The sequence below is a fragment of the Drosophila persimilis genome, unplaced genomic scaffold, assembly GCF_003286085.1.
Source record: "Drosophila persimilis strain 14011-0111.01,24,50 unplaced genomic scaffold, DperRS2 tig00000520-arrow-pilon, whole genome shotgun sequence".
In the NCBI taxonomy this organism is placed as follows: Eukaryota; Metazoa; Arthropoda; class Insecta; order Diptera; family Drosophilidae; genus Drosophila; species Drosophila persimilis.
This window is the reverse complement of record NW_020825317.1, coordinates 1749099-1966132: the sequence shown is the minus strand read 5'-3', so window position 1 is coordinate 1966132 and position 217034 is coordinate 1749099. Positions and strand designations below refer to the sequence as shown.

At 43.8% G+C, this 217034-nt stretch overlaps 18 protein-coding genes and 1 long non-coding RNA gene across 30 annotated transcripts; 8 read left to right on the top strand and 11 right to left on the bottom strand.

Moving 5' to 3' along the window:
• Positions 1–1851: 1851 nt before the first annotated feature.
• Positions 1852–28505, bottom strand: LOC6602664 (neuroglian). 2 transcript variants are annotated; one of them, XM_002027668.2, is made up of 7 exons: positions 28206–28505; positions 26673–26802; positions 6917–9730; positions 6678–6842; positions 6236–6613; positions 6062–6165; positions 1852–2239 (listed from the first exon to the last, which is right to left on the bottom strand). In XM_002027668.2, exons 1-7 carry the CDS (start codon positions 28273–28275, stop codon positions 1971–1973), a joined length of 3930 nt encoding a protein of 1309 aa, XP_002027704.2. In that variant the 5' UTR covers positions 28276–28505; the 3' UTR covers positions 1852–1970. The 2 variants fall into 2 exon arrangements, with proteins under 2 accessions (XP_002027704.2, XP_026845975.1); XM_026990174.1 differs by lacking the exon at positions 1852–2239 and adding an exon at positions 4207–4542.
• A 1638-nt stretch (positions 28506–30143) lies between these two features.
• Positions 30144–35035, top strand: LOC6602663 (actin cytoskeleton-regulatory complex protein PAN1). Of its 3 annotated transcripts, XR_003408946.1 has the most exons (4): positions 30144–30493; positions 31049–34375; positions 34430–34597; positions 34656–35035. XR_003408946.1 is itself a non-coding variant. In XM_026990176.1 (3 exons), the coding sequence occupies exons 1-3, from the start codon at positions 30271–30273 to the stop codon at positions 34486–34488; spliced, it is 3564 nt and encodes a 1187-aa protein (XP_026845977.1). In that variant the 5' UTR covers positions 30144–30270; the 3' UTR covers positions 34489–35035. The 3 variants fall into 3 exon arrangements, 2 of the variants coding, with proteins under 2 accessions (XP_026845977.1, XP_026845976.1); XM_026990176.1 differs by having other exon boundaries at positions 31094–34375; positions 34430–35035; XM_026990175.1 differs by having other exon boundaries at positions 34430–35035.
• Positions 35036–47569: 12534 nt separating this feature from the next.
• LOC6602662 (selenoprotein BthD) lies at positions 47570–48489 on the top strand. Its single transcript, XM_026990125.1, has 2 exons — positions 47570–47634; positions 47700–48489. Exons 1-2 carry the CDS (start codon positions 47605–47607, stop codon positions 48243–48245), a joined length of 576 nt encoding a protein of 191 aa, XP_026845926.1. The 5' UTR covers positions 47570–47604; the 3' UTR covers positions 48246–48489.
• Positions 48490–49080: 591 nt separating this feature from the next.
• On the bottom strand, positions 49081–51210 carry LOC6602661 (circumsporozoite protein). Its single transcript, XM_002027665.2, has 2 exons — positions 50567–51210; positions 49081–50482 (listed from the first exon to the last, which is right to left on the bottom strand). Exons 1-2 carry the CDS (start codon positions 50869–50871, stop codon positions 49486–49488), a joined length of 1302 nt encoding a protein of 433 aa, XP_002027701.1. The 5' UTR covers positions 50872–51210; the 3' UTR covers positions 49081–49485.
• Positions 51211–51452: 242 nt separating this feature from the next.
• On the bottom strand, positions 51453–52565 carry LOC6602660 (fatty acid hydroxylase domain-containing protein 2). Its single transcript, XM_002027664.2, has 2 exons — positions 51850–52565; positions 51453–51794 (listed from the first exon to the last, which is right to left on the bottom strand). Exons 1-2 carry the CDS (start codon positions 52563–52565, stop codon positions 51671–51673), a joined length of 840 nt encoding a protein of 279 aa, XP_002027700.1. The 3' UTR covers positions 51453–51670.
• A 3151-nt stretch (positions 52566–55716) lies between these two features.
• On the bottom strand, positions 55717–59656 carry LOC6602659. Of its 2 annotated transcripts, XM_026990165.1 has the most exons (4): positions 59405–59656; positions 58708–58868; positions 57863–58055; positions 55717–57793 (listed from the first exon to the last, which is right to left on the bottom strand). In XM_026990165.1, exons 1-4 carry the CDS (start codon positions 59510–59512, stop codon positions 56111–56113), a joined length of 2145 nt encoding a protein of 714 aa, XP_026845966.1. In that variant the 5' UTR covers positions 59513–59656; the 3' UTR covers positions 55717–56110. The 2 variants fall into 2 exon arrangements, with proteins under 2 accessions (XP_026845966.1, XP_026845967.1); XM_026990166.1 differs by lacking the exons at positions 58708–58868; positions 59405–59656 and adding an exon at positions 58142–58225.
• A 203-nt stretch (positions 59657–59859) lies between these two features.
• Positions 59860–64238, bottom strand: LOC6602658 (ribonuclease H2 subunit B). 2 transcript variants are annotated; one of them, XM_026990167.1, is made up of 3 exons: positions 63805–64238; positions 63203–63733; positions 59860–59992 (listed from the first exon to the last, which is right to left on the bottom strand). In XM_026990167.1, exons 1-3 carry the CDS (start codon positions 64163–64165, stop codon positions 59919–59921), a joined length of 966 nt encoding a protein of 321 aa, XP_026845968.1. In that variant the 5' UTR covers positions 64166–64238; the 3' UTR covers positions 59860–59918. The 2 variants fall into 2 exon arrangements, with proteins under 2 accessions (XP_026845968.1, XP_002027698.1); XM_002027662.2 differs by lacking the exon at positions 59860–59992 and having other exon boundaries at positions 62575–63733; positions 63805–64235.
• Positions 64239–66232: 1994 nt separating this feature from the next.
• Positions 66233–69586, top strand: LOC6602687 (DNA ligase 4). Its single transcript, XM_002027661.2, has 5 exons — positions 66233–66547; positions 66609–66773; positions 66852–67765; positions 67849–68301; positions 68367–69586. Exons 1-5 carry the CDS (start codon positions 66241–66243, stop codon positions 69276–69278), a joined length of 2751 nt encoding a protein of 916 aa, XP_002027697.1. The 5' UTR covers positions 66233–66240; the 3' UTR covers positions 69279–69586.
• Positions 69587–78133: 8547 nt separating this feature from the next.
• LOC6602686 lies at positions 78134–140407 on the bottom strand. Of its 3 annotated transcripts, XM_026990236.1 has the most exons (11): positions 111248–111524; positions 110996–111157; positions 105465–105589; positions 103914–104332; positions 97558–98133; positions 95530–95950; positions 95183–95339; positions 94863–95110; positions 93715–93898; positions 81958–84009; positions 78134–80233 (listed from the first exon to the last, which is right to left on the bottom strand). In XM_026990236.1, exons 1-11 carry the CDS (start codon positions 111357–111359, stop codon positions 80229–80231), a joined length of 4461 nt encoding a protein of 1486 aa, XP_026846037.1. In that variant the 5' UTR covers positions 111360–111524; the 3' UTR covers positions 78134–80228. The 3 variants fall into 3 exon arrangements, with proteins under 3 accessions (XP_026846037.1, XP_026846035.1, XP_026846036.1); XM_026990234.1 differs by lacking the exons at positions 110996–111157; positions 111248–111524 and adding an exon at positions 139611–140407; XM_026990235.1 differs by lacking the exons at positions 97558–98133; positions 110996–111157; positions 111248–111524 and adding an exon at positions 139611–140404.
• A 414-nt stretch (positions 140408–140821) lies between these two features.
• Positions 140822–146425, top strand: LOC6602683 (RRP12-like protein). Its single transcript, XM_026990224.1, has 10 exons — positions 140822–140963; positions 141028–141572; positions 141668–142608; positions 142703–143584; positions 143683–143817; positions 143897–144329; positions 144395–144663; positions 145259–145458; positions 145515–146070; positions 146171–146425. The coding sequence occupies exons 1-10, from the start codon at positions 140822–140824 to the stop codon at positions 146271–146273; spliced, it is 4206 nt and encodes a 1401-aa protein (XP_026846025.1). The 3' UTR covers positions 146274–146425.
• A 26-nt stretch (positions 146426–146451) lies between these two features.
• On the bottom strand, positions 146452–148014 carry LOC6602682 (transport and Golgi organization protein 2). Of its 2 annotated transcripts, none has more exons than XM_002027656.2 (4): positions 147652–148014; positions 147458–147580; positions 147075–147339; positions 146452–147008 (listed from the first exon to the last, which is right to left on the bottom strand). In XM_002027656.2, the coding sequence occupies exons 1-4, from the start codon at positions 147791–147793 to the stop codon at positions 146549–146551; spliced, it is 990 nt and encodes a 329-aa protein (XP_002027692.1). In that variant the 5' UTR covers positions 147794–148014; the 3' UTR covers positions 146452–146548. The 2 variants fall into 2 exon arrangements, with proteins under 2 accessions (XP_002027692.1, XP_026846026.1); XM_026990225.1 differs by having other exon boundaries at positions 147075–147204; positions 147652–148012.
• A 622-nt stretch (positions 148015–148636) lies between these two features.
• Positions 148637–153730, top strand: LOC6602680 (transmembrane protein 68). Its single transcript, XM_002027655.2, has 4 exons — positions 148637–149274; positions 149376–149514; positions 152229–152895; positions 152967–153730. The coding sequence occupies exons 1-4, from the start codon at positions 149229–149231 to the stop codon at positions 153093–153095; spliced, it is 981 nt and encodes a 326-aa protein (XP_002027691.1). The 5' UTR covers positions 148637–149228; the 3' UTR covers positions 153096–153730.
• Positions 153731–156122: 2392 nt separating this feature from the next.
• Positions 156123–159098, bottom strand: LOC6602679 (mannosyl-oligosaccharide glucosidase). Its single transcript, XM_002027654.2, has 2 exons — positions 157399–159098; positions 156123–157328 (listed from the first exon to the last, which is right to left on the bottom strand). Exons 1-2 carry the CDS (start codon positions 159044–159046, stop codon positions 156445–156447), a joined length of 2532 nt encoding a protein of 843 aa, XP_002027690.1. The 5' UTR covers positions 159047–159098; the 3' UTR covers positions 156123–156444.
• A 716-nt stretch (positions 159099–159814) lies between these two features.
• Positions 159815–160338, bottom strand: LOC113566110. Its single transcript, XR_003408947.1, has 3 exons — positions 160291–160338; positions 160164–160229; positions 159815–160041 (listed from the first exon to the last, which is right to left on the bottom strand). It is a non-coding gene; the product is annotated as an uncharacterized LOC113566110 (long non-coding RNA).
• Positions 160339–160574: 236 nt separating this feature from the next.
• LOC6602678 (INO80 complex subunit C) lies at positions 160575–162486 on the top strand. The gene is made up of 3 exons (XM_002027653.2): positions 160575–160609; positions 161892–162031; positions 162106–162486. Exons 1-3 carry the CDS (start codon positions 160590–160592, stop codon positions 162300–162302), a joined length of 357 nt encoding a protein of 118 aa, XP_002027689.2. The 5' UTR covers positions 160575–160589; the 3' UTR covers positions 162303–162486.
• Positions 162487–162574: 88 nt separating this feature from the next.
• LOC6602677 (kelch domain-containing protein 3) lies at positions 162575–164575 on the bottom strand. 2 transcript variants are annotated; one of them, XM_026990018.1, is made up of 2 exons: positions 164445–164575; positions 162575–164186 (listed from the first exon to the last, which is right to left on the bottom strand). In XM_026990018.1, the coding sequence occupies exon 2, from the start codon at positions 164166–164168 to the stop codon at positions 162933–162935; it is 1236 nt and encodes a 411-aa protein (XP_026845819.1). In that variant the 5' UTR covers positions 164169–164186; positions 164445–164575; the 3' UTR covers positions 162575–162932. The 2 variants fall into 2 exon arrangements, with proteins under 2 accessions (XP_026845819.1, XP_002027688.1); XM_002027652.2 differs by lacking the exon at positions 164445–164575 and adding an exon at positions 164286–164373.
• Positions 164576–165170: 595 nt separating this feature from the next.
• LOC6602676 (protein yippee-like CG15309) lies at positions 165171–175153 on the top strand. 3 transcript variants are annotated; one of them, XM_026990021.1, is made up of 3 exons: positions 165171–165200; positions 172941–173189; positions 173258–175153. In XM_026990021.1, the coding sequence occupies exon 3, from the start codon at positions 173392–173394 to the stop codon at positions 173734–173736; it is 345 nt and encodes a 114-aa protein (XP_026845822.1). In that variant the 5' UTR covers positions 165171–165200; positions 172941–173189; positions 173258–173391; the 3' UTR covers positions 173737–175153. The 3 variants fall into 3 exon arrangements, with proteins under 3 accessions (XP_026845822.1, XP_026845820.1, XP_026845821.1); XM_026990019.1 differs by having other exon boundaries at positions 173255–175153; XM_026990020.1 differs by lacking the exon at positions 165171–165200 and adding an exon at positions 170046–170133 and having other exon boundaries at positions 173255–175153.
• Positions 175154–176220: 1067 nt separating this feature from the next.
• On the bottom strand, positions 176221–190342 carry LOC6602675. Its single transcript, XM_002027650.2, has 3 exons — positions 190287–190342; positions 177133–177234; positions 176221–177068 (listed from the first exon to the last, which is right to left on the bottom strand). The coding sequence occupies exon 3, from the start codon at positions 177050–177052 to the stop codon at positions 176510–176512; it is 543 nt and encodes a 180-aa protein (XP_002027686.1). The 5' UTR covers positions 177053–177068; positions 177133–177234; positions 190287–190342; the 3' UTR covers positions 176221–176509.
• Positions 190343–198906: 8564 nt separating this feature from the next.
• On the top strand, positions 198907–211054 carry LOC113566097 (40S ribosomal protein S10b-like). The gene is given in 4 exon segments (XM_026990138.1): positions 198907–199015; positions 210648–210767; positions 210770–210796; positions 210799–211054. Coding segments are annotated over 4 exon segments (489 nt in total). The 3' UTR covers positions 211032–211054.
• Positions 211055–217034: the final 5980 nt, after the last annotated feature.

Genomic DNA, 217034 nt, shown 5'->3' with positions numbered 1-217034 from the left:
GTACTCGTAGCTCTCAATATCATTTGCTTTCCTTAATGCTTTCCTTCCCCCTCTTCATAATATTCCAATCCGTTCCTATGATATCTTCCCTTCGTTATTCATTTGTTTAAATCTAGTGCAAAAATTTTACTAAGCAACCCTGTATGTTTATTAAAGACCAAAAAATATATGCTCGTATCCACTTAATGTACATATCGTGTTATCTGGAGTGGGCAAACCAGTCAAAAATGCATACATGTAGTTGAAACGATTATACATATGTTATACTTTTGGGGTCACATGGGGGATCATACATATGTTTCATCTCTCTTGCGTGCGTTTTAGATATTATTCAATGCACAGGCTGGTTTGTACACTACAAAATATAGACGTCCAGGTCTATCTCCATACTGTGTTCTTAAAAAGTTCAATACATTTTACTCTTAAAGCGGCACATACAATTAAAACTGAGATTTAAATTAAAGAACATTTCTCATAAACAGAAAACAAATTTTTTAATGTTGTGTTTTATTGTGTTTGCTCTTTCCTTTTAGATGCTAATGCCACTTTGTGTGTGTTTAGCTAAAAAAAAATATCATTGTTTTTATTATAGGTCCATCAGGATTTCGTGTTTCGTGTTTACAAGGAATTCAAAATCAGAAATTAAATTGTGGTTCCCAGCATAAAATAGCCCAATAGCACTATAAGCACTTAATATTGGGGAGCGTCAATTGGAGGCTCCTTTTTTCCATTAATATATATATATATGCACTCATAAGTATATAACTGACTAATCAGGACCACGTTCAGTCAACTAATTCGTTAATTAACTAATTGCTTTACTTAAATAATTAATGGACAAATGATGAAAGGTTTTCGTTTCAATATTACACACAATTTGTCATTACACTATGGACGAAAATCAGAAACTTATACAATATTCGAATTGCCGATGAAAGGAATGTTTTCCTTTCCCTGGACTGAAGTGCTTGCATGAGGACCAAAGGAGCAGCCTCTTTGCTATCCTCGCAGCCCTATATTATCGGCTGACTCTCTTTGGATCCTCCAACTGTGGCTGCTCTTTGCCTCGAAGTCTTTTTTGTTGTTGTTTGAAAGTAACCATAATCCGTACTCAGGTTGGAAATTTTACTTGCTGAACACATCAATGTTGTTGGCTATAGTGCATACACATACATGTGTAAATATGTAAGTAATTGTATAATAAAAATTATTGCAAAAATAGTAGAATTTGAACAAGGCAAATGGGTAGACTGACAGCTGACAGGTCTCAATGGATCTATACATTGGATTGCGAATGGGCTCCATAATTCAGTCAATCATTGTCTTTGGTACAAGCATGTGTATGTACATATGTATGCATGCATCTATGTACGAGTAGAAACCTGCTCCTTAGTTTTGATATCTGTTTGTCTCTGCTAGCCGGATCTACCGGTTCGCCTTGTCTTTGGTTTGGTTACAAAACTTGACTCATTTTCCATATATTCCACGCAGATACATAACGCGGATAGTTATAAATAAATTGCCATTGCAAACTAAACATACTTTCGAAAAAAAAGGTTCCCAAACAGGCATCACCGTGAATAGTTTTTCTTTCAATAACGTTTATCCTCACTTTTTGTTCTTCTAATTTTTTTTGTTTTTAGCTTACATATGTAAAAAAATGTTATGTAATTGTTTTGTTTTTTTAGCTTGGAAAAGGCGTTAGCTGTTTGCTAAAATATGAAATAAGCCAAAGGAAGCAAAATCAAATGCTTTCGAACTCTTAAATTTGTTGTTTTCTTTTCTTTTTTTTCATTTTGTGTTTGTTTTTGCTTGATATTTTAATATAGTTTTTGTTTTCTTATATTTTTTGCAGACACTTAAAGCAGTTTTCGTTTTACAAATACAATTACAAAAATGTTTTGGGGCATAGAATCAGTTGAAGAAAATCAAGAACTCATAGGAAATTCATTCAGCTCCAGGCATGACTCTTAGACGTATGTGGCTACCGCGGCAGTGTTGGTCGAGCCAGTTCCTCCATTGCTGGCTCCTGTCCCAGCTCCTCCTGCTACCGCTCCTGATCCCAATCCGGAGCCGTTGCTTCCGCCTGCGGCTGCGGCTGCTGCTGCGGCAGCACTTGTCTGGGGCGGCGCCTGTTGGTGCGCTGAGGCGGAGCTGTTAAGCGGCTGTGGACTGACTGGCGGCTGGAGCTTCCCGGGCACGTACTGGCCGATAAAAGAGCCATCTTCAGTGAATTGACCTGCGGCGAGAGAGCAACCCAGATAAACGAGATATTAATAATAGTAGTACTGACTCTTTCACTCTTTCAAAAACCTATAGTATTTGTACATAGACCATGTTAACCACAACCAACACCAGCGCGTGAGAGTTTTGATTAGTTTGTATTAGGAATTTATTTTTTATTATTTAGATTTTATTTCTTTCTTGGTTTAGTTCAAAATTGTGTTGGTAGGTTATACATAATTGGATATCCCTGTTCCTGGTAGCGAGTAGGGGGGTGTGAGGGACAAGAAAAGGCTTCGTTAGTCTGGAATTTGTTAAGCTACAACTACTGTGAGGATCATTGGAGCTTCTTCATACATATCTACTATAATCATTAACAAGAACAAATTGCCTAATAAATAAATTATAATAAACATGCTTGGAAAATTACAAAACATTACCTTTCGGATTTGTCAGCTACAAAATGAAGATAAAAGTAAACACATAAAAAGAAAAAACCAATTCTTACAACACAACAAAACTGTCGATATTAGATTCTCATCGGTTAATGACAGCCACATATGTACCTATGTATTTACTGAACAATAAAAGTTGTTCCCACAACGACTTGTTTTGACCGGTCATTCACATGCCAGCCATAAGATCCGGTAAATTCCAGCAAATGATGTTAAACTATTCCGTTGTGATAGCTTTTTGACTGAGAAACTACATAGTTTGCAGAGAAAAGGACCGACACTATTTGTACAAATAAGCGAAAAGGGCTTCCTTCTACAGGTTATACAACCTTATACAACTATTATCGATTGATTACAAAGTAGTCTTTTCGATCTAGCTTGACGATCTCTGTATAAGACTTGCGAGTCTAGGCATGGATCTACATATTTACATATGCTCCCGGAAGCTACCTATTACTTCTGGTCATGTACGATGTACACACTTCAGAAATACATGCTGCATATATAATATATTCTGCAGGTATATTTTAGGGTTGACATCGGGGGTTTCTTGTTTCGTTTATTATTATTCATTCAGTTTTCTTTATTTTTGTTGTTGTTCTTTCTAATTTAATATACATATATAAAAAATTATAATTCCATATAAATATGTAGTGTTCGTCCTCCATTCATTAATATTAAATAGCTCTACTACACAGAAAAAAAACATTATTTGTAATTCTTCTTCGGTTCTTGGATTCTTCAAATTTCTTCAAATTTTTCCAGAAAACAAACGCAAAGGAAACATTTTTTTACATTTTACCACACTATTACACTGTCAAAAATGAAGTAAAAAAATTATAAAAAATGTTACACAAATTATAAAATAAAAACAAAATACAAAGTAAAGTTATGCAAAATAAACATCTACGCAAAAATTGTCTCTTTTTTTTTTGTCCAAGGAGGGAGATAAACGGAAATTTTACATTACTGTTTATATAAAAAAATATTAAATTAAAACTTATTTACGTTTTATATTTATATATATATATGCATTACATGTAAGAGAGCGAGACATAGATATACAGTTGCATACAGTGAGTGCATGGGACGCAGTGGAACAGAAAGAGATACCCATAGAGAGCAGGGGCAGAGGCAGACGGCGCAAATAGCGAATAAAATCGATCTTCTCTGATAGAATACAAAATGAGTTTAGTCGGTGGCCTCGGATTCGCATGAAAGTATATTAATTGCTTTATCCTTCTCGTTATACTTTTTACTTTCTCCTTCTCCCTTAAGGCGCTCCAGTTGGGCCAAATCATGGGTGATATTGCTGCTCTTTCATTATTTTCCTTTTTCTCTTTATTCGATTTATTTTTTCTGTATCTCTCATTTCCATTTCCATTTCTTCTCCTTTGTAATGTTTGTTTGTTTTTAAATAGCCTTTTGCTGCATCGATCATCATAATCGTCGTCGTTGTTGTTGTTTTTGTTGTAGTTGCTGTTGCTTTTGCGGTTGCTTTTTTCATCTTTTCGTTTGGCAGTAGAATTTGCTTTGCTTTTTACATTTTTTAACTTTAATATTAATATATAAAAGTTCGATCTATATATATATTTAAATTTCCACATCCTTTTGCACTTCGTCAGAGAGAAACGATGGCCTCCCAGCATTTAATTGTGGTTCTTGGGCGGTGATTTTGTTCATTTTTGGGGCTGTGTGTTGTGTGTGGGTGTTGTGTGTGTTGTGTGGGTATGTGTGTCTGTGGAGGTGGGTTTTGGGACTCGGGTTTCGGTTTAGCTGCTGTGGCTGGTGTGGGGCCGCTGCTTACTTAATCAAAGCCCCTTGCGTCCATATTGGCCGATAAAAGATCCGTCTTCATTCATGCCTGGATATTCGATATTGGTTGTTGGTTGTTGTTCATTCATATTCATATTTAAACATTTTTTATAAATTGTGTGTGTGTAGTGTTTGTGTAGTGTAAAGAGAAAGGTAAGAGAAATGATACATATGAAATAAAATTAAAAATCAAATAAGTATTGTGCAGTTAAAGAAATATATAAACATTTAACAAAGAACACAAAAAACAATTGGCAAACTTTAGCGACTGATGGATGATGCTCTGGAATGAAATGAAGTGGATTGGAGTGGAGAGGAGTGAATCAGCAGCTGTGGCCAAGCCAGGTGCCACATGGATACATGGGTACATGGGTAGATGTTTCAGTGGGGAGCTTTGGAAAGGATGATCTCGGCGCGAGCAGAGAGGCAGCCGCAGAGAGGCAGTCCCTGCAGTTAGTATTAAACAAGAGAGCAAACGAAAACAGCGTGCAAGGGAAAGGATCAATGGAGATGCAGCGAAAGCGCACACCAACGCGTAACTGTCCCGCTCTCTTCTGCCCGAATTAGAGCATTTCCTTAAAAGGGAGCGAGAGAGCGATGGAGTGAGGGAAAGCGGAATGGGAGAACCTATTTCCGCTAATGGCAATGGCTTTTTGTGACGAAAGCGCATCAGGAAGCCGGCCGCAAAGAGAACAGAAAGTAAACAACATTACGAGTAAGCCCTTGGAAAGTTCTTCTGACCTGACAGATTGGACGGTGGATGGTGAATGACGATGTCGCCGCAACAGGAGGAGCACAGCACAAAGAGGCAACGACAATGAGTCAAAACGGGGAGAGAGCGAAAGGACTCTCCTAGATTTTGCGGACGCCACCGCTGGCTATGCAGTGGTCGTAGGACGGTGGCGGTGGTGCTGGGGACGAGTGTGGCGACGGTGGCAACGGCAGCGATGGCTGGAACGATGTCGATGGCGACGGCTGCTGCAGTGCTGGACTGCTGGGGGACAACGGAGACTGCAAAAGTTTGCTGCTTCCCTTGCGGGCAGCGGCGGCGGCACGGGCGGCAGCGGTGGCCACAGCTGCTCAACATTGACCACAGTATCATCATCATCATCATCATCATCATCATCATCAATAAAATCAAAATCGTTATAAAGAAATCAAGGCCATGAGAACACAAAATGGTCAAGATGATGTCAGATGTGTACGGGGGGATCATCTTAGCCCTAGAACGGCGCCGTCCTTATCAAAACTAAAAATATACACCCATATTCTCCGCTATATACAATAAGTATTTAAGGGTAGGCCGTAAGCGTGCCCTGTCCATCCCTCGAATCGTATCCCATATAAGGATGTATAATTGGAAGTCTCAATTCAGAAGCAGATCGCTATATGTTGATATATGATCTTTCAAAGCTTTCTTTGAAGCAATGCGGTGCCGTTCTAGGCTTAAGATGAGGAGTAGGGGGTACAAAGAGATGTACAAAGGATGTATGTGTGTATGTATGTATGTAGGTGGTCAGGAAAACTCGGATTCGGAATCGGAATCGACTCGACTCGACTCAACTAACCTGTGTCGCCATCGCCGTACTCGGCCATTGAATCGGTGTCGCTCTCCACTCCCGGTTTATTCGCTGAACTAACGGATTGGCGACCAGCGCTCTTGTTATCCAAACTGCGAACGGGATAAGTAATTATTATTAGAATGTGGATTGTGGCTTGTGGACTGTGGATGAGTCTCTTACGGTTGCGAGTACTCGTGGAAACCTCCTTCGTCGGGATAGTCGTGCCTTCCGTTGGCCAGTTCCCGGTCGTGAACATCGTACTTGCCGCCTCGGTTGCGACGAATGATGCAGATAATTATGAACAGGATGATGATGAAGGCCAGGGCCAGCATCATGCCAATGAACCAGCCGGCGTTGGCTACCGTTTCGTTGGGCACCATTATCGGTCCCTCTACGCTATTCGTGTCGATCTCCTGCGTGGCGCTTTCCGTGTAGTAATGTCCATCGACGGACACCACCCGGAACTCGTATGCGGTCTCTGGATCGAGACCGGCTATCTCCTGGAAGTCAGTCATTTTCTCCTCCTTTGCGTCGGACCATTGCGTCTCACCCTTGACCCTGTAATCGAATCAGGAGCTTGAGTTCATTTCTTTCGAGAGCACAGCGCGTGTCTTTACTGTACCTGTACTTGGTGAAGAAGTGAGTGCCCGCGTGTCCCTCGGTGCTCGGCTGCCAGTTGATGCGGAACTTGGCCTGTCCATTGTCCGACGGCAACTGCTCCCAGGCAAAGCTGGGCGTAGCTGGTGCCAAGTTGCTATCCCCCAGAGTGCTCTTCTCGATGTAGTGCCTGCAGGGATGTAGGGAAAGGAGTCATACTTTAGGATAGGATACTTTAACGTGCGTCTTGGGTCATATACTCACTCAGTTCCTTCGCCCATCTTGGTGGTAGCCGTAATGGAGATGCGGTACTTGGTCTTGGGCTTCAGGCCAGCCATCTTCATGCGCGTGATCCTCGGATCGGTGATATGGGGATCGTATTCGCGTCGCTCGCCCACAAAGCTGCCCTGGACCTCCTCATAGTAGATCTTGTAGCCGGTCAGTTTTCCGTTGGGATGCAGCGGCTTCTTCCAGGTAACCCAGAAAGCGGAGGAGCCCAGCGGATGAGCGTCCAGCGACTGCACAGGGGAGGGCACACCCTCGGGCGTGTCGAAATCGATGATGGCACTGGGTGGACCATTGAATCGTCCGTTGTAGGCCAGTATGCGGGCAAAGTTCTTCGAGTCTGGCTTGAATTGCGTGACCAGGGCCGTGTCTGTGTCGCCCTTAACATGGATCTCGCGCAGACCCTCTTCGCCCTCCTTTTCGGTCCAGGTCTGGATCTTGTAGCCCTTGAAGTGCCCGCGCACGGACTCCTCGCTGACGGGGGTCCAGGCAAGGTAGGCGCTCGTGGCCGTTGTAATCTGACGCATCGTAAAGTTGGTCGGCGCGTCCAGCGGACGGTCCTCCCCCGAGTAGCCAATGACCTCCTCGGCAGCAACGTTCGACTCGCCGCGCTCGTTGATGGCTACCACCTTGATGTGGTACTTGACAAATGTCGGTTGGTCGGTGATCACGATGTTGTTCTGGTGCCACTCGTTGATGTCCTTGTTCTCCCAGGCGGCTGCGGGAATGTCACGCTTCCAGCTAACGCGGTACTGGAACTTCGGGGCGTTGTGCTCGATCTCCGGCATGGGGGTCCACGAGATCACCAGGTTGTTGGGCTCCGTTCCCTGGCCCACAACGTTGTCCGGATTCTTGAAGGGCACGTCCGGCTGGGTAGTGCAGGACTCGCTATGGGCGGACGGCTGCGAGGCGCCGATTTTGTTGAAGGCGATCACGCGGAACGTGTAGTTGGCCCACGGAGACATCTGGACCACGAAGGAGAAGTCCGTGTTGGGCACCTTCTCGAAGGCCGTGTCCCACGAGGCGGGGGTGAATGAGGTGTTGAACTGGATCGTGTAGTGCAGGATGGGCGATCGGTTGTCGCCCTGCGGCTCCCACATGATCTCCGCCTTGTCCGCCTGGCAGGTTATGCCCGTCAGCTTGGGGGCGTTCGGCACGTCCTGGACGATCAGGTTCGCCTTCGCGGTGGCCTCGTCCAGTCGGGTGCGTGCCACACACGTGTATTCGCCGGAGTCCAGTTCCATCGTCTTGGCAATCGTCAGGCTGTTGTCGTTGGTCTTGACGAACCGCGGCTGCGCCTCAAAGTCGATCGGCTGTCCGTCCTTCCACCAGTCTATCTCGATCTCCAGATTTCCGTCGTGCGCCTCATTGCAGCGGAACGTGGCCGACTGTCCGGCGGCCACCTCGTAGTTTTGCGGCTCCTGGGTGATTCGCGTGTGCTCCATCACTGTCAGCGAGCCCTCGGCGGACTTGTTCCCGAACTTGTTCTCCGCATAGCACGTGTATTGCCCGGCGTCCGAGAAGGTCACGTCCAGGATCTGCAGATCCCCATTGGCCTGCACGATGTAGCGTCCTCCGGTCAGCCAGTTGGTGGCCCGCAGCCACCTCACCTGCGGCTTGGGGGCCCCGGTTACGCGGCAGCGCAGGGTCACGTTGCGTCCGTCGACGGTGGAGAGGGCGGTCGGCGGCTCCTCGATCTCTGGGGGCAGGGCCTGCACGTTGAGGAACACATCCTTGTAGACGTAGCCCAAGGAGTTGGTGGCGTTGCAGCCGTAGTTTCCCGTGTCGCTCTTCACCAGATTCACGATGCGAATGGTGTTGTCGGTGACGGTGCGCCTGGGATTGGGCGTGCTCTGCTCGATGGGCTTGCCGTTGTGGATCCAGCTGATCTTCGGCTCGGGGAAGCCGGCTGCCTCGCACTGGAAGACCACCTCCTCGTCCTCGGCGGCCGTCTTGAAGTCAGGTTCTACGGTGAAATAGGGGATGGCGTTCACCTCCAGTATTATGGAGAAGGACTGGGCGTTGCCCACGCCGTTAGACACGTCGCAGGTGTAGGTGCCGTTGTCGTCAAAGTTCGTCTGCCGTATGATCAGCGACTTGCCATAGTGGCCCTGCGTGATGCGGTCGCTCCACTGTATCCGGTGTCCATCCTTGCTCCACACGGTCTGGGGCAGCGGCGTGCCGCCGTAGATACAGAACAGCTCCATGCGTTTGCCGCGCAGCGCGAGGGACTGGCGACGGGAAACGTACTGCCTGATCGGCTGGTGCTTGTTTTGGGAGGCGCTGACGCCCATCTGCTTCACGTCCAGCAGGACCTTGTTGCCGATCTTGTACTCGCTGCGGAACACGGAGGTCGCGGAGCAGGCGTAGTAAAAGTCATCGCTGGCGTCGTCGCGGGTCACGTTCGAGAACCAGAGGTTGCCCTCCGGGTCGAGGGTCATGCGCGAGTTGTTAATCGACTTGATGCTGCCGTCGATCGACTGCTGCATCATCCAGTTGACCGTCGGACTGGGGAAGCCGTCTGGCGCCGCGCACTTCAGCATGAAGGGCTCCCCCTCCACTGCCACCACGGTCTTGGCCGCCTCGTCCTTGAACGCGTTCAGCTCAGCCTTCCGCACGTACACGGAGTTCGACGTGGCCGTCCCGAACTCGTTCGACGCAAAGCACTGGTAGTGTCCTCGGTCCTCGTCCTTCGGCGAGGTGATCACCAATGTGCCGCGTCCCGGCTGCCGCAGCATTCGGTCGTCGTACGCCTGCCAGTCGAACTTCTTGCCGTTCTTTATCCATGAGTATCTGGAATGATAGGATAGCGAATCACACATCAGACAGAGCGATCTTTTGTTGGGTTCAGTTTCAGCAGAGCTTCCTGTCTCAGAGATTCATTCAACACTATAGAGAAGACGCTGCCTTCTGCAAATTAAATGGCCTCCAGCCCAGAGGCCCCTCCCGCAAAAGAAACACACGCAAAACTCCACGACCCATATGTGATCCAAATCGAAAGAACTTTAGAGTGCATGCATGAAAGTAATCTACTAGATTTGCAGGAAATATAATCGAGTTTCATCAGTAACTACAAATTCGATTCTCTGGGTGCAAGTATTTCCCAGGGAAATGTGAAATTTTGCATTCGGGGCGGAAACTGTGGCTCACGATAAAATCAGAATCAAATTTCCCCATTGAGACGGTGCCCAGCGAGAGTTCCGTTGCTTTAAAGGAGACTCAAACACGGACGTTACCGACTTCGGTAAAGCATTCGACTCCGACAACCACTGCCTCCCTCATAGCACAGAGCGAGGGGTTTCTGACGGACACGGCTCAATCGACTCGGCTATTGAGGCTGATCAAGAGTATATGTATATGGGATATGTTATATCCACTTCCACCACTAATACGCTCCTTTTGAGTATCGGGTATAATTAATACGTGGAGCGCTATTTATCCCTCTCTACAATGCATAATGCCCGGGTGACGGTTTGCTAATCAGAGATTTATTCCAGACGGAATGGAATGTAATGATTCACCTACATATTTCCGTTAATTGTTCCTTATCAAATGACCAATTATGACATTTTATTCTCCGTCTCCTTTCCTCATCTCCCGATTCCCAATCCCAATCCCGATCCCAATCCCTGTCCCAGTCCCAGTCCCCGAGTTTTCCCCGTTTCCTGGACTGCCATTAGGCGGCTTTGCTGTCTAACAAATTGCGTTTTTCTACATTTAATTTCGCTTAATCAACATTTCTCAGGCTCGGCTCAGGGGCCCCGGGACTCGGGCAAAAAGTGAAGAAAATTAAGACATTTTATGCACAAATTATGACGACTTAACTTGCTTAATTTCCAATTGCAAAAAATGTCGATTCCAGTGAGTGTCGGGCCTGGGGGAGAGACCGGGGGGATAGGGAATGTGGCAGTTTCTGGCAGTCTGCTGCTTTTGTTTCCATCTCATTGCTCGAGTCGCGAGTAATTGAAATTAAGCGGCAAAAGGAAGTCGACGCCAGAAGAGCGCCAGCTCAAGTTCTCTCTGGGGTAGCTATGGCTTTGCCCGACTTTTGTACAGATACATATCCATACATATGTACATATGTATATGTTGTGCATATTGACATACACACAAAGAAATATATGTGTGCAACACTCGAAAGCCGCAGTCAATTATAAGTATCAACGGAATGCTGCTTGAGCTTGTTAGGCATTGGAACAAGCTTTTCTCTTTTTGTTCTTTCTTTCAATTTTTCATCATTTTCAGACTTGAGCTATGCCCCCCCAGTGCCCACTCCTCCCTCCCCTCCTTTGGTTGGATCTTTTCGGGTTCGGGTTCGGGTTCGGGCTCACTCTTGGCTACAGGTCACGCCATAGGTCAATCATTTGAATTGTTTTTAAGTGTAGTTGTAAGTTGGAACTACCAAGGGAACTGAGCGACTGAGCGACTGAGCACTGCTGGAGGGCTGGTGGAGTGCTGCAGTACGGGGCAAGTAGGAGGGCAGCTATAGAAATGGAAAGACTGGCACAAGAGTTTGTTGAACGGCCACCATCCATCCATCCATTCATCCATCCATCCATTCATCCGTCCGTCCATACACGCATATTTACGTGCATCCTGGCGAACTAGTTTTTGAGCCTGCTTATCGGCCCGGTCGGCCACGTGCATTTACCCAGGACCGGACAACATGTTTCGAATGACACATTAGGTCATCGCCTGGCCTGGCCGCCCTGCCCACCATACAGTCGCTGCTGAGTTGTTGGGCCACCCCAGCTCTTGACCAGCAGCAGCTCTGCTGCTTGGGCAAGTCAATAAATTTCCGGCTAAGTAGCAGGCTGGCAGGAGGAGGAGGAGGAGGCAGGGAGGTCTGCCCTCCCTTCGGCAGACACCATCGAAGGCAGTCAAGCGGTCACCTGAAACAGTTACTCCAGACAACAGCTGCTCCGCACCCTCGTTCTTCGGTCCTCGCCCCTCGCCCCTCACCCTTCACCCCTCTTCCTGTACCGTATCAAATCTTATCTCCCTGTCTTTCCCTTCGAGCCCTCTATTTTGCACGTCGAACGTTTTCTCTTTAAATTTCTTTCGATACATCCACAAGGTCCGGCCTTGTGGCCTTTCCTCAATCGAAAGATGACTAGCTGTAATTGTGCAGATCTGATGCCCTATGCAAACATACCGCTGACAGGATCTATCAGCCGTACTTCGGCACGATCGCACCCAAAAGAAATCCCTGAAAACAGATGTGTGGCTTTCAGTATATAGTATATATATATATAGTATATATGCCCCCTAGCTCACTCCGCCGGGGGGCGCCACCTGACGAGGAAGAGATGGAGAGCCATCTCCAGAGAAGTATCAGAGAAGCCAGCCAGGGCAGTAATAATGATCTAAACTGATCCAATCATTCCCCATGATCCTGCGTGTTTGGTTCGCATCGGACTCCACGAACCTAATATACCTAATATACCTAATATACCCCTCTTATGCCACTCTTTGTGTACCGAGCATATGGTAATAAATGCATATGGAAACCGTGTGTACACACATTCTGTAAGAGTGTATGCGCCAAGAAGCGCCAAGAAGTGCCAGAACAAGTCAGATGAATCATCAGGAGCGCAGAGGGAGTGGGGAGTGGGGAGCAGAGAGAGAGAAAGAGAGTACTTTGCATATTAGGAAGGAGGCGTCTCGAAGGGGTCTGGCTGGAGCTGGTTTCCGCTGTGTTTTTGGGGTTGGAAAGCAACAAAATGCCATAGCATACTTTTTTGCGCGTTGCCCCGCTCCGTGGCCACGCCCACGCGGCGGCGTCTGCCCTAACCCAGTTATAGGTGGTATGTATGTATGTACCCACACGTACACATGTATACAGCGTACATGCCAGTGTGAGCGAGTGTTTGTGGCAGCGTTTGAAGTGCAATACATACATACGTACCTGAAAGAAAAGCAAAGAAAAGAAATGCCAAAACCGCATTTAGCCACGAGGGAAGCAGGGGGACAAAAGGAGAGGTGTAGGCGTAGTGGCTGGGAGTGGCCTACACGATTTCATTCTGTCCTTTCCCTGATCAACAGGCTGGTCCGAGATTCACGTAGACTGGTCCATTCGTCCGTCGATCCATAGATCTGTCAAGCTTTTGGGCCCACTTTAGCCCCCTATTTGTAGATTTCAGAACCGTTTTGTGGAACTATTTCTGGGGTCTGTCGACAGTCAAATGTCAAAACATAAAATGGCCCCTACCACGCCCCTCTTCGCTCCCGTCCGCGTTTGCAGTGGATACGAAACTGCAAACGGCTGTCGGCTGTCGGCTGTGGGCTGTCGGCTGTGGGGGGGAAAGGGCACGGGAGCATTTACAAGCCTGTACAAGGGTTGGGCCTTCGGCTAATACCATCAACCCCCGAGATCTCCGGGCTGACTCATGGGTGAAATGGAGGGGGGGGGCTCGAGGAACAGCAAAAAGCTTTTTTCGGCTACTGTTTCCAAGAGTGAAACAGAAAGAGAAGGGGGGGGAGGGATTGGATTGGATGGGAGGGAATAAGAAATCGTCCGCGTCATCCTCATTCGGTCTCGTGTTGACATTTTCGTGCATGTTCAAACGTGCAATGACACCGAAAAAATAAGCTCTACAATGAAACGAAACGGACACCGACACCGACACCGACACCAACACCAACACCAGGACGATGAAGGGACGGGTCAGACCCCGGTCGGTGTCCCGGAAGCGTCGTCTCCAAGGTAGTATCCACACACTAAGCACACACAACGAACGGAACGGGAAAATAGGACATGGAATGGCACGACCCAAGCAGAAAACAGAAAACAGAAAACAGAGCACACTTCTCATTAATGGCCGCAGAGCATGCAAACAAAGTTTTTATAGTTCGATGGAGCCCCACAAAGGAGCAGAGCAGAGCAGAGCAGAGCAGTGCAGCCATCGCACAGTGGTCTCCGTATCATGAATACCCTTTTTGAAATCTATGTAAATCAAGTCAACATAAATAGAATAAAATAAATGAAGGAAATTCAAATAAGTTGCAGCTTTAAATGATTAAAAACAATTACAGATTTGAATCGTATGTTGGTATTGTCGGCATTTCGCCTTAATAAAGAGATCCGAGCTTGGGAGCAATCTATTTATTGAATCAGTATTTGCAGCCATTTGTGCTGCCTTCTAAGCATTTTAAATATTATTATCCTTATTTCGATACTTAACTCTCCTATCGGATGAATTGTACAACGCCCAGGATGTAAGTCCATTAGTTCCTTGGCGGGGTCAAGTTCATACTTTCCTCATTTGTCAAAATTAATTGTATACCCAGATGACATGCATTGCAGCTGTGTTGAACAGAACACCTGATCACCTAATCTCAGCAGTCGATTTCGCGTTGTTGTCAAATGCACTTGCCGCACTTCCTGCACTTCTTGGTTCCTCTACTGAAAGGCCCATTTTCGCACGGAAGTCTGTTTGAATTTGGGTTTTTCTGCGAAGAAGGGAGTACGAATTCGGCAATTCTCTGCAAATAATATATGAATATGAAGGCCGGATATAAGACTGAAGGAAAGAGTGGGGGCAGTCCGAGCTCAAAACGGCTTTCATGGACTTTCTGCTTCAAGCCCTTTTCCACAGCGGTAATCCGCGTTGGCTTCGCTTCAACTGAGATGTTTTCATCAACCGTAGTTTGAGGACACTTGAGGGTTACTTTTTGGCTACTTTTGCGAAAATATTTGTTGATTGTTTTTGCGATTTTCGGCCTAAGGGCGCAACCACTGTGCATCGGAGCCCAGATGGTAGCAACCCGGGGGCTTGGGCTTGGGCTTGGGCATGGCAACAGTTGATGGATTAGTTTCCATGGAAAAAGCCAAGGGAGTAGATATGTATGCACGTGCAAGTTGTCTGTGTGTAGTCGAGAGACCAAGGGACCAAGGACCAAGGGACCATCGAGGGGAAATGTCCACCCGATGCTAATATACTATAAAATGTAGACGGCAGATAAATAGATAAATGGTCTAGGGTCTCGGTAGTCGGTAGTCGGTATTCGGTATTCGGCACCCCATTCGACCATTAGTTGTATTATCATTGAATGCAAATGTATTATAGCTAATATTAAAAGAAAAGTAATAAGCTGCTAGCTGTGACTCCAAAAAAGACTATCTGCCAATTGACTTTGCATTGCCCTCTGGCGCTCCTTCTGTGAATGTGAGCCACATTGTGAGGTGAATGTCGAAAACAAAGTTAAAATACAACAGACAGAGGCGCAGCATCGGGGCATCGACGCGATGGGATGGGGCACACACAAGCAATCAAGTTACAGATAGACTGGAATTAGCTGAAAGAGAAGATCGGGAGCAAATTGCTCGTCGAAATTTCGTCTCCGAAATTTCGACTGTGTGCGCACTCCGTGCGGGTTGCACAAGTCCAAGTGGTGACCGTTCCCGTTCCCGTTCCCTTTTCCCTTCCAGAGACCACACTGCCACTCCGGTTAACATCATTAAATGGATGTCAAATGTCAGTTCGAATGGAAATACGACTTCAACTGCAATTACAGCCCATTAACGGCTTGCCAACGGCTTGCGTGGGGTGGGGGTAAGGAGTGATGAATATTTATATAAAATATGAATTAATTAATAATTGCTGGAAATGCTTCCCAAAAGAGCTCACACCTCAACCGTATCGAGCGGACGCTCCGGAGTACTCCCGATCCTTCCCCAACTCCCCCGCTGATTAAGGGAATGTTTACATATGTACATACATATGTACATACATATGTACATACATATGTACATACATATGTACATGCACGCACACAAACATACATATGTGAGTACATGCACGTAAAGTACTCGTAACAAAAATGATATAAATGATGGATGGTACGTATGCATGTCAGTATATACATATACATATGTACGTATGTATGTATGCATGTCAGTATATGTCTAATACGAAAGTTGAACGAAAGTTGACTTATGAAATAACCACAACGTTTTTATTTTTCAACCTTTTAGATGTATAACCCCGTAGATGCATATGTATGTATGTATGTATGTATGTATGTATGTATGCATGCATGCATGTACATGTACATATGTATGTACTGTAGGTATTCGTTCGTATGCATGAAAATGTATATATGTATAGAAATGCTGTTGCCATTGAATCCCCACTAGGCGGCAAAGGATTAGACGGGAGCAACAAACGCTTTTAGCTAAAACAAACAGGAGAGAAGAAGAGCAGGAGAGCTGCCACGTGCCACGTGCCACGTGCCACGAGGCTTACGAGGAAGAGACGCAACGCAATCCCCCAGAGTGGGTGTGGAAGAGTCCCATGGAGGATGGGCTGGGATGGGAATTGCGGGCGATGACTCATCCAGCCAGGCATAACTCCACTGACTGACTGAATCAAATGGGACTACAAGGAAGGAGGAGAAGGAGCTGGAACTCGAACTGGAACTGGAACTGGAACTGGAACTGGAGTGGCAGAAGTAGAAGTATAAGCCAGAAAAGGGGGAGCATAAAAACTCCGTACTTAACATCTGACACAAAGGCCGGGACCCAAACAGACGCCTACTAGAGGAGGCGCCAAAAAGGAGAGGGAGAGGGAGAGCACAGAGCACAGAGGACAGAGCACAGAGCTCAGAGCACAGAGCAGAGAAGTTCGCATCCAGCCGCTTGCTGAAGGGTTGCTGCACCGGCATTCCCATGCATGGGAGGCCGGTGCCACGAATGAATCGAATGAATGAATGAATGAATGAATGGGCTGCAGCTTTGAATTTTTTGTAATGCTGCAACGGGTGCCACAAGAGCCTAAGGGATGGGTGATGGGTGATGGGAGAGGGGTGGGTGAGTGCACAGAAGTCTAACGACATGCAAATATTGTCTGTGTGTGCTGTACATGTTTAAAAAGTCGCTTTTGGTTTTTGGTTTCACGAGCCATAAAAGATGATATTGAGGAGTGTGATTTTTGCTCGGCGGAAGGAAGGCTGGAGGCAGTGGCTCAGGGAGAGAGTAAGCGCCAGTCCAGAGATTTGGGACAGGAAGTGCACACAGATACACACTCGTACACCCAAGAGGCGCCAGCACGGATAAGCTCTAGTCTCGTTCCCAATTCTAGATTGCTTAGATTACGACATTTGAGGTTTGCTTTCAAATATTATATGTGTGTGTCCAGAGTGTTCTCTCAAAGTTGAGCATTTAAAAGCCAAATTGGTTTTTGGAATCAAATATGATTTCCCTCGTTACCTCAACGCACCCCACAGAGAACGTCCCCCTCTCGCGCACAAATCGATGGCCATTTTCGCGTAAGCTCTGGAAAGAGGGGAAATATTTCTGTTTCTAACAGCAGCCTGACAGCAAAACATAGATAGATAGACAGACTGACAGACGGCGGCAGCCAGGGAAGTATTGTTCGAGCCGGAGAGGAATGGCTGTGCGGCTGTGTGCGGATACGGACAGACACCTGTGGGCAAAATGCGCACACCTGTCCCCGTAGCTGTATCTGTATCTGTAGCTGTTCCTGTACCTGTACCTGCACCGGAAATGCCAAGATATGTTATATGTATGTACGTACATTTTTGGTTATGGCACAGACACATTCCATACTGCTAGCTGGGATGGGATGGGATGGGTGGTGGGGAGGGCAGAGTCCCTTCCGAAACATATTCCTATTCTAAGCATACAAAACGTAGTAATTAAAGCCACGAATTATGTACAAAGAACAGTTTGAAGAGGGGAAAAGAATGAAAACCCGTCTTGGCTCGTTTAATTATCATGTGCGTAATGTGCCCCACCAACCCATAAAAGGGTTAAAGAGCGCGCTGCGTCACATACACACACACACACACACACACACACACACACACACACACACTCGTAGGCATTCGTTAGATGTCGCCAGCGATGACATCGAGCGGCAAAAGAACACACGAGCGGACGGGAGAGACAGAGAGGGGACGTGGGACGTGGGACTGGAAGTAGCCCGCGATCACGAATGCAGTGCGCAACGTGAGAACCTTTATGAAATTCAGAGAGAAAGCCTCTGCCCTACCGTTCAGTTTGGCCAGATTCTTCAGCTGAAGTTTTTTTTCTGGAATACGTAGTATCTTAGTATCTGGGACGAGTATTAAGGCGGATCTTTACGTGGTTATCTGATTCGGGCATTTTTATGATTGGGGATTTCGTGAGAGGAATTGGTTTTGTGCCGGTGGTGAAGAGAACACAACTTTTCATGACTGAAGTTCGCTATCCGTATGATATATTCAGGATACATATACCCGTACATATGTATGTATAAATATCAGAGGTATCTCAATAATCTGAAAGATACATAAAGATGGACTTCTGTCCGGATATTATTTTCTAAATTTATTGAAAGTTGACTAATTTACCCAATGGACTGACATATAATTTCATGAACTTTGATGATTCTTGACAAATATTTTTCCCCAAACTATCTATAACATTTCAAACAATATAAAAATAAAAAAAAACTCAGAAGATTGGCCAACCTTGGCAAATGGTATATTTTTTAAACATTATTAGTACGGATCCGCAGGGATTTAGTAAAAAAAAAAAAAATAACAAAATATTTTAGCATTTAATAACTTTGAAAATTAGCGCTCAATACTTAGTTTACTTAATATAATAGCACAAAAAAAGGTTGTAAAGATAGTCCTACCCAATTCGCAGAGTTGTGAAATTTCATACCCCAACCTCAAAAAGCACTTCTGCTTTTTGTATCGTTCAGCCAGGTCATATCTAGGCTCGTATCCTTTCAGCCTTACAGCCACACGATCAATTATCATCATTGTCATTGATTCGGCGAATATAGGGCCCAGTTACTCAATTACTATTTTTTGTTACATTTTGTCGAACGCCACAGTGAAAATGCCCGCATGAACCACATTTAACGTTTCCTTTAGTTTCCCTTAGCCCAAGCCCAAGCCGAAAGATAATAAGAAGGAAGCCCTATTATTCGTTTTCATTCATGCTTTATTTTTTGCTGGCGCACTTCATCGATTTTCTCCGATTTAGCCGAATTAAATATGCCAGTGGAAAGACAGACAGACAGACAGACAGTGTACAATATCCTTCCTTCTTGCCTTCTTCCCCTTCTCCTATCTAAAAGCGAATTATATGCGCAATAACGGAAACAAGCAGAGAAAGAGACGGGCATAGGGACACAGACGGAAGCCCAACTAATGACAAAATGGCAAAACTGAGACAACAACGTCAACAGACCCCCACCACCATTGCGTCTGCAGTTTGCCCAAAGTTTGATTGATGATTGATACGCATGAATCATGTCGCTTTGGTGGGGGCCCAAGTTTTTGGGTGGAGCGGAAGCAGAGTGCTTTCCGGAGACGGGAGTCTCCTGTGCAGCAAGGCGCCCTTTTGCAGGCGCAGAGGTTTTAATCACAGACTACTCTCGAATTGAATTTCGCTGTCTATCGCTTCTTCTGGTAACGAAGGGGAGGCCAGCGAAGCGAAGAGTCGGAATCGGAATGGCTGGGGGAGTTGAGTGGGGGAAAGAGGGACACTCTCTTTGAGAGTAGAGAAAATAAAATTCAAGGACAGCAGCAGCCTCAGTTTAAAAGGACTCGGACTAATGTGGTGTAAAAAATCAATAAGATACCCCCCAGCGCCATTCGTTGGGCCACTCTCTCAGCACGAGTATGTACATACATATATACATAGATACATACATATATGATATGTATGTATTCGCTTCGTGGTTTGATGTAGTGCGGAGTGCGTATGGAGACACACAGGCATTGCCTGCTTTCAGTCGTATGCGTATGTAGGCGGGTGCATGTATTGGTCGATTCAAATGAAATTAATCAGTTTGGGTGTGGAATGGTGGAGCCCGCTCTCTCATATTGGGATTAGTATACTCAATATATGTACATACTTATGAGCGTACCAACATATGTACATATGTACATAGTCTGTACATGAAGAAAATATTTGATAGGAAAGGAATTTACTCAATTAAAGCGCCAAAATAGCATTTATTTCAAAACAAAAGAAATTCCATACTTTTAAAATTGTATCAAAAGTTGTAGGTCTTCCACACACACACCGCACAAATAGAGATAGGAAGAGACAGGGTAAAGGAAAAACTAGTTTCTTAAAAGTTCAATCGCAACTAACAAACAACTTCATGCTACATCAGTCGTAGAAACAGACAGACAGACAGACAGACAGACAGACATACAAACAAATGCAAAGCCTATAAAAAACGAAAGCCATGAAAACGTGCTCTCATGCCCAGTCAAGGGCACCCGAAGAGGCAGACAGAAGTGAAGACACAGCAACAGCGAAAAACGGGGGGGGGGGGGGGGGGGGGAACCGTTGTGAGCTGCGGCAAAGGCCGCGGCTCTACTTTATAACCGGTACTCAGTCAGTATATTATGTGACCTTATGATGTATGAAATTTATACAATCAGCCAGGCTCCGTTTTTCACATTCACAAAAGTTTTCCGATTTACTTTTGAAATCACATAAATTGGGGCTCTCTTTTTCCCATTCCGCAAGATTTCTTCGTTTTCAAAACGAAAACATTTTCGTTGACGAAATGAAAAGTAAACGGCTTTTTATACAACAAAACGAACCTTAATTGCAAAAGGAAAAAAATAGATGACTTATTGATTCATTAACATCAACTTGATACCTATATCAGGGTAATTTAACTTGTGCTTTCTTTATAAATAATTTTATTTTAACCCAACCTAAAATTTGGCTCGGAAAAAATTGGCCACAGCAACAACAAATTTCGTTTTGGTGTAAGCAGCTGACGCATTCCGATTTGGTTATCGGAACGTTGGCAATTAATAAATTTTTGCGTATAACAGCACAAATGTGCATGTAACAGCTCAGACTGTGCTTGTAACATGTGCTTAACAGAACATCTGGGTGAGCACAGCTGTTTCCCGCCCAATTTAATTCGGACTTCAAAATGTAACATATCGATAAAAAAAATATGTGAAAAATGGAACACCTTAAAACGAAAACGAAACGTTTGGCTGAAAACGTAATCCGCAAAAGTAAATGAAAAACGGAGCCTGCCTGATAATTTACATATCCCTTTTTATACCCGATACTCAAAATGAGTATTGGGGTATATTAGATTTGTGGTAAAAGTGGATGTGTGTAACGTCCAGAAGGAATCGTTTCCGACCCCATAAAGTATATATATTCTTGATCAGCATCAATAGCCGAGTCGATTGAGCCATGTCTGTCTGTCCGTCTGTCCGTCTGTCCGTCCGTCCGTCTGTCCGTCTGTCCGTCCCCTTCAGGGCCTAATGCTCAAAGACTATAAGAGCTAGAGCAACGATGTTTTGGATCCAGACTTCTGTGATATGTCACTGCTCCAAAAATATTTCAAAACTTTGCCCCGCCCACTTCCGCCGCCACAAAGGGCGAAAATCTGTGGCATCCACAATTTTAAAGATACGAGAAAACAAAAAACGCAGAATCGTAGAGAATGACCATATCTTTTAGACTGCAGAATCTGAATTCGATCGTATTACTATTATAGCCAGCATCAAGAAAACAATTTCATTTTTTCTCGCCCTGTCTCTCTCTAACACACAGGTAGCATAGGCGGCTTTGCTTAGAGTAAAACATTAGCGCCTAGATCTCAGAGACTATAAAAGCTAGAGCAACCAAATTTGGTATCCACACTCCTAATATATCAGACCGAGACGAGTTTGTTTCAAAATTTCGCCACACCCCCTTCCGCCCCCGCAAAGGATGCAAATCTGGGGATATTCACAAATCTCAAAGACTATTAACGCTAGAGTAACCAAATTTGGAATCCGCACTTCTCTTAGATCTCACTATAAAACGTGTATCTCAAAATTTCGCCCCACCCCCTTCCGCCCCCACAAAGGACGAAAATCTGTTGCATCCACAATATTGCAGATTCGAGAAAACTAAAAATGGGGAATCATAGATAACGACCATATCTATCAGATTGCTGAATCTGGATCAGATCAGATAATTTTTGTAGCCAAAAGGAACAAATCAATTTGCAGTGGCTACGCAGCGCGTGACATCACGCTCAGACTGATTTTCTGTCTCTCTCGCACGCACTCTTTGTCGTGTCGTTTAATATTAGCGGCGTCTGCCGGAGGAAAGCCATACTGACTTAGTATCGGGTATAACTGTAGAGTTGCGGTGTCCGCAGCAACTCACAACGTTCCCCCTCGTTTATATTCTAGTACCAGCACCAGCCATTTTCCTCTCGCCAGAGGGCGCACACTGTACAACGAAGAGTGTGGGAGAGAGTCAGAGAATGAATGCAACTCAATTTATTTCTTCTGGCTACAATAATGATCCCATCTTGTTCAGATTCTGCAGTTTGGTAGATATGGTAATTTTCTACGATTCTGCGTTTCGGGTTTCCAATTTCGGTTATTCATCATTTTGGATGCCACAGATTTTCGTTCTCTGTTAGGGGAGGATGCCGGCGGGGTACAATTTTGAAATACACTTGTAACAGTGTGATATCACAAGATACTGGTTGCTCCTGCTCCTATAGTCTTTGGCTATTGATGCTGATCAAGAATGTATATGCTTATGTATGTATGTATGTATATTTGTATTTTTATATTTGTATATATTACACACATCCACTTCGTCCAAAAATCGAATATACCCGTATACTCTTCGAGTACCGGGTATTAAAAGGGAGAAAACTTGCGCTATTGGGGGTTGTACATATGTACATATGTATGTATGCATGTAGTATATGAGAAAGATGTTGCGCTTACTACTGAGTTTTGAACTAGTTCGATTGAACATCCAGTCTTTGATTGGAACCGTTGAACTGGTTCCACTTGAAAGAGGGAAAGTAATACGCAACGATGGCCCCGCGAGAAACGCGGAAATTCTTAAGACTGTAGGAGAGACAGAAAGTGAGGGTTTTCGATTCAGGCAACACCCATTCGCATTAATCATCCTACGATACATCAGTAGGTGTTTATCTGCGTTTGTGCGTGTGAGGCAGCAGAGGCAGAACTTAGTTTCTTAGTGTTTTCTACTGATTTAATCCCCAACGATCCATACTTCTTGGATGCAAATGACACTCATTTAGGGTTACAGCCACGTCCACGTCCACCCGCAGATGAAAATCTGAATGACTCACACTGCAGCAACCTACAGAACTACTACTACTACTACTTCAACTACTACGAGAGAGAAATAAAGAGATAGAGAGAGAGATAGAGAACAAATAACATCATTAGTATCGGTGGGCTAAAAAAAAGTAACGTAAAAAGAGCTAAATATCATCATCATTCTCATGATTTTGTTGTTGCTTTGGGTTGAAAGTTAAAAATAACTCTGCACGCATTGCTTTGTACATTTGCAGCAGCAGTGGCAGTGGCAGAGGCAGAGGCAGTGGCAGCGGCAGAGGCAGTGGCAGCGTTGCAGCAGAGGTGGGAAAAGGCAGCCACCGACAACAATAAAAGTATGTCACGCTGAACCACAGAGGCGTATACCGTATACATACTCGTACATAAGAGGAGAGAGAGAAATAGAGAGAGAGGGGGAGAGAGAGAGAGAGCGATGTGCTCGAAAAGCTTTTGAGCGGAGAACAGAGAGGGAGAGAAGAGACCTAAGCGCGACTTTGACGAAGCACTGCTGATGTAAGCCCCACTGTTACCACATTACCTGCCTTACCGACTGCTCTGCTCTGCTTTGCTCTCTTCGGCGGAAGATATTTGGTGTTTTTTTTTTACCCGATACTCAAAGGCAGTATTGGGGTGTATTAGGTTTGTGGTGAAAATGGATGTAACGCCCAGAAGGAAGCGTTTCCGACCACATAAAGTGTATATATTCTTGATCAGCCTCAATTGCCGAGTCGATTGATCCACGTCTGTCTGTCCGTCCCGATGAGCGCCTAGATCTCAGAGACTATAAGAGCTGGAGAAACCATATTTTGTATCCAGACTCTTGGGATCACGACGCACAACGTTCTCGCTTGTTTTTGTTTTTTTTTTGTTTTGAGTGAAATGCCTATTACAAACATTGCCAAATATATAGAGAGATTGTATGTTTTTATGTATGCATGTACATACATATGTATGTATCGAAATCCTTGGATTAAAACGTGTAGCTGTGACTGCTTAATTTTCGGTAAAATGCCAAAACTCTAGATGGTATTACGTAATGCTCGGGGCTTGGCTCATTTTAGGTGTAGATCTGTTTATTTTTCTTGCTTCGTTAATATTCTCAGCGTGCTTGACCATCCAGTCAAACAGGTTTCATAGTGGTTGCCCCCCTACCCGCCCCCGTACCCGAACCGCTGCTCCTGATCCTCTCTTTACCTCAGTCTACCACTACCTGTGTGTCCATCCCAGCGCACATGTGCCCGTTCTTCCGTTCCCGTAAAAGAGTACTCTTGTCCAGCTAAATTAACCACTTGCTGCCTTCCATCCGAAGAGAGCGGAGTGTACGCGGGAAAAACGCACACATTTCCCACTATTAACCCATTTCAGACCTACATACATACATACATATGTACATACATATGTATGTATGGATGGTAGTGTAAAAATAAAACAACAGCATTTTCTCATGTTTCCCCATTATCATGTTCTGGTTCTGCTGCTGCTGCTGCTGCTGCTGCTGCTGCGTTTTCCTCTGCTTTCTTCTACACCTCACACATTGCCAACTTCTGTGCCTGTGTCGCTGCTGGTGACGGTAGCAGCGCCTGTCTGGCCTGGCATTTGGCCATCTGTTGCTGCTGCTGCTGCTGCTGACGATGCGACGCCCGCTATTACAGCAGAGCTGCTGCCGAGGCGCTTCGTCTGACACTACTCTCTGCCTCTTTCTGCCTGTATGACAGTTTCTCGACAGAGAGCTGGAGGGAAATATTCGACATTGAGCACTCGAATAAATATGTCAAGACTACTCCTTTCTTCGCTAACTCTATTTTATTTCTTCTTCGGAAGCATTGCCTATCCGAGCAGTATGACGCGACAGATCGATTGATTATCTGCTAATCTCTCTCAGTTCCGAAGTGAGGTTTACTTTGAAATAATGTACATATGTACATAGGGTACATGCTTATGTTTAAGACAATGCTCTAAATCTCCGAAATGTGGGGCTATTTAGTTCGCCTTCAGTACAGCTTAAAGCGAGTGTCATAGAAGCAGCTCCGATGGGAAAACCATCCCATGTTTTTACATTTTCCCTCGTAAACATTTCAGAGACGCTTTATAAATATTTTCATGGCTCGTCACGCCGCTTTTCTTTTGCCCCGACGCCACATCTTCTCGCCACATCCACATCCACATTTAGTCATTCTTTCATTTTATTTTGACAATGAGGTCATCACTTGATGTCCAGAATATAGTAGACAAATATGTGTGCACATACATACATACATATGTACGTACGAATAACTTTGAATTCCGCATTTCAAATGGTGATGTAGATGGAGATGACTCAGTGCAATGAATGGACCCAAGTGCACGGCCAAAACTCAAAGTCAAAGTAAAAAAGTACAAAAAGTACAACAAATCAGAAAGAAACGAAACGAAACTAATCGTAACGCGGCGGCGACGAAACGTGTTTTATTTGAGTTTAGGAAACAGGTTCAAATTGGCCGCATAAACATGGCTCAGACATTACTCACGACGCCAGATTAGGTTTCGGCATAGCTTCCTTTCCAGCACAAAAGCTGACCGAAAATTGACATATGTACATACATATGTATGTATATATGTACAGCATTTTGTGGGATCTTAATATTGGTTAGCTCATCGAATTTTAGATACACCTCAAAGGTTGAAGCGTATGCGGTGTTTAAGGTTATAGAACACAAAGAGTTTACCCTTCGGGAGGAGAGATCACCCCTACATGGTGCTAGACCACTCTGGGAAAGAGATACATACTATCTATATCAATCATAATGATCATCGTAATCATATCATAATGATCAAGAATTCTTAATGGGGTTGGAAATGATTCCATCTGGCTGTTACATACTCGAATGTACATATGTACATATGTACCTATGTACATCCCCATACATTATCATTTGTTATACCCCTGAATTCTTTTCATACCTTCCTTTATAGCTTCATAATAAGAGCATCAGAGCCTGCGATTGTTACATATGTACATATATGTAATTATACAAATCAATTTTCAGTGGCTATGCTGCGCCCCCCGACACGTACTGGCTGATTGTCTGTCTCTCGCCAACGCACCCTTTGTCGTGTCGTTCAATGTTAGCGCCGTTTGGCGGAGGAGAGCCATGCTGACTAAGTATCGGGTATAAATGTAGAGTTGCGGTCGCAGCAGCAACTCACAACGTTCCCGCTCGATTGCATTCCATTTGGCTTCGCTCAACAATTCCTTATTCTTTTAGGACAAGCTGTATCAAATTCTGAGCCAAATGCTGCTTCCTCGGTTCTATAATAAATTCGAAATACTTTGTGACGACTAAAATATTTCGTAAGAAACAAGGCCGGAAAGTAAACAAACAAAAAACGAAAACGTTTTTTATTCAGATCTGAAGGGGGAATATTTCGGTCAGAAGACTGCTTAAATTTGATTTACGTGAATCGGCGGAATCGGGTGAATCGGGGAAAGGGGATAGAGGATAGTACCAAATGTACCAATAAATGTATACCGAAAATGTATGAACTGATTCCATTGAATTTGCGACGACTCCGCTCGTTTATTGGCCCATTTTAGATATTTTTAGATTGTATCAAATCTTTTAGTATATGTATTTGTACGGGTACTTACTCTGGCTCGGGCTGTCCATCGGCCTCGCACTCGATAATAAATGGATTGTCGCTCTCCTTATTCTGCTGCGCCACCTTGAAGAGAAGCTCGCCGGGTGCCGGCTGCTTGATGATCCGTGGCGGGGAGTTGGCTGAGTTGGGGTAGAGCAGGAGGAAAGATTGATGAGCACTGGGATCATGCCACTAATTGGTCGCATCAATTTTAAATTAGGTTTGATATTATTTTTAGCTCTTGAGAACTATTGAATGCTTAGTTTTGAATGCTAGCCAGACCTGCAAGGGGGACAGGCAGGGCTGTGGGGCTGTAGGGCTGTGGGGCTGTGGGGCTTCCGCATCGAGCTACTCTCCGAGATGTGAACGAAATACATTTATATCTCTCCATTATATAAAAAAGTGTTTTAGCGTTGTGGCCCAATATTCTACTCATATCGGAGGTTGGCGCACGAACGAAGGGAATGTCAAATTTAATTTCCAAATGAACGCAAGGGAAAAGTTCCTTTTTCTTTTTACTGACTTTTGATTAGTGCTGATTGTTGTCGTGTGGAAAATAAAGACGTATAAATTTGGTATTTTCAACTACGAAGATCTCATCAGAAGTTCCAGTTTCAGGATCAAGTATTGTCGACCAGTTTATTTAACCTAAAAATTACATACATATGTACATAAGTACAGCTGCGGCGAAAAAATAGCACCATGGGGCTAATGTGTCTGTACTGACGGTTTTTGTTTAAACAATGGATTTTATCCAAAAACTATAAAAGCCAAAGAAACGTTTTAAAAATTTGAGTAAAAAATGGAGTATTAGTTGTAATATTAAAGGTTGTAGTTATGTTGTAACTCGGCATTAAAGTTCACCTAACTTTCGCATCTTTCCCCTGGGATATTAATCCACGAACCATGCAGGATACCCCAAGGATCTTTATGGTTCTTTGGTTCCGCATTAGCCACATATTTTTAAATTTTTTCTTTGCCCCATACCCTTCCGGACTGCGGGCATCTATTTTACGTTCTTGTAACAAGATCTCTAACTTTCCCGGTTCTTGGCGATTTGTTAAGATACTTTTTTAAATTGGTCCTTGCTCTCACGAAGCAAAAGTTTTGCCAGAAATGGAGATATGCGGCCTTTCTTCCACAAGTTTCTTGTTGGAAACATATTTTAAACCGACAATTTGCCCGACCTTAGCATAGGACTTGTGTTTTGAAATGAATGTTTCGATCCTTGATCCTTTGATTCTTTCTTCACTGCAGTGCTTTCCAAGACCCATAACTACATTAATTTGGTAACTTTCTTGTAACAATCGACGTAAGCCTAAGAAAATAAGAACTGTTAGGAGAGGAGACATGTAAACCCATTTAATATTACATTTTTGTGCACGAAATGTTGGACAGTGGTCATGTTTTGAAACAACAAAGACTGTTGAACCTAGCAGTGCTATTTTTTTCGCCGCCACTGTATGTGCATGGGGTAGATGGGACTAGGGGTCTCAGTGCAGATCCCCATCCCCCCGCATCCCCTTCGTTGCTGTGGACTTACTTCTTGCAGTTGCACTGCCCAAAAAGGCAGCTAGCAATATCGCGGCCAGCATCGTTGACTGCCGCCGCATTTTCGAGCCGCTCCCTCTCTCTCTTTCTTCGCGTGTGTGTTGCGAGTGTGTGGTGGAGAGTAGAGACTGTGGCTGTGGCTGTGGTTGTGGATGTGGTTGTGGTTGTAGTTGCGGGTGGTGTGTCTTCTCCTTCTCCTTTTCCTGCTCTGCTTCGACTCTTAGATCTCGCACAATTTACACACTAATGAAATTGCATCCACGTCGAGCTTTTATCTTTTCTCTTTGTGGCACTGAAAATAAAATTATTATACTGTTGATAATGATTTCCAGAACTTAACACTTTTCAATGCGAAACGAGACGAGACGAGACGAGGCGAGGCGACGCGTACGAGCGAGAGAGTAAGGTGTGGGTGTGCTGAGGGGCATGGGGCAGGACATAAAAGTTTAGCATGTCTGTGTGGCTGAAAAGAGAAAAGAGAGAACAGAGAGAGATGAGTAATGAGTAATGCAATTGTCTAATATGATTCAAACTATGATCAAATTATACAACGTTGTCCGCTCCAGCAGCGTAACGACTACGAGTACGACTCGTTTGCCTGTCACAGCAGCGCAGCGCAGCGCAGCAGAAGGGTATACAAAAACAACACAAAACAGCTTCCACATATCTATGTATGTACATATACCTATGTATCTCTATGTATGTATGTAGTGTGTAGTAGTGACAGGCGCGACATTAGACCCGAAAGAGAGTTAGCGGACCACTTGATTCTCACCAGTCGTGATTCGGTCCAAGGAATGAATCGCAATCTGGTATTCACCCAACCCTATTTGCATCCGGCATGCAATTCCTAAGGCGGTGGGCGCTAGGCTCCAGTCGAGGGATCATTGAAGCGTGGATTTATTCATGGCATATTTTGTATTTTGTATTGGCAAATCAGCTGTTAAATAGAACGATTGAGTCGAGGAACACGAGCCTCGAGACTACGATTACTGATAGTCAGATTCATGCGTTCAAACATATGTATATACACTACATATACATATGTATATGTACATGTCTACATATGTACATACATACATATGTCCATGCTGAGCGCGTTCTCTCACCATCTCGTCCCTTCTAATCCTCTCTGAGCGAGTCGTCCTTCCCTACGCGCTCCCTCACTAAAAAAAAAAAACATGCACAGCAATGGGACAGACAGGGGGCAAGGACAAACGGTAAATCGAAAAGAAGACAACGGAATCTCGTATTTTACAGAGAGAGACAGAATTCGATATCGAATTCCGACGCACTGCTCAAAATCGATTGATCGATTATTTATTACTTTTCAGCGATATTTGCCTTGGTTTTGAACATAACAGTACGACGGTACGATGACGGAGGAAGTGATTAAGAGAACTGCGCGAGGCATTGGAAATACGAATATGCACCACAAGGAAAACCCAAGCCCCCCCCCCCCCAGGCTGAGCATAGAATCAAGTGCAACAAATGCCATAGCAATAGTCGATGGATAACAAATGCCCAAATGCCAGAGGGGGCGTCATCATAGACCTGGTTTCCATGGGCCGAACTGGTGACAGGGTCTAGGGAAAATGGAAATTAGAAATGGTGCCAGAGGCCACGCCAGTTAGCGGGAATACGAAACCGAATACCGAACACCGAACACCGAACCCCGAAACCGACTACAGAACACCGAATACCGAACCTCGAATACCGAGCACCGATGGGGCGGATGGAGGAGAGCAGGGGAATGAAGACCGACCTGGAGAAGGGTTCTCTGTCTGTCTGGCTGGCTGTCTGTCCGCTGTCAGCCAGTCCGCGCGTTAATTTAATTAGCAGTTTCCCATTGAAATTGGGTGCAACCCGGTGTGTGGCTTTGGGGCCAGAGCCAATGCTGTCCGCCGGAGCTTCAAACTGGCTAAAATGCTGAACTGCAACGGACGTTACCAGTTTTCGCCGTTATCGTTGTCGTTGTCGCTGTCGCTGTCGGTGACGGTTTTGTTGTTGTCGCTTTCGGAGTTCTCGGTGGGGTCGGAGTTGCAGGCGAGGGTGCTATGAGCCACCAACAGTTCCATCACTATCATCATCACGACCAGCTGCAGCAAGTGCAATCGGAATCGGTATTGAAAGGGAACTCCTCTTCCGACTTGGGCTGCGAAAGGAATCCACAGAATCTGCATAATCCGGGCCACTCCACTACCGCACGCGGCATCGGCGGCGGTGGGTCAATGGACCTTCGTAATCTCTGCCAGCGTCTCGATGTGGATCGCCTGAGAGGTGAGTGCTAGTTTTCCACAACATTTCCCACAAATTCGAGCTAGGATCAGGATGGAAGCCCATAGAATATTTGAATAGTTTTCAATTTAGTTTTTTTTTTCCTAAATAGCTCAAGTTTAAAGGCAGCAGCCTCTAATATCGGAGACTATTATTAAGCACTATAATTTTTAAAGAACTAGTTCATCTCGTGGGAGTTTGATCAGCTCGAATGCAGTTCGTATGGATAATATCAAAGACTAGCAAATTGCCAGGACTAAGCGGACCGAAAAGTAGTTTTTTTCTGCGCCTCGCGAAGGACTGTGTATTTCGTTCTTGGATTCGGGGATCCGACTCCGGTGAAGCCAGCAGGCGGCAGGGGCGCGGTAAGAGGCGAACGATGGCCCAAAAGAGAATTGAAGCACCGCGGAGAATCAAGCAAAAATCGAAGTGGAGTTTTTTCCTGATGCAATCAATTGGTGTATTTATTATTTCTTGTGCACCCGGAATCTGTTTCCAGAGTTGGTTCCAAAAAAGTTCACGTTCATTTATTTTATTATTATTTCTTCTCCTCCGCAGCCAAGCTGCCTTCGCTGCCTTCGCTGCCTTCGCTGCCCTCGCTGCCCTCGCTGCCGCAACTGAAGCTCCCGAAATCGCTCCCCAAGCTCCGCGGTCGCAAGGTCTTCCGCAGCTCCAGGAGAAACCACAGCAGCAACAGTAACAAGGATGGGGCCGGGGGAGCAGCAGTCAAAGGAGTCGACGGCGGAGGAATGTGCACGCTGCCGTTGCCGCTACCACAACAGTCGCAGCAGTTCATCAACCGCACACCCCAGAGGATCTCCACCATCAGCTCGTTGATGTACGAGGAGCAGCAGCAGGAGGTGGGCACGGGCATGGGAATGGGAATGGGCCAAGGAACAGGACACAGACAGCCAAGCACCTATCGAAGTGCGGGGAGTCTGGATGACGATTATTATGCACCGGACAGCGGAGTCGGGGACCGTGCCTCGCGACCCATTAGCCCCGTTAAGATTCCGTCAGCCCCAGTGGAAGGTGGAGGCCAGCCCCCGACTCTGACGCAGCGCATCCAGAGGGGCTACAAGAGCCTCAGCGAGCTTCGGCTGAAGCATCTGTTCACCAAGCAGACGATCCTGAGGCGGGACGACATCGAGGTGGACCGCTACGTGGAGCAGTACGAGGCCGAGCTGCGATCGGAGCGGCGGGCACTGGCGCGCAGGGATCGGGAGATAGCCGACAACTACGACATTCGATTCAAGACGCTCGCTAGATCCGGACAGAACAGTCCCGACCGAGAGGCCGGACAGGCGGAGGAGCGCACGAAGACCCAGAAGCCGCGCAGCGTGGCCGAGCAGAGTGGAGATGAGAGCGGAATGGAGGGCACACCACCACTGCCTGCGAGAAGCAGGAAGCCGGGCATTGCAGCCACGCGATTCGCCAAGGTCCGACAGCCGCCGCTGCAAATGGAAGAGCAGGAGGTGCAGCGGGAGCGCGAGGAGCAGCCGGATCGGGAGGCTTCGCCGCGTCGCAGCAGCTATAAACAGCTGTTCCAAAAGCTTCCCAGCTTCCCCAACACCCTTCACAGTCTCCAGAAAGGTCGCAGCAAGGAGGAGAAGGGTGCGGGGGAGGCGGCATCGAGCACACCTCAAACCCCTCCACCGAAGTCGGCTATCCGCAAAAACATCAAGAGGCTGCGCAAGTCCATCAAGCGGCCAGCGAAGCTCAAGGAGAAGCAGCAGCAGCAGCAGAAGGCAGTCGACGATTCGGACGAAGAGCCGCAGCAAGGGAGGGAGAGCGACAGGGACAAGGAGCCACCAGCCAAGTCCTCTGGCAATCTGAGAGCCCGCCTCAGTCGATTTGCCTCCACGGAGCAGCTGCAGGAGCGCTGGCGCAAGAGCTTCAAGACCGCAGCAACCAAATCGCAGGAGAGCCCCAAAGGGGGAGCAGGTGCGGCGGCAGGAGCAGGAGTGGGAGCAGCGACCGGAATGGCCATTGGAGTCCAACTGGAGCGAACCCTCACGAAGCTCAACGAGAAAATGCATCAGCTCAAGTTTTTTCCGCGCCAGGGAGGGGCAGCCTCCTCCCCCTCGGAGACAGTCGGGGGGCAGTCCAAGCCGAACACTGTCGGGCATGAGCCCGTCTTTATTGACGACGATGAGGAGCTGGCTGCCACTTACCATCACAGCGATAGCGACGAGGACGAAGAGGAGCGTGGCAGCCAGGACAGCGGACACGATGTCTGTGCTGCGGAGGCATTTGGGCAGCAGGAGGATGACAGCGAGGATGGGGATGAAGACGAAGAGGAAGAGACACAGATGGAGCACCCCCTACCAGGAACTGCGTCCGCCCACGCTGCTCGACAAATGGCGACGCTGGCTGAGCTACAGGCGGAGGCGGCAAAGGGGGGATGCCCAAACGGAGGACGCTCCTTCGCGGCCTGGAGCAGCGATTCGCTGGAGGAGATCCCCGACGAGGACTACCCCCGAGTGCTCATCCACCAGGAGCACACCGACGACTCCTGCGAGTCCACGCTGATCATCGCCGTAGCCACAAAGACCTCGAAGGCATCATCGCCGGCCCTTGTCCGGAGCCCGACGCCAACCCCGACCCCGACCCCGACCCCAACCGGCACTACCACCCAGTGGCTGCTCAACGAACCGACGGAGCAGCAGCCGGGAGGGGCGGAAGAGGCTGAATGCTGGCCTGGTCCCCGGCCCCTGTGCAAGCCTAAGAGCATTGATATCTTCGAGGCCTCGGGGGCCGCGTTCGCCGACTTCGATGAGGCGCTCCGCAACGCCCCCATTCTGAGGATCAGTGCCGGGAGCAGCTGCGATACGAGCGGCGAGGAGGCGGACGATAGCAGCTCCAGGGTCACAAGAATACGGATTCAGACCTCCCCAAAGATCGGCAACAGCAGAGAGAGCCTGATGGCCCAGGAGCGGGAGGACGAGCAAGAGCAGGAGCAGGAGGAGGCGAAGGATGCGGTGGAGGAGGAGGAAATGGAGAGGCGTGCTCTGGAGCGTCCCCCGTCCGCCTCGCCTCCACCCCCGCCGCTTCCAAAACGGCGTCCGCCGCAGCGCAGAATCTTTACTCCGCCACCAGCGCCCATCTACGATGCAGTGCCTCCGCCGCTGCCCACCAGCAAGCCCCCGCCCCTGAGCATGACCATTCCTCCCAATCGCGCTGCTTCTCCTGCTGTTCCCGCGTCGCTCCCAGCGGTTTCGTCCCTCCCGCAGAGGAGCCGTGCCTCCATGACGCGCCCGGCCAAGCCGCTGGTCAAGACCAGCTCTCTGCGGCTCACCTACAACGAACAGGTGCTCCCCGGCGACATTGGTAAGGTGAACAAGCTGATCTCCCGATTCGAGGGCGGCCGCCGGCCTCGCCTCTGTCCACGACGGCTCCACAGCGAGGAGTACGAGCTGACCGCCACCTCAGCCAGTTTCAACTGGGACGAGGATCAGGATGATGCAGCGGAGGAGGAGGATAATGGACAGAAGGAGGAGGCAGCATCTCCCATTACTCCCACCAATCGACCAGTAGTCATACCAGAGATCGTTACCACGCAGCCGAGCAACAACAACAACAACAACAACAACAGCCACAGGAGGAGGGAGAAGGAGGAGGAGGAGCTCCTGACCATGGAACTGTCTTTGGATCGCCAAAACTCCAACTGCAGCCGCTCGGAGTACGGGTCGCCCCTGGCCTATCCCTACCCCAGCAGGCGCCGCAGCTCGGCGGCCACTGGAGCTCCCCCTTTCACGCTGCCTGCTCCCCAGCAGCAACAGCAGCAGCAGCAGCAGCAGCAGCAACAGAGACAGCAGGCACGACGCAGCCGACGATCCATGACCCGCGACGATGAAAACTTTTACAGCTTCGACAGCGACGAAGGTGAGCCGAAGCAATCCTCCCTGAATCTTGTATCTGAATCTGTATCTGTTGCAGAGAATAGCTACTACTCCATTAGCCCATCGGGCAGCAGTCGCTACGTGGTGGAGATTTGAGCATACAAGAGATACCAATGTACCGTCTAGGGTCCCATAAGGGATCACTTATGGGACTACGCTCCCATATCGCTTTCAGTCGCGGGCTAGGCTCGACGGGTGCCTCGAAGTGTGTATAGCCGGGGGTTACCCCAGCATCAATTAATCCGATTTATTTACACAAACAGGAAATCCTTTTTGCCAGACTGCGAGCTGGATCTACGACATGTATCCTACACCCTACACACGGGTATATATTCAGATACATATATATATGTACATATATAGGATGTATGATAGTGATGGGAATATGAAGGACTAGTTTGCATCGTACATAATCTCCGGATCGACTGTAGTGCGCGATTGATCTGCAAGGGTATGCACATCCATTAAACGTCTACTGGAATTAATGGAAGTGCGACCCCTCCGCACGGCAGAATATAGTACATATATTTTCCATATAATCGTGCATATTATATAATAAGATGATCTGTTTTTTTTTTTTTGCTAATTGTGTAAGCGTTTATTTGGATATAGATAAAGTATAACAACGAATTAAAAAAACCTATATGAAACAGTAGTTTTCGCCTCTGAAAGCACTCTGCGTATGTACGTGTGAGCATACGTACATCTTTACGTTATACGTATGTATGTACAGTAGAAACTGCTGATCAAGAGTACAAACAAAGTATATATTTCGGTACGGAGTCCATCTGCTGCAAGGATGCAAGGGTGCAAGGGTGCAAGGGTAGGTCGCTGCAGAGGTAGAATCCTCAACGAGGGACGTCCGTACAAATGGAAGTCCGTCCCTAGTTGATTAATGCACCCAGATGTGGGAGGGGTGGATTGAGCGAGACACAGCTGACACTTCCATGCAACACCATCCACCACCATGGCCACCGGGCCACCGGGCCTCCAGGCGGCCATCGGGCCATCAGGCACCACCATTATTCATATCATGCGCGCGCGGTGGTTGCAGTGCAGGCTCCTAGTCCTCCCTTGACTCCTATCCGATACGAATCGCTGAACGAGCGCATTTTAATTTATAATTTATGCTAATTAATTAATTAAGTAAAGTATCCGCGCCACCAGCGCATACTCAGGAGAGGGGTGGAAAGGAAAATACATACATATGTACGTACATAAGAGTGTACATAAATATTTATATGCATATATCCATGCATATACCACAAGAAACTGAAGAATCGAAGAAAACCGGGGTATCCAGGGGATCGTATGAACCCCAGAGCTGTATGCCCTTAATGTCCCTTGAATTGCCAAGCAAATAATGAATGAGAGCTCTAAAAAAGAGCTCTAAGCTCTTTGTCAGAGTGGGGACGTACTTGCGAAGAGCGAAGACCATGGCCAAGTGCAAGGTCAAGGAACCTTTCAAGTGTCCTCCTTCCCGTACCGCAGAAGGCATTTTCGTGGTCGTGGATAAATTTGTATTTTGCACTCTTTTTGTATGTGTGTAACGTCCCTCCGCCTGTCCAGACTATTGTATCCAGACTCCTGGGATATCGCACTGTTACAAGGGGTTTTCAAAATTTAAACCCAGTGTAGTTACACTATAGTAGGTCCCTCCTAGGATGCATCTGCAGAAGTATATATGTATAAAGCTTCGGACTCCGACCAGGAACTTGGATTTTTGTTGGCCTTGGCCTTGGCCCCTTGATTCGACTGCAATGCAGTGGTCCTTGCTTTCGACGGACCTTCCTTGCCCTTTCCCCTTCACATGTCCCTCTTCTGTAGTATCCGTTTCTTTTTACGAGCGTCGTTCTGTGCCTGCTGTTGACGTTTGTGCGGCGCCTTTTGCGGCTGATTCATTGGGCATCGCTTGATGGTTTTTTTTAGCCTTATTTCCTTCTCATTCCCTTGATCTTGCTTCTCCCTCCAAATTCCACTTTGAGTTGCGGTGTGGGAACGGTAAACGGTAGGGGAGGGGAGGGGAGGGGGGTGCTGTGAGTGAGTGAGTGTTTGAGTCACTCGTCTCTCTGTGTGTTTGTGTGAGTGTTCATTCAGAGAAAATTAATTAGCACACCCTCTCCCTCCACCCCCCCCCCCCCCCCCCCCCCCCTTCATGCCCAACCCACACAGCACCCATACATGATCGCTTTGAGCTTTAATTAAAGCTTTCTTGTAACGATTGGAACGATGTGCAAGCACATCTCTCTCTATCCCTGTCTTTCTACTGGCGAGGCTGATATCCTACCCACCTTCCCTTCCTTCCCTTCCCTACCCACCCCTCCTAACCGGAGACCCTCATCGAAGCGCATTAAATTCCAATAAATTGCCTAAATTAAGCAAAACGGAACCAGGAATGGAACGAATCGGAACGGAGCCATCAATGCGCCTTCGACCAGCATTTCTGATTCGAGAATTGCTGTTATTGTTGACTTTTGGGCGCAATTAAAAGTACATTTTATTGCTGGAAAATTCTCCATTGCGTGGTGGAGTAAGCCGTGCAAGCCGTGCAAGCCGTGCAAGCCATGGACGCCAAGCCATTCTGGAGCCAAACCAAATACTCGTAAGTGCCACAGCAGCAAGGAACTTTAGGTAGCAAATAAATAGTAAACGTCCATGAATCAGACGATATTCTATCCCTCTCCAGCTCCCTCTCCCTCTCCAGAGTTCAGTTCAGTTCGGCTCGCTACTGTCCGCTTTTTGCATTCCAACCCTCAGGAGCAGCAGCAGATGCAGCACCACCGTTATTCGACACGCGACTGGGACCCAGCCGATCCAATATATCGCTTGCCACAGTGTAGCAACGGGAAAAGAGTGACAGGGACAGCGAAAGCGAAAGCGACAGGAGCACACACGCATTACGCACACCCTACCCCCGTCCACCTATCCGTGTAAGCGTACATATGCGAGGGCTGCTATACAAGTTTCGTGCCTTAGCAGGACTCGCACTAAACTCGCACTTTTACTGGTGCTGTCTTGTCACCGTGCGGTTGAGGCATCCTTGGACGTTGGAAAGGATTTACCATGATCACACAATTTAGGAATCGGTCAACAAGAGATGAATTTGAGTCCGAAACAAAACAGTAATCCACGGTATGGGTTAAAGCGAGCCAAATGCCAAATGCCAAATGCCAAATGCCAACCGAAAACCATTTTCCACCACCAAAGTTATTTTTTGAAAGTTGGGCCAGCTACTCATGTAGCACCCTACGTATGTATTGTATATCCGTTTGTATAAGCCATATCCAGGAGTCGGATTCGATCAAGAATCCACCCCATTCAACGGCCACCTCCTGTTTTCCCAGGCCAGCGAACAGGGAATGGATTAACTGGTTGAGTTGGTTAACTGACAGACTGAATTTTGATTTTGCCCCGCTTAAGCAAGAGTGCGAAGAGGGACAATAGCCATGAGAAACGAAGAATATGGGCTCACACTCTCCCATAAATCACTTTTAAGAGGAACAACTTTTATCAAGAATCACCTTTCTCATAGGAGAAAATGGTAAAGGAAAACATGACTGACTGTAAAAATACCCAGTAGTGATCTTTTGCCTTTTTTAATAGATACAAATTTCAGATAAAAATAAATAAAATGATATGGCAATTGGTTAAATAAGCTGAGTTTCATTGAATTTAGATAATAATATCGGGACAAAAGTACATACATACTCGTATGTACATATGTATGTATGTATATGGAAATGGGTTTTATTAGGTTTTAATTATTTGGTCTCGGTCGAAATATTCGAAACAGTGAGAGCTCTTTGCGGAAAAGGCGGAAGAGGCCATGATCGCAGGCAACTCACGCTACGATCCGTTTTAGTTGGAGTACATATGTATGTACATACACACATATGTACATGTGTACATGCGTGTATGTGTGACTAGACATACATATGTATGTATGTATGTATGAAAGAAAGGAGCTAGCAGCTTTGATCTTGCTAAGCCGATCAATTAATTGCGGAGCCTCAAAGCTGAGGATTTCAATCCGTTTTAACGCTACTCCACTCATTAACGGAAAGAAAACCCTTTTGGGAAACGATTTCAGTCAAGCGCTTCCCATTTCCACGAGCAAGCGTCGCATCCACCTAGCGAGCGGTAGAGAGAGAGTCAAAGGAAGTGACCAAAACGGGCGCAAAGCTTTACGCTGACTCTTTACCATATGAGAGACAGAGACGGAGGCAAACCTGGTAGAGGCACAACGAACGAGAGGGTGGAGATGAGCTGGGGGCAGCAGTAGAGGTTGGGAGTCTCTGTCGGGCTTCCGGACAGCCAGAAGTTCAATGCTCCTCGTTCTGCGGCTGCGACTGCGGCTGCGGCGGCGATGGCGACGGCGACGGCAACAGGGCTGGCTCCCTGGCATATACAATGTATATTATGGAATGCAATTTATGGAATGGAGCCACCAATAGGAAAACTCTGCGGAAAAACAATGCCACTCTGGCACACAGCTGGCGACCAAGACTAACGGACTAGTAACCAAAGAAGACTCAAGAAGTGCCGCAGAAAGCGAGTGGGAGAGGGAAATGGGATCGGATCGGTTCGGTTCCATTCCAAGGCATTCCATTCGATTTCATTCCACAGGGGTTTACTGTAAATCTAATTACCATATCGTACCAATATCAGACTTTCTTTTCATCTCAGAAACACTTGATCAGATAATATCAATCAATGTGGTCATAGCTGGAAATCAAACTAATTTCCTATTCAACATACATAATAATAATCGAGTGGAATGGTGATTAAACTCTTAAACAAGCAGCAACAATAACAATATGTACCACTTCCAGGATGCAGCTAATAGTGAAACTAATCGAACAGTAAACTGGTTTACATAATGTTTATATATATGTATATGTATATGTAGGTATGCATTCCATAAATTCATGCAAGAAACCAAATTAAGTCTGTAAGTCTTGGACTATGAATCCGCTCGATCTCTGAATTCCCTCCACTTATCATAGAGGACAGTAGGACAGTAGGACAGTGGGACAGTGGGACAGTGGGACAGAAGGAGAGCAGGAGAGTGACTCTAGCCTAAGAGCACAGAGCACACCGGTTTGTACTTCTACTATAATGTGTACATAGTGATAGTTCATATAGTGAATTTGTACAATGTACATCTTAAAGAACTTTTATCAAAGAGCACTGGATCTGCTTTGAGCCTACTTTCGAAGGGCTTTAATGGATCAGCGAAGAAAACTCGCTTTCGACAGCCTTTCCTGTAGCCAAGTGGCACGGCGCGCCTTCTGCATGTGGCAAGCAACATAGTTGCATACACTTAGCCCGAATGACAAGAGGGCCTAATTAGCCCGCCCCGTTGGGTCTCTGTCCACTCATGGCAGAAGAACCATCGAAAACAAACAGAGGCGCAGCTGGAACAGCTGGAAGGGGGCGCACTGCAAAGTGCAACGCGATTCGGAGACGCCACTCCTTTCCAGCTCCGTCATTTGTGTCCACCTGTGCCACATGCCTCATGCCACATGGACCCTGTTCTACCATACCCTACCCTACCCGCCCCCAGTGCGTCGAGCATCCAAAACAAAACACTTAAAAGTGCAATGCCCTCGAGTGCCGTCGCAGTCGGCGCTGACGTTGACGGAGAAACGGTACCTAGGTGACCATCCACCCCCCAAACCCTCAGTAACCGCCGGTGGAAAGAAGCCAGAGCTAAAAGCCAGAAAAGCCAGAAAACAAAAATCTAACCGCTAAAACCGCGAACGGTCATGGAGTCTCTCCCCTGATAGACCTGCCTTGCCCCACCGCTGCACACACTGACTGCAAGGGCAGAGAGGGGAATGTGCGTGGAATGGAGGCGATCTCTGTGAAGCTTGGATCTGGAACCATTGATATGGAACCATATGGAACTGTAGCTTCATCCTTTCCGAACATCTTATGTCTCCGAACTAACGATGATTCCATTGTATCTATAACAGATGTGTCCACGGAGTACGGACATATGTCCATATGTACCATTAATTACAATTAATTATCCAATAGTATTAGCATTGCAGTATTAGGGTATTAGGCAATCGAAATACTTATACGCAATGTACTAGCTATCAAAAGTTATTTAACATACGTACATATGTATGTAGGTTGCAATTATCTCATTGATTCAGTTGTGGGACTATGATTGGGTTGGTGGAACCCTTAGCCTTTAGCTTCGCGATTCAAATCGAATTTAGTCAGCGAGAGGACCTTCTAGTCCTTCTGCGAGAGCTCCCGTACGATTAGCCCGGGTCATGGAATAGTTCGTTCCTTTCCAACTTTACCTTAGGAATGTTTTTCTTCGACTAGATTGCACAAAATTAAATATTTACAAAGGTGGACTTCAGAATCACCTTCCTGCCTTCGCTCGTTTGATTTCTGCTCAAGCACCTCCCCAAAAGCAAATCAGAGCGCAGATTGCAGAGGAAGTGGCGGCCCCCAAAACCCAAGCACAAACCACGCAAATGCAAACAAACTGTGGCAGGGCGTGGAGATTATCTATACATACATACATACACACACACACATGATCGTATTAATATGTACACACACGCATCTACGTGATCTTTAAACCAACAGAAAACATTTTATTCAATATTTTAAACCTTAAATTAGCTCTCACTTATTCTTTAAGTATTTGTTTTCAATAAGATACACTTGATTATATTATGGGATAATGTCCGAAAAGAAAATAGGTCCATTTGTACTCAAAATAATGTATACACTTCAAGTATTGTTATGAAAAAAGTTTGTTTGTTTGTTAACTGATTATTATTATTATATTTTTTTTACCTAATTAGGATTTACTAGTAAATATCCTAATATCCCTTTGAAAATAAAAACTTTGCTAATTTCGTTTCCTACATCTCCCCACAAGTTTTCGAAGGGATTCCAGTCGGAAAACTGACTAGGCCGCGTAATAATTTTTTTTACGCGTAAGTGGGACCTGTCTCTCTATTCTCCCTGAAAGGTTGGCTTTTTGTAGCCGTCTACGGATCTTTGGAGCACTTTAGTCCAATTTCTGCTGCAAAAGACTTTGACGACTTAAATGGGTCCTTTTCCTCTAAGAAAACTATATACATATGTATATATGTATATATGTAGTTTCCTGCCCAGGTTTTCATTTTTAAGGCAATTTAACAAAATTGTTTCACTAATTTGGCAATGGCCCGAAGAGATTGGCCTTCTCTTTTTCAGACTAAGAGCCAATCGGGCTTCTTCCTCTGTACAATAAGACTTTCGGCCCATTCTTGTAAGAAAAAATAATTATTTGTTTATATTTAGACTGTAGCTAAATGAAATGCATGTTTAATGGCCAAAAAGCCAAGAATTTCCAAATTATTCACTTGATATTCAAAATTTACTGTGACTGTACCTATTATTTTAATCATCCGAAATATGAGGTCAACTCACAATTTCGATTAAAGCCTTGTTATTCGGCGCTCCCGTGCTTCATATTTGGCTCACGGAACCGGAAATATGCCACACAAAATTATGTTTTAAACTCTTAAAGTACGGTGAAACAGATTATTGAAAACTTTCAAAGTGTAGCTATTAGTATGATCATGTGTGTACATGTGCATATTTATTTCAGAATCCGTACGGGAGAGCCATTCAAAGTTTACTCTGTGCCGCTGTGCGTCTTTGCTGTGATCAATGCCTCGATTGAATTGAACTGAACTGTGAGCTCCGATGCGAATTAGTGGGTCACATTGCAAAACCTCGTTCACAATGGTATACACACTAGAAAGAACATTCTATATTTGTAATCAATATCTATAGTAAGTCGGATCGAGTATGTAATAATTATATGCTTCCTTCTGGGAAAAACACCTGCGAACACATCTCCCAAAAACAAGAATACCCTTCTGCCCAGCTCACGGTACACGAAACGAGCAACCTAGCGACCGAACAACGAGCTGGCAACCGAGTGAGCGGCAAGAACCAACCGATAGCCGAACTGGAAACGATGGTTGATGATGACCTCATCATTTGCTGGCCGGCCCGAGGATTGTTTACTGTACGTAGCGAGTACGAGTACGCGTCGACCGGCGGCCTGCTTCCATGCTTCTATGCTTTCATGGGTCGTGGGCCTTTGGTCTGCTATGCATTACCACAAATGTGCTGTGTGTGGGCTTATTGATTTTCTACTGCTCAAAAAGGATTTCGGTGAGACATGCAACATCAGCCAAAAGGCAAATGACATCAGACAAGAGAGTGGAGAGTGGAGCATGGAGCATGGAGCATGGAGCATGGAGAGCCGAGCCACACACAAAGGATTGTTATTGCTGTTGTGCTCTGGGAATTGGATAAAAAGTGTCTGCGAAAGAGAGCGAGGGCAGCGGCAGAGCGAAGAGAACGCGAACGCGAACCCGAACACGAACGCGAACGCGAATGAGAACAAGAGAAATGACGCAATCGCCAGCTGTTTGGCAAAGTCAACAGAACAGTGTTGGATTGTTGTAGAGGGGGCTATGAAGTACGAGACGAAAGACACGGGGGGGAGGTGCGGCAGGGCAGGGCAGGGCAGGGCAGCATCTAAAAATGTGCCCCAAAACTTACCACAATCCGCATGGCAAAAGCTCCAGAGAAAAGATACAGCCCGCGAGATATCAATATACAAAAATCCACGCACGCACATCTATACATATATAGTATGTATATAACATATATACCTACATATGTATATTTGCTCAATTGGAATACAAAAATTTGTTCTTTATTTTTAATCTTTGAGTGTTTTTTTTTGTTTTTTGTTATTCTTGATATTTTTTGGGCGTTCCATTTGGAATTATAACAAATACCAGGCAATTGCACAAAAATATCGTCATAAATCTCATCAAATAAGAGAAAGGTAGGGGATGGAGCGGCGGAAAGCGCGAAAGATATCGATGATATCATTTTTCCATGCTCGGGGGCACCGTAAACGAAAAGGACAAGAAATACCCCATGGAGGGAAGGTGACATCAATATTATCAATATATTCAGTTTCGGGATCAAACTTGGAACGTTGAATGGAACGTTTCTCCGGTTCTTCAGTTCAAGACAAATTTAAGTGTTTTTTCGCAAGGTAAATCAATCGGGCCATCAATCAAAATAACGTATGTAAATATATATATACATATGTATGTACCCCTCTGTCGGTATATTTATGCGAAGGCTTCCATTTAAAAGTTTGCCATTTTCACGTTTTACAATAATTTTACGATAAACGAAAAATGCATCTTTCTCTTTTAATGATTTGTCGATAGAAAATTGAATTTATTTTATTTCTTTTTATTTCGATCAAAAAGAGGAAAAGAATTCAGAAAACTGATGGGAGGGAGAATGGGGAGATCTGGCGAAGCATGACCAAAGTGAGTGTCCCCGCGAGTGATTCACCGCACCCACACCCCTCTGTTGTAGGGTCAGCTGCTTGAATAACGAACTGTTTTAATTATGCTCGACATTCTTCATTGTTTGCCATATAAATTAGGGTGTATAGATGTGGGGGGGGGGGGGGGGGGGCCTGGATTGAACTTCCTTTCAATGTGGCCCGTACTTGAGTTTCAAGTTCTTTTTTTATCGCTTTCAATTGGAGGTTCTCTCGCTGAAAATGATCCATATAAATGAAGGTTCGATGGGGTGGGAGGTGGGACGATATGAAACATACATGTATGTATGTAAATACGTGCCCATGCACATACATATGTACATATATGTGTATACTAGGAGTCAAAAAATCAAGCCAATTAAATTCTTCTGAAGTATGCACTTACATACATACATACATATGTATGTACGTATACTATACATATGTAAGTATGAAATATTGGATTCAATAATACTATAGTATAACACCATCAGGGTCCTCTAATATAATTACACTTAGAGAAACCTTCGCGATATACATATCAACAAGACTCAGCTTAGCATACAGTGGAACTTCGGTGACGCGAACCGCAGTATATAAATGTCCATAAAACCAATAACACCTGCCTGAAATGCCACCAACAACTCCGCTGTATGGAAAAAAAAAGCTACAGCAACCGTTTTTTAGACTGGTAGGCTTAAAAGAGGTCTTTGAGCGGGCCAGACGGGAATAATAGATCTCCATCCAAATTACCAAAATCCTTTAGCTTAATAAATGTATTGAGTGTCTAATGCAAGCTTGAGTTCTTTTGTCTGTCTCTCGCCGCTTTTCCTACTGTATGAGTGTTCTCTCTCGCGCTCTCTCTCTCTCTTGGGAGAGGGCTTTTACGTATATGACTAGCTTAGCAGAAGCTACGGAATGTTTCTCAAGATCATTTTGGCTGCGCCTCTCTTTCTGTCTCTCCCTCTCTGAGCACACACTGTGCTCCCACACCACACTTCCCCGCGGGGCAGGCAGCAAGGGCATTCATTAACCCAACCATCCAACTGGCAACTGGTAGGGTAATTTTTTAGGTCGGATCGGGGCGGAGGAATTTGGCTGTCAACTGCGATGTTGACGTCGACGTTTCTTCTGGGGCGTAGCGGGTGCGCAGTATAGCCAATGATGACGTCTGCCAGCGATGACCGCATGGGCGGTGTTGCCACAGAAGCACGCACAAAAGAATAGATTTTATTATAGCAGTTTTCAGATTTATTCTCTTTTCATTAATATATGGAGAAATATATAAAAATATAAAAATACGGAGAGAGAGATACACATGTATCTCTGCTGGCTGCGTGGAGATGATCATTACTGTGATGATGATGGCAACATTGATGTCAGCATCTGCCCCACCTTAGTGGACGCTCTCACACACACACACACACACACACAGACACACACACCAGTGCGCAACTTTAATTCGCGCTCATTGTCTGCCGTTTTGTATTCTCCTTCTCTTGTCCCATTCAACATCTCTTTCTAGCTAGCAAAACCTGTTTTATGTGTGTTTGAGCTCAATCGCAAGTCTCACTCAACTTGGATAATTTTTGGGTTTTCAATTAAGTTGTACGTAGGCCAAACTGGGATTTATGGATAACTTACCTTTAGGAAAATGTAAAGAAAAGTTGATTTTCTCTAGGGACTAGAAATCGCAACAGCAACAGCAACAACAACTGTTCAATTCTTCAAACTCCGACTCCGACTTTGACTCAAACACCGCACCAGGTAAGCGGCAAGAGAGAAAGAGAGAGAGCCAGAGGAGGGTCAGCATGAGCGAACCAAGCGACGAAACGAACTCAAAACTCGATTACGAAGTTTTGGCTTCGTGGAACGGTACATAATGCAATACATACAAACATCAAAATGTAACAAAAAGTTATGAAAAACAGCACAATAATTTTCAACAAGCTGCTGCTGACTCTGCCGCTGTCTTGGCTACTGCTTCTGAGCGGACTCTCTCGACTTGAGCTCTTTTTCGTACAACTGAACTTTAATTAATTTCGTTTTTGTTTCTAAAGTTGCTTTTGCTGTTGCTGTTTTCCTTTCGCTGCTTTCGTGAATGTTGCCTCTTCTCCTTTCTTGTTGTCATCATTTGTATACATTTATTACAATTTATTTTTGAAGTTACTATTTTTTTACAATATATATTTGATTTAATTCAACTATTTTGGGTGCGGCACAAAGTGGAAAATTTAGAAGAAAAAAATCATCTTTTGTTTGGGTTTTCAATTTAGCAGCCAATTGTTGGGAATCTTTGTATGTCTCTTTTTCGACCGCCAATTCTAAACAATTCGCAGACACATATGTAAACATAGATAGCCACACACAGAGAGATAACGGAAGAGCACAAATAGCCACAGGAAAAAAAAGGATGCAACAACAAAAAGCCAAGTAAATAGGAAACTTTTCTATGCCAACATCAAAATTGAACACGGCGGCGGCGACAGTCAGTCGGACTCTCTCGCTCGGTACCCGGCACTCTGCTGCTGGTTTGACTGGCCACTTACACACACACACACGAACGGCAAAGACACAACCGGGCGCAACGAAAAAAATTAACGAATAACACAAAAGCGAATAACACAAAACCAGTATAGGATTTATCGATAAGATATACCGTCCGGCCGTCAGAAATATACCAAAATATACCGTCTCATTTTAAAAATATATCGTACTGGCGTTCAAGTTCTATTATACATATTCCTTATTTTTGATATTCCGTTGAATATTATTAGCTTTATGGAACCCTCAGCTCTCAATTCATTATTTTATCCGATTACTAAATCAATTTTCTACAAGACTGGTTAAATTAAATTTTCTGTCTTATTTCATTGCGTATAAAATAAGACTTAAACAAAAACGGTCAACAACAATTTCCACTAGATTAATTTATTTACATAGTAACTACACTAGTTAACTATACGTACTAAAGTACCTGTTGATGTAATTACCCAAAGCGACACCTGAAGGGAAAATGAGAGTTTAAAAAATGTTTGGTTGTTTTTTCCTATAAACCCCATTGAACCGCCAGTGTGAAAAACCTATTTCATCCCCTTTTTTGACATGCACTTTTTTCCGACATTTTTGAAAAAATTGAAATTTTGATGGCGAACGTTCAGAAATTTCTACATTGGTGCATTAAACAAGAGGGTGAGTGCAAAATGCGTTTTAAAATATTCTGGAAAATACCATGAAAAGTATAAAATTTGCAAAGTGTGTGAGCTAGACGTGGTGACAAGAACGTCAGCTGAATCGTCTGACGTCCAGAAATATACCAACATTTATACCGATGACAAAAACGAACTTAGGCCCCGACTATATAAACGGTTCAACGACTTGAGATAAATATCGTAAAATATTAGTGATTGTACATTCTTCTTGTAGATCTATGCCTTATCTTCTCTAAACTTATAAAAACCACAAAATCGTTCATCTGAACTGAGCTAAAATGATTCAATTTTCATTATTTTCGATGGAATATTAAAATACCCCCTGGTCTACAATGCGTTAATCGTATCCGTCAAGCACTGGAACCATATTCCTCGATTTTGATATTCGATTTGATATTAATAGCTAGCTAGGACTTCTATACCTGAATATATAAATTTATCCGATTGATACATCTATCTGTGTTCTCTTCAGCAAAAAACGCCTGCTGCTAAATTATCCATCGATTAAAATACATTCTTATCGTTTCCATTCGAATATCATCCTCATCACTAGTCTTAAAGCGTTTCACAGCACTGGGAATAAATGGCGCATTTTTCTTAAAAGGTCACGTCGAAATGCCGCCGAAGCGACGTAAGAAAGTGATTGTAAGTCGGGTAAAGTGTGTATTTTAGATCACTCAACATCCAACATTTGCCTGTTTTCCACACAGGAGGCCACATTTGTGCCTGATCCTGGGGCAGCAGCCCTGGATCCCTCGCAGCCAGTCCTCTACATCGAACACTGCCGCTCCTGACGCGTTTTCCGTCGTCGGGCCGAAGAGCTACACGCGGCTCTGCAAGAGCGCGGTCTCCAGCAGCTGCAGCTTCAGCTGAATGTCGAAGGGACGCCTCGTCGTGGAGCGTTCGAGCTGCACTTGGCCAAGCAGCCGACAACGGAGGCGAGTGAGCAGCATTTTCTTTGGTCTGGCCTAAAACGTACTCCACGTGCCCAAAAGTTTCCCCCTGTCGACGATGTATTTCGGTGGATTGTCGAGATGCTTGGACAGGTAATGGAAAAACAACAGCCGGGGCAGGCAGGCGATCAGATACCCAAGGAGGAGGAGCCCGAACCCGAATTGAAGCAGGAAGCCGTGCCCGCAAAGAAATCTCAAAAGCGCAAACGCTCTGCCAAGACCACAAAGTCAGAACCAGAGCCGGTAAATGTCCCCAACGAAGAGCAGGTCGTATCCACCAACAATGCTAAGCGAAGGAAGTGAATCTATATTGCTTTGCATAAGAAAAGCCTTCGCGGCTTTCTGGATAAATATTTCTGGCAATAGAGCCCCATGAACGATGATCAGCAAATCCCGTGCGGAACCGATTATTGTGAAGCCCATTCGCATTGCCTTTGCCAGAATTACCAGCTACCAGTTACCCGTAAACACACACAAATGCAAAAACTTGTAAAAATCTGCACACAATTGTTATTCAAAAATATATTAAAACATCTTAGAAACCTAATTCTTTTGCCATTTTTGTAAATCTTTTTCGATTCGATTTTTATGCCTCACTTTTATTAGAATTGTTTTGTTCTTATAATATGCCTTTGATTATCAAAATTTGCACAATTTGATTTCGTTTCGTCGATTTTTCTGCATTTTATTTTCACTTTCGTTTTAATTGGTTTTCATTTCTTCTTTTTAGCTCTTAAGTGCTATAATCCTAGAGAAAAATTTTGGTTTACGAAATCGAGTTGTCGTTAAACTATACCCTACCCTACCACTTGCCTAAAATACATTACATATCATATCAATTTTCATTTTGTCTCCCTTTCAACTAAGGTTTCGATTTCGATTAAAAGTTGAGCCCCCGAAAAGAAGGACTCAGAAGGCTCAAAAAGGACAGAAACCGAGATTGCGACTGAGTGGAGGATAGCATGTAGTCCGCGGGAGAGAGACTAGTAGTACATAGAGGGTGTGGTACATTCCGTATATATATACATATATATATATATATATATATATGTATATATGTTTGAGATGCATAATGTAAAGTGAGACAGGACAGACATATTTAGTATATATGGCATATATGTATATGTATGTAGGAAAACAAACAGTCAATTGGCTATGGGGAAGTAAAGTCATAAGAGACGACGACACATTGGAATTGTATTTGCTACGGCCTGTCTCTGTCTCTGGTCCTGGTCCATTTGCATTTGATTTGAGTTTGGGTTTGGGTACGTGTTTCTTGTTAAGAGAAACTCATCTCATCCGATCCCATAAGGAACTAATAAGCTACAGGCTTAAACTAGATTTAAATTAGGTGCGAAAAAAATATGTAGATTATGCGAAATATCGATATAGAAAACAATGCAGAAAACAGATACATCAACGTGTTACAAATACAAAAATAGTTTGGTTGAAGAGCTGGGAGGAAGAATGCGGATTGGGGGTAGGAGTGAGGATGGGGAACTAAGCATGGGAGAACTCTTATTGATCATCATTCGTTCATTTGTTACAGATATTTGCGATAGTTGCGCAAATGCGCATTCCCGTCCTCGACGACGCCGCCGACGCCCACTGCCGCAGCGGCACTCTCAAAGGAAGGCGGCTCAATGATCATGCCCGGGATGTGCGGATCACATGAACTGTGGGGCAGGCCAGAGCCCGAGCCGCCCATGGAGGATCCACCGACTCCTTTGGTCCGTCGCCGGCCGCGTGTGCCCATTCCCCGAGAGCGTCGGCCACCGGCGCCACCGCCAGCGCCACTGCCCCCACTTCCACCGCCGTTATTTCCGATGCCGCTGCTGGAAGTGGGCGTGCCTCCGCCGCTGCCACCGCAACCGCCGCCATTGCTTCCAGGGACACTGTCGCCTAACTCAATGGCCTCCAGGGAAGCATCCAGGGCGGCATCTGTGGTGGTAATGCGGGTACGCATCACGGCACTGCGTCGTCGGGCGCTAGAGCCGCCGCTGGAGCCACCGCCGCCGCCACCCCCACCGTCACCGATAGCCGCATTGGATGTACCCCGCTTGCCGGGACGACGCTTGCGCCTCTTCTTGTTGCCATAGCGCGGATCGTAGTCGTACTCGTCGTCTGCCGGCGACTTTGGCTCTTCCAGCGAGTCGACATCGTTCATGTCCATGTCATCGTAGAACCATTCCTTGGGCAGATCATCCTTGCACTGTGTTAACTGCTGCTGATGGTGCTGCTGTTGGTGGTGGTGCTGCTGCTGGCTATCCTTGCTATCGGAGGTGTCGCCACCGGCCGCACCCAGGGAGCTGGACTCCTCCAGGCTGAAGGCTCCATTGAAGTCGTGCGTGGTATCGCTGTGCAGTGCAGCCAGGACTGAGGGCGTCGTTGTACCCGCCCCTGTCAGCATATTGAGACTGAGGGAGGAGGAGCTGCTGCCGCCGCCTAGGCTGCTCAGGCCGATGCCGAGATTAACGCCGCTGGCTACTAGCGCTTCGTGCTCCTTGCGCAGCGCCTGGAAGGGTCGCTCGGGAAACCGACTAAAAGGAGGGAGCAGTAGGGGAAGTATGAGCAACCAACCTAATGGTGCAGCTGGCAGAGGTGAAGAAGCGGTTAGGACTCACCTGTACATCTTGGTCAAGTATTGGCGGCGACTCTTTCGCCACCTGGCCGCCGGATACGTGTAGATTTGTCCCTGCCGAAAGCCTGGCATCCGCTGCCGCTTGTCCATGAACAATTGTGAGTGGTTCTGGGCTACGCCCGTTTGCGGATCAAGGAAGGGCAGCCGCAGTCGCCGTTCGATGCACAGGCGTGTGTTGAAATTGGCACTGTACTCGATCGTCTCCCGGTAGCTGACATCCTTTAGGAAGTTCTCGATTTTCGCCAGATTAGGCATCGACACGATCTGTATGTTGACGGCCGAGGACATGGTAGTGCACTGGATCCTGATCTGGCGCTGGCTCCGGATCTGCGCGGTGATTAATCGGTGCTTAATCTTTTGCCAAGTTCAACTTGCGTCTAGGCCCTTAGACTAAACCATTCTCCCAGTAGCTGCTGCTGCTGCTTCTGCTGACGACAACTTGGATTCTTTGTATTTTGTTTCTTATCTCGTTCGCCTTTTTTTCTCTTGTTTTTTGTGTGTTTTCACAACGCTTTCACTAAGTGTTTCCGCACAGCGTTATCTAGGGGATTTTGGGTGCCATTTTACGTGTTTATGTGAGGGGCAGAAAGGAGGAGTTCCACATGACTTTCTTATTGTTTTATTAAAAAAGGTTAACGTTAATTTTCTGCGTTTACTTTGACTTTTTGCCGATTTTCTAGCCAAAATAGTAGAGATGAGCGATATTTACCAAAACCTGTTACTTGTCACGGGTACTTTTAAGTAGCAGTTTTATCAACATTTCAAAAGTAGTCGTGACTCGTACCACGTAACATGGGTTATCGTTTTTCATCGCCAAAGACTGTCAGAAATAATTGAACTTAGCAAAGATATGTACATACATATGTGTATTTTGTTTTGTTGGCCCCTGAAACTCCCCAACAAGTCACGTCACCATTATAGTGGCATAGAATTTTTCGCACAAAATACCAACTATTCTGCTCAGTAACCACAGCCCGACAACGAACTTGGGTCTTAATGCATACATTTGCCGTTTGGCAGCACTGAAAATTTGAATGTATTTACAAGTAAATAAAAATGATTGAAAATGTGTTAGACCGAATTGTAGTTATTTTAGTTTCCTCTTGACTGTTTTGCCACTGCCCCGCATGGGCGGTTTCTGTTCCGGCGTTGCACGATATGTCCCGTGCAATTTGTCCAGCAAACCGATCACACCATAATTATAGTTGAATCTGTGTATATGGAAGATGTGAGAGATCTCAAAATCAAAGCCAACCGAAAACTTACTTGGCATGGTGATAGTCGTGGAAGCGGACGGACCCCCCCGACCAGGGGAAGCTGTATCCGGTATGATCGCTCATCGAGTTGATAATGGCCAAGGCAAAGATCATCCAGGCCAAGGCGACGTGGGTGCCCAGCAGCGCTATTGAGAGTGCCACCGGGAGAAGGTTGGCCAGTACATGCTCCACGGGGTGGGCATACAGCGTGATCGCCGCTATCGGGGCCGTCCACTCGTGATGCTTCTTGTGCACATACTTGTAGATCGCTTTGTGGTGCATCAGACGATGGACATAGTAGAACATGATCTCCTCTAGCACCACGAACACCACCAGATCTCGCACCGACCGCGTGAACGTGGGCAGCTCCCGTACATTCAGACTGTTATTGTTCTTGTAGATCAGTTCGAATACCACCCACGAGGCCAACAGATTGACGACCGTCAGGTTAAAAAGCACCACCTTGATGGCACGCCAAAGCTTGGTCAGATCAACGGGCTCGTTCTGACCCGGTTGGATCTTGTATTTGCGTATGAACCGCGGTCGATTCGTAATATCCATAATGGTAAACAGAGTCGCATACACCCAGTAGACGGAGAATATCGTCACAGTGCTGCCCAGCACCCACAGCCGCCAAGGATCCTCGCCTATCACGTCGAGCAGCGACAGCCAGCGGTCCTGCATAAACTCCCCAGCCTGAGTCCAGCACTCCAGTAGGGCCTCCATTGTGCTGTTGGTCTAGTCTTTAACTGAATCTCCGTCCAAGTAGTCGGGGAAGCAGTTCAGTTTTTGAAGAATCGCTCTAGCTGTGCGCTACATTTGGAGAGGTTCCTTCGCTCGCCGCTGCCTCTTGGCACGCCCATGCACCTGTGCACACATACTTATGTATCCACATCCATGTATGCAGGTTCGACTTCTAGGTTATTACAATTTGCCCCTGCTTTCTGACACCTGGGGGGAAGGGGAAGGTCATTCCGTCGATCTGCCTGACCCGATCAGCTAGTTCTTTAGCACTCTCTATCGTTATTCGAGCATGGGATGGGGGCCGGGGGCCTAGTGCGAGCTGATTGGCATACGTACAAATTTAGAAATCAGCAATGCTTATCGGGTTTTCGGTTTTGTTTCGCATTCGAAGGCAGATTATTGCCAAGCATTAATATTGTCATAAGATTAGGCTTCTTTTTTTATACCCGATACTCAAAATGAGTATTGGGGTATATTAGATTTGTGGTGAAAGTGGATGTGTGTAACGTCCAGAAGGAATCGTTTCCGACCCCATAAAGTATATATATTCTTGATCAGCATCAATAGCCGAGTCGATTGAGCCATGTCTGTCTGTCCGTCTGTCCGTCCGTCCGTCTGTCCGTCTGTCCGTCCCCTTCAGCGCCTAATGCTCAAAGACTATAAGAGCTAGAGCAACGATGTTTTGGATCCAGACTTCTGTAATATGTCGCTGCTACAAAAATATTTCAAAACTTTGCCCCGCCCACTTCCGCCCCCACAAAGGGCGAAAATCTGTGGCATCCACAATTTTAAAGATACGAGAAAACTAAAAACGCAGAATCGTAGAAGATGACTATATCTTACAGAGTGCAAAATCTGAACCAGATCGTATAATTATTATAGCCAGAATCACGATAACAATTTCATTCTTTCTCGCTCTGTCTCACTCTAACACACAGGTTTCATGGTCGGTTTTGCCAATTGCAAAATATGAGTTCAAGGATCTCAGAACCCATAAGAGCTAGAGCAACCAAATTTGGTATCCACACTCCTGTGATATCGGACCTTGACCGTTTCATGTCCAAATTTCGCCACACCCCCTTCCGCCCCCGCAAAGGACGAAAATCTGGGGCAACCACAAATCTCAGAGACTATTAAGGCTAGAGTAACCAAATTTGGTACACACACTCCTTTAAGATGTCACTATAAAACGTATATCTCAGAATTTCGCCCCACCCCCATCCGCCCCCACAAAGGACGAAAATCTGTTGCATCCACAATATTGCAGATTCGAGAAAACTAAAAACGCAGAATAATAGAGAATGACCATATCTATCCGGTTGCTGAATTTGGATCAGATCAGGTCATTTTTATAGCCAAAAGGAACAAACCAATTTGCACTGGCTACGCAGCGCCCGACGTCACGCTCAAACTCATTTTCTGTCTCTCTCGCACACACTCTTTGTCGTGTCGCTTAATATTAGCGCCATCTGCCGGAGGAGAGCCATACTGACTTAGTATCGGGTATAACTGTAGAGTTGCGGTGTCCGCAGCAACTCACAACGTTCCCCCTCGTTTTAATTTTATTTTCTGTTGGGCTCTGGAAATCTAACCGATTCAAAGTTCAATCCGACTTTATGTACTCTTTGGCAGCCTCTGATCGTGTCTTATCTGCTTTAGAGATTGCCGAAAGCGGCCAACTGACCACCTGGCCACCTGGCTATCCATCTATTCACTTATCCACCTATTGACTATCCACATAGAAATTCATACATATGTATGTACATGCATAAATGGCAGCTTGGCTATCTGTTCAAACCTGTATTGTACAGGTTTTGTCCTTGATATAGTCGCTGGTGGTCCGATTCTTATCAAATTCAATTTGATAAAATGAGAGCTTCGAATGGGGTCGGATCTGACGAAGCGCAGAGCTAGAACCTTGTAAGAGGATAAGTCCAGCAGTAAATATATCCCTTTATATATAACTACTCGCACAATTGCATCTTCCAGATTAAACAATATTTACTTTCTATAAGACTTGAGCCCGAATCAGGTATGACTTTTTAAAATATCATTTGTCCCGATATTAACAGACTTTGTTTTTTTTTGGAATTCCTTTGTTTATTGTATTATTTTTCATTTTTGTATAGTTTCCTTAAAATGGTTTGTTTTCGTTTGCTTTACAACAATTCACTTGCTTTTGGAGAATTATGCATTAATTATGTATATATGTATATATGTGTATGTACGTATGTACATACATACATACAATGAAACTGGATTTATGAGTAATAAGCTAGTCAAACGATTGATAAAAGAGACCCGAACGAAACCGCCGAAGGAAACTGAAGTGCCAAATGACAATGGACTGTAAAATTCCCCTTAATCTACTTCTATGTAGTGTTATGCATATTGTAATGTATATAGTATCTAATGCTTAAGCAGATTTTTAAATATTGCCTTGTCCATTGGATTGTTCTATGTCTGTAGATTCGTTTCTCTGCTTCTCAACAATCATATTATCTTCTGTATTTTATTTTTGATTTTTCATCATCCTACGATCCTAAGATCCTACGATCCTTCGCTTGCTTGTAGTTTATTTAACTGAAAAGGCACTGCTGCACTCAAACGATTCCCCTGCGCCCCAGATCTTGTTCGCTTAGTGTTTATTTATTTTTGGTTTTGTTATTATCTTTCTCTTTAATATCCAACCGAATGCCTACACAGTTTTACATAAATACATATGTACATACATATCTCAAAGCATTTAGAATATAATTATTTCTTCAAGCAGTCCCCTATTAGTACAATATGTGTCTCTCTTCGTTTTTCGGCTTGTTCTTTTTTCTTTTTGTTTGTGTTCGATTTGAACGAGCTCTTAAAATGTAATTACAAAACTTTTGTAGGCGATCAATTTTTGTTCTTTCTTTGGGATTGGTTCAATCCGAGAGCTAGAATGTACCTACTAGATCCGTTTAAATCTTTTGTGCAATTTTTCGCAGTTCAACATTTCAGCATTTTAAAATATATATAAATTAATAAAAAATTAGTTTTTGTTATTTCTTAGCTTTGAATAAATTGAGGATTTGTTGTAAAACGAAAGACACTTGAATTCGAAGACATTATTTGAACATATAAGTATATAAGTATTCGGTTTGTTGAAAAATATTTTTTTTTTATTGAAAAAATACCATTTTCTGAGAAACTTGCAGACGATCGTATGTTTCGTCATAAATTATCGATGTTTAAAGATCCTTACCTATGTGTAACGCACCTAATTTCGGGACTCATTACTGGAATCCATCCTTACTGGTTTCCCACCGCATTTTGAACGGTTTTCAGACTAAAAGCGTGTTTCAACCTCAAGCCGCCAGTGCCGGAAAATTCACTAAGCGCTTTCCCCACTCAGATACCGAATGAGATTCAACATCAGTATCTGAATCCGAACCCGAACCCGAATCGTATAAAAGCTTAATACTAGGGAGAACCGAATCTTGAGCTACAACAAAATCTACAAACTGACTCTGATCTTCTGCCCTTGCTTAATATTATTCAATCTGCCCATTCCGCCGACGCTGCCCATGTCGATGGTGGCGATGCGGCTGACGATGCGCCAGTCGTCGATGATCTTGGGCCTCAGCTTCTGTCTCCGTCTCCGTCTCAATGTCTAAGTCCTCGTTGTCATCGTCAATGGTATCCTCATCGTGCTCGTTGAGCAACAGCGGGCTATCGTCGCCCAGCCGATTGGGAGGCAAGGCGCTTCCCGGCGTAGTGGGTGCCGAGCGCGTGATCCAGCCCTTGCGGGCCACGCGCCCTCGGTTCACAAAGAAACTGGCACCACTGACCACGCTGCTGACGGGGCTCTTCAGCAAACAGCGCTGTGCTGTTCCAGTCGACATTCCCATTCCTGGTCCCATGGCGGCCATCGGTATATACAAGGCCTTATTGGGAGGTGGCGGCGCCTTGTTCGAGCCAAATAACTTTTTACTCTTTCCAGAGGCGGAAGCGTAGACTGCACTGGAGCCCGAGGCAGAGGTCGTCATCGCTGTGGGCTGCGGGGCCTGCGAAGATGAGGGTGTGGATAGCGTGTGCTGTAGCCGTGGCTTCGCTCCCGTTCCCGTCCCGCTCAACAGGAGATGTTCGTAGCTGACGCCCGCCTGCAATTGTCGAATCTGGTCGAGAATCTCGCGTACCTCCCCGGTTGGACTGGTGGCCTGTGGCGGTGAGACCGGTGTCCCGATGTTGGCCAGACTACTCACTCCCGACGCCGTGCTGGCAGTGCCAACTGGCCCCAGACCTGAGGTGGGGTCCCGGTCCCCCATTCCGACTGGCATGCTGGAGTGCTGGCAGCAATTCTCCAGGCTGTGAAGGGGATTAGGTTGGATGCAGCCATTGCTGAAGATCACCGGTGTGCCGCCACCGCCTCCGACTGCCAGGCTGCACAGGGAAGCAGCCTGTGTGGCGGCTACACTGTCAATGCTGGGGCCTCCTCCGTGGGCCATTCCTGCGCCAACTGCTCCACCTAGGCCTGCCACACAGCTGTTGTTCACGAAGATATCACTGAGGCTGCTGCTGCTGTTGGCCATATAGCGGAAGTGCTGGTCGCTCTGCGACTGTAGGTAGCCCACACCAGCCCCGGTACCACTGACCAGGCCACTGACTCCCTCCTCGTGTGAGCCATGCAGCCGCGTACTGTACATGGCCGCTCCACCACCGCCAGTGCCACTGCCCAGGGCCACCGTAGCATAATGTTGGGCCTGGGCTTGGGCCTGCGCTTGAGCATGTGCCCGGGACTGGGATTGAATAGCCCCTGTCTGACGTGGCAGGTACATATCCGACTCCACCAACTGGGATGCAGAGCGTGGCAGACCATACTGGTGGGCTGCGGTAAGCGGTGGCGGCCCCAGCGGCAGCTGTAGTGCTCCCGGATGATCCGCATTGCGGGTGCCATGACCATGGGCATGCGCCAGGTAGTGGTGGAGGCCCAGCTCCGGACTGGCTGCCCGGGAATATGGCGGCGGAACCATGGTGTTCGCCTCGTTTGCATTGCAGATGAAGCTGGAGCTGAGCGAGTCCACAGTGCTGGCGGCGCTCAACGAGCCAGCCGGACGCACAATGTAGTTCCGGAAGTACTGGACCATGAGGTAACTGGAGCTGCCGTTGCCGTTGCCCTTGCCGTTGTCGCTGTTGCAGGTGAATACCAGAGGATAGAGATCCGGCTTGGACGTGACCTGCAAGAAGTAATCCAATCGAGATGTATTGCACATCATACGGTTATTTTCAGACGAAGCTTGACTCACCTCTGTATATGGTGGAGGCGGGTGGTGGAACGAATTACAGCGACTGTACTGCGGAGGGGCATAGCAGGATCCGGCCGAGTCGCCCTCGGACTGGGTGTGATGCTCGTTGAAGCCCCAGCCACACAGAGTGCGGCGCTTCTTCCACAACGAGTACGCACAGAGTATGGCCAAGATGATGGCGACCACGACGCACCTGCAACGATATATCAGCAATCAGCAATACGGATTGGGCATGGTTCCGTCCCTGTTGAATGCTCCGCTAGGCTATCCTCTGCTCACTGCTCAGTCTGCAGCTGGCGCGACTGGATGAAGAAGCCCATGGCCGTGCCCGTGTCCGTGCCCGTGTCATGCAACGGCTATTATCGAATTCCAACTAAATTTTTAAGGGCCTCTGGCTGTCTTTTTGGCGACTCGAGATTGGATTATGTGAGCAAAAGAGCTCGCTGTGGCCCAGCGGGGTCCGAATTAGGTTGCATCAGCACACAGAGAGCAGAGTGTTGTGTGTCTCATTAGTTGGCATTGCCATTTCCGTACCTCCTTCTCTCTGGGGAGGGGGAGTGGGCCTGCTGTCTTGCATAAGCCTCTCGACTTGACTTGACGCAAGCCGGCACTGGGCACCGTCGACGTTGCTGCCAATAATAATAATAACTCGCATGCCACACAATGCCAATCGGCCAGAACAAAACCCCCTCTCACCCCAACGCCCGCACCAAACAACAAAAAATTACACTCCACACAGCGAGGCCATGTGCACAGGCCTCATGGGAGCAGGAGCAGGAGCAGGAGCAGCAGCAGCAGGAGCAGCAACAGAGCAAGCTGCAGGTAACGGGCGTCGCAGGACTTACCAGAAGAACCAGTGGCTGATGAAGAAGAGATTAAGGACGTGCTCCGAGGGCGGGGGCAATGGTCGGGGTCCGCCCTGGTAGGCGGGACAACAGCCCTGGGTGCAGCAGTCGCGGGGCAGTGAACAGATGTGTCCGCCTTCGCACAAAAACCGAGCCGTCACCTGTAAATTATAGAAATTAGTTTTCTGTCGAGACAAGGTGAACGGATGGAGCTGTAAAATAGAAAAACGAACAAAGCAAAAGCAAAAGCAAACGCAAAAGCTAAAGCTAAAACAAAAGCAGAAAGGTATGAACGGTTATGAAAATATCATTGTCAATATCGCCGTTGAAATTCCATGAACAAAAAGACATCTCCTCTTGTATGTACATACATATGTACATGTAGTGCATGTAGTACATAGTGTTCTCAGCTGCAGGTTGACCTGCAGTGTAGTTGGGGCCTAAGTGTTTGTCCTTCTAGGAAGTAAAGCATTCAAACATGATGTACATATGTACATACATACATATGTATTTACACCTGAACATACATACATTTACAGCATGCATAAATGATAATCAGAATAATACATATATGTACATACATACATACATATGTATAGAATGTATGTACAATGCACATATTTTGTGATCATATTGTATTAAGTAGTATTAGAATACAAATGAAGTCCGTGCAACATTACGGCAGTTAACAACTTACATGCAGGGGGAGCAGGCCCACCGCCAAGAGGACCAACTTCAGCACCAACAACGGGCATGAGGATGCATATGAGGAGGAGGAGGAGAGCAGCGAAGCGTAAAGCCACATGGTACTCCCAGCTCTTTCGCTGCCCGGACTGGCGCCAAATGTCCGCTCAATGCGAAGGGGAGGAGAAGGGAGGATGATGGAGATAGGTGGTAGGTGGTGGTTGGTGGTTGGTGGCAGCCTCCGTTCTCCGTTCAGCCTCGTGTGTGATTTGTTCCTTTGTTTTGCTTTCGTTTCTGCTTTCTCTCTGGTGCTGCTGCTGCTGCTGCTTCTCTGCTGCTGATATTTGTGTCACATTATGTTCTTGTTGTTTTTGTTTTATTTTGTCGCTGCTGATGCCTTGCTCAATGCACACACACACACACACACGCGCGCAACCGTACACACACTATCTCGCACAGACACATGTACACGCGCGGTGCTACATAGCAGGGCGATTTGTTTTGTCCTTGACAGACAACAATGCAATTTACCGTTGCATGCTTTTGTGCTCTGCGTTTTGTTTTACTTTACTATTTTTCTGGTTTTTTCTGGTCTGGTATTCTGTGAATGATACAAATGTATCTACTTATGTCCATACATACATATGTACATACATACATACAAATATATATACTGTTTATTGGCTATTATATACATATGCACACAACCTTAGGCATACCCAAACGCAAATACATTCTATGTACATCTGTATGTACATATGTATGTAGCTTAACGACGCCAAGAAAATTTTCTCTTCGTGTGACGCCACTTGTATTATTCATATACATATGTGTGCACATACACATATGTACATATGTTCCCAGTCTCTAGATTTAATTATTTCAATCTCGTCACTTTTTTTGGGAAATCATTGGCAAATTACGATGTTTGTCAGCACAAAAAAAAATTAATAGCTATATGTACTTCATTGCAATTGTTGGTTCCCTGGAAATCTCCCGCGCCTCATCCTCGAGGCATACACAATAACAGAAGCAGGAGCTGGGACAGAGACAGAGACAGCGAGCGAGAGCGAGATTTAGAGCAGGAGCATCAGTGGAATTTACAGTTTTCCGGACCGAACGAACATCCAACGTGGGAGCGAGAATCCTAAAACTGAACAAACGGACAGCAAACGGTAGCACTAACACTGTAATAGGATTCCAACAGAGCCAGCTCCTTTCGTCAGGCAATACAATTGTCGCCCAGCGTGGCAACCCTCTGGCAACAGCTGTTTAACCACTTTTTCAAAGGAGCGTAAAATTAAATCATACAACAAATTTGTATAAATTTATTATTTGTTGATTCTGTTCAATATGTGTGAAGACTTACATATGTATGTACAGAATGAATAGAAGATCAGAGGCTTATGTGAAAGACAATTATTTTAGAAACAAGGAATTTAAGTTTTAAGCCACTGGAAAATAGAACCAGGACCAACATGGAAATACGTTCTTTTATATGAAGCAAGAGTTCGTTTGTTTATAAGAAATGAGTCTAATAAGAAACGCCCTGTATCTGTGAGTTCATCGTCGCTATCGTCGTACAAAACAGGACCTCGAGATGGAGATACCTCCCCAAGCAAAAACTTTGCAGAATATCTTTTTTCAGTATCCTACCTGGATAACCCATTCACCATCTGTCTGTCCATTGCTCTTGATAAGCACCAAGATAGGATAGACTATAAAAGCTAGAGAAACTAAATTCTATATGCAGACTGTAATTTCACACTGTTGCAAGTTTCTTTCAAAATTTAGACTAACAAATATCTGTGCCATCCAAATTTGTAATATCTCTATCTATATGACTATATCTACCAGATTGCAGAATCTGGATCAGATCAGATCAGATCATTATTATAGCCAGAACGAAGAAAAACATTTGCCTCTCATTTTCTCTCCCAAAGAATTACATATGTAACATACATACATATATGTTAAGACCTTAAAAGAAAATTCTAGACATTTGTGAGCTGAGTTGTAAACATCGGAGCTGCGGGTGGTAATGTTAAATGTAAATGTAACGAAATAAAATCCAAAAATGGTACAACATTTCCGTTAAATGTAAAAATAAACTTAACTTGAAAGTCGAAAAAAATATTTTTTTATGCATTTTTTGTTTTAATTAATGTTGAATTAGCAATCTTTAGTAATTACTATCGTTTTATTGTTTATTATAACTGAATTAAGACGGGATGGCATGGAATCACCTAGTGGTTTAACAATGGATGAATTGATATTTGCCCATTATCGCTGTACTTTTACTTAGCTGGCTTTCCCAAACTGTCTTCCCTTCTTAAAAATTTTATCAGAGAGGATACCACAGAAGTTCTGGTTCGGACTTAATATTTAAAATAGGCTTTTTTCTGCCTGTATAGAAAACATAGAATGCACCGAAAACCAACGCATAATCCTTTTGAACAGTCAAGTCATCGCCAAACAACTGGCCCGCAAACTCAGTTACATATGATACATTTCTTCATTCATTCTCGTTTAGAAGAAGCATAAAGGGGTCTTTCATCTGTAGTTGAACGCAGCCTATATCACCAAAGTTCCACCGCCAAAACCTCACTTAAAAAAGGATGGTCAGTAGGTGAAATGGGGATAACGGAGTGTCAGAATTAACATAAGAACATTACTATCGGTCCCGCTCGCTCGCCCCCTCCCCCACCATCACGCATTAACCAACACCAACTCCCTGTTGCGAAACGAAAAAGACAGAGAGAGAGCATGTGGCATTAATCGGCTCCAAAACCAAGTCTCTATGTATGCATGTATACTGTATCAGTAACATAGCCCTGTGGAATCAAAGCGGTCAATTGACCATCTCGAACTAGTTCCGTGCAACTAATTACGCGGGAAGCGAACCTCTACCATGTCTTCGTCGACTATAATGTAATAGTTCTGCTACTAGTTACGCGGGAAGCGAACGACGACCAGTCTGAACAGATACGAAATATGGAGCCGCATCGACTTGTTTTCGAAGTCGCCAAATAACCATAAGCCCGTGGAATTATGAAGAAACAGAGAAAAAGAGTTACATTACAGAGCGGACTTAGCAGGTTTTTACCGATGCCATGCCATGTAATATTCAACAAAATGGTAAGTGAAACGAGATATTCTATTGTACGTGTGCTAATGGAAAAAAGTACAAAAGCAAAATTAATTTTTATTTATTTATTATAACTAGTTCCAGATGGACTACCAGTAGTTATTTGGGAATTAGCTACTGGCGTTAGCATCTAGCTACCGGTAAACGAACGGGAGCCAGGGATGGTTTCGCCCTAGGACATGCATTTGCTAAATTCTCCGATGAAATACATTCTCGGTAGTCGATCTGTCACCAGCGAGGTGAGAATGGCTAGGTGGCTAGTGCGGCACCGGTTCCGAGCTAGATGCCGGCTACTGCAGATTACGGACTAAGTAACGGGTATGAGTGCTATCCCTTTTCGACTCATGATAGAAAGTTTGATTTTTTGCTGTAGTCGGAATGCCGAGTTACGCCTTTTTTTCGCCTAGTGCTTACCAAGAACCTAACTAATGCCCGTCTCAAACAAGTCCAAGTATAATCAAGTTTATGAAGCATATTTAAAAAATTTAAATATGAAAAAGATACATTTAATCTAAAGTCTAAAGAGAAACGTCTAATTAACTTTGAAGAAGGATGCAATGCTCTTGGTACCTTTCGCTCCTTTCGCCAGAGCCTTCTCTTTGGCCGTCATGCTACGCTCCTTAAGCGGTTCCATAGTGGGTGGGGACGTTATACAATCCTTACCGTTTTTGCTGTCCAGCAAACCACTGAGCTTCAGCTTGGATGCGGCATCGCTGTCATGGCTATTCAGTTTAATTTTTTTGCTGTTGCTGCCCTCCAGTCCCACCTGTGACTTTCGCTTCTGAGCTGCGGTTTTCTCCTCAACTATAGCCTGAATCTCGCTAGGTATATGTAGATAGCCGATCAGTTGATCGTGCAGGTCGGAATCCAGGTAGCGGCCAACAATGTCACAGGCCATACGTCCATAGTCCATCTCGTTGACAACATTGTCTGACAGCTTTTCGCTTCGAACAAAGTTCTGTGATTGAGCACTGTGGCCGCAGTGGATCTGCTTTTGTTTCAGAATCTCTGCCACATGTCGTGTCTTGAGGGCCAGCCAGGCGAGCGTCCGCTCCTGATTGTATTTGTAGAAGGTCAAGTCTCCAGACGTCTTAGCATCGGCCACACACTTAAGACCGTTGGAGTCAATGAACTGCGTTAGGAAGCGACTCGTGCTGGCTTCGTGTACAGCAATATTATCCAGCGACATTGCTCCTGGTTGGGTTTAGATGAAAAGTAAAAATAATTGCGATGGAAGGCGATCTGCCAAATCTAGACATACTTACTCTGCGCACAGTGTTTCCTCAAGTGGTGTATCGCCAGCAGTGTTGTATCCATGGGTATGGTCATATAGACTCTGCCATTGGCGCATATCTCGCTGTTGATTAGCCAGCTGCGTCGCGGCTCCGCATATTCCAGCAGCTCCATAATTTGGCCATCTGGGTTTGTTAGAAACAATGCATCTTTTCCCTTGCCAGGATGGTAGAAGCGATCCAAGCGAAGCAGCTGATTATCATCCGGTAGTATCTTTTCGGATATGTAGAGCACTTTCTTTAATCCAGCCACGGTCGACTTTTGCGCAGCCGTATCTATATTTGCGTCTGGATCTGGCTTTGGTTTTGCTGATCGCGTTGTCTTTTTACTCATTTTCAAATAACTAATTGGTTCGTAGGACTGCAGTTAAAGTGGTTTTGAGTTGACGCGTTTCGCTAAAGAGATTATACAAATTGCCAAGCAATGAATGCAAATAAAGTAAACTAAAAACAATCTCCCGCGTTTGTTAGAGATGCAGAACTATCGACTGCCATATTCGATAGGTGTACATTTTTTTAATATCTGTAATAACCAGGGACTGTGAAAAACGATTTTTTTTAATATTATAACCTAGAAAAAATGATTCTTTATTTTTGAAAAACCTCTGCATTGCCGCCATGATTTTTAATTTCTGATTTTTTACGGTTTTCTTCAATAACAAAAGACAACAAAATTTAACTTTTTTCCGCTGTAAACCAAACGACTTTTTCTGTTACATGTTAACTGATTTTTTTGTTGTTCAGATTGTGCTTCTTTTTTCACATAGCTTAAGTATCTTAAGACTGGTTATAGTGAACTGTGCAACTCTGAAAAGCTGATAAGTGCATCTGTAAATCAAACCAAAGCTTTTGTCCCATATGCTTACCGTCTGGGAAACATTAATCTTTAAAATTAAAAATTAATAATTTTTGCGTTCTATTTACATATATTGACTTTTAAAACTCGAGAAAAAATACCACACTTTTGTATTTTCAACAGTTTTGAACTTTAAAATGTTTTTTTGCGAAGGAACGTAACGGAATTTAACGGCAAAATGCGACATTTGAAGATTTGGTCAACCGGCTGCAGCTTAACCTTACGTATACAAAAAAAAATTAAAACACATGAAACATTTTTTTTACTTTTCACGACTTATCAAAGTAAAAATTTTTGGAAAATACCAAACCGTAAAAAATAGAATATCATTAAAAAATTGTAGAGCTCCAAATCTATTCGAAAAAGTCGGTTTGGTTTACAAGGTAAATGTGGTGTTTCATAGTTTAATCTGTAATGTAAGGCTGACTCTCTTTTTTTACAGCTACTCCCGCTTCAAGTCTAGTTTCTTACAGCTAAAAGTAACGGTAAAGCCTAAAAGCAGCAAAATTTTCCATCGATTTTGCTCGAAACAGAGTTTAAGGCCAAATGACAAAAATACACCAGAAACAATGCAAAATGGAGAGAACAGAAACTGGTGGTGACGATTTCAATATATATGTTGTTTCTTTGTACTTTATTATTTTGGAGCCATTGAAGAAACAAATACACGCAGGTTGAAGTGGAGTACGGAGATGGAAACTCTTTTTATGAGTATTTGGTATGTTAACATTGTGGATTTTCGGAGAGCCTGCAAGAATTCCGTTAATGTCGACCAGGACAGATCCAACCGAAGCTCTAGTATTCTTTCTGCAACCAAGACGCTGCACCAAAACAGATTAAACTGGAAAATCTTCTGGAAATTGTTCGGGAAAAGCTTGAAGTCAAAAAGGAGTAGCTGAAATTACAGGATGAGCACCAGGAAACAACTCGAGAGATATCCCAGCAAATTGCAAGCAATCAAGGCCAACCCAACTTCCACACGGAGTTGCTGCAATGTTAACGTTCCAGCGTGTAAAACGTCCAAAGAGTAACGTTTATTATTATTATTACTATCGAAAGAAATCTACATAAATCCTTTTTAAAAATAAATTAATCGTTTTCGAGTATTCCATTCCGTTTCGCAGATTTTTTCGTTTTATTAGATTAAGCCAAAGTCGACTTCTATTTCGCGTACGCTCGCGACCCATTTTTATTTCTATCATTATGAAAACTAAAATTCGATGAACCTCATCTTTTGTACTAAACATAGGTTAACAAAGTTGTATCGAACCACAAAAAAAAGGGCGCAAAATTTTTATTTTCTTTCTTTTTCTTTCTTTTTTGTATATCAAAAGGGTACGCTCGTCCGCGACCGTCGGTTTTGTTATTAATAATATTATTTATTAATAAAAACTGTTTCTAACGGTATATTTTTAAAATGAGACGGTATATTTTGGTTTATTTCTGAGGGTCGGACGGTATATTTTAACGATAAATACGCGGTCACACTGTTACCAATACGCACAGCTGTGCGGTTGATGGTGAAATAAATATTTTGCTTCTATTCTGACACAATGGATATAGCCACAACCGTAAAGTTTCGTGATGTCTGCGAGCTGTTCGAAAAGGTCAAGGCGGCAAAGAAAGTTCAAGACAAAGAGGATGTGCTGAGAAGCTACTATGAGTCGTTCTGCCGACATCGGGAGGCATTTCGCCAGGCGGCTGGCTTAACGGACGAGCAGAGTGAGAATGGCTCCAGCAGCTTCCACTCGGTCCTGCGTCTCCTGTTGCCCAGTGCAGACACTAGAAGGGACAACTATGGCCTGCAAATAACAGCTCTGGGCCGTCTCTACACCAGAGTGCTCCAGCTAACCAGGGATTGTGGGTGGTCACGTCAGAAAATCAGTTTTAGAATATTATTGCTAACTTTTACCAACTGCAGCTCGCGATGCCATAATGCTGCAGCATCGTACTGGCTCCTCGTTTCGGGACTACGGAGATGTGGTCTATGCCGTACTTGTGTCCCGTTGCTTTAATCCGCCAAGCGATCTGCGTCTCAACGCCATCCACGAAATGCTAGATACAATTGCCAATGAAGATACATCAGGTGGGTGTGGGAAAATGGCCGGGTGCCCTTGTTTGCCTATATGCGGGCGCTAAAATGCATTATTCGTGTTCCGCACAGTTAAGGAACAGGAACTGATACGTTTCACAGAACAAGCCTCGGCCAGGGAGCAGAAGTGGCTAATCCGAATTCTCCTAAAGTCCCTGGGATTGGGCATAGGGGAGCAGCGCATTTTCGGAGTTCTGCATCCGAATGCTAAGGACATTTACCAGCGCTGCTCAGATCTAAGTCACGTCTGTAATTTAGTTGCCGATAAGGTATCTGACCTGGAAGTCAGCGACACGAAGATCACAGGCAACAGCCACCCATCAACTGTTAATCTGAACGCAGTCATAAGGCCCTTCCATCAGATCCGTCCCATGCTTTGCGAGCGTTTTCCCGGCGACATTCAGGAGCTTATGCAATCCGACGTTCTCTATCTGGAGACCAAAATGGATGGCGAGCGTTTCCAGCTGCATATTGATCGCGGTCGATTCATGTACCTTTCCCGAAACGGAGTGGACTATTCTAACAATTTTGGCGAAAGCTATAGCCGGGGAACGTTGACGCCACAATTGCGTGGTCTGTTGCCGCTCGGCCTACAGACGATCATCCTCGATGGCGAGATGATGGTTTGGGACACCAACCAAAAGAGGTATCGCGAAAAGGGCGAGAACACGGATGTAAAAAATCTAAAGCCCGATCGAAGCTGGCGGCCTTGTTTTGTGGTCTACGATCTACTGTACTTCAATGGCCAGAGTCTGCTCGATTTGACATACATCCAGCGATCCTACAAGCTCCAAAAGTTGATCGGCGAACAGCAAGGAGTGCTGCAGCTGATGCGCGGTACCAAGATTGGCTCAATCGAGGAATTCAACAAACTCTTCCAGCAAGCCCTTGACTCCAATGCCGAAGGCATTGTTCTAAAAAAGCAGAGCTCCATCTACCAGCCGGGAGTTCGAGTCGGCGGGGGATGGTACAAGGATAAGGCAGATGTGAGTCCACCACATGCCATATTTCCTCCTTCCTCCTTTCGTATGCAGAGTATATTATATCTTGTTTTGTTTAAAATCAACAGTACATCAAGGGTCTCATAACCGAATTCGATGTTCTCATCATTGGAGGCTTTTATAATCGCAAGCGCACATTTATCGATTCGTTTCTACTAGGCGTTCTCCAGCCAATGGCTAATAGCGACAGTCGTCATGAGGTTTACAGCATTGGTTGCGTTACCAATAATACGAGACAAGCAGTGGTGCTGAATCATACGCTGAGGCCACACTGGCACGATACCACCAAGGAGCCGCCGCCACTATGGTACCATTACATGGCTAACGAAAAGATTGGCTCCCCGGATCTGTGGATCGATCCACACAATTCGATTATCTTGCAGGTTAAGGCGGCGGATTTGACACCCAATAGTGCCTTCTATACGCCCAAAGCTTTGCACTTTCCACGCATCGAACTGAAGCGCGACGATAAGGCCTGGAATGAATGCATGACGCTACAGGAGTTTAACCAGCTGTGTGAGGTAAAGGGCCAAGTACATAAGTATGGTTATCATATCTAGTCACTTTATCTAATTTTTCTTTCCAGGGCTCTGGTCCGATCAAGAAACTGAACAAGCGTCACCTGTGTTTGGATGATTTGACCACGAAACGAAAACGTCTACGCATGACGCCCGCAGAGCGCAGGCGTCTAGGTCTGGCCATATACGAGAAGCGCTACGATGTCGGGACGAGTTCTAGCTGCACAAAACTTTTCGAAGGCCTTAGTTTCTGCATCTTGAGTGGTGCGCCAGGCCAGAGCAAGCACAAACTGCAAGAATTGGCAGCCAAGAATGGTGGCTGCATTGTGGAGAATCCGCTGCCCAACGACCCGAAATGCTTCTGTATAGCAGGAGATCAGACGTTCCTGGTAAAGCGACTAATGCAGCAGCAACCATGCACCAGCGATATTGTGCGCATGGAGTGGCTGATACGCGTCTGTCAGCAGCAAGAGCTTGAGCTACGTCCAAAAGATTTGCTTTCGGCCACCGAGCCACTACAGGATGATTTGGCCGAATGGTTTGACAAATTAGGAGACAGCTATACAAAGGACTTTGCGAGCGTTGATGAACTGCTCGAATTACTACAGGACATCGGTAAGGAGGAGCTTGCCGTCGACCATGTGTCACAGTCCGAAATCAATGCCTTCGAAGACAAGTTGCTGGGCCAGGCCACACGAAACATATTCCGTGACTTGCATGCCTACTTCTATGATCCAAATGGCGACGAACTGAGCAAAGTTTTGTTCCTGCAGAATGGCGGCACGCTGGCAAGCGAATCCGACCCCCAACTAAACCTTGTATTTGTATGCCTGTCTTCGGATATAGACGATAATTACTTTGAGTCGTGGCTACATAACCATTTAAGTTCGTATTCTGGCGAAGTCCTTAACTCTGCATGGATCCATCAATCGCACCGTGAACGCCGCCTTCTAAAAATGAGTTGTTTTTCGTTTAAATAGAAATTTTGTAAAAGGTTTACGCATACAATACATATGCCAGCTTGTTTTGGTCGTTGCATCGCGATGAGTGAAAGTGAAGAAAAACTTGTCAAGTGACAAACAGGTTTGTAATATTAAATGAAAATAGCTTTTTTATTGCTCATCAATATTTTCGAGCGAATAAGGTTACTTGGAAGTAAAAAAAAAGTTGCCTGTCTTTTTAATGAAAAGGAATTCCTCCGCAATTTGTAGTATAACGTAACAGTCCCAAATTATTAAAAGTTTTTTTTTATACAAAATGTATGGCATTCAAAACAAAACTTCTTGCTCTTTTTTTTTAATATTTTTAGCCTCCTTTTTAAATAAAACATTTGTGTCTTTTTTGAGACGAATTTTAATTGAAACGTAACAGTATTTTTCATCAATAGCGTTTTGTGTTTAGATATAGTTAAGCAAGGCTCAAAAACAGAAAAATTGTATTGAAAACTTCCCACAAGTTGTGTTGATGGTATTGGCTTAACAACCAAAATGATGTCTCATGAATGTGTCGTGAAATGAGTCTCAGATTTTGTTGTTTTGTTTTGTAATCATTTAGAATCAAAAATTACCATAGAAGCGGTTACTGAATGTGATTTCTTCAATATAAATAACATTTTGAACACACCTGCGATGTTTAACAGCGCGAAAAGTGTCAAATTCAAGTAATTAATGGAGTGATCATAAGTTTTAACACTTTAAAACAAGGATAAAACTTATAATTTATGTTGTTATTCACTTTGTAATGTATTATTTGTGAAGTTTAATTAATAAATAAAAGAAAAAATGTATTTATCTTGTTTTCATTTCATTTTTCCGGACATTTTTGCTTGCAAAAAAAAAATTGTTTGTGTTACAATGAAATTTACATTTGTAACTTTAATCCCAAAGCTACAAAATGATGTTATAATCGTTAAAATTAGTCGACCAGAAGAACAGACATTTTCAACAGATGTAAAATTTGGAATGCAAATGTTACTATTAATTAAATGTTAATATTAAAATTACACAGTTTCATGCGTTTTTCGGAAAATTTGTGTTAAAATGTGCGTACAGATGTAACGTAACAGTAAAAAGTTTTTTTAACGCAAACAAATTGGGTTTATGGTGAGAAGTACTATATGTGAGATGCTATTGATGACATTTTCGCAAAAGTCATAATTGACTGCCAGATGACACCCCCCCAAAGTTTTGTGCATGGTTGTATGTCCATGTGTATTGAACTTGCAAGGAAAAGTCCGGACGCGCACAGTCCATTTGGAAACTTGTCTGAAATACAGTGTCTCAAATAGTGTCACTTGTGATTTCGAGGCTATCGCGTTAACTGAACCCTTTAGTCAGGGTTCTTTCGTCTCCGATTAGAACATTTTCGTTCCATGGAATTTAATTTATTGCAGTCAAAGTCCGCATTGAGCCGGCATCTACATACATATCTCTTTGAACTGCTCTTATATTTCTCCTTGGTCTGAAGCTGATGTTTCTTTCTTTGCTGCCTTGTGATGCAACAGACTTCTGGACCTATGTAGCTTTTGTCACCTCGTTAGCGCTTTTGTGCCGACTGCCCGAGGTAATCCGACGTCTTTTCCGGAAGACGCATACCATCCCTTTTGCTCGATATCTGTTGATTGTGTCCGATCCAGTATCAGTACCAATTAAATGACACCAATCCGTAAGAAGTGATTTTAAAAACTAATGTCTTAATAAACCATTGGTTTGAATCTTCAACTCTCCCAGGTCGACTGGTGGGTTCTGTAGTTCGAGTTTCTACGCAATAGTCAATTCCTTCTATGAAATCGTTAGCTCAGCAATAAATATATGTATATGTGTATTTCTTCAATCACTGTGCCTGTATCGTCCAAGGCTCGCTAGCAATTTATTCTATCAAAAAAATAAAAAAATCTCCTGTATATCCTCTCTGTGGTAGACTTGAAGCTGCAAATAATTAACTAATTATCACGAAAAAAGCACTTCATCTATACTCGTATTGCTTAACCAACCATAGAACATAGTCTTCAAACCGCAGCACACTCACATAAACACAGTAACATAACACTTGGAAGCGCGATAGCTTAACCATACTAAAACGAACCAAACGATAAAAGAGAACAAAAAATAAACACACTGCAAAAAAATGTCTCCCCAACACTGGGACATCTACTGAGCTCCTCTCCGACGCCCCATCGCCACAGTTGCTTGAGCTGCTTAAGGATCAATTCCAAGAGCAGACCATTCAAATTGCGTCCCACGTCCGGAATCGGATCCGGATCCGGATTCGATCTGTGGTGAGGGCAAGCGTATGGGTGCAAGAGTTATAAGCTTGGAGCAAGAGTTGGTTGATCGAGGCGAGCCTGGCGGCCGAACACATCGCAACGAGCACGCGTAGCTACGAATCCACGGCGCTACCTATGTGGAGGGAGAAAACGTGAGAGCTCTGTGTAACAAGCCTAGCTTCAAGCTCTAGCTGAACCACCAACAAGAATTCATGACGTATTCATGGCCCGACAAACAGAATGCTCTGATGTCGATACCGTAATTATCGTTATAATAGAAAGCGTCCGGGAGAAGATCAATCTCCTTAGAACAATTTTGGTATACCGGGTTCGACTCAGACTCTGTTATCTATGTGAGTGGACAGCTTTTAAGGGATAACTACCAATTATTTATAGAGGCCATGCGAATGAAGAACCATAAATGCATGGATGAGCTTTTGTCGATCGCACCAGCTAACGAGTCTGCCGAGCATCTCCACTCCCTCTCTTCAACAACAACAGGTGTCTCAAATAGCTTTCGCTCTTAAGCACTTACCTACTTCTCTTTTATTTTTAATAGCTAGGTCATTGTTAGTAATATTATATTATTTATGACATACTTTTACTTATATCAAAGGAACCGTTTTTATACCCGATACTCAAAATGAGTATTGGGGTATATTAGATTTGTGGTAAAAGTGGATATGTGTAACGTCCAGAAGGAATCGTTTCCGACCCCATAAAGTACCCCATACGCATAAATAGTCGAGTCGATTGAGCCATGTCTGTCTGTCCGTCTGCTCAAATACTATAAGAGCTAGAGCAACGACATTATATATCCGGACATCTGTGATATGTCACTGCTACAAGTATATTTCAAAACTTTGCCACGCCCACTTCCGCCTCCACAAAGGGCGAAAATCTGTGGCATCCACAATTTCAAAGATACAAAAATAACTGAAAACGCAGAATCCTATAGGATGACTATATCTTCTAGAGTGCAAAATCTAAACCAGATCGTATAGTTATTATAGCCAGAATCAAGAAAACAATTCATTCTTTCTCGCTCATCTCTCTCTAACACACAGGTTTCATGGTCGGTTTTGCCAATTGAAAAATGTGAGTTCAAGGATCTCAGAACCTATGAGAGCCAGAGCAACCAAATTTGGCATCCACACTCCTGTGATATCGGACCTTGACCGTTTGGTCTCACAATTTCGCCACACCCCCTTCCGCCCCCGCAAAGGACGAAAATCTGGGCATCCACAAATCTCAGAGACTATTAACGCTAGAGTAACCAAATTTAGTATCCGCACTCCTGTTAGATCTCACTATAAAACGTATATCTCAAAATTTCAAAGGACGAAAATCTGTTGCATCTACAATATTGCAGATTCGAGAAAACTAAAAACTCATCGCCCGACGTCACGCTCAGACTGATTTTCTGTCTCTCTCGCACGCACTCTTTGTCGTGTCGTTTAATATTCGCGGCGTCTGCCGGAGGAGAGCCATAATGACTTAGTACCGGGTATAACTTTAGAGTTGCGGTGTCCGCAGCTACTCACAACGTTCCCCCTCGTTTTTTTTTAAATCGATTTAGACTTAGCTAATTCAACCAATTGGTATCAAATTTAATTTACTTTGATCTCAAAACTTATTCAAATAAGCAAAAGCTCGCTTTTTCTGAATATTTTGGTATTTTTATAGCCATTTTTTCCTTTACCATGTCCTTGTATTAGAAGGATTAGAAAAAAAGTTTTTCATCAAAGTCTCTCTTAAAAGCCAACATAGTTTGTTAAGGAAATATGAAGTGATTTATGTGAGTGATATGATATAGTAAACAAAACACATGGAAAACTCGTACATCCGCGACAGGTATTTTATTGAATTTAAAAGACACCAATAGAGATAATACGATAAATTCTCAATAGAAACCTTAAAGAACTTAATAAAAAGTGTTCGATAATTGATGTACCTGATGCGACAAGTAACACGTACCGGAATACCATTCCACTCTGTGATAATAGTTTTAGCTTTGTGTGTGTCAATCAATGTGATGTCCTTGCGTGTATACTTAAGGTGAAGTCTAGTGCTGAAGGCCTCGATAAAATTAACCCGAAATTTTTAAATATGTTACTTCCCAAGATTTTGTCCCTCATCACTTATGTATATTCGACTGTATGTTTCCGACTGTATAGAAAAAAGCGGAACCCTATCAGTGACTTTAGAGTCTAAAGTTTAGACCCATTACAATACTTCCGTTCTGTTGAATTGAAAACATTCTGACTAACAGCTTTCTACTAAACTAAACGGATATTGTAGAAGATATTCGACAGCAACTCGAAAGGAACTGGGTTAGGTTTCAAACACTTATCGACCACAGTAAGACTTTCGACTCATTTAATCATTATATTCTTTGCACAAAACTGACGAACTTATTCCACTTCTCAAGGACCTGAGGTCAATTTCGTTAAGTCGTATCTAACAAATAGATTGCAGGCAGTAGTATCTGGTGCGTATGATTCTACTTTTAGCGTAGGGATCAGTACCAGGCCCTTTATTGTTTTCCATATACATATGTTAATGATATTCCTAGTATCTTCTTAGAATGTGAAGTATATTTATATGCCGATGACGTCCAAATTTATGAAAGTAATCCTGTTAATGAAATAAATGTGTCAATACGTCTAACTAAATGCTTGGCAAAAGAGAATGGCTTGGGAATAAATTCTAAAAAATCGAAATTTATTGTAACTTCTAAACAACTGATTGATACAAACAATCTCGTGAATAAATACATAGGCCATACACCCAAATTCTATGAAGACCATGCAGCTAATCTGGGGATAACCTTCAGTAGCAATCAGTCATGGAGTAAGCATATTATAAAGGATCCAAACATCCAGTGTTCATATGGTCTGTTGTGTCAGCTTTCAGCGTCTAAAAATTTATGTCGTTTTGACCATGTTTCACACCTGACTTGTAAAATATTTGCCCTCATGGATAGATTTCTGACCACCCAAGCACCGATTTACCTATAATTCAAACTTACCCCTGATACATCACAAAGAACTATCAATTATTTATGCCCTCGAATGTAAACATTTTACTCGAATAGGCAGCTCTTCATCATTGCTATCCGCTTATGGAACAATCTTCCCCATAGCATTAATTAAATTAGCCATTAGCCATCTAGGCCCCTTACTTTTCACACTCTTTATTAATGACCTGCCTGCGGATGATGTTAAACTGTGTGTCCAGTATAAGGACATTTCATTGCATTCTCGCTTGCAATCCGATATCAATAACTTTCAGTCATGGTGTTGTGCTAACTTGTTACACCTTAATGCCTCGTAATGCAAAGTTATAACATTCGCCGTTCTAGCTCTAGACATTCTTGTTGGCTCCCTATACCCCATTTGGTGGTTCTCTTGCGAGAGAATATCGAGTTCCTAAATGGATATGAGATATGCTGCAGTAGTATTTAGGCTGTTATTTATATTCATAACAACGCAAAAATCAGCTTAGGTGACTGAAATTTTGTTATTGTTTGTTTAAATATTCTCCATTCAAAATATACCCATTTCGGAACATTCAAGCCTACTTTCGTAAGGCTTTTTACGGGCTCATATTTATTTATACATGATTCTGTCAACAGAGTATTTTTTACAGAGCTTTTGCGTTACACCGATTGACTCGAGTCTCATTTTTTCATACCACCATTCTATAGAGTATGATTGATCGTATGATGGCGGTGTAAAGCAACCGAAGGGGTCATTCCCCATTTTATGCCGATGGTTTTTCTGCAAGTATAGACGGCCACTGTGGCCTTCTTTGCTTTATCGTCTATGCTCAGTTTCCAGTCATGCTTTCTGTCGAGGATTAGGCCAAGATACTTGGCATTGTTGCTAAGGGCTAGCGATTCCCCACAGAGTTTTGGGGGAGTCACTGCCGGAACTTTTTACTTCCTAGTGAAAAGCACAAGTTCCGTTTTAGACGGATTAACACCTAGTCCGCAGTTATCTGCCCATTTTGCCCATCTTCATGAGAGTACTTTTCAAGCACTCACACAACGCCTGCGAAAATTTACCGGAGAATGCTATAGGAACATCGTCCACATACGCCACCACGTGACACCCAACCCCCTCTATCTCCCACAGCAGTTCGTTCACTGCCACATTCCATAGGAGGGCGAGAGGACTTCGCAGCGGTGTATCTCTACTGACAAATATGATGGACGTTGACGTTCCCAGTGATGCCTTAACCGTACCGCATTGTAGCATCTGATCGATTATGCTCACCGTCCGGGAATCAACCCCCAGGTCCGTCAGTGCACCCGTCATGATAGTCGGGAGGATGGTGCTGAAGGCGCCTTCTATGTCGAGGAAGGCTACTATGTTGTATTCGGCCAAGTTCCGCTCAACGTTCATAGCCTTAGCTTTGTTTAAGAGTCTCCGGGAGGCTTTCCGAGTTCTCCCGTTTTGGAGTCCACCATTGAGGTTTCTTCCGGCCTCTGCTCTTGCCAGAGGGGCAGGATTTATCGACGGCCTCACTGCAGGTCGGTAAACTTTTTAAAGAGATGAGTCGTGGCCTCCCTGGAAATCTGCTCCTCAGGTGGAGTCACACGGAGAACACGACCGAGGTGGTCTGAGTACCGAGTTTGTCCGCCTGAGGTTCCGGAATTGAACTGGTCTCGGTAGTGAAAAAGGGAATACAGTTTCCACGTACCTGTGGTCCGAGAAGGAGTGTTCTTCCAGGACCCTTCAGGATATAATGTACCCTTGTATCTCATGAGAGGCAAGTGTGAGGGCCAGGGTCTCCTTGCGGTTTTTAATAATAAAGGTAGGATCACTTCCCCGATTTAATAAGACCATCTGAGTGTTCAGTAAATAACTGTAGAGGTGCTCGCCCCTTTCGCTTGTGTCAGTGCTTACCCTTTGACAGTCCATGACCGTGGTACGTGGAACACAGATCCCCTGTGAGCGCTTTTTGCAAGGATGCAGGTGCGAGTTTCTCCTGCGGTGTCAGCTACGTATAGTTTATAGTCAGGAGTCCTCAGACAGGAGACCCTGTTTCCGAGGATCCAGTGATCCTGGAGCAAGAGAGCAGCTCATGCTGCCTTGCCATGGTGGAGGTTTATCTGCAGGATTATCAGCGACATTCCTGAGGATCACCTCCACCATTGTGTTATCATGGTCGCCTTCCGAAGAGTCCAGCTCCTCCCCGACCCCTATGAGCTTTTAACCCCTTGTAAGGTCGCTCTCGTCGGACACGTAGCCAACGGTCTCCGGGTCGGGTCTCCCTTAGAGTCGGATTTCTATGGGACTATGACTGCCTCTTTGTAGCCATAGTTCACAGTACCCTTCGTATCATGGAGAAGTCTTACCGACTCCTCGTTCAAAACGAGGATGACTTGTGGCCTCTGTTTATTGCTCTCCTCTACCTTGGCCACCTTTCAATCAGCTGTAGGAAGGTGGGGATTGCAGACCTGCAGAATCCGGAGAATCTTTTCCGGCTCTGCAGGCTTGGCTGATACTCATGCTCTGGCCCTTGGTTTGCTAGGGATGTCCTCCAATTAAACGGCCTCCAGCTTGGCTCCTGGGTACACCTTGTTGAGCGATGCGACCGCCTTCGTGTAGAGGGCCACCGAGCGAGAATCTTGGCAGACGCTGGCTTTCACTCTTGTGCGCCCTCACACTTGTGCGGTGGTCGTCCATTCTCCTCCAACTCCTCTCCCTGCCATTTGTCTCGAGGAATCTGCCGATCTTTGGAGCCCCTTTCTAGGACTCCAATGAGGGCTTTTCGCCTCGCCACTTCGGCAAACGAGCGGTTTCTCTGGGCTTTCGTCCTCTTGGCCTGTTGTACTTGCGTGGAGGAGTCTTCCGCTGAGCGTTGCCGCTTGTTTGGAGCCTTGGCTGCGTCCTCATTTAAACTGGAGGTCGGCAGGTATACAGAGTCCGCATATTATCGGCCATGCATCATCCTGGCAGAGACATGACCGTACCAGGACCTGTTGCCAGCCGCCCTCACGGGGAGAGCATAGGCGCACTTCCACCGGATTGGACAGTTACGGCGGGTGCCGGTTTTCTCGTGACCCCCTGTACCCGTACCCTAGGGCATGAAGCACAGCCGCCTCGGATTCAGGGAAAGCCATAAACCCGAGCCACCTTTTCCCCCTCAGAGTTTGCAGTTGTAACAAGCCGACCCGTCATCTGTTTATCCCCCTGCTCTGCGTCGTTTTAAGGTTGGCTAGGTGGCCAACGTTTCTATTTGGGATCCTTACAAGGAGAAGAAGGAAGGCAAGATCTTAGATGATGATACGTCTAAGCTTTTTCAAGACAGAATAAGGGTTTTATTCAGATCCAGATTTCTTCGACAAAATCTGTTGAAATTTTTCAGCTGGTCGATGCATGTGTTTTTCAACAGTGCTCTCTGGCTGTTCTACTCGATTTGTATTTATCTATCTATCGTTCTATATATGTATCTAACTATTTGACTATATACATCCGAACCATTCAATTTACTGTCCTATGTTTTGATCGCAATTTATACATTTACACTGTTTGATAAACTCCCAATTCAATCAAGCGGTTCATTTTTGAATCTTATTGTAAAAAGATTTCGCATTTTTATTCACATAAAAAGAGATAACGAGCAGATAAACGTTTGTTAGAAAAGTTGTACATATGTAGTAGAAAGCGACACCTAACAAATGTATGTATGACTTTGGGGTATTTTTACATTCCTTCTTCATTAATTGATACGTTTTAAATGTCAGTAACGTTTGCTGCTTATTTTCAGTTTTCTCTATTTCGGCTTCAGCTTCTGCCCTGTGGCAATAAGGACATCAAAAAATACACTCATTTTTATTTATTATAAAGTTAGATACTCGTATATAAATTATGTATATGTATATAACATTTAACATTAACAACTCTTAACCGCTGGCTCTCTATATTTCCCTCTCTTTCATAGTCCTGCCTTCTCCATATCATTCTTTTGTATTCTGTGTAAAATCTAATGAGGAATATGCAATCTCTGAGATTGTTTAACACATTTATGGACTCCTTTAACATATAGGTTACGTATCTCAATTAAATTTTTTGAAGTGTATCCAATTTTCTATTTTGAATAGGATTTACAAACAAATTCTTCAATTTTAGCAAGTGTTTCATTCTTTCAGTTTTCTGTTTTCAGTTTGCTTCATTGATTAAATATTCTTGGGAGTGGGGGAAATTCGTGCTCATTATAGATAGAATAAATATATGGGTATACGTTGTACATATATGTATATAAATAAGGGTATACAAATGCACATTTCGTTCGATCTTTTTTTAGGGTCCGGGTAACACATGTTGAATATAGTATTCCTAGGATTAACTGCTGCAATTAAATTTTCCGTTCGCGTTTTTACTACTTTCTCTAATTGTATGATAATACAATAGCAATAATTTGCATTTACAAACGTACGTGATATATTTTAGACAATATAGGATAACACCGATATGTGCCTTACAGCGCTATCATATCATCTAACAACGTTAATGGAACTCTTAATGGTAATAGTTGTATATATAGCTATAATAATAGTAATAACATTAGTTTCATTTTTCTTTGTGTGTTCGTCCATAAAATTAAAGAATAAAAAACAAAAAAAAAATTGTCCATAAACAAATAATTGCGTTTTCATTAAATCATTAAAAAAGTCTTTTGGAATTTCTCGCATATTCTTCGTAGTTTTAACTTAAATTGTATGTATGTGTATATATATATAAATAACTGTTTAATCAATAGTTTTTCGCCCTATTTGGATTTAATTTAGTATCTGTCCTAAAGGCAATAACCCTAGTATAAGCTCAAAAAAATGTATATTGTATTTTTGCTTGAAAATTCTTGTAAATTCTAAAGAGGGGAAACAAAATTTACATTTCAGACTTCATGAAGAATGTGTTTTACAGCAGCAAACGGAGATTAATAATGGATGTCAGACAACAGTCGGATCTTTGAAATTAGCCTGATCAACAATCAGCTGTCATGAGGCAAATACAATGTACGAGCTCAATGGGAATAAGCTTTTCCTTCTGATCAAAGATTTCGGTCTCTCTCATTTAGATTCTCTTTCTGGCTGATATCTACTATTGCCTTTCCTCTAACATTTTTTTTCGGGATCTTGCCTTTTGAACTTCTAGTATTTCTGTATTCAGTATTCAGTATTTCGTTTTTGAATTTCTATTGATCCTGGGGAGTTGCGTCTTCAAGTTCATTTATTTCATAGGTATATGGCAGTTGTAAATCAGTGTTTCTATTTAACTTTTTGAGATGATTTGACTTTCATTTTCTTAGCTAACACATAATATACTATTTATAAGAAATGTGTAAATATGCTATATATGATTGTGTAAATATTTGTTTGTGTTTGTGTGTGTGTGTGTGTGTGGATGTATGTGTTCCTTTTTTTTGATGGGGGAGGAAACAGACAGAAAGGGAGTGCCTGGACTTCTCCCATCTTGTCCTTTCATTCGCTGTCGCGCTTGGTCAATGTTGGTCCACGCTGAAACCTGGAATCCGTATCCGTAGGTGTGACTGTACAGCATAGTACATATACATATATACTTAATATTAGGCCTTTGTAGGAGGTAATAATAAAAAAAAGTCCACGTAGTTTAATTTGTTGATCTAAAGCCGATTACACTGCAAAAATAAAAAGAAATAGTAAAATTACAATCGAATTGTATAAAAATTTCGATAAATGAACATTGGGGTTGCACTTATAAATAAAAGCATAACTTTCAAAAGTCTCAGTTTCCCGATTCGACAAAGTTTAGAGGTATGGACTTTAGGTCAAAGTTTAAAAATACGGTGTTTGGCCAATGGTTCCTATGGCAGCTATGGCAAATTTCAAATTCCATTTTTCAGACTAATGTGCACGTGCTGCGTACTAAACTATAGCGAATTGCTACCCTCGTGTACTCAAAATGCATTTGAAATTTGAATGAAATCAAAAAAGCCTGTTTAGTGTCCAATTTTGGACGACTTAACGGCGGTACTTTCCTAGAAACTATTAGACCAAAATCTATTGAACAAATCAAGTTTATGTTTGGAATGACTGATCAGTACGTTGCAACGCATTTAAATGACAGAAGAATGCAAAAATTAACTCCAGCCAAGTTGAATTGATCAAACATCATGCGCGTACTGATTACGTTCAATTGTTAGAGTTAACTCAAATTTGTTTGGGATCGGCTCCGAAAGGTCATTGTTTAAGACTCCCCGTAACAATGCACCATGCACGCAGGATGTCTATGCCGATTTATACCATGAAAATATATTTATTTTTCGAGAGGAGTTTATATTGACAAATCGAGGAGGAAAATATTTGCGCGATGTATCTATTTTTATAGTGCGTTTTTATATAAATTTTTGGTTTCAGTCAACTCCAAATCTGGACTTTCAATTTACTATATATTGTATGTGCAATGTACAATCTTTAGAAAGTGGATCCTAAAATTGCAAACGTCGTTTTAAAAAATACTTGTAGTCATTTGTGGTATTTATCTGATGAAAATATCGAACTTGCATTCTTTGAGGATAATATTTTCTTCATTGAGAAATGAGAAATGGCGGAACATCTCTTGGCACTTTAGAACGATGGACGATTAGAATATAAAAAACTTCTACAAAACGCCGAATTTTAAAACATAAAGATTCTCCTATGACTGGTACAAAGAGATCATCCGATTTGTTCACACCGAATTCTGCCAAAATTATTCAATCACTTTTTTCATGGGCTTTTTAACTAAAGATCCTTAAAATGGCATAATAGTAAAGATCAAAAAATAAAAATGCTGAACTGTTGAACGTATAAAAGACCATATTCCAATACTAACAATTAAGAAGATGACATCCAGAACATGCTGGACGTCGCAAAGGAATACTCCACTCAATATCCGTTGAATAATAAAAATGCCTTAATTCAAAATAAAAGTATAGTGTAAACTATTTATTGTTGGCTTAAATAATAACTAATCGAAATGAAATTTAAGGCGCTGGATTAAGTTTAATATTCTAAAGCATAAAAACAAATTCAACCCGATCAGAACGATATATAGCATATCTGCCATAGGAACCATTGGCCAAATATCATATTTTTCAACTTTGAGCTCAAGTCGGCCCCCTTAAACGTTGTCGAATCGCGCTATAACTTTATATTTTATTGTATTATATTATATATTATTTTTAATCCCTAACAGTTCATTACTAAGAAATTTATTCCAAGTGTAAGAAATTTGTTTCCTAGTAATTAAATCGGATGTATCCAATAATTGTAGACGTTGGAAAACGTTTGAAGAGTTTGAAATTATAAAGAATTTATTAAAAATAGCACCCTCCAATACTCCCAATAAGCCCAAACTCACGCTGATCGAAGGTGCTCGGATTTATGTAGCTGATTAGGTCCTGATCAGACATCGTGGTCAGCTCCTGGGGTATTGGTGGCTGGACAGCCACGGCCGCGGCAGCAGCGACGGCCCCAACAGCCGCTGGTAAAATGCTTCCCGCCGTGGTGGGTGCCGAGGCCTGTTGGGTCATCACGGCGCCATTAGTGGTGACGGCAGCGGTGGCCACGGACTTCTGCAGCGCATTCTCGCTGGCCAATGCAACGATCAGAGATTCTTGAGGTGTGGCCGCTACAACGGGCAAGTGGGCGTGGCCGTGCGAGTGACCATGGCCGTGAACGTGACCGTGACCGTGGCCATGACTATGACTGTGGCTGTGACTGTGACTATGACTGTGGCTGTGGCTATGACTATGGCTATGGCCGTGGCTGTGGCCATGGCCAGAAAGTGACTGAAAGCTGGCAGCCTCCGCGGCCACGGCTGCAGCAGCTGCGACTGCCGTCTCCGGTGGGGTTGCGTGGCTCAGAAGTAGATTGACCAACGGATCCTCGCCAGCGTCTACGGGATTGGTAGTCACTGCAACTCCAGCCTGCGGCGAACGCGTATGCGAGTGTGTATGCGAATGGGTGTGGGTACGGGTGTGCTGGTGATGATAGTGGTGCTGCTCTTGCTCCTGGGTGGTGATGAAGTCAGCGGCCGCCTTGATGATCATATTGCTGACTGCTGTCGAGGTGGCAGTGGCAGTCACCTCCGGTTGCAAGGCCGCCGGTGTTGGCGGAAGGGCATCTACTACCCCACCGGCCGACGTCGGCGGACTCATCATTATGTTGCTCAGCGCCAGGGCAGCCACGGCCGCATCTTGCTGCGTCGGTTCCGGCTGCATGGCTATGTCGTTCAATATGGAGTTGGCCATCGTCACCTGGTGGGGAGCTAGTATGTTGGGCACCACCGCAGTGGCTGCCCCGTTGGCCGAGCAAAGTATGGTGGATGGCGAGACGGCGGGGTTCATGATGATATCGGTGGAGAGGCTGGCGCCTACATCGACGGGGGAAGGAGCGAGGATGGGGGCACCGGCCAGAGCAGCTGCCGGCTCCGAGTTTAGTATGATGTCCTGTGTCAGCGGCGAGCTATTTGGAGAGGACTCGTTACCGCTCAACGAGCTGCTCGAGTTTGTCGAGCCGAGCGACAGACTTCGCTCGAGGACACCGTTTGTCGGGGCTCCCGTCTGGTGGCTGCCGTGGCTCAGTACGCCCACCTTCGACTGCAGAATGTCGGTCAGAGCGTGATCGATCACCGCCGCACTGGTAAAAAGTGCTGACTCTGTTGTTCCATTGCTGCTGACCACCGATGTGGACTTTGTCAGCTCGTCGATGAACTTGTGCACGCTCGCTGCTGCCGCCGCTGTGGCCTGCTGTTGCTGCTGTGGCTGCTGTTGTTGCTGCTGTTGTTGCTGCTGTTGTTGCTGCTGTTGTTGCTGCTGTTGTTGCTGCTGTTGTTGCTGCTGTTGTTGCTGCTGTTGCTGCTGCTGATGCTGCTGCACCACGTGCTTGACAATCTCGTTCTTCACGGCCAGCTCCACAGCCACCGCCACAGCAGCGGAGTCAATGTCCACACCGGTGACGGGGAATCCGGGCAAACTGTTCGACTGATCGAACATGATCGTGTCGAGGCTGGACTTGCGGGCAAAGTGCGTCTGATGGTGGTACTGCATGCCGTTGGGGCTATCCGGGGTAGGCTCCGCTGTGAGTGGGCTGTTCGTGCTGCTTTCGTCGATTAGCTCGCTTTTTAAGGCCTCGGCACTGGCCACGGCGACCGCATTGAGGTGGACGAGCTGCTGATCCGTGATCATGGGCGTGGCGCTGGGCAGCGACGAGCGGCGTACAACGCCCATCGGTATCTGTGTGGTGATCGGTGGGGGCATCATGCCCGAGTCTATCTCGTGCTTGGTCTCCACTACCACTCCCTCGCCACTGGAGGCTGGTCCTGATCCGGAACCGGATGCCTGGGAGTTGGCCGACCAGTTCGATCCGCTGCTCGAGGGCGACGCTGTGGTGTCCATAAAGTGGTTCACATCTACAAAACATATGGGAGGGAAAAGATTTAGTTTGCAACGTTTTGGCGGCACTTCAATCGGGGGAGCATGGTCGGGGTGGTCGGGGTTCTAAAATAAAGAAACTAGCTAGAGTAACAAACAAAAAAAAAACAAGTTACAAATGAAAAGAATAAAATACGAGACCGAGTGGTGGTTAGGTAAGGGGTAAGCGCTTTGGATGTAATACATCTAGAGAGAGGCAGAGAGTCTGATAGTCCGGGAGCAGTTTATTGGAACTACAACTTAGGCACTATGAAAAAATTAAGCTAGAAACGCTCCCGGACTCGAGCGCTCCTTCAGGACGATTCGGGGCTCTAGGTGGGGTCAGGGTCGAGGGGTCTTTTTGTGTTTGTTTTTCGTTTTGGTTTTGGTTCAAATATTGTTAATCATTACATGCTAGGTTTGCTTATTCTATGCTTATTTTAAGCTTATTTTATATATATATATGTATATATCTATGAACTAATAGTTTGTATTGCCTGGGAAATGTCCTGGGAATGCTAAACGAGTCACACATCCAATCATTCAAAGGGGACGGAGAAAGGAGCTTCTTCAGAAAAATAACTGTTTCCCATAGCCCCATAGCGGAAAAACATCAAGACAACTGAAGGCCAGATATAAAACGATCAAGTGATAGAAACCACCCCAAGACACAATACAGATCAAGGATCAACAGACATACACTCACACTCTATCCATACAGCCGGCAGAATTGTCGGCTGTTCAGCTACAAATGTATATCTCGCTGTATCAATCAACGAATCAATCAATCAACCAATCACTGAGACTTGAGCCTTGAACCCACACCATAATATATGAAGTGATCAGAAACAGGGAAAACCTTCTCTCAGTCGTACAAAGCAGATCAACGAGCAGCAACACACACCCACATACACACACGCACACACACACACACACACACAAACACATACACACACAAACAAAACCAATCTATGAATTCCGCATCCATCAATCACACAATCAGTCAATCACTCGCACACACGCCAAGCAATTTCCATCTCTACTTAAAAGTTCAACTTAATGTTAGGCCTTAAACTATTACTAAGGTTCAAGTTCGACTTAAATGGTAATGCTTATTATTATGTTCATGTAGGTATAGGAAAGTGCGGAGAATGGATTAGTACTGGAGGAATACCTATGGTGGACTCTGTTACCCATGAATCTCGTACTACATATACATAAATAGACAATAGACTAAAAATATTCCGCTCCTTATGAGGCTCAACTGCACGTTCGCTGGTGGTATGCATGGTCGAAAGCTGCTTGCGTTCTCTAGGCGTAATGTTGAGGCTCTGAAGTCGAGCAATGTTTGAAATTCCGCTCGTTCTAGACGAGTCCCATCACTACCAACCCTTCGATATGTTCTTTCAAACAAGTACCCACGCTTTTGTCACCTCATCTGTGGCAGTTTCATCTGGTTTCATTTGACTTGATTTGGCTGAAGCTTGCTGTACGATTGCTGCCGTTCCCTATTATCAGCCGACAGATACAATTCATTCATTTACTTTGTTGCACATCCACAGATACCAACACAGATAGATGTGCCATTGTGCCCCTGCAAATCGATTTACATACTCGATGATTATGATTGGGTTCCAGGTCTGCTGGGTTCCACTGAAAATTGGCTTAAAAATTAGCATGATAATTTTTTGGAGGGCAACTGAAACGGAACTGAAAAGGGATGATAGTAATTTCTAGAACAGACGGTTCTTTACTTTGAACCGTGTCCAAAGAGAATGGTCGTTTGTTAGTACAGTTGGTACAGCTACATATGTATGTATGAATCGATAGTAATGAAACATTTTTCAATGAGAAAACGAATATGTACCGGCTCAGGTATGAGTATTTCGAAGAGAAAAGGTACAATTTTCTAGCATATTCCATTATTCCACTATTATGTATACCAGATCTAAAAAATCCGTCCTCTATGTACATATACAAGCGAAACATGAATTTTCCCCGTTTGAATATATAACCTCAATGTGAAAAGACTTTAGCGGTTCAAACTGTTGGAAATTATATCACAGTACAATGACCTTCAGATCTCCATACCAGAACAGGAAGGGACAAACACGAAAGCCTTCATTCTTGTATGAGTGTTGTTAGCGAGTGAATATACAGTGGCGGACAGTAAAATGTGGACATTCATGTCGTCTATCTTTAAGCCGGTGACGCGTATTTAAATACTTAGAATTCAGTCGGGCGACATTTTTATTGTGTAGATACATTTATTAGCTGTTTATTAACGTCTCTTTTTCATAGAAAATGCAAGAAGTTAAAACAACAAAAAAAAAGGAAGTAGGAGGAAGGAGTCCCAAGGACAATCAAAGTAGGACCGTGTTCTGAAACAGTACAGCATCTGAAAACGGTTCAAAATGGCATAAGATATTAGAAGGCAGAGACCCAAAACTTGATCTGAATTGAAAAAATATTTGAAAAAGTGTGGCATAACGACATAAACTTCGAATCAATCTGCAAATTAGGAGGTACCGAGCTTTCGCATTGAAAACTAGTTGAAAACACCGAGGAAGTTAAAAAAACAAAAAAAAAATTTTTAACTAATTCTTTACCTACTCTTCAATAGAATTCATAGAATCAATCATAATAACAGAATAATTTTATTTCCGGACTAAAAACCTAGAATGAATTTTACAAAAGTGAATAGCAAAGTGAATACTTTTTGATTTAAGGATTCTTTTGAAAACAAGGACGTTTGCATTCAAACTTTTAATGTGTGTTCGTTCGCCTTTTATATTGTTTAGTTAGTTTCATGAGCTTTTTTCTTGAAGAACAAAGCAAAACTTTATGATAAAAAAAAACACTTTTTTACTGCACATTTCACTGTCCGCTACTGCAGGTGTATCTATGTATGTATGCATGTATGTATGTATGTATGTATGTATGTACATAGTATTTACTATATGGAAAATGTTTACATGTGATTCTTAAAGGGGGGATGGGGGATATGTATGTGAGATGGGCGCCACTAAGACTATGTTTAGTTAATTGGAATGTAGGCATGTATGTGTGGGGGGCGGGTAAAGTGTTTGTTCAGTTCAATAATATATATATGTATATATGTGGGTTTAAAGGTGGAGAAATTTAACTTCTCTTATGCCAGGGAGATAGCGTCGTTTAAGATAAGCATCTCCCCAACTCAATTTGACACCATTTGCTCCACCAAATTTTGGCCGGAGCATTTGGTGGTGAAGGAGTTTAAGGCTAAGAAGAAGAATAGGCCCCCCATATCGCTTCCAAATCTTTCCAGCGTGCCACCCTCAACCTCAACTTCCTCTTCCTCAACTTCCCGTCTTGCTCCAACCTTTGCAAAAAACTAACTTCTCTTTTAGTAACCTATCAGAATGTAAGAGGCTTGCGTAGTAAGCTCAGCATTCTTTTCCGGGATAGTGTTGCATTTGCTTCCCACGTTATTGTGTTTACTGAAACCTGGTTAAAGCCGGACATTCTTAGTTCCGAGGTTTTGGCAGGTCGGTACACAACTTTTAGAAAGGACCGTTCGTCTCGACGTGCAGGAGGGGTTCTAATTGCAGTGGACTCTTACTTCACGTCAGAACACTTCACAGTCCAAGTTCAACAGGAACTGGAATTCCTGTGTGTAAAACTGATTCTTCCCGCTTTCGCTATATTCATTACTTGCTCGTATATCCCACCTTCTTCGGATATTTCAATTTATGAGCAGCACTTGTCCGCTTTAACCGCTGTTGCTTCCTCGCTATCTGATAAAGATCGTATGATAGTTCTTGGTGACTTCAACTTGCCAGGAACTGTTTGGTCTTCGGTAAACGAGTCTAGTATCCTAGTGCCCATGTCACGACATGACTTTGTTGACGGCTTGCTTGACCTGTCCTTGTCTCAAGTCAATCATGTGAAAAATTCCTTGGGTCGATTGCTTGATCTATGCTTTGTATCGGATCCGACCATAGTGTTGTTAACCCGAGCCCTTCCGCTCACTATACCTGAAGACGCCTACCACCCTACTTTCGAGGTGTCGCTAGACATAGGACCAACTGTATTGGATCGGTCGAGTAGACTACCTGAACGTGTCCGCTGCTTTCGTAAAGCCGAGTTTGCGAAGCTTAATAACCTAATTAGGGATTTTGATTGGTCCGCTTTGTACTTGTGCACTGATGTCACAAAAGCCACAAACATTTTTTACAATGCTCTTGGCACATTTTTTGATTCTTGTGTCCCGCTTTCTTGTCCGATTAGATCTGGAAAACCCCCTTGGTTTACCAAAGAGTTATCCAGTCTAAAAAACTTAAAATCAAGACTTTATAAAAAATTTCAAGAAGTGGGTTCTCCTACTTCTCACTCTCGTTATGTAATAGCTCGGTCAAACTTTTCAGTTCTTAATGCTCAATGCTATAAGAACTACCTATCTCGTTGCAGGATACGTTTTTCTCAGGACCCTAAACAGTTTTACTGCTTCGTAAACAGTAAGCGTAGAACGTCCGCACACCCATCCTCGCTATCATTTTGTAATACGTCGGCAAATAATGATCAGGCAATTGCCGATCTTTTTGCCCAGTTTTTCCAAACTACCTATTCTGAGGAACGCTACTCTGGTCAACCGTACCCATACGGATTACCGAGGTCGAACGGCATTTTCAGTCCCTTGTTAAATGAGTATTCCCTACTTCAAGATCTTCGACTAGTTAAGCCGGTGTTTTCACCGGGTCCAGACGGGGTTCCAGGTTGTGTACTCAGGTACTGCGCCGAGGCTCTGTGTGGACCATTGCTTAAACTATTCACCATGTCCATTGATTCATCTTGCTTCCCCCCAATCTGGAAGGAATCGTTTATAATTCCTCTCCATAAAAAAGGTAGTAAGTCTGATGTAAAAAATTATAGAGGTATAGCAAAGTTATCCGCTATTCCCAAATTGTTTGAGAAGGTTTTAACTCCGCACTTGCAACATCTCTGCAAGTCACTTATATCTCCAACTCAGCATGGATTTATAAGGCGGCGATCAACCACCACGAACTTGTTAGAGTTTACCTCTTTCATTATTAAAGGCTTTCAAGGTAACTTACAGACGGATGTTATTTACACCGACTTTAGTAAAGCATTCGACTCTGTAAACCATTCCCTTTTAGCACATAAACTTGACCTTTTAGGGTTTCCGCCCAACCTCCTGAGATGGATTTCTAGCTATCTTTGTTCTAGGTCTCAAAGAGTCCTCTTCAAAAACTCCCTCTCTTTACCAGTAAAGGTTTCTTCGGGAGTACCACAGGGCAGCCATCTAGGCCCCTTACTCTTCACACTCTTTATTAATGACTTGCCTTCAGTAATAACATACTCTCGAGTACTTATGTATGCGGATGATGTTAAACTCTGTGTCCAGTACAAGGACATTTCATTTCATTCTCGCTTGCAATCCGATCTCAATAGCTTTCAGTCATGGTGTTGTGCAAACTTGTTACACCTTAATGCCTCGAAATGCAAAGTTATGACATTTCATCGTTCTAACCCTTTGTTGGCTCCCTACACCCTATTTGGGGGTTCTCTTGAGAGAATTACCCTGGTGGATGATCTGGGTGTTATGTTAGATCCCAAGTTAAAGTTTTCCGAACACATTTCTACCATGGTAAATAAGGCCATGGGCGTGCTTGGGTTTATAAAGAGGTGGTCAAAGGAATTTGACGACCCCTATATAACAAAGACTCTCTATACCTCGCTTGTTCGTCCGATCTTAGAATACGGCTCCTGTGTATGGTGCCCTCAGTACAAAGTACACCAGGACCGTATAGAATCAGTACAGAAAAACTTTTTACTCTTTGCTCTGCGGGGCCTTAACTGGGATGCGGGTGTAAGACTCCCATCTTACTCTAGTAGACTATTATTAGTAAACCTCCCATCCTTAGTTAACCGTAGAAAAATGCTTGGTGTGATATTTATGCACAACTTGATCAGGGGTGACATAGACAGCCCTGATCTGTTGAGCCGCATAAACTTCACGATTCCTATTAGACTGACTAGAAACTTTATACCGTTGTTCCTTCCACTTTGTAGATCGAATTATTCCTTGCATGAACCGTTTAGGGTCTTATGCTCGGACTATAATTCCCTCTACCATATTATATCCTCCACTAATTCTCTTCCTCTTATTAAATTACTAATCCTTACACACCTTTCTAGTAATTAGTAATTGTAGTGGTATTTGTATTTTGTATTTTCTTGCATGCTTAATTTCTTAATAAGTTTAGTGCTAATTTTCCTCGAAGGTTAGTCTAATATCTATCTTTCTTGCATGCTCGCGTTTGGTTCGGCTACGCACCGCGCGTCATGCGGCAGCGCCCCTCGGTCGGTTGGGCGGGAGGAGGGCTGCGTTTTGCCTGGGATCCGCGCGTAACAGCCTTCTGCTGGTGTCACACGGGCCACTTGACGGTGCAGTAATTGCATCGCCTCTTGTTAGATGCAGTCATTGCATGTCAACGTCCAATAACATATAGAAAATGTAGTACGAAATGACAAAAAAAAATGTTTTCTTTAGTCAAGTAGTAAATGTTTTTTTTATGGTTTTTTGTGTTTTTGTTTGAACCAGTACCCTAGGCATCCTTGAAGTTGCTGTTGCAGTTGAGACTAGAGTTGGGAAGTGGTCGCTGGCTCGATGGCTCGATGGCTCGATGTGGTTCGGGCTGCGGTGCTTCGTGCTCGTATGCTTCTCCGCTGATGATCGTCTCGGGGAATGCGCCTTGGTGCCGTTTGCCTGCGTGTGTGTGTGTCTGGGTGTATGGGTGTGTACGTGTTTTTTCACCGCTGGTCTATCTATAGATTGAGCGTACGTATGCATCCAGCGTTGCTTTCCAGGCGAGCTTTTCCAGATTTGTCTCATGGATTTAGCCTTAGCTGGGCTTTGCTTTGCTATTTTTTGCTATTGTTATATGTGCTATTGTATATAGAGATACAGGATATATCGGTGTCTATATATTGATTTTATATCGACCTTCGATTAATGACTTAATTTTGATTTAAATTTGGCTTTGGTTTTGGTTTGTTTTTGGTTTTGGTTTTGCATTTTATAGCACTCAAAATGTATACATATTTGACTATATAGTTAGATTGAGCACCTAAATTGCTAAGAGAATGGGGAAGGAGGAAGAATATAAAGTAAAAATATATATATGCATATTTTTTTTGTTTTTTTTTTTTTTTTTTTTTGATTTGGGGAAGGGGTTTTTTTTGTTTTTGTGGAGGGGAAGATCTTTGAAGTGTTGCAAAAAATATATTTTATATTTGGAGGTTTCCTGTCCTGGATTTTCATATTCTTTGCCTGAATCGATAAAAGTGTTTTTTCTTTTGTTGGGGCTGCCTTGATATTCTTCTTCTTCTGTTATTTATCGTCCTGATCTTCTGCTTCTTGTGGGTTTCAATATCGGTTTGTTTCATGAATTTAGCTTGGTTCGGTTCGCCATTGCCTTTGGCGGGCATTTCTTGGAGGAGGTTTCTTGGTGAGAACATGATCAAGAAAACTCTGCACCTCATTCACACACGCACTCGCTCACCCACGCACTCGCTCACCCATGCACTCGCTCACCCATGCACTCGCTCACCCATGCACTCGCTCATCCACGCACTCGCTCACAGCAAGGCCTGAGATCACTCACAGGACCAGACACGCTCAGGCACCCAATACACACTCAGCAACACGCACTCTCACTCTCACTTACACACACCCACAACCAAACAAGTATATAATTCAGGTATTTAAGGAAAGGTAGTTATGGAAATCATAGCAACAAAGAATACCTTTCTCGGCACCAAGCCGACGGGTGCTTTTTTCAACTCAAATATGGAACCAATTTCAATTTCAATTTACGAGTACGGGTACGGGTACGAGTATGAGTATGAGTACCATGTATGTAAGGATTCTCCGAATTTGCTTCTACGAGTATCTGTCAATATACTATGTATGCATGTAAATTAAACATTCATTCAGCAGAGTTGTTTCGATCAGTTTCCAAGTGAATTCCGATTTATTGTCCTTCCCTAATCAGGGAGTCACGGAGTTAGCAAGGAGTGGCAAGGACAGAGACAAGGAGAGAGCGAAAGAGAGCGGCAGAGGAACGGGGAATTGGAGGTCTAGTTTCTCCGAAGGCATCAATCGCCATTGCCATTGCACGACATTGCTTGTGACTTATTCATTTATGATTGTGTTTAGTTTACTTGGTAATTGTTGATCGTACTTATAGATTAAATTATATATTATTTTATTTTATATCCCTTTCCGTTGGTTTCGCTGGTTTCGTTTGTTCGTTTACATTTCCTACTTACAAACTATGTGGTTTTATTTTTATTCGGTTATAGATCTTTTCATGCGTTACTCTGTGCAATAAACTATAAAATTAAATATGAAAGGAAACAAGTATAGAACAAGTACATATGTATGTTCGCAAGCCAAAGCGGGAGTGGTTGTGGTTGTGGTTGTGGTGGTTAATCAAAATTTCATTCATTTAGAATTTAAATGAATCGTTTGTATGTATGTGTGTACGTATATAGTGGGTTATGATTCATCGTTGGTTAATATGTAGGCAAAATGTATGAGGGAACCCAAAAACAGATCAAAAGTCAACTATTTGCTGTATTCATACACGAAAGCTACCCTCGGGTGGTACTTAGTTTCTCTAATAAGTTCTTATTGCTTTTGATACGTGGATGAAAATCAAGGACCTCTTCCCTCAAATACTCTCAACATTTCTGTTCTCACCTTCGAGTCGGTCGTGAAGCGATTGGGAATCAAAGAAGCAAAAGAAATACTGCTGTTTTCTTTCATTTGTAGTAACTTTGGGCTTGTGGGATCCACGAAACTTCCTCATTAAGGTCAAGAGTACATATGTGTTCACATTTGTCTTCGGTTCGGCTGCCTGTACGCGATACTGTACATACATACATACATACTGCGACTAGGTAGGTGCTAATTGTTAAATATGTATGTTTAATAATTCGTTTGGGTTATTTTGCCTAGCCGCAACCGAAAGGGTGGGTGAGGACGCTCAATAAAATGCAGACAGAGGGTGACGGAGATAGGGAGATGTGGGGAAAGATAGAGAGAGATAGAGAGATAGAGAGAGAGAGAGAGAGAGGGAGAGAGAGAGAGAAAGGAGAGAGGAGAGAGGGAAAATAAGAACAGAATAACGCATGAAGATATAAGACTGTTTTATCGATCGTTTATCGAATTAAGTTTTTCCCGGTTTATTTACTTTCTACGGAACTTTCCTAATTTATCTAATATATATACATATATATATATATGTATGCGTGAGAAAGCAGCCTGGAGTTCTGGAGGCTTTGGAAGTGATGTAGAAAAAGAAATACTTTTCAAACAAAACGATTGCCTTTCGAGCTGGTATATCAGAGGTAAACTATATACATGCATATGTATACGATACGGTATACGTATGTCTGTACTTGCACTAGGATCTGCCCAGGACTGGCGGCTACCTCACAGTGTATTAGTTTTGTTGTGTCTGTCCTGGAATGAGCTGTGTGTGTGGTGTCATGTACGATTCGCGCCGATTAAATCGCACGCTGCTACCCGTCGCCCGGGGTGGACCCTGGGAGTCGGGCAGCACCGACTGCAGCCTCGGTGGCTGGCAGTCGGGGGTGGGGAAGGGCTAAGCACTACTTAGTCAACAAATAGATACCTTGGTCGTGAATTGTGCTACTTAACGTGCTAGCAGCAGCTAGTGTCGAAAACTGGCCCTTCGGCGTGTAGGTGAAGGTGTGCGGCTCGCTCTTCTTGCCGCTCGAGACGATCGAGACCTGGACGCTGACCGGCTTGATCACGTTCTCGTGCAGATACGGTGGCACTGTGCATATCAGATGCGTCTGGAGAGAGAAATAAAAGGGGGAGTTAATTTCGTCCTGTCACACAAACTCACGCATCTACAGTGCCCCCAGAAAGACACAATAGATCTGATGCTTGTATCTGACATGTGCATACACACACACATACTAAAAACAATATACAAAAAAAAAACCCTTTGGTAATTAGTTTTTGTAACATCTGCCATGTACTCCAAAGAACTCCCATCCTCCTTTCGTTCAAATTTAAATTTACAATGCCCCAATTCCGCTCAATTGGGCAAAGCTCTGGACAATTTGGCGGCGTGGATAGTGTGCAAAGCCCAGATCTGGGAAAAGTATTCTAGATACTTTGCATTTTTGATATGGGACAGTTTTCAAACAGGCCCCCTGTGAAAGAGGTCCGCCATATCAGCTCTTTCTCTTGTAGAAAACTGAGGTCCGGCAAAAGTTGTCGAGTCCAATTTAACATGAGTATCGTCGCGCATCACAATGCATTCAAGTGCATCATTATCATCGTCATCTTTGGATCATAGAAACACTCGTTTCCGTTTTGTTCTCCATTTCTCCAACGTCGTTGGTAAATGAGCTGAATTTCCCAAGGTTTCCAGCGATACATCGGTACAGGGCATGATCGAATGATCGCACTGCGAGTAATTGTCGATTGAAAGTGCGAAGTTTCTTGCCGGTGTCCTTATGCCTTACACCTGTAACCAATATCCAATTCCATAACTATAAAGCTCCGTCCATTACAGATAAATAGGCTTTCTATCTAGTCCAGTCAGTGGCTGCACTTTACGCTAATTAATTTGTCAAGAAGAGTCGATATTTCTAGGACTAACAGTAGAAACAGTTGACAGTAGGTAGTCATATTGTCTTTCCGAGTGGAGATGTATGTGGTTGTGCCCCAATCCCATGAAAAAAGCTCTCCCAAGCAATATTTGTCCCATTCTCGTCAGGGACCCGGAACCCGGAACCCGGAACCCACCTGGTGCAAATATTCCTTGTCGGGCATCACGCTCTGTTCCCAGAGAGCGGCGGTGCCGCCAATCAGCTGCTGGCGCACAGCGATCTCGGTGGCTGGATCGTCGCCGTTGACACTGTCGTAGGTCTCCTGGAACACCACGTGGGTGTCCTTCAGGAAGTTCTTGCCGATGATGAAGAGCTCGAGGCCGCCATCGACGGGGCACGAATTGAGCGACTTCTTGCATATTTCCGGCACGCCTGGGGGTTGGGCTGGGGCGGGCATCAGACGAATCCAATTAGTAAAATAGTACGGGGTACGAAGGGGTAGCTAAGTGGACTTACTGCATATGATGGGGTTGGAGCAGACCTGGAGGGTCTCGGTGGTGCCATCTTCGCGGGTCAGCTGAGTGCGGAACACCATCCGACAGCGAGTCGATTTCTTCTTGTTCTTCTGCGCCAAGTGCTCGGGAAAGCGGTGCTCCACGTCGACATTGCGTTCCTGTACAGCGACAACAGTAAAGAAATTCAAAATTAAATCAGGAAAACTGCGTGTGCCGCACTGATTGTACCTATGACGTTAGCTTGCATGATCCTGGATGATCCCGGACACATCCGGGAGTTCCAGGTGTATACATATACATATGTACATATGTGTATGTGTATGTGTGCTTAGCCCATCCCCAACTCACCTTCAATATGCCGACGCAATCACAGGTGATGGTCATGTCCGTCTCTGGCTTGAAATCGATCTCGATGACCATGGTACCGTCGACCTTCTTCTCGTTGCACTGCGTCGAGTTCTTGCCAGCCACTTTGCAAGCCTGATAGAACATGTGTGGCGCCACCCGGCCAATGTCCGTGCCAATAAAGACCTGCAGCACGGCGCCCTTGTCATAGCCCGTCAGCCGGACAATGGGGAACCCGTTGCCGCTGCGGTCCTTCACCGCCCCGCGACTGCCCTCGGTCTGGTAACGGGCCCGGTGCTGCTGCTCCGGCTGCGAGACGATCTCCAGTTGCACGTGGCCGTCGTTCGAGCTGGCGACGCTGTTCAGAGGGGTCGCGGGCTGCCGCTTGTTGGCCACCCTTGTGACAGTCCGGGCCGAAATGAACCTGAGGAGTCGAACGGGAATAGATAGACCAGAGGACATGAAGTACGTGATGCAAAAAGGAACATGCAGGCTAAGTTTTCTTGAGTTTTTTGCATTCCATTCCATTCCATTCCATTCCACTCATTCCCCATTTCGAAGGGAACTTTTCCATTCGTAAAGATCAAATGTGTGTGGGATTCTCCGTTCTTTGTGCTTGCGTTTATTTGTCTAACGATCGTTAAATATGTGTATTTTTTACTTGAACTTTGCCCAGCTCCCACACATATGTAGAATGCACGATGGAGCATTTTTGATGAATGTTTTACGGCCGAGATATGTAAGATGGGAATTAATGGAGTACAATTCCTGTATATGTACGCGAAAATGCGAAAATGATATACGGTACTCACACACACGCACGCACACACACGCACATTCGTAAAGCCAAAAACATAAAAAGCCAATAAGGAATTTTTCGATATTCGAAATTTCATTGCAGCTTTTTTTCGTTTTTCTTCGCTTTTTGTTTATATAAATCTTTGTGTTTGTTCAGTTTTTATTCGTTTTCTTATTTTTAATCGTTTACCTTTTACAATTGTTCAAAAAATTTTGTTTAACACACACGCAAACAGAGATAGTGAGAGAAGGAGAGATAGAGAAAGAGAGAGAGAGAGAAACGAACATACAGGAATTATGCATGGGACACGTTTACCTAGAAGCCCGATACATTTTCCAGAGTATCTTCAAGGAACGCTACGAATTTTGGTATCGATATTTGTTCTAAACATATATATATATTCATATTCGCGGAGTATTTTAAGGTGGCCACCACCACCACTCCATCCCTATAATCTTCAGAAATAATCGAACCAAGTTTACTTTTGAAATATATTTCGGCATAGGGGATTTTAGCTGCAGATTTTGGATTGCTTGTTGCTGAAACAGAGATCGGGCAGCGTGGTTAGACGGCGCAGAAATTTGAGTGTCTCCAGGAATGAAAACTAAGAAACAAAAGCCAATCGGGGAGAAAATCATCGAAAACTTAAACTCAACTTTTTAGTTTTTGGATCAATTTTCGGAAGACAGATACAGACACAAATATATGCCAGTGAAAAACATACAATTTGCTCCATATTTTCTCACAAATCGCCCGGCATAGCATGAGCAGGCAATTAATTTTAACAAATTATTTTAAAAAATTTCCAGTTTCCGACTGGAGTTCTTATTTTGGTACTGAGCGTTAGGGAGATTTTGATTGAGGTTCATTACGTTCTGAATGCTTCTAAGGAACAGACTTGTACGAGCATAGCATAGACTTTATTTCAATTTGTTTAAATGAGTTCCAAAACAATTGAAGGACAATTTTATAAAAGTAAGAAGAGGAAATATTTGTAAACGTTAAATACTTTTAGTGTGTGTGTTTCTTTAATGATACGATTTCAAGGTTTCCATTCATAAACCTAGTACTAAAAATTATATGAAAAAACAGGGTATTAAACAGGGGTGTTCGGCGTTGTATTTTTGCAATTTTGAAAATTTCTTTCTTGTAGATTTCGATATTGTTGGTGGAACTTATTTTGGGGTTGGTTTTTCTGCTTTGGATGGGTCTGTAAAGAAAACTCCGCTTACTTTGTCTCATGGCCGTTGCGAGGCAGCACACTAGTCATGGCAGGCGGAGGCCGTGCGGGCGCCACAGGCGCCACAAGAACCGCCTCCTCAGACGAAGAAGCAATTGCCGCGTTGGCTATCTTGCGGATGAACTCGTCTTCGCTGCAGGCGTCATCGTTGTCCAGCTCCAGCTGGTTGTACTCAAGCTTCTTACGCTTGATGTGCTTGTCCCCGCTCCGGGGCAGGTTTCGCTGATGGTGCTGCTGCTGTTGTTGTTGCACGACCATTTCAGGATACTGAAAGTGCTGCTGCAGTAGCTGCTGCTGTTGCTGCGGAAGGGGCTGCTGATTCTGAACGTTAAAGGCTGTCACGGCTGCTGCCACAGCTGCCTCGGTGGCCTGGAAGACGCCACCAAAGGGCTCCGAGCTGTTGCGAGGGGTGCTGCTGCTGTGATTGACGAAGCCTGTGTCCTCAGAGATTGGCGTCGCCGAGCAGGACAGGGAGGTGGAGGCTGTCGATCCCTCCGAGTTGGAGTTGGAGTTGGTCAGATCCAAGTCATCCAGAAAGGCGCTCAGCATTTTCTTGGTGTGCCGCGATCTATACATACACATATACATATACATATTTACATTTACATATATAGTTTCTCAGCAACACACACACCCATTGAGAGCGTACATTATTTCATTTCATTTCATTTCATTTTATCGATTTCGATTCAAGTTTCTCCACATACACACATATGAAATTCTCGTAATTGTTTCTCCAACAAGTTCGCCTCAACAACAAAGATACTCGTACGGGGTATCTGTGCATCTGTGTATGCCTTAAGATATAGCGGTACACCCTTACGTACACACGTAAATATGTACATACATACATATATCATTCTAAAGTCGATCAGAGATTGCACAACAAATCGAATCTGACATCGGCATCGGCATCGGCATCGGCGATCAATGTCCGGATGCATAAGAAATGAACGAACTCAATTCGAAGGAAACTTAACTGAATCTGTCTGATCGGAGCCAGTGAACGGCCGACAACCGTCAACCGTCAACCGTGAACCGTCAATCGACAACCGTCAAGAGTGCACAATATTCTGCTGAAACAAAAATGCAGGGCTCTTAAACGACGACTCTCTGATGTCCAATTGCAAGTGGACTAGTTCTTGCGCCTACGAAAAACAGATAAAAGGTGTGTAGTCTCTTCCCACCAACAAAGCACCATCCGTCGTATATCCGTCACTCCGCCAGGGGTCGCCACTCTGCATGATGAAGAGAAAGAGATATGGAGAGAGAGTGTGTACATTGTACATTCTACATTGTACCATGTAAATGTACCACGTACAGTCATTGCCATCAAAATAGTACAAATAATACAAACGGCAATTTCTTTTTCGTATTCGTATACGTGATGTTTGCGCCCTAAGACCATGCTTCCTGGGGCTATAGTTTCCTATCAGATCCAAACAAATTAACCTTAGTTTCCCCAATTGGGGCGCGATGAATATGGACCTTCGCGAAATTGGCTCGTACCATTCGAGCTATGTGTATGTGAAATGGTCTTTGAAAAACGGTTGAAAACATGCCTATTTTTTTGTGATGTTCTTGGAGTGAACATTTCAGTATTTTGGCATTATCAGACCTCGTTTTGCCTTCATTTTTTCGATTTAGGATGTGTTTTCTCCACGACTCATTCTGAGACGGATAACAACAACGAACACAACGGGATCCGCAGGAAAAGTTATCTTGTATCTTCTTTTGTCTTAAGTTTATGAAATGGACTTTGTGTGTATAGAGGTACTATAATTCGATTTCAGCCATTTTTAAACTAGATAAGAAAACAATTTGTGAGCGTTTCTATAGTTTGTTTTTAGGCTTTGAAATTTACAAAAATATATTTTTCAGTCTTATTGTTTTGTTATATTTTGATACATTACTGTAACAAAATAATGAAACCTAAAACAAAACAATAAAAATAAAATATGCCGTTTCTATTATTTTTCCATGACTGTATGTAGAGGAGAAAAGAAAAGTCTAACTTTGGGATTCAATGAATATCGATCCGCCTAAGTTCCGAATATTAAATTTGGTTTAGAGAAGCAGGGGCAAAAGGCAGAACCAGGCACAATAAATAATAAATTGAGAAATAATTATATCTAAATCAGGGGTCGGCACGCATTTTTCCACATGTTTCTAGTGCCTTTCAGTGCGTTTGTGTGCGTAGATGGCAAGCAAAAGAGAACATTGTGCTGGTGCCGCCCACTGTGCCCACATACAGTGGAACACTCTCGCATGCACTGGGCATGGGACCCTGCCGGCCCCTGCTTTAAATAAAAAAAAAAACGAAGACACTGGAAAGGCGAAGAAGCTATTTCTGCAAGTACGGAGCACCATCTACAGGTGGAGAGCTCTCCTTGAGTACATGAATACTTACACTTTACGGCTAAGCTACTCTGGCAAAGAGGGAGGCAGATAGGATCTAGTAGATAGGACATGTGTTACATGTGTCTAAGGAGCGTCTCAGGAGTCTAACCACAAAATCGTGGTGCTCTAACTCTTATGCATAGTATCTAAGAAGCGGACAACAAAACAGACATGGCTATATCGATATGCAGGTGAGTGTACCTTGTTCTCCAATCGAATATTCCCCTGTACTCGCAACATAATTCACGTCAGTCGCAGATACTTCGATAAGTTCCAGTTCCCAAATCGGGTGCACCCGAGGGCAGCGCGAGCACTGAGCAACAAAATTGAACTTTTTACGCTTTTTATTTACGCTTCGAGCCAACCGACTTTTTCAGATAGATTTGGGGCTTTTTTACTTCAAAAACAAGCCCTCTTGTCGATCAGTCAACAATCGCAATCCAAAGAAAACAACCAAAAGTCATTGCCCAAGGCAATGCCCAACGAATGTTTTGTGCCGCCGGGAGAAAGAGATGTTTTCATGGAACTGGCCAAATGTATGCGAATTAAATTAAGCGCCAAAGAATGTGCAAATCAGTCGGATAAACAAACGAATGCAGGCAGTTCCCGTCCATCGTACCGAAGCTTTCAGTACTCTAGACTCTGGGCACCCGCCGCTTTCGCGTTGAATGGTTCCAGTTCCCAGTTCCCAGTTCCCAGTAAGTTGTAACGGAACCCTTTTGACGAAATACGATTTACTTCCTTCCAAGAGAGGTGATCTGTAATCTGCACATGGTCCGTGCTGGCCAGTTACTACACATTGTGTGAAGCCAATCAAAGTCAAGAACTGGTTCAGGTATCGATTACTCACTGGATTGCATGGGAACTGTTAACTGTTCGTCTACTTAAGAAGACTCCGGCCGAGCACTCTGCTCTGCCGACTGTCCCTGCAATGCTTTGAGCTCATGCAAAGCCAAGGAAGCGGACACAAGTGCCAAAAACAGCTGTGCTTTTGCATTGAAATGCTCAACAGCTTGGGGCTTGGGCCGCTCCTATCTCCCTCTCTCGACTGTACGCAGTTGCAGATTCCAAACTGCAATTTGCAATTGGAGGAGAGTTCATACAACTGATAAGCTGATAAGATAATAAGGCAATTACACAGACAGGCATGCAATTACAGCAGCTACAAAAAAAAAAAACAAAACATAGACACTAAGTAAACACACACTCTGGAAACCAGCCGAATATCATATAGAAAACAGCATTAAGTTGAAATCTAAATCCGATCCGATCCGATCTGAGTCGAATCAAACGGAAAACACATACACCATGACCTACAAAAACCTGGGGGGAAAGACCTGTCCAAGTGCAGGTCCAAATTGGAGGAGACCTTGACGCTACGCGGCAGATGCCCCGAGACAATATTTGATCGTGTCATCTATGGGAAGCAGAGGACTCCTGCCTCTGGTGCACAATCCGGAAGAGTGTACCGATTTTCCTTGAACCCAAACCTAACTCTGTTTACTATTCTAGAAATTTAGAAACCAAGAAATCTAGTAAATCATAAGTAAATATGTTTTTCAATCAAAGATTCGATCCTATAAGGCTGGAAAGATGTAAAAGAATGGATACCCAACCCCACTACACTACCCAATGGAATGGGAATGGGAATGGGAATGGGAATGGGAATGGGCTATGAAAATGTTTAAAGTGGTACAGAATTGTTCTTCTCGCTCTTGTTCGCTCTCTTGCTCTCTCTCTTCATCGTGCAGTGTAGCTACCCCTGGCGGAGTGAGGGAGATGTATCAGCCGGATGACACGTCGGTGCCGTCGGGAACAGAGAAATAGCAAGATGTTACAATTAAGCTACAGCAATCGTAAGATTACAGAAACAGAAACAGAAACAGAAACAGAAAGTGAGTAGTTGGTATTGTGGTGTCGAGGTACATATGCCTCGGCTCGTAATGTCATCACTGGTTTCTTGTTCCATTTGTTTAGGTTTAAGACGAGCTCTATCGAATGCTCTCGGTAGCTTGTGTAGAATAACAGCAGGCAAGGAAAGGGAAGAAGATTTAAGAATTTGAAAGCAAAGAGGGATGTGGACGAGAACCTCGTCCACGTAGTAGAAATGCACACCTTTGGAGTATCGTCTAGGCAATGGAAAAAGTCTATATAGCGGGTATCACTGGATACTTTGAATTGAACTAACTGACTGACTGACTGGATTAGTTGAGCACAACAGTGTGCACATCTAATAGCCAATAGCAGGCCGTGTGGAAAAATCCTAAACGATGATAGAGGGGCAAGCAACTAGTCTCCAGATGCCACTTCTCAGATTAATCCAATGCTTTGAGCTTGCTAGCCAACGTTTGCATGAACAGTTTAGTTTGCTAATTGGAAGGAAAAATTGGATGCATAATTCAATATGCTCATTTGACAGCTGGAAAAGGTCAGAAACAGGTCAGCTGATGCACGTAAATACGATTATCATAGTTTCAACAGTTTTCTTTACTTGGTGGCCCTTGGCTTTCCCTGATGCACACAGGAGGATCCCTCTCGCACCGCGAATCCAGTCAAGAAACCGAAATTGGCAAAATTTTGGAAGCAAACTTGATTGTGATTGTGACATCACAGGAGTCCGGACACACAATTTGGTTGCTCTAGCTCTTATAGTCTCTGAGATCTAGGCGCTCAATTCCACCACAAATCTATAACGTATGCCGGTGGCCGGGTGCCGAGTACCGGGTATGAAAACATGTCCTATAGTCATTGAACGCACACTGATGTGTACTTACATGGTATACATGGTGCTAGAATTCCAATTCGATTCGACTGGACCCGACTTTATTATATTATGCTTTTTATGTTGCGACAGATCGCAGACTCAGATCGCAGATCTGACATGCTTTGAGGGCAAAACTGTACTGAGGGAAGCGCGACTTTCTAGCGACCATGAGGTGAAAATTCGGAGAATCTGGCGAAACAATATACGCACTTCATTAATAAGCCTGGATACCCTCTGCAGCCCCCTTCCCATCTGGCTTTTCCTTCCGCACGATAAGTTGGTAGGCCATTGGAGCCGTAGAACAAACACATTTGCTCAGGTTTCCTTCTATCACGGTAAGTGGTCGTGGATCACACGAGTGTGTTCGTTTTGTTCAAAAGTATTATAGAAAACAGGCCCTCAACTGTATGCAGTATACACACGAATGCGAGCGTGTACATGGTATGTATGAGAATGCAAATACAAAATACACCCCTCCTGGGTGTACATAATCATCTCGATCCGTCTCCCTATCTACGAGCCGGAGCAACTAAATTTGGTCAAGTTTTCGGCACGCCGCCTTTTGCGCTGCAAAACTGAGAAGCAACTCCGGTTCGGTACTATCAAATAACCATTATTTACTAATTGTAACTAGTAATTACTAATCCTAATCTAAATTCGTCAGTCGGATAAAAATCAAAGAATTAATAAAGCGTTTCAAACGAGTTTCCTCTGGGATTGTATCTCATTGTAAGTGGATCCACTGAGTCCTTCCTTAGTCGAAATTAATCTGGATTAATTCCTATTGTAGTTATTTCTTTAGATGTGGGTTTAAGTTCGCTATGTACAATATGTACAAGGAGCATTTCGTAATTTCTGTGTTGTATGTGGGGGTTATGGTTGCGTGTGTGTGTGTGTGTGTGTGTGTGTGTGTGTTATGTGAACTTATGTGAATTCATTCACTCCAATCGAAATCATGCGTCAAACACAACAAAATGAAGTCATGAGCTGGCAATTATTTCGAACTTTTCTTGCGGATGCACCAATGGAGGAATAGGGAATGGGAGATAGAAACAGGGAGTGGGGGAGGTAGAGAAAGACAAAGAGAGAGAGAGAGAAAGAGAGAGAGAGAACGAGGAGAGAGAGAGAACGAGGAGAGAGAGAGAGAGAGAGAGAGAGTGGGATAGTGGGAGATCACGACTCACCTTGATACAGGTATCGCCCGAATTAAATGCTGCTGCGGTAAATGTTGCTGTTGGTGTTGTTGTTGCTGCTGTTGGTGTTGCTGCTGCTGTTGCTGCTGTTGGTGTTGCTGCTGCTGCTGCTGCTGCTGTTGGTGGTGCTGCTGCAACGTGTTACTTGCCACTGCAGCTGCAGCCGCCGCCGCCGCTGCAGCCACCGTATTCGTCAGGGAGCTGTTCACCAGCAGATTCGTGCGCTGGACTGCCCCCATGCCGATGCCACCTCCATTCGAGCTGCCTGTATCGGCTACTCCTGGCCCCGATGAGGACCGCAGCTCCGTGTGCTGGTCGAAGCCCAGCCCACTGTCGTTGGAGTTGTCGCACGGCGGCAGATGCGGTCGCTGTGGTATTCGCTTCCCGGGAACTATCTTGCCAGGACCCGCCTGCAAAGCAACAAACGATAGAGAGACAATCAACCCGAGGGATCCTTCGCAGACTGGCTAAAGCTCCTCCTTCTGTATCTGTACCAAACACATAATATATACTCTGTACTACAAACTATACCTGTCCTAAAGGAGAGTCCACAAGACAGACAGACAGACAGACAGACAGACAGCCTCCATATCACAGACCATCGTTTCAACGATATACCCCACGGTGAGCTCACAGCCTAAACGACGTCAGAAAAGGTGCGATTTGGAAGAAGGACAAGACATCTTAGATGCAACACCCTTGTGTGTAACATGTCTGACGAACTGTGAGCAACAACATGCAAATACAAAATTAAATAGCCAATTGTCCAAACACTAATTTTTTGCACTTGCATTTTGAATTAAATGTGGCGCGTAAAACAGCTGTTCTGCTATGCGCACAATTTAGTCAATTTCGTAAGCAATGGTGTCAAATTTATGTCAATGTATTAATTGGTCGTCTATTTGTTTTCTTTTGAAACGAAGTTTTCTTTTTTATTTCGGCAGGGAAATCTTGCGTTTCGTAAAAACGGGAGCACCAATTTTCGCGTTTTTGTGAAAGTGAAAGCCGGAGCCTGCCTGAGAATAAAAAAACCTGCCTTTTCTGTTTTTTCGTTTTACTTTTAAAATGCAAATTTATATTTTGTATGCCCCCTCTCATAAACCCCTTTTTATAATGTTTTGCAACGATTCGACCAATTTCCCTGTTTTTCCTGGACTGATTTGCTCCCCCATCTTCTGTTAGTGTTAGTTTAGTTTGAATCAACCAAAAATTCTCAGTGACTTTTAAGGTCAGGAGGAACTATTAGCTTGGCCAGTACGTAACATTCGCGCAAACATTTGCATGTCCTCCCCCATGAATAACTCGATCTTCATTTCATGTCATGACCAAGCATCAGGTCCAACTAAGAATACCATCTGCAGGCGAACAGCTTTTAATACCTTTCCAGATCGATCGTTTCACGTTAGCCATGATATGATATAGGACTCTTATACAATTTTGCTTTTCTAGGCAAGGAGACACACAGACAGTACAGTCATTCAACAGACAGATAGACGGGGCATGGCTATAAATGCTTTGGTTCCCTCTTCCACAGCAGCTTACCCTGGTTATGGTATGCAGCTTGCCGGGCAAGCCCTTTCCCGGCTGTCTTTTCGAGGGTATCCGAAATCCCTTGCGATGTATTCGGGCGCTCATTGTGGAGTTGGTGGACATAGTCATCCTCATGCCTATGGAAAGTGGTTAAAAGAGAAATATCTGTTAATAAACAATACTTTATGTTGCATCATAAAATTAAACATAAATTACAAGCAGCACAAATAGACGTCATTAAATTTAACATATTCGAGTATAAGAACATACATATGTATGTATGTAGTACTATGATTTGGCTCCGAACCTTAAGATAAAGATGATAAAAGATAAATGTCTTTTATATCTGATTTATTATGATTTGCCTTTCCGTTTCCATGTGGACCTGCAAAGAGTCCCATCAAGCTCTATATCTCTACAAGTCTCTGCACTTTGTATATACTTTGATCATTGAAATCCGTACAATGGAAGGGTGCTCCAGAGCACTGCAGAGCGGGGGAAGAACGAGCATTGCATTGCGGGTCTGGCGTTCTGTTCTGTTCTGTTCTGTTCGGTTCTTTTCCGTTCCGTTCCGATCCGAACGGATCGTTCGTGAGCTAAGTTACTGCCATGGAAACTGATAATGCTGCGGCGGCGGGGCGGTTTTGGGTGCATTGAACTTCTGCTCAGTGCAGAACCTCAGAGGCTCACAGTCCGTATATAGTAGTTCAGAGCATAGAATATTGCCTTTAGTGACTGTTGTTTCTGTTTCTGTTTCTGTTTCTGTTACTGTCAGTGTTGTTGTGCTATTGCTGGAACAGCACTCATTGTTGCCGCTCACACGATCTCAATTGAAGCTCAATTTCAATTTCAACTGCCTTCGCGTTTGCGTTTGCGTTTGCGTTCGCGTTCGCATTCGCTTTCTGGGACCCCAGATTCAGAAGGAGTTTTATATAAAATACACATATACATACACAATAATATATTTGCATGTGTGCATATATTCACACACACATGTACATATGTGTATTATCACGCAGCCACACAACCACAGTAGCACCAAGAGCAGAACTGATAAAGTGCCAGGGAGCCCGGCGGCCCAGACAAACCCCATTAAACGGAACAAACCCCACCAATACTAGCACTAACACTAACATTAATAGTCTCCAGTTGGGACACTGCACTCCCCTGGGCGATGCCTCTGCTCTTTCTCCTACCTCTCCTTCTTTAATCTACCTCCGTATTTCATCTTGTATTTGGAGTACGCTTCTTTATTTATTCACTCAATAAAACACGAAACAAAAAATACACAAAACACAATTTTTATATCGGTGAGCTTTTAATTAAAACGCTAATCATCGGCAAATACGATTTGATCCTTATTTAGGAATGAACAAATTGAAATTCTAATTCTAGTTTCCAGAAGAAACGAGAAGAATGACAATTTACCGTTAATATGAAAATATTTTATTTAAATAAATTTAAGTTTAAAAATATCTCTTATTTAAAATAAATTTGTTTCATGTTTAGAGTAAATATATATCCTACAAATGTAATCTATATAACGAGCGATGAAAGTTGTGAGCCGCAGCTAGGGCCGCGACCCTACACCTATACCCGATACTCAGTCAGTATGGCTCTCCTCCGACAGAGGGCGCGCACTGCAAGAGGAAGAGTAGGTGTGTGTGTGTGTGTGTGTGTGTGAGAGAGAAAGAGAGTTAGCGCATGGAAGGTGTTGTGTGTGTCTGAGGTCTAGGTGGTCATGAAGACGGACAGACGGACACACTATGCATACTGATCAAATAAATGCCAAGAGGCATAGTCGTCATAGTTGGAGATCAGTTCTAAGCTCGAGATATTCTCCATCGACGAAACAATCATTTGAGTTATCCTCATTTCTTATCCGTTGAACCACAATGTGCGCCACAGCGAAACGTGGCAGGGCCCGCTGGTATATTATATGTTTTATATATTATTATATTATACATTTACATATGTGTAAATTTGAAAATGTGTGTACTTAGAAACCGATTACTTAATTACAATTTGGGTGTGATTCTTTTTACCCTGCCATTTTTATTTCTCTGAGTACATTGATTTCTGTGACGTCAGTTGCGCCCTCAACGTTTTATGACAGCATCACCCACCCATAACCAACCCACCCCACCCCACCCCACCCCACCCCACCCCACCCGACCCAATCCGATCCGATCCGAAACAAAACGATTCAAACCGATCTGATTCGCACCCTTTCAGCCGCCTGCCTAACCTTGAGTGGAAACCAAATAAACCAATATTTGCTTTTGGGCTTTCGGAACGCGCCTACCTACCGAGCCCGAAGAAACGAGCCTCACGGGGAGGGAGGGATCGACTGCGATAAGATCTAACAGTGGGAGTGGGAGTGGGAGTGGGAGAGGGAGAGGGTGAGGGAGATGGAAGAGATGATAGACTGCATTGTCATGGTAGACATACTGTAAGTACAGTAAGTACTGTGAGATACAAGTCGATGGTGGAAAGATGGGTGGAAGATGTTCGAGAGATATGACAATCTACCATGAATCCACCACTGCCATTGTCGTTTAGAGGGAGACATTTACTATTACTATCGCCACGCCACAAGAGAGATGCAAGAGTGGGGCACAGCGTCTTCGTTCAATTTCACATTCCTCCCATTCGCTGACTAGAAACTGGCTGTCCTGTTGAGTGGCGACTGGGAGAGCGGCTGTACGATAGCTAAACACAGGTGTGGAACAGACAAAAGATACTCGTATTACGGAGCTACTTGTGGAGAGACAGTTGTTTCTGGGGTTCCGAAATCTATAATTAAACGCAGACTCCTGCGCAAAATTACATACTTGGATGAATTAACCAAAACAGCTTGTCAATAAAGAAAAAAAAAAAAAAAAAAAACAAATACGTATACGTATACGAAACTTTCTGACCCACTTTGTCCGTCCCAGGCCCATGTAAATGTACAACACGAGTACTTTATGGATGCACACGATGACCCAGGTCCTGGAATACTATCGGAAAGGACTGTTACCGAAATGAGTATAGGGGTTTTTCGATTTGTGGTGACAGTGGATGTTTGTAACACCCAGAAGAAAGCGTTTCCGAAGCCATAAAGTATATATATTCTTGATCAGCATCAATAGCCGAGTCGATTGAGTCGATTGACTGTCTGTCAGTCCATCCCAATTAGCGCCTAGACCTCAGAGACAATCCAGACTCCTGTGATATGACACTGAATCAGGTTTGTTTCCAAAATATTGTCACGCCCCTTTCCGTTCCCACAAAGAACGAACATCTGTGGGATCCACAATTTTGACGATCCCTTCAGTGTGCGTGTCGTGGCGGAAGAAAGCGAATTCAAACGATTGGTGTTGGTGTGAGAATAGAAACACAGAAACAGATGTAAACAGAAATCGAATATATTAAAAATATTCGAACGGTTCGACCGATGCCTATAAAATCTTCGTTTGGCAAAAATCAATTGGTTTTTTGGCGAACTGCGCTACCAAACGACACATAAAATATAATGTGTAAATTTCATAAATCATAAGCTCACATGTACATACATATGTACATATGTATGTATACTGGCTGAGCACCGGGTATAAAGTAGAGCAGCGGCAAAGGCCGCGGCTCACAATGTTTTCTGTTTTTTGCGTTTGGTTGTTTTTCTTCTGTCGCGACTGCCGCGTAATCTTATCGCCTTGGACAAACCTGGCAACTGGCGAAAACTGGCGTTAACGAAACCAAACATAGCGCTTGGGAGAACTTGAATCACCAGCGACAACTGGGCGCCGCCTCTTTGGTAATTGACGCGCTCCATTTCTAGATCTGCGTGCGTTATATATCGATACGAAATGTTTATTGCATGTTATCACAGCGGCGAAATTTGATCAAAAATCATTTTTAAAGCAGTTCGTTAATGCAGACGATACGCGAGCAGGCATGGCAGCCAATGTCTATCCAATCAGGCTGTCATCAGATGGAGGCAATTACTTTAGCATTTATTCTACAAATATATGTATGTATCTGCAAGTGTATCTGACAATAGTGCAAGGAGAGAAACAGATCGCTACAATTTAAATTGCCACAACAGGGGGCCTCCACAGGGGGCCTCAACATGAGGCCGCGACGGTTCCCACTTAACTTGATCTTATTTAGCCGAACCTCCTTAATTACCATAATCTTTTTATCAGCATGTATTACTAGATAAGAAGCCTTTATGGGCTGGTACCTTGCTTAAGGTCCCTCTCTAATCCGCTCACGTCCGATCGACTCTATGGCCTCTCTGATATATGTATAAGCACATGTTTTGGTATATACATACATACATACATACATATGTATGTACACTCCCAGACACTTGAATACGACACACTGAAAATGAACACTCAAGGCCCAAATATTTCCGGTACAATGCAAAGAAAACGGTGAACTTGAATTTCCATCAAACCTTTATTAAATTTATCATAAATTTCAAATAAAAAAAAATAAGAGCAAATTTCATTATAGGAGATGAAGAAAGAAAATGTAAAAAAAATGCGACACTTGAATACGACACTAACATTGTAAAATATTTTGTATTGGCTGTGGTCGAAAACTTAGAATACTTTGAAGTCCTTTGGCAATATTCATATGGCGTGGAGTAGAGACTGCCGCTACACAGAATTTTCAAAGGAAAGAAATTGAATTTCGACGGTTCATAAGAGTTTCTTTTGTATATTTCTGAGGAATCAAGGAAGCAAAGGAAGTGGGGGGTAAAGAGGAATTACAATAGGATCGTTTTCACGGCAGTTTGAGCGCTATTATGCTTCGGTGAGCAATATCCTAGTACGGCGTGGACCAGTTTTTATCAAGCCGAGTTTACCAGGTACAAAGCTGGAATTTTTTTAATAATTACAGTACCTTAAGGACAGTCCTCAATTCGAATTTTTAATTGATTCTGAGTCGATTCAGAACCGATCGCATAGAAGTCTCGGAAATAGCCGTTTTGGTTCGGTTTTGAATGTTTTTACATAATTTGAACCCTTCTTTATGAAATCACACAAAGCACACCCAGCCCAAATTTATTTTTATCGTTAGGACACTCCAATTGATTTTTGAGAGTTTTTCGATGTCCGCTGGCGACCACAGCCACTAAAAAATATTTTTCAATGTGGGTGTCGTATTCAAGTGTTATTTCAGATACATTTTTTTCCTTAATCTACTTTAATGAATATTGCTATTAATTTTTTGGAAATTTATGCTAAATGGAACACAGATTTGGTGAAAATTCAAGTTCCCCGTTTTCTTTGGCTTGTGCCGGGTATATTTGTGCCTTACGTGCAGCTGTACATAGCTCTTGCTGATGAAGAATATAAGTATTTATTTACATCAGTTACATCAGTGGTCGGCTGGAAAAACGTTATTGTATTAGTGCCGACCAGTGGTTTACTGGATGTACGAGATAGGTCCCCGCGAGATAGGCCCGTGCCGACCACTGATGTATGTATGTATGTATGTACATACATATGTATTTACCAATGATACCTCTCTTGATTTCGCTTCCTTACCGAAGTTGCTTTTGTAATGGTGCTGGTAGGGCTGTATACTTGTGTTGCCTGTGTTGTTGTTGTTATTGTTGTTATTGTTGTTGTTGTTGCTGTTGTTACTGGTGCTGTTGTAATGCTGACCGTAGTGATTATTGCTGGTATTGTTAGTACTACCTCCTCTACCTGCTCCACCTCCACCAACGCCGCCTCCTCCTCCTCCTCCTCTTCCTCCGCCGCCCCCACCAGCAACAGCAACAGCACCAGCAACAGCACCGCCAGTGCTATTGCTGCCACCATGGTGCTGATGATGGCTCAGATTGTGCATCTTGGAGGGAATCCGGTAGCCCGACTCGTAGTGTTTATACTGATTGTAGGTGAAGCGCATTGTGGGGGGATAGCTTTACTGGTCGCTCTCTTGCAGTTATCTTAGAACGTTCTGCATTTGCTGCCTCTCCTGCTCTCCTGCTCTACTGCACTGATGCTTCTCGTTCTCTTTTTTGGATATGTGCTCTTAGTGTACTCTATAATTATGTGCGTAGGCATAGATTGGTCTTTTTTTGGTAATAATTATTGGCACGTTTTGTTCTTGTTCTAGTTGCTAATTAGCTAGCTAATTTAGTTTGTTGATTAGTTTTTTATTTGGCATTTCATTTTCTTTTCTTTGTACATTTCTTGTTCGTGTTTTTATTCTTGATGTTTCTGATAAATGCGTTACAATAAATACATTTGCAGTCGGATTTTGTTGTGGTTGCTTTGTTGTTGTTGTCGGCCAGCTTTGAGTCAACAAACAATAAAAAATTAAGAAAATAGACGACGGGGAAAATCAATCAAAATCAATTCGCACGCGAATTGTTCGGGAAAACGCACACGAATCGCCACCAAGTCGCCCGCGAAAGCGAAAGACGCTTTTAAATACCGCGCATGAAACGGAGACCCGAAGTCGCCTGCGATCGGATCGCGGCTTGAAACGCCCAACAACAAAGTTTACATTTATTTTGAGTTATATGTTTTGTTTCGTAAATTCGCTTTAGCGTTATTTATCTATTTATTTACGGCCTTTTTGTTTTTTTACAGGCGTCCGATGCCGATTGTGTATTTCCCTTTGCGTGCGTTTTTTATCGCGACCAAGCCGAACCGAAGCCAAAGTCCAGGGCAGGCAGAGCAGCACCAACAATTAAGAAGGCAAATGGAAAGGGAAACGGGAAACGGGAGGAGTTCGATGATCATCGCCTTAAGTGCACTCTATCTCTCTCTCTCTCTCTCGCTCTCTCGCTCTGTCTCTCTGTCCGTCTGTCCGTCTGTCCGTTTGTCCGTCTGTATCTCTGTTTGTTCCGAAACTTGTTTCCCTCTCGGAGGAGGAGGGGGCCCACCTTGAAATGTTTCCTCCTTGCGCTTGGGCGCTTCCTAGTTGCTCCTCAATTAACAGTTACACCGCAGCAGACTAAATCGTAGAGCTAGAACGGGTTTCTCTTCCCTTTTACTTTTCTGCACCCAAGAGGAAGAGAGAGGCAGCTCTTTCGAGCGGAAAAAGGGCAAGGTCGGAGTGGACGCGTCGGAGCCGCTCCACCCTCTTTCCATTTATTTTTTCGTGTGTGTTTCGCTGCGAAGGTGCAACAGCATCTACACATAGGTACGTACGTACTACGTCTTGGCCTAATCGATGCACCTTGCGGTGCCCCTCCTCAGCCACGACTCGTTGACACAGATAATGCTGCCAGCACTGCCCCGTTTTTTGTATTTATTTATTTATTTATTTTTTTTTTTTTGACAATCAAATGCCAAGCAAGTTCTTGGCTTGATTAAATGCTAATTGAAAATGTACGGGTGCACGGTGCCTTTATCAGTCAAGCAGTCTTGCATACATATGTATGTACATATGTACATATACACACATGCATATGCAATAGAACACATGCATATGCATGTATGTGTGAACATGTATGTATAAACCTTTGTATATTAAGTGCCGTTGGCTTTGTGAAATATCTTGATCTTGTTTCATTGACCCACATTGAAATCATAATAAACTCGCCCGAAATGAGCAGAATTAGACGGCTCTCAGCTGATCCGATGGACGGACCAGAGATGTGTTCATTACACCTCGAGGCTTTCATTTTGTTCAGTAAGGGAATACTATCGTAAGACTCGACTCATATTGAGCGGCGGATTCAAATGGACAAGAACTCGCTCTGCATTGAAGCTTCTCCTCTTGCAATTGCTCCTCCAATATTGTAGGTTCAACCTAAAAGCGGTGGATGGACACTGCAGATCGCAGATAGAACTAATTTGTTGGGGCTTTAACACAAATCGAATATTCCTCCATGTGTTAGTAGAATATTTGGTAAATTCAGCTCACATCGACACATTTTGTTCCTCTCCCTTGAAGTCAATTTATGGTTTTTATTCCATGTTAAACCTCATTGTTCGCTCCCCAGAAATCATTTATTCAGAAATTCTTTTATACGTCTTTAAAGTAGAAAAATGTATAGGTAAAGAGAGAGAGAGAGACAGAGAGAGATAGAGAGATAAGTCTCCATTATAATAATGATAGATTAGTATTTTCTCCGATTTGTATTTTTCATAAGGGGGTTATGTTGATTTGTGTGTGGCTGGCTGGCTATTGAAATTTCTTATCAACACTTGTTTTTTGTACAGAAAATCAATATGGAAACAATTCAAATATCTCTGATGAAGGCAGGAGAACAAACTGCGAAATCTGAATGTATTGGAAAGGACTTTGTTGTGGGACTGCCGCTCTGATTCGAATTTAGTCTGGTTCGATCAGGTTTTGTGGGGCCGGGGACTGCGACTGGGCCTAGTGGGCCGCTTCCTCTCTGGATCTGTCCCGCTCTGGCAAAGGTGATTAGATAAACGCGCGACTTCGCTGAGAGACCTTTGTCTCTACCACAGACACGATCGGCACTCCTTTGGAGGGACTCAAATTGAAACGGACTTCCCTTTTCTTTCCGCGATTGGGCCGATTGAACACTACCTTGAGCTAGACAAAGCAAAAACAATGCAGCACTGCATATATATGTATATGTATATATATATATAAATGTATATATATATATATATATATATATATATGTATATATATATATATATATTTATATATATATTTACATTGTAATACATATGTAGACGTAGAAAGTTATGTGCAAATTCCAGGGAAACACTAGGCACGCACAAAAAAAATACGGAAAAAAAGTTATAGTATATTCGCCTGAAAACGCAAAATATTTCAGCTGACACCGAGACTGTGCTTGAACCGATACCGAAACCGACCCCAAAACCGATACCGAAACCGAAACCAAATCGCGAGTCAAGCTGTGGCACGATGTGGACACTTACGCTGAGATCGATGAACTAAATCCCGAAAGAACGACAGACTGTAATGATGCCTGGCCGCGCCTGATATGGCCTGGCCAGATGCTGCCCCCTCAGGCAGAGAGATAGTGAGAAACCCAGAGAGAGAGAGAGACAGAGAGAACACTCGAAGCCCAGAGCATGGAGAAGTGAGAGCGAATCGGAGGCGGCTGCGACAAGTGTACGCGTGGCTGACAAAAACTATGACGACAACGGGTTTAATTGATATCTATGTGTGTGTATATTTTTGTGAGAAGAGCCCTCGCTTCGTGCCTGTGTGTGTGTGTATTGTTGTGGTTCGGCACTGATTGCAGCCGCGAATTGATAAAGCAGCGCCCAGCGGGAGAGCGCGCGACTGAGAGCACTGGAAGAGAATCAATATGCACATCTTCGGGAGCTGCGGTCGCGGCTGCCGTAGCGGTTGCTACTGCCGAGCAGTTGCTGTTGCTGTTGCTGTTGCTGTTGCTGTTGCTGTTGCGGCTGCGCTATGCCTTTCCCCCAGCCCAACCATCCGCACACGAATTCGATGTGTAGCTGTTAATTAACAGCGGAGCGGCCAGCACACGCTTGAGTGTGCGCGCTCGATGATGACGATACGCACAATTGCGCCGCCGATGTTAGCGAGCTGGAAGAGCGCGGTCAATCCCAGACAGACAGTCAGGGTCAGACAGAAAGGAATGTCTACACACCACACACTTGGAGCAGCCGTAACCGTACATGTGTACGTCAAGCGATGTTTACGTCTGCTTGGGAGCACAGCAATACATATGTTGGCAGGTGTGACCAGATATCACTGGCGCTGATAAGCTCATATCCAAGCAGATATTCCATGTACATACATATGTACATATGTATGTATGTATGTATGTTCAATGTATTGAAGAAGGTGAATCCAATATACCGTATTTGCCTAAAAGTGTATTTTCTTCAAATTTGATCACACCACACTCACACGGAAGAGGTGTGGTGTGGTGTGGCGTGGGGTGGCGTGGGGTGGCGTGGGGTGGGGGGTGGTCACATGTAGGCCTCAGCTGAGAGCTCAGATCCCAGCTGAGCGATTGCGATCCCACTGGCTCTTCCGATCGCGCTCTCTATCGCTGTCTCCCGCTCTCTCACACACGCACGAGCCCGAGCATTCACGAAGATCACTAACGTCGGCTTCCAGTAGCGCGCCAGCAATAACAACAGCTATAATAGTGTTAATTTCTCCTTGGTTGCCGATAGCTGGCACAGTGGATGAGTCCATTGAATTACAAAATATATACATATACATATATACAAATGCATGTACACTCGTACATACGTACACACGTATCTACGTTCTACATATGTCTACGTATATTTTTGTACTTAACTAAATCAAAGTAAATATGTTTTTTTCTTAGCATAATGGTCTACAGCACACATGTAAATCGTATCCAACCTCGGCATCTTTGGGGCACAGCAGATGGGAGCAGCGGAGGAGCAGCGGGGGAGCAGAGCAAAGAGAGCACAAAACTGTGTGTTATCACAAAAGAGGAGGAGCAGCAGCAGAAGCAGCAGCAGAAAGAACAACAACAGCTGATAAGTCTTTTCTTTAGCATTGAAAATTGTGAAGAGGGCAATGGTGCCGCTTTGGGGGATCGGGGGGGTAGGTAGCGTGTAGCTCTCGTGCGTCCACATTCGAAAAATACACTACAAGAAGCTTCATGCGGTGAGGCAGCGGTGACGCCCATCCTTTTCTGCTGTTGGCAGCACTGGACAGACATTTGTCTTTTCTCTCTGCTGATGACAAGAGCCGCTCAAGAAGCTGCTGACGCACATCTGATGCACGCAGTTCTCTAAACGGAAGCCAAGGACTAGGAATGAGGACCTTCAATAAGCTTATTAAGCACAACATTCCAAAATGTACTGTACTGTATTGTACTGCACTTAGTACTTATTCTACAAAAGGTCACAGTAGCTAAGGAAAAGTTAGACGACCAATAGATCTACTATGGCACGTTTGTGCGCGGGCATTCCCGCCCATGATTATTAATAGAAGCTTTCCTCAAAGTCTCTCTACCATATTGAAGTATATATCTAACAAAAACGAGGGGGAACGTTGGGAGTTGCTGCGGACACCGCAACTCTAGAGTTATACCCGATACTAAGTCAGTATGGCTCTCCTCCGGCAGACGCCGCTAATATTTAACGACACGACAAAGAGTGCGTGCGAGAGAGACAGAAAATCAGTCTGAGCGTGACGTCGGGCGCTGCGTAGCCACTGCAAATTGATTTGTTCCTTTTGGCTATAAAAATGATCTGATCTGATCCAGATTCAGCAATCTAATAGATATGGTCATTATCTATGATTCTGCGTTTTTAGTTTTCTCAAATCTGCAATATTGTGGATGCAACAGATTTTCGTCCTTTGTGGGGGCGGATGGGGGTGGGGCGAAATTCTGAGATATACGTTTTATAGTGACATCTTAAAAGAGTGTGTGTACCAAATTTGGTTACTCTAGCCTTAATAGTCTCTGAGATTTGTGGTTGCCTCAGATTTTCGTCCTTTGCGGGGGCGGAAGGGGGTGTGGCGAAATTTGGACATGAAACGGTCAAGGTTCGATATCACAGGAGTGTGGATACCAAATTTGGTTGCTCTGGCTTTTATAGGTTCTGAGATCCTTGAACTCATATTTTGCAATTGGCAAAACCGACCATGAAACCTGTGTGTTAGAGTGAGACAGAGCGAGAAAGAGTGAAATTGTTTTCGTGATTCTGGCTATAATAATTATACGATCTGGTTCAGATTTTGCACTCTAGAAGATATAGTCATCTTCTACGATTCTGCGTTTTTAGTTTTCTCGTATCGTCGAAATTGTGGATGCCACAGATTTTCGCCCTTTGTGGGGGCGGAAGTGGGCGGGGCAAAGTTTTGAAATATTTTTGGAGCAGTGACATATCACAGAAGTCTGGATCCAAAACATCGTTGTTCTAACTCTTATAGTCTTTGAGCATTAGGCGCTGAAGGGGACGGACAGACGGACAGACGGACGGACGGACAGACAGACAGGGCTCAATCGACTCGGCTATTGATGCTGATCAAGAATATATATACTTTATAGGGTCGGAAACGATTCCTTCTGGACGTTACACACATCCACTTTTACCACAAATCTAATATACCCCAATACTCATTTTGAGTATCGGGTATAAAAATCCCAGAAAATTGGCCCTTTTACACTTGTAACAGTGTGACAGTTATAGACAGACGGTGCGAAAATTTTTAATTTTATTGGATTGTTATTTGTTATTAGTTTGCAGGACACAAATTTAGCTTTGGTCCACAACCAAAAATTAATTTTTTGTTCTGCAGTTTGTTTAATATTACCGAAAAAAACGCTACAGGGTTGATTTAAAAAATAAATAAAATAAAAACACTAGCATACATTTCTGTATGAATTTGATTTTGCGATAGCAAAAAATAAAAACGAGCAGGAGCGTTGCGAGCATTATTATACCCGATATTATACCCGAAACTAGTTCAGTATGGCTCCCATCCGCCAGAGGGCGCACACTGCACGATGATAATGTGTGTGAGGGAGAGACGGAAAATGGGTTAGCGAATGGACGTACACTACTGGCCAAAACAATAAGTACACGCTTATGAGCTCTCTTTCACGTCTTATAAAACTTTTCTAATAAACATAATTAACATATCAAGTTTACTTTTAGTTTTCATTATATGTATATGTATATATGTATGTATTTTATGTATATATGTATTTTATGATCGATAAACCTAAAAAACATAAACAAGGGTTGGCCAAAATAATGGGTACATCAATTCTACAAAGCAACAAACTAAAAGCGTATCAACATTTTTCCACTTTTTATACCCGATACTCAAAATGAGTATTGGGGTATATTAGATTTGTGGTAAAAGTGGATGTGTGTAACGTCCAGAAGGAATCGTTTCCGACCCTATAAAGTATATATATTCTTGATCAGCATCAATAGCCGAGTCGATTGAGCCCTGTCTGTCTGTCCGTCCGTCCGTCTGTCCGTCTGTCCGTCTGTCCGTCCCCTTCAGCGCCTAATGCTCAAAGACTATAAGAGCTAGAGCAACGATGTTTTGGATCCAGACTTATGTAATATGTCACTGCTCCAAAAATATTTCAAAACTTTGCCCCGCCCACTTCCGCCCCCACAAAGGGCGAAAATCTGTGGCATCCACAATTTTAAAGATACGAGAAAACTAAAAACGCAGAATCGTAGAGAATGACCATATCTTTTAGACTGCAGAATCTGAATTCGATCGTTTTATTATTATAGCCAGCATCAAGAAAACAATTTCATTTTTTCTCGCCCTGTCTCTCTCTAACACACAGGTAGCATAGGCGGCTTTGCTTAGAGTAAAACATTAGCGCCTAGATCTCAGAGACTATAAAAGCTAGAGCAGCCAAATTTGGTATCCACACTCCTAATATATCGGACCGAGACGAGTTTGTTTCAAAATTTCGCCACACCCCCTTCCGCCCCCGCAAAGGATGCAAATCTGGGGATATTCACAAATCTCAGAGACTATTAAAGCTAGAGTAACCAAATCTGGTATCCGCACTTCTGTTAGATCTCACTATAAAACCTTTATCTCAAAATTTCGCCCCACACCCTTCCGCCCCCACAAAGGACGAAAATCTGTTGCATCCACAATATTGCAGATTTGAGAAAACTAAAAACGCAGAATCATAGATAACGACCATATCTATCAGATTGCTGAATCTGGATCAGATCAGATCATTTTTATAGCCAAAGGAACAAATCAATTTGCAGTGGCTACGCAGCGCCCGACGTCACGCTCAGACTGATTTTCTGTCTCTCTCGCACGCACTCTTTGTCGTGTCGTTAAATATTAGCGGCGTCTGCCGGAGGAGAGCCATACTGACTTAGTATCGGGTATAACCGTAGAGTTGCGGTGTCCGCAGCAACTCACAACGTTCCACCTCGTTTCTTATTATTTATAATCTTATACATACTAGTATCTTGTATAGCCACACTTATTTTGGATGATTTCGGTCATTCTTCTTGGCATACTAGCAATAAGTTTGCGGCAAGTCTCCACTATAATCTCAAGACACGCTTTTTGCACAAATTCTCCACAATTCTTTTTCTTTTCGAAAAGTATTTTTACCAATTCGACGTTTCAAGTCACCCCAAAGGTTTTCAAATGGGTTTAAGTCAGGAGACTGACTTAGCCAAGCCATAACGTTTAGATATTTTTTCTGTAAACCAAGCCTTCACCACCTTTGAGGTGTGCTTTGGGTCATTTTCCTGTAGAAAGAACCATCTCAAGGGCATGTTTTCCTCAGCTTAAGGTTGTATAATGTCTGTCAATATGTTTTTGTACCCGAATTGGATCACATGATGAGTTATGCGATGTACCGGCTCAACGCCATGCCAAGAAAAATAGCCTCAGATACCTATACATCGGCCTCCGTTCTTAGCCATTTTCTTTGTGTACCGGAAGTCGAAGTCTTTGCCTTTGGGTCCTTGTATACATCTTCTGGAGTCATTACACAATAGATCACAAAGATCTATTTTTTTCGTCTCTCAAAAATATTTTGTTCCACTTTTAAGACCCAGACCATGCCAAATGATTTTCAACGATTTTTTGCCTCATCTTTAAATTTTTTACTCGGAGTAAGGCAACTTTTCGGACTATACGTCCTGTTAGGTCTATATATTGAAGTCTCCGACGAACCATCAGACCAGATTTTTCTTTCCCAATTTGAGCGTATTTGGCCTTGGAAGACATGAACTGATCCTTTTTTGCAAGACTGATGATGCGGGTGTCCGTGGTTTGTAAGGATTTCATCTTCCATCCTCGACTTTCAGTAAGCACTTTAGATTTTAAATATGAAAGAACTTAATAAAAACCAACAAGCCTCCGACCAAATCCTCATCAAATCCTTTAAAATTTATAAATAATTTGGCCAGACCAAAAATGCCTATCCAGCAAAAATTGAAGCATAGAATTTTATAGATGTAGATATGGTCATTCTCTATGATTCTGGGTGATATTTTTAAAGATTTTCTCGCATCTTAAAAATTGTGAATGCCATTGTGGGTTGGCTGATCTAGTTTAAATAGTCGAACAGATAGACATGGCTTTATTGACTCGGCTTTTGATGCTGATTACGAATATATATACTTTATGGGGTCGGCCACGCTTCTTTCTGAGTGTTACACACATTCAGTTTCGCCACAGATCTAATAGTGGTAGTGCTTTCCCCATCTAACTTAAGTATCCTACATCTGCTTTGTTGAACTTTGCAATTGTGAAAAGCTGATGAATGCATTTATAAATCGGACCCAAACCCTTTGTAGCTTCAGCTTACCGTCTGAGGAGTGTTGGGCTTTCGAATGCAAAATTGGTAATTTTTTGCGGTATTTTTTTTTCAAAAATTATACTTGAAAAAGTCAATTAAAATTAATTCTTTTGTTTTTAAATTTTATTTGTATAGGTACAATAATGAGGCGCCGTTTAAGGTATCGATTTTAAAATGTAAAATGTTAATGGATAAGAGGTAAAGGTGCAGCCGTTTGACCAAACCTCCTAAAATGGTATTTTGTACCGTTCGGTATTTCTTGCCCAGTGTCGTAACCCGATATAATTTTTTGTTTTACAAAAACTACCAAAATTGTGAATTTTTTAACAGTATTCATCGTTGAAATGGTATTTTTGGCGCATATACCTGATGGAGATAAAACTCTTTGCCGCAGCAAAGGCTAACAGAAGTCAGATATTTTCGTTTCGTTTCGTATGACTGTTCAGAAAATCTCAAAGTAATTGATCCCCTACTGCTAGCTACCGCCTAATCTCGACTTAAATTTGTTAAGTCAAGAAACTCACGAATTTTTGGCAAATCGTTGGCTGTGCACACGTACATACATACCCACAAAATCTGTGCTTCTTGACGCAACGCACGCTGAATACCCTACAGAGAATTGTTCTCCTGTGAAGTCATGTGCGAAATATTTGATGTATTTTCACATGCATACGTATGTACATTCGCCCAGTATATTAGCATCTAAGGGATATACGAAATTGACGAAATGACTTTTTTCTGTTGTGGGCAATCGTCTTCGAGAAGTGTCACAACCTCTAGTGAATTCTGAAGTAATGGGTGTATGCTTCGACAGCGCCGTCGAAAAACCAACACAAGCAAGCAGACCTCAAATGCACGAGAAGACGAGAAGACGAGAAGACGTGTGCACCAATACCAACAAATCGCAGTCGTCGGCTGCCTCATGTACACAGCGTGAGAGCGCGGTGGCTTTCCGAGCTCTCTCGTGGCTTTCAAAAAAGTTTCAGAGAGCCAACTTTCGAGCCGACAAAGTGTAGGGGCGTTGGTAAACTTACTGCTATATTGTCTTTGGCTACAGTTAACTTCAAAAACTAACTTTAAGTAAATTAACAAATATGTTATCGGAACAGAACTATATCGAAAAGAGTTTTAATTGTTGTATAGTGATGGGGGTAAGGCGGTAATGGCCATTTTAAACACTTTTTTAAACAGTTTTTAGAAACCAGGCGAAACACACGGAATACCCTGTGCTCAGTTTCTAAATACCTACATATGTGTGTATTTGTGGAGCTGCGGTCAGTATAAAAACACTGAACATTGAGCTGCTTTCAAATGAAATGCTTTGAATTTTGAAATACAGTTACAGACAAAATTGATTGTAAATCGTTCAATAAATACTAAATACTGAAAGTTGTTGGATGCCGTGTTATTGCTCTTTGCACGAGGATGAGTCTTCTCAGATGTTTAGCACCTTGAATAACCCCCTTCACGGTCCATACTCTCCATACTCCGAATGCCGACTGGTGGGGATTTGAGGTTGCTCGGAGTATTACCCAACGACCCAACGGTCAGCTTCGGTAGATGCCTTTTGAGTGTGACTCTTCTTGTATTCTGCCATATTCTGACTGATAATATAATTATGCGCAACCGTAGAGTTCCTTCCCATTTTTGCTTACTTTCTTTCCTCTATAAGCTTTAGCCCCCGTTCATTTTACAATATTTCTGGGTAACGATTCACTTCAAAAATCTTAGGGAGAATAAAGCGCAAGAGCAACTACAGTAGAGTCCGGTTGTAACGTCCCGTCACATCGACGAAAATTCAATGGCTTGGTTGAATGGTCCCCGTGCAAACTTACATATATGACAGGGCCTCCGCTCAGTACGTCTCCGCTTATTGCGACGTGCCGAAAAAATAAATACAGCGAAATAATGCCAACAAATTTAAGCATCTAACGACTCTGTTAGAAACGTAGTATGTATTATCAGTGATCGGCACCGATTTCAAATGAAGAACTGGATGAATATGTACATATGTATGTACATACATATGTTCTTATTGATACATTAGATTAGATGGCGGACAGGACGGCGACGACAACGTCGAAGTTCAAAATGAAGATGTGTCAGCACCTAGGGTTTTAGAGGCATTTAAGGCTGCCGAAACTCTGAATAGATTTGTCCATTCAAATTTTTCAATTTGAAATAATGCTGTGCGCGGCTGTTTTTATATTGTTACTGCTAAGCAATCAAAAATTACTGATTATTTAGAATAAAAAGAAAAACCACATATGTATAGAAATTAATCCTGTTATATTATGAATTATGCTTATGAATATGCATTATATGTATACGACTTATTGTGAAAAATCCATGTTATTGATTTAAATTTTTTGTTTGATTTAAGAATTAATTAGTTTTATTTTTAAACCTATTACAAACGTGGCTTGTGGTTGGAGCGCCTTCCGGGTATAACGACGTAAGATCGTCTGTCCATTGAGTGTCGGTTTACCCGAATTCTACTGTATTTTCTTTCAAGCGAGTAAGAAATAACAAATGTTAGTGGTTTTCTATATAAAAAAAAAATAAAATAAAATAAAATAAAATAAATTACAACTAGCAGGTTCTACAAACTATAGCTTGGTCCCGCCAGTCTTGGGTCTTGAGTCTTGAGTCTTGAGCACAGGATTATTTTCTATGGTTGTGCCGCACGAGAGGTTGGGTTCTCTGTCCTCGAAGAAGGTTTTCGGTAATTGCATTCGGGGCATCCACCCACTCCATCCCCAGATAATCAGGTACGCAGTTGTACTCGTAGCAGTTATTTACTACTACTACTACTACTGAAATTACACATCCTATTAAATGCCCACTGAATCTCTCTCCCCTTCTCACCTTGCCCGCACCCTGCCCGCACCCTGCCCGCACCTTATCCGCCCCTTTGCGCGCCGATGAAGTTTGTTTTCCCTACTTTTTCGTTTGTTGCAAGTTGCAATCTCAGAAAATGGAAAAATTCCAAAACAAATGAAACATCGTATAAATAATTATAGAAGCCAATTGTTCCTGCAGGTCAAGCGACTACTATATGTACAAGTTGTTGTTGCTCCAGTTTTTGTTGGTGCTCGGACTGCGAGTGGTGCAGATGCAGGGCGCAGGGTGCAGGGCGCAGGGCGCAGTGTGCAGGGCGCAGTGTGCAGGGCGCAGTGTGCAGGGCGCAGTGGGGAAAAGAAGGAACACAAAAGTACAATAAACCGTATTAATAAGTGCAGGTTGTAACCTTGAACCTTGAAAATGCTCAGTAAATGGTTTTCGTGTTGCTGCTGCTGCTCTTTGGGCCGATCGACGCTAAGGTCGCCGCGCCACGCACTGGGGCCGAGAAGTAGGGTATAATATAATACATTCCCTGGTACAACAGCAGCAGCAGCAGCAGCAACAACAACCATCGACACAAAAAAAAAAAAAAAAAAACAATAATAATAATATTAATACTCGTACATGAGATGCAATCATCATCATCATCATTGGAATTGGATTTGGAATCGGCATTGGGAGGGGCAGGACGGGGAGGGGAGGGGAGGGGTTGGGTTGGGAGTGTTCTGTCAACGAACAAAATGTTATAAATTATACATCGCTACTAAATGACAAATGTGCGAGGCAGAAGTAAAATGTTAAGTATTATTAATTAAATTTAGTCGCCAGTAAAAAGTAAAAATGGTCAGCGAATTGAGGAAAACTTTCTCGCGGTCTTGTGGTGTGCGCTTGGGTTTCCAGCGTTTCCTGCCGGTACTGCCAGTACTGCCGGTACAGGACGGACTGTGGCTGAAAGGATGAATGTGGTTTTGGGGAATCTGCGCCTGGCCTGATCTAATTTGTCTTGCTTCGATCTGTTTCGATTTGTTTCGATTTGTTTCGATTGGCACCCCAATTAGTATACCCACCAGAATTGCCAAATGATTTGCCTTGAAATGACGAAATGTGCGTCTCACTCCAACGGGATTCGCGAATCACACCGAAATTCCAGAACGAGAACGAGAACGAGAACGGGAACGAGCGAACAGCCCTTTACCTTTAGGGGGAGGGGGAGGGGAGGGGGGAGGGGGAGGGGAGTACCCATATCAGAGGCTGTATATTATGTGAGGCAGACACATACATATGTATGTACATACGTGTGTACATACTCGTACGGATCTCAACATCTTAATCATGTTAAATGGTTAATCACGATTTTATACGATTTATTTCGTATCGATTAACGCGACGATTCTCCGTCTTCGTCCGTCTCCGCCTCCGCCTCCGTCTTCGTCTCCGTCTCCGTCTCCTTCTTCATCTCTTGTTCTCCCTTTCCATTTCCCTCTCATTCGGTCTTCTTTTTCTCACTGTCTATCGTCTGCTTTGAACTGGGCTTTCGACTCGGGACGCGACAATAAAACGCTAACAACAATATTAAACAAAACAAAGTCCTAATGAAACCAGTAAGGAAGCTATCTCCGCCGCTTCGAACTTTTCATACCCTGTAAATCGACGACTACTAAGCCGGGCTCGAGCACGAACACGGCCAAACCAGAATTTTCAACGATTTCTCGCATAAAACTGAATTTCACCATTGTACAAGAGTAGTGTTTCCGTAAATGGTCTCGGTTGCACTCTCGTCCGCTAATGGGCATCCGTCCAGCGCGTACAAAATATATCTTCATCATCCGACTCTGATAAAACGTTACTTTGCCTCGAAAGAAACTCAACTACATCGAAATCAGTCCCCAACGAAGTACCATCCGGCCGGCATTTCTCGCCCACCGAACCCGCCTAAGGATCTGACGTACTTTACTGACGTTACAATGCGAAATTTCTGTGGTAATAAAAATTAAAACAAAAAAAAAACACAAAAAGATAAGTCAGTCGAGATTGGGCTTATTCTCTGGGATTTTTACGCGGAAGAACTTCCATTGAGAATCATCTTTCTTATAAGAGATATTCATAAGGGAAATATGGTACTAAAAATACCAACAAAAAATAAAATAAAAAACCAAAAGAATACCTCCTGCTGATTGTAATATTGGTTATTCAAAGTTCATAAACTACATCGCACGTCATTTGGGTAATTAGCCAAGTTTCAATAATTTTGAAAATAACATCGGGACATAGCATCGGGAACTGTTCCGTGGAAATGCCCTTATTGGGTCGCCATGGGCAATATTTAAGTGTTCTGCAAAGCGAGCTGTTATTCTAAAAATCAAATGAGGCCAAAAAATCAAAAGCATTTACAAGAACACCGATAACATTCTCTTTGTTTTCATATTCAAAAAAAAAAAAAAAAAAAAAAAAAAAAAAACAATAAATCCAACAGCGATAAAAAAACACCAGACATCAATTGTTATTGAAAAAGTTTATTCTGGCAATTTTTTACGGGTTCGCTCGTAAAATAAAATCCGCAGAAAAGACGAAACAGCAATAAGAAGAAACGAACTCTAGGCGGGAGCCGAAGTTTTGATGCTCTTTCCAGATTGGGTGTATCTATGTAATGATAAAAATGACAGAAACCGGCGGCTCCGTCGCATACTCGTTTAACTAGGGCATTTCCACCATGCCAATAATAGATTTCGATATTCTTTTCATACTTTTCATATAATTCAACCGATTGACAAATAATTTCATTAACTTTGATCTTAAAACCTATTAGAATGATCATGATTTCGTTTACAATTACCTCTCTCTAGTCTCTCTATTACTATTACTAGTCTCTCTAAAATATTGAACTGCGAGTCTGAGAGAATCTGAGAGATCCCAGAAAATTGGCCCGATCTCGGGTAGTTTTTCTCTTTTGTTAGCCCGCAATTTGGTAGTAGATGCCTGCGCAGATTTACAATAAAAAAAAGGAAATGTATGTAGTTCTTCATAGTATATAATCAGAGGAAATGCTATACATATCTTATAGTCCTAACCAAGTCGCAGAGTTTTGCCATTTTGTAGCCCAACCTCAAGAACCAATCGTGTTTTCTGTAACGAAATGTCAGGTCATAGTTTGGCTTGTATCTTTAGAAACGATCATTCGATCGTATAGAGGGCAGGGCATCCAATTACTATTCAAATAGAAGAACATTTTTTGTATTCCATTTTCGAACATTTTGTTCTACGAGACATACACATGTATCTATATACTTTAAGTGGTCGGGGACGCCTGATCCTTTGCGTTACCGTCAATTGGTGAACCTCCGCTCCCTCTGCCAGGGAACAGGAACAACATCAACATTAACCGTTCGAAGTTAAGCCTTTCAACAGTCGCTGTCTCTTCTTAGGGGTTTATTTTGCCAACTTTGTTTTAATTGCTTCAACTGGTTCATCGCATCGGCCGCCGATGCTGCTGTTTGGTTAATTATAGCAATGGCAACAGTGGCGGCCAGATATCACGCATACGCCACACTGCCCGCCGGTGATCTCAGCTGTTAAAGGCATACTCGGACAACAGAATAACAGTAGCAGTAGCAGTAGCAGTGGCAGTAGCAGTAGCAGTAACAGTGACGTAACAGTGCCGCAACAGTAACGTAACAGTACCATAACATAACAGCACAGACAAACTAAATGAGAGCCTTAGGTCTAGCCGCTGTTGTTTAACAGGGGAGTAGGCATGTGCCCGAGGGGAGTGCGAGTGTGTGCACGTGGAGTGGGCGGTTAGTTTTCGTTCATGGGGGCTCTTCTAGGACCCAGCCGTTGCCAAAGAGCGGGAGGGGATTACTTGAGGAAATACGTATGTAAATAGATGGTATCTTAGCTCGCACGCCATTCTCTTCGATCCATTCGATCTCTCTCTCTCTTGCTCCCGCTCCCGCTCCCGCTCCCGCTCTCTTTCTGCTTCTCTTCTGCTTCTTCGTGCACTTAGTGGTAATTTGGCGCGTGTCTGTGGTCTGTGCTGTCTGTGTGCTGTCTGTGTCTTCAAATCGCCGTTTAGTAGATTATGCAAAGTGCTCGACTGTTCGGAGCGGGGCAAGGTAGTCGAACAAGTGGGTGTGTGCGTGTGTTTGCATATGTTTATGCTTAGCCCGCCAACAGCACACACACACACACACACACACACACACACATGACCGGAGAGCGAGAGTGTTCATTGGGAGAGGGGGATGGGGAGGGGGGGGGGGCGGGTCAGCGGCAGGTGCGATTGTTAGTGGTGATAAGGGCCACAAAAAGCGCGTTTCGCTCAAGTTTTCTTTGAATATTTGGAACTTCCGGGGCAGGAGACTCCTCCACATGAATGATCAATCTGCGTGTGTGTTTGTGTGTGTGTGTGTGTGTGTGGGTGTGTGTGTGTGTGTGGGTGTGTGCCTGGGGGATCTTGCTGTTGGCATCACGTGGAAGCAAGTGGCTGATAAGAGCATGAATAACAACAAACGTTTATCAATTCTCTGTTTGCTCTTACACAGTAAATATCTCGGACATTGTCGATTATCGCGTCGAAGCGGCATCACTTTAATCAAACTACATGAATGGGGCCACACCCACACAACCCACTGATGAATGGCCGAAAGCAGAGTAGCAACAACATCGTGACTGCCCCAGAGCCTTCAACTAATTAGCACATGTGGAATCTACTTCGGGAGCTGCCTCCTAAACGGACAGAGCACTACATGCTACTGGTGTTGGGTTGCCCGCCAGTTGCTCACTTCGTCACTTCGTGAGTGAGCATCAGTGAGCATCAGCGAGCATCAGCGAAACTAACTGAGCAACAAAACAAGTGAGAGAGCCCCTGAACAAGGAACAACTTTAGCACAAGAGCACAAGGCAACAGTCGCCAAGTAATTGTCACTCGGTAGGTGACTACGGGTCTGTTACCGAAAGAGCTACTTGCACCAAAAATTCTACGCAAAATTCTAGATGAGTTGCACATATCCCATCCTATACTCTTCGAGTACCGCTCCAATGTTGAATAAAGACTCTCGATTTGTTATAGCGGAATGTGTACCAATTTTCATTGTCAAAAAATGAGTTCAGGGTAAGGTAAGGTTCAGGTCAAAATCACTTAGAGACGGGACGTGATGGTATACCGTAAAGGTCTGCGAAGATTCAGATGTTGCTCGGATGTTCCTTGGCAGTAATTTTAAGATATTTACATGCATATGTACATACTTACATACATATGTGCATGCCGCTTTGCTCCTCTTCCTCTGAGGAGGCTCCGGGAGTGTGCTGGTGTACCCTCAGAGCGGTATGGTCTGAGATCCTGAGATCGCCTTCAGATCCCGTTGAAAATTTTATATGTGCTATTGGATAAAGATGCCCCCCACAGATACGAATACCCGATCTAGCTTCGTAAATCAGGCGTGCGATCGGACAGAGAAAACAAAGACAGCCACAAGCATCGAACGGGCAGCTTTGCAGCGGCTGTTGTTGCTTGTTTGTCGGACATTTAATATGTCGCATTTACCATTTCGTCTAAGATTATAGGTTTATGCTAGACTGCCTTGAGATGGCCATGCGACGGCGACCTTAGCTCTGACGTGCACGACACGTGTAACACTCGAGCCGTACAAGGGGAAAATTGGTCAGCCCCGCTCTGTGGCTGAAGCGATGATGCGACGATGCGACGATTCGGATCCTGAACCACATCAAACCAGATCGCAGATCGAGCGGAACAGCAAAAGCATTTTCAGGTTTCGATACTCCACGATCAGATCTTCGGGCTTAGCGAGGGGGCTGGGAAAACAGGGACATTTCTTGGCTTAATATGCACAGGTTATACACTTTTTAGATACATAGTTCAATGTTAGAGAGGCTTTGAGGCAAAACTTTCAGCAAGAATCATCTTTCATAGGAGAAAATACCGAATAGGTGAACATTAGCTTATTTTAATGGGTTTAAGGTCAAAGTTTAAGAAATCATATGTCGATTGGTTAAATTAGCCGAGTTGCAATATTCTTAGAAAATGATATCGGGACACCAGCATTTGGAAATGTGTTTTTACTGGCTTTTAATTTGTTGGCCTCGGCGGATTTTCGCGGTACACGTATGTACCTTTGTACCTGGTCGTTGTCCGGGTCTGTCTGCCTGTCTGCATAGGGTAATTTTTGGCTTGGAGTGTAGGACATATGTACATATGTATGTATGTACATATGTGTCTGATATGTACAGGCTTACAGGCGTGCACACATCTGTGTGTACGTATCTTTATGAGCGGGGCGTGAGTGCTAGTGCTACGATCCAGTGGGCAGACCCTGTAACAGAAGACGACGACGACGACGACGGTACTGTCTGATAAGATTTTGTTTACTTTTGTCGGCGCTGCCTCGCGCGCTTCTCCCGATTTTCGGCAGTGCCAAGAAAAAGAGGAAGCACGACAAACCGTCTGACAAGTGCGAAGAGAGAAGACTGAGAGAGAGATAGGGGAATAGGGGAATAGGGGAATAGGGGGACAGGGGGATGAGCTCCGACTATAAAATGCCCACTCTGAATGTTCTGGATTCTTCAAAAGTTCTCATATAAATATTTATCTGATCGAGAAAAGTTTGGAGCGGTTTGCACACAATATCTGTGTTACATTTTCCCTGGGCTGAGTCTCCTACATATGCATGCACAGGTCCCTGCGGCCCAGGAACCAAATTTGGTTACTCCAGCTCCTGGAGCCAGGAAAAAACATGCGAACATATATGTATATAAAGAGACCGGACAGGACAGGACAGGACAGGGATAGATGACTCGACGGATCAATGACTCTTGACTCATAGACTTGGAGGACTACATATGTACATATATGTATGTATGTACATATATACATATTGGCATTTCCGCACGCTCTTGATGTCCGAAAAAGATTTTGCTTTTACACGGAAATGGCCATATGTCTAATGCCGCCGCCATACCGCCCCGCGAACACAGTATACCCTGGCACTGTTTTCGAGTAGCGGGCATCAGACAGAGGCCAGAACACGGCACGGAACCAACACATGCACATGCGACCGCATGTGAGCGCCTTGAGGTGTGCGTGTGGAGCGTGATTCGATTCGATTCGATGCGATGCGATGCGATGCGATAACTATGACGAGCATTGCGACTCGGATTCGTATTCGGATTCGGATTCGGCTTCGGATTCTGTTTCGGCTTCGGCTTTCTGGATGCGAAGCGAATCCAGCTGGGGGAGGAGCTGACAGACCCAGTCAGACCCAGAGGCCTGCGATTGAGGCAACGCAAAATACTTTGATTGAGTCGAGTCGAGTCGCTGCGGCTGGTTGTTGTTGTTGTTGTTTTGTTCGCTAACGTCACGTGACATGCGCGTGCCTCAATTCTCTGACGCGCTCCGCTCCTAATCGCTCCTTTATTTGTTTGCCCTCTTTCTTTCGTTATTTTCGTGTCACGTTGCTCTCGCTGCTCCTCCTAGAAAATATTTTCGATTGGTCTCGTTTTGTTAGTCCCAGAACTCCTTAGGCGTGAGCCTCCGACCTCCGCATAGGCATTTTTTATTCGGCTTCAAATTCTGAGGGAGCCAAGGGAAAATCTCGACACCTCGAATCTGGGTAAATTTGGAAACGAAAGCGAAAACTCGGAGATCGAATCTGGAATCTAGATGAATGGAATTCTGTGCCACCAAACTTTTTTCGATTTTCACGATCGCTGGTGTGTTCGCCCTTTATGGAATGCTCGAAATTAAGTGCGAGACGGCGGCATGGCCTTGGGGACTTCGATCTTCGCCAAGTTATCTTGGTCTTTTTGATGCTCTTAAATAAAAATAAAAAAAAACAAACAAACATTTGGCATTCCTACAAAGCCAATGTACGATATTTACTAGATTTTGAAACAGGATCAAGACATTCTAAGATTTCGCTAAGACTTCATTTTATATTTCCACATGCAAAACAGATCTACAAAGCGGAAGGAACAACGGTATGGATATGCCAACACCCATAGATTCCAGTGGATCTAATCGTTGGGAATCGTGAGGTTTATGCGGCTCAACAAGCCAGGGCTATCCAGGGCTGCCCCGTGGTACTCCCGAAGAAACCTTGACTGGTGAGAGGGAGTTTCTGAAGAGGACTCTTTGGGACCTGGAACAGAGATAGCTAGAAATCCATCTAAGGTACATTTTGTGTGCTGGAAGGAAGTGGTTTACTGATTCGAATGCTTAACATCCGTCTGCAAGGTACCTTGAAAGCCTTTAATGGTGACAATACACAAATAATTAAATGTATTATCCATACTGAGTTGGAGATATAAGTGACTTGCAGAGGTGTTGCAGGTGCGGAGCTAAACCCCTCTCAAACATTTTAGGAATAGCGGGTAACTTTGATATACCTCTATAGTTCGTTGCATCAGACTTGCTGCCTTTTTATGGAGAGGAATTGTGAACGATTCCTCACAAATAGTGAGTGAATAGTGGGTGAATAGGTTAAGCAAGGGCCCGCTTAGAACCTCCGAGCGGTGCCTGAGTACACAGCAGGGAACTCCGTCAGGACCCACTAGTCGAAGATCATGAAGCAGCAAGCTTTTATTTAGCAAGGAACTGAAAATGCTGTTCGACCTCGGTAAACCGTAGGGGTACGGCTGACCAGAGCAGCTTCCCTGAGAATAGGTGGTTTGGAAAAATTGGGCAAAAAGATCGATGACGTATTGAGAAAGGATAGCGAGAAATACGATGAGAATACGATAGATAGCCTACCCGACCAATCCAATAGGATAGCCAGGAGTAGTATGGTAGACGTCTTCGGGTATACAGAGCGGAAGGACTCGGATCCGATACAAAGCACAGAGCAAGCAATCAACGCCAGGAATTTTTCACATGGTTGACTTGAGACAGGGACAGGAACAGGAAAAGGAACAGGTCAAGCAAGCCGTCAAAAAAGTTATTAAACTCGTTTACCGAAGACCAAACAGTACCTGGCACGTTGAAGTCACCAAGAACTAGCATATGGGATTTATCTCATAGCGAGGAGTCACTCCTATACCACACACCACGTGGGAGCGGGAGTGGGAGGGGGAGGGGGAGTGGGAGTGGGAAGTGGAGGCTGCGATTGGCGCAGGCCCAGATCGCAAGATGACTGTGGCAGCCGGCTATAAAAAGAGACCCTCGACAGCAACGAGTGTCATTCGTGTGAAGGACGTGAACGCGAGTCAATCCGAGTGCGCGGAAGTCAGTGAGTGAATGACGGGGTGCAGCAAGGTCTATTGTAAGTCCTTGCCACCACTTGCACCGCTTCCCTTTCAGGAAGCCCCGATTGCCCAGGCTCCTATAGGAGAGTAGAGCGTATCGCCTGGTCCCAGCAAACGCGAGTCCTAAGCTATCTGAATCGACGGGTCAGTCCGGGCGATCGGCCGAGCATTCCTAGTTCTAGGTGGAAGCATACTGTACCCTGCGATATCCACGATCATTGTCACACGCTGGTGAAGAGTACTCGTGGAGCCTCGAAGAGTATAGGGTACACAACGAAACAGCGCAGTTGTCAAAGGGTTAAATGGATATCGTACTGGATTGGAATAGAAAATTGAGCAGCAAAACATTGCATAAGATCCAGTGAAATGCCAGACGGTTCCAGGCTACGAAATTTGAAGGCGGTTTTGTATCAGAGCTGGGCTCATCGGACGATTAGTGATCAATTAACTAGTTCTCGATCAGTAATTACCCGTAGCTCATCGCTTATATGTTTGACTCGAGAGTCTTTCGAAACTTTTAGCTGTTGCCAGACCTTCCCTGGACTCGAAAACGATTGTTCTTCCCGATTGCCGATTCCCAGCTGGAATGTTGCGATGTTTGTGGGATGGTGACGAAACGCCCAGTGACCCAGGTTCCATCGATTCATTCTCCATCATGCTTGCCGTTCCCGCTCCGGTTCCCGTACCCTATGGTACCCGTGCCACCATGCATCTATCATGCATTTCGATTAATCTCCACGCGAAACCGGCTGTCGGGGGACTCACCTGGATGACGATACAACGGCATCGCAGCGACAGCCCCTCGTTGCCGGCAGCCCCAGCCCAACATCACCTACATACGTCACTGCAAAAGTCAGAAGAGTTTTTCACCTATCGGCATTTCCGGACCACTCTATGAGAGCGACCTTGGCCGCTGCCACGGGGATTCTGAGAGGGGGGTTCTGTAGAGGGGCTTCTGCTCTAAATTAACTTCTACGAAACGCTTTACCAGAGTTGTGTTTTGGCCTTCAACTAACAATTGTCGTTCGGCGCCTCCCCCCCACCCTGCTGTAGTTGTTGCAGTGGAGCGGAGTGGAGTTGGGGGGCTGGTAATCTAGCAGCGTAATGGTATATAATGACTTAGAAAATGACAATAACAAGTACTAATAACGCTACGTTCAAGTGTTGCGACTATTCGATACCTCGATACCTTTTTCTTATCTTTTTGGAACGTAGGCTTTTCTAAACCTTAAGAGATCCCGTCACATTCCATATTCTTGTTTTCCACGGCCCTAGACAATGAGCCATGAAACCTGCTGTACATTGAAATAGTGGTAATAGTAGTTCAACTCAAATTTGAACCTACAATTCGTTGGATGCCTTGCCCTGGCCTGGCCTGGCCTGGCCTGGGTCAATAAGGTGCTGCCAACGTTTCAATAGGATTTGAGTCAATAAATTTTGAGCCACTTGCCAAAACTTAGTTCCGGTTGACGGCTCTGCAGTTGCTGCACTGCCTGAAAAATTTGTCCATAAGATTTCGATGCGATTGAGATCCAGTCACTGGCTAGAAATGGGAAAACGTCCCAGCGTACTTTCGGGTGTGTGTTTGGATTATAAACATTTTTGAATGTGCGCTAAAATACGCATTTTGGCCAGATACGCCAACACCAGCGTTCGAGACACTCACCCAGCCCACACGAGCTGCTAATCGGGTTTCACTGGGTTTCTCTGGAGTCCTTCTGACTACGTAATAGCTCCCGAGAGCACCTCGCTCTCGATCAGCCCAAGGAATGTTTCGTCACTGTGGCACAGGCGTGAGTCGTGCACCGGCACATGGGAACATTCTCTGACTCAGACGCGTAGCTTTCTAGGCAGAGCGGACTCTTCGAGGACATTGTAGGCTCGGTCGTGCTCCAGCGCACACTTCAACCATCCCCTAAAAGAGTCGTTTTTCGCATGCCACCCCGGGGTTCAGTCTACTTTTTACAGTTACTCCCAACCACCGTCTCCCCTGCTCAAGCAAAAATCAAAAATACCCTCGATGGAGCGCGGCTTAGCTAGAATTTAGGTGCAGAAACTATTTGGCGACCAGCCCATGTCTTCGAATTAAAAATATGTGTGCAAATTTACATATCTATTAGGTCTGGACTATGTTGGAATGTTCCTCGATCCTTTCAAGCAAACTGCATTTCAGGGTCTGTTGGATGGCCCCAAAACGGATTCCGGAATTCCAGAATTCCCGAATTCCCGAATTCCCGAATAATCGGGTAGCCAACAAGGTTTAAGTTGGAAGGCTGTCTAGTCCAGGTTTTACCTGGTTCCCCACAATGACTGCGAGCATGCATGGGGTACTATTCACCAAGAAAGATACGAGAAAATTTCCCATAACCAAAGAGCCTCCTCCCTTCGTAAAAGTCAGTCCCCTCCTCCTTCTACGATGGCAATTAAAAATGCAAACCCGAGAGTGATTCTCATTGAATAATTGCGGATCGCATATCGTTTGTTCGATGAATTGGGAAAGTCTCATCGCTCCTTTGTTCAGAATTAATTTCCCTACTGCGATTGCGGACTGCGGACTGCGGATAGATCAGTGTCCCGGATTCGCGTGACTCATGGATTTACACTCAGGTGAAGCATGGCTAAACTGAACTCGAATCTCTTCAGTTTGTTACGACTCGACTCCGAGGCCCCAATAAATACTTTGATTGCATTTTATTGTCTCTCGTTGTCGCCGGGGACCAACCGCCGACAGCAGACAGCAAACAGCAGAAAGAGCCAAAACTTATTTGCCATTAATGGGACGATATGTACATATATTAATTTCGGCTCGGAGCTTATCGACCAGCCGGCATTACAATGGCCTTTATTTGGGTATTTTTATTCGCTTGTTTGTGAGCGTTTTAACGGTTCAGATCCATATTTGCAGCACGAGAGAAGGGACAACGGGGCGAATGCCCTGGGAATGACACAGAAAAGTGGGCAAACGAGTAAGCCTCGATCAGGCAAGTCAAGTCCCTCGGAACAGATTGGATATGGGGCATGGGAAGCCGTCGACTAGTCGACTAGGGATAGTCTCGAGGGGCATTTATTCACGGTCAGGCATAATGCTGCGAAGACAGAAAACTAAACAACCCCTCACCTCATATTAATGTACCCTTTGCTTAAATATCCATTAACGGAAATCGAAATGGAAGAAGCACAGGCAGGGGCACAGGCAACGAATTTAATCATTTTGTTTTGAACGCGAGACACATTTGAATCGTGCATCGACGGGGGCAGCCAGCCGGGGATGTCGGCAGCAAAGTAGTACCGAGGGGCTGAACAGGCGCACTCGACACACAAACACACACACACACACACACACACACACACACACACACACACACACTCAAAATAATAAAAAAAAAACACGTGGCTTTGGGGTGACAGCGCAACAACAAACAAATTGAGGTGGGCTCGCAAAAAAACAAAAACAAAAAAAGGCAAGAGATCAAAACAAGAGAGAAGAGTAGAGCCAGGGGTAGAACAGAAGAGAGATTCAAGTTGAAACTTTTTTGTGGGAAAGCCAACCTCATCAGCACGAAGCAATGAGACAAAGAAGGAGAAGGAGAGGGAGAGGGAGAGGGAGAGGTAGAGGTAGAGGTAGTCGAAGACGAAGACGGAGAGCAGAAGTGAGCGCAAAGTACACACATGCATACACATGTACAAAGGTACAATACATTCAATGAGAGATAAGGTCCCCGCTCTTCGGGTAGAACAACCCTATGGCAGCCACTCTCTCCGATCTCTTTCTGTACGAACACATCCCACATGCCGAAAAGTCTACAAACCTGTTGATGTATTGGTGGTGATGTTTTGCTGGCGCTCATCAATAGAGGCTACAACATGCATACATGCATACATATGGGTGTACATATGTATATCGCTGCATCGGAATCGGCATCGGCATCGGCATCGGAATCGGCATCGGAATGTCGTATGTAGCTTATTTGCAGTATAGACTTGGACTGGCGCTGCCATTCATTATTTTTTCAATTTAATACCAGGCACTGCCCCGCCCCACACCACAACAACAACTCTAACACTAGCACACACTGGGCGAACAATGGTACATACATACATATGTACATACATATACATATGTACATATGGTGTATAGTGTAGAGGAGAGTGTGTGTTGGCAGAGGGGAGGGGGGACACGAGTAAACTATAATATTGTCGCATCAACAATAGCAAATAAAACGATTTTCATACATAATTAAATTGATTAACTAACTTGAAATTATTCAAGTCGTCGTCGTCGTCGTTGCCGTCGATTGCCGTCGATTGTCGCCGTCGGGCTTTGAATACCAAAACAGCCCGAACGCTGAATAGCAACAAAAGCAACAGCAACAACGATGATCATTAACTAATCTAGAGAGCAGAAAATTGTATTAAATTAACCAACTTGAGTGTGGAGTGGGTAGGGGGGAGAGAGCGAGGGCGAACAAAACAATTGCTGACTCAATTCTAGTCACGAGACTTCCAATGCAATTAACAGACAGACAGATACTCTTTGAGTATCGGGTATAAAAAAGTCCGAATAAGACGGATTTTCGAAATTATAAAGATTTTCCATTATAAAGAAGCCCTTTGATCAGCCCTATAATATGTCGATTTTGGGCAACTATTCTTTTCCGAGATTTTTGCGAAAAATACCAAGACAGTCGCAAGGGACAAAAATATACGTGGTCTTGCGGCGATCAATTCAAACCCGGATTTCGGCGAAAGTAGAGGCAATATATTGATGCGAATTTCTGATAAATCTTTTGCATAGATGTCCCTTTATAATGGTTTTAATTTCACGCAAATATGATTTGAATCTGTAGTTTTTTTTTTTTTTTTTAATTTGATTTAGCCTCTGTGGCACGGGACCAAAAACTTTATAGAAGTTAAAAGATTGCGATTTTTTTTTAGACAGTTAAATATGTAGGAGAGTCTTTGTGGTGGAACTTTCATCAAGAATCGTCTGTCTTACTAATAATAATAATAATAATAATAATAGAGAAGAACCTGACTAAGTCTAAAGAATACAAAAAAATACCTCAAAAATTAAAAATTAACTAGGTATGTATATCTCTTATTAGGATTTAATAGGATTTCACATGAAAGGTATGTCAATTGGTTAAATTCGGTAAGTTTCAATCAATCTAGAAAATAATATTGACATAACGTGCGTGCATATACGGATATGTGTTTGTATTAACATTTAATTTGTTGGTCTCAGTAGTCCCTTCCATGGAAATTCCTATGTGCATAAATGCAAACATAGTCTGTGGGTCCATGCATATGGATCCGTCCTGGGGGCTGAAGTATACGGTTTCGATTTAAACTGTCCGATCTAAATCATATTTGGGAAGTGGTATGGAGAAGCTATTGCAGAAACCATGTCCAGAATTACCGTTAGTACCTGCACATATGTACATATACAAACTATGTGTGATGACAAGCTTAGATAAGCACAGTAGGACACACTCTTTACACTTTGTGCCCTGCAATAGGGGAATATGCAAATGGAAGCTCGCCACCCGTTTCGCCACCTGCCCAGGTGACATCCCGGTGGCATACTCGTGAGTATGTACATATGTATGTACATGTGTACATGTGTACATATGTACCTGAATGGAAGGGGCAAACATTTAATTCTATAATGAGAATTAGACGGAGCAAACAAATGGCTCGGGATAGCGGAATTGGTGGAGACAGTGGAAGTGCCTTCCGAAGGAGCCGAGAAATGAAATACTGAGCAAACAGCGAAAAGGAACGCAGTAAACGATTGGGGCCATTTACGAGTACACACATACATATGTAGATATGTATGTATGTGTGTGTGTCTTCAACTGTATATGCAGCAACAGTTATCATCTATGTTGCTGTTGTTGCCACGTGTAGCATTGAACATTGGAATTGAATGAAACAAACAGAAGCAGGAGCCCAATGAACCCATGCTCACTGTTTTGCCTTGGAGAGTGAGCATTAAGTACTGGCTAAACAAGGGAGCACCCTGGCCTGACTGGATCTAAATGAGCCAAGCCATCATGTATCTAGATATTTATGTATATAGTACATCCGTGATCAAATATGAACTATTTAAATTAGTCAGCCCCCCAACAAATACATGACCACGTTCCATTCATTGCTCTATTTATTCTACATATGTATATATCAAAAACCAGGTATATTCAAAACCAGTCCTGACGTTGCGAGTCGCGGAACACGTGCCGCAACATTATACTAACCGGTATTCAGTTTCTGTATATATATGTATACAGGAATTCAATATACCCACCCCTGCGCTCTTGGAGCTGCTGGCTCGTTTAGCCAGTACTTACGGACAATAAAGTGTGCGTGTTTGTGTATAAATATCTGTTAGCATACATATCTACATACATGCATACATACATATGTTGATATGAATGTACATACATATGAGTATGTGGGCATGTGTGTTGCGTACACGTGCCTTTCGCCTCTCAATGTCGCAATGTTTGTGGGGGCAAAACATGAAATACTTTCGATTCATGGTTACATATCGAAAAGGGGCGGGTGGGCAGGTTGGGTGAACGTAAATTAAAATCAATCTAACGCACATTTTTATAGAAAGAAGATCAGATGGCTTCATGTATTATCAGACAACTTGTAAATTTTGGGTTGGAGTTATATTTTTGTTTGTCCACTACCATACAGCTACACACATACATATAAAAATAAACAAAAACAGAGACTACATATAAGAAACAAACAAATTGTATCTACTCAATTTTGTAAGACGAAAAGATAGGAGGATTGAAGGCACAAACCTGTTCCGCGAGCGGCATACGACGTGGTCGTTTGCATTGAGGATGAACTGGAACCCGCCACAGAGCCCGGTCCAGCATTGCCAGCTCCACTGGTTTTTGTGAATTTCAAAAGCATTTTTTGATTGTTGTTATTGAGAGAGCGTGCGGTAAGCGGATTGCAAGTTTGCGCCTTGTCACTACTCGCAGGCTAACGGTAACACACACTGTCCCCACCGCCAAGTGGAAGCCAAATCGAAATTAAGGTACTACGTAGAAGCGCCTGGTCTGCGTCAACGATGGCACAGGGTTTGTCTATTTGTTGCTATTTTTAGCAACAACAATTGTGTTTTGTCTCTCTCACTCTCGCGCTCTCTCTCTCTCGCTCTGGTGGTGCGCCTTGAGGTTTCTTCTTAGTCTCTGCCGCCTCCTCCGTCCACTCCTGCCTGCTAGTTCTCCGATTCCTTGAGCTGCTGCTGACGCAAAATTGGTCGTTGGCGCAGGCCCGCGTTTTGTTTTATCAATTTTACTATTCCAGGCTTGGTTGGCTTCTCTTCGCACACTTACACACTCACAACAATCACCGAGTTTCCCGTTTCTCTGCACGATTGTGTGCCTATACATATGCCTCTCCGTATGTTCATGTGTCAACGTTCATATGCATTGGTAGGGTTTCCTTTCGAACAGTGATTTTTTCTGTCTTTGGACGTATACACTGCACAATAAAACACAATATCACTCGTATTTGCCGCTTTTCTTCGAAATTGTTTAACAATGTCACATATACACATAAAAAAACAATCTATTTTGCGCACTATTTTCGGGCCCTGCTTCTTCTATTTCTTTTGCATTCAACTGGTTGCACAAGGCTGCCAGACTGTTGTATTCTGGCAGGGCTGGCAAGCGCACAGGAATATACATATATATTCCAAAAAATGTATCGATTGATACTCAATAATTAATATGTGGATAAGGCTTTTCTTAAATGGATAGGATATGAGATAAAACTGTATTTTGATATGCTGGCTGCTCCATGGCTTAACGACATATCGGTATCCGATACATGGCATAACTTGCATTCGTCAGTATATTTACGGTATATTTTTAAAATGAGACGGTATATTTTTGCTGTTCAGACTGGTATATTTTATCACTGCAGTCACACTGCATTGCACGTGTTTGGTTGGGTTCGTTAGTTCAATTTACGGGCTTTATTTTATAGATTTTTGATAACCATGGGTAAATTTCGATCGAAATTGAAACGCCATGGCAAGGGTAAGACATGGCGCAAAGGAGAGTCGGCCAAATCCAACCCGGAGCAGATGAAGCATCGCCTCAAAGCAAAGTCGCGTTTCTTTCAGCCAAATTTAAGTCTGGGTATGTGCAACCGGTTGTTATTGAAACACTGTCCTGCCTGTCCCTAACCTGAATTCCTCTACAGCCTCCGCTCCAGCACCAAACGGCCTCACATTGGAGGCAGTGCACAAGCACGAACAGCGTCAGGCGTACAACGCGGAGACAACAACAGTTAACGATGTGGCAGGCAGCTTAATGAGCTTCACTCTGGACGACGACGATGGCATGTCCGGCACGGGCACACAGCCCACAGGAACATTCAAGACCTTCAAGACATTCGCCTCCAACTACAGCAGCTGCAGCAACGTGAGCTTTAAGAAGCTCCTCACCGGCTTCCGGGCCTCATCCGCTCTGCACAAGGAAATGCTGGCCATACTGAGTGCCCTCACTGACGTTATACGCGAGAATGGCGGCAGTGAGTCTTCCACTGAGTACTTTCTGCTTCTTATGGAGCAAATCGAAGCCTCCACCGAGGAGCGGGACACCATTGCCGGCATCGCGCTGCTCTCCATGGGCATCAAGTCTGTCCCGGCTCCGGTACTGCGAAAACGTTTCAGCCAAACGGCCGCCACCGCTCAGAAGCTCCTTAAACGCTTCATGGAATCCACAAACCAATCGGTTATCCGTTATGCAAGTAGCTTCCCCTACTAGCACTTAAAGCGTCTCTGGCCTTGTAGATTATACATATAATCCTTTTCTCTTGGTTCTCTCTGTCTCTCTTACAGCTTATCGGATGCATGTCAGTGCTGTTGCGGGCCCAGGACTACGCCACTTGGACCTACAGCTCCACCACGCAGTACTTTGACGCTTTGCTCGCGTTCACAATTCACGCCAAGCCGAAAATACGCAAAGCTGCCCAGCACGCGGTTGTGGCAATCATACACGGCAGCTGCTTCATGCTTCCCCAACCTGCGCCACCCACAGGGGGTCAAGAAGGTGAAGAGAATACGGCAGTGGAAGAGGACCAGAAGCAGCAGCAGCCCAAAGTGAATCACCATCCAGCGAGCGGTCGTGTGACCAAGTTCTGTTTGGCCCAATTTAAGCCCGAGGTGCTGGTCAACGCCCAGACGACGGTACTCCACACACTAGCCCTGCTCAAGGACACCTTGTCGGGGTTCCGCACAGAGGAGATACGCGCGGTGTGCGAACACCTGCTGTCCATTATGACGGCAGCGAATTTTCTGGTCCGCACCAATTGCTTCCAGGCGCTGCATGCCCTGTTTCTCACGCGCAGCGCCAACCTGAATGCCACACTCTGTGCAAAGCTGTTGGCCGCCATCCATGAATATCGGCCGGATCGCTCGGATGTCCGTCAGACGCTTACATGGATCACGGTCCTTAAGGAGGGTCACCTGCATTTGGCCACGTTGCGGTTAGACCTGTGCATGCAAGCCCTGCCCCGCCTCTTCGAGGTGTGCACTACAGACCTGTGGCTCTCGGAGCGCACAGAGCTCGTCGTTGGCGTCTCCAACTGCATCAAGGAACTGCTGCAGGACTGCGTGTCGCATGCCTGCGCGGCGCCCGAAGACGCTCAGCGAAATCGCCAGAGCGTGGCCCGAATCATTTCGGCACTTCACAAGGTTCTGAGTGCTCCGTTTGGAGAAATCTCCAAATACGTCATCCTCATCTTCTCCATTGTTTTCGAGGCCTGTGGCAAGCACTTTGCGTGAGTTCATTCCTGAAAAGCATTCTCCTTGAGTTTTAATTGAGATTTATATCTTCTGTTCCTTTTCCTTTCTGTTTTCCGGTCTGCTTTCCAGCACTGAGCTAACGCCATCGCTGCTGACCATCGCCAAGCGGTACGACAGCCAAAGCAGCATGCGGCTGCAGATTGAGCACACCCTGATCAGTGCCATCAAGGCATTGGGACCCGAGCTGGTCCTCACAGCTGTTCCCCTCGCCGATGGGAGAGGGGGCATGCAGCTGGAGCGTTCCTGGCTACTGCCACTCCTGCGCGAGGGGGCAAACGGAGCGAGCTTGCAGTTCTTCAAGGAGCACATTGTGCCCCTAGCCACGGACTGCCAGGGCAAGTGGAAAGAGTTCGCCGTCGCCGAGAACACCTCATCGTCCCACATATACGAGCTGCTGTGTTGCCAGCTGTGGGGCCTCTTCCCGGGCTTCTGCCGCCAGCCGCGGGATCCCGAGTACCTACGCCATCTGGCCCCCACCCTCGGCTCCGTGCTGCAGAAGAATCCCGAGTTCCGAGCCCCCATCTTTGATGGTCTGCTGGAGCTGCTTGGCGACAGCCAGAGCGAGAGCTGTCACACGGCCATCGGGCTGTACGCGAAGAACTTTCTGCCGCGTCTGTTCAACATATACTCCCAGAAGCCGACCGGCTCCTATGAGGGTGATCAGCGCAAGCGGGCCCTGGAAGTGATTCGGCTGTACATTGCCCGGGCTTCGGCCGAGGTGCAGGCGGAGCTCTTCGAGAGCGCCCAGAGCCAGTTGGCTCTCAGTGCCGTGGCCAGCTTTGAGTATGACGCAATGTTCGACATTAACGCGGCCATTGTCCGGGTGCAGAAGTGCCGCGGCATCGAATCATACTTTGAGAAGTACATGGCTCCGGTGCTGCGCAACGACAAGTCGAAGCTGGTCTCCCGTGACGAGCAGAAGCTCAAGAAGCAGCAGCGCAAGACCTACGAGTAAGATGAATTCAAATTTGAATTGTAATTGCTGTAATTGTAAATTGTAAATTCTACTCTCCCCTCCTCCCCCCTTCCCCCACCACTGTTTCGTCTAGGCTTCTTCGCGAGCTGATGACCTCGGAGCAGGTGTCGTGCCAGAAGTTTACGCGCAAGAACTGCAATTCGCTGCAGCAGTTGCTCCTGGAGGCCTTCGCCACCAGCTGCAGTGTGTGCCAGGCATCGCGACTGTAGTAAGTGTAGTGGGACGCACCTCAACCGAGCCTCCTTCACTTGTATCGTATATTGCTTTTCTCTTTTTCTCACTTGTAGCTGCCTGAAATCGCTGCTGGAATGCCGTAGCAATCTCACGCACACGGACCAGCTCGTCATGAAGGCCATCCCAGAGGCAGTGCTCAACTACAAGGAGTTCTCCACGCGCAAAGAGCAGGTGGCCGAGCAGCTGATCAAATTCATTGCCCAACTGTACCAGGATGCAGGAAAAATCAATGATTTCATGGACATCCTTACAGCGGGCTTCGCCGGGGACGAGTCCCTAGTCACGAACACAATCCTCGCCTTCAGGGCAGTGCTGCAGCAGCAGGGCCAGCACCTGACGGTGGCCACCCTCGAGTTCATACTGCAGCAGGTGTCGGTGTTCCTGGTGCAAAAGTCCCGCAATCAGTCGGAGGCCGCTGTCGCCTTCCTCATAACATTCATCAAGGTTATGCCCATCCCGCTAGTGGCCAACCATCTGGAAACGATTGTATGTCCCTAATGTCCCACCCCGTGTTGGTTCCACCCTCCTTTAATGGCTCCCCTCCTCAACAGATGCGCTCCCTGTCGGCCATGACAAAAGATACGAAGCGGTATTGCCGCATTCAGATCGGCTACTTCCTCAAGAAGCTGTGCAAGCGCTTCAGCACCGACGAGCTGGCCAGCTATGTGCCCGGCGACGACGAAGTCACCCATCGTCGCCTCAAGAAGATCCGCAAGCAGATGCGCCGCGACACACGCAAGAAGCAGAGCGAGGAGGCGGCCGCTCAAGCGGACAGCTCCGACGAGGAGCTCGTCGGAGGACTGGAGCAGAAGAGCTATACGTAAGCATTAGGGGGAGAAAACTGCCAAATTATCGTTGTAGGGGAATCTCGTCCATCTGTCCATTCTGTCTGTCCACTATATTTTCCTCGAACATTTGTCTAACATATAACTTTCCTGCATACACATGACCAGTTCGGTGACATGTATCGTGTGTCGTGCGCCAAGCGGCAGCGTCCTTCGGTCGGTCTGCGTTTCCTCCTAGAATCGCGCAACCGACTTCGGCGGGTCCTTGCATATCAACGTCTAATAACACTTATACGCATGTATACTCCCAAGAGGAGTATGTCTATAACAGTCGATAACCTAGTCGATCCTAGTCGATGCCTCTCCTTTTCTATGCGGACTAGTCTCTCAACCTGTAAGCTATATATCGGTTTTAGCTCGGGGTAGTTCCTGTTTGTGACATAGTTCGATCGTTTGGCAATACCAATTTGCACTTTCAAGGAACTAAAACATGAAGCTTTTATAAGGAGAGCCGAGCGAAGAATAGAACCTTTTTTAAGAACCTTTGTGTTCTCAAATATATTTACTTAATCTGCTAGGACTTTCGGTGTTCATTTAAAATTGCTTAGAACTTGCTCTTCTGTTATCCAGCATTGATGACATTTTGGCTGATTCGGACTCGGATCTGCCTGAAGATATGGATGCAGAGGAAGAGGGAGCAGCCGCTGTCGTTGGCAAGCGACGCATCAAGTCCAAGCAGCAGCAGCAGCAGCAGCGCAGCACCTACATCCGCGAGGATCCCGACGAGATAGTCGATTTAGCCGATCTTAAGTCCATTGGCAACGTGCTAAGTAAGTTAACACCCATAGCGGTGGGACCAAATACTTATCGCTTCCCTCGTCTGCAGCCAGCGGATCCGCCCAAACAGATGGCCACAGCAAGAGCCTTAAGGCCAGGCCCCAGCTGGCCAATGGGGGCTTCAAGACTGCCGACGACGGACGTCTTATTATCAGTGACAAGGCTCTACGCGGCCAAGGAGGAAAGGATTGCGATGAAGACTCGGATTCGGACTCCTCCATGGACAGCGATCACGAGCAATTAGGTGGCAAGGCCAAGCGCGGCATGGAGGAGGACTCTAGCGACGAGGAGCAGCTACAGCAGGAACAACTGTTCAGTGGCAAGCGCAAACGCAAGGCCAGCGATGCCCTAAGCACGCGTTCCGCCAAGACCAGCACCAGCACTCGATACACGGCCGGCGGCAAAGGTATTCATCGTCCATTGGGCACCGGCAACGGTGCTCCTCCCCCGGGGGCGGATGCCATGTCCATGCGCTCGGGCAAAGCTGCCGGCAAGCCAGCCGGCAGCGAGTACAGCAGCAAAAAGGCCAAGGGCGACATGAAGAAGCGAGGCCAGCTGGATCCGTATGCCTATATACCTCTGACCAGGAATACTCTGAACAAGCGGTAGGTTCCCTTCACATCCATCCCTATCTCTCTCTGACACTCCCTCTACCTTCTATCTTCTCTATATTGATCTATCTACCTATCTCTCTCTTTGGAACAGGAAACGTTCAATGAACTCGCGCAATTTTAAGAATGTTTTGCGTGGAGCTGGTGCCGAGGTCGGCGGTGCCAGTGGCGGCCGAGTAGGCAAGAGGTACAAGTAGAGCAAAACACGGCAGTAACTGGATCGTAAAGATACTATATAGATAGTGCCAGTATAGGGCAGCACGGGCTGATAATAAGGCTAATATGATGAAAAAGATTTCGCTTGTTAATTTGCTTAAATATCTAAATATATACACTCGTATGATCTTTATATAAGTGCGGGACTGTCGATGTATATTCCAGAGACAAAATGGATATTATTATTATTATTATTATTCATAACACACCAACAAATGCAACAAAAATGCACACACATACATTTCCACTACTAGATTTAGATCGCCCCCAAGTGCTTGTGGACCACCGTCCGTAGATTACATGGCTCTAGCGAATTGATCTCGGGATCAAAATTTTCCTCAAAGAAATGCATCTTGTTGTTGGTGTCCACCAGGATAATGGAATGCGTACGACTGCCATAGCCGCGGTCGCCAATGTGGACATTGAGCGCACTCAATTCCTCGCCCCAGTTGGGGGCGCGACGCTTCAGCTCCGCATCGGGCCAGAATTTCTTCTTGTTCTTGAGCAGCATCAGCAGCTGCGCGCTCAGTGCTTCGACTGTGCCAGTGCCATGCTCCTCTACAATATCTGAGAACTGCTGCTGGCCGAAGCGCACCTTCTCGAAGGGAGTCCCGGGCAGACTGTTGCCGAAGCCGTAGCATTTTCCCTCCTCAAAGTCGTTCAGGGTGGGCGGCACATTACTCAGCAGTCTGATCTGGGCTGGCAGGGATTTTGGCCTAAACGGTGGGATGGGAGGGACTGGTATACGTATACAATCATACGAACAGATATTCGACACTCACCCAATCTCAATGGAGACAAAGTTGAAGGCGCTGTACTTGGTGCAGTCCTGAAGCAGGCTCTGGTTGAAGTTCAGTATGCTGTTTGGCTCATCGAACTGGGACACAAAGTCTGCCACAATCATGCCGCGCCCTAGTAAGAAATGTTCGTTATCGTTATTTTCTGGCCTCTTGCTGTTGCTCATGTTGCTGCTGCTGTGGCTGTGGCTGTGACTGTGGCTGTTATTGTGGTTGTTTTGGTTATTTGGTTGCAAAATGTTCTTGTGCGCTTCAAACGGGAAACAGAAAAAGGTTTGAAGCAAAAGTTCAGTGAAAGTTCGGCGAAAGCAAAATGAATCAATGATGTGTGCGTGTGGTGTGGTGTGGTGTGGGGTGTGTTTGATTACCGACTGCATCGCGGGGCTTGGGCTCGCCTGTGAGATTGAGCAGGGCCCCAACTTTGAAGACTCCACTCGCGCTGCCAATGGCCAGCCAGGTGCCGCCCTCGCGGCCCGGTTCGAGATCAATGCCTGCAAGGAGCGTTGGAGGTTCAGATTCAAGAGGCGCATACAAGAGGCAAGTGCATCACCGCACCACTTACCGCCAACGACATGATCCGCGTCGGGCCATTCGCTCGCCTTCACGGTTTTACGGGCAAAGAACTCATCGCGATTAGAAGCCAAGATGAGCCTGTAGCCACCGGGCTGGGGATCTGAATTGGCGTAAAAAAAGATCACGCACATGATGCTGATGGTGGAGTTGGGATGGATGATGAACCTCTCGACCGTCCGTTGTCCTCAAGTGGCAGTGACGAACTGTGGAGTGTACTCAGAGTTTTAATCGCGACGAGTTTTCAATTTCAGGTCAGTCTCTTTGTTGCTTTGTTTGGTGTTTGCTAGGGCGTCTAAAGCTGAATTTTATCAACAAATTATCGCTGATACAGTCTTCTTATCCGTTGTTTGTGCTCGACAACAACGTAAATAAATTGTTAGCGCTTATATATACAAATGATTATTTCAAGTATTTTAGGGCGTACTGAGGTAGTTTCAGTGCAATAAAAGTCCAAAAATTAGTATATGTTTTATTTCTCAAAATATCAGTCTTGAAAATATTATAATTCTACATTTTTAGTTTTATATCCTTTTTGTCTCGTTTTTTTTTTTGTTTTGTTTTTTGGGCTGCCATATGTGACGAGCCCCAAGTGTCACATCACGGGGTCGGCATCGATAAATCACTACACTTGAAGACCAATCTAGTCTGCAAGACAAAGATAGCATGAGACACAGGGTAGATAAATTTGTTTTATGGTTGTATCCCTCCACACCTCAAGACCAATCTAGTCTTGAGGACACGCGCAACGATATGTTTGTGTCAGTGTAACACGGGTTGTTTATTTCTCCACCACTCACAGCTGATTCAGATTATCCAAGATAATTCATTTTTTCACAATATTTATCGTGTAGACTTCCATCGCAAAGCTAAAAAGCTGGCAGCGCTGACAGCTGCAGAACAGCTGGGCAACGTTGCCAGGTTCCAGGGATGAATGCAAAGCAAAAAACAAAATGAGAGAACAACAATATATAAAGCACAACGCTACTTAGTAGTAATAACTGAAACACACAACGGCGACTACTTCAACACAATGTGGCTGGCCGCGAACGACATCTGTTGTCATTAAACTGAGGCGGAAACGGTAATGATTACGTTTGGCCAACTCCGTTAGCAGCAAAGAAACGAAACCTAGCAATGAGACAATTTCGAGTCGAGTGTATAAAATGTACATAAAGCGGCTCAAATGTTAATGCAAATGAGAGTGGGCCGCCAAATGGGAATCCATCCAGCAACAAACCACCGAAATAACCGTCAAGCAGAAACCGAAGAGGGGACAACGAAACGAGAATTTTGATTCAGATTTAAATGAGCAGAAATCAAAAACAGAACTCGAGGAGCGCAAAAGAGAAAGAAAGTAAAGCTTCAAGTGAAAATTAGGCCAAAACTTTATTCGAATACATATATGTATTTTGCTTTCCCACCTGCCAATCGGCCATTGGCCATTCCCGATAATAACAAACGAAACCTCGCCAGAAGAGGCCATCCCATCTACTATAACATTCACCGAACATAGGAACTTCGTTCAATTTAATCAGAGTCAAGAAGAGTACTAAACAAAAAGCAAAGATGGAAGTTCTGGAGAATATAGTCAAGAGTCTTCAAAGTCTGTTGTGTGAGTACAAGCTAGTTATCTATTATCTACCGCCCGGCCGAGCTGCTACCGATCCCAGAGCCCACATCTAATCAAAGCTTCTCTTCCGATGTACCGTTTAGCATCCTACATCGACCTGGATTACTCGATGTGGCTGTATCGCTTCCTGACGCCGCTGATAGTCACATTCCTGCTGCCCCTGGTCTTTGTGGCCCTTATATACATATCATTCTTGGTGCTCTTCATCTACAAGCTGCACAGGTACGCAACTCTTACACCGCTCAGCGCTTAAAATAATACATTAAAAGAACAACAGGTACAGCAACAACAACAGCAACTATTGCACTCGCCGCCACTCTTGTCCAGGTGTAAATGAACTCTCATGCTGACCGCGCACTTTTCGGCAGCCATTTGTCCATCTTCTACTCCGTCCGTCCGGTTGGCGGTTGGTTGGTCACTCTGGCCTGGCCCTGTGCATAATGCGTCTTGTCTCTTTTTTCCAATGTAATTAAAACGGCACAGCTAGCGTGTGAGAGAGAGGCAGCAGAGCACATACGTATGTACATATGTACAACACACATGAGCCGAGCGTAAGCTCTCTTGGATTCACATCACCCATAATTAACATACCGTTTGCCCTTTGGGTTTACAGGTCCGCTCCTGCTCATAGAGACGTCGACGTCGACGTCGTCAGCGACAGCAATAGCGACTGTTTATCAAGTGATCAACGTCGGCTTCAGCGACTTTTACTTCTTGTGTGTGTGGGTGTGTGTGTGTGTGCGACTACGTATGTATGTATGTATTTTCTGGCGTGCTTTTATTTATTTTCAAACTCTCTAATGTCTTCTATTCACTGCAGAACCAGTTCTGTTCTCTATGCTAATTACCTAAAAAGCTCTCTTTACCCTGTACTAGACTAATAGCTTCACCCTTATCTGCATATACACGTATGTATGTATGTATGTATTAGTGTTTGACATTATCGAACGACTCCCATTGATCGATCCAATCCACTGGATTCCCCGCCAGATAATGGCACAAAAATACAAACACATGCACAAGCAAGTACGTTTATGGCCTTGTCATAGCCCGATACTGGAACAGTTCGATAAGTACTCATCAATAAAAAAACACGCAAGAAAAAAACTAGGAAGCAAGCCCGAATCTTGTGATGCCCTGCAATTCTCTCGTGATATGGTCATCTGATTTTGATACGATTTCCTTATATACGAAAAAATACAGCTTATTTTCGCCCTAGCCTTCCTATGCTACTATCACCATGCATAAAATCCCATCCGATCGTGGAATTTCTTTAAATTCAAAACAATTGTTCTAGCAATGAATGGTTTTTCTTTTCGCGGAAAAAATATGGTAATTAATTATTATTACCCTCTGTAAAGGTATAGTGTTCGGAAATTTCTGCTAGAGCTGTATAAAAAATAAACATAAATGCTAACCGACCGACCATCGTTCCTATGACCAAATCTTTGTGAGTTGTTTAAGCACATATGTGCACATATATATCTATATAATGGGGTGAAGAGGCTTTTATGTGCGTAACAAACATTGGATCAATTCCATAATACCCTCGCCCTCTTCAAGGGTATAGAAAAACACTAAACCAAAACGTGTCATCAAACAAAACTAAAGCATATTCTCCTGTAGTCGACTCGACGATGATGTTGCTTCATTTCTGCTGCTTCTTCTCGTGGCTGTTGTGTTCCGATAACAGCCTGCACTGAGGCACCGAGGCACCGAAGCGAAGTCGCAGCGCCATACGCATCACTAATGACTATCAGTTCATGGGTATTGGCGACGACGCCATTGCTTGCCCCGCACGATCACCAGTACTAATACTGGTCATGAAGCGCAGCGCGATTACGGTCACAGGAATTAAATATCCATAAAAGTCATGGGGGAAGACGAGGAGGCCGAAGAAAAGATATACATATATTCTTGATCAGCTGCTTTTTACCAGATCCCATATCGCTCCCATAGTTATCTACACAAATAAGTACGCACAGGCATGTGTACTTTTGTTCGGTGGTATTGTTCGATATAACAGGCATGGTCCCAGTTTGTAGGGCCTACCTCCACTAGAGATACATATCATATGTAGGGAATAAGTACATACATACATATCTACATATGTATGTCCCATGCCTACTCGTAAAAACTAAAATGATAACTAGCATTGTACTCTGTAAAACTTAATATTGAATTCCGTTTTGGTAACGATGGAGAGTGACGATCAAGAACTATTCGTTGGGTGTAGTCCTGGTATCCTTGCACTTCCGGTTAAGTTCTTATGCGACGATTACGTTAGAATCATTTATCCCTTTTATATAACAAATTGTTCTTTTAGTGGCTGCTGTTTAAATGAGGCCAGATGTACCGATGAAGATCGGCGAAGTTACGTCAGGGATGACACCAAACTCGAGATCTAGGCGGCCACTTTTCCCTTGAGATCTGCCCTAAAGTCGCTGATCAAATTGTTGTCATTCGATTTGGGCAGAAAATTGTTTTTGCTTCTGTCGGTAGTTGTTTTGGTCCCCAAGCTGTTGGCCATAAGATTCTTTTTGAGAGCATTCTTATCAGCGGCCGAGCGATGTCCCTGCTCCCTGCTCCCTGCTGCCCCCCACAAAACGCAGTTCTGCATTCCTATAAACGGGGCCCCCCTACATATGTACATACATGTATATATAAATTTATGTCTGTATGCAAATTGATTTATAAGTTTTTGAGGACAGGTCTGTCTGTTTTATGCTGATAACACCTGGTCACAGCGAAAGAAAAAATTAAATTTAAATATAATTATCAGTTTTTGGCAATTAATTTGAGATCGGAGCAAGCCGCCGACCCGACCCACCTCACCCCTAGTGGAGTCACCTACAGAACCACCTAGTCCTCTAATCCTCTACTCAATGACAACTTCAACTTACAACTCCCGTCTCCCCTTGTATCTCGCCCTTTAGGCAGGTGATCATGCGAGCTGTGCAGACCGATCGCAACTTCTGGCGCGTGGGCCGCAAGATAGTGGCCGCCATATGGGATGCCCATGCGAGAATCTACCACGGGTACGAGGTGATCGGTCTGGAGAACGTACCCCAGGAGGGTCCGGCGCTGATTGTCTATTACCATGGAGCGATACCCATCGACATGTACTACCTGAACTCTCGGATGCTTCTGCAGCGAGAGCGCCTGATCTACACGATCGGGGATAGGTTCCTGTTCAAGCTTCCCGGATGGGGCACCATATCGGAGGCCTTCCACGTCAGTCCCGGCACCGTCCAATCTTGTGTGAGCATTCTGCGGGATGGCAATCTGCTGGCCATCTCGCCGGGCGGCGTCTACGAGGCCCAGTTCGGAGACCATTACTACGAGCTGCTGTGGCGCAATCGTGTGGGCTTCGCAAAGGTTGCCCTGGAGGCCAAGGCCCCCATAATACCCTGCTTTACGCAAAATCTACGGGAGGGGTTCCGGCAGGTAGGCATCTTTCGGAACTTCTTTATGCGGCTGTACAACAAGGTTCGCATTCCGGTCTATCCCATCTACGGCGGCTTTCCGGTGAAGTTTCGCACGTATTTGGGCAAACCGATAGAGTACGATGAGACCCTCACTCCGCAGGACCTACAGAACAAGGTGAGTGGACTTCGCTAGACTTTTGCTTGGCACTCCATTTTTCCATTTCCACTGATTATTTCATCTGGCAGGTTGCCACAGCCATTGAGGATTTGATCAATCAACATCAGCGATTGCCGGGCAGCATTCTGCTGGCACTTTTGGACCGGCTCCCGGCCTTCAGACGGGCATCTTCAGGCATCAAAAAGAAGGTGGAGTAGGCGGAAATCAGAGAGATTGACTGGCTCCGAGAGTTTCTTCTCCTGCTGCCCCACATCTTTGCCGGCAACGATGATAACTTTTGAAGAGAGATTAACAGAGATTGACTTTGGTTCTGGCCATAGAAGACTTTCTTCCATGTACTTCATGATCATAGGACTAGCATATGTATAAATAGTTTATACACTTACGCTGCGCAGATCGAGTACCTTGGATACTGCTTGGTCCCCCCGTTGCATTATGATGCAATGCCTTTTGTTTTCTCTTCGCGGTTTCTGTTAGACATGTAAATAGGTTCCTACGTTCAGTGCAATCCCCAATAAGAGCCGTCAAAACTCAGTCACGTTAACGTTCACTTAAGTGCAAACACGTAGATCTTATTAATTGTAATTAACACTAGCGATAAGCCCAATCCAATCTCGCGAGCAGAAATGTTCTTAAGTCAATGTTCAACTAGAGTCCAATTCTGAACAAAGAAGAATTATTCGAATTATTTTTCGTTGCTCTTTTTTATACACACCAAAAGACAACAAAAGCAACAAAAAAACCTTAAACATTTTGATATACTTTTTTCCTAATATAATTCAGGCTGCATTAAACAATTATCTAATTAGTCTTGTGTTAAGTGTGTATTTCTAATGGCTGCGTGTACATATGTACGTATATGTCATACGAGTACGTAAATACATATGTATGTATATTTTTGCAACCTTATTTTTTTGGCTCAGCCGAGGAGGAGTAGCGAGCGCAGCAGTCGAGTTGCTGTCGAGTGAATGAATTGAATCTGTGTATGCGTCTGTGTAATATATGTATGTATGTGTAGTTAAGAAGAAGATTGTACGATAATCATAGTAGTAGTAGTAAATAGTATGCATAAGTATATTAATGTGACATGTTTCCCTGATCCCTCTCCTCTCCCCACAGACGAAAAAAGCTAATACCGATTTCCAACTGGCAAAAATAATCACATGTGGAAATAAAATGTGCAGAAATTATGAATCGAAGCATTTTAATGGGACGTGGTCCGTGGTTAATCTACATGCTTTAAACTAAAAGACAAAGGCAAAGGCTTACTTTTTAAAACCCAAGAGGAGAACAGAGGAGCTTTTTTGTAAGTGTCGCAGCTATTATGACCACCGATTTGCATCCGTGGTTTTACTCCGTAAAACATACATATGTACATAGTATGTACAGAAACAAGTGCATGCATACGTATATGGGTCCGATAATAAAACGAACCAATGCGAACGTTGCAAATTTATATATGAGCTATATATTTTTTTGAGCTTTTTTTTACTCTGTCTTTTGTTCTCTATTATCACAACACCGGTCGTTTTAACTCGCTCCTCTTCGTGAATAGCGCACACTGCACGATGAAGAGTGTGTGAGAGAGAGAGAGAGAGGGAATGAGTAAGCGCGTGGAGGGCGTAGCGAGGCCACTGCACTTTCATTTGTTGCTTCTGGCTATATTCGATATATTAATGATTCGATCCGAACCAGATTCCACAATCTGCTAGATATGGTCCTTCTCTGGGGTTCTGCATTTTCTTTTGTCTTCAATGTTGTGGATGCCACAGTTTTTGCTTCCTTGTGGGGCAGAAGGGGGCGTCGCAAAATTTGGAAACAAACTCCATTCAGTGCGATATCACAGGAAACACAGGCACACAACATTTGGTTGCTCTAGCAATCGAATCTGCTATTGATGCTGATCAAGTATGTACTTATGAGGTCGGTAACGCTTACTTCTGAATCCATTTCCCCCAGCGTTAATCATACGCTTGTTATGACACGTTCCTTAATCATGTCTCTCAGAATACCCACAAATAGAAGGGGCTCGTAAAAGTATAAGTTAATTTATATGGGCGCCATGTAAAGCGCCATCCGATGGAAGCCTCTTTTGGTTATGGATTGGACACAAGCTTTATTTCTCACTTGCTCACTTGCTGATATTTGTTTTCTAACGTGTTGTCAAATACTGTAAATGTTACTTCAGGTGTGCCACAGGGAAGTCATCTGGGCCCGCTTCTGTTCATTTTATTTGTGAATGACCTTCCTTAAGTTATAACATACTCTACTACACTAATGTATGCTGATGATGTCAAAATCTGTCTTTCTTACTCTGATTGGTATTTGCACACACGCCTTCAACTTGATCTAAGTGAACTACTATTGTGGTGTTCAACTAATCTTCTTTTTCTGAACCTTTCCAAATGCAAACTTATGACATTTTACCGTCGCGCTCCTCATTTTGTCCCATATGTTCTAGGAAATCATGTCCTTGAGCGAATTTCGACTTCAAATGACCTTGGAGTCCTTTTTGATCATAAGATGTGTTTTAACACCCATATAGCTGCAACTGTAAATAAAGCTAAGGGTGTTTTAGCGTTCATCAGGCGTTGGTCCAAGGAGTTTGACGACCCGTACGTTACGAAACAACTGTACATCTCGTTAGTACGTCCTATATTGGAGTATTGTTCTTGTGTGTGGAGCCCGCAGTATAAAGAACAGCAGGCTGTTATTGAATCCGTGCAAAAGCAATTTTTAATTTTTGCCCTTCGGAACTTTAACTGGGACTCAGGTAGAATCTTGCCACCCTACCGGTCTAGGCTAAATCTTATTGACCTGCCGTCGTTGCACCATCGCAGAATATGCAATGGCGTAATGTTCGTGCACAAGCTCCTTCTTGGGACTGTTGACTCCCAAACTCTCTTGGGTCAGATTGACTTGGCCGTTCCATCTAGACCTACCCGTACTTTTAGGCCTATCCGTCTACCCATATGTAGGTCTAATTATGCTGATCATGAACCTTTTAGGGTTTTATGCCATAATTATAACTCCCTCTGTCAAACCCTATCCCCTGAACTGTCTCTTAAACTAATTGCATGCAATATTTATAATCATTTAAATTTAGCTAACTTTTAACTTATCTTTTTCCGCCTTTAGTAACTTAGTACCATTATTAACAGATTATTGTTAATTTAATAATAAATAAAATAAACAGCAACAGCAAAATAAAAACATCCAAAGGAATCTTTTATAATAGTTTATAATTTTAAAATTCATCTATTTAACGCTAAAAATTGCCCCTTTTTCTCTTCTTTGTCCCATCCTTTCTTTGTCCGAATTTCTTACTCACATTCTCCAGCACGTGGACATTTCCTCAATAGGGGGAAACGTTTTGTACAGCAACCAGGACTGACGGACAGGAAGACACACTAAAGATTACACACTCTATGTTACTACATAAAAACATATACTATATGTAGATCATTGGGGACTCCCATTGTAGGACTCCATTGGTTGAGGAACTCACAGCAGATAGGGGAAAACGATAAAGAAAGTAGAAACAAGTTAGAACTGCTCGGCCATGAGGAGGACCACGGTAGCCGTCCAGCCGGTGAACGGATTACAGCCCTTTCCCTCGCCAGTGGAGTCATCGTACTGTTCCCAAAGGTAGCCGCTCTTCTGGTATTGCCTGAATATATTTCTTACTAGATTCTCGCGCAGTTCCGCGTAAATCTCACGGGCCAGAGCGGCATTGGGGCCCTCTATCTTGCCATAATGCTGCAGGGCCCTCACAGCCAGAAAGTTAATGTTGATCCAGATGGGGCCACGCCAGTACGGCGGATCGTGCTCAGTGTTCCGCTTCATATACAGCGGGGAGCGCTTCGATAGCGACCGAAGGCCAAACTTTGTCCAAAGCTGCTGTGGATCCCTCAGGTCCTGCAGCATTTTGGTCAGATACGGCGAGTCGTGATTAAGCTGCTCGAGCAGGAGCGGGAATAGATTTACATAGCCAAATGTGGTGTCCACAAACTGGTAGGTTGGCTGTTCCATCGACACGCGCACCATCTCTGGCTGTTGCGACGGGTGGCTGCCCCGCTGCGGCGCCATCGCTGGTGGACGCTTCAGCATGACCTGGTCGGTGTGGAGGCCCCAGTCGGCGTACTGTTCACTGTAGGGGGCTAGGTGCAGACGGTTCAGCTGCTCGTTGTCCGTCAAATAGGAGGCCGTCTCATAGTACTTGACGTCGTCCTTGCCAAGCAGCGTCGACAGCTCGGCCATCACGCTGGCGGCCAGCGCCACCCAGCAGCGCAGATCCAAGTGCCGCTCCCGGTCGGTGGGATGCGAGGCGCGTGGATAATCGTCCAGGCCGGAGGATAGGCTCTTAGGATTGAGCTCTCGCTGGGTGGTAGTATTTCGACCACGCCACAGATATGATCCCATTAAGTCGCCTGCGAAAATGAAGTGCAGAGCACGAATTAGAAAAGGAGAGAGATAGAAAGATGCAGAAGGAAACCGAACCTTTTTGTGTGGTGTTGTACCAGTTGAACCACGCCTGGATACGGGGATACAGCCGCTCGAGGGTGGCCAGGCGACCCTCTTGAGAGAGCTCCTTCCTGTGGCTGGTGAGCAGCTTCTGTAGCGTCAGAAAGAACGTTGGCGGATTGGCATTGCTGTTCCTTTGTGTGACAAACTCTTCGGGGACCTTGGACATGGCCTCAGCTCCGAGGATTTGCTCACGTGGAATCCAGCCCTCGACATTGAGCAGATCAAACCAATGACAGATGATGTCCAGCTCTATATCGATGTCCCATGAACTTATTAGCAGCCCGTGGAAGCCCTCGTCCCATAGGAAGCCACGGGGAAAAAAGCTGCGAGAGGGCACGGCCGTGTATAAGGGAGCCTTCCAATAGGGCACTGGGTTTTTGGTGTGGACCGACTGCACACGACTAGAGCCGTAGAAGTAGCCAATGCCACCTAGCATATTGCTCAGGGCGTTGCGTGCGAAGCGCACCTCTTCGAGCGAGTAGCCGCGGCTCTTCAGCTGGAACTTCTCTTCGAATCGCTGGTCGAACTCGCTGATCTTTGCCTGCAGCGACTCTGTGTACGACCGCCCCGTGGGCGGCTTTGGTATGGACTCGCTCAGAGTAAATCCCGATGTGGACTGATAGGTAATGTCGAGGGTGAAGTCTACCTCGGCCGTGATCTGTATGGCTATGAAGTTTGGCTCCGGATTGGACGAGGGCAGACCGTTCTGGAAGACAATCTCGCCGGGCAGGCCAATGAAGCGGTTGCCGCGCTTGTCCGCGAATGCTCGGAAATGCGAAAAGAGCGTGTCTTTCAGCTTACTCAGCGACGGCGCCACCGTGCTCAGGTAGGACTTGTGCAGAATTTTTCCTTTCATTGTATGAAAGCGGACCTGGAACTCGCCCAGTCCCTGCGTCTCGCCATAGACGCCTGGCTCGGGGCTCTTCTCGTCCGACACGTACTTGATATGGCCATTGGTGCGCTCATCCAGCGCCACGTACCAAATGAGCGAGATGCTCTTGTCCCAGGCCCGAGTTGTGTTCCTCACCGAGATACGAGCGGTCCAGTCGCCACCATATTGCTTCCCAGCCGGATACTTGACAAAGGAGGTCTTCAGCTCGTAGGGTAGGTCCTGGATCTCCTGCACGCCGAAGCTGCGGCCGTCGTGATGCGTCCACCCGTAGCCGTCGAGATTGTCGCCCTGCTCACACCAGTGCCGAATTCCCTGGCCACCATGGCCCAGACTACTGGGCGTGTACCACATCAATCCCATTACCAGGGAGTGCGGATCGCGTGTTTTCATACCGAAGTAGGTGAGCGGCCGGTACGATCCCCAGTATAGATCTGGATTGTCCAGCCCCGTGTTAACAACCATTTTCTGGTTATCGAACGGAGTGTTCACCCTCGTCTCCAAGTAGCCCACGTAGCCAAAGTACGAAGCGATTCCCAGGCAAATGCAACCGATTAACGTCTTCCACTTGTCCATCATCACCTTCGAGGACAAATTGAACCTGGTGCAACGCTTCTGTTTGGAGTTGGCGGCTGCGGCAGCTGCTGCTACTGCCGCCGCTGCCGCTGCTGCAGATGCCGGTTGGCCCGAGTTGCCTGAACTGGACCTGGCAGCGCCAGCATTCCGGGCCATTTTATTTGCTGATTTCGATCGTAATTGGGAGTTATGAAATTTTACTTAGTTCCTGCACAGTTAAAATTATTTAGACAGCGCATTGTATTTTTGCGTTGTGCGCAGGGTTGCCAATTACAAGAAAACATAACAGCAACGATGGATAACAGGTAAATCTTTAAGATTTATCGATAGATGGACAAGGGCTGATCACGAATTAGTATTCGACACAGAGCACATGTTAGGGTAACGTTTGGAGTTTTTGTCGGAATTGCAAAACTCTGCGAATTGGTCAGGACTACATGTATAGTTTTTTTTGTGATAATCAGGTAGGTTCCGGTTTTCCGAACTGTGAGTAAAAGTTTTTACCAAGATGTTCTTTTAGGCGCACAGTTTAATATATTTACGAGCATAATCTGATCTGTTAAGCGCACACTTATGCTGTTATGCGCAAACATTTAATTCTTGCCAACGTTTCGATAACCCAATCGAGCTACGTCAGCTTGCAGCACGAAAACAAAAAGTGTCGTTGCTATTAGACAAGCTAAATTTCCCTAGTATTGGTGTAAAATTGATCTTAATGCATCTAAAAGTCACCTATTCTTTTCTTTTGAAATTAAAATTCGTTTTGTTGGATCAATAGCTGTTTAATTTTAATTTCGGCGAGGAAAATGTTTCCGATGTGAAAACGGAGAAATATTGCGTTTTGTGAAAACGGGTGCTCTAAATTATATGTTTTCAAAAGTATACATATGAGAAAATTTTGTTGAAAGTTAAATACCTGCCTGAGTATATGAAGGTTTCATGTTGTTTTTTTTTATAAAAATCGCGGAGGCATCTGGTACGTTACTGGCGTTACGTTACCAAATTCCGGGGTAATAAAAGCTAAAAAATATACCGTTGGTTTGTCCTTTGCTGCTCGCAATTTATTTTAGTATTTCCTGGTGCTCCTCCTGTAATATCTGCTGGTCCTTCCGGGAGTCCTTTCCAGCATTTCGCCATCAATCTCCAGAAGGCTGTCCAGTTTTGGTGGAGCGCGTTGACCGCAGAAAGAATGATAGGGCTTCAGTTAGATCTGTCCTGCTCGACCTCAAAAGAATTCTTTCGGGCACCCCGCAAATCGTCAATATTATCATACCAAATTTTTCCTACGCGATTTTCCAGCTCCGCACTACCCTTCAACCTAGGTGTATTTTTTTAATGGCTGTAAAATACCAATATGATAAATACAAAAATACATATGTACATATAATTATTAAATTTACCACCACTAGTTTCTGATTTTGATTTTGTATAGTCTCCTTTTTTATGGTTTTTTGGCCTTCTACGATTTGAAATTTGGAAAAAGATTTCAAGTATTTATATGCGGGACTTTTTTTTAATCATTGCTTTTTAGGGTTTCACTTGTAAACTATCGGCAAAGTATCGCATAAAAAAGTGCGGATTAGGAATATCCCAGATGGATAGTGGAATAACTGAAAAATTTTCGCAGCTGCAAAACCTTAGGGACCATCCCAGGAAATAGGTTATCAGGTTGTGAAATGGCTCCAAGTGGCATTTCTACATGAATGGATTAACAACTAGGTGAGTTCACTTTCTTCACGTTATCGATACAAAAGGCCAAGAAGTGGCAAGATGTATGGCCTAAAGAGGGGAAAAAATCGAACAAACTAAAAGAACGACTTAGTTCACTGAATAAAAGTCAGGGAACGAACTTCTTTAGTACGTTCTTTAGATTTTTACCCCAAAATTAATGGTTAATTTCATTATACATTTGATCAGTAAAAACATCGATGACTCCCATCGATGCTTCTGAATTGCCAAAACATCGATGTAATGATAGTGCCATCGTTTGCTTCCCAGCTCTTTAATGTACTAGCACTATCCATACAGTATGTTCTCTCTGCGCTCTCTCACTCATGATGACGTCACTCTGGGGTACGGATAGCGCAAGTCGGTGTGTGACACTTTCGTTGTATGAACTGGCACATCTATATACTGTATGGTTAGTGGTACTAGTGATTTAAATTTGAATGAAAACATCGATGTCGATGTCCATCGATGTTGTCAAAATCAAACATCGATGTTGGATTGATACATCGGATTTATTCTTCGATGCATCGATGTATGACCGCGAAATCAGGATCTGAAGACACGGCGACAGCCTCTGATGATTGCGATGGGAAAATTAGTGACAGGCAGTTGTGGTACTGTTTCTGATACTGAGTTTTATTGAACAAATGGATCTCCTTATACATATAGATAGCAGTGGTACTCTTATTGTATGCGAAGGAACGCACAGGCTCCATGTGAGTGTATTTTTAGATAGGGTACACTTACTCTGTGCGGGTGTTACATTTCAGTGCATTTACTTAGGTACTTGGCAGCAATAGAGTAAATAGTTTATTGCTTCACCCTTTTTGGTGGGTTCGAGTTTACAAGTGCAATTGTCTATTCTTAGTTGCTAATGTAATTTTCGTGTCGTCATATGAACATATGAACTGTGACTGAACAGTACCCTTCCCAAATACAAAACAGGTTGCCTTCGAATGATGTTAACGGCGTTCGCAGTTTCATATTTAAACAAATGTATACCATCTATAGTAAATTTGATTCATTTTAAGTCAAATATGTTTACTTACTTTGGTATTGCTGTGTTGCTGCTTACAGAAGACAAATACGCAATGATATGATATTAAACTACCGATGTTTTGCAAAACATCGATGCATCACTCAACATCGGTAGCAACAAAAACATCGGAAAACATCGGCAGAAAAACATCGATGCTCGATGCATCGATGTTTTTTTACATCACTATAATGTACACCAACCATTAAATTCAATGCTATCATCTTATCTCTCAAGCATGGACACGAAATCGAGTCAGAAAACCAGACGCTCATTTAAAAAGCCCTTTATCTTCGCAAAGAACTGTGTGTACCGCCCAATGCGCCAGATAAGCAATATGGAACGAAACCAGAAGCTACCTGTTGACAGGCCAACGTGTAAGTAGCAAGAACACCATGCATTTCTTTCGACGCTCAATTCGCCTTGTCTGTTTGTTTGTGTCAATATCCAGACTTCACGCTTAATGCACCACCCTCTCTGGTACCGGCCAAAAAGTACTCGGACATTAGCGGCTTGCCCGCCCCCTATATGGATCCGCACACAAAGCTTCGTTTTGCCAATGCCGAAGAGTACGCCTCCATGCAGCACATGCCATCGGACATCATCAACCGGTACCTATCGGTACGCGGCTACACTAGTGCCGTGTAATGGTTGACGAATGACTGCTGAATGAGCTCTCGAAGGTCCGGTCTGCAGTTATTTCTGACCTTACTTTTAGTTAGAATGTAAGGTTTATTTTTAAGTTAGATTGTAAAGAGTTGTCAAACTGTAAGGCAGTGGCAATAACCCCAAGAACTTTTAATAATAAAACAGTGAAAGTAAGCTGAAATTATTTGATACCTTTTCTATTGTTTCTGTGAAAGCTCAACTTTCAGCTATCCTTCAGCTGGGGAACGACCGCTAATGAGCGCTAGAGGACATTTCGGAACAAGTACAGCTAAAGGAGCTTTATTTGGTCCTTTCTATAAATGTTTTACAAACTAAATCTCTCGTGTTATTATCAGTATCATAATTTTGTTTGAGTTAATTGAGATTTAAGCATCTAAAGGAAGTACCAAAATAAGTTTCGGAAACTCATGAATTACCGGGATTTCCCAGCATATCAGTATTTCTTGCTCGATCTGTATATGTGTGCGTGTGGCTGTGGAAAGCGGACTAGTTGTGGGAGTTATGGGACCCGCTTCCCGGACCGCAGCGCATCCGCCGTGTGAGCTAAGACTAATTTCAATGTGTCCTTTATGCATTTTGTGGCATTCGGTCCATGAATCTTGTTTGATGCTACCCGGCCTGGTTGATGGGGCGGCTAATACTGTTCGGCTGGGTGAGCATCTGCAGGTCGGCGCGAAAGCTCCGTGGCAGTCCGGAGATGTCCAACTGGTACTTCAGCACCACCATGGTGGCCAGGGTCTTCAGTGTTGGCTCGAAATCTAACACATGCAGGTCGCTGTAATCTATGAGAGGCAATACCGGCGGTGGCCCGGCGTCTTGGGCCTCCGCATGGCCTTGAACTCCAGGTGCAGCCGGAGCATCGCCCTGCTGCTCGTGCTGCAGCACCGCCGTTGTACTTGTGGAGATTCGTGGACTGGTGCCGCCAAAGAGGAACATTTGTGTGCCTATCACAATGGCACATTGACGGCGGCGGGCCGTCGGCCCCTTTCCATTGGCCCGTATTAGGTTCCAGAGTTTACTGCGGGGATCAAACGTGTACAGATCGTTAAAGTGCTGGTCGAGCAGCCCATTGTAGCCGCCAAAGACGTAGATGAGTTTGTTATAGACGAACATGCTATGGCTGCGCCGGCCGACGGGGACCTTTCCGGCCGTGAACGGACGGTGCCATACCTTCGTCTTCATGTCCAGAAAGACAATCTCATGGCAATAGGTCTCCTCCTGACTGTGGTATGGGCTGTGCTTATCGCCGCGTCCCCCGAAAATGTACATGCGCTCTTCCTCGTAGGCCACAGCGGCATGGAAGTCCCGGTAGCTGGGGGGAACACCAAATGTCTGTACATAACTCCACTCCATAGTGTCCAGATTGAGGGTGTGCACGTCGCTGCTGAACTCGTTTATCTCATCTACGAAACCGCCGAATATGTACATGGAGTTGCCGATGACACATGCCGAGTGACCGTCCCGGGCCCCGGGCAAGCAGCCAGTAACCACGGGCCGTGTCCACTTCGCAGTCTTCGGGTCAAAGCAGTAGAGGACGTTGCAAAGGTTCTCGTCATTCCGTCCGCCCCATATGTAGATGCGCTCCTTGTAGGCCACCACGGTGTGGCCGTACCGCTGGAAGGGGACCAGCGGATACTTGAGAGGAACACCTTCTTCGTCGTTCTGCTGTGGGACGAGGGTCCAGCGCATAGTGTGTGCGTTCAGGACGTGCACATCGATCTGCTCGTTGAAGCGGTAGTCATAGCCGGTGCAGTATCCACCGAAGCTGTAGATTAAGTCGCCCACGCCCACGGCGGCATGGTTAACCCTCTGAGGCCCTCCGTCCAGGTGCACGGTCCACAGCATTGGGATCGGGCTCGGATACTGCAACAGAATGATGACAAAGAAAACTTGATCAGTTTGGGCCGAACATCAGGCAGAGACTGACTAGCAGCAAAAAAAAAAAAAGTAAAACAAACAGACCGAGTTATTATGGAGGTGCGAGTGCTTGAAGGCCACACAGGTGTAAAGGCAACGGCAGATACCACCACTGTTGTTAAAGGTAATTTAACTTATTTGTATGTATTGTATTTGTTGTTGTTAACGTTTTTAATAAAACTAGGTATGGAACTTCGTACTTACGGAACGTATATGGTATGTTAAGGCTTTTCAATCGATGACAGCACTGGCACAGAACAGATGACTCTGACTCGAACTCGGACAGTGCTGTAAGTGCGTGAAAGTTCGCAGCTTTATTTTTGTCACATTCACAGCACCAATGTAACGGAAAAAAGGTGGTAGAAGATTTGTTAGTTATAAAATTTGATGTGACAAAGTCACGTATATTTCATTAAAATCCATTCCACAGATAATTCAGTGCTTGTTGCATATAAGTGCCTGGAGGTTTTCACAAATGCGCTTCGAGCGCTGTTAGCGAACTGGTGCTGTTGGGCGCACAGAATGATGTGCTGTTAGAGGCAGTACGTAAGCCAAAAGCATCACATAGCGTTGTAAAGTTATTTAAATAAATAGCTTAAGTGTACAGTATACAGTACTGTGTGACAGTTGCATATACGGAAGGTAACCGCGAATCCCATGACAGTTGGGACCCAAAATAAACTCTGGAGACGCAATTTGTTCTGTTAGGTGCAAGTGCACAGCGAGTGCGCTGTTAGAGAACAGGTGCTGTTAAAGGCAGAATATGAGCGCAGCGCAAACAAATGTGAAATAGAAACAATGCAAACTTCTGCTGCATTATACAAGTGAAGAAACGGGTACCACGGACAAAGTGCCTTTTCCAGTGGGTCGTCGTCGTTGCTGTCTCTTTTTTTTGTACTCGGTATATGGTGGTGTGTGTGGCTGTGCATTGTTCTTGCAAACAAAAACAACAGGCAAAACGTAAGTGGTTTTAACATAATTTTTCTGCCAAATTCAGTTGTTATGCCTCTATTTTACCCGCTCCCCTCGTTGCAAGCAGCGCAGCGCATTAGCAAAAACAAGACATGTTTGTTTGTTTGTATGTATAGATAGCTGTTTTCCATGTGCGTGCGTATGCCCACTGTTAAACAAATTGCGCCTTTCGACAGCAAAACTTCAGTTTGAGCAGGAGAGAGCGGGTCGCGAAAATGCTCCATTTCTATCTTTGTCTCTCACCTGCCATTGGTATTGCGTTTCTTCCACACAGCTGACTTTGTTTCTACCCATTCTGCCACAAGAATGCAGGGGGGGGGGGGGGGGGGGGGGGGGGGCAGAGGCCAAGAGAAAGGATTTTCGCAGTTTATGTTTGTTGCATACATAGAACACAACCAGCAATTCTCACACAAGCCACCAAAAGACAAACTAACAGCTGTAGTGCGCATGAGTGTGTGTGTGTGTGTCGACGCAGCTGTTTGTGTATTGTTGTTTACGCTTCTGCCTCTCTTCTGCTGCCACTGTAGCGGTCTGTCGCTAGCGTCACAACGCAATAAGTTCAGGCTGTTTTCTGATAAGAAATCACGATTGCAATCGAATGAAGCCAAAATTTGTTTACCCCCGACGTGGAAATATTTAATGAAAATAAATGTTTTCTAGCCCTATGTACATGCATATGCATGCACATATAGTATATGATATGTACTAGCTCTCTTTTCTAAAAGTGTGATCTCACTCCATCTCTCTCTCTCGTCAGTTGTTGGTTATTCTGGTTTTCTTTGTCCCCTGGCCATGATAGAGAGAAATATCTTAGGATAGCATCGCTCTCATGCATAAGTAGTTTTTATCTGCATCACGATAATCACAGCCGTTACGGACGGTGTGTTTTTGTGTAAGAACATTTTATTGAGTTCGACGGTATATATGTAAGTATGCGCAAAAAAAAAAATTGGATAATACAAACCAATTATATTTTAAAGTTATCAACAACATACCAAACCATTACTACTAACTTACTAATACGTGCAACTTTGACACAGCACAAAATATATACCAACGCATATAATAATTTATTATACCCGATACTCAATATGAGTATTGCGGTATATTAGATTTGTGGTGAAAATGGATGTCTGTAACGTCCAGAAGGAATCGTTTCCGACCCCATAAAGTATATATATTCTTGATCAGCATCAATAGCCGAATCTATTGAGCCCTGTGTGTCTGTCCGTCTGTCCGTCCGCCCGTCTGTCCGTCCGTCCGTCTGTCCGTCCCTATTAGCGCCTAGTGCTCAAAGACAATAAGAGCTAGAGCAACGATGTTTTGGATCCAGACTTCAGTGATATGTCACTGCTACAAGAATATTTCAAGACTTCGCCCTGCCCCCACAAAGGACGAAAATCTGTGGCATCCACAATTTTAAAAATACGAGAAAACCAAAATCGCAAAAACGTAGAGAATGACCATATCTATGAGATTGCTGAATCTGGATCAGATTGGATAATTTTTATAGCCAAAAGAAACAAATCAATTTGCAGTGGCTACGCAGCGCCCGACGTCACGCTCAGACTGATTTTCTGTCTCTCTCGCACGCACTCTTTGTCGTGTCGTTCAATATTAGCGGCGTCTGCCGGAGGAGAGCCATACTGACTAAGTATCGGGTATAAATGTAGAGTTGCGGTGTCCGCAGCAACTCACAACGTTCCCCTTCGTTTTTGTGGTATTTTTTGGATACAATTTTTTCTTTCAATTCTATCTAACATATTGAACATAATTATTGATATATATTGATCTTTCTGCCACTGGCAATGTGTACGATTGTCCCGTTCGACATCTTGGATATGCCCATATGCGCATATGTATGTATGTATGTACATATGTATGTATCTACCAAAAACCCCTTCTTTGATGTTCCGCCTTTTATATTGTCTACAGAAGCACCTGACTTAATAGTTTTCAAATAAACAAAGATGGTTTTCTTTCTAATTGATCTAATCGATCCCGGTTAAGCAAGTTGGTGTAAAAAACGAGTATAGGATACATTTCTTCTCCACGGGTGCACAGTAGTAACGAAAACAAACAATCGCAGAACAAATTTCATTGAGAGACTAAGATAAGCAAACAAATAAAGCCATAGAGCCTGGGCCCCTTCGCGAATTAGCTCGGAGATTCCGTGCCGCGCCGCCACACTTTCACTGTAAATGCGTACTCGTATGTACTTCTCAATTAAGCAAGAACAGAAATAGCTGACTAGGCGGTTTCGGTGTTAATCCAATCCAGGCTGGCTTGCGTTCCGCAAGCAACGCTGACAGACAATCGCAATCGCATTCCCAAAAACTTATCACGATACATGAGCAGACATACCGTTACACAGCATGGTGGGGACTTTGCCACAGTCACGCCAACAGGGGCCGAACCAAAACAGCCCACTTCTATGGCATTTCCATATTATAAAACTGGGTTTATGTGTGTGCATATATATTAACATACATACATATGTACATACATACATACTATACATAGCTAAAGTTGTCATAACCAGAAGACCTTTGTCCAGCATTAATGCAGTCGTATGAAACAAGCGCAACAAATTTTCTGTCCACCGTTGCCGATCACATGTAAGTAAATTCGACTTGCTTTGGGCCCTGAGGCCTTGCATACCCTTGCACTACGATCGACCATATGACATGTACATATCTACACATGTATGTATATAAATATCTACATGGTTATGTACATACTCGTATCTAACTACATGTATATGTACATTGTACACACAGCTGCCAAAAAAATCAGGATTCGCCAACAAAAATTAAATTATCGCGAACTTCATTAGAAAAGCCAAAATGATTATATTTAGTAATTCATGCCTTATATGTACATACATTTATATATTTTGATCACTCACTGCCTGCCTTTTACTTATGGTCTCCACTTAATCAGTATACGTACCAAGGGCCCAAGCGTTTAAGAGATTTTTTATACCCGATACTCAAAATGAGTATTGGGGTATATTAGATTTGTGGTAAAAGTGGATGTGTGTAACGTCCAGAAGGAATCGTTTCCGACCTCATAAAGTATATACATATGTATATTATTGATCAGCATCAATAGCCGAGTCGATTCAGCCATGTCTGTCTGTCCGTCCCTATCAGCGCCTAGTGCTCTAAGACTATGAGAGCTAGAGCCACGACATTTTATAACCAGCCTTCTGTGATATGTCACTGTTTCAAGATTATTTCAGAACTTTGCCCCACCCCGTTCCGCCCCCACAAAGAGAGAAAATCTGTGGCATTCACAATTTCGACGATACGGGAAAACTGAAAACGCAGAATAGTAGAGGATGGCTAGATCATCTAGAGTGCCAAATCTAAACCAGATCGTATAGTTATTATAGCCAAAATCAAGAAAAAAATTTCGTTCTTTCTCGCTCTGTCTCTCTCTAACACACAGGTTTCGTGGTCGATTTTGCCAATTGAAAAATATGAGTTCAAGGATCTCAGAACATAAAAGAGCCAGAGAAACCAAATTTTGTATCCACACACCTGTGATATCGGACCTTGACTGTTTCGTGTCCAAATTTCGCCACACCCCCTTCCGCCCCCGCAAAGGACGAAAATCTGGGGCATCCACAAATCTCAGAGACTATTAAGGCTAGAGTAACCAAATTTGGTATCCGCACTTCTTTTGGATCTCACTATAAAACGTATATCTCAAAATTTCAAAGGACGAAAATCTGTTGCATCCACAATATTGCAGATTCGAGAAAACTAAAAACACATCGCCCGACGTCACGCTCAGACTGATTTTCTGTCTCTCTCGCACGCACTCTTTGTCGTGTCGTTCAATATTAGCGGCGTCTGCCGGAGGAGAGCCATACTGACTTAGTATCGGGTATAAATGTAGAGTTGCGGTCTCCGCAGCAACTCACAACGTTCCCCCTCGTTTATTATATACTAGATTTGATCTGTTTCCATTTTTCGTTACATTCCTTTTTCCTATTAACACACCCACACCAGTCGTTTTATTTCGCTCCCTTCCGGCAGACAATGCACACTGAACAGGGTAGAGTGTGTGTGATAGAGAGGGAATGATTAAGCGTGTGGCTACGCTTTCGTAGCCGCTGAAATTTCATTTGTTCCTTCTTGCTATGCTAATGATCCGATCTGATCCAGATTCGCCAATGTTGATATGGTTGTTCTCTACGATTCTGTGTTTTGGTTATTTTTGTATCTTCAAAATTGTGTATGCCACAGATGTTCGTTCTTTGTGTGGGCGGAAGGGGGTAGGGTGAAAATTTGAAGTACTTATAGGAGTAGGAGTAAAAAATTTGTTTGCTCTAGCTTTGATAGCGTCTGAGATTTTTTAATTTTAAATAAAATCTTAATATATGTACATATATACCCTTATAAAAAGATAATACTGCAAGCTTTATTCTACTATTGAAATATTTTTTTTAGTTGTTTTATATGTACTTTTTATTCGCGTTTGAAGTTGAAAAAAAAACGAATATTAATGTTATCCAATGTATTTAATTTTGCTCTTACTTTTTCTTCTTCATTTTCTGCTTTAGCTACTTCTGTTTACGTTCGTCGGTCAGTCGTCTTTATTGAATTTGCAAATTGTACGTAATTTGTTTGTTCATTGAGCACGCATTATGCGTTTAAATTTTTGCCATTGTTGCACTTTGCATATCATATTTGTCCTTTATCGTCGCTGCTGATGTCTCGACCACCTGCTGCTGGTGCTGCCACTGCCAGCGCCGCTGTCAGGCCAATACAATACTCTACCAGCGGAGACGGCGTCGCGTCGCCGCTCATTCGTTCGTTTCGTTTCGAGCAGCGCGCTTTGGTTTCTGATTTTTCGTTGGCAAAAACAAATAGTGTGGGGAAGAGGCAGACGCTCAAAGTACTCTAAAAAGGTGAAAAAATAAGTTAAAATCCAGTATCATGAATAATAATAAATAAAAGAAAAGAAACAAACGACAGAATAAGATGTGTGTGTGTGTGACGAATAGCTTTTGAAGCTTCACCTTTCCCTTCTCCGCCACTGCCACCGCAACCGCAACCGCCACCGCGTTTCTTCGTTCTTTTGTTTTTTTTGTGGTTCGGTGAACTGTGAATTGTTGTGCTTCTTCGTTTCTGTTTTGGTTTCTGCTTCGATATTATTAAATTAATTACAGTTAGGTGTCGAGAGGAGAAGAGTCGTTGACAAATATCTTAATTATAATTCTAATTAATTTTTGGCCGGGACGCCTCCTAGCAGGCGGCCGGGGGTGTTTTAGATCTCTTTGTTGTCTGGTGCATTTCCCTCTTCTCTCTTTCTCTCTGAATAGCTGTCTGTGTAGCTCTTTGTTCTGCCCGGGCCTGGGCGCTCCTTTGGTTTCTTTGTTCAAGTCGTTAGCGCAGACGCAGGCACTGACGCCGCCGTCAGCGTCCGAGTCAGCAGCAGCAAATTTGCATACTTTGCATTTGGAGAATACGTCCGCTTTTTTCTTTTTAACAAATCATAACAAATTGCAGAATCATTGAGAATGATTGAGAATCTACCAGATTGCCAAATCTGATTTAGATCGGATTATTATTTGTGTTATTAGACAGGAGTAACAAATAAAACTGCAGTGGCTACTCAACTCCTTCCATGCGCTCACTCATTTTCTCTCTCCTTTACATACTCTTATTCGTGCAGTGTGCGTCCGCTAGCGAAGAGGACCGAGATATAAATGCTGGCTGGTGTGAGTAGAGCGACGCTTATAGCGGAATACAAAACATTGGCGGAAATATGGAGACAAATAAAATATTTTTAAATTCGAATAAAATTGGTCATTAGGTGTAAAGAGGATAAACGAAATGGAAGAATTGACATTATGTTCTTCTCTTTCTCTCTATTTTTTTCCCATCTCCCATGACAAGTGCTAGCAAAACTGAGAAAAATTACATACATATGTACATAAACCATACACATAAACATACATACCTGTGTATGTCCATATGTATTTACTGACTGAATACCGGCTACGATTGTAAAGCCGCGACCCCTGCCCTTGCAAAATTCTGCGAAATGGGTATCTGTATAAAATTTTTAACATTTCATTTTCCTGTTTTACTTTTTTTTTTATATTCCATAAGAAAAGTTAGGAAATGTACCGTTAGCCGATACTATTTCGTTTTTAAGACATTTTATTTTGTACATGGGAATTTCCTTGGAAAAGTATTTTTCCATTTCCATATATTTTTGTCCCGATATTATTTTCTAAATTGAATGAAACCAATTGATATATAATTAAATTAGCTTTTCCTTAAAAAACGACTTACTAGGGTTTTTAGAGAGACTTTGAGGAAAATAAAGTATTTATATAATGGGTTTCAGATGTTAATGAAACTATGTGCCAATTTGTTGGGACAAAAGTATCTGGAAATGGAAATGGAATGTTTCGTTTAAAAAATTCTACAAAGTAATGCAAGAGAACATTGATTGATTATCGGAATATGTTGGGCTAGGTCATGAAGGCAGGTGTAGGGCAGTCCCATCTGGAGGTTTGGATGAATAGTTTAAGTAACTTGAAGTGATCTTAATTTTTATGTTCGTTTTATTGAGTTTGTTTATCTTTGCAGTCCCTAAAGTAAAAGTGAAACGAGGGGGAACGTTGTGAGTTCCAGCTGCGACCGCAACTCTATATTTATACCCGATACTTATTCCGTATGGCTCTCCGCTAGACGGCGAGGACGTACGACAAAGAGTACGTGCGAAAGAGACAGAAAAACAGTAAGAACGTGTTAACGGACGCTGCGCAGCCACTGCAAATTGGTTTTCTCCTTTTGGTTATAAAATTGATCCGATGTGATCCAGATTCATGCTCTAGCCTTAATAGTCTCTGAGATCTGTGGATGACACAGATTTTCGTCCTTTGCGGGGCGGATATCAGGTTCGATAGGATAGGAGTGTGCGGAAAGACAGACATGGCTCTATCGACTCGGTTTTTGATGCTGATCAAGAATATATTTTAAGAATCAAGAATTCTTTTTAATATTAGAAGAGGAAATGGGTCTGTCTCATGAGTGTACATATTCCTCTCCAGAGTTTGGGATAGCTTTTATTTTTGTGCTTTGTTTCATGGCATTATGCACCATTCCCTTGGAATACTTCAATGTTTCTGCAATTTCGCAGAACGAAAAAAGATTTTTATTATACAAAAATGGAAAATTGTAGTTATAAAAATATGTATTCCAGATATATAGTAAATCAACAGGGTTTGAAATGGTTCAGTCGACAGCTGCTACTGCTAACGCCACTGAACATATTACAAGCCGCAGTCAAAACAGAAGCAACAAATGAAAAGTGACGCCAACCGCAGCAGAAAGCCAATCGTCAGAGACTTGAACTTTTACGGTACTCGAGCTGCAAGGGTATATGTACATACATACATATGTACATATGTGTTCTTCTGCACATATTATACATCCATACGTACATTTTTGTTGTATTTCTTTGTTTCGGGTCGGTCAATCATACGTGTTGTTGCGTGTGGGCAAGAGAGATTGTAAATGGAAATCGATAATGGAAATGCCACAGGCATATATATGTACATATGTATATATAACTTTCCGTCCCCCGCTTTCGCCCCAGGCACTTTCCTTCTCTGGCAAACCAATCGCCGCCTGCAGAAAGATGCACCACCACCACAGAGCTACACATGCACTAATAATTTAACTTTGTTCTTATTTTCAGCTTTGGCTGTCGGGAAATTCGATATACATAACTTGGGATCAGAACGGCCAGACAAAGGCGTCGTCGACGGCGTCATCTCGATATCAGTGGCGGGACAGGGACGCCTCTGTAATCGTTCAATGACAGCAGCCGCAGCAGTTTCTGCTGCTGCATTTGCCGCTGCAGCAGCGCGCAGTTAACGCCCGAGCATAGGGTCCAGCGGAGAAAAGAGAACAGAGATTGTTTCGTGTTCTTTTGGACGTGGCCAAGGTATGTGCTGTGTAATCTCTTCATTTATGTTTTTGCCACTAATAACTATTTATCCGGTACTTCAGCAGCGGGCCATCTATACAGCAAAAAGACCAAAGGGAAAAGATAAACAACACATAAATTAAAACGACTGAGTGCTGAAGCCTCAACCAAAGGAGGGGAGATCAAGAAGAGGGCACCTACCCATTCAGCAGCAGAAAAAATGGTGAAAACCTTTCAAGCCTATCTACCGTCCACCAATCGGACCTACTCATGTGTTCACTGCCGCGCCCACCTCGCCTCCCACGACGAACTCATTTCGAAGTCGTTCCAAGGCAGCCAGGGCCCGGCCTACCTCTTCAATTCTGTGGTGAACGTGGCCTGTGGCCAGACGGAGGAGCGGGTCCTGCTCACGGGACTCCACGCCGTGGCCGACATCTACTGCGAATGTTGCAAGACGCCGCTGGGCTGGAAGTATGAGCACGCCTACGAGTCCAGCCAGAAGTATAAGGAGGGGAAGTTTATTATCGAGCTGGCGCACATGATCAAGGAGAACGGCTGGGATTGAACGTATGCAAGGCGGATTGGCGGATGTAAGGCAGCCGTCGGCAAGGGTTAAAGCAGAAAAATGGCCGAAACAGCAGCAGCAGCAACAAAAGAGGAAATACAGACACAAACACAAATCGTGGACAACGAGTGAAAGGCGTTGGAAGAAGTGCGAGTGCGAGCGTGAGCGGGATCGCTCTTGTTCTCCCTCAAGTGGAATGCAAATGCAAAGTGCAATGAGAGGGATGGAGTGTGCTGATGTTTTGAGGCGTCGATGAACAGAGGGAACAAGAAAGAGAGCAAAGGAGAAGGATATGATCAGGCAGGGGTGTAGGTTCAAGGGCAAGGGCTAGGCAGCAGGCGGTGAAGAAATTAAATTCGATCCACCAGTGAAAGTCATATGGTACCAGAATGCTATTAGTGCACTAATCGTCGTATCTAATAGAACAATCATCCAATCAGAGACAAAACATAATACAACCCACCCACATAAACACACACTCATGCAGATACGTACAAATATGTGCATATACAACAAATTTATACATACATGTATAAAATGCTTGAGTGGCCGTTTGGACGATCTCTGCGCCGGCCGCAGCGAGCCTGGTTGGAGCTGGCGCCATCTCCGTATGTACATATGTAAATGTATATATGTATGTACATATGTATATGTCAGGCTTTTGAATATTTTAATAATTTCATCACGCTTTATGTTCGCGTTCCCTTTCTTTCTCCTTCTTTGTATTTGAATCAATTGATCGGTTTATTGAAGGACACTAATCGAATGAAGATGCTGATTAAATAAGGTTTAATTTATGTTCAGTATGAGTGAAATCGATTTTTGTATAAACAGAAAACAGGAAGCCCGCAGCGAGAAAACGACACACACACACACACACATGTACACACAACAACAACAACTTGCACTGCCAAAAAACAGGAGAAATGCTTAGCAATAAAACACAACCACCGCGGGAAAAAATGGATCTTTAGAACACAAGGCATGCAAAAACCTAATCGGGAATCATAAATAAATATTCACAACAACGCGAAAACACATACAGAACACACACACACACATACAGACACATACATTCATACAAATACTCAGGCGAACACACATTTTCAACATAGTTGGTATTTAAAAATGTATTTTAAATTTATTATTTAATGCAATTTACCATGAAAGAAAAGCGAGATAGACATGAAATGAAAATTATAACTGTTTAAAGCTGAAAGAATAGCAAAGCAGCAATGCACGCGTCAGAGAGGTCGAGAATGGTGCGAACCGAAAGGCGAGATTGCTTCACAGGCACATCAATAAATATACTGCTCCCAGTGGAATGTAATACTGTGACGTGGATCCTGATCGCAGGAAATGGGCGGGGTGTGAAAGAAATTCAATAAAATACAAGGCATTCTATGCGTAACCGTAATAAAATCCAATATGAATATTTATTTATGTATATAAAGAAACTGCGTATTTGTCTCGCAAAAATTGTATAATAATCAAAGAGAATCGAGAAAACGGAAGAAATAATGGAGGAAATATTTTTAATGGAAGCAAATTATGAAATAATGTATGCAAAAATAACTGCCAGAACTATTCAAGTTAAAAGATGTTCTCTAAGTAGTTATATAAATGTATATGAGAAACATATTTTTCGTAGTGTTAAAATACCTTAAAAGTAAAAGGAAAACCGCAAAATATAACAAAAGTTCAATAAAAAAAAAAAAAAAACAAGTCAAATTTTTTAAAGAAAGCTTATATCGTGAAGCATGCAAAGTTATACAAATGGCAGAACCGGTTTTTTGTTGTTGTTTTTATGACATTGTTTGTACATTGCAATAGTCTATTTACTCATATTTATCAATCTTTAGGCCTAATTCTGAAAAAGCTTTAAGCGTTGTTTTACTCTACTCCCTGCATGTGATGCACCATAAATGGAACAAAAATTTAAGCGGAATTCATAACACTGATGTCAGTATCTACATACATACATATATGTATATATATATATATATATATATATACTTGCATATACATACATACTACTATCATACATCCATTCATACCAATATATATACATATGTAAGTACATGATAAAACTAGAACACCTTTACATCAAACACAAAATTACAGCCATCTCCATTAACTGAAGTCAGGTTGGAGTAGAGAGATTGTTAGTAAAAGCGTTTCAAGATTTTCTATTGTACGAGTATACACGTATATGTATGTGTGTGCTATGCATACCCAGCAAACCAAACGCACGATCCTTCAGCGAGTGTCTCGCAGTTAGCGATACATTTGACTTGCGTGCGACATATGCGTTTGGTTTGCTTACATCGCCATACATACATGCATATACATACATATATACATATATATTGGATATAAACGAAACATAAATCACTAACTGCAATAAAGCACATTTTTAGCTGTACTTCGAATTTTGGTTTCCTTTAATAGAAGTACGATGCAGAGAAAAATTAGAGACACATTTATTTCTATAAAACGAGCTTAAAACGGGTTTATTTTAAGACAATTTTCTTTTGGTTTATCAATTTTGTGTGTTTATGTTCATGTGAAAGCGATTAAGGTTGTCTATTATTTGTGCGATTGATTTTAATTCTCTTCTCGACTCTGCGTTAACTATGTATGTGCATTTGCGATTCGTGGAATTTAGATTTATGGTGCTAACATGCAACTGTGCTATCGAGAGGTTTTGTTTCTGTGTACTTAGTGGATCAGCTTGATCTGTGGTCACCAATTATTTCCATTTGTTGGAGTGTTAGCACCACTTGGACGACAGTCCGGTAATGGGGTTCATCTGCAGTTGAATGATGCGACGCAGTTGCGACTGGCGCCGGTCCTCGGCATACGTTTCCGGCACGGGGTCATAAAGCTTGAAGTAATAGGACAACGAAATAAGTAGTCCAACGGCGGCTGACCAAAGACCAACGCCAATGACCAACTTCCAGTCGGGCGTAAAATGCTGAAACTCGGCGTAGGTCTGACAGAAGCTGTGCCGATACAGGAGCTTATTGTCCTGGAGCGACAACGCATTCCAGTCGCCTAGCTCCTTTTCGCGCACTGCGCACAGCTCGGGTGTGACCTCGCGATAGCGAATCGCCGGAAACGGAAACTCCACGCAATCGATGTAGATGGGATTGCCGTTTACGCCATAGCCGACCACTTCGCGTTCGCCGCTCATCAGGCGTGTACTGTCGTGATGGGTTTCACGACGCATCATTGCCATTATCGCCGCCCGCATGGGAAGTACTTGGTGGAACTGCTTATGTAGACGCAAGCTCAGCGCACGCATTACTGACATTGTGACGGGACTACACCTGGAAGAGTCACCATTTTTAGTCGTGATAATGTTGCTCCGGCTGCAGACATTTTGTTGCTTACCTGATCTTTGTATTCTGTATTTTGGTGCAATAACTTATAAGGTAGAACTTCGATTCTGATTTTCTGGTCCGATAGACTGGTCGGAAAGCACAGCTCAGCAGGCTGGAAATAGATTTCAAATTTTCACACAACCTTAAAAGCCATTTGTTGCATTTACATATTTTTACATATGTGTATTATGATGCCCTTTTCATACCCGATACTCAAAATGAATATTGGGGTATATTAGATTTGTGGTATAATCGTTTCCGACCCCATAAAATATATGTATTCTTGATCAGCATCAATAGCCGAGTCAATTGAGCCCTGTCTGTCTGTCCGTCCCTATTAGCGCCTACTGCTCAAAGACTATAAGAGCTAGAGCAACGATGTTTTGGATTCAGACTTCTGTGATATGTCACTGCTACAAGAATATTTTTATAAAACTTCGCCCCGCCCACTTCCGCCCCCACAAAGGACGAAAATCTGTGGCATCCACAATTTTAAAGATACGAGAAAACCAAAATCGCAAAATCATAGAGAATGACCATATCTATGAGATTGCTGAATCTGGATCAGATCGGATTATTTTTATAGCCAAAAGGAACAAATCAATTTGCAGTGGCTACGCATCGCCCGACGTCACGCTCAGACTGATTTTCTGTCTCTCTCGCACGCACTCTTTGTCGTGTCGTTCAATATTAGCGGCGTCTGCCGGAGGAGAGCCACACTGACTAAGTATCGGGTATAACTGTAGAGTTGCGGTGTCCGCAGCAACTCACAACGTTCCCCCTCGTTCTTTCTTCACTTTGCATTTTCTATTTCCAATCGTCAAATTGTGCGAAAACAAAGCGAAATTAAGTGCTGTGATTATTATTATTATCAGGTAAGTGCAGTGTTTAAATAATTAATAATATGTGTTATGCGCGTGGTAAATAAAGTACATTGACATTGTTTTCACAGAACCTGTGCCAGGAGAACAGCCAATATCGCGCAAGTACATGAATTATTAATTACTTTGTGCACAATGCACAATAGCTAAAAAAATGTTGATTACATTTAAAAGTAAGTTATCGATTTGAAAGTTAAAAATCCATGTACACTAACATGTATTTTGTTGTTTATATTTCAGAAGAATTTTATTATTTAGAAAAAAAAATTTGATGTGTTATCAGAAACATTGGCGGAGGCGGTGGCTCTTCTCAAGCTACCATGAAGTTCCAAATGCCATGAAGTTCCCGATAGAGTCGACGATGGGGTTGGAGCATTTCAACTCTATCATAACTCCAGAGCTCACCGATTTCTATGTGAGTGGTAGCCTATCCTTCTATGGCAGTTAGTTGTTATTTTTTCATTATTTTCTTTTATTAGATAAACAAATTACGGAAATTAATGGGGACGAGCCGATCAATGGTATGCAGTTTGAAAAATGTGCTGGACGAGAAGCTCATTTTAGAATAAAACTAAAATGGTGCTTCGGGGAAGAGCTCGCTAAAAAAATTTTAAGAGTTTTTGCAATGTCCTGGAATGTAGGTCTAGAAATAACTTTAAAAAACATAATAATTAATTAATTAATTTATCCACATATTTTTTCAGCGGCGGTGAAGATGAAAATACCCAACGAGCCAGCAGAAAAAGTGATTCGGAAGGCTATTCACAACATTAAGAAAAGTAATTTTCAGAAGAGCTCACGAGCCTAAAAATACAAAGCTCTGGCCTCCTAAGAAAATAATTAATAATAGTTTTTCATAAATAAAGCTAACTGGAAAAATAAAAAAATGAATGTATTACTTTTTTTATATTAAATGCATGATTTTTCGACAAAAATCATCGTTTATTAAGTGCATGATTCGTCGGGAAAAATCATCACTTATAAAATGCTTGAATTTCGGCAAAAATCATAGCTTATTAAGTGCATGATTTTTTGGCTCCTATCGCCCTCCTATCTCTCTCTAACACACACGTATCATAGCCGGCTTTGCTTAGCGCAAAACATTAGCACCTACATAGATCTCAGAGACTAAAAGAGCTAGAGCAAACAAATTTGCTATCCACAATACTATGATTTCGATACTGCACAAGTATATCTCAAAACATCGCCCCACCCTCTTCCGCCCCCGCAAAGGACGAAAATCGGTGGTATCCACAGATCTCAGAGACTATAAGTCCGAACTGTAGAGCTCTCACTGTTACAAAACTATTTATAATATTTCACTGTTACAAGTTTATTTCTTTTTGCTTACTGTAGAGAGCTCACTGCTTCAAGTATGTTTTCAAATTTCGCCCCACCCCCTTCGAACACCACAAAGGACGAAAATCTGTGGCAACCACAATTTTGAAAATAGAAGAAGATTAAAAACGCACAATTACAGAGAATGGCCATATCTACCAGATTGCCGAATCTTGCCGAATTTGACCGCGACTCGACTCCTACTACATAAACTTTAAAAATGTAGAATCCCGTGACTCTACAGGGAGCTAACTCCGAAAACAACAATATGCCTATTCAGAGCCTAAACGAAACGGCACAATCATACCTAGGGCGTACCCGAAAGTTCTAGGGGCTTTCGTCTGTGTGTTCCAAAAATATCGCGGGCGTGAGGTCTTGAGATAGTAGTCGACCCACAAAATTCTGTACCCACCCTTCCCTGATTTACAGTTGTGAGAAGGTTCTGGAGATCCCTATTATTCTCACCCTACCCCATTACGTCACCATGTCACTGGGAAATTAGAAGTCTATTCCATATTCATTGCTAACAAAATTTAATATATTTCTCGGTACTTAAAACTAGACATTTTGCCACATTTTCAGAAAATCAGCAATCACAAGTGTTTAGTTGCGACCATTAGGCAAATCAAGGAGAGCAGAAAAATTAATGGAATTAAAAAAAATGGGGCTTAATCCTAAAGGATAAAGAGGAATTATTATAGATCTATGTATATATAAACGAGAGGGTATATGAATATAATAAAGATATAAGGAAATTAATATTAATACATAGAAAAATCAAAATCCGCCAAATTATCGAAGCAGCGTACGTCAGACCAGCGATCCGCAATGAAAATCTAAAACGAAATTAAATTAAAACTTTTTAACTGGTTTTGTTTTTTTTTCGTGTTGCTTAGTGTATTTTTCGGTAAGGTTTCAATGCATTAGAGAAATTCATGGAATGCGAGCAATGCAAGCTTAAAGCAGAATTGGCAACTACGAGAACGAAAAGCTTCGAGTGTGTTTTTATCGCAATCGTTGCTCTCTCTTATCAGCAGCGGTTGGCCGCTGCGCATGCCTTTTAGAATTTTACGAATGCCGACGCAAAGCATAAAAGGGAAATTGGGTCACTTACAGCTTCAGTACAGTGGTCCCTCGCTGAAAGGCGCCTTTCGTTTTGAAGCTGTGGAAACAGCTAAAAAAGGGGGGGATATTTGAAAGGTTTGGGGTATTTTTTTTTTTCTAATTTTTTTATTTTCAACCATCAAAATAAATTAAGTTTTGGGAACTTTCGCGTTCACGGCTATCGAGGCAGGACTGCCTCGGAGTTAATGAAAGTAACATAGGAATAGCAGGGCTCAGAAGGAACCAAAAAATAAGGAAAATGGAAGCTACACTATGCTACAAAATATTGGACCGGATCCGTAACGGCTTCTTCTAGTTAGTTAGCGGAGCACGAGGGGAGGGGGGGTGATCTCTATGCCCTCTATGCATCACACTACAAGGCGCATGGGGCCTGCGCGTAGGTTATGTATGGCCAATAACCATACAGAATATGCATAGATGTGCCAGTTCATACAACGAAAGCGTCACACACTGGCTAGCGCGTTCAGTACCCCAGAGTGACGTCATCATGAGAGAGAGAGAGCGCAGAGAGAACATCTTTGCATGTGTTAGTACACACGCAATATGTTTCGACAAAAATATGTGATTGTATGCTTTTTCAGATTTTTCAGTACTTGAACTCTCTCAGGTCTGGTTCTGTTTTGCCACCAGCATGTTTTAGTGTATGGGTGCACATGCATTCTCACGTACTTTGCGTGTGTGTGTTTACTATTGCTGGCCGCTAGAACTGAAATTTGAGTTTGATTCTTGTTTTGGGTCTTTTGATGGTCTGACCTACCGCCACAAAATAAATGAAGAATGGGCAGGGGGTTGGGGTATGGTACACTAGGGCGCGGGAAATAAAATAAAAGCTGTTATTTGTTTGATTTATACCACAACAGTATTATAATAATATAATTACACATTTATTTCCTTATTTCAAACAGGATTATTATAAATTATAAAAATTATGCAATTATGCAATTATGCAAATTATGCAAAATATAATTGCACATTTATTTCCTTATCTTAAGCAGGTTTATTATAAATTATAAAAATTATGAAAACGCAGTCGGTTCTCGACTTTTTTGTTTATTATAACTAAAACAATGATGTATCTAAATATACAATATAAGAAAATATAGATATATACTTAAATAAATATGCATAAATATAAATGGAATTGGTTTTACATATATTTCAAATCAATTGTCAATTGCGCGCTTTCCGACAGGAATCTGCAAAGCAAAAATTTAGATGCCGGTCGCACCTTGAATACTCTCATGGACAATACCCATACATTTTCTAATTCAATTATAAAGACAACATTAAGACAACAGTAATTTTACCCTCATGCAATATACGAATGTAATAATCTTTAATATTTATGTACATGCTATGCTATGACATGCATCGATAATTGGCACAAGGTTATTGCATGCGATATGCCCGAGCACCATAGCAATAACCTAACCTGGATCTGTACTGTCCAGCCGCAACCGTTACAATATGATAACGCACACAGACAACTATGAATTGCTGAGGAGAATAGAAATGCTTAAAGAGGGCGAGAATATTTTGACTATAGAAAAATTGCAAATTGTTAGGAACAAAATCATGGAAAACGTCAGTAAGGCATATCACACCAATAGTATAGTCTCTTACAATGATTTGCGCACAATGTATGTTACGTTCGAAAACGTCTTTAGGCGAATCTTTGCCCAAAGTAATAAGATCAATGTATTTAATGCAAAACTAGCTCCTAAATTCTTGAAGGCAACTGTAGTTCGAAAGTTTGGTAACCACTGTTATGAATTAGAAGAAGATGGTAAACTGATAGGAAAGTTCCATGCCAAAGACCTACAGAAATGCGTAACTAAAGGATGACCGTTTTTCAGCTTATTTTGAGCAAGTAGGGCGAAGCGTAATGGTCTGGCACTTAATCCAGATAAATGTAAATGTGTAATTATATACAAGAAGCAACTAAATACGATGGCCTATCCAAAACTTGAAATCGAAGGAAAACAAATTAATTACGTAGATCATGTGGAAAACTTAGGATTAACACTTAACAATACGCTTTCTTGGAGTAGCCAAGTAGTGAAAGCTACTGGTAGAACATATAGTCTACTAAGAAAACTCGCACCAACACAAAAATACCTACCAGATATACTCAAACTAATGATAGCTAAGACATATTTGACACCCACCTTATTCTATGGTATTGAAATATTTGGAAATTGTGACGCTGAATCTCAAAAAAAAACTAAAAGTAACATTTAACAACATTGCCCGCTACATATATAATAAGAGACGAACCGATCATATCTCAATCTTAGCAAGACAAATATTCAAAATGGATTTAAAGACATGGATAGGGCATAGAACAATTATTTTTCTACATCGAATAATCTATACCAGACAGCCGAGCTACTTATATGATAAATTAACCTTTGCTTCATCAAATAGAACGTTGAATCTGGTAACCATAAGGTACAAACTTGCCAATTCAGGAAAACAATTTTTAACAAATGCTATTCGGTTATGGAATGAGTTACCTTTCAATATTAAAAATATTAGTAGAGCAACGCAATTTAGGGATAAATTAGAAAAACACTTGATAAACCCATAAAAAAAAAAATAAAATAAATAAATAAATAAATAAAAATAAATAATAAAAATAATAATAATAATAATAATAAAAAAATAATAATAAAAAAATAATAAAAAAAAAAAATAAATAAAAAAAAAAAAAACTTAGAATTAGTATTAGTATTAATAATACAAATATTAGTCATAATAATAAAAATATTAGTCATACCAAAAATGTTAGAATAAAAAAATCATTCTGCTTAAAGCATACATTTACATACATATGTGAACTCCATGTGACTAGCGCATTAACATAAAGTAGGAATACTGTCGCGTTAGGAATATATATACAAATAAATACAAATATGTACAAATACATATGTAGAACAGCTTAAAAATAACCTGTGATGTGATGGCAAATATTTGGATTGACTTATTTTTGTGCACATTGCTGTAGCTTATCTGCAAGCATTGGAATAAATGGGAATAAAGAGAAAGCTTTTGACGGGAGAGCGAGCTTTGAGTTATCGTGGTGGGTTATCTAGGCCTTGTGCTTTAGAGCGTGCGGTTAGAATGGGATCAAGAGACAAAATCAAAGCTCAAGCGTTGGATCATTCGATCCATAGAACTGAATTGTGAAAGGGAAGTTTGGTGGAACGGCAAGATAAAAGAAAAGAAAAGGTTATACACGTGTTTAAAAAAAACGAGGGGGAACGTTGTGAGTTGCTGCGGAGACTGCAACTCTACATTTATACCCGATACTTAGTCAGTATGGCTCTTTTCCGGCAGACGCCGCTTATATTGAACGACACGACAAAGAGTGCGTGCGAGAGAGACAGAAAATCAGTCTGAGCGTGACGTCGGGCGCTGCGTAGCCACTGCAAATTGATTTGTTCCTTTTGGCTATAAAAATGATCCGATCTGATCCAGATTCAGCAACCAGATAGATATGGTCATTATCTATGATTCTGCATTTTTAGTTTTCTCGAATCTGCAATATTGTGGATGCAACAGATTCTCGTCCTTTGAGTGGGCGGAAGGGGGTGGGGCGAAATTTTGAGATATAAGTTTTATAGTGAGATCTAACAGAAGTGCGGACACCAAATTTGGTTACTCTAGCCTTAATAGTCTCTGAGATTTATGAATATCCCCAGATCTGCATCCTTTGCGGGGGCGGAAGGGGGTGTGGCGAAATTTTGAAACAAACTCGTCTCGGTCCGATATATTAGGAGTGTGGATACCAAATTTTCTTTCTCTAGCTTTTATAGTCTCTGAGATCTAGGCGCTAATGTTTTACTCTAAGCAAAGCCGCCTATGCTACGTGTGTGTTAGAGAGAGACAGGGCGAGAAAAAATGAAATTGTTTTTTTCACCCTTTGTGGGGGCGGAAGTGGCCGGGGCAAAGTTTTGAAATATTTTTGTAGCAGTGATATGTCTATCACAGAAGTCTGGATCCCAAACATCGTTGCTCTACAAATCAATTTGCATTGGCTACGCAGCGCCCGACGACACGTTCAGACTGATTTTCTGTCTCTCTCGCACGCACTCTTTGTCGTGTCGTTTAATATTAGCGCCGTCTGTCGGAGGAGAGCCATACTGACTTAGTATCGGGTATAACTGTAGAGTTGCGGTGTCCGCAGCAACTCACAACGTTCCCCCTCGTTAACTTTCAAATCGATAACTTACTTTTAAATGTAATCAACATTTTTTTAGCTATTGTGCATTGTGCACAAAGTAATTAATAATTCATGTACTTGCGCGATATTGGCTGTTCTCCTGGCACAGGTTCTGTGAAAACAATGTCAATGTTCTTTATTTACCACGCGCATAACACATATTATTAATTATTTAAACACTGCACTTACCTGATAATAATAATAATTCACATAGAAAATGCAAAGTGAAGAAAGAACGAGGGGGAACGTTGTGAGTAGCTGCGGAGACCGCAACTCTAAATTTATACCCGATACTTAGTCAGTACATATGTATGTGTCGGGGCTGAGGGACAGAATGAATCTGATCTCTCAGCTTTATTTTACGTGGCGGTTCCTCAGGGAGGGATTTCAACCACGGCGTCTAATGTTTATTTGCAGCTTAGCCTCTATTAGTGCGATATATTTACATATATCACGCCATCACGCACCACCGCTACATACGCAGGAACCTGGTACAATGCGCCAGTTAGCGCCCCTAAAAAGAAGCTATAGCTATGTACATAGCGACTCTTCTGGTACCAATTGAAAGTATCCTGGTCGGGCATACAATCCCCCTTGGTGAGGGGCGAGGTGTATCTAACACGTCTTCCGATCTATGGGTCTCGGCACCCGGTTGAGAGCGCAACTCCACGAGGAGCCTAGCGGCTCTCCCCGCGTAACGTTTGGGTATCAACCACAGCCACCACGATACTCCCACTAGGGGGCCGACCTCAATGTGCAGCCTTGGAACTGCACAACCCGTGGTACCGATCTTAAGGACTCAGCTCGATCCTCCCTTTTAGCCCCGACCGGCCTGGATAGGGAATCCACCCAGCCCGTGCGCCGCTTGCGCATTCAGCAGCTGTTGTCGCCTGGAGAACGCCAGTCCGGCGAACCTGTCGAGAGTCCGCATTCTCTCCTGAGAAGCCGTCACATCGGAGAAGGTCCAGTCGCCATCCGTGTACTGCACTCCAAGTCCATCGAGGTCTCGCAAGTCTGTATAGAGGGGACAAGCACATAGGAAGTGCTGCCAATCCTCGCGTTCTGCGCCGCATAGACATGCTGGCGTGTCGCTAAGGCTTCTTCCATGCAGAAATGCATTGAGCGATCCGTGGCCCGTCAGCAGGAACCCAGCGCGCAGCGTGAAGCCAAACCTTCGTTCGCTGTAGACGAAGCCTGCGTTCGGGATGAAGCGGTGCGTCACCCGTCCTGGGGAGTCACCATCATCCCATCTGCGTTGCCACTCGCACAACAGGTCTTCGTCTAGTCGCGCCATCTTCTGCTTCCAGCTAAGATTTGCCAAATCTTCGCCGTACAGCCAATCGCTCTCCTCCAGCGGGTAGTCACGCTTTAGTTTGAAGCTGATTGCCAGGCGTCTGGCAACCAGATCAAACGGGGGGGCTCCAGCTAGTACTTGCAGCGCCATGGTGGACACTGTTCGGCATACCGGTAGGCATCCAATCAGGACGATCCTTTGGCACGCAAGCAGATGCCTCCTGGCAACCACTTGCGTCGTCGTCACGACAGACCAAACCGAGGCACCAAATAGTGCACAGGGCACCATGAGTCCGGCATATATTGTCCGCTTTGCGCGGGGACTGAGTCCCCAGTCTACCCGCAGTACGCGCGACAATGCCCCTACGACTCCGGTCAGCTTATCACGCAAGCCCGTGATGTGCGGGAGAAAACTCAACCGCTCGCCGACCGTGATGCCTAGGTACCGATACTTGCGCTTATATGGCAGGCTTGCTCCAGCAAACCGTACCACTGGCGGCCGTCTAAGTATGCCTTTGAGCAGCATGATCGCCGTCTTGCTAGTTGAAACGGCAACGCCGACTTCAACTCCCCAAGCGCCTACGATGGACATTAACTCACCTCCTTTTTGTTCGAGCTCTGATCGGGCATTCCCTTCGATGAGGAGGAGCAAGTCGTCAGCATACGCGCTGAGCGCACCAAGGGGCTCTAAGCGCTGGAGCAACACGTCCATTAAGATGTTCCATATAAATGGACCACTTATGGACCCCTGCGGGCAACCTCTTGTCACCGGAACAGTGGCTACTCCATGTCTACTGACGATGCTCGCACTCCGGCCGGAGAAGAAACTTCGCCACAAGCTTGCTTCTCGGCATCCCAGCTCAAGGAGGCGGCGTAGTGCAGCATTCCACTCAACGTTGTCGAAGGCTCCCTTGAAATCCACGAAGACTCCGAGCACGTATTTCGACCGGCTGGCCGAAACAGTACTCACGACGTGTTTCCAAGCATCCTCCACACAACGTCCTTGGCGAAAGCCAAATTGCCATCTGCAGCCATCCGGAATGGTGTCCTTCAGACGATTCACCATGATGCCCTCAAGCACTTTGCCCAGCACTGGCAACAGACAGATACCCCGATATGAGGTAGGATCGGTCCGGTCCTTATCGGGTCCCTTCAGGAGTGGAACCACCCTGGGATGCTTCCATTCCGTTGGGAAATACCCTGTCTCCAGGCAGCGGGAATACATCGCTGTCATGTGCTGAGGGATGGCACGCCACAATGCCTTGCAAATGGCACCTGTGATGCCGTCCATGCCGGGAGAGCGTCTGCTCTTCAACCTGGCGACGCATGCATCAACCTCGAAAGTTTCGAGGGCCGGTGGAGCCTCGATCGGGATGGCAATGTGTGCATTCGTCTCCGCAACAGGAAAGAAGTTGCGAAGGAGCACACCCGCACAGTCGCGCCATGTTGCGACCAGCCTACCATCCGTTCGAAGGCATCCAATCTCCGTGCTCTTTTTGCGGCCTCGGCAAATCCTGTAGACGTGCCCCCATGGATCATCTCTGTTCTCTCCCACGAAGCGTCGCCAGTTGTCTTCCTTCGATCTCAGGATGAGCTTCTTGTACTGCGCTGAGGAGATCCTCAACGCGAGCACAAGTTCCTCTGCTGCGTCGGTCTCATGCCGACGAGCGTCCTGGAGCCTTCGCCTCAGTCTCCTGACCTCTCGGCGTTTGGAGTGTAGTTCGGCAGTCCACCAAACTACTTTTCTCGCGGCTCTCGGTGTGCTGCGTCCCAGCACTCTGTCGCACACACTGTGCACTACAGAGCGCAGTGCAGACACTTGGTTGTCCAACGGCGATTCGGCGATGTCTTCCGGTAATTCGGCAATCTCCCTTACCACTTCCTCCTCGAACAATCGCCAGCGCGCATTGGAAAGCTTCCATGACGGCACAGGAGCAATGGGCTCAACTGTGTCGTTCGGGTCAGTCGTCACCACAACATGGATCATGTTGTGATCGCTGGTGCCCCATTCCTTCACTTCCCAATCGTATGTGGCCCACATAGTCGCAGCTTGGTTGACGATTGTCACATCGATATCGCTTTGGCCTCTACGGTTATCGAATGTAAACACCCGACTGGCTTCATTGAGCACGCCGGCTCTCATCTCGGTTATCCACTCAGACAGCAGCTCACCCCGTGCATAGTTAGCTTGCACCGATTGTGTCCGGAGAGCTTGCTAAACCACGCTGGGGATACTGCGTTCGCGTCGAGCCCAAAGATGACAGGAGTGCGGCTGCCCAGCAGCAGCACCGCATCTAAGTACCTGAGGTACGGCGCCAAGTCGGTGTCGAATTGGCAGTACACGGAGCATAGGAAGATTGAGCCGAATCTTCCCGTAACTCTGACGCATACTCCAAAATCCGTGGTAAGGGTCTCCATTGGCATGCAGATGGCGTCCGGTTCGTCGACGATGATAGCAGCTTTTCCTCGGCGGTCCTGGAAAACTCGCATTCCAGAAGGAAGGCCGGTAATCCGCCCTGCTCCATCGACGTACGGCTCCTGGACCAGTGCGAACTGACGGCCAGAGCTGCGCATGATGGCTCCGAGTTCCATCACAGCCGCTCGGCCACGGCCACAATTAGCTTGGATGAAGCTAAACATTAATGTCTAGCTTGCACCCTCGCCAGTACCGCTCCGTAGATCGGGCACGCCGCTGACAGCATGGAATGTGCTGCAGGGTACCCCTTGAAGCGGCAGTTGCGGCAGTCCACGGGGTTGGGACACCGTGCAACGTTGTGGCCGTTCTGTCCACACCGGTGGCACACGTTCTCCTTTAGGCGACATTGCGACACCTTGTGGTCGAAGCCTGCACATCTGTGGCAGGCGTATGTTCTGACCAAGGAGCGGCAGCGGCATCTAAACCACTTGATGTATACGCATTCGCGCAACGCCTCCTGTGCCTTTGCGTCGACCTCTAGCGTCACGTTGATCGTGGCGCCGTCGGTGACCGACCAGGGTTTACTGCCCAGGTGAACCGACTTTTTGAACTCCGCGGCAGTCATGGTCTCCTCCAGGTTCTTTGTGAAGAGCTCCTGCATGAACTCTTCCGGTGTTATGGACGTGTCCACGTCATACACCACGACCTGAGGCTTGGTCTCCGGCCTCTTCTTGACCTCCAATCCTGCTTCGGTGAATTTGCTGCTGGCCACTACCTTCCTCAGTTCGCTCACTGAAGGGGTGCGAATAATCGCTCCTCCGCTCTTCAGCTCGCGAACCTCGTGGACGCGGACTCCAAGAGTCGGCACCACGGTCTTCTTAACTCTCTCCACAAGCTCCTTGCTGGTCTCCTCCGGGTTTTTGCTCTTTATTAGAGCAGACCAGGTATCCCTAGGCTTTGGGATCGGTGCAGCGACGGCGCTCGGTGCGGGCAGGCCTGGGAAGGCTGTCGCATACGCAGCGGTTGTGACGGCAGTGGTGCCCGTGTGGGCAGCAGCAGCGGGTCTCGGTGGAGGCGGCATCCTTGCCCTCTCCTCCAGGCGCACCTTTTCCCTAGCCAGGGCCATGACCAACTCGTCGTACCGGTTGGTCGCGACGAGGATTTCCATTGAGGCCTCGGGCGGCATCAGCCCCTTAAGGACAGCCTTGCTCACCGCCATCCTTATCGCAGACATTTCTGCGATGATGGCCGAGTAGCCTGCCGCGACAATGTCAGTTGCCGGGCATGTGGCAGCGGTGGTGGCAGCGGTGGTGGCAGCGGTGGCGGCAGCGGCGGCAGGAGTACTGGCAGCGGTGGTGGCAGCGGCAGCGGCAGCGGCAGAGGTGCCTGGAGCCTGCTCAAAGGGGAGCGACGTTGGCGGCGATCTCTCGGCTGGGATCGGCCGCTCTCCAGCTAGCCCAATCCCAAGCCCGATCTTCTTGGCTCTCTGTTTGGCGGCTGAGGACTTCGGCCGACCCCGCCTGCGGGCGGGAACGCTCGACTAGCCAGGCTAGTGTCGCTAGCGTCGACCTCCGTCTCTATTTCCATGGCCCGGCGAGTTGTGGCTTCCTCTATTGGCGTGACTCAACTAATCGGCACTTAGTGGAGACTCGAACCAACGTCTCAGCGGAGACACGAACCGAACACTCCGAACTCGAGCCAAAGCTTCGAACCAAAGCTTCGAACTCGAACGTGCTGTCGAACTATTTCGACTTGTTGTCGATCTATTCGCACTTGTTTACGAACTAGGGTTCCGCACGTGGTTGTTTTTAGCGTTTATTTTGCAAATTTTAATTTGCAAATATCTGCTCTGTTTTTTCACCAAATTAACACCCGATTTCACTCACGAACAGCGCGTGATATCGCGGCAATTTTGATGTATTTTCCACTTGGAAAAATCACTTTTTACTTTATTCGAACGACGGTATAGCGGACCGCTTGAAAAACACGTCTGCTTCGAGTGGCAGTCAAAAAGCAACTGGGGCTGAGGGACAGGGGGCTCTTCTTCTTGCAATTTTTCTTAAGCCTCGAGCGCAATGAGTCGTGGTGTTGTCTCTCTCTCTAAAGTCCATGAGCAACCTGCCGAGCACATTCTTGTCTCTGCTTCTCTCAATTCTCGCATTGACCGACACAGCATTTTCAGATTTAATTGCTCTCCTTCCTCAATTCCTTTTTGATGTCGCTCTCTCAAATACAACAACACCGCGCCACACTCGGCGACTCTCTCTCTCTTCACAGCGTATTCTTTCTTTATTGTCACCATTTCTTAATGCCCCGCCTGCGGGCGGAAACGCTCGACGACGAGCTCGCCCCTACACTAGCCAGGCTAGTGTCGCTGGCGTCGGCCTCCGTGTCTACTTCCATTACCCGGCGAGTTGTGGCTCCCTCTATTGGCGTAACTCAACACTAAACGGCACTAGTGGAGACACGAACCGAAAAGCTCCGACCTCGAGCCAAAGCTTCGAACTCGAACTTGCTGACGAACTATTCCGACTTGTCGAACTATTCGCACTTGTTGACGAACTAAAGTTCCGCATGTGGCTGTTTTTTTGCGTTTATTTTGCAAATATTAATTTGCAAATAGCTGCACTGTTTTTGCACCAAATTAACACGCGATTTCACTGGCGAACAGCGCGTGATCTCGCGGCAATTATGATATATTTTCCACTCAGTCAGTCGTCACCACAACATGGATCATGTTGTGATCGCTGGTGTCCCATTCCTTCACTTCCCAATCGTATGTGCCCCACATAGTCGCAGCTTGGTTGACGATATCACATCGATATCGCTTTGGCCTCTACGGTTATCGAATGTAAACACCCGACTGGCTTCATTGAGAACGCCGGCTTTCATCTCGGTTATCCACTCAGACAGCAGCTCACCCCGTGCATAGTTAGCTTGCACCGATTGTGTCCGGAGAGCTTGCTAAACCACGCTGGGGATACTGCGTTCGCGTCGAGCCCAAAGATGACAGGAGTGCGGCTGCCCAGCAGCAGCACCGCATCTAAGTACCTGAGGTACGGCGCCAAGTCGGTGTCGAATTGGCAGTACACGGAGCATAGGAAGATTGAGCCGAATCTTCCCGTAACTCTGACGCATACTCCAAAATCCGTGGTAAGGGTCTCCATTGGCATGCAGATGGCGTCCGGTTCGTCGACGATGATAGCAGCTTTTCCTCGGCGGTCCTGGAATACTCGCATTCCAGAAGGAAGGCCGGTAATCCGCCCTGCTCCATCGACGTACGGCTCCTGGACCAGTGCGAACTGACGGCCAGAGCTGCGCATGATGGCTCCGAGTTCCATCACAGCCGCTCGGCCACGGCCACCATTAGCTTGGATGAAACTAAACATTAATGTCTAGCTTGCACCCTCGCCAGTACCGCTGCGTAGATCGGGCACGCCGCTGACAGCATGGAATGTGCTGCAGGGTACCCCTTGAAGCGGCAGTTGCGGCAGTTCACGGGGTTGGGACACCGTGCAACGTTGTGGCCGTTCTGTCCACACCGGTGGCACACGTTCTCCGGCAACGGCAACGGCAACGGAGAGCCGCTCGTGGCGAAAGCGCGCCCGTGGGGTGGATCGTGGGCCGGTCGGGCCTGGCCCGGCCACGAGGCGTGGGTGAAGCCGAGCTTGGGAGCTGCAGAGACGTGCGTTGGGGGTCATGTGTGGCGGGAGACGGGGTTTGGGTCAGGGATCGGAAAGGTGTGGGAGAGGGGAGCCCAGCCTAGCCCATGCCTCGTCCCCCGGGCGAGGGTGTAGGAGAGGGAACCCAGCTTTGCGAATGCCGCGTGAATCCACGACTCACATCCAGCATCGCCGGGTCCCCAGGGGAGAAAGGTGTGGGAGAGGGAAAACCCAGCTTGGTGAATGCCGCATGATCCACGACTCACATCCACTTCGCCGGGTTCCCAGGGGAGAAAGGTATAGGAGAGGGAAGCCCAGCTTTGCGAATGCCGCATGAATCCACGACTCATATCCAGCATCGCCGGGTCCCCAGAAGAGAAAGGTATAGGAGAGGGAAAACCCAGCTTGGTGAATGCCGCATGATCCACGACTCACATCCACTTCGCCGGGCCTCCCGGGAAAAGGGAAGAGAGGGGAGGGGGGGGCGAATGTTCCGAGACAGGTGGGTTGAGGTGTCTTTATTGTTTTCGGATCGAAATAAACGCCAAAAAATATCATAAACAACATGTGCATAGATATGTAAAGAAACTGCGGGAATGTTCTGCTTATACCTGCCTACTGCACCGATCTATCCCCCCCAGAGCTCACATACGTGAGGTGGCTCACCCTTGTTTCCCTTCTTTGGGTCCTGTTCTCCCACGGCGGGTCCTCGTCACTTCGGTGGCTTCCTTTGCACACCGCGTGGGTGCGGTCACAGCTGGTTTTATTCACCGCGTGCGGGCGAACACGGCTTATTGCGTACACGGCGCGGTCACGGCTAGTTTTTCACATCTATTTTGGCTTCCGCCGCACAACCGGTCTGGCTCAGCCCTCGGAGATCACTCCCGAGCTTGGCTCGCGCTGGACCGTGCCAGGCCTCGGCTTTTCTTTTTCGCAGCTTCTCTGCCGCTTCGCGTGCCGGCCTCTTCGGCTGCCGGCCTCGGCTGCGTGGGTGTATGGCTGCGTGTGTGTATTGCCTGCTTCGCCGTCGGCTCTTTTCCTCGGCTGCGTGGGCGTAAGACCGATCGGCGGCTTCTCTGCCGCTTCGCTCTCTTTCATGTTGTCTCTTTTCGTCTGCGTATAGCCGTTCTCTTCCTTGCGTTGGCTGCGTGGGCGTAAGAGCGTATCTCTTTCGTGTTGGTTCTCTTCGCCTTCGTATAGCCGTGGTGGGCGTCTCTCTTCGCTGCGTGGCCGTAGTGTGCGTCTCTCTTACGTGTTGGTTCTCTTAGTTCTAATAAGTAAAAAGGCCTACTGTTTTGGGGTTTCTTAGCCTATTTCTTACTTTAATGGGTGAAAATAAGGATTCATTGTTGTTTGTCTTGGTAATACTAATAATAATTGAAGAAATAAAATCGGAAATGAACTGAGATAATAATGACATTAGATAACAAGCCGTCGGGGCGGTCCCTTCAGGGGATGGTGTCGTGGTCAGTGTTGTGGAGGCTTATGCCTTCACAGCTTCGAACTCGAACTTGCTGACGAACTATTCCGACTTGTTGCCGAACTATTCGCACTTGTTGACGAAATAAAGTTCCGCACGTGGCTGTTTTTTGGCGTTTATTTTGCAAATATTAATTTGCAAATAGCTGCAGTTTTTGCACCAAATTAACACGCGATTTCACTGGCGAACAGCGCGTGATCTCGCGCCTCCTATGCCTTTGCGTCGACCTCTAGCGTCACGTTGATCGTGGCGCCGTCGGTGACCGACCAGGGTTTACTGCCCAGGTGAACCGACTTTTTAAACTCCGCGGCAGTCATGGTCTCCTCCAGGTTCTTTGTGAAGAGCTCCTCCATGAACTCTTCAGGTGTTATGGACGTGTCCACGTCATACACCACGACCTGAGGCTTGGTCTCCGGCCTCTTCTTGACCTCCAATCCTGCTTCGGTGAACTTGCTGCTGTCCACTACCTTCCTCAGTTCGCTCACTGAAGGGGTGCGAATAATCGCTCCTCCGCTCTTCAGTTCGCGAACCTCGTGGACGCGGACTCCAAGAGTCGGCACCACGGTCTTCTTTACTCGCTCCACAAGCTCCTTGCTGGTCTCCTCCGGGTTCTTGCTCTTTATTAGAGCAGACCAGGTATCCCTAGGCTTTGGGATCGGTGCAGCGACGGCGCTCGGTGCGGGCAGGCCTGGGAAGGCTGTCGCATACGCAGCGGTTGTGACGGCAGTGGTGCCCGTGTGGGCAGCAGCAGCGGGTCTCGGTGGAGGCGGCATCCTTGCCCTCTCCTCCAGGCGCAACTTTTCTCCAGCCAGGGCCATGACCAACTCGTCGTACCGGTTGGTAGCGACGAGGATTTCCATGGAAGCCTATGGCGGAATCAGCCCCTTCAGCACAGCCTGGTTCACCGCCATCCTTATCGCAGACATTTCCGCGATGATGGCCGAGTAGCCTGCCGCGACAATGCCAGTTGCCGGACATGTGGCAGCGGCAGCGGTGGTGGCAGCGATGGTGGCAGCGGCGGCAGAGGTACGGGCAGCGGTGGTGGCAGCGGCAGCGGCAGCGGCAGAGGTGCATGGAGCCTCCTCCAAGGGGAGCGATGTTGGCGGCGATCTCTTGGCTGGGATCGGCCGCTCTCCGGTTAGCCCAATCCCAAGCCCGATCTTCTTGGCTCCCTTTTTGGCAGCTGAGGACTTCGGCCGACCCCGCCTGCGGGTGGGAACGCTCGACGACGAGCTCGCCCCTACACTAGCCAGGCTAGTGTCGCTGGCGTCGGCCTCTGTGTCTACTTCCATTGTCTATGTGGCTCCCTCTATCGGCGTAACTCTACACTAAACGGCACTAGTGGAGACGCGAACCACAAGCTCCAACCTTGAGCCAAAGCTTCGAACCGAAGCTGCGAACTCGAACTTTTCGTCCAACAAAGCGCACTTGTTGTCGAGCTATCTGCACCTGTTGTCGAACTAATGTCCGCACAGGGCTGTTTCTTGAGTTATTTTAGCTAAAAACTAATTTGCCAATAACTTCACCAAATTGGCACCAAATCGACTCGCAATTTCACTTGATAACTGCGCGTAATCTCGCGGCAAATTTATGTTCACTTTCCACTCGGAAAAATGACTTCTTTCTACACTGAAAAGACGGCACAGCGGAACGCTTGAAAACCACGTCTGCTTTTGAGTAGATAGGGACAGAATGAATCTGATCTCTCAGCTTTATTTTACGTGGCGGTTCCTCAGGGAGGGATTTCCACCACGGCGTCTAATGTTTATTTGCAGCTTAGCCTCGATTAGTGCGATATATATACATATATCACGCCATCACGCACCACCTCTACATACGCAGGAATCTGGTACATGCGCCAGTTAGCTCCCCTAAAAAGAAGCTATAGCTATGTACATAGCGACTCTTCCGGTACCAATTAAAAGTATCCTGGTCGGTCGGTCTCCACGAGGAACCGAGCGGCTCTTCCCGCGTAACGTTTGGGTGTCAACCACAGCCACGATACTCCCACTAGGGGGCCGACCTCAATGTGCAGCCTTGGAAACTGCACAACCCGTGGTACCGATCTTAAGGACTCAGCTCGATCGCCCTCTTTAGCCCCGACTGGCCTGCATACCTGCATACATGTAGACCATACGTGTTCGCTACCCAATAGTATGTCAATTGGTGCGTTTGTGCAGAAGTGTGTGTCAGCCAATTGAAGATCACTAAACACATCGAGTGCCGATGCATCAATGTTTTGCCTTCCCATTGATGAAGTGATTCTGCCAAGTACATGGGCGCTTACAGTCAAATAATCCTCAGAAATTCGGGACTTGATGTGAAGTGTGCTGGATCCCCTTGTGGTGTCGGCTTTTACTGAAGATATTCCCGAAACAAGGATGCGTGATTGTGAACGTGCCAATCCAAGAGCGTGAATGCAACGTTCCGATATATACGAGAGTTCTGAGCCAGTATCCAATAAGAGGCGACATGTTATATAGTCCCCATTTGCGTTTTTAACATAAACCATGGCCGTGGGTAATGTGCTTCTGTTCAATCCTTTTGCTTGAGTAGATTGTGCAGTGCCTTGCGCACATGCAATCGATGGTGTGCCCTCTGCTTGGGCAATGTGACTTGAAGTCACCGAAGTGTTATAATGCGCGTTTGAATTGCTCTGATTATCCCCTTTTGTTTGCGCAAAGGTCCCGATAATACCCGATGTAGTATCTGGTAAATTGAGTAGTGAATGGTGATGACCTTTGCATTGTTTACATGTGTATTTTGATTTACACTTGTTGCTCAAATGACCAGGCTTCAAACAGTTATAGCATAGATTTTTATCTTTTACAAAAGAGCGCCTTTGCAAACCTGTCATTTCCAAAAATTGTGGACAGCCATACAGAATGTGTTCTGTCGAATGGCATTTGGTGCAGTTGCTGCCTTCAACTGCCACCATCGAGTGTGTGATTCTTTTTGATTTGTCCCCGTGAGTTACTGTTTTCCCTTCAGACGAAGGCTCCCCTTTGCTTTGTTCCAATTCCTCGCAACGAGCATCCAAGAACTTGAAGAAGTCGTCGAGAGTGGGTGAGTCTTTATTCAAACTGCGTTCAATCCACCTGCGCCTCGTTTCGGCATCAAGTTTTTCCAGTGCTAGATATATAATCCAACAGTCGCGTCCCGTTTGATTTACGGAAAATCGCCGCATCAATTTTAGTAGTTGTGGGCAACCTCATAAATTGTTCCAAAAACGAGTTTACGATATGCCTCGGCCGATTGTTCCTTTCCTTGAGACGCTCCCATGCAGTGTTGTAAGCAGTGTCCGTGATCGCCAAATGTCGTACCAAATTGGCAGCCTCATCGATGAGTAGTGTTTTCAAATGATGAAACTTCTGTGTGTTCGTCAAATGCTGGCCACTCTGTGTAGCTGCCAGCGAACCGTTTGATTTGAATTGTTGGCAGTTCGCTCTGTATTGGTGTGACCGCACCAACTGCAGAATTTGAATTTACCGCGCCTCTAAACTCGACGCTCTCGCTCTCTCCAGCAGCACGCGTTCAAATAGCTGTTGTTGCTGTTGTAGCAGGCTGAGTACTGCGTCGTTGTTTAGATGAAGCTCTCTGCTGCCATCCCCGTTGATCGTTGCAGTTGTAGTTGGTTGTACTAACCCCTTTTTCTCCAAAATCATTGCATGTGCCAATAGATACTTTTCCTCGTAGAGTGCATTGTCTTCCTCTGGATCCCCATACCCATCCACGTGGTCGAGAAGGGCTATGGAATCTCCAAGTTGTGAGAACTCTTTCCAAGCCGATTGGAGCAGTTCCATCCGTGAGGTGACCTGCGCCGTTGTAGTTGGTTCCTCCCGTTCAGCCCAAGCCAATGCGCGTGTGATAATGGCCTTGAGTCTGCCACGGGCTTTTACCAATGCCTTTAATTGTTCCATTGTAAACAATTTTCAATTAACACCAAAGCACACAAAACTGTTCAAGAATCCGGCTCGAAGGACCAAAGAATGTTCGCAAATAATATGCTCGACGGATTTGATTCTAGTGGACTGTATTTATTTTGTTCTTGTCCAGTTCGATGTCTATTTGGTACTGAAAAATGCCGTCGCAGCGGCGGTAAGAATATGTGTGTATACAAATTTTCGTCTCTTCCATTCTCTTCTTGTTCTCTTTTGCCGATGGTTCTTCGCTTAGCGATGGACTTGTTATACGTTCCTCAACAGAAAGTAAGAGGGAGGAGAGAGAATATAAATGAGCGAAGGGTCGATTTTAGAGGATTTTACATGGGTGAGAAAGAGGATTGAGATCGAAGTTAGTTTACATTATCACCGATAGGTGTAGTAAGGTGTGGCAGCCCGGATCGCAGCCCCTCAGCAACACTGATCTTAGAGTCGTTCGCTGGTGTGGCAGCACCGGCGACTCTGCCAAGCGGTCTGGCATCTTGTTATCTGATTTCGACGCTAAGCACAATGAATGTAGTTTAAATAATAATTAATAAAGATCCATAATAAGAACTCAAGCGTTCATTGGCCAATGCGCTAAAGTGGTGACCCCCACGTTAAAAAACAACCGCAAATGCAAGAACAGCAACAAACATGGCGAACACGGAGGCCACACTAAATGAGTTAAGAGAGAAACTGCATATGCTTTAAGTAGCAGCCGCACAGCTAACAGCTTCAAACTCTCAACATTTAGCTCAGATCATCATTCCAAAATTCAATAAATCCAATCCGCAGCTTTGGTTCGCGCAACTGGAGCGTCTCCTTAACTTGCACAATGTGGTGCGCGACGATCACAAATTTGACCTGGTGTCAATACTCACCCACCGCCTGTCAACAAGTACGACGCAATGAGGCGTCGGCTGCTCGAAACTTTCGGCGAGTCAGAGGATTCAAAAATGAGACGGCTGCTCCGGGGTGGAGACATGACTGGGAAGCCATCTGAAATCTTGCTTCACTTGCGTCGCTTGTCACCCGCTAGTGGATGCGACCTCACCGAGTTGCCTTCGTCGATTCGTCCGCTCATTTCGGTTTGGGAGGAGAATGATCTGGACAAGCTGGCAAAGATTGTCAACAAGATGATCGAAAATAATGCCATCGACTCCATGTGTGTTATGTCGACTCAACCCAATTCCGCTGACCATATTCAGCAGAGCGTCGATGCGGTAAGTAGCAAAAGTCCGAATTTGAAAGACGTTGCTGCTGCTTTGCACCGTCTTTCACAGAAGGTTGATAAGCTACAACACAACATCCCCAAAAAGCCCAAGGTTTCCCATGGCACGAACGTAGATGATGTGCAGTCGGTGGTCGTGATTCACAGATAACTTGTCGCTGGTCGTTGAGATGCTACCGCCTACCAGCTGAGTTAGTTATACCTTGCACTATGGCTCAACGCAAACTTAGCGATGACAAACTGAAATTGTATGCCGCAAACCAGACCACCATTCGAACTTTTGGAAATCAGGATCTCGAACTCGACCTGGGCCTGGATCGTTCGTTTAAATGGTCATTTGTCATCGCTGATGTACAAACCGCAATTATTGGCGCTGACTTCCTAGCACAGTTCCATTTGCTTATTGACATCAAGAAACAACGTCTCACCAACGGCACAAGCATATCTCTAATCTCGCAGGATTTTGCTTCGCCAAATATCGACAGCATTTATGGCGAATTCCGAGACCAGCTCCTCTGACGATCAGCTATCAAATGTCCCATTACGGACATATGAGAAGAAAAGACAAAACTGAATATTTGTAACTTTTCTAGGGGGAGTACTGTGGCAGCCCGGATCGCAGCCCCTCAGCAACACTGATCTTAGAGTCGTTCGCTGGTGTGGCAACACCGGCGACTCTGCCAAGCGGTCTGGCATCTTGATATCTGACTTCGACGCTAAGCACAATGAATGTAGTTTAAATAATAATTAATAAAGGTCCATAATAAGAACTCAGGCGTACATTGGCCAATGCGCTAAAAAGGATAAGGGACGGCCGTATATTTACTATAAGTAGCATTAATTAATTTTTTTGTCTTCCTATTATAATTTTATTCTTTGTGTGCTCCTGTATATATGTATCTCCCTTAATTATGTGTTCTCTTACCATTCAACCCTCTATACGGACATCTAGAAACCCAGTCATCCCTTTGCAATGAATCTAATGTGATAGTTTAGAGGTATTTTTTAAGTGTTTCCTGAAAACGGTTTCGATGCCCTTGAACCTTTCTACTTTCTCTATAATTTATATTCCTCCTTTGTGTACCTAACACTGTCCCATAGCAAAGTGCCGTTATAATAACTACTCACAGCTAACAGCTAGTACATAAACTAGTAATCTTTCAACAACGATGGATGACCTCGAAACCATTTTTATCGATTCCCAACCGGAATCAACCATAAATCTGGACTCTCAGCCGAACTCCGTAGACCTGTCCTTGATTTTTGGGATTAAGACCCAAACCTATCTCGAGAGCAACTTCACCTGGTTAAGTGACATTAAATGGGATGATGACGACGATGACCCAAGGAATGCAACGCCTAATAATGATAATCCATCATACATTTTCCCGGATGATGTAACGTGCAACGAGTCCTGTTCGAAAACGGGCGTTACGATTTGAGAGAGCTGGGCACGCTAATAATTATCCGGCTCTAGCTCGTCGGCTTTGGGGGTGGAGTTGTTGCTCCCTCAGATCAACCCAGACTCGAGGCTTCAATTACCAATAATATTGCCAGAATTTAGCGTGCTGCGACTTGTGCTAGAACGGTAGATTTGACGAGAAGAAGATACGAAGCTAAAGAGGATAGAGAACAGGAAGAGAGAGGGAAGCGAAAGGAAAGAAGGATAAAGAGGAAAGGGAAGTGAGAACCAAGGAAAACGGAGAGACATCGGTGTATATGTCCGCAGATGTTATGCGGAGTCTGAACCCACCCTGCCTTTGGTCATCCTCACGGAATAGCCGTTCTTCGATGACCCCTTTTGACCTTTTACGAAAACGCGCGAGCTAGCATTGAGTCCATTTTGTTCTTTTATCTAAACTTCAACATTATTTCCTTAAAACAAAAATTAAATCCGATATGGCAACATAGTAAATGATCTTAATAACTACTAAAAATAGGTGATTCGTAATGGTTGGGTATATGAGGATATTTCATAATGTAATGAGTATATATATAATAACACTGTAATTCGAGTTAAATTCTAATTAAATTCATAAATTTCGCTTTTCGCTTAACATGGGAAAATAATTGAATACTTTAAGTGCGTTACTTTCGCTTTTCGCACAAATGTGGAAAAATCATTAAATCTTTTAGCTTTGGAATGAGTCGAAAATCAAAGAGGCGGTCTGGCTGACAAAACGTGATCTCCTATGCGGAGTTCAGTCGATGACCGGATGCAGATGGCATCTCTAATTAGCCAACGATCAGATCGCTCAAGGCAAAGCCTCAATAGGCAGAGGTCAGAGGTTTCAAATTCGCGAGGTTGGGCAAGGATCAGTTGGTTTTCAAAACTACGTACATTTCAACTTTTGGAAGGTATGCTTACTCACTCACTGTTCAATTTCCAACGACGAAAGATCGATCTTCCGGCGTAGGCTGAAAACAAGCGTTAATTCGGAAAGGTGGTTTACAGTACGGGGACTCTATCTCTTGCTACAACTCAGCATTCCTAGCTTCGACCTACTCCTTGTATGTGGAGCCACAGAACTTTTGGGGGAATTTTCTCCCTGACAATTCAATCCGATCTTAACTGACAACAATAGCTTGTGAATATTTATAAAGATTGCTTAAGCATGATATGAGTTTAACGAATGTGTAACGAAAATGAATTAAACTAGCGATGTCTTAACAATACTTATAACTGCAAATTCTGAACACATTTCCCGAACTCCCAGTGGGAACTTGAACGTTAATGAGGTTGGCTGATAATTATTCTTCATGAATATACAAATTTTGTGAGATTTTTATACTTTAAACATTAGGATGGTAATAGACGAGACTAGCATCCGCTGAACCCTATGATTTGGTAAACTGTGCTCCCTGAAGCTGCTGGAAGAGGAATCCTGGACAGAGTCGGGGCGAAGAGGACAGCCGAAGGCGGAGAATTCTGCCTCTGTTTGGCCGACGATTGGGCAACCAGGAAGACGATGGCCGCAGGTGGCTTTATCACTGCAGCATCCCTGATGTGCTCCTGATTCTTCTTCACGCGCCTTGGCGCGCGCTGCTGTTTAAGTAACATAAGTAACATTGATAAAATGATGATTTTGATTTTGAATAACTAAAGTTGTGGATTTTTAAGGTGTGTTTTCTCAGTTCATTGCGGGAACTAAAAGATGTTTTTAAATAACACAACTCGCAATGAAATGTCCTCATTTCGAAGTGAAAGTGAACTAACCTATCTCAGTAACTTACAGTTCTTATATAGGAAGTGATCAGCATATGAACAAAAATTCTATGCATTTTGTTCTCTTTATATAATTTTTTCATGTTGATGGTTATATAAGACCGAAAATGTAAATATAATATTTGAACCAATATACAGCAGTGTATCCATAATTCATCCCTTATTACTCAACAACCAATCAGACTTAAGACATCTGGCCATTACAGCTTTAAAACCATTTACTTATTATCACTCAACTACCAATCTGCTCAGATCACATTTGTATAAAATTGAATTAATGAGAGTATAAAAGAGCATGCAATCTTTTAAATAATTTAGTATAAAATCGTTAGTAGTTTGAATAGTTTCTATTACTATAATGGTATGTAAGAATATTTAAATCTCTATATAGAAAATGATAAGCACTTAATCAAATATATACCTAGGCTTTCCTAGAATTACTTAACGAGACAAAGCCGGCGGTTGGATACACCAAGGTTGAGGACCTGTGCATAGGATTTGAGTACAAGATCAATGGATGTAAAATCAAAAAAACATCATTTGGAAATAAAGTAGTCCTTTATTTAACTGATAAGGACAACGAACCGCTTTGGATATTTTTACCTAAAAGTTATGTAACCAAATTTTCCACAAAAGCACCCTTTAAGATGTTGAAGGAGCATGGAATCACATTTTATATATAAAGGAAAAGAGATGAATAGATATAGCACTGCCCATTTCCAATTTATATGTAAAGAGTAAATAAAGATTTCCCATTATATACATATATGTAAGAGAAGAAGAGACAACTATACATGTAAAGACAAAAATAAAGAAAAAGGTTAAGAATATACATATGTAAAAAAGAGATGGCTAGATATAGTACTTATCATTTCCAATACATGGGTAAAGAAAAATATAAGGGAAACAGAGCAAAGACGTGGATATAAAGAGTCAAGAAGTCAGCTGCAAGATGCATGCCAAACAAATAAACATTTTTTTAATGCAATTCGAGGAGATGATCTTTGAGGAGCACGTACAAATTCTTGAAAATTTGATGAGCATTTTGGAGGATCTGGAGGAAAAGGAGCTTCAGTACTCCAAGTTTGGATTTCATTATAAGCTATGCCCCTGGAGTGATGACGATGCAACGGACGGACCTGACACATGCCTGTGTCATACCCTACCAAATAAGAAAGCAGAAGCTATAGACCTAATGTTAAAGTACTATAACTTAAATAAAAGAATGTATCCCAGCTCAAAAAATCAATAAACATCTTAAATGTCTCTTGCAGTGGTTGTTTATTAAATGTAAATTTTATGGAATTTTTCCTTAATATTTTTAAAAATTCTTTATTTTGGGGATATTGACCATATGAATCAAAAAATTCTGCTGAATATTTGTTTTCAAAGTAAAAAGCAACCCAATGAGTTCTTGAATGGCTTGAAGAATCTGTGTTTGCTATTAGTAAAGCATGATATTTCGAAATTACTTGAGGCAGCTGATCAGAGGGATAAACTCCTTTAAAAATTGTTTTTGTTTTTGAATGCTTGGAAAGCAACTTATCGATTTGCAATATATTCATTTTTACAATAGAACACGAATATTTCTATGTTCATCAATATCAATCATTGAGTCATATTCACAGTATACCAGACAAGTAACTGTTTCTGTAAGAGGCTCCGAAAATCGTCCTTCAATTCGGATGGCTCCTTGTGATATTAAATTTGAGCATACAGTTGAATTGTGATGGTCTGCAGTTAGGTCAAATGCTAATATAAAACTATTTTTATCAAACATTTCCTTTGTAATTTGTAAGCCTCGATCATAATGTTTTATTCCACTTGATCTGAATGGCATATTATATCCTCTAGAGCTTTGAGCATTTTCAGAGTTCGAGAAATCAAACTCAAGTGCCTGCGATGGTACTTGTACTCCATTAACCAATAGATTAAAGCGTTGAATTTTAAAATGATCAAAGTTGAAGGGGTTTAATGCCCGATTTCCAGAATATGATTTGTTTTTTACCATGCAAAAAGCCAAAAAATTGGGAAGCTGTCCAATAACTGCATTGTCAATTGATAATGTATTATTTCCTGGATATATTGTAAATGATTTTACTTGAACTTTGCTGTATGGATAAATGGCATTTTATACCCGAGACTCAAAATGAGTATTGGGGTATATTAGATTGTGGATGTGTGTAACGTCCAGAAGGAATCGTTTCCGACCCCATAAAGTATATATATTCTTGATCAGCATCAATAGCCAAGTCGATTGAGCCCCGTCCCCTTCAGCGCCTAGTGCTCAAAGACTATAAGAGCTAGAGCAACGATGTTTTGGATCCAGACTTCTGTGATATGTCACTGCTACAAGAATATTTCAAAACTTTGCCCCGTCCACTTCCGCCCCCACAAAGGGCGAAAATCTGTGGCATCCACAATTTCGACGATACGAGAAAACTAAAAGCGCAGAATCATAGATAATGATCATATCTATCAGATATCAATCATAACGTTCCCCCTCGTTTAGTTTGTAAAACATGATGATGAGCCAACAAAATGCTCGGATTAATAGTTATGTGGTTCATGAATAATATTTTAATATTCAGTTTCAGATTCCATTAAATAAAATGCTGTTTTTTCAATGTTAAAAGTAATCCTCAAATCTACATTATTTATAAGCAGTTTTGGTTGATTAAATATATCTCCATGAACTTTTCCGAATAGTTCAACCTTATTACTGTTTTGAAAAATATTTTTGAGCATAATGGATCCATCGGTGTTAACGTATCTACCAGATAATAATTTACCATAATTAGGATAATAACCTTGAGTGGCTAAGTGACTTTCACTGGCATCACTACCATAGTTTAAAATCGTTTGCAAATACGATCTATAATGATAGTTATTATCACTCTGAGAAACCAAAATATTATTTAAATATAAGGACGAACTTCTAAACATTGAATGCAAAATATTATTCACTACTCCAACATCGGTTTATTCAATGTTGGTATTATCACATTTTCTTAGTTGCACAACAAGTCTTAAGTAAACACTTGATAGGTCTCGATATGTTTCCCCATTTCCTAAGAAAACGAATTCAATTGAAGAGGCACTGTCCAACGAAGCTATGGGGTTATATGAAACTTCTTCTGTTCTCAGAATAGAGCTTTGTGTAGGATGTGGCTCAAAGAGATCCAATTCGCTTTTCATACATTCAATATGGGTGGTCATTTTGATTTACAAAAAATTTCTCTTATAGTTTATTTCTTTGTTGATTTTTTTTGTTGGTCTCGACTGCGTATGTTTGCTTCCATCTTTAGATCATAAATGAGATAGTTTTTTCGTAGACCTTCTCTTTTTATTCTTTTTACCTGCCCCATTCTGGAATGGGGTTAACTTATTAATGGCTTTATTTGACAGGTTTTGCAAAGTAATTTTACTTTTTTCTTGGATAATGGTTCTTAAAGGTTTTCGACCAAACTCATTTATTACGGCCTTTCCAGTCTCAGAAGCTTGGTTTTTAATAGCGTTTAACCCCGAAAGGAATAAGTAGTGGTTTTATGTAATTAAAAAGACCACTAAAAAAATTCCCAATTCCTCTACCTTGTTGGATAACTCTGGGTGAAACATAAAGACTTCCTATATGATTCAACCCTCCTCCACACTGATTTAAATAATATTGTTGATATGATTTCGTCATGGTGGTTATTTCTACTCTGAATATATTTCCAACTTTACAGTATTATTTATAGCATTTCTTTTCGTTTTTTAAAGTGATGGGTAACAAAAATTGGAATTGCTGAAGATTCAAATGGTACTTTATACCCTTTGGAATCGGTAATTAAGATCGAAATTTCTTTTGGAGACCATATTTCAATGGGATAATATTCAATATTGTTGAATTGTATAAGTTGCTTTTTTCCATTATAATGTAATACTCGAAGACATCGAGGTCTTTTATTTCCAGCACATCTCGGTTCGATAATATCAGTGTAAACAAAAATCAACCCATTTTGAAACTGTTCAGACTCTATTGACTCATTTTCATATCGAAATGTTTCTCCATTTACTAAGCTAATAACGAATTCTGTTGTTTCTTCAGATACGATTGAGGTATTCTCAGGCCTGCTTTTTATACATTTATTTAGATATAAGTCTGTAATTCCTACTTTCCAGTCATCGTTCAAGTTTTCAGGAATATTTACAATGTTTGTAAATGCACACTTAACGTTATCATGATATACATTTAACGAATCATTACTAAGTAATGTCACGAAAAACTCTGTTACATTTACCATTTTTATACCCGATACTCAAAATGAGTATTGGGGTATATTAGATTTGTGGTAAAAGTGGATGTGTGTAACGTCCAGAAGGAATCGTTTCCGACCCCATAAAGTATATATATTCTTGATCAGCATCAATAGCCGAGTCGATTGAGCCATGTCTGTCTGTCCGTCCGTCCGTCTGTCCGTCTGTCCGTCCCCTTCAGCGCCTAGTGCTCAAAGACTATAAGAGCTAGAGCAACGATGTTTTGGATCCAGACTTCTGTGATATGTCACTGCTACAAGAATATTTCAAAACTTTGCCCCGCCCACTTCCGCCCCCACAAAGGGCGAAAATCTGTGGCATCCACAATTTCGACGATACGAGAAAACTAAAAACTCAGAATCGTAGAAGATGACTATATCTTACAGAGTGCAAAATCTGAACCAGATCGTATAATTATTATAGCCAGGATCACGAAAACAATTTCACTCTTTCTCGCTCTGTCTCACTCTAACACACAGGTTTCATGGTCGGTTTTGCCAATTGCAAAATATGAGTTCAAGGATCTCAGAACCCATAAGAGCTAGAGCAACCAAATTTGGTATCCACACTCCTGTGATATCGGACCTTGACCGTTTTGTGTCAAAATTTCGCCGCACCCCCTTCCGCCCCCGCAAAGGACGAAAATCTGGGGCAACCACAAATCTCAGAGACTATTAAGGCTAGAGTAACCAAATTTGGTATCCGCACTTCTGTTAGATCTCACTATAAAACGTATATCTCAGAATTTCGCCCCACCCCCTTCCGCCCCCACAAAGGACGAGAATCTGTTGCATCCACAATATTGCAGATTCGAGAAAACTAAAAACGCAGAATCATAGAGAATGACTATATCTATCCGGTTGCTGAATTTGGATTAGATCTAGTGTTGGGTAAACATTGCTCATTTTGGTGAACATGTTCACTTGTTCTTTTTTAGTAAGTGAGTCAACTCACTCATATTGCTCACTTGCTCACTTGCTCTCTTAGATTGCTCAGTTACTCACTTGTTCACTTGCTCAGTTGTTCACTTGCTCAGTTGTTCACTTGCTCAGTTACTCACTTGTTCACTTGCTCAGTTGTTCACTTGCTCAGTTGCTGACTTGCTCAGTTATTCACTATTCATGCACAGAACCCTAAGCACCACAGACTTTTACACAAATAAAAAACGTACATTTCAATATTAATCAAAGATTTATAACTAAAAACAAAAAAAAAATGTATATAACAAAAAAACAAACTTTTTATTTCCTTTCATAGGAATTCTTATACTAACATAAAAATAAGGAGATCCTTTCATAGGAATTCTTATACTAACTTAAAAATAAGGAGATCCTTTCATAGGAATTCTTATACCAACTTAAAAAAAAGGAGATCCTTTCAAACTTTCAAACTTTTCGTTTTCTTCATTTTAGCGCTATAAGAGAAAAAAATGTTAATCAAGCAAACAAGCAATCAAGTACAAATTAGGTTGTACTCACTTCCGATTTACATGTTGTTATGCAAAAAAATTAAATTTTCAACGGTTGTTGACTTTAAAAGGGATCGCCTTTTACGTATGGTTTCGCCTGCACTTGAAAATATGCGCTCGCATGGCACTGAGGTGGCGACTAAGCAGAGGCGCTTCAGCATATAGGTATAAAGTAGCGGGTATTGCGCTTTCCGCTGATTCCACCATACCAATGGATCATCTTTTCGGCTGATGTACTCCTCAGCCAGGTACTTATCCATTTCTCTTATGGATGCTGCCGTATTGTTGGTGGGTTGGCTTACTTGCTGAAAAGTGGTGTCAAACTCAGCCCATATTGTGTCCTCTTCTTGTTTTTTGTTGCTTATAGCTTCTTGTGGAGGTTCAGGGAGTGACTGTATCGTTTGAGCCAATTTTTTGTTGATATCCGCTACTGATTTTTTAAAGGCCTCCGCAGATTTAAATGCGCGTCCTTTGAACCTGGGATCCAGAACAGTGCTCTCCGCATACAAAATATTATCCTCGAAATCGTTAAACCTGCCGTCCATCTCGTTTATGATTTCATTGATTACTTCGGCAACTAGGTTATTTTTAACTGTTGGATATATTTGAGCCATTTTTCTTTGAAGTAATCCAGTCAAAGCAATTATTTTTGATAATGTTACGTTTTTTTCAGCTGAGATCTCTTCTGTAACTTCATAAAATGGCTTTAATACGGGAAGCACTCCATCAATGACATCCCAGTCTTCTGGTGACAAAATTAAATCTGTCCTTGTTGACAGAGCTGCCACGACTGCCTCCTTCAGGATAGACAGCCGTTCAAACATTTTGTACGTTGAGTTCCAACGTGTTGGCACATCCTGTGTTAGTTTGAGGTCAGCCAACTTAAGCAGCGCTTGCATATCTTTAAGCTTTTTTAAGCCTGATGAGCTGCGATGAAAATATTCGCTTATAGCTTTAGCTTTTCTGCGCACACTGCTCATTTTATCTAGAGCTTTTTGGACAATTAGATTTAGGGTATGAGCAAAACACCGTATATGACTCCAATTGCCGGTTCTAATAGCAAGAGCAATGTTGTGTGCATTATCGGATGCTATTGCTGCGACTTTGTTTTTGAGATCCCATTCATTCACAATTTTTTCCAAAAAGCTGCACAGATTCGCAGCAGTGTGCGACGCTTCAAAGGCCTGACAAGCAATTGTATAGGAGGTCAGCATCGTTGATTCCTCATCGATAAAATGCACTGTGACAGCCAGATAACTTTCGTTGGTTATAGATGTCCAACCGTCTGTAGTTAAGCACACCGCTGTGGCCGCACGTAGTTCTTCTACTATCTTCCCAGTGTACTCGTCACGAATTTTGGGAATCAAGGAGCTGGTTAATGTTTTCCTCGTCGGAAGCTTATAGTTTGGGGCGTGCGACACATCGTGAATCAATTTTTTAAATTCTGGTTCTTCGACCAAGCGCAAGGCGTGATGACCCTTGGCGATCATCCGTACAAGTTGCAGATCAATCTGCTGCGCTTTGCTCGCTGGTACAGGCCTTTCAGCAAAGCTTGTTATTTTTGGTTGCGCACTTTGCACAAAAATCGGGCCATCGGTGTTTTGCCGGATAACGGGCTCCATAGACGCCGGGTGCTTGCTCTTTAAATGGCGGCTTAAGTTGCTTTGAGATTTGCAACTCAAAATAGATTTGCAATACTTGCACTTGGCTTCCAGGCGTCCAACTTCCTCGAAATGGTTCCAAATCTCACTATACTTCCGAATTAGCGACATAGTGAATTTTTCAAAATTGTAAACAGCTTTGCCCGTAATATAAAAAGTGTGAAGTAAACGCAAATATGAGCAAAGCTACCAGATCGCAAAATGCCCTTTGAGGAGCAAAATTGCGCAAAAAGTGAGTAGAGAACAAGTGAGTAAAAATGAACAAGTGAGTAAAAATGAACAAGTGAACAACAAAGAGCAAGTGAACAACAAAGAACAAGTGAACAAAAAAGAACAAGTGAACAACAAAGAACAAGTGAACAAAAAAGAACAAGTGAACAACAAAGAACAAGTGAACAAAAAAGAACAACTTGGAAGGAACATGTTCAGTTGCTCACTTAAGTGAACAACTCTTTTTTGTTCACTCACTCATGAGCAACACAACACTAATTAGATCACATAATTTTTGTAGCCAAAAGGAACAAATCAATTTGCATTGGCTACGCAGCGCCCGACGTCACGCTCAGACTGATCTTCTGTCTCTCTCGCACGCATTCTTTGTCGTGTCGTTTAATATTAGCGGCGTCTGCCGGAGGAGAGCCATACTGATTTAGTATCGGGTATAACTGTAGAGTTGCGGTGTCCGCAGCAACTCACAACGTTCCCCCTCGTTACTTTTCGGTACAAGAACTTCCCTTGCAACGGCAGCGAAATGTATTCCGCCGAAATTACGCTTATTAGGTTTTGAGTTGAAAGATTTTTCGGTCAGAAAAGCTTCATCATCGATGTCGTTAGGTAAATCAGAGAACTCATTTTTGATAGAAAGTTCCTTTTTTGAGGACCCAAACTGACTCGTTTTGTGTTTGTATTCCAATGCTTTGAGGTGGTGAAAGTGGTTTGTTCTGCGTAGTTCGTATATCCATTGTCTTATTTCTTTTTTTATTTTGATAGTAACACAAATCTTGACGTATTTTAATCCATTTATTAAAGTCACTAGTTTTTTTTATCATTTAAAATAGAAAAAAACGTTATATTTATTAAATCGTTTTTCTGGGCATTATTTACCAATTTTTGATATGCATTTGTATGCATTAAAATAACTTTGTTTAATTGATGCTTATTTTTAAGCATTGTTCAATATTTTTCCAAAAATCCCCGAAAGCAATGAACTTATTTAAACAGGTAAAAATCCTCCTTTTTGGATGAGAACTTTTCTCTTAGAATTTATTGACCGTTTTGGACATGAAATAAGACGTAGACAACATATCCTTTCTCCTTTCTTTCCGGTCTCCGCTACAAAGAAGACGCAAACATGTTCATGCCAAAGGCCCATCGTGTCGCGTCAAGGAGCAGTTTGCTTGGAGACACTACTACTGGTATTTGAGGAGCTCCGCAACTACCTGCACTTGCCCCAGAGATCGTGCCCTCGACCCTGAAGCGCCCTGCTCGCTCTGAAACTGTGCGCCCACGCCCAGCTGCTGGCGGCCCACGCGGTACTGGTGATGCCTCCAAGACTGGCGAGGATCGCTCGGCTTACAGACGCGCCCCCGGCGGCAGCGGTGTGGACAAGAAGGGAGACGTTGGACCCGGCGCTGGAGAGGTTGAGTTCCGTGGCGGATTCGGTCGTGGCTCGCGCAACTAAATACGCGGCGCCCTTCTTTTTTTATGTATCCATTAAACAAATGAGGATGTTTAGAGGTTTTCATCAGTCCGCAACAACATATAGTTGCTTTTTTGATATCTTATGATTTCCTCGTAGAGTATTCAACACTATCTCCACTAATGCTTTTACTAACTCAATGTCACAATTACTTATAATTGCATTTCGAAGCTTATTATTTGCCCTTTTCAGTCGATTTAGATTCTTTTTGTAAACCATTTTCATCTGAAAAGCAAACTGTATACTCAGAATTAAAAATATGTGTACGAAATCTAAGGAGATCATTTATTCCCTGAGTAAGATCAATAAGTAAATAACCATGTGGTTTATCTGTCACCTCCTTATATATTCTGAAGAGCTCCTGAGAATTTTCAGGATAAATTTGTCTTGCTAAGCATTGAAATTGAAGCTTATCTCTAAGATTTTTGAACGCAACGATCTATTTTTTGTTTAGTGAAATATCTCGAGTACGTGATGATTTATGAAATATATTTTGTGTGACTACTATTACGGATAAATTCCTGTGGTGTGATCCTTTTGTAAATAGCTCACAGACATTTTTATTAAATGCACCCATCATTAAGTCATCTAGTATTAAAAGAATAGGCTCATGATTTTCATTTTTAATTGTTTCGGGAACTCCTTTATAGTATTCGATGGTATTAAAATTTGGCTTAGCATGCTCCTCTCCATAACACCAAATTATTCGATTAATTGAAATGCTCAGCAAATCATTCCTTTTGTTTATTAAATTTTCTAAAAACGTTGTCTTACCAGATCCTGAAGGTCTGCAAATAAGCATTCTAAAAGGATGTATAAATTGCTTAAACATTTTTGGTTATGTTTTATTTATTAATATTTTATAAATGTTTTCTAACATCTAAGATGTTCTAATTACGCGTCTACTGATCGCGCTTTTTGGGACAATTTTTTTTCTAAGTGAGTATCAGATCCGCAATAATTACAATAAGCAACTTGTGTGTATCCGCTTTTGTGAGGATTCTTTTCAAGCAAACGCTTAAATGAATCCATTTTAAACAACTAGTTACTACAAGTGCTGAATATAAACTGAAAATCTAAACATATGAGTCACCATTACAGTAGATAGCGTAGTTAGAATTTTCCAAGATAACAAATAGCTTAAATAAATTATTTAGAGCACATCTGAGAGGAATTTTTTTGTGGATTCTACAGTTTGTAAACAAATTTGGATAAAATGTGAGACTTTTTCCTATATCGATATCAATCATATTATTTGTTAAATACTTAGATAACAACTTTTTTTTAATTTCACCACTTACAAATAACGGTGCTAAATCTATTTAGTGGTGAAAGTATTTCATGCCTATCTCCTTTATATACAGCCCAATTCAGTAAGAGTTCTTAGTTTAACAAAAGCATTCAACCCAAATGGACACGCTTCAATCAAAAAGAATTAGGTCCACTAGAAAGAAGCAGGATCACGAAGTCATTTTCGGTCTCGAATATTATGTAGTACATAATTTAAAACTTAAATGCGGTTTTTCAACTACAAGAAAATTCACTCCAACGATATGGATGCAGCAAAGCAAAAACAATTTCATCGGTTTAGATAAAGATGAATGGATGCAATTGGTTACATACAAGGAGTATATCCAATTGAAACTTGATCAGTATGATTTTTTGATGCCTGATACAATTATAGACCATCCATTATTGCCCACAATTAAGTGTAATTTTAGATTTCGAAAATCAGATAAGCAGTATGTGTTTATAATAAAGCAGTTTAGAAATAAAATTAAATTTGATAGTGAGTCCTGAAGATCGTTTTTAAGATTTTTTTTACCACATTTTTATGTTGGAATACGATACATTAGCAACAAATTATATACCTCTACTATAATAATATTATTCCTAAGTGTGCAGCCTTACAATAATTTGATGTTCAACTAGCTGATTTAGACGGTACTTATGATAGAAATGTGCAAATAGATTTAACCCGTTTATGCTTTGAAATTTCCAAAAAAAAATGTGTAATCAAATAAGCAATCATCCCAACATAACAATAGAAAATTAAAATTATATTAAAAATGAGTAAGCAACAAGTTGTTAATGAAATACATAAGCCTGCTAGAAGAAATTTTATTCGTCGTAAATTCGTACAAAAGGGAATTAATGACACGTGGCAAATCGATTTAGTTGAAATGATACCCTTTTATAAGGAAAAAAAAAGAAAAAAGGCACTTGCTGACAGTAATTGACACGTTCTCGAAGTATGCATATGCAGTTCCCGTTAAGTCTACAACAGCTATAGATATTTTATAAGCATTGAAGAAAATATTAAAAATATCTAAACATATACCTAAAAATATTCAATCTGATCAAGGAAAGGAGTTTTTTAATGTAGCCTTCGGAGAGTTAATGAAAAAGAATAACATTAACCATTACCATACATATATACACCTTAAGGTATCTATTTGTGAACGTTTTAATAGAACATTAAAAAATCGTATGTGGAAAATCTTTAGTATGCAGGGTAATCATACGTGGATTTATACCTTGCATGACTTACTAAAAGATTATAATAATTCATATCACCGTACTATAAAAATGAAGAGTTTATTTTGAAAACAGCTTATAATATTTGTAAGGTATTTCCTAAACACAAGTTTTCCATTGGTGATCCTGTTAGAATAAGTAAATATAAAGGTATTTTTACAAAGGGCTATGATCCAAACTGGACAACCGAAGTTTTTAAAAGTTTAAAAGTAAAGTCTACTAATCCTGTAGCATATGAACTGGAGGACAATAAGGGGGAAATGATCAAAGGCTCATTTTATGATCAAGAACTCCAAAAAGTTAAAGATGAAAATGCTTTCTTAGTGGAAAAAATACTCAGAAGGAAAAAATAACAAGTTTTTGTTAAATGGTTAGGTTTCGATGAAACACACAATTCATGGATAGATAAAAACAGTATATTATTTATCAGATTTAATTTATTTTTGTGTATTATTTACATTGAAATATAGTTTTAATTATACACAAATTAAAACGAAGGGGAACGTTGTGAGTTGCTGCGGACACCGCAACTCTACAGTTATACCCGATAATAAGTCAGTATGGCTCTCCTCCGGCAGACGCCGCTAATATTAAACGACACGACAAAGAATGCGTGCGAGAGAGACAGAAGATCAGTCTGAGCGTGACGTCGGGCGCTGCGTAGCCAATGCAAATTGATTTGTTCCTTTTGGCTACAAAAATTATCTGATCTGATCCAGACTCAGCAATCTGATAGATATTGTCAATCTCTATGATTCTGCGTTTTTAGTTTTCTCGAATCTGCAATATTGTGGATGCAACAGATTCTCGTCCTTTGTGGGGGCGGAAGGGGGTGGGGCGAAATTCTGAGATATACGTTTTATAGTGAGGTCTAACAGGAGTGCGGATACTAAATTTGGTTACTCTAGCCTTAATAGTCCCTGAGATTTGTGAATATCCCCAGATTTGCATATGGTCATTCTCTACGACAAAAACGCAGAATCGTAGAGAATGGCCATATCTTTTAGACTGCAGAATCTGAACTGGATCGTATTATTATTATAGCCAGCATCAAGAAAACAATTTCATTTTTTCTCTCTAACACACACGTAGCATAGGCGGCTTTGCTTAGAGTAAATCATTAGCGCCTAGATCTCAGAGACTATAAAAGCTAGAGCAACCAAATTTGGTATCCACACTCCTAATATATCGGACCGAGACGAGTTTGTTTCAAAACAAACGGGGAACGTTGTGAGTTGCTGCGGACACCGCAACTCCACAGTTATACCCGATACTAAGTCAGTATGGCTCTCCTCCGGCAGACGCCGCTAATATTAAACGACACGACAAAGAGTGCGTGCGAGAGAGACAGAAAATCAGTCTGAGCGTGACGTCGGGCGCTGCGTAGCCACTGCAAATTGATTTGTTTCCTTTGGCTATAAAAATGATCTGATCTGATCCAGATTCAGCAATCTGATAGATATGGTCATTATCTATGATTCTGCGTTTTTAGTTTTCTCAAATCTGCAATATTGTGGATGCCACAGATTTTCGCCCTTTGTGGGGGCGGAAGTGGGCGGGGCAAAGTTTTGAAATATTTTTGTAGCAGTGACATATCACAGAAGCCTGGATCCAAAACATCGTTGCTCTAGCTCTTATAGTCTTTGAGCATTAGGCGCTGAAGGGGACGAACAGACGGACAGACGGACGGACGGACAGACGGACGGACGGACAGACGGACAGACGGACATGGCTCAATCGACTCGGCTATTGATGCTGATCAAGAATATATATACTTTATGGGGTCGGAAACGATTCCTTCTGAACGTTACACACATCCACTTTTACCACAAACCTAATATACCCCAATACTCATTTTGAGTATCGGGTATAATTACATTAACCATTTTGAAAAATGGACTGGACAAATGGCAATGGCAGCCAAATTATCTCCAAAGATTTCAACACTGTGGAAATTATGTCTTGCTATGCGTTGTCTAAACCCTGCTGAGTTTTGTCTTGAATCATAATGTTTAACCTCAAGATGTTTTTCTACATTCTCCATTGTTTTGCCGTAAACGGCATATTATGATATTATGAATATCATCAGGATATCGCATATCTACTTCTAAAATATATCCAACATCACTAGATGCAGAACGTTGAAAGATGAAATTTCATCGTTACTTAGAAATTTAAAATTAGAAAATGGAAGGGGTTGACTCATAGCCCATCCATATACATAAATTGTTGGCGTCAATATATGAAAGGAAATTTATGGGTTCGGTACGCTTAAATTTATTATTTAAATATTTGTTATTTGCTGTTGCAATCCGTTGAGTACATTGGGTCAACCCTCCACGAACAGCAGTTTTAAAAAAATTATAAATGTCAGGATCATTTCCAAGTTCTAATTCTACCCTTGTGTCTTTAAACATTGCATCCCATGAAACTGAAGGAGCAGTAACATAATTAATGGAGTCTAACCTGTACTCTCGGGAACAAAGGCTCCTAAAATTCTCAAATACATCAGCAAGAATTAAAACATCGCCTTCCAAATATAATTTTAAATAATCTCTAATAGATTTGCAATTAAATGCGCTCCAAACCTTCTGAGCAAAGTTGTAGTCTTCAACACTACATTCCTCATCATTTAGTGAATTATAAAAATTATCTCGCGAAGGAAGCAGGGATTCATCAAATTTTTCAAAACTATCCAAATAATCTTCCCTTTCGTCGTATCATGTACAATTTTTCACCTTGATATTTAGTTTTCAAAATTTTAAAATTCGCTATGTTCATATAACTAGCGAGTTTTTCTAAGCTTGAATTTAAAAATCTATTTGAATCTATATATCTAATTTTATATTGATGAATAACATAATTTTCTCATGCACGTTATATATGTATGCATAATGAATCATTTGCATATTATAACTATTAATTCCAAGCAAGTTTATGTGGTGAGTCCGAATTTGCTTAGTCCTCACTGTGGGTCCCACAACGTTTTTTCCATTCTCATCGACTTCATAAACATTGATGCTAAAATCCTCATTTGCTGATTCGAATCGCTTGATTCCGGAAAAATTTAATCTTACTCCTTCATAATAAATTATGTCTTGCCGTATATTTCTCGGTATTTAAATTAGACATTTTGCCACATTTTTAGAAAACCAGCAAACACAAGTATTTAATTGCGACCATTAGGCAAATCAAGGAGAGCAGAAAAATTAATGGAATTATATGAATATATGAATATAATAAAGATATAAGGAAATTAATATTAATACATAGAAAAATCAAAATCCGACAAAATGATCGAAGCAGCGTACGTCAGACCAGCGATCCGCAATGAAAATCTAAAACGAAATTAAATTAAAACTTTTTAACTGGTTTTGTTTTTTTTTCGTGTTGCTTAGTGTATTTTTCGGTAAGGTTTCAATGCATTAGAGAAATTCATGGAATGCG

Bases quoted from the DNA above. Each gene is read 5' to 3' on its own strand.
- LOC6602680 (XM_002027655.2), top strand. From the start codon at position 149,229: ATGGAAGTTCTGGAGAATATAGTCAAGAGTCTTCAAAGTCTGTTGT. The intron at 149,515-152,228 runs GTACGCAACTCT...CTCGCCCTTTAG, and splicing joins TTCATCTACAAGCTGCACAG to GCAGGTGATCATGCGAGCTG. The intron at 152,896-152,966 runs GTGAGTGGACTT...TTCATCTGGCAG, and splicing joins CGCAGGACCTACAGAACAAG to GTTGCCACAGCCATTGAGGA.
- LOC6602661 (XM_002027665.2), bottom strand. From the start codon at position 50,871: ATGTCCTCGGCCGTCAACATACAGATCGTGTCGATGCCTAATCTGGCG. The intron at 50,483-50,566 runs GTGAGTCCTAAC...CCCTCCTTTTAG, and splicing joins TACTTGACCAAGATGTACAG to TCGGTTTCCCGAGCGACCCT.
- LOC6602658 (XM_002027662.2), bottom strand. From the start codon at position 64,165: ATGAGTAAAAAGACAACGCGATCAGCAAAACCAAAGCCAGATCCAGAC. The intron at 63,734-63,804 runs GTAAGTATGTCT...AAACCCAACCAG, and splicing joins GAGGAAACACTGTGCGCAGA to GAGCAATGTCGCTGGATAAT.
- LOC6602677 (XM_026990018.1), bottom strand. From the start codon at position 164,168: ATGCTGTGGACCGTGCACCTGGACGGAGGGCCTCAGAGGGTTAACCAT.
- LOC6602675 (XM_002027650.2), bottom strand. From the start codon at position 177,052: ATGTCAGTAATGCGTGCGCTGAGCTTGCGTCTACATAAGCAGTTCCAC.
- LOC6602682 (XM_002027656.2), bottom strand. From the start codon at position 147,793: ATGTGCGTGATCTTTTTTTACGCCAATTCAGATCCCCAGCCCGGTGGC. The intron at 147,340-147,457 runs GTAATCAAACAC...TCCCGTTTGAAG, and splicing joins CAAGCCCCGCGATGCAGTCG to CGCACAAGAACATTTTGCAA. The intron at 147,009-147,074 runs GTGAGTGTCGAA...CCCACCGTTTAG, and splicing joins TTTGTCTCCATTGAGATTGG to GCCAAAATCCCTGCCAGCCC.
- LOC6602683 (XM_026990224.1), top strand. From the start codon at position 140,822: ATGGGTAAATTTCGATCGAAATTGAAACGCCATGGCAAGGGTAAGACA. The intron at 140,964-141,027 runs GTATGTGCAACC...ATTCCTCTACAG, and splicing joins TCAGCCAAATTTAAGTCTGG to CCTCCGCTCCAGCACCAAAC. The intron at 143,585-143,682 runs GTAAGATGAATT...TGTTTCGTCTAG, and splicing joins CAGCAGCGCAAGACCTACGA to GCTTCTTCGCGAGCTGATGA.
- LOC6602678 (XM_002027653.2), top strand. From the start codon at position 160,590: ATGAATGGATTAACAACTAG. The intron at 160,610-161,891 runs GTGAGTTCACTT...TTATCTCTCAAG, and splicing joins ATGAATGGATTAACAACTAG to CATGGACACGAAATCGAGTC. The intron at 162,032-162,105 runs GTAAGTAGCAAG...GTCAATATCCAG, and splicing joins ACCTGTTGACAGGCCAACGT to ACTTCACGCTTAATGCACCA.
- LOC6602663 (XM_026990175.1), top strand. From the start codon at position 30,271: ATGAGCCACCAACAGTTCCATCACTATCATCATCACGACCAGCTGCAG. The intron at 30,494-31,048 runs GTGAGTGCTAGT...TCTCCTCCGCAG, and splicing joins CGATGTGGATCGCCTGAGAG to CCAAGCTGCCTTCGCTGCCT. The intron at 34,376-34,429 runs GTGAGCCGAAGC...TATCTGTTGCAG, and splicing joins CAGCTTCGACAGCGACGAAG to AGAATAGCTACTACTCCATT.
- LOC6602676 (XM_026990021.1), top strand. From the start codon at position 173,392: ATGGTGAAAACCTTTCAAGCCTATCTACCGTCCACCAATCGGACCTAC.
- LOC6602664 (XM_002027668.2), bottom strand. From the start codon at position 28,275: ATGCGGCGGCAGTCAACGATGCTGGCCGCGATATTGCTAGCTGCCTTT. The intron at 9,731-26,672 runs GTAAGTACCCGT...CTATCATTCCAG, and splicing joins GATGGACAGCCCGAGCCAGA to ATACTCATGGATAAAGAACG. The intron at 6,166-6,235 runs GTAAGAGACTCA...TCCCGTTCGCAG, and splicing joins TTCCACGAGTACTCGCAACC to TTTGGATAACAAGAGCGCTG.
- LOC6602679 (XM_002027654.2), bottom strand. From the start codon at position 159,046: ATGGCCCGGAATGCTGGCGCTGCCAGGTCCAGTTCAGGCAACTCGGGC. The intron at 157,329-157,398 runs GTTCGGTTTCCT...TCATTTTCGCAG, and splicing joins GTACAACACCACACAAAAAG to GCGACTTAATGGGATCATAT.
- LOC6602659 (XM_026990165.1), bottom strand. From the start codon at position 59,512: ATGTGGCTTTACGCTTCGCTGCTCTCCTCCTCCTCCTCATATGCATCC. The intron at 58,056-58,707 runs GTAAGTCCTGCG...ATATCGTTGCAG, and splicing joins ATCAGCCACTGGTTCTTCTG to GTGCGTCGTGGTCGCCATCA. The intron at 57,794-57,862 runs GTGAGTCAAGCT...TACTTCTTGCAG, and splicing joins CGCCTCCACCATATACAGAG to GTCACGTCCAAGCCGGATCT.
- LOC6602687 (XM_002027661.2), top strand. From the start codon at position 66,241: ATGGATATAGCCACAACCGTAAAGTTTCGTGATGTCTGCGAGCTGTTC. The intron at 66,548-66,608 runs GTGGGTGGTCAC...TACCAACTGCAG, and splicing joins GCTCCAGCTAACCAGGGATT to CTCGCGATGCCATAATGCTG. The intron at 67,766-67,848 runs GTGAGTCCACCA...TAAAATCAACAG, and splicing joins GGTACAAGGATAAGGCAGAT to TACATCAAGGGTCTCATAAC.
- LOC6602686 (XM_026990236.1), bottom strand. From the start codon at position 111,359: ATGCGCTTCACCTACAATCAGTATAAACACTACGAGTCGGGCTACCGG. The intron at 111,158-111,247 runs GTGCTGTTGCTG...GAGGTGGAGCAG, and splicing joins TGGCAGCAATAGCACTGGCG to GTAGAGGAGGTAGTACTAAC. The intron at 105,590-110,995 runs GTAAGGAAGCGA...CACTTTCCATAG, and splicing joins CCATTACAAAAGCAACTTCG to GCATGAGGATGACTATGTCC.
- LOC6602660 (XM_002027664.2), bottom strand. From the start codon at position 52,565: ATGGAGGCCCTACTGGAGTGCTGGACTCAGGCTGGGGAGTTTATGCAG. The intron at 51,795-51,849 runs GTAAGTTTTCGG...CCATATACACAG, and splicing joins CACGACTATCACCATGCCAA to ATTCAACTATAATTATGGTG.